Genomic DNA, 288,358 nt, shown 5'->3' on the forward strand with positions numbered 1-288,358 from the left:
TCAATGGTGGCCGAGCAACTGGCTCGTCACAATACGCGAGTCACTACTCTTGATGAACTGTGGTATCGTGTTGAAGCTGCATGGGCAGCTGTACCTGTGCACGCTATCCAAGCTCTGTTTGACTCAATGCCCAGGCGTATCAAGGCCGTTATTTCGGCCAGAGGTGGTTGTTCTGGGTACTGATTTCTCAGGATCTATGCAGCCAATCTGCGTGAAAATGTAATCACATGTCAGTTGTAGTATAATATATTTGTCCAATGAATACCCGTTTATCATCTGCATTTCTTCTTGGTGTATCAATTTTAATGGCCAGTAGTGTATGTTCTACAGGCACGGAAGACACAAACATCCAGAGACTGAATTTGTCCAGTGGTTCCAGGTGGGGTGAACTGCAATGTCACACACTTTTCAGGACGGATATTTTGCTCTAAAGGAGTATGATTTTTATACTCAGACCACGAGTCAAGCAAAAACAAGTTATTTTGATCAGCTGTTAGCCAAAAGTTCTCTTACGCCAGTTTTTCCACTCTCTCTCGCGGTGACGTAAATATTCCCTGCTGGTGTTGCAAAGTCAGGCACACGAGAAACGATCGTAGGGGGCAGAGCACCTCCAACTTCTCGCAGAAAATAAATAACTTCCCAATCAATTTACAATCCATATGAACAGTCGGCATAGTTGTATACGAATGCGTTAAGGCATTGCTGTTAGTTGATCTTGATACAACTCTCTCGGTAACTCTTATTTGCGGGGTTCCTTTCATACACATTTCCTTCAAACCCAGATTGGTCAAGCTGAAAACAAATTCCTTACTGAACGATGGGATAATTTTATTTATCTCATATACAAATTTTCGGGCCGATTCCACAGTTGGTTGTGCTTCGTATTGTTGACGCTTTGTTTGAAATTTCGTTATGTTAAGTCTTCAAATTCTGTAGCACTGATTGAAGCTATGCAACCTGTGGTGTCACCGCCAGACACCACAGTTGCTAGGTGGTAGCCTTTAAATCGGCCGCGGTCCGTTAGTAAAAGTCGGACCCGCGTGTCGCCACTATCAGTGATTGCAGACCGAGCGCCACCACACGGCAGGTCTAGAGAGACTTCCTAGCACTCGCCCCAGTTGTACAACCGACTTTGCTAGCGATGGTTCACTGACAAAATACGCTCTCATTTGCCGAGATGATAGTTTAACATAGCCTTCAGCTACGTCATTTGCTACCACCTAACAAGGCGCCATTATCAGTTATTATTGATTTTGTGAATCATGTACCGTCCAGACCGACGTTCACCATTAATGGATTAAAGTTAAGTATTCCACCAGCTACGTCCGTTTTTCTGAATTCTAATTTACTTGTCCTATTCCAGACCTCACGCCAGCCTGCGTGAGCTAAAACGCGTGCCTTTCAGCCTCCTCTGGTAACACGGTGTTGGCTCTCCTGCCAACCAAAACTCAACCATCCACTGCTTCCCTTGAAATCATTGTAATCTATATCGTGAGCAATTTGATGCACATAACATAGTAGGTCACTATCATGCACATTCTGTAAATTCTATCGAGGACCTTTGAAAAGCCGGCCAGAGTGGCGGTTCTAGGCGCTACAGTCTGGAACCGCGCGACCGCTACGGTCGCAGGTTCGAATCCTGCCTCGGGCATGGATGTGTGTGATGTCCTTAAGTTAGTTATGTTTAAGTAGTTCTAAGTTCTAGGGGACTGATGACCTTAGAATTTAAGTCGCATAGTGCTCAGAGCCATTGAACCATTTTTGGAACCTTTGAAACGTGTGAAAACAAATTTTTGTAACAATCGCGCCTTTTCCCCCTAGAATATCCGCAGTTTTTCCTATGCATCACATGGTCATATTGTTGCGAACTTATTCTAAATCTGTTCATAACTGTTTTTTCTATGCTTCGGATGATGTTCCCTGTACGTAATTATGTTTAGTACCCGCTTCTCGGGCAACGACTGTCCTTGACTGCGTTTCACTGAAAACGGGATTTGTGGCTCTCTGTCCGACAAGGATGGTGATCTATGGCTCGACAAGTTTTAGTATCACTTTCACTTGTTAAGGAAATATCGTCATCATTTTACTCCTCATGTACATTGTCCGTATACGAAACCACACATTCCACTGACTCCTCTTGCAGAAACGCTAATATTCATCTGCCGCTTCTTTCTCACTGTGCGCAATTCTTTGCGACGAAATTTCAGCTTCGGAAACTGTTGTAGATACAATGCAATTGCTCTGCCTTGTATCAACAGGTAGCACTGTTGTGAGTTACTCGTCGACTAAGCAATTGAACTACGCTCCGTACCGTCAAGCTGTGCTCACCGTCGGATACCTCCAGTCCCGCCTGTGTTGCCAATAATGTGGATGCGTGGTAGGCAATATGTGGGGCGACGAATGCCGTAAACATCATTGGTCATTTGCGATCTCTCACTGAAGGGGTTAATTGTGAGGTCTCTAAGAAACTCTTCTAAGCCTTAGAGCGAGAGGCAATGTTCCTTGGGGGACTAAGCTACGCATGGTTTCGCGGCTTTATACATTAGTTGCTGGTAGCGACTCGACGTTCTCGGCCTCATGTACTTCAACGTGGCACCATTACTTTGTTTTGGAGCATGTGGCGCTATGGACTGAACCGAAAGCAACTTTCTGAAAACCAATCACATTATTAACACTTGGTAACTCTAAAGCGTCCCTATCAGACTGATTTGTCGTAATATTTTTATTATTTATTTTTGTACATTTTTTGGGATCATCAGTCCTTTGCTTTGATACGACTTCTACTATACCAACCTCTTCATCTCAGAGTAGCACTTGCATAAAACATCCTCATTCTTGGATATTTTCGAATTTGTAAGTTCCCGTACAGTTTTTACCCTCTGCCACTCCCTCTGGTACTTACTTCCTGACGTCTTAATGCAAATCCTACTATCCTATCTCTTCTTCTTTTCAGTATTATCCACAGTTTTCTTACCTCGCCTTTTCTGTGGAGAATCTGTTCGTTCCTTATGTTATCAGTCCACCTAATTTTCAACATCCCTCTATTGCACCACATTTCGAAAGCTTCAGTTCTCTTCTCTTCTGATTTCTCCAGTCTATGATTTACTTCCTTATAATACTGTGCTTCAAATGTCCGCTCTCGTGAATTTCTTCACTATATTACAGCCAATGCTAACCCGTGTAGGTCTGCTTTTTATGTCTTCCTTGCTTCGTCCATGATATGTTACTTAACTTCCATGGCAGCAAAATTCTTCACTTGTTCTGCTTTCTGATCCACAGTTCTGATGTTACGTTTATCACTAATCACATTTATGCCGCTCCACATTCTTTCGTCTTTCTTCGGTATACTCTCGACCTATATTCTGTGCGCATTAGACTGTTCATCCCATTCAGTATGTCCTATAGTACTTTATCACATACACTGAAGATAGCAATGTCATTGGCGAATCTTATCAATAACATTCTTTCACCCTGAATTTTAATACACTCCACAACCTCGCTTTTATTTTGATCATTGCTTTTTCGATGTACGGGATAGATCGATCGGGAAGAAAGAACACACCCCTGTTTTATTCCCTTTTTAATGTGAAAACTTCGTTCTCGTTTTCTATTCTTATTGTATGTTCTTGGTTCTTATACACATTGATTAACTACGAGGCGAAACAAAAGCTGTAAGATATTCAGTGTTGTTATAGTTTTGACATGTAATCCAAACAATAAACGTTCTACATTTTTTCTACCTTTGATTTTCCTTTCTCGACGACGCGTTCTGAGTGGGGTAAAATATAAACACGCTTTACTGAACTGATCAGTTGTGCTAACTGTGCTGTGAAATTTTTTCTGTTTCTAGCCTCCAGATCGGTAATGAAATAAAATGTGAGAACTGTAGTAACAATAGCGAAATGATTTATAATTACATTTGGTAATGTATCCGATTTGTGAATTGTCACGTTTTTCAGGTTTCAAAGATAAAGTAACGCAGATAGCGGCCTTCTTCGTGAATACACATTAAAAGTATTTCTTCGAAGCTCGCCATCACTTCGTCAACATGTCATGTGAAACAGCAGCAATTTCTTGACGTATTGTCACTTTCAGGTCATTGAGTGTACGACGTTTGTTGCAGTACACTTTACTTTTTAGGTAACCCCATAAGAAGAAGTCACAAACTGACAAATCTGGCGAGCGTACTGGCCAGTGGACATCACCAAACGTGAGACCACTTGTTGGGGAAACATTTCTCAAACAACTGCCATCGAATCATTAGCCGTGTGAGCTGTGGCCCCATCTTGTTGGAACCACATATCTGCCATGTTTATCTTTATAGTGTCCAGGTGTGCCAGCACGAAATTGCATAGCATTCCAACATAACGTGCAGCATTCACTGTTACACTAACACCGCCTTCTTCCAAAAAATAAGCCCCAACGATTCCAACTTTGGACACTGCACACCACATTGTCACTTCTGCACTGTGCAATGGCTTTTAATGCACTTCCCGTGAGTTGTCTGCTCCCCAATAGCGACAGTTTTGTTTGTTTACATAACCGTCTAAGTGAAAGTGCACTTCACCGTTCATCATCAACACAACATCATCAGCAACAAGAACGCGAAGCATTCTCTCACAAAACTGTCTCCGTTCACCATAATCAGGATCGTGAATCTTCTGCATGTTCATAATTCTTTAAGGATGAAAATTTAACTCATCCTTCAGGATGCGCTGCAGGGAGCGACGAGACAAGACCAGAGCTGGAGCACACCGCCTAATGGAGTGGCGAGGACTTTGAAGAACAGATGCTCTTAATCTGTCGACATTTTCCTGCATTCGCACCCTAGGAAGACGACCAGGCGATATCTGCTTCATGGCTGACCCAGCCACCGGCCGATGTGGCCGAGTGGTTCTAGGCCCTTCAATCTGGAACCGTGCGACCGCTACCGTCGCAGGCTCGAATCCTGCCTCGGGTATGGATGTGTGTGGTGTCCTTAGGTTAGTTAGGTTTAAGTAGTTCTAAGTTCCAGCGGACTGATGACCTCAGCAGTTAAGTCCCATAGTGCTCAGAGCCATTTCTCAACTGACCCAGCTGTACGATAAGAGGCAACCAGTGCAATACTGTGTGGCGATCAGGTATCGAACAGTTTCGCGGAACATTGAAGTGTGTACAGAAAGCCGTTGGAATGTGATCACAGAGTCATTACTTTTGAAGAAATATTCAACAGTAAAAATGCGATGATGCGCGGTCCACTGCGGCATTGTGACTGAAACAGGACGCTCTAACCAACAAAACAACAGATCCCTCAGCCCGCCGTTCCATTCCCACCACTGATACTAGGCAAGTTAAATCCATGCATTCTTTTTACAGGATGGTCAGAAAATGTCTGAAACGCTTGTCGTGATGTTGTAGGGCAGATTGTACTGAGACATAAATGTTAAGAAAAAAATTCGATACGTTGCACCGTTTCCCAGTCATTAAGCACTGAATGTAGCCAATCGGGGCGTCGTGCTCTCACATTGAAGCGGCCTGCCAGGGGCGGTGTTGCCTAACGAGTGCTTAGGTTAGCAGAAACTTGAATTCTTGCTCGCAACGACCTTATTGGCTAACTTCAATGCTAAATAACTCGGAAACGGCGCAACGTATCGCATTTTTACTTAACATTTATGTCTCAGTACAATCTGCCCTACAACATCACGACAAGCGTTTCAGACATTTTCTGACTACCCTGTATTCTGACTTGAATGTGTACTGGCGCTCCAATAGCCACAATCCGTACGTTGATCAACAGCGATTCGGTGTTAATGTGTGGGCCGGACTTCTCGGTTATAGGTCGACTGGACCCCAATGAATGGAAATAGCGCATCTTTGTGGAACTCGTGTTGCCAGAACTGTCGAAGGACGCAATTCTGAAAGACGAACGATTTACTTCCAGCGCGATGGAGTGCCAGCCGATATCGGCACTGCTGTGGGGAGTCACCTGAGAGCCACCTTCGGGAATCGACAGATGGGCCGAGGCTGCCCAGTGGCCTGGCCACTCAGGTCACTTGATCTCACGTGCCTCGATTCCTTCCTCTAGTGTATGAAACCGCCGCGGCAACAGAAGAAGATCTCGTCGCTGGAACTGCCGTCACCGCTGATACCACTGCGGACACGCCAGGAAACATCGATTAGACACCACAGACGACCAACTGTCCGACTATGTGCTACGTGCATAAATGCCGATGGTCGCGCATTCAAGCAATTACTTTTACTGGCACTGCTGTAATTAACACGGTAAACTACCTTCTGAGTAAATTGTTCCTATCACCAGTTATTTCCATCAGTGACCATACGTACCGTAACTAAATATATTTCTTTTTATGTTCCTTTATCTCCTGTATTAACATGAACGGAAAGTTCTGTGTAATAGTACTGAATACCAGTAATAACCCAGCAAAATCAGTGACACACTTGTTGTTGTTGTTGTGGTCTTCAGTCCTGAGACTGGTTGGATGCAGCTTTCCATGCTACTCTATCCTGTGCAAGCTTCTTCATCTCCCAGTACCTATGGCAGCCTACATCCTTCTGAATCTGCTTAGTGTGTTCATCTCTTGGTCTCCCTCTACGATTTTTACCCTCCACGGTGCCCTCCAATACTAAATTGGCGATCCTTCGATGTCTCAGAACATGTCCTACCAACCGATCCCTTCTTCTAGTCAAGTTGTGCCACAAGCTCCTCTTCTCCCCAATTCTATTCAGTACCTCATCATTAGTTATGTGATCTATCCATCTAATCTTCAGCATTCTTCTGTAGCACCACATTTCGAAAGCTTCTATTCTCTTCTTGTCTAAACTATTTATCGTCCACGTTTCACTTCCATACATGGCTACACTCCATACAAATACTTTCAGAAACGACTTCCTGACATTTAAATCTATACTCGATGTTAACAAATTTTTCTTCTTCAGAAACGCTTTCCTTGCCATTGCCAGTCTACATTTTATATCCTCTCTACTTCGACCATCATGTTATTTTGCTCCCCAAATAGCAAAATTCCTTTACTACTTTAAGTGTCTCATTTCCTAATCTAATTCCCTCAGCAGCACCCGACTTAATTCGACTACATTCCATTATCCTCGTTTTGCTTTTGTTGATGTTCATCTTATACCCTCCTTTCAAGACACTGTCCATTCCTTTCAACTGCTCTTCCAAGTCCTTTGCTGTCTCTGACAGAATTACAATGTCATTGGCGAACCTCAAAGTTTTTATTTCTTCTCCATGGATTTTGATACCTACTCCGAACTTTACTTTTGTTTCCTTTATTGCTTGCTCAATATACAGATTGAATAACATTGGGGATAGGCAACAACCCTGTCTCACTCCCTTCCCAACCACTGCTTCCCTTTCATGTCCCTCGACTCTTATAACTGCCATCTGCTTTCTGTACAAATTGTGAATAGCCTTTCGCTCCCTGTATTTTACCCCTGCCACCTTCAGAATTTGAAAGAGAGTATTGCAGTTCTTAAATTTTCTAACCTATCTGCCCGATTAAGGGGTCTGACATTCCTCGCTCCGATCCGTAGAACGCCAGTTTTCTTTCTGCTGATAACGATGTCCTCTTGAGTAGTCCCCGCCCGGAGACCCGAATGGGGGAATATTTTACTTCCGGAATATTTTACCGAAGAGGACACCATCATCATTTAATCATACAGTAAAGCTGCATGCTCCCGGGAAAAATTACGGCTTTTGTTTCCCCTTGCTTTCAGCCGTTCGCAGTACCAAAACAGCAAGGGCGTTTTGGTTAGTGTTACAAGGCCAGATCAGTCAATCATCCAGACTGTTGCCCCTGCAACTACTGAAAAGGCTGCTGCCCTTCTTCAGGAACCACACGTTTGTCTGGCCTCTCAACAGATACCCCTCCGTTGTGGTTGCACATACGGTACGGCTATCTGTATCGATGAGGCACGCAAGCCTCCCCACCAACGGCAAGGTCCATGGTTCATGGGGGGGGGGGGGGGGGGGGGGGAGGGGACTCACTTAGTCCCTCATAATTTTTATTTATGAACATAGCCAGATTTTTCTTTTCAGAATGGAAATGCATTTAGTACCATGTACTGTACTTGCTTTTGTTACGTAAAATTAATTCTATATGTCACGTGAAAAGTAATAACATGGAACAACATATAAGCTATTACAATAAAAAGACAAATTACTGTAAAAATGCTCCGAGCGTTGCTGAAGCATATTTGACTCGAAGAAGACCTCAAAGGAGTGAAAAATGGATTTGTGAAAAAAGCTCCTCTCCCCTACAAAAAAAAAAAGAAAGGAAAAAGGAAATCTGTCTGATCGTAAAAATCGGTGCGACATTAGACATTACATTGCTGTCAGTGAGTGCCCAGAAAGGTCCTACACCTACATACATAATCATCAAAGCACCGTACAGTGCTTGGTGGAGAGTACCCTGTCCTGCCCTTTCCTCTTTCCCCCGCAAATGGATCAAGGGAAGAACGACTGTCTTTAGCCACCGTAAGAGCCGTGATTTCTCTTATCTTCGAGGTCCTTACGTGAAATGTTTGTTGGTGGCAGTAGAATCGTTCTGCAATCAGCTTCAAATAAGGATTCTCTTAATTTTCTCAATAGTGTTAATCGAAAAGGAAGTAGCGTTCCCTCCAGGAATTCACATTTGAGTTTGTGAAGCACTTCCGTGATACTTGAGTGTCGTTTGAACTACCGGTAACAAATCTAGCAGCCCGTCTCTGAATTTCTTCGATGTCTTCCTTTGCTCCGACGTGGTGCGGATCCCAAACACTCGAGCAGTACTCAAGAGCAGATCGTTGCCATTCATCATACCAACTAGAAATTTTGTCTACGTCGTCTTGCATCCTCTACAGTTACTCAACGACGACACCTTCGTGCACACCACAAAATCGTCAGCAAACAACGGCAGACTTCTGCCGACCACATCACTTATGTTTATAGAAAGTAACAGCGGTCCTTTCTTACTTCCCTGTCGCACTCCTGACTATACCCTTGTCCCTAATAAACATTCGCCGTCGAGGACAACGTGTTGGGTTCTATTACTTCAGAAGTCTTCGACCTACTCACATACCGTAACTGGAAACCTATTCCATATACTTGTATCTTCGTTAACAGTCTGTTGTTGGACACCGTGCCGCATGCTTTCCGGAAATCTAGAGGTATGAAATCTGCCTGCTGCCCTTCATCCACAGTTTTCAGCATACCACGTTAAAAAAAGGGCGAGCTGGATTTCTCACGAGCGGTGCTTTCTAAAACCCTACCGATTCGTGGACAGCAGCATTTCCATATCAAGGAAATTTATTATAGTCGAACGCAGAATATGTTCAAGAATTTTCCAGCAAACCGATGTTAAGTATATTGGTCTATAATTTTGCGAGTCCGTTCTTTTACCCTTCTTGTGTACAGGAGCCACTTAACCTTTTTTTCAGTCGCTTGGGACTTTGCGCTGGGCGACGTATTTTAAACAGGATTAAAAATTCACTTGAAAATCGACTGCATAAAGAACATGCGGGTGTTTTGGCACAACGCAGTTGTGTTAACCTTATTAATACTCTGACGATCATATTAGAGCAAACTAAGAAATTCCAGTCAACCTTGTAATTAATATTCGTTGAGTTTGAAATGGCCTTCGATTTTGTGAAACATTGAGTGGTACGGCAGTTGTTGTGGCAGAACGATATACTACAGAAGATTCTCAATATCATAAAAGATGTGTCTGAAGGCTACAAATGTTGTGTGTTTCATACTAAAATGTAGAATTTCACGGCCGGAAATGTCATGTCCATTATAATTATCCGGGCTGTTATGCCGTGGTCGGTTGATGAATTCTGTGTCAGTTCCCAACGTTTCGCCCCGTCTGCGGAGGACATCCTCAAGGGGGGGTCTGTAGCTCGATGGAAGGTCCAACACATCCACTGGCTCGCTACTGACTCAAGCGAGTAGCGAACCAGTGGGTGTGTTGGACCTCCCATCGGGCTACAGACCTCCTTGAAGATGTCCTCCGCAGACGAGAACGAAACGTTGGGATTTGATACAGAATTCAATAACCGACCACGGCATAACAGCCCGGATAATTATAATGGACACGTTGTGTGTTTCACAAGCGAAATTTTTTACAGCCAATAGAGGTAACAACCGGAGTCCGGCAGGTTTGTCTTTTGTTACCAACGCTTTTCCTGCTTGTCCTTGACGCAGTTATGAGAAGATTCACAGCAGGCAGGGAACGAGGAATCCAATGGATGATCCATGAACCTCTGCAGTATTTGGATATCGGAGACGACATAGTTTTATTAGTTCAAAGGCTGACAGATGTGAAAGATAAATTAAACTTATTAAAAAAAAAAGTAGCAGAGACTGCTGGCCACATGATAAATACAGGTAAAGCACAGGGAATGAGAATAAACTCTGGGAACATGGAAGTGCTGCTGTTTAAAGGGGAGCAGGAAGTGGAGATTTTCAGTTCTTTAGTATAGTGACAGTAAATGATGGATCCGGAGTAGATGTAAAGAACCGCACAAAGAAGCCAAATGCTGCCTTCATACAACGGTGTCCAATGTGGAGAAACAGAAACAACAAATGCGAAACTAAAATTCGATTTTTTGATACAAATGTGAAGGGTGTCCAGTGAAGGTTGGAGGGTGGAGATCACAGCTACGGAGTTTCATGAACAGGTTTCTCCGACGCACAATGAATATCTGGTGGCCAGAAAAAAGAGTAATGAGGATCTTTGGAGAAAAACAAATCAGACACTTGTAGAAGAACATGTGCGTGAGAGAAAGTGGAGATGGCTAGGGCTCACATTGAGAGATCAAGATGGAGCAATTGAGAAAGGGCATTGGAATGGAATCCCCAAGGAACAAGGAAGAGAGGCAAGCCTACGAGTGTATGGAAGGGTACGGCGGAAGGGGAAGCAAGGAGGTGCCAAGACATGGACGGAATTAAGGGAAATGTCCAAAAACAGAGATGAATGGAGAGATCTCCTGTATGCCCTATGCCCCAATAGGGGCCAAAGCAATTGAAGTCAAAGTAAGCCACAATAAAGAGAAATGCGTACTAAAAACTAAGTCAGTGCTCATTCAATGCCTGATCTAAGGGAAGGGCGGAAAAGCGTGCTTTAATTTTCCGTACCTAGCCTAGTGTCATGCGTCCGTTCACTGACACGGCATTCCGTGAGAAACGATGGAGCTCGCTCGTGCGGACAGTTCCGAATAATGTGAAACCAACGTGCTGCTTCCACCAGCGTTAAAGGGTTAAACAACACTAGCATTTATTAGAAGTGGCTGTGATGAGTGCTTTTAGGGTGTAGTTCCCCTTATGAACAGCATAAATAAAGCGACGATATTAACGTCCTCATCCGAGGTACGGATCACCATCAATAATGTCACATGCCCTCATTCCTTAAGTCGCTTCGGAGTCACTTGGCTATTTAATATCGAACATTGAAGCACAGGTGGTGGACAGGGTGTAAGACAAGGATGCAGTTATTCGCTCCTACTGTTCAGTTTCTACACCCTGCCCGCATGAACCAGATGGAGTGGGTTTCATGTCTCAGCAGTACAGACAGATACCGAAGGTCTAACCACATCGAGGGGGGGAGGGGGGGGGGAGTGTCTGTGGAGAGCCCAGAAAAGCATGGCGACCCTGAAGAGGTGCAGAAACGCTTTTTCGGTAATTGCAGTCTTGATGACTGATTTGGTCTTGTAACATTAGTCAACATGATCTTTCTGTGCTGGTACAGTGAACGGCTGGAAGCCAGGAGAAACTATAGCTGTCTTTCCCCTTGGCATACAGCTGTTTTGTATCGTTAAATGATGATGGCGTCCTTTTGGGTGAAATACTCTTCCGGAGGTAAAAGTCCCCCTTCGGATGTCAGGGTGGTCGTCCTCAAAAAACAAAACTAGCATTTTGCGGGTCGAAAAGGGGAACGTTAGATCCCTTAAACGCGTAGGTGAGAGCTTAAAAAAGGTAAAGGGATAGGTGGAAGTTAGATATAGTGGGAATTAATGAAGCTCAGTGGCAGGATGAACAAGATTTCTGTTTAGGTGAGTGCAGGGTTATAAATATAAAACAAATAGGGTTAATGCAGGAGAAGGTCTGTTAATGAATAAGAAAATAGAAACGCGGTTAAACTACTATGAACTGCGTAGTGAATATATCATCTAGATAAGATTGACACTAAGCCAAAACCCGCCACAGTAGTACATGTTTATATGCGAACGAGCCCCGCAGATGATTAAGAGTTTCAAAGAATGTGTGATGAGATAAAATAAATTACTCAAATAATTAATGTAGAGATAAATTTAACTGTGATAAGTGACTGGAGAATTCCAGAGTAGAGTAGGAAAAATAAGAGAAGGTAAAATAGGAGAGTAAAGACGGGGGAGGGAGGGGGGGACAGGAGAGTAAGAGGGAGTCGCCTGGTAGAATTTTGTACAGAACGTAATCATCGCTAACACTTGGTTCAAGAATCATGAAAGAAGCTTGTGTACGTGGACTAAAAAGACATGGAGACCTTTGAATGTTTCAGATTGACTGTGAATATAATGGTAAAACAGTGATTTCGGTACCAGATTTTAGATTGTAAGGTATTTCCAAGGATAGATGTAACCTCTGAGCATAACTTATTGGTTATGAACTGTAGATTAAAACCGAAGAAGCTGTACAAAGGTAGAAATTACGCAGTTGAGACCGGGGTAAATTGAAAGAACCTGAAGTTGTTGAGGACGTTGAAGGAAGCACTAGACAATGACTGACTGAAAGTGGCGAAAGAAATCAAAAAATAGACGAATGAATAGCTTTGAGAGATGAAATAATGAAGGCAGAAGAAGATCAAATAGGTAATGCACCAAGCCCTCGTAGGAATCCTTGGATATCAGAGGAGATACTGAAGCAATCAAGCCCTAGTAGGAATCCTTAGATATCAGAGGAGATACTGAGTCGACGAAAGGTTAAAATACAAAAATTTTGCAAATGAATGAAGCCAAAGGGAATATAGACGTCTAAAAAATGAGATTCACCGAAACTGCAAAATGGCTAACCAAGAATGACTAGAGGAGAAATGCAAAGCTACAGAAGCACGTACTACAAGGGAAAAGATAGATACCGCCTACAGGGAAATGAGAGAAATCTTTGGAGAAAAGAGAATGCAAAGAGATCAAATGGAAAAAACCAGTACTAAGCAAAGAAGGGATTCCTGAAAGGTGGTAGGAATATATTGCGGGGCTATACAAGGGAAATGAGCTTGAAGGCAACATTACAGAAAGGAAAGTAGGTGAAGATGGGATGGAGATACTCGTATTCCGCGAGGAGAATTTGACAGATTACTGAAAGTCCTAAGACGAAGCAAGCAACCTGGTGTAGACGAGATTCCCTAAGAAGTATTAATATCTTTGGGAGAACCAGCCATGGCGAAACTATTCTACCTGAACGCAAGATGTATGAGACAGATGATGTATCTTCAGACTTCAAGAAGAATGTAGTAATTGCAATCCCAAAGAAAGCAGACGCTGACAGATGTGAATATTACAGCACATTAGTCTAATAAATCATGGTTGCAAAGTACGAGCACTAATTATTTACAGAAGAATAAGAAAGCTGGTAGAAGCTGATCTCGGGGAAAATAATTTTGGGAGTCACAGAAATGCAGGAACAAGAGAGGCAATATTGACCTTACGACTTACATTAAAACATAGGGTAAACCTACGATTATATCATAAGTAGACTTGGAGAAAGCTTTCGTCAATACTGAATGGAATACGGTCTTTGAAATTTTGGTGGTAGAACTCGTACAGAAACTAGACGGCGTTTTAAGAGTCAAAGGACAAGAAAAGGAAACAGTAGTTGGGAAGGGAATGAGACAGGTTTGTAGCCTGTCACGGATGTTATTCAATCTGTAACATTGTACATTGTGCAAGCAGTAAAGGAACGAAACAGAAATTCGGAGAAGGAATTTAAATTTTGGAGACGAAATAAAAAATTTGAGATTTGCCAAAGATGTCGTATTCCGTCAGAAAGAGTAAAGGAGTTGGAACGGCATCTTAACGGAATGGACAGCGTTTTGAAAGGAGGAATTAAGATAAGTATCAATGAAAACAAAACAATCAACAAAAGCAAAACAAAGTTAATGGACGTAGTCAAATTAAATCAGACGATACAGAGGGAATCAGATTAGGAAATCAGACACTGAAAGTAGTAACTGTGTTTTCCCTTTTGGCAGCAAAATAACTGGTGACGGCCGAAGTAGAGAGGATATAAAATGCAGACAGGCTATGACAAAGAAAGAATTTCTAAAAACGGGAATTTGTTAACGTCTGATACAAATTTAAATATCACGAAGCCTTTTCTGAAAGTCTTTACGTATAATGTAACGTTGAGGAGGAGGGAAACGTGACCGATATTCAATTTACACATTTCAAAGGTGCTACAGACGAATGCTGGAGATTAGATGGATAGCTTGCGTAACTAATGCGGAGGTATTGAACGAACTGGGATGAAAAGAAACCTGTGTCACAACTTGACTGAAAGACGGGATCAGTTGATAGAAAACATACTGAGACAAGGAATCATCATTGGAAGGAAATGTGTGAGTGTGTGTGTGTGTGTGTGTGTGTGTGTGTGTGTGTGTGCGTGTGTGCGTGTGTGTGCGTGAGCGGGAGAAGGAGGGGTAAAAATTGCAGAGGTAGACCTAGGCATTAAGGCAGTAATGATGCAGAAAGAAGGTTCAAATAGATATAGGCTGCAGTAGTTACGTGGAGGTGAAGAGGCTTGCACAGGACAGAGTAGAATGGGGTCTGCGAACTGTAGACCACAGCAGGAAACAACTGTTCAATCTGTACATCGAAGAAGTAATAGCAGGACTAAAAGAAAGGCAACAATGAGATTAAAACTGTAGGTGAAAGGATATCAGTGATAAGATTCGCTGGTGACATTTCTGTCAATGAATGGAATGCTGCCTGTTGAATGGAATGATGAGTCTAATGAGTAAAGAATATGGATTGAGAGTAAACCGAAGGTAGGCGAAAGTAATGAAGAGTAGCAGAAATGTGATTAATAATAAACTTAACGTGACCATGAAGTAGACAGTGAATGATCTGTGCCACCTCAGAGGGAAAATAACACTTCATGGAGGACATAAAAAGCAGACTAGCACAAAGAGGGCATTCCTGACCTAAAGAAGTTTAGTAGTATCGAATATTGGTCCTAATTTTAGGAAAAACTTTCTGAGAATGTACTGTCATGCTCTAAAGTATCTGAGCGTCCTGAATTTCGTTACGCCTGCTTATGTCCAACTCACATAACGTAACTGTCTTGTAGGTCCTCTGCTCTCTTTTCGATACAGTCGTTTACTATACAAAGTGGTTACTTCAAGAGGTCACAAGATATAACTGCTCTGCATGTCTATCAATCCAGATACAAATTAATATCACGATAATGCAAATACCACAAAGCTCGCTATTTTAGAGATTACAAAGTCATTACGCTTGTAAATTCAAATTATTACCGTAAATGACACTTCAAAAAGTAATTTTTAACCTGAAATTACATTACGAAAATTTCTGTACTGGACTGGGATTCGTAAGTCAAAGCCAGTAACTATTTTTACTGTTAACTAACTACGAAAGATCTTAAATATCGTTTCGATCACAAGTGACGAAGTGTGCGCAGGTTCAAACTTAAAGTGACAAGGCATATCGTTTTGTGTTGGTTGGGGATTTGAACCCAGCACCTAATCGGACTTTTAAATAAGCACTATCAAATGTTAGAAATCGTAATTTTTGACGTTCCAGGATTCGAGCCCAGTATCTATTGCCTTTGATTTCTAATCACGAACAGACGTAAAAATCGGTTTATTTCACGAGTTTCGAGATGTGCACATGTCTGAACTAGAAATAACATGACTTAAAGCTTTGTGCTGACTGGGAGTCGAACCCTGGACTTACCATGGTCGTTGACTACATACGAAGAGACTTTGACTACCGAACTTTTTTTCACCAGTAACTAAGACTAGCATGTATGAATCTGAAATGATATGACGAAACGTTCCGTGTCTGACTTGGAGTCGAAACCGGCACCAACCGCTATTGTTAAAAACGCGCGGCGACGGGCTAAAAATTATAACTATTTATCACGTGTAGTTTGGTGTGCGTATGCTATAAGTTGAAATGACACAATGGAAACTTTTGTGCTAGATCAGGATTCTAACCTAGACAGGCGCGTTATGGAGACCTTGAGAAGTTCGGAATCTTGGGGAAACAATGAAACGATGTAGCTGCGTCGTCTCACAAGCGTCAGACCCAGCGAAATGAGAGATCTGTGTTCGAATCCGCGTTCCGCATCAATATTTTCAATATCTCAAGTCCAGATACAATAAGAAATAAGTGCCCGTTTACTTTACATGACGATTAGCTCATTAATAATAAAAAAATAATAAAAACACGCAATAAAACGAACTCTTGACATAGTATCTACCGCCTCTGTAATGCCACAGCCCACACCACCCTTCTAAAACAGGTAGCGAAGGGACGTCATGTTTAGTGTAGATTTGAAACCACGGTGCGTACGCTACAGTGTTCAACTTGCGTTACCAGAGGTGAAAAGGGTCTTTTTGCATTTGTCAAAAATGGTTGCCTGATGTGTGAAACGAACCCAGACCTTATCCATACGTAGCTAGAATAATTCCAACAGACCGCCACCCTACAAAGAGGATTGATTTATGATTGTTATGTAAGAAGAATGTTCCACACTCTCTGGCGGTTGACTACAACCTATTCGACTCATTCATTTCCTTGTTCTTCCACATCGATATTCACTAGCTGCCTACCATACGCATGTTTTTGACTTTTTTTTAAATCACTGAAATGAAATCACACAACAACCAGCTGCTAGTATTGGCGACACAGTAGGATGTGGAAATTTCTGCTGGAAGTTTTACTTTTCACTTATGATTCTGTGCTGATATATCTATTTATAGCTTCTGTCTCGGCTTCTTCGGCCAGCGTTCGTCTCATGATTTTTCTGACGTTTCTCCTTTGCTGGTGGTGGAGGGTGAAACTTTGATAATGCCAGCCACTCGTGCTGGCGAAACATCAGAAAAATCGTCAGACGAACGTCGGCCGAAGGACCCGAGACAGAAGCCAACGGGCAGTTTGTGAACAAGTGGCCACGAAAGCCTTAACAATATTGTATGTATCTGTAGTCTGCTCATAAATATAGCGCACTATAAACGCAAGACCAGATATCGTTCACACTCTCATCTTTACGTTTTTCAACAGCATTTCGTGTGATGCAATTACGTAGGTAAGGACATAGCGACCTTTTCTCATGCAGCATATTATGTGAAGTCTATTAATGTGTGTAGTCAACCAGCGCAAAGTTTATCTAAAAAAAAAAAAACAAAAAAAAAAACAGGCAAGTGCGAATAGGACTCGCTCTCTGAGGATGCCATTCGAACCTAAATGTTTTTGCAGATGATAATAATAATAATTTCATGTGACTCGGTGCCTTGGTGCAACTCTCTCTATTGGACATCACTTCGGCGACTTGCCTGTCTCTAGCCTATCCCAGTTATCCAGTCGGGCAAAGGGTATCTACAGTTTAAAGTGGACTCATATCGGTTGAGAGGATTAGGCTAGGTTAAAACGAAGTCTTACAAATCAGTGATTCAACCGAGAATCGATCCCACGACTTTCTAGCTTCCAGACACGTCCTTTACCACTAGATCACAAGGACCAACGTAGCTCTAAATTTTTCATTGAGTTTGCGAGTTTCAAAACGTGTGACATATACCGTCGTACCTTTTGATTGCGTTGACTTAGAAGCTTAAATTCTTTACACCCCAAAGGGGCCGTAGTTCTTAGTGTCTGGCGTTAATTTCAACTTGATACTTTTACTAGATTTTGAGAAAAAGGGTCTTTCCAGAGAGCCGTATCTATTGATTGCACTGAACTAGAAACTTACATTTTTACACCGCCAAGGGAGCTTACACATTAGTATTTAAAATAAATTTCAACTCGATACCTCTATCCGTTGCTGGGAAAAATATGTGTTAACAGACGGACAAAGAGACAGACAAACTGTCAAAAAAAGTCGATTTAAGGAAATAACGGAAAACCCACATAATCATCAGGATGGTCGGACGGAGATTTGATCCGCTGTGTACGAACCTCATAAACAGAAAATAAAGTTGGCCCTAAAAAAAAAAAAAAAAAGGGGGGGGGGAAGCATATATCAGTGTGAGTCCTCAAAGTAGTGGCACAAACAAGATGTTTTGTGTTAATAACTGCATCCCAGAGGTGTGTCCATTGCAGTTGGCACCTGTTTCAATAACTAAAGCGTCTAGCAGTCGCAACATATGAAAAGCGACCTAGGATATAGCAATTAGTGTTGCTACTGTACGAGAACGCCCGTCTACACTCTGCTGATTTCACAGAGGAATTCAGGAGCTTGACTGGAAAGCGTTCTTCTGCTGCGATGAGTATTAAAATGGTGAAATTAAGATTTCTGTAATGGTTTTAAATGGAAGCTTATAGGTGGGTACGAGAAGACGCAAGAAGCAGACAAAATGTTTAGGCCTCTTGCGAGATTACCGCGAGGGTTACCGCAGTATTCCCCTTTCCCACGCAGTCACGTTACTATTGAACTACGAGGGGCGTTTGAAAAGTCCGTGCAAAAATAAAAACTACTTACGTGTTTGGGGTAAACCTTTTTTATTTTTCGTCATAGTCTCCTTCTACACTTATACACTTTGTCCAACGCTGTTCTGATTTGTTGATGCCTTCCGAATAATAGGAATTGTCCAAGTTTGCAAAATAGCTATTAGTTGCTGCAATCACCTCCTCATTTGAATAAAATCTTTGTGCCGCCAGCCATTTCTTCAAATTGGGGAACAAATAATAGTCCGAGGGAGCCAAGTTTGGAGAATAAGGGGGATGTGAAACGAGTTGGAATCCCATTTCCATTAATTTTGCGACCACAACTGCTGAGGTGTGTGCTGATGCACTGTCATGATAGAAAAGGCCTTTTTTGCTGTCCAATCGCCGACGTTTTTCTTGCAGCTCGGTTTTCAAACGGTCCAGTAACTATAAATAATATGCACCTGTAATAGTTTTACCGTTTCCAGATAGTCGATGAGGATTATCCCTTGCGAATCCCAAAAGACAGTCACCATAACCTATCTGGCCGAAGGAACGGTCTTGGCCTTTTTTTGTGCAGATTCTCCCCTGGTAAGCCATTGTTTAGATTGTTTTTTAGCTTCAGGAGTATAGTAATGTAACCACGTTTCATCCACAGTGACGAAACGGGGCTTAGAGTCCTGCGGATTCTTCCGGAACAGCTGCAAACCATCCTTGCAACACTTCACACGATTCGGTTTTTGGTCAAGCGTGAGCAATCGTGGAACCCATCTTGCGGATAGCTTTCTCATGTCCAAATGTTTATGCAAAATATTATGTACCCGTTCATTCGAGATGCCCACAGCACTGGCAATCTCACACACCTCAACCCTTCTGTCATCCTTCACCATATCATGGATTTTCTCAATGATTTATGGAGTTGTAATCTCCACAGGGCGTCCAGAACGTTCAGCATCACTTGTGCCCATATGGCAACTCCGAAAATTTTGAAATCACTTATAAACTGTTCTGATCGAAGGTGCAGGGACACCGTAATGTTTATCAAGTTTTTCTTTAGTTTCCTGAGGTATTTTCCCTTTCATAAAGTAATGTTTAATCACCACACGAAATTTTTTTTCGCCCATTTATTGACAATCACTCGAATTCCTCGATTCACACGAATTCCAAACACAAATAAATAGACCAATATGGCTGAAACTTGGTGTGCGTTCTTTCCAAAGATGCTACTAACTAAATGTGACCTCGATACGCGCCGGTGGTGCCATCTCTCGAACTTTGCACGGACTTCTCGAACGCCCCTCGTTTGGAGCCAGGAGTGTTATAGACTCTCTCACTGTGGTATTGTTGATTAACAGAGATAATTAATTATGTCAAATATGGGATTAGTTATTGTTCCTGTGTGGAATGGCCCACGTGGAAGGAAAGGAAGTCGGCAAGTGCCCTTTCGAGAAAACCATTATGACATTTGCCTGAAGCGATTTAGGGAAATCACGGAAAACCTAAACCAGGATGGCCCGACGCGAATATGAACTGCCGTCCTCCCGAATGCGAGTCCAGTGTACTAGCCACTGCGCCACCTCACTCGGTGACCCTTTCTTCGAATCCGTTAAATTCAAGGTCAAGCACCCCATAGATAGTGTCGGAAGTTCCATGCGGCTTTTCGCGGATGATGATGTAGCATACAGAGAAGTTGCAGCATTAGAAAATTGCAGCGAAATGCAGGAAGATCTGCAGCGGATAGGCACTTGGTTCAGGGTGTGGCAACTGACCCTTAACATAGACAAATGTAATATATTGCGAATACATAAAAAGAAGGATCGTTTATTGTATGATTATATGATAGCGGAACAAACACTGGTAGCAGTTAGTTCTGTAAAAAATCTGGGAGTATACGTACGGAACGATGTGAAGTGGAATGATCATATAAAATTAATTGTTGGTAAGGCGGGCACAAGGTTGAGATTCATTGGGAGAGTCCTTAGTTCGACCTATACTTGAGTATTGCTCATCAGTGTGGGATCCGTACCAGGTCGGGTTCATGGAGGAGATAGAGAAGATCCAAAGAAGAGCGGCGCGTTTCGTCACAGGATTATTCGGTAAGCGTGACAGCGTTACGGAGATGTTTAGCAAACTCAAGCAAGAGATTCGGTCTGCATCGCGGTGTAGCTTGCTGTCCAGGTTTCGAGAGGGTTCGTTTCTGGATGAGATATCGAATATATTGCTTCCCCCTACTTATACCTCCCGAGGAGATCACGAATGTAAAATGAGAGAGATTCGAGCGCGCACGGAGGCTTTCCGGCAGTCGTTCTTCCCGCGAACCATACGCGACTGGAACAGGAAAGGGAGGTAACGACAGTGGCGCGTAAAGTGCCCTCCGCCACACACCGTCGGGTGGCTTGCGGAGTATAAATGTAGATGTAGATGTAGCATTTTACGTCGAAAGGCAACAGAATGTGTACTTGTTGCCTTTACACAAGATACTTTTAACGAGAGCTTAAGTTGCCTGTTATGTTCAGAAGACATGTCTCGAAGATCGATACTGCATCCTAGCTATCTGAGAGACGTCTGGGATTCCCTTTGAGACGCATAGCGTCCGACGCCAACACACGTACTCAGATATGCCGTTTCGGCAGCAACAAAGCCTGGGACACGGTGTCTCTTGTTGCGCCCCTGCTGGGGACAAAGGCGACCCCCTCGGTCGCGGCTGATAGCGCAGCCTCATCGGCGCGCCTGTGCGATCAGCGCGTGTGCCGCTCTCCGGTCTCCGGTGGACCGCATGCGCCCGCACTCAGGCATGTCATCATTTGTGATTCCGTTTGAGCTTGCGTGCGGCCGCGCCAACCTGTGCGTGCGCCGTACGTAATTCAGTGATCGTCGAAATCTCGGCGGTGGGGTGGCAAATCAGGCGTTCGGCACAGCGCAAATGCTAGGCGGGCGGCTCTGCCCGACTGCATCAGACCCGTGGGTTTGTTCCAGTATTGGAAATGTTTACTCGTCGGATGATCTACCAGTCTCCGCAGGCGCAACACAATTATTTCCGTATAAACGTAGTCTACATACGGGGTTCTACATCTACATTTACATTTATACTCCGCAATCCACCCAGCCGTGTGTGGCGGAGGGCACTTTACGTGCAACCGTCATTACCTCCCTTTCCTGTTCCAGTCGCGTATGGTTCCCGGGAAGAACGACTGCCGGAAAGGCTCCGTGCGCGCTCTAATCTCTCTAATTTTACATTCGTGATCTCCTCGGGAGGCATAAATAGGGGGAAGCAATATATTCGATACCTAATCCAGAAACGCACCCTCTCGAAACCTGGACAGCAAGCTACACCGCGATGCAGAGCGCCTCTCTTGCAGAGTCTGCCACTTGAGTTTACTAAACATCTCCGTAACGCTATCACGCTTACCATATAACCCTGTGACGTAACGCTCCGCTCTTCTTTAGATCTTCTCTATCTCCTCTGTCAACCCGACCTGGTACGGATCCCACAGTGATGGGCAATACTCAAGTATAGGCCGAACGAGTGTTTTGTAAGCCACCTACTTTGTTGATGGACTACAGTTTCTAAGGACTCTCCCAATGAATCTCAACCTGGCTGGCTCTGAGCACTATGGGACTCAACTGCTGTGGTTATCAGTCCCCTAGAACTTAGAACTACTTAAACCTAACTAACCTAAGGACATCACACACATCCATGCCCGAGGCAGGATTCGAACCTGCGACCGTAGCAGTCGCACGGTTCCGGACTGCGCGCCTAGAACCGCGAGACCACCGCGGCCGGCAATCTCAACCTGGCACCCGCCTTACCAATTAATTTTATATGATCATTCCACTTCAAATCGTTCCGTACGTATACTCCCAGATATTTTACAGAAGTAACTGCTACCAGTGTTTGTTCTGCTATCATATAATCATACAATAAAGGATCCTTCTTTCTATGTATCAGTAATACATTTCATTTGTCTATGTTAAGGGTCAGTTGCCACTCCCTGCACCAAGTGCCTATCCACTGCAAATTTTCCTGCATTTCGCTGCAATTTTCTAATGCTGCAACTTCTCTCTTTACGACAGCATCATCTGCAAAAAGCCGCATGGAACTTCCGACACTATCTACTAGATCATTTATATATATTGTGAAAAGCAATGGTCCCATAACACTCCCCTGTGGCACGCCAGAGGTCACTTTAACGTCTGTAGACGTCTCCCCATTGAGAACAACATGCTGTGTTCTGTTTGCTAAAAACTCTTCAATCCAGTCACACAGCTGGTCTGATATTCCGTAGGCTCTTACTTTATCAGGCGACAGTGCGGAACTGTATCGAAAGCCTTCCGGAAGTCAAGGAAAATGGCATGTATCTGGGAGCCTGTATCTAATATTTTCTGGGTCTCATGAACAAATAAAGCGAGTTGGGTCTCACACGATCGCTGTTTCCGGAATCCATGTTGATTCCTACAGAGTAGATTCTGGGTTTCCAGAAATGACATGAAACGCGAGCAAAAAACATGTTCTAAAATTCTACAACAGATCGATGTCAGAGATATAGGCCTATAGTTTTGCGCATCTGCTCGACGACCCTTCTTGAAAACTGGAACTACCTGTGCTCTTTTTCAATCATTTGGAACCTTCCGTTCCTCTAGAGACTTGCGGTACACGGCTGTTAGAAGGGGGGCAAGTTCTTTCGTGTACTCTGTATAGAATAGAATTGGTATCCCTTGAGGTCCAGTGGACTTTCCTCTGTTGAGTGATTTCAGTTGCTTTTCTATTCCTTGGACACTTATTTCGATGTCAGCCATTTTTTCGTTCGTGCGAGGATTTAGAGAAGGAACTGCAGTGCGATCTTCCTCTGTGAAACAGCTTTGGAAAAAGGTGTTCAGTATTTCAGCTTTACGCGTGTCATCCTCTGTTTCAATTCCATTATCGTCCCAGAGTGTCTGGATATGCCGTTCGATCCACTTACTGATTTAACGTAAGACCAGAACTTCCTAGGATTTTATGTCAATTCGCTACATAGATTTTTCTTTCGAATTCACTGAACGCTTCACGCATAGCCCTCCTTACGCTAACTTTGACATCGTTCAGCTGCTGTTTGTCTGAGAGGTTTTGGCTGCGGTTAAATTTGCAGTGAAGCTCTCTTTGTTTTCGCAGTAGTTTCCTAACTTTTTTGTTGAACCACGGTGGGTTTTTCCCGTCTCTCACAGTTTTAGTCAGGTTCAGAGAAGGTTATGTATTCTGGTGCGAAAATCTTCAACAAGCTCTCGTTTCTTCTTTGAGTCACGAGTCTTCTGACTGGTTTGATGCAGCCCGACACGAATTTCTCTCCTGTGTCGACGTTTCCTCTCAGAGTAGCACTTGCAACCTACGTCGTCAATTATCTGCTGAATGTATTACAATCTCTGTCTTCTCCTACAGTTTTTATCCTCTAAGTACAATGGAAGTTACTCCGTGATGTCTTAACAGGTGTCCTGTCGTCCTGTTTCTTCGTCTTGTCGGTGTCTTCAACATATTCCTTTTCTCGTCGATTCTGCGCGAAGAATCTCCTCGTTCCTTACGGTGTCAGTCCACCTTATTTTCAAAATTCTTCTGTAGCACTACATGTCAAATGCTTATACTCTCTTCTTTTCCGGTTTCTCTACAGTCCATGTAATGCCGTGCTCCGAAAGTTCATTCTCACAAATTTCTTCGTCAAATTAACGCCTACGTTTGGTACTAATGGACTTATCTTGGGCAGGAAAGCCCTTTTAGCCACTAATTGCTCTTTGTGTCCCACTTGTTCCCTCCGTTATGTCTTATTTTGCTGCCTAGGTTGCAGAATTCATCAACTCCCTCTAGGCTTTGATCACAAACTCTGATGTTAAGTTTCTAGGTATTTTCATTTCTACTATTCGTTATTATTTTCGTCTTTCTTCGATTTACTCTCTATCCATATTCTGTTCTCATTAGACTGTTCATTCAATTCAACAGATCCTGTAATTCTGCTTCACTTTCATTGAAGATTCCCCTATCATCAGTGAATCTTATCACTGATATCCCTTCGCTTTGAATTTTAATCCCACTCTCGAAACTTTCTTCTATTTCCGTCATTGCTTCTTCGATGTCGAGATTGAACAGTAGGGGCGAAAGACTGCTTCCCACTCTTACACCCCTTTTAATCCGAGCACTTCATTCTTCGTCTCCCACTCTTATCATTTCCTATTGGTTCTTTTGGACATATAGCCCGTCTTTTCCCATAGCTTACCCTTGCTCTCATCCGATATCAAACTAGGTAGGTCCATGAATCCACTTCAAGAGTCTTGGGGACTAAGAAGACACCCCACCTGTATTTACTCTTTTTATTGCCAGATACCAACTGGTTTCGTGGCACCAAAAACCACATCCTCATGTGAAATACGCATAACAATGAATCACGAATGAGTAACAGATCCTAAATTATCCACTAATATGGAAAAATAAGGAAGTTTTAAAAACATGAAAAATGGGAAAATTGTCCTCACGAAACTGAACCATAAGATTCAAAAACTTTTAGGCGACAGTCTACAGTAGGAAATATTTTAGGAACTGCGGGTACGTCTTAACTTTGCTCTATTGAAATTAACGTATTTGTTCCGACCAGTTTCGGTTTTCTCCGGATGATAGCTGATAACCGCAACCGGTCTGAATAATCGTGTGAAATTCAATGCAGCAATTTTAACATTTATTTTCTAAATCACAAGAGCTAAGTAGCGCTGAAATTGGTACCTAACCATCATTCGCTGCAAGACCAAACTAATAAAACGTTAAATGGCGATACATCAATGAATCAGAATCATCAGGAAGTGGGGATCCATGTTGCTGGGCGAGTGAGACTCGCGCACTGAGGGCTCTGTACAATCCATCCTGGAAATGAAGAATCTAACGATTTTTCTCTGTTTCCGATATCGATACTGGCAACATATTGGTCCCTGGAATTCCAAGACTGTATCAAAAACTCTTTGGCAGTTCCTCAGACTTTCCCACACATGCAAAAACATTTTGTACATGCAAAGACAGAAGACTTAATAAAATATTGTTATTTACTTATAAAACGTGACTACAACGTCCATTTTATGTCTGCATACAGTAATGTTCGTCTATTATGCTTTTGACGGATGATGACTGCAATGTATGTTCAAATGGCAAAGGATACTTTTGCTTGAAATAACTACAATTTAACAAGTTTCGGATTGTTAACTTATACTGTGAAACCTTGCTTCTTGCTGAATTTCATGATTCTAGGACAATGGGGAAGTACTCCATATGTTTTGATGAGTGATTTTACGAGTATCAAAACACATAATCGTATGACTGTACATTCTGATTGCACTGACTTACAATTTTTACACCGTCAATGACCACAGACCTGAGTGTGTGACATAAATTTGAACCTGATACGCCAAACTGCCCCAGAGAAAAAAAGACTTAACAAACGAACAGCCAGACAGATTTTTTTGTTTAATTTGATTACAGACTAGCAATTTTCGAATTTTTTTTTCCTTTACTTGCACTGTGAAACAACGCTTCTTTCCAAACTTCATGATTCTAGGTCTACAGAAAGCAACCTGTAAATTTTGATGAGTGAGTTTTCGAGTATGAAAATAATTACGCTGATGACAGGAGCTGAAGAAATGAATTAAATCCCGGGTTCGATTCCCGGTAGGGTCAGGGCTTTTTTCTCCTCGTGGTGACTGGGTGTTGTGTGTTGTCCTTAGGTTAGGTAGGTTTAAGTAGTTCTAAGTTCTAGGGGACTGATGACTATAGATGTTAAGTCCCATAGTGCTCAGAGCCATTTGAACCATCTGAATGAATTAAAATTTGAGCCATGACTGGGACTGCTTAACAAGCAATTGTGTTAGCCATTACACCACCACAGTAGCGTAGCTAACAGCGCTGCATGCACTACACTAGTCCAGTGCCCTGGATTTCCCTTTCGTGTACAGAGCTGGTGTGCTGTTCCAATACGGAGAGCCTCGGCAGCGCTGTCGATTTCAGAAGAGGAAAATAGGTTGAAGGTGTGAATTGAATTTTGTGTTATGGACGGTACGGGCTACGGTAGTCCTTCCAGTGGTGTTAGCTATTCTGCTACAGTGGTGTAATGTCTAGCATATCTGCCCTGTAAGCAGAAAATCCAGGATGAAGCAGTGGTAGTGGCACAAATTCTGATTCCTCTCTTCAGCTTCTGTCACTATTTTAGATTAAGTTGGGACTCATACATCTCAAGGAAAATGTGATTCCATGGAAATGGAAATGCCCCTTACGGGGCAGGTCCTGCCGCCTTGGTTAAGGTCTTATTACATCCGACGCCACACTGGGCGACCTGCGCGCCGGATGGGGATAGGATGATGAAGACACCAGTCCCTGAGCGAAGAAAATCCCCGACCCAGCCTGGAATCGTACCCGCGCCCCTTAGCGCGGCAGTCCGTCACGCTGACCATTCAGCTATCGGAGCGGACCATTGTGATTCCATCAAAATATGTGACATGAATTATTGAAGTGACTCAGTAGATTGAGAGTTTTATACCGCTAAGGGACTATAGACCTTAATATGTGACATAAATTGAACTTGTTACGTTTACTTGTTCCTGAGAAAAAGGGTTCTTAATAGTCGGACAGATAGACAGATGGACAACAAAGCCATCATATAAGGGTTCCGTTGTTTGAGGTATGGAACCCTAGAAATCATATGAAGGCCTAATGAGCGGCTGTTTTAAAGAACAGAGGGGGAGCTTACAGTGAAATGACGCAATAGCGCCAAAAAATTGGACAATGTGTGTCTGGCTGGATGTTTACTTTCACAGTGTCAGTATTTCACATAACAAGGGCACATCCAATGTTCTGGGAATGTGCATAGTCTGGAGTTGTGGTGCATGATTATTTTATTTGTATCTATTTTGTCATTAACAAACCACTTGCTTGATTCATCTCAAGGGAGAGATGGGAACGAGCCATTACCGGCACGAAGCTAGGTTGTTGATTGTGATTTTTCAAAGCTAACGAATCTCTTTCCCCAATACTTTTTTAAAAGAGGAACCGTTTCTTCAATGAAAGTAGACACGACGCGTAAAAGTACAGGGCCTGAGAAGGATAGAAAAATACGAAGCCTGGAACGAGGGCGTGGCTGGAATTTTCAAATCCAACGGATCTGTCCCATCTATTTCTTGAACAGAGGAAACGTTCTCTGGGTAGCGTGGGGGTGCACACGAGAGAGGATAAAGCAAACTCAGACAAGGATGAAAAAGTTACGACGGGAGCGAGAGATTTTGGTTGGACACTTAGACCTTCAAGAATATCCCCTTCCCTCCCCCCCACCACCGCCCCCGCTCCAGGTCCCCCCCCCCCCCCCCCCCCCACGCATCTTAAGGGCTAAGGAATCGGCAACTGCGCACACGTGCTCGCCAGGAACTTTATGCTTCCTCTTGGGAGGAACATACTGGACTTCGTTAGATTTGGGATTTCTTTCGTGTTCGCCTACGTTTATTTTAGCTCAGTGATGTTAGGGAAGTATTTTGTGTTGTTATTTTGTTTCCCTGTCCTTTTTGGATTTAATAAAATCTTCGCAGGCTTTCAGTTCCGCGTTAGGCTGTGGTACTTCCCACTCTGTCAACAGTGTTTCATAGTAGTGAACGATAATTAGTAGAAATGCATGTTTTTAATGCGTTTCTGTGAGAAATACGAGAGAGAGTAATTTTTCTTTCTTCATCAGTAACGATTACGTCAACTCCTCCCAAGTGAGTGCATCTTTGACGTCTTTAAAACGGAATCTTAAACTGCAGTGTGCTGGCGGACCATTCATTGTTGTAATGTTCTGATTGTGGTTGCATGCTGGACCAGTTAGCTTTGTGTTGAGAAAGGCTGCTTTTGTAAAATTATTTGTTTCCTCAGCATCCATTGTTAACAGTGATACACAGCAGTACTGTGAGTAGTTTTATTGATGAAGAGTTGGCCGATATGCATTTCGTGTATTGGGTTCATTGAATGCAATGGAAGAGCGGCTGTGGCTGCATTGCCCCATGTTTCGTGTTGGAAGGTTTGGTGGTATCACATAATAGACTTTTAACAATAATCTATACTAATAATAAATCCATAAAACCGCCGTATTTGTCTGCCTTTCAACATGCTAATCTCCAAAATTACTAGACGAATTCTCAGGGGGCTTTCGTAGGTAACTTGAGTACAACTTGGGGCACCGTATAGGCTTTGTTTAATCAAAATCGGCTCACGGAAAAAAGATATCCATACATGTTATAAAAATTATCTAGGGAGATCGGGGCAGAACGGTCTTGTAAGTCTAATTTTCTCTGGGGCCGCCAGGGTGCGCTCTAACTGACGAGTGTTTAACAACTTAGCGTCTGTTATGTTGTAGTTAGGTTCCAACTGTCTTTGCGCGCAATTTGTGTAGTCTGCCAGTAAAAGTTAGCGAACTTTCCGGGCCATTTCGAACTAAGGTAAGTCGGTCATATGTAGTCCACCTAAGTCAGCATATTCTTAGCTATCTTTGTATACAACGCAGTTGAAGAAAAATTGTTTACGGTGGTTCTGAATATTTTATCAATAGAGATGCATTTGAGACGGAATGGTCTACTGAAGTAGTCAGTTTCTCTCCGGTCGCTCTTTTATTCTTCATTAGAAGAATACTAGCGCATGATTTGCCCTTTTTCGTTTGCAGATGTTACGTCATTATGTACGTGAAACAGAGAGACAAAAATGGTCCACGAAAAACATGGAACAAGCTGTTGAATGGGTAATAAAGAAAACAATAATACACGAAAAAAGCATCTAAACAATTTATCGTGTCTTTGACTACCCTTAAACGATACGTAAAACTGAAAAAGGACAATCCTCTTTCAACAACTGAGAAAACTTACGGAAAATATCCATATATTTTCAATAAAGAACAAGTGTTAGAACTTTTCAAACATTTTAGTGATCTGCGAAAGCGACATTTTGATATGGCTATGTGAGAGAGGAAAAGTTACTCTCTAGCTTATTTTTCGTTTACGGAAAATTATTAAAGATTTTGTTAGAACCTGACGCACCTTGAGCTTGAGCAAGACTTCTAGAGCCTGAGCAGACGTTGATGGAGCCTGGTAGGGCGCTAAAAGCATGACGTATTTTTATGGTTCTTAGCTCGTAGAAACGGTATGTTGGGAGTTGAAAGCAATTGGCGGCGAGCCCATCCCCGCTCAAGAAAGTAGATGTGCAGTCAGTATTTAGAGCATTCTGCAAGGACTTCCTCACGCAAGTTGGCCATGTCGACGGGATCGTCTCCGACAATGGACCTCAGTTCCGGTCAGAGAAGTGGAATCAGATGTTGCGGAAACACAGAACCAAACCCATATTCACTTCCATACGACATCCACAATCGTCGCCAGCAGGGAGAGTGATGAAAAGTCTGGGAAACCTCTGCCGTATCTGCTGCGCGAAACGACACGACATCTGTGATATTTTCCTACTCGACTTCCAGGACGTCATGAACGAGTTGCCACATGGTGTCACCAAAACAGCACCAATAACCGTTCTCAAGAACAGGCAACCCACAGAACTCATCCGTGAAGTTTTAAATTTTCCCCAGCGAACTCGAGAACAACACCAACGAGTTGTTGCCCTTTCTTTCGCTCAGGAGATTGCGTGAGGGAGGAGAGAAACGGAAAGAGAGTTGGGAAGAAAAGCACGCGAGAGAGAGTACCGAATTGTCCAAAAAGTGCTCGTTGGAAGTTTCCGTCTATCTAACGAACAGAAACAGCTGCGCCACAATTTCTACTCCACCTATTGTGGACCTGTCCGTGTCCGAAGAATCGTTCACTTGAACTCTCTGGAGCTAGAGACCTAGAGATGAAGGAAATCACTTGGCATCCAACATGTCTGTCATGTCAAGCCTTTCGTAGAACAGGTGTACATAGTAGAGTTGTAGATCAGAGAAGGTGCAGTATGTAAATAGTCTCCATGGATGAACACTTTAACGTAATTTAATGTTGATATGTGTTGCTCAGCGTAATTTTCCATTTGTTGTATTTCAGTGTTAATTTGTTTGTTTGTCATTTCCATTAGTTTTCAGCATGAGTCCTTGTTGAACGTGGTCAAATGAGTTGCGTATTTGTGACATCTTCACGCGAGCTGTTGTATCCACGGACTCAACCAACCAACTCGCGCACGCTCGTCCTGACCGTGACATAGCTGGCCACAGTTCCTGCCGCGGCCGTCGGCGTCTCAGGGCGTTACCGCCGACGGAAGAGGTCGCGCCATGCCTGAGCTCGGGTCCGCAGCGCCCTCTGCCTTTTGCATATAAGGAGGAGCGCTGGCCCCGAGGCGGACAGTCTATTGTCGATTGTCTATTGCTAGCCTTTCGTGGAGTTTATAGCGGAGCCATTTCAGTGTGATATTTGCTATTGTATTCGACTAGGCTCAGTACACGGATTACTCTTGGATATTACTTGGACTTGTATTGCTGGTGCACGTTTCGTCAGAAATAAAGACAAGTTTTCTCTTCATTCTAGCTGGCGCAATTCTTGTCATTAATTATTTTTCGGCCAACAGACATACCTACATCCTGGTCACTACCCACGCTTTATACAATTTGTGGTGGCTGCCACAAAAGTACGCCGAGGACCTTGGGTTTGGGGAGCCGTCACAAAACCAGCATTCACTGACAGGTGGCAGATGGAATTCAACTTCCGTTGCCAGTTATACGTCATCACTAATTGGCACTTTTTGTGGCAATCCAAACCAGGCAAGTTGCAATGCTGACTGCTCCAAACAACTGAGTACTGGTATTATTTCTTTGGACTTCACAATTGTTGCAATTGAGCATCGTACTCTGTCATAGTATTCTCGCAGAAGAGCCTTTACAATTGTCACCATAGTCGATGAAATTGTTGCTATTTACTTCCCCTGGTTTCTTGTACACGGCCCAAGGGACGGATGTACGTCACTTTGTTTTTCGTGGTGTCAAGACGATAAATGGTGCCATAGAGCATGTGTGTCTCGATTTTCGGATGTGTTTCGTATGGAGTTAGCGGTCCACGCTTTGGGCGCGTGTCTACGCTAAGACTCGGTGTGATATGAGCCATTGTCCGTTGTGCGATGTAGCGTGTATGGTGGTGGAATTTTTCCAGCGCCATGTGAGTGCCGTCGGCGAAATATTGTGTATGGGGAATTAGCACGGACAAATGCATGTCATCGTAGAGTGGCGAACCCCAGGCACGGAAATAGGAAGCTGAAACGAAATGATGGACCATGGATGAGACTTATGTTAGAAAAAAAATATATTTGTATGTATGATTCAGTATGCTTTTGTTCCATTTCAGCAGCAGCGATCCTGATACAGGAGACAGGAGGCATTCTTGTACTACGTAAAAATTTCGTGTACATAATCATAAATGCCACTACTAAGGCTTCAGGTAAATCACCAGCACGTGAGCGAGTAGGCGCACTTCCTGACCACTGCAGCATCAGCAGACAACACCGCTGCGCATCGAAAAATAAAAGAGGAGTATACAAGTAATAAAATGCATGAAAATTCGCTTCGGTAGTATTAGCAAAGGCATAGGGTATTACAATAAGTTAGTATTTAGTACTGGGAGAAATCTGCACCTTTGGTGGAGGTATAGAGGTAGCGCCAGCGTAAAATTAGGGTGCATGAAAGGAATAGACCTGACCAAAAACTAACAAAGACACTTCACATCACATAATTTACGTGCACACAGCGTTAACAGGGCCCTCCAGCGTCCGCGGCTCGTGGTCTTGCGGTAGCGTTCTCGCTTCCCGCGCACGGGGTTCCCTGGTTCGATTCCCGGCGGGGTGAGGGATTTTCTCTGCCCCGAGATGACTGGCTGTTGTGTGTCTTTCCTCATCATTTCATCCTCCTTCACTAGCAAGTCGCCGTAGTGGCGTTAAAGAACTTGCGGAGCGGCGGCCGAACCGCCCCGCGAGGGGTCTCCCGGCCACCAATGCCATACGCTCATCATCACTAGGGCCCTGCAGTCATTAAATTTATTTTTAGGACTTGCGTCCTTTGTAATAAAATGAATAAAACTATATATTAAGAAAAAAATTTCCATTCTTCAGTATTTTTTCTATAATTTGATAATATCGATGCAATGACATTTGCGAGAGAATATGGCACTTGACCACACCTGAGGATTGTGCACACTCCGGAACCAACACAGCAGCAGACTGGACGCCATGTCTCACGCCAGCCGGTGAGGGTGAAGGGAGCAGACAGTCATAATGACTCAGCTGTAGCAGCCCGGGTGAGTGGGGAACCCCACCCCCCCACCCCACCCCTCCTGCTGTCGCTGTGACGGAACCAGCCTGCCAGTTGACGCGTCTACGTCACGCAGCCCAGTCGTCCATCAGTGCAAGCGGGACGTCGCACGCCAGATTGAGACAGCAGGACGCCACCACGTGCTGGCAGCAACCCCCTAGCGGCCGACGACACTCCAAGCAGCTAATCGAGGGACAAGCGAGTCGCGTGGCACAGCAGTCGACGTGCGTGCCAAGCCTAGCCGACTCAGCAGAGTGCCGAGAGGGACTTGTCCCGTCAACAACAGGCGAGCTAATACGGTGCCCCGTGCTGGCAGGCGCGTTCTGATGCAGAGGTGAGCGGGAAGAGCAGGGCTGATCCACATCTCGCTCATGCTGAATGGATTTCTGTGACAGGGGGCGGGCTGCACATCAGATACAATACTGTCACACCAGTCGCTGATGTTTAACTGTTGCCTGACCAGGATGATGCCAAGGGTCCAACTGCCGTCCGTAAGCTGCCCAAGATGCCGGTTGCTGCCCAGACACCAGATGCTGTGAGATGAGAGGAAACGCCAGAGACGTCTGCCAGCACCCCTGCCACGTCATGCACTGAGTGAGAGGCCATTCCACTCTGGCATAAATTGCTGTTCTTCAGTCCTACCAGTCACAGTTTGTGCGAGTGCGTAAGTGCCATGTTTTCAATTTGTGTGACATTTTCAACTGTAAAATTTGTCTCCCCAGGGACCCTTGTGGAGGGAGCGATAGGATACCTTTCTGTAATATCATTATGTAATATCTTTCTGTGTTTTTGTTTGTATCAATTGATCAGTGCCAGAATACAAGCAGGAAACCGATCTTACCACAGCCCAGCACAACTGCTTCGGTCCAAATATCTCTCCACACAGTTCAAGATTCGACTGTACAAAACCCTGATCCAGCCTGTTGTTCTAAATGGCTGTGAGACATGGAGTATCCGGAAACAGGACTTCCATAAGCTCCTTTTTTTTGAGAGAAAAGTGCTTCGGAAGATCTTCGGTCTGGTTCTGGATGCAGATACAGGGGAATGGGGGATCAGATACAACCAAGAGCTTGAGGAACTATACCAGCAGCCCAACATAGCAGGAACTGTCAAAGCCAAACGAATGCAGTGGGCCGGCCATGTGGCCTGGATGGAGGATCACAGATGGACTCGGAAGCTTCTGGATTTCACACCTACAGGAAAGAGACCGCCAGGGAGACCCAAGAAGCGTTGGAGGGATGGACTCAATCAAGATTTAAACCAAGTGTCAGTAGATGTGAACGGATGGCGGATAGCAGCAATGGACAGAATACAGTGGAGGAGGAAACTTGCAGATGCGTTCGGTCCACTGGGCCTGATCACGTAGTAATAGTATTAATTGAACTGTCTTGATTGTGACATAGATATGTTCTGCACATTTATTAATGCTCTGATTATGTGCTCGTTTTTGTTTTCATGTTGTAGAAAATAATACACAAATTTACACAACTTAGGTAATAAGACAGACAGATTACACATGTGATTTCCTTGTATTGAGACTAAATGAATGAAAGAGCAGGATAAATCAGTGAGTAGACAACAGTTCATACTCCGGTACATTGTAAATGTTTAGGGACATTAGACATCTCTGACCTCAGGATATGGTGTGAATGGGCATATTTCTTTGCTGCAAGGCCTTTTAACTGCCCATCCAATGTTTAACAGAAGTCTGTTATGTAGCAATGACCCCTGTGTCTAACATAATCCTCACTACTCACAGCTGGCTTGCAGCTTCATGTGAGTGAATGACCCCTGGAATAAATGAGGTTAGTTAGGATGTGTTTTAGGCATGGGCAATCCTGACTGGCAAAGTTACATTTTTTCACCCATACATCAGTTATCAGGATGAGAGTCTCCCACTATTTTCAATGATTTCCTCTAGTTCGTGTCACACTAAACAATATTGAAATGAGACACTACCCATGCAGAACTCAATGGCAGGTGGAGGGCACTGAGAGAGGACAAATTACTCTCTCACCTATTTTTTGTATATGGAAAATTATTAAAGATTTTGTTACAAATACACAAATTTACACAACTTAGGTAATAAGACAAACAGATTACACATGTGATTTCTTTGTTCATTGAGAATTTGAGAATGTATGTGTTTGATGATTGAGACCAAATGAATGATAGAGCAGGGTAAATCAATGAGCAACACGCAGCTTGAGTGAGATTCTTTAAAGTTAACAGCCTGAGCAGATGTTGATGGAGCCTGGTAGGGCGCTAAAAGCATGAGGTATTTTTATGGTCCTTAGCTCGTAGAAACCGCATGTTGGGAGTGGAAAACAATTGTCGGCGAACCCATCCCTCAGTGAATCTTGCCAGACAGGCTCACAGCCGTAGAGGGCAGACAGAGCAGCCCCTTGTTGAGACAGATCTCCAGCCAAACAATGCTGCTATACCTGCACTGGCGCCAGCCAAAGGCTGGGCTTGGTGCGACTGACTGAAAGGATGCGTCTACACTTTTTTTTTTTTGTCATCAGTCTACTGACTGGTTTGATGCAGCCCGCCACGAATTCCTTTCCTGTGCTAACCTCTTCATCTCAGAGTAGCACTTGAAACCTACGTCCTCAATTATTTGCTTGACGTATTCCAATCTCTGTCTTCCTCTACAGTTTTTGCCCTCTACAGCTCCCTCTAGTACCATGGAAGTCGTTCCCTCATGTCTTAGCAGATGTCCTATCATCCTGTCCCTTCTCCTTATCAGTATTTTCCACATATTCGCCGGCCGCGGTGGTCTCGCGGTTCTAGGCGCGCAGTCAGGAACCGTGCGACTGCTATGGTCGCAGGTACGAATCCTGACTCGGGCATGGATGTGTGTGATGTCCTTAGGTTAGTTAGGTTTAAGTAGTTCTAAGTTCTAGGGGACTAATGCCCACAGCAGTTGAGTCCCATAGTGCTCAGAGCCGTTTGAACCATTTTTTCCCACATATTCCTTTCCTCTCCGATTCTGTGTAGAACCTCCTCATTCCTTACCTTATCAGTCCACTTAATTTTCAACATTCGTCTATAGCACCACATCTCAAATGCTTCGATTCTCTTCTGTTACGGTTTTCCCACAGTCCATGTTTCACTACCATACAATCCTGTACTCCAGACGTACATCCTCAGAAATGTCTTCCTCAAATTAAGGCCGGTATTTGATATTAGTAGACTTCTCTTGGCCAGAAATGCCTTTTTTGCCATAGCGGGTCTGCTTTTGATGTCCTCCTTGCTCCGTCCGTCATTGGTTATTTTACTGCCTAGGTAGCAGAATTCCTTAACTTCATTGACTTCGTGACCATCAATCCTGATGTTAAGTTTCTCGCTGTTCTCATTTCTACTACTGCTCATTACCTTCGTCTTTCTCCGATTTACTCTCAAACCATACTGTGTACTCTTTTGACTGTTCATTCCGTTCAGCAGATCATTTAATTCTTCTTCACTTTCACTCAGGATAGCAATGTCATCAGCGAATCGTATCATTGATATCCTTTCACCTTGTATTTTAATTCAACTCCTGAACCTTTCTTTTATTTCCATCATTGCTTCCTCGATGTACAGATTGAAGAGTAGGGGCGAAAGGCTACAGCCTTGTCTTACACCCTTCTTAATACGAGCACTTCGTTCTTGATCGTCCACTCTTATTATTCCCTCTTGGTTGTTGTACATATTGTATATGACCCGTCTCTCCCTATAGCTTACCCCTACTTTTTTCAGAATCTCGAACAGCTTGCACCATTTTATATTGTCGAACGCTTTTTCCAGGTCGACCAATCCTATGAAAGTGTCTTGATTTTTCTTTAGCCTTGCTTCCATTATTAGCCGTAACGTCAGAATTGCCTCTCTCGTCCCTTTACTTTTCCTAAAGGCAAACTGATCGTCACCTAGCGCATTCTCCATTTTCTTTTCCATTCTTCTGTATATTATTCTTGTAAGCAGCTTCGATGCATGAGCTGTTAAGCTGATTGTGCGATAATTCTCACACTTGTCAGCTCTTGCCGTCTTCGGAATTGTGTGGATGATGCTTTTCCGAAAGTGAGATGGTATGTCGCCAGACTCATATATTCTACACACCAACGTGAATAGTCGTTTTGTTGCCACTTTCCCAATGATTTTAGAAATTCTGATGGAATGTTACCTATCCCTTCTGCCTTATTTGACCGTAAGTCCTCCAAAGCTCTTTTAAATCCCGATTCTAATACTGAATCCCCTATCTCTTCTAAATCGACTCCTGTTTCTTCTTCTATCACATCAGACAAATCTTCACCCTCATAGAGGCTTTCAATGTATTCTTTCCACCTATCTGCTCTCTCCTCTGCATTTAACAGTGGAATTCCCGTTGCACTCTTAATGTTACCACCGTTGCTTTTAATGTTACCAAAGGTTGTTTTGACTTTCCTGTATGCTGAGTCTGTCCTTCCGACAATCATATCTTTTTCGATGTCTTCACATTTTTCCTGCAGCCATTTCTTCTTAGCTTCCCTGCACTTCCTATTTATTTCATTCCTCAGCGACTTGTATTTCTGTATTCCTGATTTTCCCGGAACATGTTTGTACTTCCTCCTTTCATCAATCAACTGAACCCATGGTTTCTTCGCAGCTACCTTCTTTGTACCTATGTTTTCCTTCCCAACTTCTGTGATGGCCCTTTTTAGAGATGTCCATTCCTCTTCAACTGTACTGCCTACTGCGCTATTCCTTACTGCTGTATCTATAGCGTTAGAGAACTTCAAACGTATCTCGTCATTCCTTAGTACTTCCGTATCCCACTTCTTTGCGTATAGATTCTTCCTGACAAATGTCTTGAACTTCAGCCTACTCTTCATCACTACTACATTGTGATCTGAGTCTATATCTGCTCCTGGGTACGCCTTACAATCCAGTATCTGATTTCGGAATCTCTGTCTGACCATGATGTAATCTAATTGAAATCTTCCCGTATCTCCCGGCCTTTTCCAAGTATACCTCCTCCTCTTGTGATTCTTGAACAGGGTATTCGCTATTACTAGCTGAAACTTGTTACAGAACTCAATTAGTCTTTCTCCTCTTTCATTCCTTGTCCCAAGCCCATATTCTCCTGTAACCTTTTCTTCTACTCCTTCCCCTACAACTGCATTCCAGTTGCCCATGACTATTAGATTTTCGTCCCCCTTTACATACTGCATTATCCTCATACACTTTCTCTATCTGTTCATCTTCAGCTTGCGACGTCGGCATGTATACCTGAACTATCGTTGTCGGTGTTGGTCTGCTGTCGATTCTGATTAGAACAACCCGATCATTGAACTGTTCACAGTAACACACCCTCTGCCCTACCTTCCTATTCATAACGAATCCTACACCTGTTATACCATTTTCTGCTGCTGTTGATATTACTCGATACTCATCTGACCAGAAATCCTTGTCTTCCTTCCACTTCACTTCTACACAGTGGAGTTGTAAACCAGGCATTGTGTGCAGAGCCACACATAGTAAAAATTCACAAATTTTCGCGTTCGCTGATATGGCAAATAGGCCTGTGACCCACTGCCATCGGCCGCCTCAGTTGTATAAGAAACTCTGGCGTCTGAGAAACGTTTAGAGACTGAATCTTTATTACACCTCAGGACTAACAAGCTCCACGGCACAGGCGATTTAGATAAAGATATAAAAGATTGTATCTGTTCGCTTCTTGCCGTGGGGAGCGATGCGACTTCAGAAAAGACGTCTTGCCCCTCTGCGAAAACTTAAAAAAGCCAGTAGTTGGTGGTTTCCCGCTTTTCCAGGGAAAAAAGTTTCGTAACTCTTGCCCTGGTTTGACATGAGTTTGTGCTGTCGTGTGGCAGAGGAGATTTAGCGCGTCAAGAGCCCTATGATTTGCTCAAGATTGTGTGAAGGCGGTGTCGTTTGTGGAGTTTGCGGGAAAACGGATTTTTTTCTGAAGAGGTGCGAAGCACTCGGGTGCTGGACTTTGATCTGGTAAAAGGTCTTCTGGTCGATGCCCTGGCATGTGTGGTTGGTGCTTGGGACCTGTCCTGAGACTGACTTCACTTGTAGGTAGTTTGGACGGGGGAGCCTGTGGTGAAGTTCTTACTGTACCGACAGTGTGATTTCAAACGTCTCGGACTACTCGTTTGCCGAGGGCACACTGATTTGTTTTACTAGTCTTGACGTTTGGTATCCTTGTGTGCTCTGCCGTATAAGAGAGCCAAATTGGTCCTTGGTACGACCAGCGAACGGGTGTGTCACACACTGAAATCTACCGTGATTTCAGGGCTCTGGTAGAGAGGAAATTGCGATCCGTCTGTCTGATCGCTAGACCGTGAGATTTTGCATTTCTTTCATGGCCACATTCGATTCACAGGTGCCGCCTTACGCCTCGCCTCCACCGCACACATTTTACCAGCTGCAAGTTACATCGCCGCACGAAGCAAACCGGGTAACGTACTGCTGCTCCGGCCTTGTCAGGGCGTACAGATCTCAATCGCCACTTGCTCTCAGCTGCACCTATATAGACTTCTGTAGGTTATCAGTCTAAGTCTGCTCAGCGTCAGATCAGTTCAGATTTCGTTATTCACATTTTTAGGGCCAGAGTACTTGACTCATTCTGCCACCCAGGTTCCTTTTTAATGATATTCTCTTAAAATTGAATCGAGCTTCACGCTGGGTGCCATTTTAATGAAATTACTGGAATGAATGATTTGAAATTTCGTAGAAATAAAAAAAGGAAATAATAATTTTATTTCTTGCTTAAAAGTTAATTTGCCTTAGTGCGAACTTTGTTGTAGAACCACTCTCTCCATTACGTGTGGTAATAAAAAGACAAATTTTACTTTCTTAAGGATTACGTACATTTAAAGGAAATTATTACGTGCACTCATATTAATTGGATAGTACTATCTGGATAAGAACTGAGTCTCTTAAATCATTCGGCCTTGGCATACACTTTCCAGAATGCAGTGGGTTTTTCTTTTTGTGAAATATTTTTACTGACTTTTATCCCGGCACTAGCCATAGAACACAAGAATATTTTAATTAACAGAAAATGTCTTAATTATTGCCAAGCCGACATTTATCACTGATCAAACCTACTACATTACGCATGTGATTTATAGATGACGTGGGCATGCTCATTTACATAAATAATTCACACTTTTAATGAATACTAATATATTTAGCCCAAACAACAAGTCAACTCACATTAATTCGTACGCTTTGATTAAAGGCGGCAAAGTCCCGACAGATACAAAAGAAGTACATCTTAACTCTGCTGGATAGCCACGATGCATACACAACCTTTAGTGCCCACAATGCGGGTTAATGAATCAGGCGCGTCTAATGGGCGCGAGCGTAGCTGCACATCGCGTCTGCTAGAGCGATCAAGGATTAACACTTCCTCACTTCTTCCTCACTTCAGCTGCTCTGTCCACAACTGACCCTTCCTCACTCTAGCGGCTCTGTCCACACAACTGACCCTTCCTCACTCTAGCGGCTCTGTCCACACACTGACTCTTCCACACACTAGCTGCTCTGTCCACAACTGACCCTTCCTCACTCTAGCGGCTCTGTCCACACAACTAGCTGCTCTGTCCACAACTGACCCTTCCTCACTCTAGCGGCTCTGTCCACACAACTAGCTGCTCTGTCCACAACTGACCCTTCCTCACTCTAGCGGCTCTGTCCACACAACTGACTCTTCCACACACTAGCTGCTCTGTCCACAACTGACCCTTCCTCACTCTAGCGGCTCTGTCCAAACAACTGACTCTTCCACACACTAGCTGCTCTGTCCACAACTGACCCTTCCTCACTCTAGCGGCTCTGTCCAAACAACTGACCCTTCCACACACTAGCGGCTCTGTCCATACAACGACAGAGAGTCTCCACATGCCAAAGATAAACAACGGCACGACTATTACGATTATTAACATTTCTTTGTAAATCGATTTCTAGCAAATATCGCTGATACCGCAAATACTGACACTTTTACATTCACATAATAAATATAGAAATTTCCTATCCTAATACAGAGAAATGTTACAAAAAAATATAATAAAAATAACAAACATATTTCATACCACATTCAGTAATATTAAGATATATATATATATATATATATATATATATATATATATATATATATATATATATATATATAACTTGCCCAGATCGGCGTATATGTTACAAATAAATTGTGAAAATGCCAGGGAACGTTACATTGCCCCCTGGCAGCATTTGGCAAAGAGGTTTTACACTTTGACACAATGGTGCCAGTAACGTTCTTTACACCTCTGTATGTTTTATGGAATGGCTCTTGTAATTAGCCCCAGGATTATATAAGTACATGGCTCCCCCATTTGGGCGTAGGCAATCAGGAAACCTGGGCAAAACTGTGCCGGAGCCCAGCCATCCCAGTTGGTTTATAGTCCATATTAACAGTTTTTCATTTGAAGTATTTTTGCAGTTTGTCACAAACGGGTTTACACAATTACACTATATCACTATTTTTCTTGTGATACACTACAAGGTCACTTGTCCTAGGATATATCAATTACGGACGTACATAGTACATGTTCAATGTTTATCAAAATGAAGTCATTAATATGTTATTCAGTTTATGTAAACATTTCAAAAGCCAATAATGTATTTGATGAGCGGTGGGGTGCGGCGCTCGGCGCGGCGCGCTGACTTCGTGTAGGTCACCGCCCCATCGTTGACAGCTACGGCGCGTACGGGCGTGGCTGTCTGGTCTGCTACGGGCTGCTGTGGCCGCTGCATAGCTGCTATAGCCGAACGCGTTGGATACCAGCTCGCCCGTGCGACGTCTTCTTGCGGTGCTCCAGGAAACATGCAACAAGTTCACAAACAGTATACTATCCGTATTTCCTGCTGTGGGAAAGAACGCACACAATTAGTGGTAGTTATTACTCAGTAGGCCTTCACTAGTCTGGTTCGCACAAGGTTTCATTGTCACAGTACACTTTTATGGGCACACAATATTTTCCACCGTCATGACTTGTCATTAGTCACACGCTCTTTCCTAGCGTCCCTTTACATACAAAAAGTTAAAATTTGACACTAGGTTTATCCACCGTCCGTTATCGGTTTACTGTTCGTGTTGTGCTAGTTCTTTATCAGTGACTGTCACTGTCTGTTTCTGCCGCACAATACTACACTTTTGTTAAAGTTTATTTATTTCTATTTACAATGTCCGCTGCTGAATTTGTTTGCAACAGCACATTCGTAACCTTTTACCAGAGTGTAAGATTTACGTACATACAATCAACGTCCTACGTAACCACAGTGAAGTCTCTGTAGGCGAAAATTTACTTGGACCGTATCTGGCTAGCTCTTTCTTATTGATTGAATCTGCACATGCTTCAATTGAAGCTTCTTTGTGAGTTTCTTTACGCTACATAAATTTACAACAAGGTTGCCCCACCCTGGGCGCCATTTTAATGATATTCTCTTAAAATTGAATCGAGCTTCACGCTGGGTGCCATTTTAATGAAATTACTGGAATGAATGATTTGAAATTTCGTAGAAATAAAAAAAGGAAATAATAATTTTATTTCTTGCTTAAAAGTTAATTTGCCTTAGTGCGAACTTTGTTGTAGAACCACTCTCTCCATTACGTGTGGTAATAAAAAGACAAATTTTACTTTCTTAAGGATTACGTACATTTAAAGGAAATTATTACGTGCACTCATATTAATTGGATAGTACTATCTGGATAAGAACTGAGTCTCTTAAATCATTCGGCCTTGGCATACACTTTCCAGAATGCAGTGGGTTTTTCTTTTTGTGAAATATTTTTACTGACTTTTATCCCGGCACTAGCCATAGAACACAAGAATATTTTAATTAACAGAAAATGTCTTAATTATTGCCAAGCCGACATTTATCACTGATCAAACCTACTACATTACGCATGTGATTTATAGATGACGTGGGCATGCTCATTTACATAAATAATTCACACTTTTAATGAATACTAATATATTTAGCCCAAACAACAAGTCAACTCACATTAATTCGTACGCTTTGATTAAAGGCGGCAAAGTCCCGACAGATACAAAAGAAGTACATCTTAACTCTGCTGGATAACCACGATGCATACACAACCTTTAGTGCCCACAATGCGGGTTAATGAATCAGGCGCGTCTAATGGGCGCGAGCGTAGCTGCACATCGCGTCTGCTAGAGCGATCAAGGATTAACACTTCCTCACTTCTTCCTCACTTCAGCTGCTCTGTCCACAACTGACCCTTCCTCACTCTAGCGGCTCTGTCCACACAACTGACCCTTCCTCACTCTAGCGGCTCTGTCCACACACTGACTCTTCCACACACTAGCTGCTCTGTCCACAACTGACCCTTCCTCACTCTAGCGGCTCTGTCCACACAACTAGCTGCTCTGTCCACAACTGACCCTTCCTCACTCTAGCGGCTCTGTCCACACAACTAGCTGCTCTGTCCACAACTGACCCTTCCTCACTCTAGCGGCTCTGTCCACACAACTGACTCTTCCACACACTAGCTGCTCTGTCCACAACTGACCCTTCCTCACTCTAGCGGCTCTGTCCAAACAACTGACTCTTCCACACACTAGCTGCTCTGTCCACAACTGACCCTTCCTCACTCTAGCGGCTCTGTCCAAACAACTGACCCTTCCACACACTAGCGGCTCTGTCCATACAACGACAGAGAGTCTCCACATGCCAAAGATAAACAACGGCACGACTATTACGATTATTAACATTTCTTTGTAAATCGATTTCTAGCAAATATCGCTGATACCGCAAATACTGACACTTTTACATTCACATAATAAATATAGAAATTTCCTATCCTAATACAGAGAAATGTTACAAAAAAATATAATAAAAATAACAAACATATTTCATACCACATTCAGTAATATTAAGATATATATATATATATATATATATATATATATATATATATATATATATATAACTTGCCCAGATCGGCGTATATGTTACAAATAAATTGTGAAAATGCCAGGGAACGTTACACCTTGTCCGTTGTGGTCTTAAACCACCTGTTAGTTGTTTACGATATTCAATCATAACTTATTTAGCATAATTTATGTCTGTCTTTGTTTTGGGAAAATAAATGTTGTCAGTAAACTAAATTTTGCATACATTCTCAATCGTTGTATACAGTCAGCCCCAAGGGTTAACTTACATATCAAAGAACTGCGCGGATTAGGCTGTCAGCTCGCAGGACGAAACGGATGCCCGCACCCACTTCACAACGAAACGAAAATGGCTGAAGAAACTGGATCCTCCTTGTTGGCTCACAATTCTGACTTTCAGGAAGCACTGGGAGCAATGGGCTCATAGCTTGTGTTGACTTACATACTAAGGAGGATGAATCCTAGCTTACTTGTAAGATGTGTCGTAATAAAATAGCCTGAGTGCATTTCGTCCTGTGCACGGGGCGGAACGGACTTAAACACACGTAATTAGTTTATTGATATAACAAACGAAAAATATTATTTTACATCTTCATTTGCAAATTTTATTATAAAGATGATTGAATAAACGGATTCTAGCTTTCCTAAAAATTTTTCACAATAGAGACCTCCAAAATTTGCTGCAAACGTTAGTCGGGCCGTTCCGACCTGGTGTCCATTTCGTATGTTCCACATCTCCTCCAAAGTCATTGGACCGAACTTAGTTCACATATCACTTAATGTCAGGAAAAGATGACTCTGGGTGTAAAGCTACCTACTCATCAAAGAGGCGGGGTTGAGAAAAAAAAAGTGTAGGCTACGACGTGCTAATGCCCAAATTTTATTCATACCGTATATAAGAACGAGAATTTGGTGATTTGTAACAAGCTTTACACGTAATTTCGAACCATTACGAAACTTTGTCTCGCTTAAAACCCCTACAAAATGGCGGAAGAAAAGAAGTTTATCGCTACATTTCCCTATTCTAGCAGTAAAACTGCCTGACGTATTAATTTCGCTAACATTTTCCAGACAGTGTTCGCATATAACATGGAACGCACCTGTAGAATTATATCATTGTACGACACATAGTTTAGGGAACAAGACGTCATAAACATTGAGATGCGTTAAAAAGTGCTTCATAAAACATTACTTTTAAATTTATTAATGCTAACCCACTGAACCCATTTCGATGAAATTTGGCAAGGAGACAGCTTGAACCCTGAGGAAGAACATAAGCTGCTTTCGTGTGTAGTACAAGATACTTATTAATTTGAAGATAATAACACAAATTAGGGGAAACTATTTACTCACTGAAAAAGCTATCTACTCTTTGACTTCTGAACTTTACCATATTTGCGAAAATGCTGCTTTTGGTTGGTATGTGCTAAGTGATTCACTTCAAAGTAATGCATACAATGCTTATGCAACCTTCAATGTGTTGAATACATACTTCCACACTATTTGTTGCATAAAGTACACGTTGTATGTACAGTATTGCACATATAGTAGATTACATACTCACCCTCACTCATTATTACAAAACTACTGATATGCGAGTGCAGCTGCAGGTAACAGCTAGTAATAATAATAATAAAAAAATGGCTTGATGCAATTCTTTCAATTGGACACCATTTAGGCAACTTCCGTGTCCCTAACCTACCCAAGTTATCCAAACAGGGAAAGAAGACCTACAATTTAATGTGGAATCCAAACGAAAGGTAATTCCTGGCGAATGTCCACTTCACCAAGAGGTGAATGCTAGGTCAGTAGCCTGACCAAGATTCGATCCCGCGATCTTGCCATTTCCTGGTAAGTGCTTTACTAGTCGGCCACCACCACCGACTTTTCAGTTACATAGGTATTTTCAAAGAAACAAAGGAAACTGGGATAACAAACAGAATAAATCATAATTAAGTTATTACTCTGAACCGAACTATCAGAGACGGCGGGACCGATATATTAAATTTCTCTGAAAATATCCCTCAAGAACCTCAAAAATTTTATCAGTGGAGTTCCGTTGCACCCTATTTATTACTGGACTGGACTTGTTTAAATATCGGCCTTGGGCGACGACAGCCTGTTAGCTCTTAATGTAAATAAATGTAAGTGGTAAACTTTGCAAAAACATTATGAGTGTTGCCAAATGCCCTGATTTTCACGGAATGTTCCAATTTTTTGGGATGTCATAAACCATCCGGCAAAAGAGCTACGGTGGACATCAAACGACCGACTTTTGGGCACTGCCAACAACACGAAACATAATGTACGTTCACTTGGAAAGCTCAAAAACGAATTTGTGAACTCGTCGATGGTGGTTCTGTTCAAGAATCAGAGCAGCGTATTTGAAATGGTGCTATTGTATGATATTTGAACAAATGTTTCAAATAACGGTGCAACGAAATGTTTTTATTTGTTGCAACAATTTATATTTCAAAGACTAATTTGAAACTGTGTGTGTTCTTTTGGTTCCTCAGAAATATACATAAGGAGGCTATGTTTATGTCCGAAGAAGAATAAGAACACGTGCCATTAAATGAATTTACAAGGAAGAGGAACGGAGCTGCTATTAGTGTTTTTCCTTACATGACGTGTTGTATAACGTACTCTTGGAAGCAGGTTGTGCTGTGCAAAGCCATACATACAGGGTGTTTCAAAAATGACCGGTATATTTGAAACGGCAATACAAACTAAACGAGCAGCGATAGAAATACACCGTTTGTTGCAATATGCTTGGGACAACAGTACATTTTCAGGCAGATAAACTTTCGAAATTACAGTAGTTACAATTGTCAACAACAGATGGCGCTGCGGTCTGGGAAACTCTATAGTACGATATTTTCCACATATCCACCATGCGTAGCAATAATATGGCGTAGTCTCTGAATGAAATTACCCGAAACCTTTGACAACGTGTCTGGCGGAATGGCTTCACATGCAGATGAGATGTACTGCTTCAGCTGTTCAATTGTTTCTGGATTCTGGCGGTACACCTGGTCTTTCAAGTGTCCCCACAGAAAGAAGTCACAGGGGTTCATGTCTAGCGAATAGGGAGGCCAATCCACGCCGCCTCCTGTATGTTTCGGATAGCCCAAAGCAATCACACGATCATCGAAATATTCATTCAGGAAATTAAAGACGTCGGCCGTGCGATGTGGCCGGGCACCATCTTGCATAAACCACGAGGTGTTCGCAGTGTCGTCTAAGGCAGTTTGTACCGCCACAAATTCACGAAGAATGTCCAGATAGCGTGATGTAGTAATCGTTTCGGATCTGAAAAATGGGCCAATGATTCCTTTGGAAGAAATGGCGGCCCAGACCAGTACTTTTTTGAGGATGCAGGGACGATGGGACTGCAACATGGGGCTTTTCGGTTCCCCATATGCGCCAGTTCTGTTTATTGACGAAGCCGTCCAGGTAAAAATAAGCTTCGTCAGTAAACCAAATGCTGCCCATATGCATATCGCCGTCATCAATCCTGTGCACTATATCGTTAGCGAATGTCTCTCGTGCAGCAATGGTAGCGGCGCTGAGGGGTTGCCGCATTTGAATTTTGTATGGATAGAGGTGTAAACTCTGGCGCATGAGACGATACGTGGACGTTGGCGTCATTTGGACCGCAGCTGCAACACGGCGAACGGAAACCCGAGGCCGCTGTTGGATCACTTGCTGCACTAGCTGCGCGTTGCCCTCTGTGGTTGCCGTACGCGGTCGCCCTACCTTTCCAGCACGTTCATCCGTCACGTTTCCAGTCCGTTGAAATTTTTCAAACAGATCCTTTATTGTATCGCTTTTCGGTCCTTTGGTTACATTAAACCTCCGTTGAAAACTTCGTCTTGTTGCAACAACACTGTGTTCTAGGCGGTGGAATTCCAACACCAGAAAAATCCTCTGTTCTAAGGAATAAACCATGTTGTCCACAGCACACTTGCACGTTGTGAACAGCACACGCTTACAGCAGAAAGACGACATACAGAATGGCGCACCCACAGACTGCGTTGTCGTCTATATCTTTCACGTCACTTGCAGCGCCATCTGTTGTTGAAAATTGTAACTACTGTAATTTCGAAAGTTTGTCCGCCTGAAAATGTACTGTTGTCCCAAGCATATTGCAACAAACGGTGTATTTCCATCGCTGCTCGTTTAGTTTTTATTGCCGTTTCAAATATACCGGTCATTTTTGAAACACCCTGTATTTAATAGTTTTGAACATGACGCTAGGGGACGCACACATCACCAACGCATACATCTAAAAATGGTCAAAGGTCGAAACTGGCCAGTAATGTGATATGTATAAATGGTGTAATAACGACATCTTGCATAATGAAACTGACCTCCTGCGGAAATTTTCACAATGGTTTCATCATTTAGAAGATGTACTGAGGCTGTAGACCTATAAATGAAGAAATTCAGCTTATTTTACTACAGAGTTAAGATTGTAATACTGGCAGTGGATTATTCGTTTCAAAAGACGATTATTAATATTTCGAAACCTTATTTTAAACATGTTAGAACTTTTTAGTACAGCGTTACCAATCTAAATTTGTTACATACTTGAGATGAATAGTACATTACTTCTTTGTAACTTTCTGAAAGAATTTGTATGGAGTGTAGCCATGTATGGAAGTGAAATATAGACGTTAAATAGTTTGGACAAGGAGAGAATAGAAGCTTTTGAGATGCGATGCTAAAGAAGAATGCTGAAGGTTAGATGGGTAGATCATGTAACTAGTGAAGAGGTACTGAATAGAACTGGCGAGAAGAGAAATTTGTGGTACAACCTGACTAGAAGAAGGGGTCAGTTAGTAGGCATCAAGGGATCACCAATTTAGTACTGGAGGGAAGCATAGGGGATAAAAATCGTAGAGGGGGACCAAGAGATGAATACACTAAGCAGATTCTGAAGGTTGTAGGTTGTGGTAGTTACTCGGTGATGAAAAGGCTTGCAGAGGATAGAATAGCATGGAGAGCTGCATCAAACCAGTCTTTGGACTGAAGAGCACAACAACAACAAATTTTTTATTTAAAGATTAAAAATTAACGTTTTTTTGTTGTCCTAAATAGAACAACTTTGTACGGATTTTTTTAAAACCACCAGCTCCATTTTCTGCAAGTTCGTTACGGCAACGATAGTAACTCATTGTGCAAGCTAAGTTACACCCAAGGACAGAAATAGAAGAATGAATATAAAAGTCCTTGTTCGAGGCAGGATTCGAAACTGTGGCTTCCGGTACAGCATTGTGACACATGACGCATTACGTCACTGGGCAGCCAGAGACCGGCTATTCAATTATTGTCTGATAGACCACGATCAGCGTCAGAATATGTCAGCCACTTCTCTGTTACAGTGCAACAAAAACCGTTTTTCTCGCTGCTCGTGTGCACTTTCATTTCTTACCGATAGTCGTGTTTGCACTGTAATGTAATGGAGTATCTGTGCCGTACATGCATGTACAAAGGAACATTCAACGCACTGACGATCAAGAGTCTTATTTCAATTAACAAATGAGTCACAAATTTAGATTATCGTTCCGCTTCAGCTGTGGAATATTTCAGAACAAATGAACGGACTAGGACTCGAACCTGGATTTCCAGCTTGTTGCGAGCGGTCGCCTTAACCGTTTCGGCTATCTGATCACGCTTACAGGAGGGACCGTAACTTCAGCTTGTCCTGGTATCTATTCTTCCTTGAGCTTGCACTGTGTTAGAATGGTTAAGGTGACGTCTCGCGAAAAGCGAGAAATCCAGGTACGAGTCTTGGCGCGGCACAAAGTTTCATTTCTTCTGAAATATTACACAGCTGTTGCAGAACCGTAATTGAAGTTCCCAAATCATTTCTTAGTTACATTTTCAATAAGTGTGTGAGTTCAGGCAAAGTAACTGCAAAACGTCTGAGGCTTGGGCAGTGTGAAAAACACCCTTGTGTGTTTCCTAAAATGGTACCATTTCCCGTAGCTTGTGTGGTATTTATCTCCTGACGCAGAATGCTGAGAAAGGGAACTGTGAGCAGAATTACGAGTGCGGACGGTGCTGGTCGGCCATCTGTAGAATTCTGACTGCAAGACAAGAGTAGTCTTGTGATGCGAGGTCGTCCACAAGCAAGGTACTATGTGTATCTGCTGCTCTGAACAGACTCGAGCTTCCGGGGCTTGTGACTCAAGGATATTGGTCGCAGTGTGTTGGTTTATCCTTGCATGTCAGGCACACGGAATTATGCTATGTACATGATATGTATATAGCGATCTGTGCCAAGCAGCATGATACACTTAACAGGTACTGTAATCTTATGTTTGCTAATATTGACATTTTCTGTGTCCCACAAACAGTGCTCCGATGGGTCGGTTAATACCGCTAATATTGACGTGTCTACACAATGTGTATTATGTTTGCTATATAGGAGACAAATCTTGTACCGACTGTATGCCATTGGTTAGACATAAGGTTTGCTAGATGTTTTTAATATGTGTATGTTCTGATGGAAATGTCAGTGGACGCCGTAGGGAGAGAAACTAACTAAACAGGCGTGGGAAAGGTGCAGGCCATTTGTCACAAATCATGTGTTACTCACAAAGCAACTATTTTTTATTGCACAATTTAATTTACAAAAATACTAATAAAATAAAAATGATACAGATAATTATTCCAAGATTACTTCAGTTGAACCGATAGGTGAATAATCAGATAATTTGAATGAATTAAACGCACAAAATTAGGAAGGACTAACAAACAAATAGTGCAATCAAGTATGTCTCAAACATACACTTAGCACTGGGCAAACAATGACAGCAGTGATGCTAAAGATTACAGTTCCAATATTTGGCTGGCCAAAAGGGTGCTTGAAGTTAATGAACATAACTTACAGACATGCAGTAACGTAAATTTACACAAGTCTGGTATCAGCACAAAATCCATTATTTGGTCGATCAGTGAAGCCCGATGAAACGGCGGGTAACAAATAACACGCTAGGGCAGCTCCTTCAAAGGCTGCGAACAGCTCGGAAGGCCGAGAGCAAACGAGCAAACTTATAATTCATGCATACTAATCACTGAACATACGAAAATGCTCAGACTAAGATATGAAGCTCAATGGGAGCGTGGTCCGAAGTCCCAGCCAAACCTTACGTATAACAACGAGAATTTTACAGTAAGAATTACTAGAATGATGAACCGGTTACTCTAACAATAAAACATGACAAGTTAATGTAGTAACAAGGAAATCATACGGTACACAGACACATTAACTTACGTAGCTTAAAAGGTAACACGCAAATCTTGAGGGCTAATACCCAAACAACGACAATAGTAATTATATTTAAAACAATAAATATTAATTTCCTTGAAAGAGGCAAAATATCACCAGAGTTAAAGATTCATTGGGTCGATAGCGTTTGCTTACCAGTACATCATTCAGGAAAGCAACAACTTACAACACAAATAAGGCTCAATTTCGACCTCCATGGTCATTAACATACGTGGCGTCATAGAACTCATGACAGTTTCAGGCGCAACCGACAAAATAAGCAGACATTGAACAAATTGTAATTAAAAGAAACTTTAAAACACACCAATATGGCACTCAGATAATTTCAAACAGTAGGACCAAAGGGTGAGTATAACACATGAAACAGAGTGACGGACAACCACAGGCAATCCAGTATAGCGGGAGCAACTTCAACATGGGAGCATATGTTTCAACCAAGTAACAAGTACCTTACCCCCAAAGGGCAGTACAGAAGGCACCAGAAATGAACGGAACTCCAACACCCACATTAGCAACTGTGCCTGGTTAAACCAGAGTAAACCGGCTGTGTCGACATTTGGCCCAATCATTGCCGACCAACACATCTCTACCGACTACCGGCCACTTAATCAATCAAGCGCCCCTAAGTTCCGTCAACAGTTCACTTTACGTCACATGTGCCTCTCATCTATCTGTCACCATGAGTGCGACCGACTTACTGCCGATGTGGTCAACAAGCTGCTCAAGGAACTTCAGCCAAAGACTCAACTGACAGGCGACCGAAGCGCCACCCGGCAGCTTGAGAGTGTCGGATCGCGCCAGTTGGCAAAGATGCAAAAACATAGTCAGGAAACCGAAGGGAAGCTGTTGTTTTTAATTGTCGTAGTATTTACGATATAAATTTGATCTTTTAAGGGGCTCCGGAACGCCCTATACTTGCAATGTTAAAATAACGCTTATAAATTACATCTTTCCTCACAAAGTATTTGAGGTAGGAAGTTGAACTTTTTACAGATTATTTATTGGAATATGGGCTACAACTTAACACAGGGATTTTACAAAATTTTAGTTCAGTTATTAAAGATGATTTTTTTTCAATTGTAATGAAAATTCACAACATTTTTTTTGCAATTTTTTATTTATATATTCAAAAATATACAGTTTTTTGGAAAAAGGCTGTGTTAAATTATGCAGAAGGTACTGTGTAACATTTACTGAAAGTTTGAAACAAATATGTTTGGAAGATCCTTAGAAAACATGTAATTAGTATGAGAAAATAAAAGTTTTGGGAATCGAGCGACAAAGATTGGATTAACTTTTTAGTGCATTCCAGGTCCATAGGATGGATTATCTTCATCCTCTGCAAACTCCTCCTCCAGCTTCCTCTTGTTCCTCCTCCTGTTTACTCTTGCTTGTATTTCTAGACTCTTTACAGCCCTGTCTGCAGCCCGAAGGCGTTCCTTGTCTAAAGCAAGCATCCCTCGTACCATGTTAGAACCTATCTTCATTCCCATATTTCTAAATACCTTTGGCTTTCCGACATTTCTCCTTTTCTTAAAAGCCTTCAGAGGATTTCTAATAACTTTACTTTTACTCATTATTATACTTCAACAAAACAGAGACTCAAGAAACAGAATTGATTACGAATATTTTCGAGATAACGACAGAGTAAATAAACATGAAACAATCGACAATCACACCAGCGATATATATTGAACCATCACAGGTTAGCCACAACACATACTTTATCTCACATCACTAAAATGTACCTGATGAACACGGACGTTAATAATAACACCATTTGACAGCAGTTTAACAGCGCCACAGTGGGTCACGCCCATGTAGAACACATTTCAAAAAAAATTTAAAAATAGTTGTAGTCTTCGGAATTGAATAAATTATATATCTATTAAAAGGTAATAGTCTGCAGATTCAGAAAACGCAAAAAAGTAAAAATTGAACTTTTCATGATTTTGAGCCTTTCCGGAGCCCCTTAAAGTCAATATGTTTCTGAAGTTCCTTTGCGCTAGCTTATTATCTTGTGCTGCTTCTGTTTTTGATTATGATGCTTGATTCATATAAATGTCATTTAATCTAGGTATTTTATTAATGTTTTGTTGCTGTTGTTAAGATGATGGTTTTGAAGAATTGCGTTCATTAATCCAGTGACTGTATTTGGTTTTTGTGACCAAGTCAAATTTTTAACGTGCTACTGGTAGATGTTTTCAATAAATGTACAGAATAATAGATATTATAGAGTTAAACTAAACTCAATGAATTGATTGCACCCCTTTCATTCTTAGGGCCCAGCTATGCATGTATAAAGTTGTTTATTAAATTATAATTACCTGGTTGACTAATCCTGAGGTTTATCGTAAACTTTTTATTACCTACCTATAGTTAATGCTTTTGATGAACACAATAGTACTTTTGAATACAGTTGTACCAGAGAACCAACTTTGTTCATAATATGTTCCAAGGAAATGTTTGTCTAATGATTGTAAATGTTTTTTTTTCTTTTTTGGGGATGTACTGTGTTTTCCGTCCTTGTCTTGTCCAGTTCTTAAACCACCAATTTTCTACAATTTGGATCTAGCAACACTACTTTTACTACGATACTGGTAAGCCGCATACGGGAACAGTCATGTCAAGCACACACTTGAGAACCACTATAAGTTAACGTTCCAGTTAAATGTCAAGCATCAATTTTATTGTTGGGTTTTGGGAATATAAAAAGAATTGTAATACTGCTTAAGTGCGTATGATCAACATCACAACACCAAGTCAGACTAAAAAGGGACGAAGAGTATATACAAAGAAGTGCAGCATGAAAATTCGCAAACTTAACGCTTTATTGCGTGACACTTTTTTAGGAGATCAGTTTCAGTGACAAAAAGTATCTGGGGGTAGGGTCTGACACACGAAGTACTTTTTAACATGCTGAACATATTAACTTTGATTTAATTTTGATTTATTCAATATTTTAAGTTTTTTGATGTATGGTAACAAATTGGAAACATTAGCTACTAATCGTTTAGTTACAGAGTCATGGAAACATCATCTGTGCTATCATTGAGCATCATTTTACATACGTTGAATATATAATTGCAAGTGGCAGAAACAATTTAATCTTTCTGCTGCTTTCATGCGTGTTTACGTAGACGTGACCTTCAGCAAAGATGATGAATTTTGAACCGTTTCTGCCAGCATAATGAAGCTAAACACGGCCTAACCCGATACAGCCAAACTATGTGTGTTACCAGATGCTAACGTTGTGAATACACCGGTGGTTTCTTCAACATTACATGTAAATTTACGGTTTTTTCTCAAGTGGCAACACATGCAATAGAGTGTTAATTGACTAGCGGCACAGTGCAATACAACTATCAAGGAATATGAATCAGCAGATATTAGATGAAGGAACTCTAAAATTGCAAGTATGCCTATTCAAACATACAAAGAACTGGTTTCCAGAACTAAATTTTACTTTTCAGTTGAAGAAAATCTGTGGAAACAGACCAACAGCAGCTCACAAAGAGGCATAAGAGCTGTAATTCGTCCCTAGCTGGATAGAAATGTTGAAAGTGGAAAAAAACCTCCATATAAGATATAATAATAGTGATTTATAGTGCATACATGTAACAAGTCAAAGAGTGCGCCTTTATCAAACTAAATTAATGTACCACAATCTAAAGTGTCAGGCATTGAGAGAATGTAACCTATTGTAAAAAGTTATTTACGTTTGTACAGGTAATTTGTAATTTACTTGGGGAAATATGCTTGCACAAAATATGCAAGGAGATTTACTCTCCACTTTGTTAAGAAAACGTCAAGTGAGTACCAAATATAATGAAACTCAATAACATAAAATATGTTGAGATGAGGAATTACTAAGCTTAGATGATCAGTCCAGTTGCAGCTTCTTGAAAGATCCGTCCATACCAAACAAGTCGTAGTCATTTTTGTAGCTGTTTTCTGGAGGTCTTTTGCTCTCATCTGCTATGTATCTGTCCTCTTCAAGGAACCACTCTCTAAGATCCACCATGGAATTTATGACTGCATCTGAAACACAGATTAAGATTTTTTTCTCATGCACTATCTAAAGCTTGAACAGGTTTTAGGATCGAAGAACACATGTGATGGTGTCCAGCTAACCACTTATATTATATGTAAGTACAAAATGGCATTCCCTAAAGTTTAGGGCATACACTGATGAGCCAGAACGTTATGACCACTGCAGGTAAAACCTCCGAGGACATTAGGCCACGTCATGTTCAACTTCTTCTACACAAGCGACGTTGCTACCTCTTCTTCAGGATTTTCTGGTGTTCACTGTTAGCTAAACACCAGTTAAGAAAGAACATCTAAATGTCCAAAGATCGATCTCTGTACCATTCTAGGTGTAAAGCACAATGGAAACTTAAATACTTTCCTCATCTAAATTGATCTACGATGCTTGTCAAGTGTCACAATGTTAATTCAGTGACTAAATTGTCTGTAAAAATGCTTCATCAACACAATTTTTGTGTCAGTATAATTTCTTCATCTTGTGCAAAAAACTATGTGAGTGACACACAAATACTTATGTCAAGTGTTACAGTGGTATCGCCACATCTAAAAGACATAAAGGTTGTTGGCATTTAGATCTGAGAACATGTTAGTGGTGATTCATAGAACAAACTGGCATTAGCTGAAGCTTTTAAAAGCTTTTCGGTAATGTTTCATCTGAGTCAGCACTATTTTAGAGGCGAAGAAGATAATACTTTTTGATTTACACTGAAAGAATATAATACTGCTTTTTACCTGCATTCGAACTAGACCTACGCGAGGTACCGGATCCTCGCTTGGTTGATAATTAATTGACCTAGACAACGTATCTGTCCTCTTCAAGTAACCACTCTCTAAGCAACTCACGACACAGGCTAGGTTCAGTGCTGCCCATGGGATGTTATACAAACAAACAAGATGTGGTAGACGAATAGTCACGCCGCCAAGGTAACATAATAAATCGTTGAGTTGGGCTACTCATTCTACGTATCTTGGTAAGGCGTGGTGGGGTCGATGAACTACAGAATGGTGCGTTGCAGAAAAGTATTGGTAGAGAATGCGGAAGCAGGATGTGGTACAGCACGTAAAGAACTGCGTACTGTGCATACAGTCAGCTTAGCTTACTCGCCAACAGATTCCATTACGTAAGTTATCTGAGCCCAACAGATGATCAGTATGGACGTTCTTGGTTCCTTTGTATAAACACTGGTATTGTATCAGTGACTGTTAACAGTACTTAATTGTTTTTCATGATCTGTATGCGTGATTGGTGTGCTGAATCAGCAAGTGGAAACAGTAGCTCAGGCAATGATTAATCCTTGTTATTAAAGTTGCGGGTGCAAGTGAGCATAACAGCAGATCAGGGCACTGGTTCCATGTCCAAATTAATGAAGCTGTTGTGTCTACTTTTACCGATGAGGGAGTTACAGACTAGTCTCCTAGCCAATGGGAGCACAAGGAGAATGCCCAGAACAGTGGTAGAAACGTATTATTGTGTAAAAAGTCACTATACTGACTGTGATGCTGTGCTACCGTACATAATAGGAGCCAACAATTGAAAGGTACGTGAGAGTACAGGCTTATCACCCCATGAGGCTGTTTATGGGCAAAGCGTGTAATCCCCTTTTGAATTGCTTAATCCATCCTTTGGGCAATACGTAGTCTCTGCTTGCAATTTTGAAAAGAGATTGAAGGATATATGCGGCCAGATTCAGAAGATGAATGTGGAAGCCCTGGAGTGGCAAGAGAGTACACAAAAATCGAAAAGCAAAGCTACCCAATGATCACATCAGACAGAGACTAATGAATCTATATGCAGAAAGGGAAAAAGAAGTTTGTTAGCTTGTACCAACAGCAACACCCGAGGTATAGAGGTAGTATCCCCGATTAGTAATAACCACGGTCTGGGGTTCGAACACCGCTGCTGCTTAAATTTTTAATAAAAAAAAACACCAATGGCGGCCGAAAACTTTCAGCATAAGAAGTCAGCCAACAGCCTAGTCAAAGAAGGCGGAAGAGAGCACATAGGTTCAGGGCATTCTCTTGCCCTTGGGATGCGAAACTGCCCCTATAGTTCGAAGAATCAGCAACGATCAACAGCTTGCAGATGCAGAAGGTAATGGAAACAACTGCATTAAATACACTTAATGTGTATCTGCAGGATACGTAGTCTGTAACTGAAAAGTGTCATGACGATCTCTCCATTGGCAAAATATGTCGTACTAGGCGCCCATTCGATCTCCGGGAGGGGCCTGGCAAGGGGGAAGTGACCATGAGAAAAAGACTGAATAACCGACGAAAGGATAAAGTTCTACGAGTCGGGGCGCGTAATGTCAGAAGTTTGAATGTGGCAGGAATACTAGAAAATCTGAAAAGAGAAGTGCTGAGGCTCAATCTGGACCAGTGCAGTGAAGTGGAAAGAAGAGAGGAATTTCTAGTCTGATGAGTACAGGGCAATATCAACAGCTGCATCGTGTAATGGGAGTAGGATTCGTTATGAATAGGAAAGTAGGGCAGAGAGTGAGTTACTGTGAACAGTTCAGTGATTACGTGGTTCTCATCAGAATCGACAGCAAAACAACACCGACAACGGTAGTTCAGTTATACATGCCGACATCTCAAGCCGAAGGTGAAGAGATAGATGATGATGTTTGAGTTTGTTGGGCGCTCAACTGCGCGGTCATCAGCGCCCATACAAAGTCCCAGTTTTTCACATAGTCCAATTTTGCCACTGTCACGAATGATGATGATGAAATGATGAGGACAACATAAACACCCAATCCCCGGATAGAAAAATCCCCAACCCTGCCGGAAATCAAACCCGGGACCCCGTGACTCTGAGACAGTAACGCTAGCCACTAGAGCACGAGCTGCGGACTGAAGAGACAGAGAAAGTATACGACGATACTGAACGGGTAATTCAGATTGTGAAGGGGAATGAAAATGTAATAGCCATGGGGGACTGGAATACGGTTGTAGGGGAATGAATAGAAGAAAGGGTTACAGGAGAATATGGAGAAAGATAGGAGAAAGATTAATTGAGTTCTGCAATAAATTTCAACTGGTAATAGCGAATAATTTGTTCAAGAATCACAAGAGGACCTTGGAAAAGTCCTGTAGATAAGGGAAGAGTTCGATTAGATTACGCCATGGTCAGGCAGAGATTCCGAAGTCAGATAATTGGATTGTTAGGCATATCCGGGAGCAGATACAATCTCAGATCATAATTTAGTAATGATGAAGAGCAAGCTGCAGCTTAAGAAATCAGCCAAGAAGAATAATGCACATAGAAGTGGGATATGCAAGTTCTAAGGAAAGAAGAGATACGCTTGAAGTTCTATCTGGCTATAGATACTGCAGTAAGGAGTAGCTCAGTAGGTAGTTCAGTTGGAGAGGGATGGGCATCTCTAAAATGGGCCATCGGGGAAGTTGGAAGGAAAAACATAGGTACAAAGAGGTAGCTGGGAATAAGCCATGGATAATAGAAGAAGTACTTCGGTTGATCGATGAAAGAAGGAAGTACAAAAATGTTCAAGGAAATTCAGGAATCCAAAAATACAAGTCATTTAGGGATGAAATAAATCGGAAGTGCAGAGAAGCTGAGGCGAAATGGTTGCAAGAAAAATGTGAAGAAATTGAAAAAGAAATGACTGCTGAAAGGACTGACTCAGCATATAGAAAAGTCAAACAACCTTCGCTGAAACTAAAAGCAATGGTGGTAACATTAAGAGTGCAATGGGGAAACCACTGTTAAACGCAGAGGACAGAGCGTATAGGTGGGAAGAATACATCGAAGGCTTCTATCACGGGGTAAGAAACAGTAGTCGATATAGAAGAGATAGTGGATCCAGGATTAGAATCAGAATTTAAAACAGCTCTGATGACTTAAAATCGAATAAGGTAGAAGGGGTAGACAACATTCGACTGCGATTTCTAAAGTCATTGGGGGAAGTGGCAACAAAACAACTATTCACATTGGTGTGCAGAATGTATGAGTTTGGCGATATGCCATCTGACTTTCGGAAAAATATCTTCCACACAATTCCGAAGAGTGCAAGAGACGACAAGTGGAGAATTATCGCACAATCAGCTTAATAGGTCACGCATCCAAGTTGCTGACAAGAGTAATATACAGAAAAACTGAAAAGAGAATTGAAGATGTGTTAGATGACAGTCAGTTTGGCTTTAGGAAAGGAAAAGGCACCAGAGAGGCAATTCTGACGTTGCGGTTAATAATGGAAGCAAGACGAAAGAAAAATCAAGAGACATTCATAGGACGTGTCGACCTGGAAAAGCGTTCAGCATTGTAAAATGGTCCAAAATGTTAGAATTCTGAGAAAAATAGTTGTAAGCTATAAGGAAAGACAGGCAATATACAATGTGCACAATATAAAATGTGCACAGTGAGAAACTAAACATTGGGATTGGTATCATGTAGTAGGAGGAGTTAAGGAATTCTGCTATCTATGTAGCAAAATAACCCATGATGGACGGAACAAGGAGGATATAAATGACAGACCAGCAGTGTCAAAAAGGGCATTCCTGGCCAAGAGAAGTCTACTGATATCAAACACAGACCTGAATTTGAGGAAGAAATTTATGAGAATGTACAGCAGTGTATGGTAGTGAAACATGGACTGTGGAAAAACCGTAAAAGAAGGGACTCTAAGCGTTTGATATGTGGTGATACAAAATATTTTGAAAATCAGGTGGACTGATAAGGCAACGAATGAGTAGTTTTTCCATAGAATCGGACAGGAAAGGAATATATGGGTAACACTGACAAGAAGAAGGGACAGGTTGGTAGGACATTAATTAATACATCAGATAATAACTTCCATGGTACTAGAGGGCGCTGTAGAGGGTAAAAACTCTAAAGAAAGAGTTTGGAATACATCCAGCAAATAATTGAGGATGGAGGTTGCAAGTGCTACTCTGATATTGTGAGGTTAGCAGAGGAGAGAGGTTCATAGCAGGCTACATCAAAGAAGTGAGAAGACAGATATTTTAAAAAAAATAAAAATAAAAAAATAACTAAAAAAAAACAGCCAAGAGACTTAAGTTGAGATAACAACTCTCTTTAATGTAACTCCCCATTCATACCATGGTTGTACACATAGTGAAAGTCTGTGCATTTAAGGTCGTCCCTGAAGCACTACCTCAGTTGCCAGCAGCTCCTTTGAAAGGGAGAGAGGTAAAGTTAGCTGAAAGAAACAAGACACACCCTTTGTTACTCCGACATATCATTATGCCCCGTCAAGGAGTGAGTTAGAAAGTTAACTGAAGGCACACAAGGTACTTATGGCAGTAAAGTGCACCGCTTTCCTCTCCTGAGTCGCTGCAGCACCAAGCCAAGCCAGTTGTTATCAGTTCCACAAAGCTAATATACATACACTACTGGCCATTAAAATTGCTGCACCACGAAGACGACGTGCTACTGACGTGAAATTTAACCGACAGGAAGAAGATGCTGTGATATGCAAATGATTAGCTTTTCAGAGCATTCACACACAAGGTTGGCGCCGGTGGCGACACCTACAACGTGCTGAAATGAGGAAAGTTTCCAACCGATTTCTCATACACAAACACCAGTTGACCGGCGTTGCCTGGTGAAACGTTGTTGTGATGCCTTGTGTAAGGAGGAGAAATGCGTACCATCACGTTTCAGACTTTGATAAATGTCAGATTGTAGCCTATCGCGATTGCTGTTTATCGTATCGCGACATTGCTGCTCGCGTTGGTCGAGATTCAATGACTGTTAGCAGAATATGGAATCGGTGAGTTCAGGAGGGTAATACGGAACGCCGTGCTGGATCCCAACGGCCTGGTATCACTAGCAGTGGAGATGACAGGCGTCTTATCCGCATGGCTGTAACGGATCGTGCAGCTACGTCTCGATCCCTGTGTCAACAGTTGGGGACGTTTGTAAGACAACAACCATCTGCACGAACAGTTCGACGACGTTTGCAGCAGCATGGACTATCAGCACGGAGACCATTGCTGCGGTTACCCTTGACGCTGCAGCACAGACAGGAGCGCCTGCGATGGTGTACTCAACGACGAACCTAGGTGCAGGAAAGGCAAAACATCATTTTTTTCGATCAATCCAGGTTCTGTTTACAGCATCATGATGGTCCATCCGTGTTTGGCGACATCGCGGTGAACGCACATTGGAAGCGTGTATTCGTCATCGCCATACAGGCGTATCACCCGGTGTGATGGTATGGGGTGCCATTGGTTACACCCTACATTTCAGCAGGATAATGCACAACCGCACGTTGCACGTCCTGTACGGGCGCTTTTGGATACAGAAAATGTTCGACTACTGCCCTGGCCAGCACATTATCCAGATCTCTCACCATTTGAAAACGTCTGGTCAATGGTGGCCGAGCAACTGGCTCGTCACAATACGCCAGTCACTACTCTTGATGAACTGTGGAATCGTATTGAAGCTGCATGGGCAGCTGTACCTGTACACGCCATCCAAGCTCTGTTTGACTCAATGCCCAGGCGTATCAAGGCCGTTATTACAGCCAGAGGTGGTTGTTCTGGGTACTGATTTCTCAGGATCTATGCACCCAAATTGCGTGAAAATGTAATCACATGTCAGTTGTAGTATAATATATTTGTCCAATGAATACTCGTTTATCGTCTGCATTTCTTCTTGGTGTAGCAATTTTAATGGCCAGTAGTGTATGTTACTGGGGTAATTTGGGCTCTACGTATTTCACGCTGAGAAACCTGTATTTGAATATCGTATGGAGGTAATTGCAACTAAAAAGAATTCTTCCAAAAAGTGGTGTTGTATTGGCTCTTTTTGAGTAGCAGGTTCCATAGTCAACGATTGTATGTATTACAACAAATGTTGTTAGACAGCTCTCAGGGATTATTATTACAATGATCTATCAGTGGCGACAGTTTCGATATTTCCGGTCCTACCTTCCAGTTACCTGCACCATCTCTGGAACCACAGCCCTAACGTCATATACTCACTGCTTTGCTTTCCTGACCTTCCCTTTAAGATTTTGCATAAATGAAACCTAACCTGTCTAAATGAGACCATAGATCCAACCCTTATAGCCTCCTTGGACCAGATGACGGTTGTTGGGGATGGCAGTGTATTGATGGATGGTTGGTTGGTTGTTTGAGCAGGGGGCAAACAGCAAGGTCATCGGTTCTAAAATCTAAGATGGCAGAAAACAAGTGAGGAACAGCACAAACAGCACAGTCCACTCAAGTGAAAGGCATAAGAGGCAAACAAAGAGGGGAAAAGGGATGTCAGGGCATCAGGAAGATTAATGAACAGAAGTGGAGTGCTTAGAAATGGGTAGAGTGGGGGCGTCCCAGAAAAGCCACGTGCAATGGGGCAAAAGCACTGCCGCTACCGATATCCACACCATACCATTATCACAGTACAATGGGGACAACACCAGGGGAAGAGGACACAAGAAAAGGGCAAAAAAACTGCACAACAGAACAGACAAAATGGAGGGAAAAAGCGGTCAGAAACTGGCCAGTGTGGAGGCAAGTACCATACCTCCAAAGGAAAATTCAAGGACTTAAACCTAAAGAGGACAAAACACTTTCACAAAAAAAACTGACGACAGACATAAAAAGGGTCGTCCCCTAACACTCAAGAAAAAGAACATGGAGGGTATTTTTAATGTGAACAGCCAAAAGTCAGGAGCAGTCCAGAAAGACATGGATCATTGTGGGAGGAGCCTCACAACTACAAAGGAAGGGGCAGTCCATTGCGGAGTAAAAAACCAGCCAATATGAAGACGGTAGAGGATGGTAGATTCCCGCTGGAAGAGGCAAAGGAAATAGCATCAAGTGGATTTCTCCTTGACTGCGTGAAGTTTATTAGAAAGTGGGGTAGCCTCCCACGAGTTGGCCCACAATTGAGTAAAAAGTGATTTGATCTAAAGACAAAAATCACCCACCAGAGTAAATGTGGAGAATAGGGTACAGGTGTCTGCCCTCCCAACCAGAAGTTGACAAGTTCATTAACCAGGGTATCTACATGGGCAGGAACCCAGAGGAAATGAACTGAATGTGTAGCATCACCAAGTTCAGCGAAAAGATCTTTGATGTCAGGGGCCGAGGGGTGACAGGAAAAATTCCGAGTGACAGCCTGAAGGCCACTCACTGACTCCATACATAACAAAACTTAGATGAGTGAGAACTGTGTAAAGAAGTAGAGGATCCAGTAGATGGCTACCAATTCCACAGTAAACACTCCACATGTGGCAGGGAAGAGATGGTGTTCCATGCCAATGGAAGACGTGAAGGCATATACCACATGGTTGGTGGATGTAGAGCCATCAGTGTAAAAAACCAAAGGCATCGTGAATCTCCCATAAGAGCATTTGGAACAAACAGTGCAGCACCATTGGAATGAAGGAGACTATTGGACCCTGAAAGAGTCCATCTTAATCTGGGCCAAGGAACTGACCTATGGGGTGTTGTCAGGAGAGAACGTGGGGAAGGGAATAAAGAGGGGAGATGGATGTCATGATGGAGAGAAGTGATATGGAGCCCAACTGGTAAAACCACCCCAGGGTGGGCAGCATGTAGGTGTGAAGCTAGTATGAAAGGCACCAGTGGCTAAACGGATATCATGATGGTGAACTGGATCCAAGAGGAGCAGCGTGGAAGAAGCAGGTGATCTATAAACTTGACAGCCATAGCCGTGTGACAGAGAACTAATGCCTCAAGAAGTGTGGGCAAGAAAACAGTTTACTTCAGATGATGGATATGGGGCAACCAAGTAAGCTTGTTGTCAAAAAGAAGACCCAAGGGACGGAAATGGGGGACTATGGTCAGGTGCTGGGTGTCGAGGCAGAGCTCTCTATTACGATGGATGGCAGCACAGTGACAGAAATGCGCCACCCTCGACTTAAGGGGAGAGAATCGAAAACCATGCGAGAATGTCCACGTGGACGTGTGCTACATGGCAAACTGGAGCTGTAATTCCACAGAGACTACCAAGTGGGGGCTTGCCCAAATATTAGAAATCATCCACGTACAGAGCAGGGGTGACCAATGGTCTGGCAGAGGCAACAAGTCCGTTTATAGCAATGAGAAAAACAAGGGCGCTTAATATGGTGACCTGTGGAATGCCATTCTCCTTGGTTAATGTAAGGCCGAGAACAGTGCCAATCCAGACTCTCAGCAACCAGCGGGGCAGGGAGTGGCGAATAAAAATCGGTAGGGGCTCTAAAAAGGGTGTGATGGCGCCAAGCTTTGTCATAGACCTTACAAAAATTGAAGAAAATTGCGACAGGGTGGCAGCGCTGAGAAAAGGCCTGTAAAACTGTGGTTCACAAACGAAGGATCGATTGGAGACCATCTTTTGTGAAAGACGCACTCATAAGGAGATAAAAGGTTCGGACCTTCAAGGACTCAATTGAGCCAAAGAGCCGCCATTGCAGGGGCATTGGTCAGGCTGATTGGTCGCTAACTATTAAGGGATGACGGGAACCACAATACTATCTCTGCATTGAGAGGGGAAAATACCTTGGAGCCATATATAGTTAAACCCCTGAAGGTAAACCCCCAGAGTTAAACCCCTGGAGGGGTTATTGTCGATGGGGCGTTTGAGGTGTTGAAATAATTGAATAGGGATAGAATCAGGGCTAGGAGCTGCATCATGGGAAGAAGAGAAGGCCAGAAGAATTTCCCACTCAGTAACAGGTTCACTGTGGGATAGAGGTAAAACATAAGCAGCCTGCTGTTTTTGGAGGAGGAATTCAGTTGGAACTTTCTACGAGTCGGGGCGTGGAATGTCAGAAGCTTGAACGTGGTAGGGAAACTAGAAATCTGAAAAGGGAAATGCAAAGGCTCAATCTAGATATAGTAGGGGTCAGTGAAGTGAAGTGGAAGGAAGACAAGGATTTCTGGTCAGATGAGTATCGGGTAATATCAACAGCAGCAGAAAATGGTATAACAGGTGTAGGATTCGTTATGAATAGGAAGGTAGGGCAGAGGGTATGAGGGTGTGTTACTGTGAACAGTTCAGTGACCGGGTTGTTCTAACCAGAATCGACAGCAGACCAACACCGACAACGATAGTTCAGATATACATGCCGACGTCGCAATCTGAAGATGAACAGATAGAGGAAGTGTATGAGGATATTGAAAGGGTAATGCAGTATGTAAAGGGGGACGAAAATCTAATAGTCATGGGCGACTGGAATGCAGTTGTAGTGGAAGGAGTAGAAGAAAAGGTTATAGGAGAATATGGGCTTGGGACAAGGAATGAAAGAGGAGAAAGACTAATTGAGTTCTGTAACACGTTTCAACTAGTAATAGCGAATACCCTGTTCAAGAATCACAAGAGGAGGAGGTATACTTGGAAAAGGCCGGGAGATACGGGAAGATTTCAATTAGATTACATCATGGTCAGACAGAGATTCCGAAATCAGATACTTGATTGTAAGGCGTACCCAGGAGCAGATATAGACTCAGATCACAATGTAGTAGTGATGAAGAGTAGGCTGAAGTTCAAGACATTAGTCAGGAAGAATCAATACGCAAAGAAGTGGCATACGGAAGTACTAAGGAATGACGAGATACGTTTGAAGTTCACTAACGCTATAGATAGAGCAATAAGGAATAGCGCAGTAGGCAGTACAGTTGAAGAGGAATGGACATCTCTAAAAAGGGCCATCACAGAAGTTGGGAAGGAAAACATAGGTACAAAGAAGGTAGCTGCGAAGAAACCATGGGTAACAGAAGAAATACTTCAGTTGATTGATGAAAGGAGGAAGTACAAACATGCTCCGGGAAAATCAGGAATACAGAAATAAAAGTCGCTGAGGAATGAAATAAATAGGAAGAGCAGGGAAGCTAAGACGAAATGGCAGCAGGAAAAATGTGAAGACATCGAAAAAGATATGATTGTCGGAAGGACAGACTCAGCATACAGGAAAGTCAAAACAACCTTTGGTGACATTAAAAGCAACGGTGGTAATATTAAGAGTTCAACGGGAATTCCACTGTTAAATGCAGAGGAGAGAGCAGATAGGTGGAAAGAATACATTGAAAGCCTCTATGAGGGTGGAGATTTGTCTGATGTGATAGAAGAAGAAACAGGAGTCGATTTAGAAGAGATAGGGGATCCAGTATTAGAATCGGAATTTAAAAGAGCTTTGGAGGACTTACGGTCAAATAAGGCAGAAGAGATAGATAACATTCCATCACAATTTCTAAAATCATTGGGGGAAGTGGCAACAAAACGACTATTCATATTGGTGTGTTGAATATATGAGTCTGGCAACATACCATCTGACTTTCGGAAAAGCATCATCCACACAATTCCGATGACGGCAAGGGGTGACAAGTGCGAGAATTATCGCACAATCAGCTTAACAGCTCATGCATCGAAGCTGCTTACAAGAATAACATACAGAAGAATGGAAAAGAAAATTGAGAATGCGCTAGGTGACGATCAGTTTGGCTTTAGGAAAAGTAAAGGGACGAGAGAGGCAAGTCTGACGTTACGGCTAATAATGGAAGCAAGGCTAAAGAAAAACAAGACACTTTCATAGGATTTGTCGACCTGGAAAAAGCTTTCGACAATGTAAAATGGTGCAAGCTGTTCGAGATTCTGAAAAAAGTAGGGGTAAGCTATAGGGAGAGACGGGTCATATACAATATGTACAACAACCAAGAGGGAATAATAAGAGTGGACGATCAAGAACGAAGTGCTCGTATTAAGAAGGGTGTAAGACAAGGTTGTAGCCTTTCGCCCCTACTCTTCAATCTGTACATCGAGGAAGCAATGATGGAAATAAAAGAAAGGTTAAGGAGTGGAATTATAATACAAGGTGAAAGGATATCAATGATACGATTCGCTGATGACATTGCTATCCTGAGTGAAAGTGAAGAAGAATTAAATGATCTGCTGAACGGAATGAACAGTCAAAAGAGTACACAGTATGGTTTGAGAGTAAATCGGAGAAAGACGAAGGTAATGAGAAGTAGTAGAAATGAGGACAGCGAGAAACTTAACATCAGGATTGATGGTCACGAAGTCAATGAAGTTAAGGAATTCTGCTACCTAGGCAGTAAAATAACCAATGACGGACGGAGCAAGGAGGACATCAAAAGCAGACTCGCTATGGCAAAAAAGGCATTTCTGGCCAAGAGAAGTCTACTAATATTAAATGCCGGCCTTAATTTGAGGAAGAAATTTCTGAGGATGTACGTCTGGAGTACAGCATTGTATGGTAGTGAAACATGGACTGTGGGAAAACCGGAGCAGAAGAGAATCGAAGCATTTGAGATGTGGTGCTATAGACGAATGTTGAGAATTAGGTGGACTGATAAGGTAAGGAATGAGGAGAATCTACGCTGAATCGGAGAGGAAAGGAATATGTGGAAAACACTGATAAGGAGAAGGGACAGGATGATAGAACATCTGCTAAGACATGAGGGAATAACTTCCATGGTACTAGAGGAAGCTGTAGAGGGTAAAAAACTGTAGAGGAAGACAGAGATAGGAATACGTCAAGCAAATAATTGAGGACGTAGGTTGCAAGTGCTACTCTGAGATGAAGAGGTTAGCACAGGAAAGGAATTCGTGGCGGGCCGCATCAAACCAGTCAGTAGACTGATGACCAAAAAAAAAAAAACAAAAAAAAGGAGCCTGACACTGATGCCATCGCAAAATGGCTCACGAGATGTTCCACAAGAAGTGCTGGATGTATGCAAGGGGCACCTGGAACGGCATGGCCCAGAATGGAAGACTGCCCCTGCCTAACTTGGACGGCTTCATCAGTACAACATGGCAAAGATTGCAAACAGTGACTGCAGAGTCCAAGAGGGCCCAGATGACAATTCTTCCAAAGTGGTAGGAAGTGGAATCTATGTACTAACAAAATCTGTAAGGATCAATGTGTAAAGACCATCAGAAACCCTCAAAGGGCTGATCCAGTTCTGACAGAATGCTTGAAACCTATGAAGGGTTGGTGAGGGAGCATAAGTAAAATCAGATTCCTGGAGAATAACACAAGCTGCTGACCAAAAGGCAATAAGGAATTATAACTCTGGTAGGTGATGGTAGCATCCATTACAGTTCCATTGAATAAGCACAGACTGGGTATCCAACTTGGAGGTGAACACGCTGGAGCCAGTCACCACTGAGGACGGGGTGACATCCATGAATAAGAGGTCAGACTCAGGCTATGAGGGGGAAGATGGGAAGATGGCACCTCTCATGGCACCAAGCTTGGGGGGGGGGGGGATTAATCCAGGGACTTATGTTTCTTCTTCTTCTCTTTCATAAGTTGAGGAGGGTAGGCCGACGATGTTGTTGAGTTAAGATCCCGTGTCTCTGCTAATGAAGTCGTCAGTTACATTTTCCTCGACTGTTCTTTTAATGGAATCTCCGTACGAAGAGACGGACGAGAGGATCTTTTTCTCTCCATACTTCATGCAATGTCCCGTGTCAAGATAGTGTTCAGCAAGGGCAGATTTTTCGGGTTGACCTAATCTGGGATGACGTCTATGTTCGTTGCTTCTCTCTCTAACAGTGCAGCACGACTGGGCACTGTATGATTTCTCACACTAGCACGAGTTTTTGTACAAGGTGCTCGGAAATTCTCATTGCAGACTTCTAGGACTAGTAGAGGGCAGTGAGTACATAATAGTATGAATAGGAATAAATGTCAGGAAACGTACCGTTTCCGCTCTATGACAGTTTCAATTCTGACGTGTAACACGCCCATCTTCCGAGGGAAAGATCCTTGATGCTTGTCCTGGTATGCAGTAGGAAAGACAGCTTGACGTGTACTACGCCAGACGCTCAGCTGATGTTGTAACGTATGCTTTGTTTTGGAATAATGTAAACATATAATGTTTAAGTGTTAATACAAACAACTGTGCTTAAGTGATAAACGGATGTTGAGGTATGTTTCCTATAGAATCGTCATTTAAGTCTTGTACTGTGCCACGCCTATTTCAGTTTTTCAACAGAAGTTGATGAGCTAAACATCTGAATTGTAACCGTCGAAGAATGGAAACGGTGGGTTTCCAGACACGGGTTCCTATTCATAATACAGGGTGTTTATAAATGAATATCGGGGTTTTAAAGTTTTATAATATTTATTATATTAAACTTAGAGTAATAAATGATATGTCAAATGAAAGAGCAACTCAAACAGTTTTACCAAGCACCTTATAAATGTCCATTGTGAGCACCATTTGTCACACGACACACATCAAGTCTGTAGCCGAGTTCTTCCCAGACCTTGATAAGCCGCAAAGGGACCAATGACAGGGCTTTCTTTACATGGTCTCCACGTTAACCCGATCTAACGTCATGCGATTTTTTCCTTTGGGGATTCATCAAGGATCGTGTGTATGTGCCTCTGCTTCCAGCAGACCTCCCTGAATTCAGAAATCGGATTGGAGCAGCTGTTGCTACAATCACACACTTATCAACGTTGTATTACATACTCACTCACCTCTACAGATCCTAGAAGTAACGGGAATTTACGAACGCCCTGCATTTTGATGGTCTCCTTAGACCTAGGCCATCCTTAACGTAACCCAGCATCGACTGCATTCGAGTTGGAGGGCGGGAGACACACATTATTTGAAATTTGTTGAATAGTCTGCCGATCTTAAGGAACACGCCATCGATATAAGCTAGAACAATTATCCTCGAGGAATCCCCTGTTTCTCCTGACTGCTCTCGAAATTTAGTGTGTGGTCGTCAGAATGTATTTTGAATGTACTTATTGGAGTACCCGTTCTGGGAAAACATAGAGCAGAGGTGACTAACATCTGTTAATATGCTCTCTGGATCTAAGATAGCTGTAGCCCTCTGAACAAAAGTCCATCATACACCACAGCTTTGTGATGGGTGATGGCAGTTCATATCGTAGATATAGGTCGGCGTGTGTTGGACTTCTTCTTTTCTACCAATCCTGACATACAGAAATGGGAGAGGTACATTTTTCTCCACGTCTATGGTGAAGCAGACACTCGGATGGAAGAAGTTAAGATGTTACAAAAATGATGGAGACGTTGCTGTCACATGTGGCAATACCACGAAAGCGTCGTCTACATTTCTGCAGGTACATTCAGATTTGAAACCCACCCACCGCAGGGCCTTATCCTCGAAGTCTTTCATAAAAATCCATAAAGATACTATGGCAGATAGAGGGCTACCCATAGCAATATCGTTCGTTAAATAAAAAGCATGTCGAGGGAAGTACATGTTTGAAAAGATGTAAGATGTCTTATCCAACTTAGCTCCTATAAGCGTATCCATCGAAGGCAGTCACGTAAACAAGGGGACCACATCGAAACTCACTAATACTCGTACGTTGATTGGTTAGAGACCTAAGTTCTTCTGCTGTAATATAAAATATTCTGAATTTCACGTTTTCCTACTAACAAAGGGTGCAAAAGGGAAGTCAGATTTCTACCAGGAGCTATGTTGTGGCCCTTATAAAGCTTGTAGTGGGATGGAACGGAACTCTTTCTTTATGTACGAGTGTCTTTCGCAGGCCATAAAGTCGTGGTGGAACTGGCACTCATATTTTAAGCTCTTTCTCAGATGTCTGAATGTTCCTGCCACTTGACTGTACAAACCATTTTGTATTACTATTATGATTTCGGTCATTATCAGGTCAACACTGAAAACACTATTTGTACAAATGCACAGAAAGACAGAAGGTCCAAAATTTAACATCATTATGTCTTCACCCCCCCCCCCCCTTCATGCACGTCCCCCAGTCGTTAGGTTCCATTTCATTGACGTCTTTCCCACCACTTACGAGGTATCTTCCCCACACATTTCATCCCCGATTCTACGTCATTACTCCCTCCCCTCTGCCCAACATCTCCCACCATTCTCCCCTTGTGTAAGCTGTACGTTTATCTCATTAACAACTCCCCCTCCCCTCTTCCCCTCAATACTCACACGCTTTATACCCGATCCAACCCCACCGCCCCTCTTCCATATTTATGAAATCCCATAATTATATGAACTGTGGATTTAAAATCCTATATTTTTTGTATTATATATCGTCTACAACATATTGGTTACAACACGTAATTTATTAATGATGAACTTTCGTAATTTAGTGTATCATGTTTATGTATGACACATAGACCCGCTTTATAGTAAGAGTAGACAGATGGTTGCGTTCTGTCACGGTTATAATTGTTCTACGCCGAAGTGATGTAAGGGTGTTGCTCATTGAAACCAGTATATAATGTACGATATTCTTTTCGGAACGATGTCATATTTTCGTACTCTAGGAATATTGTTTATGTTGTGTCGATTCCCTAAGGTCTCGACACAATGAGTGGCTAGGTGCACGCGAAACTAACGCAGACGGGCGTAAATTCTGAAACAGGAGACTGGATGAAAACTATAAAGAAAAGAAGAGAGATTTTAATATACTTAACTTTAATGTAGTCATGTTCTTGTTGAAATACATCTCTTGCATAGTAGTAAGCAATTAGCAATGATACACATGGCGCCTTGCTAGGTAGTAGCGATGGACTAGCTGAAGGCTATTTAATCTGTCTCTCGGCAAATGAGAGGAATACTTGGTAGGTCTAGTCGCAAGCGATGTCGTCCGTACAACTCGGGCGAGGTCAAGTCCGTGTCTTGTGACCTGCCATGTGGTGGCGCTAGGATTGCGAGTACACAGTGGCGACACGCGGGTCCGACATGTACTACAGGACCGCGGCCGATTTAAGTTACCACCTAGCAAGTGTGGTGTCTAGCGGTGACACCACATTCCTCCCCCGCAAATCGGCGAACGGTCGTGAGATAAGGCTTCCGCCCGCCGTGGGGAGGACCCCATGTTGACGTATGCGATGAGGTGGGGAGCCTAACAACAGGCGAGGCTGTGCCACCCGCACCCGGCCATTCGGTCCGAGGGGAGCTAGGAAACGCCTGCAAACCTAGTCCAGGGTGCACGTCAACATGAGGTGTATGCGCACGTAATGAGACAGAAGGGTCGACCTCCATGTGGTCGGAGCACCCGACGGGCGAAGACGACATCTGGTCCGGAGCGGGCAAGAGGTCCATGGCGGAGGACGGCTGGTCACGGGAAGCAAGCGGCGGCGCGTGACCCAGGGAGGCGCGAGGCGGCAGCAGCGAAGCGTCCGCTGCTGGCGGCGCCGGCGGCGGCTGCGGCGGCGCGACGCCATGAGGCAAAATGGAAGGCATCGTCGGTAACACCTGGGGATGAGGCGAGCCAGTAGATGGGTCCCCAGGGCGCTGACCTGACGGCTCCGTCGCTGAAAGCAGACGGGGAGCGGCAGAACCCAGGCGACGACAGAGGCGCAGCTGATTGAGATGCCGACGCACCTCACCAGAGGCCCCCAAAACCAAATACATCGCGCGGCCGAGGCAGCGAAGAATGCGCCCTGCGAGCCAACGCCGTGAACCGCGATAGTTGCGATAATAGACAACGTCGCCAGGAGCAAAAGCAGGAGTCTGCCGCTGCACAGGAACCTGATGTGGCGGATGCAGCAAAGACATCAGAGTTCGATGAGGACGACCATGGAGCAACTCAGCCGGCGAGCGACCATCGCGGGGCTGAGAGCGATATGAGGACAAAAAGAGCAACAAAGCGTCCTCCCGAGAATGCGACCCTTTCAACTTCAACATCTGCGACTTGAAAGTCCGGACCAATCGTTCAGCGGCACCGTTTGACTGAGGCGAAAACGGCGCGGATGTCAGATGTTGAATACCATTGGCCTTGCAGAACGACTGAAATTCTGCGGACATGAATTGTGGGCCATTGTCGGAAACAATAGTCTGCGGAAGACCTTCAATGCAAAAGATAGCAGACAAGGCTTGGATTGTGGCAGAAGACGTCGTGGAAGACATCCGGACAACAAAAGGAAAATTACTGAAAGCATCAACCACAACCAACCATCGAGCATTCCAGAACGGCCCAGCAAAATCGATGTGCAATCGTTGCCAAGGGGAAGTGGCTTTCGGCCAAGCAAAGAATTTCCGCGGCGGTGCGGATTGTTGTTCGGCACACGCCACGCAAGAGGAGCACATATTCGTAATCGCAGCATCGATTCCGAACCAAGTACAGTGCCGTCGAGCAAGTTGTTTCGTTCGCACTATACCCCAATGTCCTTGGTGAAGAAGCTTTAAGACAGAGGACTGTAACGAACGTGGGACCACGACTCGGGATTGATCATTATCGGAACGCAACAACAAAACACCACGTCGGACAAAAAGTCTCTCCTTGTGAGCAAAAAAACGGCGAACCAAAGGATCCTCGATCCTCGACTTGGACAAGGGCCATTGCGTAGCAACAAAACGCAAAACGGGAGCAAGGACAGGGTCAGCAGCTGTGGCAGTAGCTACACGACGAAAATCAATCGGAAACGATGCGACCACGTCATCGGCTTCCGAATCAATGAACATGCAAGCAAGTTCGGAAGAATCGAATGCTTTATCCTCAGCAACAGGCAAACGGGACAACGCATCAGCGTTGCCGTGCTTAGCAGTGGACCGATACAAGATATCGTAGCGGTACTGCGAGAGAAAAAGTGACCAGCGAATGAATTTCTGCGCTGTACGTGGAGGTACAGTCTTGTTCGGATGAAAAAGTGATGTCAAAGGCTTGTGGTCCGTGATGATTGTAAAGTGACGACCATACAAGAAGTCATGGAACTTGGTAACACCAAACACGAGAGCTAAAGCTTCTTTCTCTATTTGTGAATAATTGCTTTGCGCAGATGAGAGCAATTTGGACGCAAAGGCAATAGGGCGATCATGCGAGCCATCCTTGTGCGCAAGCACAGCACCGATCCCGAAATCCGATGCATCTACCATCAACAAAAGGGGTTTTCGGGGATCGAATGGCGTAAGGCAAGTATTTGAAAGTAACGCCGATTTCAACTGGCGAAAGGCGCGTTCGCATTCCGTCGTCCAGACGAACGGAACACCTTTACGGCGTAAGCGATGAAGCGGAGCTGAAATGGAAGAAGCATTGCGCACAAACCGATGATAATAATTTACCTTACCCAGCACACTCTGTAGCTGTTTTAAGTTCTGCGGTGACGGCAAGTCCTGAATGGCACGAAGGTGCTCTGGACTCGGATGTATACCTGGGGCGTTAAGGACATGGCCCAGGTACGGTAAGTCACGAGCAAAAAACACACATTTGTCCTTCCTCAAGCGAAGACCATTCTGACGCAAGACCTGAAATAAGGTCCGGAGATTCTGCAAATGTTCGGCTTCTGTCTTTCCTGAGATCACAATATCGTCCAGATAGTTCGCAGCAGTAGGGACCGACGCACAAATAGTTTGTAAATATTGCTGAAATAAAGCAGGGGCGGATGCACACCCGAAGGGCAGTCTTTTGAAGCGATACAAGCCAAGATGCGTGTTAACCACTAAGACGCGCTGGGATTCTTCGTCCACAGGTATTTGCAAGTACGCATCTGCTAGGTCCAATTTTGAAAAATATTTTCCCGGGCACAGTTTGTCAAAAAGATCTTCCGGGCGGGGCAAAGGAAAAGTAGCAGTCACAAGTTGTGGATTCACAGTTGCCTTGAAGTCCACGCAAAGTCTCAATTTTCCGGAAGGTTTGGGCAAAATTACTAAGGGTGAAGCCCAGAGAGAAGCCTGCACTCGTTCAATGACACCTTGAGATTCTAATTCGGCTAATGTTCGTGCGACCTCATCACGCAATGCGTGGGGAACATTGCGCGCTCTGAAAAATTTCGGTTGCGCGTTGTCTTTCAGTTCCAAATGCGCTTCATAGTTCTTAGCGCAACCAAGGCCCGGTGCAAAAATGTCTGCAAATTCTTCACAAAGACTAGAAACACTGGCGGAAGGCACAGTCTGATTCACTGAGAGGACCTGATTTACTATAGACAAATTAAACAATTGAAACAAATCTAAACCAAACAAGTTCACTGCACTAGAGGAACGAAGAACATAAAATGACACAAGTTTTGTCTGTCCCTTGTATGTTGCAATAAGGCTGCACTGTCCTAACACAGGTATATGCTGTCCGGAGTAACTAGTTAACGTAACATTTGCGGCACGCAATGGCGGGGCGCCCAGTTGTTTGTACGTGTCGTGATTAATCAATGAAACTGCAGCTCCGGTATCGAGCTGGAATGGGATCACTTTTCCTGCAAAGTCTAAGTCCACAAAAAGTTTATTGTCTTGTTGACGACAAGAGCGACTGTCTCGTGCAATTTGAACTGATACAGGTCCAGAAGCACTTGCAACTTTACGGGATTTCCGGCGACGTCGACGCACACGTTGGGTGGGACGAACACAGTCACTGTTAGCTAAAGTGTCACTGGACGGGTGGGCATGAACTACATGAATGTCCATGGGCGAAGGTCCACGAGCCTGATTGTCCTGGGTTCGATTCCGGCGCGAAGCAAAGGGCCTGGAATTTGTGTGATTGTCTGACCTAAGCTTTTTCTGGCAAACACTTTGTACATGTCCTTTCTTTTGACAGTAAAAGCAAATAGCTTGGCGTGACGGGCAATTTTCACGCGAATGTCTAATTGCACACCGCGGGCAAGATTTCACTGCATTTGCTTGCTTACGCGGCGCACGTGGTTGCAAGCTAGGCGGCCGCTGTGAAGTCGGGCGCGAGGGCCGCTTAGCGTCCCGTGCAGCGGGCCGGGCGGGCCGATTAATGTGACACACTGCTGGCGAAGTTTCAAATGATGCCTGAGCAAAGTCAAGTGTGTCTTGCCTGTCCAATATGTCTATCACTTGTTGCAGGGAGGGATTAACTAGTTTCAAAATCTGTTCCCTTATGCGAACATCAGAAACGTTCTGTGCAATTGCATCACGCACCATAGTATCTGAATATGGGAGGCCACATTCACAGGCAAACGCACAGTCTCTAGTAAGTCCTTGCAAAGTTGCTACCCACTCCCTATTAGTCTGACCGGCCGTACGTTTTGTACGAAAAAACGTATACCGTTTGGCAACTACATTTACTGTTTCTTTGAAATAGGCATCTAAAGCCGACAAAATTTCCTCGTAGGACAGAGTTGCTACGTCGCGTCGGGGAAACAATTTCACTATCACCCGGTAGGTAGACACACCGACACAAGAAAGCAAAAACGGCTGCCGCTCTTTACCTTGAATTCCATAAGCAGTGAGGTGGAAGTTGAACTGATCGGCCCACTCAGTCCAGCTTTCGGTTGTGGCCTCAAAGGGCCTAAATGGCGGTGCGACAGCGTTGTGTGGCTGCGGTAGCGAAGAAGCGGCTGCCGCCGCATCGGTTTGCAGCGCACGTTGACCCTGGACGAGCTGTCCAAGGGCTTCCAATAACGCCTGCGTCTGCTGATTCTGCAAGCGAAAAAATTCGGACAGTACATCTGGAGAATGCGGCGAAGCCATGACACAAGCAAATTAGAGCAAATATAACACAAAGACTGCAACGTGGGCGCGGCACCACTCCTCGGCGCCAAAATATTGTTGTGTCGATTCCCTAAGGTCTCGACACAATGAGTGGCTAGGTGCACGCGAAACTAACGCAGACGGGCGTAAATTCTGAAACAGGAGACTGGATGAAAACTATAAAGAAAAGAAGAGAGATTTTAATATACTTAACTTTAATGTAGTCATGTTCTTGTTGAAATACATCTCTTGCATAGTAGTAAGCAATTAGCAATGATACACATGGCGCCTTGCTAGGTAGTAGCGATGGACTAGCTGAAGGCTATTTAATCTGTCTCTCGGCAAATGAGAGGAATACTTGGTAGGTCTAGTCGCAAGCGATGTCGTCCGTACAACTCGGGCGAGGTCAAGTCCGTGTCTTGTGACCTGCCATGTGGTGGCGCTAGGATTGCGAGTACACAGTGGCGACACGCGGGTCCGACATGTACTACAGGACCGCGGCCGATTTAAGTTACCACCTAGCAAGTGTGGTGTCTAGCGGTGACACCACAGTTTATATCTTGTATTCACAGATAACACTGTTCTTCCAAACATATATTTACAGATGTATTCACAGATAACACAGTTCATCCAAAGACGTATGAATGTGTTTCAGTTATACACTCCTGGAAATGGAAAAAAGAACACATTGACACCGGTGTGTCAGACACACCATACTTGCTCCGGACACTGCGAGAGGGCTGTACAAGCAATGATCACACGCACGGCACAGCGGACACACCAGGAACCGCGGTGTTGGCCGTCGAATGGCGCTAGCTGCGCAGCATTTGTGCACCGCCGCCGTCAGTGTCAGCCAGTTTGCCGTGGCATACGGAGCTCCATCGCAGTCTTTAACACTGGTAGCATGCCGCGACAGCGTGGATGTGAACCGTATGTGCAGTTGACGGACTTTGAGCGAGGGCATATAGTGGGCATGCGGGAGGCCGGGTGGACGTACCGCCGAATTGCTCAACACGTGGGGCGTGAGGTCTCCACAGTACATCGATGTTGTCGCCAGTGGTCGGCGGAAGGTGCACGTGCCCGTCGACCTGGGACCGGACCGCAGCGACGCACGGATGCACGCCAAGACCGGTAGGATCCTACGCAGTGCCGTAGGGGACCGCACCGCCACTTCCCAGCAAATTAGGGACACTGTTGCTCCTGGGGTATCGGCGAGGACCATTCGCAACCGTCTCCATGAAGCTGGGCTACGGTCCCGCACACCGTTAGGCCGTCTTCCGCTCACGCCCCAACATCGTGCAGCCCGCCTCCAGTGGTGTCGCGACAGGCGTGAATGGAGGGACGAATGGAGACTTGTCGTCTTCAGCGATGAGAGTCGCTTCTGCCTTGGTGCCAATGATGGTCGTATGCGTGTTTGGCGCCGTGCAGGTGAGCGCCACAATCAGGACTGCATACGACCGAGGCACACAGGGCCAACACCCGGCATCATGGTGTGGGGAGCGATCTCCTACACTGGCCGTACACCACTGGTGATCGTCGAGGGGACACTGAATAGTGCACGGTACATCCAAACCGTCATCGAACCCATCGTTCTACCATTCCTAGACCGGCAAGGGAACTTGCTGTTCCAACAGGACAATGCACGTCCGCATGTATCCCGTGCCACCCAACGTGCTCTAGAAGGTGTAAGTCAACTACCCTGGCCAGCAAGATCTCCGGATCTGTCCCCCATTGAGCATGTTTGGGACTGGATGAAGCGTCGTCTCACGCGGTCTGCACGTCCAGCACGAACGCTGGTCCAACTGAGGCGCCAGGTGGAAATGGCATGGCAAGCCGTTCCACAGGACTACATCCAGCATCTCTACGATCGTCTCCATGGGAGAATAGCAGCCTGCATTGCTGCGAAAGGTGGATATACACTGTACTAGTGCCGACATTGTGCATGCTCTGTTGCCTGTGTCTATGTGCCTGTGGTTCTGTCAGTGTGATCGTGTGATGTATCTGACCCCAGGAATGTGTCAATAAAGTTTACCCTTCCTGGGACAATGAATTCACGGTGTTCTTATTTCAATTTCCAGGAGTGTATGTACCTATGAACCTTGCGTAATCATGGAATATGCAACATAGACCTACAAGCTACATTGTTCATCTTTAACCACCAGTCAACCAGTAACTTCCATAGCATAATTTCAGACCACGTTCACTGCACATGTGTTGCGGAATGAGATGCTTCTACGAGTGAGAAACTAATTGTTTATTCTTCGGAGGTATATATCTGACTTGTTGCTATTCGTTGATATGTAGTTCTGTGATGTTATTTGGTTATTGCGCAATACAAGTTAGGTCATGTGAACATCATGTTAAAGTATTGTTCTATCGTCCAATTTACGACGTTAGGCTGATTTTAGACGACTCACCCATCATTTCTTGAGCAGGGCCAGCTGTGCCACCCATCTCATTAGGCAGGAAAGATTTGGGCACATGCTCGAATAGCGTCTCCGACCCAGGAAGGTGGATATGCACCTGTAAGTAAACAATTTAATAAGAGAAAGAAAGAATCAAAGGAACAATAAAAAGTTACTTCAATAATTTTCTCAACATATCTCAAGATCTTAAACACTTGAATGTAAAACCGTGTGTAACCAAATTACCTTTATTGACATTGCCGGCCGCGGTGGTCTAGCGGTTCTAGGCGCTCAGTCCGGAACCGCGCGACTGCTACGGTCGCAGGTTCGAATCCTGCCTCGGCCATGGATGTGTGTGATGTCGTTAGGTTAGTTAGGTTTAAGTAGTTCTAAGTTCTAGGGGACTGATGACCACAGATGTTAAGTCCCATAGTGCTCAGAGCCATTATATACTTTATTGGCATTGAGGACTCGTTCCTTACACTAAAACAAGAAAAAAGTGTGCAGGAAACACTGACTCTAAAATGCACACCTTAAGAGCTATGAGCACTTGTTCAACAGAAGAGATTTGTTTCACAGTAGTGAAGAAGATCAAGTGCTCATAGCTGTTAAAAAAAATGGCTCTGAGCACTATGGGACTTAACATCTAAGGTCATCAGTCTCCTAGAACTTAGAACTACTTAAACCTAACTAACCTAAGGACATCACACACCTCCAAGCCCGAGGCAGGATTCGAACCTGCGACCGTAGTGGTGCACGGTTCCAGACTGACGCGCCTAGAACCAAGCGGCCACACCGGTCGGCATAGCTCTTAAAGTATGTGTTTCAGAGCACATGTTTACAGATTTTTTTTTTCTTGTTTTGTGGTAAGAAACGAGCCCTCAAAGTCTGTAAAGTGAATTTAGGTACACCCTGTATACACTCATGTCTGTAAGAATAGAACAATCGAGAGGCGAGGTATTTTCATACGTGTTGAAGGATGAACGAGAGAACACATGTTCAGATGGTAAAGTTGAGGATGCGATATTCGTAGATTAGAGCATTATATGTCTCTGCATGGAGCCCGTAGCTTCGATAACCAGTAAAATTAAAGCGAAAGCATTAAATACAGCTGTTTGAAGTTAAATACACTGCCGGAAAAAAAATTAGTACACTCGGAACGAAGACGTCGATTTTGATCCGATGACGGCATATGCGACCCGGAAGATATCAAATTTACTGATAATGGTTTCAAGGTCATCCACCAACGTATACCGTAGTCTACCCTTTAACAGGAAATTGCTGCGTACAACGTTCCACTCACCTTGTGGCGAATCTTTCCTCAAACGCATGCATCCTTGAAGTTACTGAAACGCAGTTCACAGCCGGAAAATAGAAAAAACAACTGTATACTTAATAACCAAAAGTCGCTCTGCAAATTCTTTTGTCGGTGGAAGGTTAATAGTAATTAAATGAAAGTATTTATGAGCGTAGAATTTCACACTGTTACTGTAATCTTCCATAAACCAATTTCTATCAAGCCGTACTCTGTACAAAGTCTGAAAAGTCCACAACATTCATAACTGTAGCCAGTTTATGGTAATTATTAAGTATCTTTCACTACAAGTTTACAAACGGATTATTTATTTTAGAATAGCTCGCTCAAATATTGCTGTAATCAGTGTCACGTAACAAAATGTTCACGTTCGCGAGTAAGCAACACGCCACGCGGAATTTAGTTATTTAAAACGTTACCACAAGTTCTGAATTTCACATCGAGCATTAAATCGAACTCTCTTCCACACTTTACGGTACCTTCCAAACATTTGGGTATCGAAATATCACAATATTAATGATTTTCATCAGAGTTCGTATCAACAGGTCTGATCGCTATGAGATCCAAGCCCCAACTCTACTCATCTCTTTACACAAAAGAAGGTTCCAGTTTCGAAAATACACGCGAATATGCTAATTTCTGATTGGCAGATAAACATAACAGCGAACCGGAATGAAGCATCAAACCCGTTCAATCCAGCGCATATATACAGAACGAATCAAAATTTGTTACTGAATCATAACAATAAATTAACATAAATGAAACCCAGGAATGTAAAAGTAACTCCCTCTTAACATAATCTCATTTCCCCAGTACCGTAAACCAACGAAATAGTTTATAGCAAATTCCCCAGTACGAATGACTAACACACACGCCATTCTCGAACATTCCTCATGAGACCAGTTACTTCAGTGTATGGTATAAAAACTTCACATAAAACATTATTTCAGATTCACGTCTTCATTCACTCGCATAACTAAGCAGAATTATAACAGTAATTAATAAACACAGCCGAAGTTGACCATGGGAAATGATGTGACGGCAGAAATTTTGAACTAGTGTTGTACCTGCCTGAAGGAAAGTTTTCTTACATGTGCTTGTAGTACCTCATGTATCACTGATTCCGACCACCAACGAAGGTGTAAAGCGCCTAACGTGCAATCAACCTTTATTTCCTGTCTCTCATCCAAAATGATTTCTTGCCTCGACTTTGTTGTGATTCTACCAGCCTTTCATTCATTCGGTGTCCAGTCTCGATGTTTCTGTCCCAACAATCAGAAATCAGAATCAGTGATCCGAATGCAGGCTGCGGGGTGCCTGTGCATACAGGCAGATTCCACTGACAAGCTGACCACACGGCAATCGGAGTTTTGATGAACCATGGACCTTGCCGTTGGTGGGGAGGCTTGCGTGTCTCAGCGATACAGATGGCCGTACCGTAGGTGCAACCACAACGGAGGGGTATCTGTTGAGAGGCCAGACAAACGTGTGTTTCCTGAAGAGGGGCAGCAGCCTTTTCAGTAGTTGCAAGGGAAACAGTCTGGATGATTGACTGATCTGGCCTTGCAACACTAACCAAAACGGCCTTGCTGTGCTGGTACTGCGAACGGCGGATCGGAGCGTGGAATGTCAGATCCCTTAATCGGGCAGGTAGGTTAGAAAATTTAAAAAGGGAAATGGATTGGTTGAAGTTAGATATAGTGGGAATTAGTGAAGTTCGGTGGCAGGAGGAACAAGACTTTTGGTCAGGTGAATACAGGGTTATAAATACAAAATCAAATAGGGGTTATGCAGGAGTAGGTTTAATAATGAATGAAAAAATAGCAGTGCGGGTAAGCTACTACCAACAGCATAGTGAACGCATTATGGTGGCTAAGATAGACACGAAGCCCATGCCTACTACAGTAGTACAAGCTTATATGCCAACTAGCTCTGCAGATGATGAAGAAATTGATGAAATGTATAATGAGATAAAAGAAATTCTTCAGGTAGTGAAGGGAGACGAAAATTTAATAGTCATGGGTGACTGGAATTCAAGAGTAGGAAAAGGGAGAGAAGGAAACATAGTGGGTGAATATGGATTAGGGGAGAGAAATGAAAGAGGAAGCCGTCTGGTAGAATTTTGCACAGAGCATAACTTAATCATAGCTAACACTTGGTTCAAGAACCATAAAAGAAGGTTGTATACATGGAAGAATCCTGGAGATACTAGAAGGTATCAGATAGATTATATAATGGTAAGACAGAGATTTAGGAACAAGGTTTTAAATTGTAAGACTTTTCAGGGACAGATGTGGACTCTGACCACAATCTATTGGTTATGAACTGTAGATTAAAACTGAAGAAACTGCAACAAGGTGGGAATTTAAGGAGATGGGACCTGGATAAACTGACTAAACCAGAGGTTGTACAGAGTTTCAGGGAGAGCATAAGGGAACAATTGACAGGAATGTGGGAAAGAAGTACAGTAGAAGAAGAATGGGTAGCTCTGAGGGATGAAGTAGTGAAGGCAGCAGAGGATCAAGTAGGTAAAAAGACGAGGGCTAGTAGGAATCCTTGGGTAACAGAAGAGATATTGAATGTAATTGATGAAAGGAGAAAATATAAAATCGCAGTAAATGAAGCAGGGAAAAAGGAATACAAACGTCTCAAAAATGAGATCGACAGGAAGTGCAAAATGGCTAAGCAGGGATGGCTAGAGGACAAATGTAAGGATGTAGAGGCTTATCTCACTAGGGGTAAGATAGATACTGCCTACAGGAAAATTAAAGAAACCTTTGGAGAAAAGAGAGCCACTTGTATGAATATCAAGAGCTCAGATGGAAACCCAGTTCTAAGCAAAGAAGGGAAGGCAGAAAGGTGGAAGGAGTATATAGAAGGCCTATACAAGTGCGATGTACTTGAGGACAATATTATGGAAATGGAAGAGGATGTAGATGAAGATGAAATGGGAGATACGATACTGGGTGAAGAGTTTGACAGAGCACTGAAAGACCTAAGTCGAAACAAGGCACCGGGAGTAGACAGCATTCCATTGGAACTACTGACGGCCTTGGGAGAGCCAGTCCTGACAAAACTCTACCATCCGGTGAGCAAGATGTATGAGACAGGTGAAATACCCTCAGACTTCAAGAAGAATATAATGTTTCCAATCCCAAAGAAAGCAGGTGTTGACAGATGTGAAAATTACCGAACTATCAGTTTAATAAGTCGCAGCTGCAAAATACTAACGCGAATTCTTAACAGACGAATGGAAAAACTAGTAGAAGCCGACCTCGGCGAAGATCAGTTTGGATTCCGCAGAAATGTTGGAACACGTGAAGCAATACTGACCCTACGACTTATCTTAAAAAATAGATTAAGGAAAGGCAAACCTACATTTCTAGCATTTGTAGACTTAGAGAAAGCTTTTAACAATGTTGATTGGAATACTCTGTTTCAAATTCTGTAGGTGGCAGGGGTAAAATACAGGGAGCGAAAGGCTATTTACAATTTGTACAGAAACCAGATGGTAGTTATAAGAGTCGAGGGACATGAAAGGGAAGCAGTGGTTGGGAAGGGAGTGAGACAGGGTTGTAGCCTGTCCCCAATGTTATTCAATCTGTATATTGAGCAAGCAGTAAAGGAAACAAAAGAAAATTCGGAGTAGGTATTAAAGTCCATGGAGAAGAAATAAAAACGTTGAGGTTCGCCGATGGCATTGTAATTCTGTCAGAGACAGCAAAGGACTTGGAAGAGCAGTTGAACGGAATGGACAGTGTCTTGAAAGGAGGATATAAGATGAACATCAACAAAAGCAAAACGAGGATAATGGAATGTAGTCGAATTAAGTCGGGTGATGCTGAGGGAATCAGATTAGGAAATGAGACACTTAAAGTAGTAAAGGAGTTTTGCTATTTAGGGAGCAAATTAACTGATGATGGTCGAAGTAGAGATATAAAATGTAGACTGGTAATGGCAAGGAAAGCGCTTCTGAAGAAGAGAAATTTGTTAACATCGAGTATAGATTTAAGTGTCAGGAAGCCGTTTCTGAAAGTATTTGTATGGAGTGTAGCCATGTATGGAAGTGAAACATGGACGATAAATAGTTTGGACAAGAAGAGAGTAGAAGCTTTCGAAATGTGGTGCTACAGAAGAATGCTGAAGATTAGATGGGTAGATCACATAACTAATGAGGAGGTATTGAATAGAATTGGGGAGAAGAAGAGCTTGTGGCACAACTTGGCAAGAAGAAGTGACCGGTTTGTAGGACATGTTCTGAGGCATGAAGGGATCACAAATTTAGCGTTGGAGGGCAGCGTGGAGGGTGAAAATCGTAGAGGGAGACCAAGAGATGAATACACTAAGCAGATTCAGAAGGATGTAGGTTGCTGTAAGTACTGGGAGATGAAGAAGCTTGCACAGGATAGAGTAGCATGGAGAGCTGCATCAAACCAATCTCGGGACTCAAGAAAAGATCAAAAACAACATATATTTGTGCAAAAGCATTTCGATACAACTCTCAAAAACTCTCGAGAAAATCGACTTTGAATTTTTCCGACCGTCTTTAGTATGCTTCGACCGTCTTTGACACGCTTCGGTGGTAGTGTCGCTGAATGGTAGAAAGCTTCCTTAGTCAAACTGTTTGGTATTTCAGGAGACATCGTATCGAAGATTTATATCACGTACAGGCAAATGCGGAAAAAACTTTATTCGATAAGTCACAACGCTGACGAGATTGTGTATTGTGTAAGCGTGACAGACGGTCACTGAAGAAGATTGTGACCAAAAGTAGTGGGACGGCAGTTGCAAAAGTCACTGTAGAACTGAATGTGACACTCGCGAACACTGTGAGAAACAAAGCAACACGAAGGGAGCTCCATAGCCTGGTAGTTGCAGGTTGAGCTGTAATTCTAAAACCATTCTTCAGTGATGCAAATGATCGTAACAGGAAAACGTGTGCCGAAGCCGCGAAACCGGGACTTGGGAAGAAATTCATATGGTCGAATGAATATTATTTCACACCGGTTCCAACTTCTGGCTGATTTTACGTCTCAACAGTGAAACTTAGGGGAGGGAGGGAATCGATCCTGATTTGGGTAGCCACGTCGTGGTAGTCCATGGCTCCCATGATTCCGCTACGAGTTCACATTACTGCCAAAGATTATGTGACCATTTTCGCTGATCAGGTCCATACCATGGTACCATGTTTGTCTCCCATTGTTGATGCTATATTCCAGGGTGACAGTGCCATTATCCAAGCAGCTCGCACCGTCCAAGACTGGTTTTGCGAGCACGAGGATGAATTGTCGCAGCACGCCTGGCCACCACACTCTCCAGATCTCAGTACTTCAAAAATGGCTCTGAGCACTATGGGAGTTAACTGCTGAGGTCATCAGTCCCCTAGAACTTAGAACTACTTAAACCTAACTAACCTAAGGACGTCACACACATCCATGCCCGTGGCAGGATTCGAACCTGCAACCGTAGCGGTCGCGCGGTTCCAGACTGTAGCGCCTAGAACCGCTCGGCCACTCCGGCCGGCGATCTCAGTACTGTTGAGCCATTGTGGTCTTCTTTGTAGACAAGGGTGCATGATCGCTATCGACCTCCATCATTGTTACCTACACTTGTCACAGTTTTGAAGGAAGAATGGTATACGTTTGCTTTAAAAGTCGTACAGGGCGCTTATTTATCCAATCCGAGACGACTAGAAGCTGTTTGAATGTCAACGGGTTACCTATGTCGTATTTTGCATGGTAATGTATTGTGTTTCAACGTTTTTGTCCACCTCTTGTACATGTCTGTACACACACGACTGTGCAATACATCGCGATAAAAACTTCTCTCACAAAATATCTTCCGTAAGTTGTGTGCTTCGGGATGTATAACGGCGAAGAAGGGGTCTCACATTTTAACGTAAACGTTACTGAAAGTGCCGAATATTGCTTATATATGGATTTCGTTACTTCAGTGAGTAATCACATCGTATTTCTGAAATTTTAAATCACTGTTTTAAGTTGAATGGTTTCAGTAACACGAAATCCCAGACGTTGTTACGGTTCTTCCTTCACGTATTCAGACCTTACGCTAAGAAAATTAAGATTCTATTCGTTGGGATATTACATTTACATTTAGGCTGAGAGATCAAGGCCATAACATTTCAATATTGATGAAACAGCATCGTTACCAGTTAGTTTTATTAAAAGCAGGAAGCTGAGCAAACAAAATGGAATTGATTCACTTACCCGCTTTCGTAGTTTCGGAGGAAGCGCTGGATAGACGACTGAGAGCACCATGCCTATTATCTTTGTTGCGTTAGTGAAATGTAAGGCTACAATTCGTTTTGAATACGCTTTCTGTAAAAATCACAAGAAAGATAAAACCAAATTACTCAGTTATACAGGTTGAAGGAACACGAAAGCACTCGGATTTTATGGTACAATTCCTTGCCTCTTACACCCAAACCTCCAGATGTCAGACTCTCAGATAGGTACCAGACGTTGTCTGCCGATAAAGTATCAACCAAAACTCAGATTTAGTTCGTACTAGGTGCTGTCGTGTAGCAGAACGCGCATAAATGTTAATTAAAAGTAACACAAAACTACGGAGGACAGCAAAAGCATAACTGTGAGTAACTGCTGTACGTTGCTTCAGCGGCGAAGATGGTAGATCGTCAGATCCTCACACCCAGGGTCCTCGATCCAAATCCAATGACAACAATTTTTTTACTGTATTATGGGTGAAAGTGTAATGTGGAACAAGATGTATATGGCATGTAAAACGGCTATTTGGAGGTAACAACAATGTTGTCTGCTTCGTTGCGTTTCTTTGAAACTTGTAGACCTATAGAGTACATTTGTAGTTTCACAGCATACACAATCAGAAAAGAACAATAAATAACTGCACCACACGTGTGGAAGTAATAAAATAATAATAATTAAAATAAACAAAATAGTAAGGTCAATAATAAGTACATAATGCTCAACTAACGAAGCTAAAGCAAACTGCGGAAAGAACATTGCTACAAACTCTGAAAAGTCATTTTACATGTCAGGAAAATATTCTCCCATACAACAGTTTCAAGCGTAAACAGCGTTTGAACGCTCTACCTCCTCACACAAGCGAGAAAAACATTGCAAGCACTCTCAGATACGCTTTTCCTGTCCTCTGTAGCTCTGGTGATACTTTTAATTACCGTTTACGCCTGTTGTACTGGACGTCAGCACACAACACAAACTAAATCGGTGTTTTGGTTCATATTATATCGACATACAACGTTTGGTACCGATCTGACTGTCTGACGTCTGGAGATTTGAGTGTTGGCAACACATGAACGTTAGGCTTGACGTGGTCAAGAATAAGGGAGAGCGATCTTAATTTTTAATATAATTTTTATTTGTTTAGATCGCGAATTTATAAGATGATATTACACGTTTTGAATGTGATCCGAAGACGAATGATAACACATTCAAACCCGGTAACATCATTTTATATACTCGCGATCTAGACAAATAAAAGTTATATTAACACAAAAATAGCTATAACAAAATTTCGCCCCGTTCATATTTTCAGCAGAAAATCTGAGTGAAAAAAATTGTAATTTGGCAAAGTTGTAATCATAAACTGAAGAGCCAAAGAAATTGGTACACCTGACTAATATCGTGTAGGGCCCCCACGAGATCGCAGAAGTGCCGCAATACGACGTGCCATGGACTCAACTGATGTCTAAAGTAGTGTTGGAGGGAACTGACACCATGAATGCTGCAGGGCTGTCCGTAAATCCGTAAGAGTACAAGGAGGTAGAGATCTCTTCTGAACAGCACGTTGCAAGGCGTCCCAGATAAGCTCAATAATGTTCATGTCTTGGGAGTTTGGTGGCCAGTGGAGGTATTAAACTCAGAATGGCGTTCCTGGAGCCACTCTGTTGCAATTATGGACATGTGGGGTGTCGCATTGTCCTGCTGGAATTGCCCAAGTTCGTCGGAACTCACAATGGACACGAATGATTAGGGTAGGTGATCAGACAATATGCTGACGCACGTGTCACCTGTCAGGGTTTACATCTACCTACATCTACATGGTTACTCTGTAATTCACACTTAAGTGCCTGGCAGAGGGTTCATCGAACCATTTCCATACTACTCCTCTACCATTCTACTCTCGAATGGCGCGTGGGAAAAAGGAAACCTAAATCTTTCCGTTCTAGCTCTGATTTCTCTTATTTCATTATGATGATCATTTCTCCCTACGTAGGTGAAAGACATAATTGAAGACCTCGGATGTAAGCGATGGTAAGCGACACTCTGATAAACTGAGTTACTGCATGCAAAACATAGTGACATGCTTTAGTCCAGTTAGTTGAAAGCTTCATGATAATCCAACTGATAGTATCTCTCAGTTCAAATTGTACGTAGTTGCGACTTTGGCAGGCTGTGCCGATATAAACAGCGATAAGTGCAAGATACATATCTGCATGGAGTCGTAACGTTTGCATTGGTTTTGACAAAAAGATGGTTTTCACGAACGAGCTGTACAAGTCGGAGGATACATATGACTTCGATAAGGATCCTGCACACGTTCCGGAACGGAAATGCCCACCAAAACGTGTTACAAATGAGGTAAATATGCATATTTTTAAACAATTAAACAATGTTGAGTAACGTCGCTTACCATAGTTCACGTACATTTGTGTGACAGTGCGATCGCAGGCATGTTAAACGCCATCCTTAAAGTTGTTGACGTGCTGCAGTAAGGCACCGCATTCGTTTCTTATAAGGCTTTTTCTACAGCTGTATCCATACCTCGAAAACCATACTAACAAAATTTATGTATTTACCTGTTTAGGTAAATTATTACTGCATTTATATAGCCTATTAAGTCTTTGCTTTGTGTATATTGGCGTATAAATGAGTGTGTCAAAAAAGTACAAATTATCGAGGGATGTATTTTGCTTTTATGCGTGAAATTATTGTGAGATATGTGGACGATGTTAAACTTATGACTCTGAATTTTTGTAGGAAGATGCACCAAGACCTGACACACTGCAGGCAGCTACAGTTTATGAAAACGGTCAGCGGAGCTGACAGAGATGGAGGTATGCAGGGATAAATAAGGAAAAAGAGAAATGAAGGAAAGTATATAGAACATACGGGGACAATAGGGATGTTACTGTACGAAAATCAAGGTCCTCCATGTAGATTCTCTAAAAAGTGTTTCGAGCATGTAAGTGAACAAGACAAGTAACGCATATTCAGGAATACATGACACAAAATGTGCACCTAGAACGTTGTTTACCATAAAAAAGTGCCATCCGTAAAAGGGCCTTTTAAATTTACATTTTGGAGAGGTTTTGCAGCACTGTTTCGTTAACTCTCGCTGCAAGTAAACAGTGGTTAATCAATGGTAACTGATGTTAAGTGCTCTCGGTGTGCAAGTAAACAATGTTAATTACCATCGAGGAAATTGTAAGAATAGAACTGTGGGTAGAATTAGCCATTTTCAAAATTTTGTCGTTACGGTGGAGACATGTGAAAATCTGGATATGAAAGAATCACATCGGAAGTGCATGCAATATCTTATTTATGGAAACTTTCAGAAACTTTGATGTGCGATTTCTCAAACCAGTCGAAATGTCACTTACAATTTTTACAGCCGAAGTATGGAATTAGTTGTTGTGTTGTGATGGTGATGAAAACACTAAAAAAATTGATAATTATCTATGAAGTGGATTTCTAGTCCTAATGGTGGCATAATGTCTTGTAGAAATGTAACTGATGTTAAAGTAGCAAGCTTGATAGTTGGCACTAATGCACTGAAAAAATGGCAGGAGAGGACTAGCTTCGAATGTAGTAAGAGAAACAGAGACCAAACAGGAGATTGGTAATGTTTTATTTTTTTTAATTGGGGTAAGAGGATGACTGAAACAGGGAGAAGAAATGCTGACAATTGACCAGAAAGCGTTGAGGGGTCAAGTGCGAGGTAAGACTACAGAATGATTGTTTAAAGACAAAATATGCCATTCAAAGTGAAGTGGTAATAGCGACTGTACTCTCATTTCTGTTTTAATATTAAGTAATTGCATTTGTTTGGTATAAGGTATGATGTCATAGCAATAAAATGACTAAGAAGCCAGACACCAGAATCGAATCCTGTGATTACATTTTTGTCAAATTGACAATCTTTGATGTACATTTTCTACCGAAAATATGTCCTCGACGAAATTGGCTTCTGCATTGCCTTCTTAACAACTTTCACAACATAGTTATCCTATCTTCCAAACCGACGAATCCAGAGTTCACCGAGCTAAAACTGGCTGCTTTCTGGTAGGAAGACTCATGACTAACGGCGTGTGGTTACTGACTCCCAAACCCACGTCAATATGATCCTAATTGAAATATCTGACAAACATGACTGACGGAATGCAAACAATATGTTCTTTACAAAACAGAATGCAGCTACTGTTAGCAATAGTGTTCAGTTTTGTGTAATACATTTCCACTTATTTTAGTTTAGTGTTTATTCCACTCGACTACGACATCGTGATGCGATCATGGAACATAATATATAATGATAGAAAAGATCATACGCACAGAATAAAAAAAACAGTAGTAATAAGAAATATAAATTTTGGCAAACAAGGTACAGAAAAGATCTTAAAAATAACATAACGTTTTAATAAAGGAAACACTGACTTTACATACACATAAAAAAGTGCTGAAGAGAAAATACAAGATAATGTTGCAATTCGTGAAACGAAGGTCTACAAATTAATGTTTTGGTTAGGTGACATTCAACAGCCATTAAGTAATTGAAAAAACTCGTTTTAACTATTAGCTATTTTCATTTATACTTTAATATTTATCGGTTTCGGCCGTGAACCACCTACAAAGGATACCTGCTAAAAGTACAAAATGGAATAAGTACGCGAAAAAAATATAAAACACAGAATTCGTAACAGGTATATAAGCATAATCTGTTTATAAGTGCTTACAAGGCGTGAACGGATGAGATGAATACATAAATCATTTGCGTTTGTGGCTGATAGAAAATACAAAACGTCATAATAAATATAAGAAAAGAACACAACATGCTCCACCAATATATAATGGATATGTGCTCAACATAAAAATAGTTAACGTAATGACGTACAAAAAGGTAAGAAACCACAGAGGCAAGAACTGTGCAGTGTAGCCGCTGTTATATAATTCCTGTGGTTACTAATTTTATTATATTGTATTTTCTTCTTGCTTCTTATTGGATATAATGCTGAATGTTGGCCGCGCTTCCCTTCCTTAAAATAAGGCAACTTATTAGTAAATATCCAAATATACACGACTAACTACCCGTAAATCTGTTCACCTATGAAATTTCTGCGATGACTGATAAGCATCCTGATGTCTACGTTTTATTTCTCCATACCTTAGTATCTGTACTTTGTGTCTCTAAGAAAACATTGTTCTGTAGCAACTGAAATAAACTGTTTGGATTTGTATTTCTTCCATTGTTGGACTATTTTGTGTTTAACTGTTGTTCACGGGTTTGTATCGTTATGACCTGTCTCCTGAGATCTAAGTTGTACTATTATACATCGTAATCTTAATATTGACTATATGTATCATTGTAACTTACGATTCACGCTACTGCATTATGAATAACTATCTGAAATTTCGTCCTTTCAGTTAGGGCTGCTGACCTTAGATGACCATCACTTATGGTGTGATCCTACATTGTGTACTTGTTACTTTTATCGTTCACTGATGAGGGTTAACAATATATGAATGAGTTGGTATTTTTCCTTCTTACTTGTTAACCAGTTTGATTGCCTATAGTTTAAGCTTGTATATTGGAGGTATAGACGTTACCTACAACAGTTTTTATTTATCATTAATAATATTATAATTTTATTTACACTCTTTTTGATTGTTGCATGGTGAATAGGTTACTAATTCACTATTTATATTTTGTACACTATGACAGGTTCCCTTGCACCGGTGAAGTGCTATATCATACTAGCGTTTACGAAACAAATCATGAGAGTGTCTCGCCCTGTGTAGGTTGGAAATTGAAATTTCGTTAAAAGATATCGCCCAACGAAAAAAAAGAAAGAAATACTTGTCAAGAATCCTTCTGTGGCGCCATAGCCATCTCTTCCACCCGCCAGGTGGTACGTCATTGATATCAGTTTGATATCCTAATTAATTAAATTGATCATGAGAGTCACTTTGTATGGGGAATAATTATTTTTTTTAGCTGTCGGATTATTCACGCCAAGTAGGACAACTGGGAATCCATGGAGGGAACACGATGTTCTTTTCGAGGAACACTGTTGAGAAATGACATCTGAAGCTGACCACAGAGAGACTCTACAATCCACAACATAGAATTTCGCGTAAGGACCACACTGTTAGAAACATGATCAGAATGCAAGTTACCATCACCCTGTATAAAAAGCGGTCTTGAGTCTACAGGCACACATGGTCCCTGATAGTGTTACGCTTTCAGGCAGAAATGCTGTCCGAAATTTGGAATCAAGTCTATCCATTCAACCACATATTGGTGTTGGATCCTGTAGAGGCGCCTTTTAATTATTACAGCCACTGGTGAATGATATTTGTGCCACTCTCGTACCACGAAACAAATCACCTTTTTCGAACCTATCTGCTAAGCGTCCCATACAGCAAGAACTCCAGCACTGTTTTTAGACGGTCCCTCTGCATCTTGTAACTGCTCCTCTGACCTGCCCGCCCTGCAGCTTAGTCTATGTGATCATCCCAATTTAAGTCTGACCTATACGGAAGTCAGAGAGCACTATATCTAAGACCTTCTGCATCCTGTGGGAAAACGGGACGAGCTGAGTTAATGCAACAGGAGCGCGTTTTGACCATTTGGTAGAAATGGGAACATGGTGTCATAGCTCCGTCAACTGTGTACAGTGTGTAAGGCCAGCGCCAAAAGAAGCTTTCCGCTGCAACACGAGGTAGTAGAAGAGATAGTACAAGCAGTTATGGTGGGGTTTCTTGTTGGTAAAATTAGGAAGACTACACATCATACATGACATGGAGGAAGGACAAAGATTTTGCTACTGCATTGCAGCGCATCTCCAAACTGCATACAGGTACTACAGTCCAAAGGAGAATTGTGTCTCTGAGGCTGCATTCATGTCTATCATCCAAACATATGTGGCAGTCCTATTAAATATATAGGTATTGGTTCATTGGAACAGGTGGTTCGTTATCAAAGTTGCTTCCACAGACCGGTGTAAGGTTTCATCACCTGGGCTGTCGGATGACCATATCCAACAGACTATCAATCACACCAGACGGTTCCTGTATTGTTCCATCATAAGCAGTTCAACAGATTGTTTTTTTTTTTCGGTTGTAACACTCCCAATCAGTGTACACCGCCATACACTTTGTTTTTCTACCATGACTTAGAGATCCGTGTCAACTGCTGCTAAACCAACATTAACATGTTTCGATCCTCAGGTTCTCACAGAAAACTGAACATCACATGGCATAAACTATACAGCTACCACAACACAGGCTGCTAGAAATAAAACACAGAGTCAATGTTTCTCATTGACAAAAATGTGGAAGACGTCACAACATATGGAAACTGGAAGAGTCTGCGGTAATGTAGAGTACTTTCAACAGCTATTCGAAGGTGATGACCTGTACAGTTAATGTCATCTTTCCATCGACACGGTAGCGGATGTCTCGGTGCTCCATTTAAAAAAGCATTGTTCCTTCATTTGGCAGTCATATACATAATTACTGTTCTGGTGTTGACCATCACTGGAAGGTGCTGTTCACAGCATGCATGAGGTAGCACAAATAAAAAGAGGTACTGTTATCTTATTGGTGAAAAAATAAATAAAAAATAAAACCACGTGGAGGGCATTGCAGCATTTGGAAATTGAACGAGTATGTAGAAATTAAGAACGCTTCCAAAGAACCGTATTCAGGTGATGGCCTCTACACTCAATCCCATGTTCCACAGCGACAAGTAGCAGATATCCAGTGTTCCACCAAGGTTCCTTCTTTCTCAATGGAGTAGTGTCAGTCAATCATTATGCGGTAATCAAATGCATACCCAGTGGATGGTCGGGATGTGAAAGACACCATTGATATGGAGCGACGTACTGTAATACACACTGCAGTTGATAGCGAGGCCAATTTTAGCAATTTTACCCAGAAGGCGGAGAGAGCAATATATGCCACATTCTGCAACCTGTGTAGAAACAAAGTGAGCTGAGTTAATGCTATAGGAGCGTGTTTTGACCACTCGGTGGAAGTGGGAACATTTTGTCGTAGCTCTGTCACCTGTGTACGATGTGTAAGGTCAGTGCCAAGTGAAGCCTGCTCCTGCAGTACAACGTAGTATATCAGTGCAAACAGTTACGGTGGTGTTTCTTATCGGGAAAATTAGGAAGACTCAACATCAAAGCAGATCCGCATCCCTCAGGATCCATTCACGCCTACCACCCATACATTCTGTCATCGTTATTCTGTACCATCCGGCAGAGGAAAATTACGAACTATAAAAGCTCCGCTAATTTCATCCAACAGATTTTTATCACATCTCTCTTCTGATATATCAAAAGCAAATACCGTCTACATGCCGGAATCAAGCATATGTGGCGATCCTATTAAATATACAGGTGTTGATTCATTGGAGCAGGCGGCCTGTGATCGACGTTGCTTGCACAGATTTGTGTAAAGTTTCATCGCCTGTACTGTACGAGGACCATCTCCCACACATTTTCAGCCGCAGGAGAGGGTCCCTGTTCCGTTGTTTGATACATGGCGTTTTCTGCTATAACATGCTTTGTGCACTGCCATACATTTTTTTCCGCCACGACTTCGACGCCTGTGTCAGGTTCTAAACTGACGTTAACACGTTTTGGTCCATTGGCTCCCCCAGAAAACTAGACATCAGACAATATAAATCATGTTGGTGCTGCTGACGCCACAACACACCCACACATTGGGTGATTGAAATAAAAGACAGTCACAATATAAGAAAACTGGAAGAGACTTGAGGCATTTTGGAGCGTTTCCAAACAGCTGTCCAAATGTGATTGACGACCTCTACATTTAAACTCATTATTCACAGTGATGGGATAGCTGATGACGCTGTATTTTGTTTGATTGATTCCTCATTTGCTGCCATGCATGCGATCACTGCTTCAATGTTAACCATCCCCAGAAGTTGTTGCCCCACCACCAAGAGTCTTTCTCCATCTCAAACAAGCGATGTCAGTCAGTCATTATGTGGTAATCAACAGCATACCAGTGGATGGTTGGGATGGAAATGACACCGTCGATGTACTGTAATAATAAGCATCATAGTTGACAGTGCGAACAATTTTAGCAATTTTATCATGATTTTAACACCGACCAATGACGGGGATGCATGCTTAGCAATTTCTGTATCATCGCTAAATAGCCCCTCCACTACTTTGCGAGTATCATCGCGAATGTAAATAGATGACTGTACAGTACGTCCATTCATTGTTTATTGTCAAACATCTATGTCATCAAAGTATACCAGACAGCAACCTACGTGTCTCTAGCACTTCGATCGTAGTGCGTAATATACGATCTTTCTCTGTGTGGCTGGGAGTCACAGGACAGTCACAGACCTATAGATCTCCTCGCATTGTCTTTCACCAACGCTCCCTGCAGCTGACAATAAGTAGACTGCTACATTCCATGTTTCGTGTAGGGACAGTGCGAACCGAGGCTGTAACTGCCCAGATGTGCGAATGAGGATGAGGTTGCGAGGTGCCGGGGATAGCAGTGTATTTAACACAAAATTCTTCTCGAATCTTCATATGGAAATGATGGTCTAAGCCACCACCCCTTTTTTAACTCCTACTTTTGCTGTTGCACATGGATTAAGAAGAAACGCGAACTGACTGTAATAGACCCTGCAAGTGGAGTAGAAAAGAGTTTGGCACCTGCAATAATTTAATTGAATAGAAATTAAGGAAAGTTTCATTAACGTAGTGAGAAATGAAAGGCTTGCTCTACCGATTAAGAGAATGAAAGTTCCGTCCAAAATAATAATTTGATTTATTATGATTAAACTCAAAATAATAAACAAAACACACGAAACATTTACAATACGTCAAACTGGATACTCAAATAAAGGCTGTGAAGGTGAAGTTGTCCATAAACTAGATTGTGACATTTATGACCAAGTGGTATGTGGAGTCAATTCCTTGCAACTCAAATCTTAAGAGAAACACCCAGCCAACCCAACATTAATTGCTGCTACAGTAGTGATAACTCAGGCAATGAACACCCCAGACAGAACAAAGTTAGAAAAGACGAACAGGCGCACTCTGCTGAGCTTTGATTATCGCCTAGCAAAATTGCCTGCTTTGCCAGTGCTGCGGACGTACATTACCAAGCTGTCTTCTTAACTGCAAGGACACGATCTGGCATACCGGAGGCAATGGCTGGTTGCTTCGACGTCCCTTCGTGGTGATGATAATGTCGTGAGTATAGCCCGAAACAAATTCTCCTGGTCTGGTTGTTCCAGACTAAAGACTTCCTAGCAACACAAATACGCCTCTGAGGGAGACGAAGAAGGCCCGCCATACAATCACTGACGGTACAGTAACTCCGATACAGTCAACTTTAGCCAAAACTGCCCAAGACAGACAACATAGGCCGGTTGTACGCAGAATGCTCAATTGCCAACTGTACTCGGAAAGTTATGTTGAAGTTGAAACTTCAGCAACTTCGTCAAACAGTTACAATCAAATAAAAGTATATTAGACAGCCAACGGAAGGCAGGCTGTCCAGAGCAGCGAGAGCTCAGTCTTGTAACCTACTCCGACCAAAAGACGAGAGCCGACTGTCACAAGAGCACCTGTACAAACCGAACACAGAACATTCCCGCCCCCACGATGGTGGCCGTGGTTAAACGTTCCAATCAGCAACTCGAAAAACCGGCGGAAAATTCCACTCTATTGCCGAAGCACTACTTTTCCACCAACGGAGATTCTTGGCGCCAATTTCTGCGTCGATTTTGCTACGTCACGGAGCTATGCCCTGAGCAAGCCAATCACAGTTACGATTTTGCAGAAAACGCGGGAATTTGCCCGCCAAGACTGCCTGGGAACACAAGTCTTTCCCACGCCTCGCTGGTAGCCCGCCAGAAACGGTTTTCACTAAGTTTCTGCGAAGTAACGGAATCTCTAGCCCAGCCGCTCCGTCAGGCCCCTGTGGGCGTGTCGCCGCCGCTCTTATGACAATGTCGGCGTCTGGAAAGCATTCACTCGACTCCCTCGCACACATCGGCTTAACCCTTTCAAGAGCAGCATAGCCCGCCTGTCACTGGACCACCCGGGTGACGAGAGACGCTGCGTGGGAAGTCCGCATGTGAAGGAATAGCGACTTTTCACCACATGCAATTAGAGAGGAAGATCGAATTACTCAGAGAAATATGAGAGGGGGCTCATGCCACCTCTCAAGGTAGCACCCCTTATCGGTGTACAGTAGCTATGAAACTGTTGTGACGATATAAAAGACGGTTAAGAACAAGAAACGGGTGATTTTTATGGATAATGGAGCTCCGGACGGACAGATTTTGCTGCATTTTACGTAAATCTACTGCGCTTGCAATTCTAAAGTATTATTCTAGTGTCTGGAGTCATTTCCAAGAAGGTATTGGTAAGAGAAAACATAAACACACGCACTCCTAAGGCTAAAATCTTCTACATCTACATCTACACTCCGCGAGCCACCTTACGGTGTGTGGCGGAGGGTACTTATTGTACCACTATCTGATCCCCCCTTCCCTGTTCCATTCACGAATTGTGCGTGGGAAGAACGACTGCTTGTAAGTCTCCGTATTTGCTCTAATTTCTCGGATCTTTTCGTTGTGATCATTACGCGAGATATATGTGGGCGGTAGTAATATGTTGCCCATCTCTTCCCGGAATGTGCTCTCTCGTAATTTCGATAATAAACCTCTCCGTATTGCGTAACGCCTTTCTTGAAGTGTCCGCCACTGGAGCTTGTTCAGCATCTCCGTAACGCTCTCGCGCTGACTAAATGTCCCCATGACGAATCGCGCTGCTTTTCGCTGGATCATGTCTATCTCTTCTATTAATCCAACCTGGTAAGGGTCCCATACTGATGAGCAATACTCAAGAATCGGACGAACAAGCGTTTTGTAAGCTACTTCTTTCGTCGATGAGTCACATTTTCTTAGAATTCTTCCTATGAATCTCAACCTGGCGCCTGCTTTTCCCACTATTTGTTTTATGTGATCATTCCACTTCAGATCGCTCCGGATAGTAACTCCTAAGTATTTTACGGTCGTTACCGCTTCCAATGATTTACCACCTATGGCATAATCGTACTGGAATGGATTTCTGCCCCTATGTATGCGCATTATATTACATTTATCTACGTTTAGGGAAAGCTGCCAGCTGTCGCACCATTCATTAATCCTCTGCAGGTCTTCCTGGAGTACGTACGAGTCTTCTGATGATGCTACTTTCTTGTAGACAACCGTGTCATCTGCAAATAGCCTCACGGAGCTACCGATGTTGTCAACTAAGTCATTTATGTATATTGTAAACAATAAAGGTCCTATCACGCTTCCTTGCGGTACTCCCGAAATTACCTCTACATCTGCAGATTTTGAACCGTTAAGAATGACATGTTGTGTTCTTTCTTCTAGGAAATCCTGAATCCAATCACAAACCTGGTCCGATATTCCGTAAGCTCGTATTTTTTTCACTAAACGTAAGTGCGGAACCGTATCAAATGCCTTCCTGAAGTCCAGGAATACGGCATCAATCTGCTCGCCAGTGTCTACGGCACTGTGAATTTCTTGGACAAATAGGGCGAGCTGGGTTTCACATGATCTCTGTTTGCGGAATCCATGTTGGTTATGATGAAGGAGATTTGTATTATCTAAGAACGTCATAATACGAGAACACAAAACATGTTCCATTATTCTACAACAGATTGACGTAAGTGAAATAGGCCTATAATTATTCGCATCTGATTTATGACCCTTCTTGAAAATGGGAACGACCTGTGCTCTCTTCCAGTCGCTAGGTACTTTACGTTCTTCCAGAGATCTACGATAAATTGCTGATAGAAAGGGGGCAAGTTCTTTAGCATATTCACTGTAGAATCTTAAGGGTATCTCGTCTGGTCCGGATGCTTTTCCGCTACTAAGTGATAGCAGTTGTTTTTCAATTCCGATATCGTTTATTTCAATATTTTCCATTTTGGCGTCCGTGCGACGGCTGAAGTCAGGGACCGTGTTACGATTTTCCGCAGTGAAACAGTTTCGGAACACTGAATTCAGTATTTCTGCCTTTCTTCGGTCGTCCTCTGTTTCGGTGCCATCGTGGTCAACGAGTGACTGAATAGGGGATTTAGATCCGCTTACCGATTTTACATATGACCAAAACAGTCTATAACGTTAGATCATCGCAACGCTCTTACTATCCCAGTGTAAGAAATATATTTCCAGCGTGTGTCATACATTCTTGTTGCCGGTTTGTCAACGATAAACTATGATGATACACTGTAAAATGAAAAACTACTTCGTTAAAACATCGATTCCTTGTGATACAATATAGTTTTTCAGAGATGTATAGCCCCCACTATTCACACCCGTTCTAGGTTCAGAAATCATACTATGCTAGCATCAGTCCTATATACAATGGTCGTTAGTATCGGAGAATGCCTCTTACAAAGAAAGGGACAAAAGCATAGCAGCAGTGTTTGACATGTGAAGCAGGCCGGAGTGGTCGAGCGGTTCTAGGCGCTACAGTCTGGAACCGCGCGACCGCTACAGTCGCAGGTTCGAATCCTGCCTTGGGCATGGATGTGTGTGATGTCCTTAGGTTAGTTAGGTTTAAGTAGTTCTAAGTTCTAGGGGACTGATGACCTCAGAAGTTAAGTCCCATAGTGCTCAGAGCCATTTGAACCATTTGACATGTGAAAATACATTTCATTCTGCCACAAACTTCATAAATAGGACATCTGTCAAGCAGATGTACACATGAGGATTGTAATACCTCACAAGCACCTGTCGCTAACTTAGAATCACCATAGTTATTAAACTAAAGACTCGATTTTATGCCCAAGATGCGGCAAGGGAATGGAATACATCGCATAAATCTTCGTTCGTCCAGAGGAATGCTCGAACCAGGATGGAAGCCCTCTGATGACCCACAGGTTTGTTGTTAACAATCGCAAGTAGACAGTGCTCTAAGTCACACGCAGAACATGCAGTTGTCTGTGAGTTGGATTCAGGTTATGTCACACAAATGACGCATCCCGACAGAGCAACGGAAAAAAATGGTCAAATGACCTGCAGCAACAGGTCCCTCTGTCTCTGGAATACATCATCAGCCTACCATTAAAGCCTACCTCGTTACAACTCCATCTCAATCGATCACTCCATCCACTCTCTGTCTTCCTTTAACGCTTATGCAAGTAAGGCAGATAGTTCTCCCCTTTCAAAGAAAGCATCAAAGACAGCAGTCAACTCGTGCGTATCACTATTACCTCAATAGACATGCAGTAGAATGCTGCCTCGGTGAAAAATAAAAGATTGTTTACCCGGTTCCCAGTGCTTCAGTCTCAACGTTTTCTCGTATTCCTCTTGCTGTCGTATACTCGTTCCCATGTACAGGAATTTTTTTTTAATCTTATTGGACTTAAATGCTAAGGTCATCAGTCCCTAAGCTTACACACTACTTAACCTAAATTATTCGAAACACAAACACACACACCCATGCCCGAGGGAGGACTCGAACCTCCGCCGGGACCAGCCGCACAGTCCATGACTGCACCGCCTCAGACCGCTCGGCTTATCCTGCGCGGCAGGAATTGTTCTGGACCAGTCAGAAGACATGTAGTACTCCCTCAGTTTCCCAGCATTTCGGCGTATTTTCCCTCAATTTATACGTGTTTTCCGTCATTTTATCTATTCTATGTCACTTTTGTCCATGCGAACACATCACTTATTGTTTCGTGTTCTAAAATTGCTTGTAAATGTAGTACAGCTGCCAACGCCTAGCGCAAATGCGCTATTTTTCTGGTTGGGCGGCATAGTACTCAAACGTAGTCAGTCACATATCCTACAGTTGCAGCGCGTTTGCTCTGTTTTCTGTATATCCGTATCTGTGCACATGTCACAGAAGGCTTCCATGATGTGCTCATCCCGCTGGTGGATCCAACTTCATAGAACATAGAACACATCTCCTGACGTAACGCGTGATTGATCCACCTTCAGGCCCTGTTCCACATATGACGTGTTGTGGATCCACATCCCAACAGCGCTCCTGATATAACGCTCGGCGGATCCACACGCGAACACTAGCTCGGGTCTACTGTCTGACCTGGAGACCATCAGCTACACATGCACAGATACAGAGACTCTAAAAGGAACGTCGCATATCGCGCGTGACAGCGGTAGGCCAGGTGGGTCCTGCAGCCATACGCGGGTCGGCAGAAAAAAAACAAAGGGCTGACCGTGGGGGCGCGAGAAGCTCTGCGGGGCATCTGGCCGTTTGAGGAAGCATGTGTCCTCCCCGTAGATGGATGAATGGAGGGAGTGAGGGGGGGGGGGAGGCGTGAGGAGATGTGAGAAGGCCTTGGTTTGGCAGTTTGTGATTGTAAATCGAGAAGAACGCAAGTTCAACTACCACCCCCTCTGAAGTCTTTTAGGACGACGATTTTCCCCAGTACATGTGCTGGATTATGACCAGTTCATAAACAGAGCTGTTTTTTTCACTACAATTTCGATGTGCAATTAGATCTGTGGAGCATTTTTTTCCATCAGTTGTGATAGCATGTATTGGTTTCGATTACCCGATAGATACTGTATACTTACAGGTAATAACTTTATAACTCCTCTCTGTCCAACTCCAGCATCTTGCCAGTTGAACATATTTCCCACAAAAAAAAAAAAAAAAAAAAAAAAAAAAAAAAAAAAAAAAAAAAAGAAATATAGTACCTTACACCCTTGCCTTTTTCCCGCCATCTAGTAGGCGTAGGGTAGAATTTGAGTGTGTCTGTCAGTAGTATCGAATGGTACTGCGAAATTTTTTCCCAGCAGGATAACACTAGTTGTATGGTATCGTCAGTTTCTTAGTTGTATTGCGATTTTATGCCATCCTTGTGTAGCACTATGCATATGGTTGTGTAATTATGCCCGATCTTTGTGATTAATTATGTAATTACGATCGATGTGAGACCTGAGTTTCTCCTGGCGTATAAACTTTCATGTAACTTCCGGGAATTCAGCCAGGTAACACTTTTAGCGGCCGCCGATATTTCGGCGGAGAACACCCCGCCATTTCCAAGGCAAACTACAACGGACAGGCGACGTACATGCAAATTTAAAACCTCAGTTCTCGCACTGATGCAGGAAAGATAACACACACACTGAACACTAGTGCCACCAAATATGACCAAAGTCAGAGATATCGACAGACTACGAACTCGCAGGTGAGGTAGTATTGACTCTGTCCCTCTGTTTTTTGACAAGGGAGAGAGCCGGATTCCAAACAGAGTTTAAACAGAAACCTCCATCCCTGTTAACGAGGTTGCTCGCTAATTTATTCTCAACTGCCTCCTTAATAACACTGTCCCATTAGCTGGACGTGCATGCCAATATCTCAGTGTTATTATATAACACGGGGTGACCAGAATCCAAGCAATGTTCGACAATAGCAGATCTACTTGGCTGCTGTAATCGTGTGTGTCGTTTATGCTCAGTACATCAGTCCTCCACGGTCCTGATAGTTTGACCAATATATGCCATACCGCAGCTACAAGGAATGCGATATACACCCGCCTTTCGCAGACCAAGATCATCCTTAACAAAACTCAAAATCACTCTAATTTTAGATGGAGGTCGGAAAACACATTTCACATCGCATTTCCGTTAAATACGACCGATCTTATTGGAAGTGTTTTCTACGTAAGGCAAAAAGGCAGTAGACTTAGGTGTCGACTCAGAATTATCATCAATCACCAGATGTACAGTTGGTCGATAGCGCAACTCACGTTCAATCTGTCTATCACTATAACCATTTTGATGAAACGTAACTTCAAGATGGGACAGCTCAGCTGGCAAAGTCTCAGCGTCGGAACGACATGTGCCCTGTGTACCAAGGTACAAAGTACCCCTTCACGCTGAACTGGATGGTGACAACTATTAGCCTGTAAGTACAAGTCGGTGTGAGTACCTTTCCTGTAGACTGCATGTCCAAGTGAACCATCTTCCTTCCTCCAAACCAACACGTCAAGAAAGGGAAGGCAACCAGCCTCTTCCACCTCCATTGTAACGCGAATGTTCGGGTGTATGGAGTTCATATGTTCAAATTCTCCCTACCATGGGACCAAAAAACAAAGGTATGGTCAACATATCTACAGAAACAAGCGGGTTTCAAAGACTTTGAGGAACGTGCATTGAAACCCGGAGGGGAGGGGAGGGGGAGGGGCTGGGGCACACGTGCAGGCTGAGAAAAACAGATGACGTCATCCGGGAGTGGGAGTGGGCCTGGCCAGAGGCGTTGGTGGGCGGGGGTTATTAATTTAACTATTTTGCATATCAATTTGATATCAAAAGTGGAGTGACGCTGCCACTACCCTACTACTCTCATTATGTGACAGAACTCTGAAAAGTGAAAGACAAATGTAAGACATTAAAGAACAAACCGGTTTCCGAGTAAACAGGTCACCCCTGGAAATCGCCTTAAAACAACTAGTCGGGAAACAATTACAGCGAATTATAGATTCCTGCCTGGTTTTTGTAGACCTGGAAAATGCCTACGACAGTATACCGCTAACCAATTCCAGATATGTCTAAAGGCAGTCTATGTCATAGTACATGGACCAGGCACGTTATGCGACAACTTGTCAAAAGCCTGAATAACCACCTTCAGCAGCAAGGACGTGCAGGAAGGTACCGAAATGGATGTAGAATCATGATGACTCTCAAGGATAGATGCTTACTTGTGTTGGCCAATTGTGCCATTCAGAAAACATTCTGCATACCATAACGCTATAACGCTCCCTCCTGGTTGCAAGGTGCTTGCTATCAGATGTTTCGTGCAGTGTTCGCCAAACGCCGTCTGTCCGATGTAGCATAAAAAGTGATTCGTCTGGAAAGGTCACCTGTCGCCACTCAGTGGACGTCTAGTTGCGGTACTGGCATGCAAATTCCAGCCTTTGTCGCTGATGAACAGCAGTCATTAAGGGTGCATCACCCAGGCATATGCTGCAGAGGCCCGTCCGCAGCAACGTTCACTGAAAGGTCGTTGAGGAGACACTGTAGGTAGCTCTTTGGTTCATCTAGGTGGTCAGCAGCCAATCAGTTGCACGTCTTTTCGCCCATACACATCTCCGCAGCTGTCGTTCACATATGTCATCTACGACGTGTTGTGCACCACAACCCCTCCCCCCACCCCCTCTCCTCACCGGTTTTGGGTAGAACTATTTTGCCACGCACGGTATGCTTTCCAACGGCAGCATGCTAAAACTTTACATACTTAGCAGTTTCGGCCTGAAAGTCAATGAATATGCCCATTTGGACCTCAGATATACACTACTGGCCATTAGAACTTCTACACCAAGAAGAAATGCAGATGATAAACGGGTATTCATTGGACAAATATATTATACTAGAACTGACATGTGATTACATTTTCGCACAATTTGGGTGCATAGATCCTGAGAAATCAGTACCCAGAACAACCACCTCTGGCCGTAATAACGGCCTTGATACGGCTGGGCATTGAGTCAAACAGAGCTTGGATGGCGTGTACAGGTACAGCTGCCCATACAGCTTCAACACGATACCGCAGTTCATCAAGAGTGATTGGCGTATTGTGACGAGCCAGTTGCTCGGCCACCATTGACCAGACGTTTTCAGTTGGTGAGAGATCAGGAGAATGAGCTGGCCAGGGCAGCAGTCGAACATTTTCTGTATCCCGAAAGGCCCGTACAGGACCTGCAACATACGGTCGTGCATTATCCTGCTGAAATGTAGGGTTTCGCAGGGATCGAATGAAGGTAGAGCCACGGGTCGTAACACATCTCAAATGTAACGTCCACTGTTCAAAGTGCCGTCAATGCGAACAAGAGGTGACCCAGACGTGTAACCAATGGCGCCCCATACCATCACGCTGGGTGATACGCCAGTATGGCGATGACGAATACACGTTTCCAATGTGCGTTCACCGCGATGTCGCCAAACACGGATGCGACCATCATGGTGCTGTAAACAGAACCTGGATTCATCCAAAAAAATTACGTTTTGCCATTCGTGCACCCAGGTTCATCGTTGAGTACACCGTCGCAGGCGCTACTGTCTGCTATGCAGCGTCAAGGATAACCGCAGCCATGGTCTCCGAGCTGAAAGTCCATGCTGCTACAAACGTCGTCGAACTGTTCGTGCAGATGGTTGTTGTCTTGCAAATGTCCCCATCTGTTGACTCAGGGATCGAGACGTGGCTGCATCTGTCATCTCGAGGAGGAGGAGGAGATTAGTGTTTAACGTCCCGTCGACAACGAGGTCATTAGAGACGGAGCGCAAGCTCGGGTGCGGGAAGGATGGGGAAGGAAATCGGCCGTGCCCTTTCAAAGGAACCATCCCGGCATTTGCCTGAAGTGATTTAGGGAAATCACGGATAACCTAAATCAGGATGGCCGGAGACGGGATTGAACCGTCGTCCTCCCGAATGCGAGTCCAGTGTGCTAACCACTGCGCCACCTCGCTCTGTCTGTCATCTCGACTGCTAGTGATACGAGGCTGCTGGGATCCAGCACGACGTTCCGTACTATCTTCCTGAACCCACCTACTCCATATTCTGCTAACAGTCATTGGATCTCGACCAACGTGAGCAGCAATGTCGCAATACGATAAACCGCAATCTCGATAGGCTACAATCCGACCTTTATCGAAGTCGGAAACATGATGGTACGCATTTCTCCTCCTTACACGAAGCGTCACAATAACGTTTCACCAGGCTACGCCGGTCAACTGCTGTTTGTGTATGAGAAATCGGTTGGAAACTTTCCTCATTTCAGCACGTTGTAGGTGTCGCCACCGGCGCCAACTTTGTGTGAATGCTCTGAAAAGCCAATCATTTGCATGTCACAGCATCTTCTTCCTTTCGGTTAAATTTCGCATCTGTAGAACGTCATCTTCGTATGTCTACGTTTCCGCAGTACGACAACTACTTCTCTGTTTTGTGCGTCCCGCGGCACGCATTATAAACTCTCCGCTGCTAGTGTTGCCACATGTTGTCTGTGAGTGGTTACTGCAGGTTGACGTCGAACATAGGCGATGGTCACATTGCAACTGGACCGCGTATTATACAATGTACTCAGTATCAGTAGTCTACAAGGAAAGACTCAAAACAGTTGAAAATTAAATAAAGTTTTTGAATGATACACTTTTTCACCCATATTGTTTAAAATTTATGTGCAAGGTACTCATAAAAACTGAGAAAAAGTAATGTGCAAACATGGATATCGAAATAAGCGAATATTATCTAAATAGTCTCTCGTTAGTGGGCGATGAGATCGCTTCTGATGAATAAGATGTATTATTATAAGATTTGAAAAGTAACTAAGTTTCGAAAAGTGGCTCGTTGTAAGTATTGGAAGAAACAATTGAATTTTTTTTCCAGAGACGCTACAGACTTTGGAAATAAGAAACGTTGCTATTAACTGACGTAAACAATATACCGGATGATCAGAGAGCCAGTATAAATTTGAAAACTTAATAAACCACGGAATAATGTAGATAGAGAGGTAAAAATTGACACATATGCTTGGAATGATATGGGGTTTTATTAGAACAAAAAAAAAAAAAGAAAAAAGAAACAAAGTATTGGTCGACGCGTGAAAGATGTCTTGCGCGCGTCGTTTGGTGATGATCGTGTGCTCAGCCGCCACTTTCGTCATGCTTGTCCTCCCAGGTCCCCAGACCTCAGTCCGTGCCATTATTGGCTTTGGGGTTACCTGAAGTCGCAAGTGTATCGTGATCGACGGACATCTCTAGGGATGCTGAAAGACAACATCCGACGCCAATGCCCCACCGTAACTCTGGACATGCTTTACAGTGCTGTTCACAACATTATTCCTCGACTACAGCTGTTGTTGAAGAATTATGGCGGACATATTGAGCATTTCCTGTAAAGAACATCATCTTTACTTTGTCTTACTTTGTTATGCTAATTATTGCTATTCTGATCAGATGAAGCGCCATCTGTCGGACATTTTTTGAACGTTTGTATTTTTTGGTTCTAATAAAACCCCATGTCATTCCAAGCATGTGTGTCAATTTGTACCTCTCTATCTACATTATTCCGTGATTTATTCAGTTTTCAAATTTATACTGACTTTTTGATCACCTGGTAAATTAAGCGCGGTGGGATATTTTTATCAAACGACGAAAAGTACAGGAGAAACCTAAAAAAAGATGAATACAAGAAAGGAAATTCATCCAAATTCTCAGTTCATTCCTCTGACCCAACAAACTAAAAATCAGTCAAATCTTAATACCGATAGAACAATTGTAGAGCCGAGTAGTACTGAAATGTTCTTGGTAATGATAATAATAATAATAATAATAGTAATGACACGGCACATAATAATCACTCACTTTGCCTCAGGTAATATTATGTCATGCCACAGACAGAGGAGCAGACAGGAAGCGAGCCATTATGTCGTAAGTGGACCAGGTCGACGACACTGTCTGCCGAGTAAGGTTGGTTCTGAGCACTATGGGACTTAACATCTGTGGTCATCAGTCCCCTAGAACTTAGAACTACTTAAACCTAACTAACCTAAGGACATCACACACATCCATGCCCGAGGCAGGATTCGAACCTGCGACCGTAGCAGTCGCGCGGTTCCGGACTGCGCGCCTAGAACCTCTAGACCACCGCGGCCGGCGCCGAGTAAGGAATAGGCATTCAGCAGAAAAGAGGATAGGAAACCAAACGAAGCGAGACAAGAATTTTCGTTGTCTCGTAAGGCATGTTGCAAGAAATTGTATCTACTTTAGAAGAGCACGAAGCGAGGGTTCGACACAGCAGTTAAGAGCCTGTTAAGTGAAAGGATAACGTACTACGAATCGGGGCGTAGAATGTCAGAAGCTTGAACGTGGTAGGGAAACTAGAAAATCTGAAAAGGGAAATGCAAAGGCTCAATCTAGATATAGTAGGGGTCAGTGAAGTGAAGTGGAAGGAAGACAAGGATTTCTGGTCAGATGAGTATCGGGTAATATCAACAGCAGCAGAAAATGGTATAACAGGTGTAGGATTCGTTATGAATAGGAAGGTAGGGCAGAGGGTGTGTTACTGTGAACAGTTCAATGACCGGGTTGTTCTAATCAGAATCGACAGCAGACCAACACCGACAACGATAGTTCAGGTATACATGCCGACGTCGCAAGCTGAAGATGAACAGATAGAGAAAGTGTATGAGGATATTGAAAGGGTATTGCAGTATGTAAAGGGGGACGAAAATCTAATAGTCATGGGCGACTGGAATGCAGTTGTAGTGGAAGGAGTAGAAGAAAAGGTTACAGGAGAATATGGGCTTGGGACAAGGAATGAAAGAGGAGAAAGACTAATTGAGTTCTGTAACAAGTTTCAGCTAGTAATAGCGAATACCCTGTTCTAGAATCACAAGAGGAGGAGGTATACTTGGAAAAGGCCGGGAGATAAGGGAAGATTTCAGTTAGATTACATCATGGCCAGACAGAGATTCCGAAATCAGATACTGGATTGTAAGGTGTACCCAGGAGCAGATATAGACTCAGATCACAATATAGTAGTGATGAAGAGTAGGCTGAAGTTCAAGACATTAGTCAGGAAGAATCAATACGCAAAGAAGTGGGATACGGAAGTACTAAGGAATGACGAGATACGTTTGAAGTTCTCTAACGCTATAGATAGAGCAATAAGGAATAGCGCAGTAGGCAGTACAGTTGAAGAGGAATGGACATCTCTAAAAAGGGCCATCACAGAAGTTGGGAAGGAAACATAGGTACAAAGAAGGTAGCTCCGAAGAAACCATGGGTAACAGAAGAAATACTTCAGTTGATTGACGAAAGGAGGAAGTACAAACATGATCCTGGACAATCAGGAATACAGAAATATAAGTCGCTGAGGAATGAAATAAATAGGAAGTGCAGGGAAGCTAAGACGAAATGGCTGCAGGAAAAATGTGAAGACATCGAAAAAGATATGATTGTCGGACGGACAGACTCAGCATACAGGAAAGTCAAATCAACCTTTGGTGACATTAAAAGCAACGGTGGTAACACTAAGAGTGCAACGGGAATTTCACTGTTAAATTCAGAGGAGAGAGCAGATAGATGGAAAGAATACATTGAAAGCCTCTATGAGGGTGAAGATTTGTCTGATGTGATAGAAGAAGAAACAGGAGTCGATTTAGAAGAGATAGGGGATCCAGTATTAGAATCGGAATTTAAAAGAGCTTTGGAGGACTTACGGTCAAATAAGGCAGGAGGGATCGATAACATTCCATCAGAATTTCTAAAATCATTGGGGGAAGTGGCAACAAAACGACTATTCACGTTGGTGTGTAGAATATATGAGTCTGGCGACATACCATCTGATTTTCGGAAAAGCATCATCCACACAATTCCGAAGACGGCAAGAGCTGAGAAGTGCGAGAATTATCGCACAATCAGCTTAACAGCTCATGCATCGAAGCTGCTTACAAGAATAATATACAGAAGAATGGAAAAGAAAATTGAGAATGCGCTAGGTGACGATCAGTTTGGCTTTAGGAAAAGTAAAGGTTCGAGAGAGGGAATTCTGACGTTACGGCTAATAATGGAAGCAAGGCTAAAGAAAAATCAAGACACTTTCATAGGATTTGTCGACCTGGAAAAAGCGTTCGACAATATAAAATGGTGCAAGCTGTTCGAGATTCTGAAAAAAGTAGGGGTAAGCTATAGGGAGAGCCGGATCTTATACAATATGTACAATAACCAAGAGGGAATAATAAGAGTGGACGATCAAGAACGAAGTGCTCGTATTAAGAATGGTGTAAGACAAGGCTGTAGCCTTTCGCCCCTACTCTTCAATCTGTACATCGAGGAAGCAATGATAGAAATAAAAGAAAGGTTCAGGAGTGGAATTAAAATACAAGGTGAAAGGATATCAATGATACGATTCACTGATGACATTGCTATCCTGAGTGAAAGTGAAGAAGAATTAAATGATCTGCTGAACGGAATGAACAGTCAAAAGAGTACACAGTATGGTTTGAGAGTAAATCGGAGAAAGACGAAGGTAATGAGAAGTAGTAGAAATGAGAACAGCGAGAAACTTAACATTAGGATTGATGGTCACGAAGTCAATGAAGTTAAGGAATTCTGCTACCTGGGCAGTAAAATAACCAATGATGGACGGAGCAAGGAGGAAATCAAAAGCAGACTCGCTATGGCAAAGAAGGCATTTCTGGCCAAGAGAAGTCTACTAATATCAAATACCGGCCTTAATTTGAAGAAGACATTTCTGAGGATGTACGTCTGGAGTACAGGATTGTATGGTAGGGAAACATGGACTGTGGGAAAACCGGAACAGAAGAGAATCGAAGCATTTGAGATGTGGTGCTATAGACGAATGTTGAAAATTAGGTGGACTGATAAGGTAAGGAATGAGGAGGTTCTACGCAGAATCGGAGAGGAAAGGAACATGTGGAAAACACTGATAAGGAGAAGGGACAGGATGATAGGACATCTGCTAAGACATGAGGGAATGACTTCCATGGTACTAGAGGGAGCTGTAGAGGGCAAAAACTGTAGAGGAAGACAGAGACTGGAATACGTCAAGCAAATAATTGAGGACGTAGGTTGCAAGTGCTACTCTGAGATGAAGAGGTTAGCACAGGAAAGGAATTCGTGGCGGGCCGCATCAAACCAGTCAGTAGACTGATGACAAAAAAAAAGTGTATGTTACAGAATAAAGAGGGCACGTTCGATCATAAAGAACCGAGCTTTGCGTCATAGCGTCCCTTTAAATAATAGCGCTCGATTTCATGATTACGATACTGCAATGAATCTATGTCGTAGATGCTTCAGCACACTCTGTGAACTAGGCTTTCACTTGATGAACTTCATGCTGCTCGCTGCCTACCATCTACTGATGGAGAAATTTGCAGTCTTCCGACAATACCACATCGCAGAAAGCTGCCAATACTGGACTTCACGTGGAAGCTGGCACAGGGCCTCTTGGAGTCCACGTTCCTGTTCAACGCACAGGTGCCTTTAAGTGCTTAAAAATTCCATGGGTTGGGAGGAGATCAGCCGACCACACGACTGCCGACACCACGTACATCGCGGATGATCGTGTACACTTCGCAGCATGCACGAGAACCATTTCGCGCTGGGCAATTGCATCGCTGCCAGGGTCGCTTACATTACCTCTTGGGCGTGCAGACGCTGAGCCGACTCGACGAACGTCAGCTAGAATCCAACATACAGCTGAAATGTCAGCAGCCAAGGTAACTGCAGAAGAAGACGACTTGTAAACATTATGAACAAATACACACATCAAAAAAGTTTTGAGTCACCTCGGTTCTGAGAGTCCCGGAACCTGTACAGAAAACTGGAATAGGGATCAACATAAACATCATTTCCGCCCTTTTTATTGCTCATGAAAAACACACATTGGGTGGTACACCACCGTACAGCGAGATCTTCGGAGTTGGTGGTCCAGATTGCTGTACACACCGGTACCTGTAACACCCAGTAGCACGTCCTCTTGCATTGATGCATGCCTGTATTCGTCATGGCATACTATGCACAAGTTCATCAATGCACTGTTAGTCCAGATTGTCCCACACCTCAACGGCGATTCGGCTTAGATCCCTCAGAGTGGTTGGTGGGTCACGTCGTCCATAAACAGCCCTTTTCAATCTATCCCAGGCATGCGCGATAGGGTTCTTGTCTGGAGGACATGCTGGCCACTCTAGTCGAGCGATTTCGTTATCCTGAAGGAAGTCATTCACAAGATGTGCATGATGAGGGCGCGAATTGTCGTCCATGAAGACGAATGCCTCGCCAATATGCTGCCGATATGGTTGCACTATCGATCGGGGGACGGCATTCACATATCGTATAGTCGTTACGGCGCCTTCCATGACCACCAGCGGCGTACGTCGGGCCTACATAATGCCACCCCAAAACAGCAGGGAACCTCCACCTTGCTGCACTCGCTGGACGGTGTGCCCAAGGCGTTCAGCCTGACCGGGTTGCCTCCAACCACGTCTCCGACGATTGTTTGTTTGAAGGCATATGCGAAACTCATCGGTGAAGAGAACGTGATGCCAGTCCTAAGCGGTCCATTCGACATGTTGTTGGGCCAATCTTTACCGCGCTGCATGGTGTCATGGTTGCAAATATGGACCTCGTCATGGACATCGGGAGTGAAGTTGCGCATCATGTAGCCTATTGCACACAGTTTGAGTCGTAACACGGCGTCCTGTGGCTGCACGAAAAGCATTATTCAACAAGGTGGCGTTGCTGTCAGGGTTCCTCCGAGCCATAATCGGTAGGCAGAGGTCATCCACTGCAGTAGGAGCCCTTGGGCGGCCTGAGCGAGGCATGTTATCGATACTTCCTGTATCTCTGTATCTCCTCCATGTCTGAACAACATCGCTTTGGTTCACTCCGAGACATCTGGACACTTCCCTTGTTGAGAGCTCTTCCTGGCACAGAGTAATAATGCGGACGCGATCGGACCGCGGTATTGACCGTCTAGGCATGGTGAACTACAGACAACATGAGCCGTGTAGCTGATTTCTGATGGAATGACTGGAACTGATCGGCTGTCGGACCCCCTCCATCTAATAGGTGCTGCTCATGCATGGTTGTTTACATCTTTGGGCGGGTTTAGTGACATCTCTGAACAGTCAAAGGGACTGTGTCTGTGTACAATATCCGCAGTCAACGTCTATCTTCATTTCTGGTAACCGGGGTGATGCAAAACATTTTTTAATATGTGTAACTAAGCTCTAATAACGTTCTACTTGCGTCGTTGACGCTTCACGGGTTCCCAACAGCTCTCCTGATTTCACGAAGAGGTGCCTCCTCTCGGTCCTCCGTCATAATAATAATAATAATAATGGTTCAAATGGTTCAAATGGCTCTGAGCACTATGGGACTTAACATCTGTGGTCATCAGTCCCCTAGAACTTAGAACTACTTAAACCTAACTAACCTAAGGACATCACACACACCCTTGCCCGAGGCCGGATTCGAACCTGCGACCATAGCAGTCGCGCGATTCCTGACTGAAGCGCCTAGAACCGCTCGGCCACCGCGGCCGGCAATAATAATAATAATAATAATATTAATAATATTGATATGTACATATGCTGTTGGTTTTAAATTGCTAATAATGGAAAGGCAATGTGGCTATGGCCTTTTGTAAGCAGCCATTTAAACATTCGGCTGGTTAATTTGGAAGAAGAAGGTCGAGAGTCCCAATCAGGATGTCTGGATGCGTACTGAGCACCCTGAGCCAATCACCGCACATTTGTTTGTGGTATACTTTTGTGCGAGTAGATCTACAGTACGTAAAAGCCTTAATCTTCAAGGCAAGGATAAATTTCATGAATTACTTTCACTTACTAAGTTGTAATATCACCGGGCATGTTTGAGTGTACTGTACATATTTTTCCGTGTGAATAGAAGAAGTACGTTCTCTGCTACATGCAGTTTGTGACTGACCGTCTTCACTTCTCATAGAAGCATTCTGAATCAGTATTTTTAGACTGTGCAATAGGATGTGCATCCCACATGAAAATCGCGGCACTGTCTTGTTTTCTTTGAATGGACGAGGATGTTACTTGTAAAAGAAGGTGCGAGAGTAGATATACTATTATTTCATTGTAGAATCCAAAGCTTGTAAACTATTGACCAAGTTGAGCTTCGTGGGAACAGCATAGTAATACACTCCCGGTCTGGAAACATCCTCTATGCTGGACTTGAGTTCACTAAACATGTAATTCTTCCCACATAAAGGAATGCATTTTTGCAGCTCCCAGAGTGACTGACAAGACACTTAAACTGTTATCGTACCTGACGATGAATGGATGAGCTGCTTCACGTTCAGAAGATGTACTTACTGATGTACCATAATCGATTCCGAAATATGTGTCTTAGGGCGGAGTCCTCTGGCCACGAAATCGATTGCAGTTGATGTGGAAAGCATTACATCTACACCTACGTAGATACTCATCAAGCCACCGTACGGTGCGTGGCGGAGGGTACGCTGTACCACTACTAGTCATTCCTTTCCTGTTACACTCGCAAATACAACGAGGGAAAAACAACTGTCTACATGCCTCCGTATGAGTCCTAATTTCTCGAATCTTCTCTTCGTGGTCCTTACGCGCAATATATGTTGGCGGCAGTAGAATCGTTCGGCAGCCATCTTGAAGTGGCAGTTCTCGAAATTTTCTCAATAGTGTTCATCGAAAAGAACGTCGCCTTCTATCCAGAGATTCCCGTTTGAGTTCCCGAAGCATCTCTGTAACACGTGTTCTTCAAACCAACCGGTAACAAATCTAGCAGCCCGTCTGTAAACGGCATCGATGTCATCCTTCAATCCGATGTGTTACGGATCCCAAACACTCGACCAGTACTTTAGAATAGGTAGCGCCCGTGTCCTATATGCGGTCTCCTTCACAGGTGAACAACTCTTTCATAAGATTCTCCCAGTAGGCCGAAGTCAACCATTTGCCTTCCGTACCACGGTTCTTACGTGCTCATTCCATCTCATGATGTTGTTGTTGTGATCTTCAATCCTGAGACTAGTTTGATGCAGCTCTCCATGCTACTCTATCCTGTGCAAGCTGCTTCATCTCCCAGTACGTACTGCAGCCTATATCCTTCTGAATCTGTTTAGTGTATTCATCTCTTGGTCTCCCTCTACAATTTTTACCCTCCACGCTGCCCTCCAATACTACACTGGTTATCCCTTGATGCCTCAGAACATATTCTACCAACTGATCCCTTCTTCTAGTCAAGTTGTGCCACAAACTCCTCTTCTCCCCAATTCTATTCAATACCTCCTCATTAGTTATGTGATGTACCCATCTAATCTTCAGAATTCTTATGTAGCACCACATTTCGAAAGCTTCTATTCTCTTCTTGTCCAAACTATTTATCGTACATGTTTCACTTCCATACATGGCTACACTCCACACAAATACTTTCAGAAACGACTTCCTGTTACTTAAATGCATAATCGATGTTAACAAATTTCTCTTCTTCAGAAACACTTTCCTTGCCATTGCCAGTCTACATTTGATATCCTCTCTACTTCGACCATCATCGGTTATTTTGCTCCCCAAATAGCAAAACTCCTTTACTACTTTAAGTGTCTCATTTCCTAATCTAATTCCCACAGCATCATCCGAGTTAACTCGACTACATTTCGTTATCCTCTTTTTGCTTTTGTTGATGTTCATCCTATATCTTCCTTTCAAGACACCGTCCATTGCGTTCAACTGCTCTTCCAAGTCCTTTGCTGTCTCTGACAGAATTACAATGTCATAGGCGAACCTCACAGTTTTTATTTCTTCTCCATGGATTTTAATACCTACTCCTCATTTTTATTTTGTTTCCTTTACTGCTTGCTCAATATACAGATTGAATAACATTGGGGATAGGCTACAACCCTGTCTTACTCCCTTCCCAACCACTGCTTCCCTTTCATGTCGCTCGACTCTTATAACTGCCATCTGGTTTCTGTACAAATTGTAAATAGCCTTTCGCTCCCTGTATTTTACCCCTGCCACCTTCAGAATTTGAAAGAGAGTATTCCATTCAAATTCCATCTCATATCGCTTTGCAATGTTATGTCCAGATATTTAAAGGACTTGACTGTGTCGAGCTGGATACTAGTAACACTGTAACCGAACATTACAGGTTTGATTTTCCTACTCATTCGCATTCGCATTTTTTCACATTTAGGGCTAGCTGCATTTAAGCACACCACGTAGTTGTAGTAATTTGGATACAGAATTTGAAAGAGAGTATTCCATTCAAATTCCATCTAATATCGCTTTGCAATGTTATGTCCAGATATTTAAAGGACTTGACTGTGTCGAGCTGGATACTAGTAACACTGTAACCGAACATTACAGGTTTGATTTTCCTACTCATTCGCATTCGCATTTTTTCACATTTAGGGCTAGCTGCATTTAAGCACACCACGTAGTTGTAGTAATTTGGATACAGAAATGAAAAAGGAATAAAAATATAGATTTTCCACCATGAAAATGGTAGGGAATGAAAAGATGCCAAGTGAGCTAATTTACATGTAGCGCAACTGTTAACGGCTTGCAATATCTTGATAATAAAATGTCTAATTCAGTTTATGCACGAATACCTGAATGACTGCTGCTCATTCACCACAAATTCCAGATATTGAACTTTCTCGATTTCAACTGCAGTTAGAAGAGCCGAAGGACATGAAAGGGAAGCAATAGCTGAGACAGGACTGTAGGTTACTTCCACCGCTATTCAATCTTTACACTGAACAAGTAGTAAAGCAACCAAAGAAGTAATACAGATCATTTGGACGGAGCGGACAGTATCTTGAAAAGAGGCTATAAGAGGAACGTCAACAAAAGTAAAACGAGGATAATGGAACGTAGTCGAATCAAATCGGGAGATTCTCAGAGAAATTATATTAGTAGGTGTGGTTTACGATCTGGGCAGAAAAATAATCGACACTGGTCGAATTAGAATCATAGAAAAAGCAGACTGAAAACAGTAAGAAAAGCATTTCTGAAAAGGAGTAATCAGCAAACATCTTATATAAACTGAATTGTTAGGAAGCCCTTATTGAAGACGCTTATCTGGAGTGTAACCTTGCACGGAAACGAAACGTGGCCCATATAAAGTTCAGACAAGAGGAGAATAGAGCTTTTGAAATGTCTTGCTCGTGAAGAACACTGAAGATTTTGAAGACTAGACGAGTAGATCGGATAACTAATGAAGAGGTTTTGAGACCATTGGTGGAGAAAAAAGTGAGGGCTCAACCTCACAAAAAGTAGAGATTGGTTGAGAGGATACATTCCGAGGCAGCAAGGAATAATCAGTTTGATAGTGGAGGGAACTCCCCTCACTGCAATCTGGAGTACAATCTTTTATTCAATGCAGAACTCTCAAATGGTTCAAATGGCTCTAAGCACTATGGGACTTAACATCTGAGCTTAGCAGTCCCCTAGACTTAGAACTACTTAAACCTAAAAACCTAAGGACGTCACACACACCCATGCCCGAGGCAGGATTCGAACCTGCGACCGTAGCAGCAGCGCGGTTCCAGACCGAAGCGCCTAGAACCGCACGGCCACAGAGGCCGGCGCAGAATTCTCTTACACTTCTGGAAATAGTTTCCCATGATTCCGCAAAACCCCTCATTTAGCCAATTGTAGCGTAACACATCTCGCACGTGACCTTGTCACTGATGTAAAAAATAACATTTATAGAGTCTTCCTCTTCCTCTCCCCCCTCTCTCCCCGCCACCCAATAAACTTCTGTAGATGCCCATGGTTATACTGTAGTTGTCATTAGCAGTTGCACATTGTCAGTTATATTTGTATTTTTATCCACTGCGAGACAATACCGGCAAACAGCTCACAAACTGTAGTTCTATGACTGTACTCTGTTCGGCGCAATCTCTTTATAAGTAGCCTGTTTGTATGTTGGCAGCGCTGTTGACTGTGTTAATATTGCTCTCGGCAAGAGATTCTGTGGCTGGACGGACCAACAGTTAGCCAGTGGATAGGGAAGTGTATGATCATGGTATTCTTAGTGGAGACTCTGTGTTGGTAGAGCATTCATTGGAAAGTGAGATGAAATGATGTGTTTATAAGAAAATACGCAAGGAAATGTATGACGATGGATGTTTGTTTGATAATGTTTGGGCAGTGGAATTATTGACAACTGTAGAATTTTTGGAACATGAATAAGGTAAAATTTTCTAAATACTTTGTTTGCTCTTCAGCAAAATCTTTCTTTCGCTTACCTTATGCCTCCTAGTTGTTAGAGTCTATAGTAGCTAGAATATTTTTATTTAGCTGGGTGTAGCTGCTACTTGCTGTAATTGCTGTAGTTCGTGTTATGAAGATTTTCTGTGAGGTAAGTGACTTATGAAAAAGAATGGGGTTTGCACTGTTGGGACGTGACTGAAATGAGTTTAGGCAATTAACAAATTTGGAGGTACTTTAATAATTATTTAATTTCATAATTTTTGGAATTGTATTATTGTTAGGATTTTTTGCAATTCAGGGCCATTCTTTTGTGTTACTTATAGGAAGTCATGTTGTCAATGTGTAACAGTCAGATTGCGTTGGGCTTGTATACAGCGGGTAATAAATTAATAGGTTAAGTCTGAGTTGTTTTTGTCAGGGAAAATTCAGTAGATTAGTATTCAATAAAAATAATTATAGAGGTAGTTTCTTCTGGCGACCCTGCAAGATACCGCACTGTAATTTTTTGATTTCTTTGTAGTTTGAATAATTAGAGCATGATTAGAAATAAGTTATTGTTTGCTGCTAGCACGTAATTGTATGTATGGAATTTTCTTTGTAGTTGGCGTTTCTTATTTTTGTACTGTGTTTCTCCTTATTTTTGCTTTTCAAATTGTTGATGTGTGTTGTTGTGTAATCATGGCGAGTGAAAAGCGTAACACTAGGCTGCAAGGTAAATTCAGAAATGACAGTGATGACGAGCGTAGCCTGTTAGCACCACCTAGTAACGAATTGACAAATGAAACTTCCTGGCAGATTAAAACTGTGTGCCGGACCGAGACTCGAACTCAGGACCTTTGCCTTTCACCAGCAAGAGCTCTACCACTTGCCCGCAAAAGGCAAAGGTCCCGAGTTCGAGTCTCGGTCCGGCACAGAGTTTTAATCTACCAGGAAGTTTCATATCAGCGCACACTCCGCTGCAAACTGAAAATCTCATTCTCGAATTGACAAACGTTCAAGACAATAATTTGGTAATAGTGCTTAGGGACATGGACCAGACAGTAAATAGTGGCGTAGAAATTGAAACAAGCAGTGAACAGGGAACTGTTGACGATCGATCGGTCGGTAACAGTTCGCCTGACAATTGCGAAATAACGGAACAAAATCTTGCAAATACCGTAGATTCAGGTTTTGCAACGATACACTTTTCTCAATTAAGTCAAGACACACCCTTTGCTTTTAAAAATACGAATGCTGCCGATGCAAACACACTGACGAAGAACACAAAGGAACATGTTTCATGTTACTAGTGCATTGCAATCAATTCAAAAATTTGATCAAACAGACCAAAAGCTTCAAAATTTAGACATAGTGGAACAATATCAGAAACAAACACAGCAACAAATTCAAAGGTTAGACACAAATGACGAAATTAAACAAACACTTGAACAAAAACGTAAAATTTTAACCGCTGAGATACACAAAATCGAATCGAAATATCAAAACATTTCTGAAGACGTAAAAACCAAATTTGTGAGCGTTTTCAGCCTATTTTTTGCGATATGAAGACACATTACAGAACCATGAAGCAGCAATAAAAGAACTGCAGACCATTGTACACAAAAATCGCGACACCGTGCAGCCTAAAATCGACTCTGGTGCTTCTACCGATGCGGTTTCGCAACTTGTAAAAAATCAGGAAACCTTAAAGGACACAGTAGATACGATTACGACACAAATGGACATTCGAAAACGTGGCTCAGAAAAACACACGGCGGAAATCAGCACATTATCGGAAAAAGTAGCCGAACTTTCGGATCAGTTAACAAATTTATCTACGAAGGTAGATGATGATTTGAATGATACTAGTAGCGTTTACTGACACAGAAGAGTACGTGGAAATTAGGAAATTTACATATAGTCAGAAACAAATTAATACGCAACACAAAAGAGAAATACGGGAAGTACAAGATCAGTTGGCACAGGTGATACAAGAATTACAGATTTCAGAGGCTACTCGCCATCCGACACGGGAAGAGGGTTTAGAAATACGGAAAAGTCACAGGTAATAATACATGGTATTTCGGAAATCATGAAAGGAGTCGTCAGGATGCACCGAGCTCTGAGATGGAACCGCCGACACGACGTAACAATGACCGATTTGCGACTTGCCGACACGATTGACTTTGACTATAAGCTCTTCATCACAACGCGTAAATTTAAAATATTCAAGAACTCTAATAATCACATACATCCACAAGCTTGGCTTATCAATTTTCTCTTTGTTTTCCTATTAATTGGTTAGTAAAGCGTAGATTAGAATTTATGTGGAGCTATTTAGGAAATGAACCAGCTGTAAGAATGCTATCAGTTATTCGCGACTGTCACAGTGAAGGAGATTTTTATCATGCCTTCCATTATGCATACTGGTCTCTAGCTACGCAAGATGGAGTAAAACACAGTACTATAATGAAACATTTCGAACAGTTTGAATTTTCCAGCCCTGTAAAATATTTTGAAGATATGTTACACTTGTCAAACCTGTACAGCCCCTCAGAACTTATTCGCATTTGCTTAATTAAATTGCGTGAACACTTAAGACATATTATTTTGGCTGAACGTTGTAAAGATGATATCCACGCTCTCCAGGGACTTCTGCAAGAACTGAAAATCAACACAGACAATCGCATGATGCGAAAACAGGAAAACAACAACAATTGCAGGTCACATCCATCACAACTACGAGACGACAGAAACAACAACTATACACGACAAGTCTACCGTTATGACGCAAATCGTGACCAAAATAGACACCACTCATATGACAACCACTGGCAGAATAACAATAATTACAGAGACAGATCACATTTCTGAACTAAAGATATGACAAAGACAACCGTAGAAAGAGACAACATGGGAACCAGAATAATTATTAAGGGAGACCCAATGACTTCAGACGCAACAGTCTACCCCATAATTACGATTCAGGGAGCAATTCTCCACCACTTAATCGACAAGAAAGAAACTGCAGAAATTACCGACAAGACGAAAGACGCTATAGTCATGACACAGACCTGAATTTAATCAGAATTGGCGTGACTGAAATAGGGCAGGGCCCTTTCGACAAGTTGAAATTGTAGAGATTAAACCTCCAAATCCCAGTAACGACGCGCGACAACAAAGAGATAATAGACAATGACTTGCACCGCAGGCAGCTATAAAACGTACTTATGAGGCTGTCGACGTAGCTAGCATGACTATCAACTATGTGAAAATGGAAGACAGGGACATTTTACTCCAGGAACGTGACATGAAACAGAACAACACTGCATATCCTGTATTTCACATCACAACGAATGACATAAAATTTACGGCAGTACTTGACTCCAGCAGTCCTATATCGACAATTAGTGAAACAGCTTTCAGTAAATGCTACACACTTCCTTTATGTAAAATTAAATTACAAGGTGCAGTTTTTCGAAAAAAAGTGTAGATGTAAGCCAACAGACTAGCTTAGAATTCTTTTGTCAAAGCCAGAGATTTATTATGAGTTTTCTTATTGTTCCATTACTGGCGACGGAGGCTGTGTTAGGTGCAGGTTTTTTGAATGAGTATAAAGCAATTTTAAACTTTCACGTCGCTGAAATAAGTTTAGAGAAAGAAGGCAAGTCATTAGCTTTGAAATTTGAAGATTGGCTTTCAAACTATGAAGAAGAAATCAGTCGGCTTTACCTTTTAAAAGATAGCAGTTTGGAAATTTTGATGGAATTTGTCACTAGCGATCACTTTGCAAGTACTGACAGGGATGATTTGATGATGTATTAGATACTAACGTTTTAATTCAGGAACAATTGAGAACTGTAATGACACTGATGGGAAGGACCTTTTTGACATTTTACAATCACATTCCACAGTTTTTACTCACAAAACAAGAACAATTAAAGGAGTTCATTACAAATTTCGTGTTCTAGAGCATACAAAATTTTTCGTCAGATTATATTCCAGAACCTTACAGGGACACTGTTTGAACAGAAATACAATCTATGCCTGATGAGGGCATTTCACAAATTTCGTTTCTCTCTTTCTGGTATTGATGTAAAAGTTTATAGTGATCATCGAGCATTGCAATTTCTTATGTCTTCAAAATTGGATCATGACAGGTAGAAACGTTGGGCATTATTATTTCTGTAAGAATTCTGCTCCACAATGGTCTACATTCCTGGCATGGCATTGTTGTGGACGCACTTTCACGTGTACCGGCCAGTCTTGAAAAAAGCAACACAGAAGCTAACCTTGAGAAAAATTTCAGTATCCTTACATTCAAAATGTAGCTTTTGAAAACTTCGTCACTGCATCTTTAAAGGACATTGCTCATGAGCAAGAAAAGGATCCGATTTGGAAAGATATTAAAAGTAAATGGCATGAAAAGACACACAAGCAGATTCGTCATTATTATCTGATTAGAAATAAAATACTCTTCAAACATTACACTGTTGATGACAAGCTATGGGTGCTTTGTATTCCTGACGATTTTGTTAATAAGCTCATCTGGTACTTTCATTTCAGCTACGCTCATGTTGGTCCACGAAAATGTTGTCATATACTTCGGACGACTTGTTATTTTGACAACATGGGAAACAGAGTTAGTTGCTAACTTTGCCAAAACGCTAAACCGTCTACCATCTCAGATCGTGCTCCATTGTTTTCTATTATTCCTACCAGATTAAAAGAATTAGCTGCAGTTGATCATTTGGGTTTTTCGTAAGTTTTCGTCACTGTTGAACTTCCTTCAAAATTTATTTCATTTGCACCTTTTGTAAAGCCACTGGACGTTCTGTATTTTGGTTTACTTGAAACGACATAGTTTCATCCTTTACGCTGATCTCTTCGAGAACTTTTTTGCTGTCTGGGCAGACTATTGTCGCATTAATAACACGTATCATGAAGTCTTTGTCCAAAAATGCTATTTTCTCTTTTGCAGTTTATTATCTACCACAAAATCAACTTTAATTGGTGCATTATCATTTTTACTCCGTGTGGAAATAACACCGTGTTGCTTCTTCTGCTGAACCCTAATTTGGAAATTCTTTTGTGTTCTCCTTTCTTATCAAAGTTCTCTACTACTCAGTACTTTTTCCGTTAAAATCCAGTTTGAGACTGTACTGCGATGTCTTCGTTGCAAATTATGTGCAGTACGCAACTGCAGTTGGAACAATGCGCACCGACTATAGTAAAAAATTCTCTTGTATTTTAATTTTAAGGTGGCTTAATTTGGCCGAAACTGGTTACCGTAGAAAAAACCTAATACAAACTTGTGTTTTTTTCTTAAAACTTAGTTAAATAAATTAATCTAGGTATCCACCATTAAGTAACTTATTTTAAAGGGCAATGGAAACTAAATTAAAATTAATGATCACCAAGAGAAACGTACCCTGGAGATAGTTTCAAGGCTCCAGATGTCACGCACACTTGCCTTGGTGACATGTGCAGCGGTCACGTTCTTCAAATCAACTAAAAAGATGTAACCAACAGAGTAGTCAAAGGACAGAATGAACTCTACCGCCATCAACATGGCCTTTATAGCCTGCGGCAAGTTCAGGATTGAAGCATCGGGGGTTATGTTCAAGAGGTAGCTGACACGGTTGCAGTCTTCCGTCATGCGTGGAACTGTGAGCACAGTCCTGCAAATGAAAAGTGAAAGAATTTACTGACATGGAAGCCATATGTGTGAAACCCAATCCTTCTAAAACGAAAACAGATTGTTATACAGATATTTTATATAGTATTAAATTAACTACCACTGTTTAACTCGCAAATGATAAATCAAGCTGTCTTAGATTTCAAAACAACTGCACTCATCCACTGTCCTCCTGCCAAAAGTCGGCAGAGTGGTACTTTGTTAACCCATTGAACTACTAATATTTTTTCTCACAGTCGATGCTTTATTCATTATTTAAATTTATAGGGATCAGAAAATTTTGCCTTAAACATTTTGTTTCAAAATTATAAAATTTTTTGATAGGAATTCTTTATAAAACTATCCTTACTATCTATTGAAGTGATGGGGAGTGAAGATAAAAATGTTTTTAAATTTTATGTTGGTGTGGTATACCCAAAAAAATACGGGTAAGTACAAAGAAACTAGACGTTTCTCACACTCATACAGTCTATAACTTTTCGTTTTCCTGTATTTGCACACTATACAACTTCTGGAGGGTGTTTTCGTGACGGAATTCGGGAGGGGGGAATTTTTTTTTATTCGTGTCAGAAGCACCATGGATACAGGAATATAAAAAAATGAATATAAAAAAATGAATGAATAGCACACAGAAAAAAAATAATTAGAGGCATATGAAAATATATATAAATATATATACAAATATGTGTGCACAGAAACAAAATGTTATAGGCATTTGGCCCATAAGCGGGCTACGTCGACAGCATTTGGGGTTGCCAACATCAGATCCTCTAAAGTGCAGTGTGAAGGACATTCAGGGCAGTTATACATGTGCTGGGTCGTCTGCACCTCTCCACAGTCGCAGAGATTAGATGTAGTAGAATATCCCCACTTCAGAAGGTTATCTCTTGACCGTGCAGTGTTGGTGCGTAGCCTATTTAATGATCTCCAGACCACCCAGTCCTCATCGTAACCTGGTGCCAATTCTTCCTTTGGTTCCATCCAGTGCCCTTCTCCCTACCGCTTCCATCTCTCCACCCTAGATCCAGGTTGGTCGCTAAAATCTTCGGTTGCTCTGAGAAAACTGCGTCTAGATTTCAAGCGTTTGGTGGCTGGCTGAGTTTTGTGGAGGGGGTGGCTCTCTGCCATCTCAGCCCTCGCTCTTTCACTATAGGCTGCCGCTTCTCTTCGCACTGCAGGAGGTGCAATCCCAGCAAGATGGTAGAGCATGTCTGTTGGCGTCGGATTCAGACATCCAGTGACGAGCCTGCAGGTCTCGTTCAGAGCAATGTCGACCTGTTTAGCGTGGGCAGAGTTGTACCAGACACTGCTTGCATATTCGCCTGCTGGGAAGCAAACTGCTAGTGCTGTGGTCCTCACTACCTCTGGCTTTGCGCCCCAGGAGGAGTTCGTTATTTTCCGAAGAATATTATTTCTGCCGCTCACCTTCATTTTGGTGTTAATACAGTGCTGTTTATACGTCAGAGCCCTGTCTAGGGTTACTCCTAGGTATTTGGGGTAAACGCAGTGTTCGAGGAGTGTGTCCTTCCAGAAGACACGCAGCTTACGGGATGCCTGCTTGTTACGAAGATGGAAGGCGCGAACTTGTGTTTTGCTACGGTTCGGCTTGAGTTGATTATCGGCGTAGTACTGACAGAGCATGTCTAGCGCATCCGTGAGCTTTGTCTCAACGTCCTCAAAGGAGTCACCCTGTACGGCCATAGCACGGTCATCGGCGTAGATATAGTTTTCCGTACCAGCTGGCAGTGGTTGATCGTTGGTGCAAATGTTAAAAAGTAAGGGTGCCAGTACGCTGCCCTGAGGGAGACCATTTTTCTGGGCCCGCCACCTGCTATGCATCCCTTGGAATTCCACAGAGAACCTACGGTTCTCTAACAGACTTCTAACTGTGGATGTGAATTTAAAGTCTCTGGTAATGGCATACAGCTTCTTCATTAGCAGATGTAAGTTGACGGTGTCATATGCGGCTGTCAAGTCTATAAAGGCGACACCGGTTATTTTCCGGTTCTCATAGCCGTCTTCAATTAGCTGCGTGAGTTTAATTACCTGAGAAGTAGTGCTTTTCCCTGGGCGGAAACCTGCTTGTTGGGGGATTAGGTAGGGTTCTATGGCACTGGAGAGGCGATCCTGGAGTATTCTTTCAAAGATTTTAAAGATATGGCAGAGAAGTGATACGGGTCGGAAATTTCTGGGGTCATCAGCATTTTTGCCTGATTTTAAAATGGCAATAACTTTAGCCTTCCTCCAGATTGCGGGAATCTGACCTGTTTCCATGCAATTGTTAAACAGTTTCAGTAGCCATTGTTTAACGTTGGGACCAAAGTGTTTAATCTGTTCAACAAAAATCCCGTCCAGGCCCGGGGCCTTCCTTAGCTTGCATTTCGCTATGGCTTTGTCCAGATCTGCCATTGTGAGAGGGGTGGCCAGAGTTGAATTTTCTTGGTGTTCAATCCTGTCTATTTTGGTCTCCGACTTCCTGATTTTGGTGTCGGGTTTCCCATTCTTGAGAAGCTGGTGGGCTATTTGGTCGGCTGTGACGGGAGCATGTCCTGGAGAGGAAGTCGGATCATTGTTGAGACGTTTAAGGAGTGTCCAGGCTTTCTGACTGCTCCTTTTCATGTCGAATTCCTCTATTGTCCTCAGCCATTTCTCTCTCCTGGTTTTAGCTAGTGACTCGGTTAGCTGCTCGCCCGCAGTGATAGTTTCCGCGGATAGAGGGTTTGCGTCAAACAGTGTCAGGTATTGCTGCAACTGATCCTCTAATTCTGGCGTAAGGCCTTCAACATAATTGCTTCTGCATCCTCTAGGGATCGATTGCTTAGAACACCACTGCACAGCCTTCACGAAATTGTCATAGAATCTTGGTTCAGGTGGTAGGTTGTTTACAGAATCTTCCATGGGGTTTTGAAAGGTTGACCATTCTGCTTTCTTAAAATTGTACCTACGGCGAAAAGGTACGCTATGGGGTTTAACAACAGATGTGATCTGGCACATTATTGGACGGTGCTGGGTGTTTGGTATTGGTGAGCAAACTCCTTTTGAGCATTGGGACGTTACTTGATGGCTAACGAAGATGAGGTCCGGGTTATAACCTCTCCCCCATCTGACACTGTTGTAGGAAGCAGGCAGTTTATTGTCATGTATCAGTTTTAGGTTGTTTAGCTCGGCCCAGCAGATCACAGCCGTGCCATTGTCGTCGTCTTCTTGGTAGCCCCACTGCGTACTGTGGCTGTTGAAATCACCGATTACAAAATTAATTCTGTCTTTATTAAAATTGTTTACGTTGGAGCTGGAAAAGTCCACAGTTGGTGGTTTGTACACTGAAGTAACAGTGCAGTCACTAAGTTCAATGGTTAGCACTTCAGTATCATTGATGTCGTTTATACTGCTTGAAAGGATCTGTATGTTTGGCCTGGTAAAGATTGCGCTGCCATACTGTCGGTGTGGCCTTTCAGCTACTAGTCGCATGCCGTTTATCTTGGGTCTTTTGAGTGTGCTATCTCTGTGAGTTTCTTGTAGACACAGGACGTCACATTTCTCTTTCTGACAGAGGTCTTGTAGTAGACGTTCTTTGCATGCAGACAGGCCTTCAATATTTACAGAGATAATCGTCAGTGCTGGGCCTGATAAGGTCCTTTTCTGTAGGATTGTCATGTTGCTTCTGGAGTGAAAGGATCAGCCGGTGTACAACCGCCCAGGGGACGCCCGAGTATGTGTATTGCATTCACATACTCTTCGTGGAGGCTCCTTTCTTGTCCCCCGGGAGGGGGGAATAAATCTAACAAAACCTAAAATCGATTGCTTATAACTCGCAAAATGTCGAACCAAATCGAGTGTGTCACAGACCGCTACATAGATCGATTTCTTAGTTTCCATCTGTCAACCGAGAAGAAGAAACACTAAGAACAAGTTGTAACTGCCCGGCCTGTCTCACAACAGCCAATGTAATAATGCACTTGAAACGAGTGACCGGCTGTGGGCTGGTTGTGTAAACCAATCGGTTGAATGGCAACCGAGCATGTAATAAAGGCTCTATAATTGGGACTGCTCCTTCAGTTTCACTCTGGAACTGAATACGATTCCTGGCCACCTGTTCCCACGATCCAATGTGTGCTTTGGAATGTCTGACAATTATTACATGAAACGTTTCCAAATCTGTGCAATGCACTTTCTGTGGACACCTTTCAGTTGATGGAATGTTCTTACACACAGTTTGCCACTATGCACTTAAGTTTTTTACTTTATTATCAAAGGAATTCTTGCCTGCCATTAACGACTGTCGAAAGCTACAGCAAAACTATAACAAATTACTCTCATTGTGGCAGCAAAGCTGTAATATTTGACATCAATGTGGTGTGTGTCCATCCTTAGTCATTATGAGAGCTTAAACTCTGATGGAGATACTCTCTGATGGAGATACTTTGAATGAGAGTGTCTAAAGTCTGTGGAGAAAGACAAGCCCGTTCTTCCTCAAGGCAAGAAACCGGATAGGCTAGTAAGGTAGGACACTGGGATCTGGAGCGAAGTCAACGTTCTAATGCACCCCAAAGGAGTTCCACCAGGTTCAGGTCAGGAGTCTTAGGAGGGCAGTCCTTTTCAGGGTGGTTGTTGTTCACAAATCATTGCCTCATCCTCTTCAGTGACCGTCTGTCACGATCACTCAACAGGCACTTTCGTTCCCGTTCTCACTTAGCGAATGATAGTTTTCCACTTGCACGAAATTTCCGATACGGTGCCTTTTGAAACACCAAACACTTCGGCTACCTTGGTTACTGAAGCGGCTTGCTCACGTTATAGTCCACTAACACCCAAACCTCCAGATGTCAGACACTCAGATCGGTACCAAACGTTGTGTGTCGATACATTATCAAACTAAACACCGATTAAGTTTGTGCTGTGTGCTGTCGTCCAGTAGAACATGCTTAAAGGTAATTAAAAGTAGCGCCAGAACTATGGAGTATAGGCAAACCATATCTGTAATCTCTGAATACGAAGATCACTGGTAGGTTAGTTGGTAGGACGTCAGATTATCGTGCTAAAGGTCCCGATTTCGAAATCAGTCGGCTCTCAGCCGTGGTAGGCTGCGGAACTGCCCCGCGCGCAGGCCAAGCGTTCCGCGGTACTCGTGTTTAAAGACTCCACTACTACGGTACTTCATGGCGCACTCTTACGACGTGCAACGATCAAAGTAGACGTTTCAGACCGAACATCCACGACCAAGACCTTTTGAAGTTGAAAACTTCAAACGGGAGTATCTGCGTTTGAACCCCCTGGACGTGATCGGAATATATTTTACCATCACAGGAACTGTTGTATACTTCAAGATGTCGACGGAGGCGCTATGCGCTGAAGTTGTCCAACGAAACGCCGCCACACTAAAATTTAAACACTCTGATGGACACGTAGGTGCAGTGACAGTGGACCACGTGATGTGTTTGATCTCCCGTTCGAGGTGCCTCAGTAGGTGGTCATTGCCGGTTTCCAGCCACATGGAAACGTCTTGGGTCACCCAGCGGAGAGGTGGCAAAGATTTACGACCTACCCAGTGTTAAATGGCGTCTGGCAGATCAAAACTAGGCTGACGAACACCTACCTTCGTACCTGATGATTGGCCATGTGCGGGCCATTGTCATGTACAATGGCCAGCCATGAACGTGCTCCGGATGTGGCCAGGAAGCACATGTCTGGTCCGAATGTTTTTGCCGACACCGCTGGGTGAAGTAACCCCGGCATCGATGTTCATCTACGCGATGGTAGCACAGAGCGCTGCAGCGTCACTTCAGGATATGCCTGAAGTCTCGTCAACGCCACCGAACGCACCACAATACGTCAACGAAAACAGCACGGCGTCACCCCCAGCTCTGGCACCGGAAACATTCTCTCTCAGGACCGTGGCAGTCGACCCTGCTTGAACCATGGGGGTCAAACTAGTTGTCGTGCCGACTGCTGCCGTTACCCAGACGGGTGTAGCGTCGGATGATGGGCGACCACATTTGGAAACAGCGGCCGCCCTGGTAACGCAAGAAACGCCGACGGACACCCTCCGATGACGCTCTTCTTCAGATGATTTCGCGAGATGACGATCCGATGTCTGATGGTGACCTTCCATATTGCGCCCAGTCACATGGTACAACTACTTCTGACGCCTCTCCTGTGAATAATCCTGTCTCGGTTCTGAACACGAACTAAGTGTTGCCAGTACATGAGGACAACAGATCCCCAGCAGCTGTTGTCACGACGTCTGTTTCGCCCACACCGACAGTAAACGACTGTCACATGACTTCAGCGTCAGCTTCCTGGACAGATGACGTTGAAGAAGGAGCGGTTCAGACCACTAGCGTGTCCGAGCGAGAGCATCCCACAGAGGCGCCTCAGCCGGCGCCCTGCCAGTAATCGTGACAAATGCGAGAGATCCGGTGGGTCTACACCTGCAGGATGTTTCCATCACGCATTCTGCATCCACACCAGTATCGGAGAATCTTACCAAAATCTGAGCCCCTCACAAACTGGCCATGCTCTGAGGCACCATCTACAGAGGCTGATATTGCACTCCTACAGGAAGTGCTCATCACTGACTTCCAAGTGCGCCCCAGGTACACCGCCTGCGTTTCTCACGCCTCCGACACAGGTAGTGTGTCACTATCCTCCTAAGAGACGGGCTCCCTGCAGAGGATGTTGCATACCTCCCAAGTGAACGGGGTATGGGCGTGCGTGTCATTAACATCTTCGCACCATCCGGCTCGAGCCGCTGTCATGACCGGCATAAATTCTTTGCCAAGAAGGTCACACTACTCTTCACAGAGTCAAAAGACGATTTGGTGCTCGGTGGAGACCTCAACTCAAAACAAGAACTCGCCAGGGAATCCCATATCTTGAAGAACTGCCCACAATAGGAGTGGTCTACATAGTCGAAGGCCTGGCTAAAGTACGGCGATGCCAAGGCACCAGGGAGACGATGGTGACGAGCAAAGGCTATCTACATCTACATCTACATTATTACTCTGCAATTCACATTTAAGTGCTTGGCAGAGGGTTCATCGAACCACAATCATACTATCTCCCTACCATTCCACTCCCGAACAGCGCGCGGGAAAAACGAACACCTAAACCTTTCTGTTCGAGCTCTGATTTCTCTTATTTTATTTTGATGATCATTCCTACCTATGTAGGTTGTGCTCAACAAAATATTTTCGCATTCAGAAGAGAAAGTTGGTGACTGAAATTTCGTAAATAGATCTCGCCGCGACGAAAAACGTCTTTGCTTTAATGACTTCCATCCTAACTCGCGTGTCATATCTGCCACACTCTCTCCCCTATTACGTGATAATACAAAACGAGCTGCCCTTTTTTGCACCCTTTCGATGTCTCCGTCAATCCCACCTGGTAAGGATCCCACACCGCGCAGCAATATTCTAACAGAGGACGAACGAGTGTAGTGTAAGCTGTCTCTTTAGTGGACTTGTTGCATCTTCTAAGTGTCCTGCCAATGAAACGCAACCTTTGGCTCGCCTTCCCCACAATATTATCTATGTGGTCTTTCCAACTGAAGTTGTTCGTAATTTTAACACCCAGGTACTTAGTTGAATTGACAGCCTTGAGAATTGTTCTATTTATCGAGTAATCGAATTCCAACGGATTTCTTTTGGAACTCATGTGGATCACCTCAAAGTTTTCGTTATTTAGCGTCAACTGCCACCTGCCACACCATACAGCAATCTTTTCTAAATCGCTTTGCAACTGATACTGGTCTTCGGATGACCTTACTAGACGGTAAATTACAGCATCATCTGCGAACAACCTAAGAGAACTGCTCAGATGGTCACCCAGGTCATTTATAAAGATCAGGAACAGCAGAAGTCCCAGGACGCTTTCCTGGGGAACACCTGATATCACTTCAGTTTTACTCGATGATTTGCCGTCATCATGTCTCTGTAATGGCGAAGGGCCGTACAGATATTATTTTCGTCTTCTGTTACTTCTGGTTGCTGAAGGTGATGTAAGATGCGACCTTCTTGAGTCGTGATGCCAGTAGCCGCGCAAATATTTTCATATTCCTGTTCAGCATCGTGATTGGTAGATAACCATGACCACTCGTTCGTCCACGCTGTTTGTGAATGAGTATAATGATGCCCTTGAGAAAGGTGTTAGGGATCACTGTCGTTGGGGACATCAGCTCATGTGCGATGTTCGTCCATGTGGAAGCCAACAAAGAATTAAGAGTTTTGTAAAATTCGTTGGGGATACCATCACGCCCTGGGGTTGTGTTATTAGATCCCGCCTTGATAGCATCGAATACTTCACCTGTGGTCACGTATTCTTGGAGTTCATGCGCTACCTCCACAGGGAGAGTGCTTGTAGTAAGTCGTGTGATCTCTGTGATCAGTTCCATGGAATGCGGTACGGATGAATACAATCAAGCGAAATGATTGTGAAGAGCATGGCCGGTGGTTTGTCGGGTCTCATGAGGGTGGACTTCCACGTCCCTGAGGACGTGGAACAGAGCCCTGCGTCTTCGTTGTTATTCCTGGAGGAGGTGATACGTCGATGGATGTTATGAGGTATACGATTAGAGGTCTGAGATCAGACTACAGTGCCTTCCAGATGATGGTCCATGATCAAGGAGATCTCCAACTTTGTTTGGTGTACCACCATCTGCCTGGCTGGCGAAAAAGCCGTCGTCACAGTCACAAAGAACTGAGTAATAAAAGTGCAATGTATTAGTATGCCATGCCTTGGCTTCCTTACCATAGCTCATCAATATTTTATGGATGGTCGGCTTTGCGCAAGAGAGACACCAAGATGAGGTAGAGTCATAGGTGTCATGACACAGCAGCATCATGCCCATACTTCTTGGACCATATGGCGACTGTCTGGGGAGATCAGGTGAGTGACATTGAATTTCCACAGACCACGACTATGCCACACATACTGTCGGAAGAGAGTGACGCCGCAGATGTATGCTTCATGATCTGAAAAGGCCATGTCTAGACTTCAGCATGTTGGGTGCCTTCAGCAAGAGGCTGGTGAAGAAGATGTGGTCTATGCGCCGAGTGTGATGGCTCTCGATCTTCCACCATAACAGAGTCCATCAACATGAGGCAGCAAATATTAGGGAGCCAAGGAGGTGGAAATATGGGTTCTACTATGACAAGACTGCTTGGTAGCTACAACAGGAAAACACAATTACACTCCTGGAAATGGAAAAAAGAACACATTGACACCGGTGTGTCAGACCCACCATACTTGCTCCGGACACTGCGAGAGGGCTGTACAAGCAATGATCACACGCACGGCACAGCGGACACACCAGGAACCGCGGTGTTGGCCGTCGAATGGCGCTAGCTGCGCAGCATTTGTGCACCGCCGCCGTCAGTGTCAGCCAGTTTGCCGTGGCATACGGAGCTCCATCGCAGTCTTTAACACTGGTAGCATGCCGCGACAGCGTGGACGTGAACCGTATGTGCAGTTGACGGACTTTGAGCGAGGGCGTATAGTGGGCATGCGGGAGGCCGGGTGGACGTACCGCCGAATTGCTCAACACGTGGGGCGTGAGGTCTCCACAGTACATCGATGTTGTCGCCAGTGGTCGGCGGAAGGTGCACGTGCCCGTCGACCTGGGACCGGACCGCAGCGACGCACGGATGCACGCCAAGACCGTAGGATCCTACGCAGTGCCGTAGGGGACCGCACCGCCACTTCCCAGCAAATTAGGGACACTGTTGCTCCTGGGGTATCGGCGAGGACCATTCGCAACCGTCTCCATGAAGCTGGGCTACGGTCCCGCACACCGTTAGGCCGTCTTCCGCTCACGCCCCAACATCGTGCAGCCCGCCTCCAGTGGTGTCGCGACAGGCGTGAATGGAGGGACGAATGGAGACGTGTCGTCTTCAGCGATGAGAGTCGCTTCTGCCTTGGTGCCAATGATGGTCGTATGCGTGTTTGGCGCCGTGCAGGTGAGCGCCACAATCAGGACTGCATACGACCGAGGCACACAGGGCCAACACCCGGCATCATGGTGTGGGGAGCGATCTCCTACACTGGCCGTACACCACTGGTGATCGTCGAGGGGACACTGAATAGTGCACGGTACATCCAAACCGTCATCGAACCCATCGTTCTACCATTCCTAGACCGGCAAGGGAACTTGCTGTTCCAACAGGACAATGCACGTCCGCATGTATCCCGTGCCACCCAACGTGCTCTAGAAGGTGTAAGTCAACTACCCTGGCCAGCAAGATCTCCGGATCTGTCCCCCATTGAGCATGTTTGTGACTGGATGAAGCGTCGTCTCACGCGGTCTGCACGTCCAGCACGAACGCTGGTCCAACTGAGGCGCCAGGTGGAAATGGCATGGCAAGCCGTTGCACAGGACTACACCCAGCATCTCTACGATCGTCTCCATGGGAGAATAGCAGCCTGCATTGCTGCGAAAGGTGGATATACACTGTACTAGTGCCGACATTGTGCATGCTCTGTTGCCTGTGTCTATGTGCCTGTGGTTCTGTCAGTGTGATCATGTGATGTATCTGACCCCAGGAATGTGTCAATAAAGTTTCCCCTTCCTGGGACAATGAATTCACGGTGTTCTTATTTCAGTTTCCAGGAGTGTAATTAGCAGGAATACAAAATAAGAAAGTATTTATTACTTAACTTTGTTGTAGTCCATGATCTGTTGGTTGACAATTATAGAAGACGCGACTAGACTAAGCGTCTGTAGGATGACATAATTCACAAGTCACAGCTCTTGCAGTGACGAATTAATCTCTCGTAATCTTGAATGTTGAATCCGGCGAATTTGAAGACTATCTTGGCTGTCAACATGACAGAACGTAGAACTGTTTATCACTACCAACTTAGTACTGTTGACTTTACTGTAGTACTATTGCGGAACTTTACAACTGGACTACAAAGACTTGATGGCAGCAATGACTGAGCTGCAGACGATGACTGACTAACAACGGCGCTGGCTGACCACTGAGCGCGGCTACGAACTGTAGACTGGCACAACTGCACTACACTCCTGCTACACATGAAGTGGCCTAGCGGCGCTTTTTTTTCCTTTATTGAGTTTCGATTCCCCCTAAAGGGGGCGGGCTGACAGCAGCTTATTACGCCGCTCTTCAGTCTACAGAATTTGTTTTAAAAAGATGAAGATAAGAAAAAATAATGACAGTTGGCGATAAAATCGGTGACTTAAAGGTAAAATGGCAGAAAATTCTGGAGCTTAAAACATAAAACACAGTGTTGATGATGCTAATAAAATACACAGGAAGCAGAAAAATAGCAGACAGACAATTAAAAAACACGGCGACAGTCTGGGTTCTGTTCGCAAAAGATATAAAATGCACACCCAGCGACAGCATGATTTCTGTTCGCAACACTGTGGAAAGCCGGCCGCGGTGGTCTAGCGGTTCTAGGCGCGCAGTCCGGAACCGCGCGACTGCTACGGTCGCAGGTTCGAATCCTGCCTCGGGCATGGATGTGTGTGATGTCATTAGGTTAGTTAGGTTTAAGTAGTTCTAAGTTCTAGGGGACTGATGACCACAGATGTTAAGTCCCATAGTGCTCAGAGCTATTTTTGAACCACTGTGGAAAGACGCACAACACTGAAAACTCACTTAAACACTGCATTAAAAAGTTGGCACAAATATGACATACCACACCCGAGAGCAGGTGGGGGGAAACTGGTCAGATGACGGGAAAAAAGGGGGGGGGGAAGGAGAGGAAAAGTGAAGGGGGAGGGGGGAAAGGAGCCAATGGAAGATGAGGATCCATAAGACGGGTGGGGGGTCCTAGCGGCGCCTCGCGGCGAGCGTAAGTACTGCGACTGGCTGTGTACTCTTTGGCTAGCACAGCCGTTCTTCTGTTCCGTTTATCGAGAGAATCATATCTGGCGGATCGATCTCTCAGGCAGCGGTGTGATCGTATGACTGATGACATCACAGAGTGAACGTTGTGAAATGTGAAACCCGGTTGGGTTCTGTGGAGCTTTGTCCTGGTGTCAATGAGTTGCAGGCGATCGATACCCATCGAGAGAGCCACACAAGGTGAATGCTGTGGGAATTGGTCAGCGGATCCTTGTGTCAAGTTCAAGTCTCCACCGAGCACCAGATCGTCTTATGACCCTGTGAAGAGCGGTGTGACCTCCTTGGCGAAGAATGTGTGTTGGTCATGACGGCGGCTAGAAGTCATGTTCGTAGATGTTAATGATAGGGTGAAGCCCATACTCCGTTCAGTTGGGAGGTATGCAACATCCTATGCAGGGGGCCCGTCGCTTAGGAGGATGGAGACACACTACCAGTGTCGGAGACGTGAGAAACGTAGGCGGTGTACCTGGGGCGCACTTGGCAGTTAGTGTCGAACACCTCCTGCAGGTGTGCAATACCAACATCTGTAGATGGTGCCTCAGAACATGACCGGTTTGTGAGGGGCTCAGATGTTGGCAAGATTCATTGTGGCGACACGATATTGGTGGGTACTGTCGCTTGCAGTTGATGCAGAATGGTTGGAGGAAGCATCTTGCAGGTGTAGACCCACCGGATCTCCCGCATTGGTCACGATTACTGGCAGGGTGCCGGCTCAGGCACCTCCGTGGGATGCTCTCGCTCGGACACGCTGTTGGTCTGATCCGCTGCTAGTAGCCTAGTCGGTTACTGTCGGAGTGGGGGAAGCAGGCGTTGTGACAATAGCTGCTGGGGATCTGTTATTCTCACGTACTGGCAACACTGAGTTCGTGTTCAGAACTGAGACAGGATTCTTCACAGGAGAGGCGTCAGGAGTGGTCGTACCATGTGACTGGACGCAGTATGGAAGGTCACCATCAGACATCGGGTCGTCATCTCGCGAGGTCATCTGAAGGAGAGCTTCATAGGAGTGTGTTGGTCGGCATTTCTCGCGCTTCCTGGGCGACCACTGTTTCAAAACGTGTTGTTCCGAATCAGGATGTGGTCGCCCATCATCCGACGCTATAACCATCTGGGTAAAGACAGCAGTCGGCACGACAACTAGTTCGACGTCCATAGTTCAAGCAGGGTCGACTGCCACGGTCCTGAAAGAGAATGTTTCCGGTGCGAGAGCTGGGGGTGAGGCCATACTGTTTTCGTTGACGTATTGTGGTGCGTTCGGTGGCGTTGACGAGACTTCAGGTATATCCTGAAGTAACGTGGCAGGGCTCGGTGCTACCGTCGCGTAGGTAACAGGTAGGGACGTGAACGTCGATGCCGGGGTCGCTTCACCCAGCGGTGTCTGTATCAAACGTTGGCTTAAACATTCGGACTGGTCATGTCCTTAATGGCCACATCCAGAGAACGTGCGTGGCTGGCCATCTTACATGACGATAGCCTGCACACTGCCGATCATCAGTTACGAAGGAACGTGTTTCATCAGCCCAATTTTGATCAGTCGGACGCCATTTAACACTGTGTAGGTCGTAAATCTTTGCCACTTAGCCGTGAGGTGACCTAAGACGTTTCCATATGGTTGGGAAGAGACAATGACTACCTACTGTGGCACCTCGAAAGCGAGTTCAAACACACGCAAAGTTCGGAGACCGAATCCCACGTGGTCCACTGTCACTGCACCAACGTGTCCACCAAAGTGTTTAAATTTTAGTGCGGCGGCATATCGTTGCATAACTTCAGCGCATAGTGCCTCCGTCGACACCTTGATGTATACAACACTTTCTGTGAAGGAAAAATGTATTCCGATCACGTCCAGGGAGTTCAAACGCATATCCTCCCGTTTGAGGTTTTCAACTTCAAAAGGTCTTGGTCGTGGATGTTTGGCCTGAAACGCTACTTTGATCGTTGCATGGCGTAAGCGCCTTGAGGTACGGTAGTAGTGGGCTCTATAAACACGTGTACCACGGCGCTAAAGTAAACAACGCCGAGAGCTTGGTCTGCGCGCGGGGCATTTCCATACGCTACCACGGCTGAGAGGCGACTGATTTCGAAATCGGGACCTCTAGCACGACAGTTTGAGGTTCTAGCAACTCACCTACCAGGGATCTTCGCATTCACAGCTTAGAGATATGGTTTGCCTATACTCCGTAGTTCTGGCGTCACTTTTAATTGCCGTTTACGCAAGTTGTATTGAACGACAGCACACAGCACAAACTAAATCGGTGTTTTTGTTGATACTCCATCGACACACTACGTTTGGTATCGATCTGAGTGTCTACATCTGGAGGTCTGGGTGTAAGTGAACTCGAACGTGAGCAGACTGTTGGTGCTCTTATGACGGGGGCTTCAATAACCAGGTAACAGATGTGTTTGGCGCTTCAAAAGGCACGGTATCGAAGATTCGTACCGCATACTGTGAAAGCGGAAATATATCTTTTGCTAGGTCAGAAATGGGACGAAAGAGTGTGTCGACTGATCGTGACAGACGGTCATTGAAGAGGATTGTGACAAAACATAGTAAGAGGATGAGTGTTGCAAAAGTCACTGCGGAACTGAATGTCGCACTCGCAAAACCTGTCAGTGTGAAAACAACACGGTGGGTGCTGTATAAGTAGGAATTGAAGGGTGAAATTGGAATTTCAAAGTTATTCATCAGTGACACAAATGCTCGTAAGACGAAAACATGGTGATAAGCCACAAAAGTTGGACCTTTGAGCAACGCAAACAAGTAATTTTGTAAGACAAGTTTTGTTTCATACTGTTTTCAAATTCCGTCCGAATTTGGGTCCCAAGAGTGAAACATGAAAAAGGGGTGAGAGGGGGAGGGGGTCGGTGACGATTTGGGCAGCCATATCGTGTTCCATAGTCGCTTTACTCCCGAGGACTGTGTGATCATTTTAGTCGATCAGGTCCATCCCATGTTTGTTCCCCAAAAGAGGTGCTGTGCTCGAAGGCGACAGGGGCACTGTTCAGACAACTCGCATCACCCACGAGGGACTGGTTTAGTGAGCTCGAGGATGAAGTGTCGCATCCCACTCTTGCTGAGCCATTGAGGCCTACTTTGGAGAGAAAGTTGCGTGAGCGCTGCCACGCGGTGTGGCCGCGCTGTTTGAGGCGTGATGTTACGAATTGCGCGGCTCCTCCTGCCGGAGGTTCGAGGCCTCCCTCGGGCATGTGTGTGTGGTTGTTGATCTTAGCATAGGTTAAAGTCAGTGTAAGTCTAGGGACCGATGACCTAAGCAGTTTGGTCCATTAGGAATTCATACATATTCGAATTCATACATATTCGAACTTTTTTTTTTTTTTTTTTTTTTTTTGCGTGAGCGCTATGCACATCCGTCGCAGTCATCTGAACTTTTCACTATATGGCAGAAAGAATGGTATAAGAGTCTCTTAAAAATCATACGTGATCTGTTATTTATCAATTTCGAGACGAACGGAAGCTGTTTTGAACGCCAGCAGGTTTCCTACAACATTTTAGGCATAGTCGCATGCAGTGATTTTCGTGTTTCCGTATTTTTGTCCAACCCCTGCACAAAAATGCCTGCTTCTAGTGGTCAATTCTGACAGATTTATATCCAGTGAATTAGAATGCATATTGTGTATATAACTACATGGTTGTTTCTTCAATGACTTAATGTGGGTAACAGATTCGTGTTATAATATCGGACAACCTGAAATTTAATACAGAAGTTTTCTTCTCCAGCATCCATTGTTTGGAGCATTGAAATGAATTCCGGGATGGCTTCCTGGAGAACGTCACTTTTGATTGTATGAATCTCTTTGGGAATTGCAGGACGGAGATACAGTAGCGATGAATGAGCTTCTTTGAATACTCTGTCGTTTAGATAACCACATGCGAAATTATCAGGAGGTTGAAATCGGGACGATAAGGGATCATTCTACACTGTTTTCAGTGAACACAAAGATATCTAGGGCGACGATCCAAGATACGTCCCCTGGTGTCTAACGGTGGATTACAAATCGCACAGAAAAAGCATTTGTCTTGATTTGTTGCAGCATTTTGAAGCTGAGGGGGAGGCCTTCTTGTCGCGGTTTGTGACAGGTAAAGAAACTTGGGTTGAGCCCAAAACAAAACACAGTCGATGGAATGGCGCCACTCCCACTCACCAGAGGAGAAAAAATTCAAAGCAACTGGTTCTGCCGGTAAGGTCTTGATTACCGTCTTCTGAGGCTGTGAAGATGTGATTATCATTGATGTGGTGCCAAGAGGCGGTACCATTAATTCAGAAGCATATGCAACACATTAACAAAACTGAAGACGCCCTTTTGGTGACTTCGGTGCTACAGCAACCCAGGAGATGTTTTGCTGCAACACGAAAACGTTCGGCCCCACATAAGTCTGAGGACTGCTGAACACATCGCAAAACAGGGTTGGACTGTTATCCCACCCACAACATAGCCCTGATCTAGTACCCTCGGACTTCCATTTGTTTGGGCCATTAAAGGATGCCATTCGTGGAAGACATTTTGAGGACGATGAGGAGGTGATTCACACAGTGAAGCATTGACTCCGCCACCAGGACAAGGATTTGTAATGTCAGGGCATACACGCACGTCCTGGTTTCGCGCTGGAGGAAGACCACAGAACAGTATGCAGATTACGTGGAAAAATAGGGTATGTAGATAAAACACCATTCTTTCCTGTGTGTAATTCTCTTTATGTTCAATAAAGAACTGTTGAAGAAAAGAAAATTCGGTGCGTTACCTGCTGGGCAACCCTCGTATTTTCAATGTAAGGAAGAATTAGGTGCACGTTTGGTTGACTGCGCATATTTTACGCGCGGCAACAAAGACACGCCGAGCAGCAAGAATGAGTATAGGAAATTTATCAAGTTTAGCAACAAACTGAAGCCGTCATTTGTAATTTGTGCTGATATGGAGTGCGTGTTGGAATCAGTTACTACTTGCAGTCACAGTAGTGACTGGTCAATATTCCGACCTGGTCCAACTTCTGACAACGTTCAGCACAGCCTATATGCACGGTGGATATGATGGAGGATATTTCGAGTTTAAATTGTACAGAGATAGCGATTGCATGAAATGTTCACGGAAAAGCTGTACGCAGTTGCTGAGAATGTGAATGATTTGTTACTGAAAAATAAAAAGGTTGAAATAAGTCCTGAAGGAGAATTAGTTTTACGCTCGGCACAGGTCTGCCATATTTGCAGGGAACCGTTTGAGGAAGGAGATGTTAAACACAGGAACCTCACCATTTCATCAGTGTTTGTCGAGGTTCAGCACATGCCAGTTGCAATGTGAAGTGCAGGCCTCATATACTGTCCCCATCGTATTCCACAATATAAGCAATTACGAGGTTCATTTCTTGATGCTAACATAAGTGAACCAAAGTTGGCGATGATGAAGTTCAACTGAATCTAGGTCGCGTTTCTCTGCTATAGCATTACGTGGCAAAAATAAATCGTTTACCAAAAGTAATGAAATTTTTGTCTATGAGTGGCACTACAATGTAAAGTTGCAATTTTTCACTTCAAAAATTTTTTTGATGTACTCACTCGAAAAGCGTGCATCATGCGGGAAATCAGATGAACTCAACATAACGTGGGCATATTTTCCTGATGATCAGGAAAGAGAAATTTTTCGCATGAGTATGCGAGCAATGAATTATTTTTAATGGACGAGCACTTATCCTCAATGAAAAGTTTAAAAGCTGATTAATAGGCGAAACGATAACAGAAGGTGAGTACCAGGGAGCTTGCAATGTATGGAATGTATTCAAGTGTAAAACACTTCGAGACTGTTTCGATTTATATTTGAAAATTTGCCTTCCACTTCTTGCTCATGTGTTCGAAAACCTCTCCAGCCTTCGCCTTAAGTCATATGAATTTGACCCTGTACATTGAATTACTTCATCCAGTTTGGTAGAGTATGCTTTTGCTGAAAATTAAGGAAGCAGAACTGCAGCTTATTAGTGATACTGATCTACTCTATTTGGTTGAAAGACGTATTAGAGGCGGTATTTTCCATTGTTCTTGCAGACATGCTGTTGCCAATTACTGCTTCTTAATCAATGATGACGGCAAGATTGACGTATCTTACATGTCTTTATGTGAATAGCATGGGCGATTTTACAATATCTTCCAGTATACAGTTTTGTATGGCTTTTTCCAGAGAGTGTTGAAACTTTTACTCTGTAAAATGTAGCAGCATTTCCAAAATGGACCTCAAAAATCCTGCCAGTGTTAAAGACTTCCATTCAGATTTGTCCTTATCTACAGAAAAAAATGTCACCACCAATCGATACTAAAAAACCAAAAATATTAATTTCAGTCATATATTGAGATTAACGCACAAAACGTATGAGTTCGCAAGCAGTATTTATTTCAAACTGATGAATAATAGTGTTTTTGGAAAAACTATGCAAAAAAGGGCGAATATTGTTGAACATATGACTAACATCATGGTGGGAAGGTAGATCTGGAGCAGCTGCATTAACTGCCAATCTAAATTTTAGACGAAACTTTAGTTAGCAATGAACTGGTTTACTGTATCTTTTGTTAAATCCATTACAGTGGGAATGGCTATACTGGATATTTCGAAAACCCTTCTTATCGACTTTCGTTGTTTGTTGTTGTGGTCTTCAGTCCTGAGACTGGTTTGATGCAGCTCTCCACGCTACTCTATCCTGTGCAAGCTTGTTCATCTCCCAGTACCTACTGCAACCTACACCATTCTGAATCTGCTTTGTGTATTCATCTCTTGGTCTCCCTCTAAGATTTTTACCCTCCACACTGCCCTCCAACACTAAATTGGTGATCCCTCGATGTCTCAGAACATGTCCTACCAACCGATCCCTTCTTCTAGTCAAGTTGTGCCACAAGCTTCTCTTCTCCCCAATTCTATTCAATACCTCCTCATTAGCTGGCCGCGGTGGTCTCGCGGTTCTAGGCGCACAGCCCGGAACCGCGCGACTGCTACGGTCGCAGGTTCGAATCCTGCCTCGGGCATGGATGTGTGTGATGTCCTTAGGTTAGTTGGGTTTAAGTAGTTCTAAGTTCTAGGGGACTGATGACCACAGATGTTAAGTCCCATAGCGCTCAGAGCCATTTGAAACTCCTCATTAGTTATGTGATCTACCCATCTAATCTTCAGCATTCTTCTGTAGCACCACATTTCGAAAGCTTCTATTCTCTTCTTGTCATAACTATTTATCGTCCACGTTTCACTTCCATACATGGCTACACTGCATACAAATACATTTAGAAACGACTTCCTGACACTTAAATCTATACTCGATGTTAACAAATTTCTCTTCTTCAGAAACGCTTTTCTTGCCATTGCCAATCTACACTTTATATCCTCTCTACTTCGACCATCATCAGTTATTTTGCTCCCGCAAATAGCAAAACTCCTTTACTACTTTAAGTGTCTCATTTCCTAATCTAATTCCCTCAGCATCACCCGACTTAATTAGATTACATTCCATCATCCTCGTTTTGATTTTGTTGATGTTCATCTTATATCCTCCTTTTAAGACAATGTCCATTCCATTCAACTGCTCTTCCAAGTCCTTTGCTGTCTCTGACAGAATTACAATGTCATCGGCGAACGTCGATGTTTTTATTTCTTTTCCATGGACTTTAATACCTACTCCGAATTTTTCTTTTGTATTCTTTACTGCTTGCTCAATATACAGATTGAATAACATCAGGGAGAGGCTACAACCCTGTCTCAGTCCCTTCCCAACCACTGCTTTCCTTTCATACCCCTCAACTCTTATAACTGCAATCTGCTTTCTGTACAAATTGTAAATAGCCTTTCGCTCCCTGTATTTTACCCCTGCCACCTCCAGAATTTGAAAGAGAGTATTCCAATCAACATTGTCAAAAGCTTTCTCTAAGTCTACAAATGCTTTCTTCTAAGATAAGTCGTAAGGTCAGTATTGCCTCACATGTTCCAACATTTCTACGGAATCCAAACTGATCATCCCCGAGGTCTGCTTCTATCATAGTTTCATATTAAAAAAGTTTCCAGCTAATCATGTAAAAGTGTGCCATACTAACACCGATAGCGTAATTTATCACGTTAAAACTCCAAATATTTACAGGGTAGCAGGAGTGATATCCATACAAAGTTTACTACCTCATTTTTCCGTGTAAATAACAGATGCAATATTCCACTGGTCAAGAAAAAAAATTAGCAAAAATGTATGCACTGAGATTGATTATGGACACGTAATGTGGAGGGACAAAAGGTGCAAAACATTCTGTTAATGTTTATTATCGTCAACAGGCAATGTGTCTTAGATTCAGAAGTGAAAAGAACTGTGCAACATGTAATTCAAACAAAGTACCATGTAGTGTTAGCCGTTAAACACAGCAAACTAAATTTATCTGCACGAATGATAAATGTTTTATACTTCCAGATAATGTGAACTTATTGACGATGATGATTTTCTTATAAATAACCTAGATCCCTGCAAAAAGTAAATTGTATATGTTTGAAGAATGTAAATTGTACCCAGGCAAAGGTCCCGAGTTCGAGTTTCGGTCCGGCAAGCAGTTTTAATCTGCCAGGAAGTTTCATGTAAATTGTAGATTGTCACTGTAAATTGTAGTTCAGGCTAACTACCACCTTTGTAGCTGATGTGAATTGCGGTACTCATATAAAAATACTTCTTCCTGACCGATTTGATTACACTCGCAATCACCAGGAAAATGCATTATTATTTTGAGATAGTCCAATTTCAAATATGATCACTTTTCGATAAATCGGTAATTATGTAATTTATAATGTGATCAAAAAACGTCCATGGCAATTGCTCAGACAACAAAAATGCGAACTTTAACTGAGAAATGTAAAAACGTTGTACAATTTAAGTCCTGACTAAATCCATCGTAAGAAGACTTTAAATAATAACCTGTGCTGAATGATGTATCCAAATATGCACTGTCAACAACGTGTGTATCCAGCTTTCTTTGATGTGTAGTCTTCCTTATAAGAAAATTTGTATATCCAGTACCTTTATTTGAGATTTTTCTTTTTCCTCTGTAATCTATCGGTTGTATTTCATGCAGGATACATATAAATATATAAAGAGAGAGAGAGAGAGAGAGAGAGGGAGGGAGGAGAGACATGGAATCTGACATAATATTAGTGAAGTTGACATGTGTTATCTCTTAGTATCCGGCATGTAATGAAGTAATACACGCTGAAATTACGAGCTCTCTCTCTCTCTCCTCACACACTAGCCCCAATGTCTCCAACCTTCCCTCTACCTCTCTTTCAACTATCCAGCTAGGAGTTGCACCTAAGTCCATAACATGTTTATCAGATGTGTGTGCGCGTGTACGCACGATGATACCAATTTACGAAATACACAGTCAACTGTCTTTGAACATGCCGCTAGTTCAAGTGAATCTTACATATCATTCTGGTGTTGAAATATTCTATATCTTTGAACATACCATCATTTTACGTAATTTCCTTGAAGCTCAAATATTATTTTTATTTTTAGTTTGGGAACTTTTTTACGCAATTTAAATGAAGGATACGTGATTTGGCAGCCACACTGATTGGCTGCCTCGTTTTAATGCCCATTAAAATGCTATACTGTGATTGGCTGCTTCAGTTTAGTAGCTGTTAAAATACTACGCTGAGACTGTGTGGAGAGTGGAGGGGGAAGGGAATAGGGAGTGAAGGAAGTGGAGGGGATAGAAAGCACCACTGGGCTAGTTCATCCATCTTGCCTTTTTTTTTTTTAATTTACTGCCACTGCCACCACCTTGCATTTTTAATTTTCCCGCCAGTGCCATCTTTCAGTTTTACATTTTCTTCCACCGCCGTCTTGGCTTGTAGCTGATTCTTCAACTGTGTCTTCGAACACACCTAGATATAATAATTTTATCTACCAATAATGTGTCATTATGAAGCGGGAATGCAAAGTTATGTAATAGAGATTCAAACAATTGCTTATAGATAAGTGGAACACCTCAAATATCAGAACACCTTTCATCCTACTCTTGTTTTGTCCGTTTAAATTATTAAAATGTTAAAGAATTTTCTTACAACTGTTTGTGGAGTTGTGTTATTTCTGGTGAGGCAGGGTCCCTGTTCATCATGATATCCGGGAATTTCTTCTTGAGAGTGTAGTAGGCGTCCAACGTCTTCTTCGTCTTCTCAATGCTGCACTTGCAGCTAACGTACAAGCGCTCCAGACGACCGTCAGCTGATGGAAGAAGCAAGGTGTGAGGGCTGAAGGGAAAAATATGTTAGTCTGTTATTATTCAGAAATCCATGAAATTTAAAAGGACAGATGATGTACTGCATCTGCTGCGATTAAAAGCAAACTACTGTGGTCACATTACAATCCTTCCAAGACGGTACAAACACACGCAGCTATGAGCTACGAAGACAAGAAGGAAAGATCTCGTGCTGCCACAGAGGGACTGCATAATTAAAATAATAAAGAAAACCAATTCATTTTAGATATACGAGGGCGTGCTAAAAACTAATGCCCCGTAAGTTTTTATGTAAAAACATCCCAACGAGATACCAGTTTGCTGATACCGTCACTGTAGAATGTTTCTTGCGGGGCCACAACCACACCTCTGCCTTCACCGCTTCATCACTATCAAAGTGAAATACTCGAAGGTGTTACTTAAGTCATGGAAACAGATGAAAATCGGAAGGGGCCAAGTCGGACTGTAAGGAAGATGATCGATTACAGTGAACCAAAGGTATCAGATTGTTGCAGACGTTGAGCGCTCGTGTGTGGTCTGGCATTGTTGTGCTGAAGGAGAATGTGCTGCTAGTGTGGGCGAATGCGTGCTTTCAGAAAGTCGACTACAGCATGCTGTTGCCCACACACCGATATAGTTACGTTACACACCGCCATGTTGCACTCTATAATTCGGAGTTAATAACGTTGGTTTTATTTAAAAAAAGATTTAAGGGTCTACACATAAAAAATTCAGAGGCATTACTTTTCAGCATGTCCTCTTAGTTAGCTGTTCCTTTTATCACATGTTACGCAGAATGTTTCAACAGTGCAGTGTCCAAAAATGTCTGCAAAATATAACTTAGATATCTCTTAAGTGGACGTAAAATCTTTTCTATCCGTTGTTTACACGATTTGGATGCAAAAGATATGGAAATGTCATTTTGCTGGCTGCGTACATATTGTTTGTGTGTATGGTTATATGCTACTCATTTACAGATCATAAGAAAGCGGAGTGCTTTAAACTTATGAAAATGAGCGTATAAATCTGCGACACTGCTCGTGATATTTCTGCAAAAGTAACAATATAGTAACTATTTTTTCTTCTAAATTATATTTCTTACTGCTTTTTAGCGTCGTGTTTACAGATTTGTGTAAATACAGTTTCACTTCATTTCAAGGAGTAGCGTTATAGCCCGTTCCGTCTTCACAAAAGCCACCTTTCCCTTCGTCTTCATATACCTTTTTTTCCTACAGGTCTATAGTCCACTGTGTCGTACTATTCTTTCTGGCCCCAGTCTTTCAATACGCTCCTTTCATTTTGCGATCCCTTTTTCTCATCTTTCATTATACTTAATTTTATTATTTCAGAATTCTTTATTTGATCTCTCAGAGTACATCTTAAAAATTTCATTTGCACTGACTTTGGTCTTTCTTAGTTATTGTCCAAGTCTCACTTACGTATGTGAGGACAGGAGTTGCCATTACTTTGTAGGATTTTGTCCTTTAGCTAAATTTCCACATATAGTGCCACATGTCATTTGACACGTATTTAACTGATTGCAGAAGTCATTTATTTAATACAGATATTGTTTGTTTTAACTTGAGACAACTAAATATCTCGAAAACGGCGCATCGTACGAAAAAAATATTCTATGTGAAAACTCATTATTAGTAAAGAGAACATCCGTTCGTGTTACAATTGGCTCTTCCTAACCATACCTCCAGGTCGGCGCGTTCAGCTTCGTATTTTCAGATAGGAACCCCCCTCACCTCCTTTTATTGCTTATCCATATTCTACGCCAAAAGGTACGTACAGCTTACTCAAACCATTGCTTTCCATTCGTAGTAGATGGCACTGTAATCGACAAAACTAAAGTGAGCCTGATTTTTTTATTAACAAAGGATACATTTCATTCTACATTTCATTTACGACGTAAATGTAAACAGTTGTGATCTAACGGTTGATACTGATGTTTAGACGTTCCTTGAGCGTTGCAAATGTGATGGTGCTGTACAAATAATACGGCTAGACATTAAATTTCTGGAAAATAGCTCCTTGTATGGTAACGTGGCTGTCCTCTAGGGCCAGCGTCTCTGAATACTAATCAAAACGTCCTGGGTACCAGGTTCTAATTATGCCACAGATTAAATGTGAAATAAAAATCATCAGCAATGACGGACAAAGACTTCCGGAAAAGAAGTCACCCTCCTCCTGCCAACAGCCATGTCAAAGAAGGTGGTGGAGCGGATAAAGGTTCAGAGCACTCTCTCGCCTTTAGGGTGGGATACTGCTTCTAAAACGCGGTAGATTCAGCTATGACCACTGCCATGAGAATGCAGAAGGCAATGGAGATCATTGCATTAAAGACAAATAATGTGTATCCACAGGAAATATGGCCTGTAACTGAAAAAAGTGCCATGATGATCTCTCCATTGGGTAAACATTGCAGACTAGTCCCCATTCGGATCTCTGGGTGGGAGCCGGCCGCGGTGGTCTCGCGGTTCTAGGCGCGCAGTCCGGAACCGTGCGACTGCTACGGTCGCAGGTTCGAATCCTGCCTCGGGCATGGATGTGTGTGATGTTCTTAGGTTAGTTAGGTTTAAGTAGTTCTAAGTTCTAGGGGACTGATGACCACAGCAGTTGAGTCCCATAGTGCTCAGAGCCATTTGAACCATCTGGGTGGGAACTGCCAAAGGTGAGACGGCATTGAGTAAAAGATTGATTAATGAACAGAAGACTATCGTTCTACGATTCGGGGCGTGGAATTTTACAAGTTTGAATGTGGTAGGAAAGCTAGAAAATGTGAAAAGGGAAATCGAAAGACTCATTCTAGATAGTAGGAATCAGTGAAGTGAAATGAAAAAAAAAAAAAGACAAGGATTTCAGGTCAGATGAGTATAGAGTAATATCAACAGCAGCAGCAAAAATGGTCTAACGGGAGTAGGATCCATTACAAATAGATAGGTAGGGCAAAGAGAACAGATCAGTGATAGGGTTGCTCTTATTAGAATCGATAGCAAACCAACACCAACGACAGTTCAGGTATACATGCCGATATGGCAAGCTGAAGATGAGGAAAGTATACGAGGTGCGGCTAGAAAAAAAACCGGACTAGTACTGGTGAAACAATAAAACGAATGCAATAAGGCTGAGAGTCGCGTGGCCTGTCACGTGACTCTCGCTCCGCCTACTGCTCGAGTTTCATCTGCCTCCTGCACTCAGTCTGCCCGTGGCGTCTGTTTTAAGTAGTTGACGTTTTGTCTGTGCGTCGGAAAATGTTGAGTGTACAGAAAGAACAGCGTGTTAACATCAAATTTTGTTTCAAACTAGGAAAATCTGCAAGTGAAACGTTTGTAATGTTACAACAAGTGTACGGCGATGATTGTTTATCGCGAACACAAGTGTTTGAGTGGTTTAAACGATTTAAAGATGGCCGCGAAGACACCAGTGATGACACTCGCACTGGCAGACCATTGTCAGCAAAAACTGATGCAAACATTGAAAAAACGGTAGACTTGTTCGACAAGATCGCCGTTTAATAATCAGAGCAGTGTCTGAGTTAACAGGAGTTGAAAAGGAAAGTGTTAGGCAGATTCTTCATGAAAGTTTCAACATGAACAAAGTGCGTTCAAAAATGGTTCCAAAGTGTCTCACAATTGAACAGAAGGAACGCCGAAGAATGATTTGTTCTGACATCCTGGAAAACATTGAAAGTGATCCCACCTTCTTACAAAATGTTATTACTTGCGATGAATCGTGGTTTTTTACTTACGATCCCGAAACTAAACGCCAATCGATGCATTGGAAAACTCCTGGTTCTCCACGACAAAAAAAAGCACGAATGTCAAAATCTAAATTCAAGGCAATGATGATTGTTTTTTTTTTTTTTGACATCAAAGGGATTGTGCACATTGATTGGGTACCAGAGGGACAAACAGTGAATCAGCATTACTACATTAGCGTCCTGGCTACCCTACGTGAGCGAGTACGGAGAAAACGGAACGATTTGTGGAGAAAAAAGTCATGGGTCCTTAACCAAGACAATGCCACAGCTCACAGTGCGTTGTCAGTGAAGACGTTTTTGGCAAAACACAACATTCCCATCTTAGATCATCCACCCTACTCACCTGATTTGGCCCCCTGTGACTTTTTTCTTTTCCCTAAAGTCAAGTCAGCTTTGAAAGGAACTAGATTTGAGACTACTGAAGCAGTAAAAGAAAAAGCGACGGAAGTAATGTATGGACTTACCGAAAATGATCTGCAGCATTGCTATGAACAGTGGAAAATTCGTATGGAGCGGTGTAGAGACCGAGGAGGAGAGTACATTGAAGGAGATAACATGAAATTGAAAATAATTGTAAATAAATGTTTTTTCCAGCATCAGTCCGGTTTTTTTCTAGCCGCACCTCGTATGAGGATATTGAAAGGCTAATACTGTACATAAAGGGAGATGAAAATCTAATAGTCATGGGCTTGGGACAAGGAATGAGAGAGGAAAGAGTAATTGAGTTCTGTAATAAATGTCAGCTAGTAACAGCGAATACTCTGTTCCAGAACTACAAGAGGAGTCGTTATACTTGGAAAAGACCGGGTGATATGGGAAGATTTCCGTTAGATTACATCATGGTCAGACAAAGATTCCGAAATCAGATACTGGATTGTAAGACGTACCCAGGAGCGGATATAGACTCAGATCACAATACAGTAGTGACGAAGAGTAGGCTGCAGTTCAAGAGATTAGTAAAGAAGAATCAATATGCAAAGAAGTGGGATGCGGAAGAACTAAGGGATGACGAGACACGCTTGATGTTCTCTAAGGCTATAGCAACAGCAATAAGTAATAGCTCAGTTGAAGAGGAATGGACATTTCTAAAGAGGGTCAGCACAGAAGTTGGAAAGAAAAACATAGGTACGAAAAAGGTAACTGCGAAGGAACCACGGGTAACAGAAGAAATGCTTCAGTTGATCGATGAAAGGAGGAAACAGAAAAATGGTCCGGGAAACTCAGGAAACAGAATTACAAGTCGCTGAGGAATGAAATAAATAGGAAGTGCGAGGTAGCTAAGACGAAACCGAAAAAGAAATGATTGTCGAAAGGACTGACTCAGCATACAGGAAAGTCAAAACAACCTTCGGTAACATTAAAAGCAAGGATGGTAGCATAAAGAGTGCTACGGGAACGCCACTGTTAATTGCAGAGGAGAGGGCGGCCAGGTGGGCAGAGTACACTGAAGGCCTCTATGAGGGGGGGGGGGGGGGAAGATTTGTCTGATGTAATAGAAGAAGAAACAGAAGTCGATTTAGAAGAGATAGGGGAACCAGTATTAGACTCAGAATTTAAGAGAGCTTTGGAGGACTTAAGATTAAATAAGACAGAACAGGTAGATAACATTCCATCAGAATTTCTAAAATCATCGGGGGAAGTGGCAACGAACCGACTCCTCACGTTGGTGTGTAGAATGTACGACTCTGACTTTCGAAAAAATTTTATCCACACAGTTCCCAAGATTGCAAGAGCTTACATGTGTGAGGATTATCGCACAATCAGCTAAACAGCTCATGCATCCAAGTTGCTAACAAGGATAATATACAGAAGAATGCAAAAGAAAATTGAGGATGCGCAAATGACGATCAGTTTGGCTTTAGAAAAGGTAAAGGCGCCCGAGAGGCAATTCTGACGTTGCGGTTGATAATGGAAGCCAGACTAAAGAAATATCAAGGCACACTCATAGGATTTGTCGACCTGGAAAAAGCGTTAGACAACGTAGAATGGTGTAAGAGATTCGAAGTTCTGAGAAAAATAGGGATAAGCTATAAGGAGAGACGGGTAATAAGCAATATGTACAAGAGTTAAGAGGGAATAATAGGAGTGGATGATCAATAATGTAGTGCTCTGATTAAAAAAGGTGCAAGACAGGGATGTAGTCTTTCACCCCTATTGTTCAATATGTACATGGAAGGAGCAATGATGGAAATAAAAAAAGGTCCAAGAGTAGAATTAAAATTCAGAGTGAAATGATATCAAGGATACGATTGGTTGATATTATTGCTATCCTGAGTGAAAGTGAAGAAGAATTACATGATTCGCTGAATGGAAAATTTCGAAATTTGTGGTACGTTCCCATGGGACCAAACTCCTGAGGTCATCGGTCCCAAGGCTTACACACTACTTAATCTAACTTAAACTACCTTACGCTAAGGACAACAAACACAGCCATGGCCGAGGGAGGACTCGAACCTCCGACGGGGGTGGAGCCGCGCAAACCATGGCAAGGCGCCCTAGAAGGCGTTGCTATACTGAGCGGCCACTGAATGGAATGAACAGTCTAATAAGTACAGAATATGGACTGAGAGTAAATCGAAGAAAGACAAAACTAATGAGAAGTACCGGAAATGAGAACAGCGAGAAACTTAACATCAGGACCGATGCCCACAAAGTAGATGAAGTTAAGGAATTCTGTTACCTAGGCAGCAAAATAACCAATGACGGACGGAGCTAGGAGGACATCAAAAGGAGATTAGCACTGGAAAAAAAGGGCATTACTAGCAAATAGAAGTCTAGTAGTGTCAAACATAGGCCTTAATTTGAGGAAGAAATTTCTAAGAATCTGCGTCTGGAGTACAGCATAGTATGGTAGTGAAACATGGAATGTGGGAAAACCGGAACAGAAGAGAATCGAAGCATTTGAGATGTGGTGCTACGGGCAAATATCGAAAATTACGTTGACTGATAAGGTAAGGGATGAGGAGGCTCTGCGCAGAATCAGAGAGGAAAGGAATATGTGGAAAACACTGACAAGGAGAAGGGAAACGATGATAGGACGTCTGTTAAGACGTGAGGGGAATAACTTCCATGTTACTAGAGGGAGCTGTAGAGAGCAAAAACTGTAGAGGAAGACAGAGGTTGGAATACATCCGGCAAATAATTGAGGACGCAAGTTGCAAGTGCTGCTCTGAGACGAAGAGGTTGACACAGGAGAGAAATTCGTGGTGGGCCGCATCAAACGAGTCAGAAGACTGATGACCTAAAAAAAAGTATAAAAACTGAAAACGAAATGCAGAGGCTCAGTCTAGTTATAGTGGGGGTCAGTGAAATGAAGTCGAAAGTAGACTTGTGGCCAGTCGAGTAGAAGGTAACATCAAAAATAGCGGAGAGTGGTATAATAGGAGTAGCATTCGTCATTAATACAAAGGCAGGTGAAAAGTGAGTTACTTAGAACTGTTCAGTGATAGGATTATTCTCATCCGAAAACCAACAACAACAACAATGTTCATGTATACATGTCCATGTCTAAAGCAGAAGATGAAGAGACAGGGAAAGTACATGAGGACGTTGAACTGGTGGTAAAGTACGTAAGAGGGAAAATAAAATCTAATCGTTATGGCGCAATGGAATACAGTTGTAGGGGAAGAAGCAGAAGAAACTTTGCAAGAGAATATGAGTTTGACACTAGGACTGAGAGGCGAAAGGGAATAATTGAGTTCTACAATAAATTTCAGCTAGTAATAGACAATATTCTGCTCAAAAATCATAGAGGAGGAGGTATACTCGGACAAGGGTGGCAGATACGGGGAGATTTCAGTCAGATTACATTATTGTCAGGCAGGGATTCTGAAATCACACGTTGGGTTGTGAGGCATACCTAGGAGCAGATACACTCGGATCACAACGTAGTAGCGATTAAGAGTAGGTTGAAGTTTAAGAGACTTGTCAGGAAACATCAATATGCAAAGAAATGAGATACAGAAGTACTAAGGTATGAAGAGATTCGTTTGAAGTTCTCTGAGGCCATATATACTGAGGTAATGAATAGCTCAATAGGCAGTTCAGCTAAAGAGCAAGGGACATATCTAAAAAGGGCAGTCACTGGAAGTCGGAAAGAAAAACATAGGTACAAGGAAGGTAGCCGCGAATAAACTATGAGCAACAGAAGAAATACTTCTGTTGCTCGAAGAAAGGAGGAAGTACAAAAATGTTCAGGAAAATTCAGGAATACAGAAATAAAGATCACTTAGGAACAAAATACACTCCTGGAAATGGAAAAAAGAACACATTGACACCGGTGTGTCAGACCCACCATACTTGCTCCGGACACTGCGAGAGGGCTGTACAAGCAATGATCACACGCACGGCACAGCGGACACACCAGGAACCGCGGTGTTGGCCGTCGAATGGCGCTAGCTGCGCAGCATTTGTGCACCGCCGCCGTCAGTGTCAGCCAGTTTGCCGTGGCATACGGAGCTCCATCGCAGTCTTTAACACTGGTAGCATGCCGCGGCAGCGTGGACGTGAACCGTATGTGCAGTTGACGGACTTTGAGCGAGGGCGTATAGTGGGCATGCGGGAGGCCGGGTGGACGTACCGCCGAATTGCTCAACACGTGGGGCGTGAGGTCTCCACAGTACATCGATGTTGTCGCCAGTGGTCGGCGGAAGGTGCACGTGCCCGTCGACCTGGGACCGGACCGCAGCGACGCACGGATGCACGCCAAGACCGTAGGATCCTACGCAGTGCCGTAGGGGACCGCACCGCCACTTCCCAGCAAATTAGGGACACTGTTGCTCCTGGGGTATCAGCGAGGACCATTCGCAACCGTCTCCATGAAGCTGGGCTACGGTCCCGCACACCGTTAGGCCGTCTTCCGCTCACGCCCCAACATCGTGCAGCCCGCCTCCAGTGGTGTCGCGACAGGCGTGAATGGAGGGACGAATGGAGACGTGTCGTCTTCAGCGATGAGAGTCGCTTCTGCCTTGGTGCCAATGATGGTCGTATGCGTGTTTGGCGCCGTGCAGGTGAGCGCCACAATCAGGACTGCATACGACCGAGGCACACAGGGCCAACACCCGGCATCATGGTGTGGGGAGCGATCCCCTACACTGGCCGTACACCACTGGTGATCGTCGAGGGGACACTGAATAGTGCACGGTACATCCAAACCGTCATCGAACCCATCGTTCTACCATTCCTAGACCGGCAAGGGAACTTGCTGTTCCAACAGGACAATGCACGTCCGCATGTATCCCGTGCCACCCAACGTGCTCTAGAAGGTGTAAGTCAACTACCCTGGCCAGCAAGATCTCCGGATCTGTCCCCCATTGGGCATGTTTGGGACTGGATGAAGCGTCGTCGCACGCGGTCTGCACGTCCAGCACGAACGCTGGTCCAACTGAGGCGCCAGGTGGAAATGGCATGGCAAGCCGTTCGACAGGACTACATCCAGCATATCTACGATCGTCTCCATGGGAGAATAGCAGCCTGCATTGCTGCGAAAGGTGGATATACACTGTACTAGTGCCGAAATTGTGCATGCTCTGTTGCCTGTGTCTATGTGCCTGTGGTTCTGTCAGTGTGATCATGTGATGTATCTGACCCCAGGAATGTGTCACTAAAGTTTCCCCTTCCTGGGACAATGAATTCACGGTGTTCTTATTTCAATTTCCAGGAGTGTAGATAAAAAATTCGGGGAAGCTAAGGCGAAATTTCTGCAGTAAAACTGAAGAAAACGAGAAAGAAATGATTGTCAGAAGAACTGACTCAGTATGTAGAAAACTCAAAACAACCTTAGGTGAAATTAAAAGCAAGGTGGTAACATTAAGAGTGCAGTGGGAATTCACTGTTAAATGCAGAGGAGAGAGTAGATGTGTGGGAAGAGAACATACTGAAGGCCTCTATGAGTGGGAGGACTTGTCTGATGACGTGATAGAAGAAGAAACAAGAGTCGATATAGAAGAGATAGGGGATCCAGTATTAGAATCAGAATTTAAAAGAGCTCTGGAACACTTAAAATCAAACAAGGCAGAATGGGTAGACAACATTCCATCAGAATTTCTAAAATCATTTAAGAGAGTGGCAACAAAACAAATATTCACATTGGTGTGTAGAATGTATGAAACTGACGATATAAAATTAGACTTTCGCAGAAATATCATCCACACAGTTCCAAAAATGGCGAGAAATGGCAAGTGTGAGAATTATCGCACAATCTGCTTAACGGCTCATGCATCCAGGTTGGTGACAAGAATACGATTCAGAAGAATGGAAAAGAAGACTGAGTATCAGATCGGTTTTAGGAAAGTGAGACAGTTCTGACGTTACAGTTGTTAACGGAAGCAAGACTAAAGAAAAAATCAAGACACGTTCACAGGAATCGTCGCCATGGAAAATGCATTCGAGAATATAAAATGGTGCTAGATGTTCAAAATTCTGAGAAAAATACGTGTAAGCTGTAAGGAAAGACGGGTATACACAATGTGTAAAAGAGTCAAGAGGGAAAAATAAGACAAGAAGACCAAGGACGAAGTACTCGTATTAAAAAAAGTGTAAGACAAGCATGTAGTCTTTCGCGCCTATTATTCAACCTATACTTCGAAGAAGCAATGACAGAAATATAAGAAATATTCAAGAATAGGATTAAAATTCAAAGTGAAGGGGTATCAAAGATAATTTTCGCTAAGACACTGCTATTCTCAGTGAAAGTGAAGAAGAGTTATTGGATGTGATGAATGGAATGAAGAGTTTGATAAGTACGGAATACGGACTGAGAGTAAATTGAAAGAAGACGAAAGCAATCCGAAGTAGCAGAAATGAGTCACGTGAGAAACTTAACATTAAACTTGGGAATCACGAAGCAGACAATGTCAAGGAATTTGCTAGTTAGGCAGCAAAGTAAACTATGAGAGACGGAGCAAAGAGAACGTAAAAAGCAGACTAGCACTGGCAAAAAGGGCATTCCTGGCGAAGAGAGTCTACTAGTATGAAACATAGGCCTTAAACTGAGAAAGAAATTTCTGGCAATGTACCTTTGGAATACAGCATTGGCTGGTAGTGAAAGGTGAACTGTGGAAAAACCGGAACGGAAATGACCTGTGGTATTACAGAAGAGTATTGAAAATTGGGTGGAGTGATAAGGTAAGGAATGAAGAGGTTCTTCGCTGAATCGCCAAGGAAAGGGTGTATGAGAAACATTGATAAAGAGAAGGAACAGGATGACAGGACGTATGTTAAGACATCAGAGAATAACTTCCGTGGTACTGGAGGGAGCTGTAGATGGGAAAACTGTAGAGAAAGACAGAGATTGGAGTACATCGAGCAAATAAGTGAAGACGTTTGTTGCAAGTGCTACTCTGAGACGAAAAGGTTGGCACAGGAATTCGTGACGTACCGCATCAAACCAGTCAGAAGAACGATGACTGAAATTAAATAAATGAATAAAATGGTTACGTAGCTTCCGTTTCCCTAAGGGGTTGATCGGAAAGCTCAATTTCGGTAGCTGTCCTCGAACTCCGTCGTCAGGGTAACTGGTTTCGCTGTGTGTTTTCATCCAACCGCCGTAGCTCTCCAGCGGGCCGCTACAAGGATACAGGAGGAATACAAACCACAATAAGTTGAAAAGTCCAGAAGTGATTGTGACAGGGGCACCTGCCATGTATTCTCACCGAAATCAAGCATCCCAGTGGTGAGAGGCAAGTGGACTAACCGAAATGAAGCATCCCGATGGGAATAGAAAATTACTCGTATTACATCCACGTAGTTGGTTCTGAATACCGCCAAATGTATTTCTAACAGGAGATTGAAACGGCTAATAGTATTGTACTATACAAGCAATAGATTTCTAACAAATACCAACCGTTAGAACACAAAGGTTTACATTTACATCATAAATGAAATATAGAATCAGATTCTTCAGATATTAATGGCAAAAACTGGCACGCTTTATATTTGTCGAGTACAGCGTCTTCTGCCACGAGTGAAAAACAATGGTTTTAGTAAACAGTATTTGCTGGTGTAGAATAGGAATATAAGTAAAAATGGGTGTTCCCATTTGAAAATATAAAGTTGACCCTGGCGTCGAGGAAGACGTGGTTAGGAGGTGTCCGTTTGTGGTACAGACGGATGTCCCTTTACTAGTATTAACTTTTCCATAGAACCATTTTTTCGTACTATGCGTCTTTTCGAGATATTTATTGGTCTCAAAAATACACTGACGTCATCGTTAGACTATGGAAACACTAAGTTAAACGATAACCCACTCTGTAGAAATCAACAGGGATTCCGCAAGTGACAGTCTTATGAAACCCAGTTTGTTCTATTCGTCCACTAGACCCTGAAGGCAGCAAACAGCGAGCCAGGTTGGTGCCGTGTTCCTTGACTTCCGAAAGACTTGAGATGTAGTTCAGCACTGTCGTGTAATATCAAAATAAGAACATATGGAATATCAGCACAACTTTGTGACTAGACTGAAGACATCCCAGCAAATAGAACACTGGTCTCTTAATGGAGAGATATCTTCAAAGTAGCTTTACGCATACCCAAGGAACTGTTGCAGAAGCATTACTATTCAGAACATATATAAATGACCTTGGGGACAATCTCGGAAGTTCACGAACCTTTGTGTTGTATGTGGAGAAGTTCCAAAACTGTAGGGAAATGCAGGAAGGTGCTTGGTGCAGGAATTGGCATTTGACCTTCAGCATAAATGTTCATCAGGTTACCTTCCATTAGGAAAGTGGGTGCAATCAGTGACTGATAAGAGCCCAGGAATCAGTCGTCCTTTTTTTATTTGCGACGTTTTATTTATCAAATCCAGATTTCGGCTAGTGCCTAGCCATTATCAGTGCACTAGTTTCTAGGCTCGATTAATGTCAGTTCCCTGTTGTTCGGGCGTCAGTCACAGTCCTTTGAATACTACTGCATAAAAAAGGTAGGCTGCGTGGAGAACACAACGATTGGTTGTATCCACGACTGACTGCTGCGCTCTATAATTTATAAACAAATAAATGTAACATGCTGCTAGTAAGTATCTGGGAGTATGCATGCGGAGCGATTTAAAGCGAAACGATCACATACAACTGATCACACGAAAGGCCGAGCTGGGATTTAGTGGAATAATCATTAGGGAGTGTGGTCTAACCAAGAAGACAGTAGGAACAGTCGTGTCGTAGGAACATCAGAAACTGAGTGCTATAGTAGATATTGAGAATACTGCTTCAGTGCTGAGACCACTTGCAGTATCGGACTATTACATCCCCATCATTACATGTGATACTGAAAGTAAGCAAGAGACCGAAGTTAATTATAATTTTTCACGCACTACTACACACGAGAAAACAAAAAAGAAGTACCACATAACGTTTTGGAAAACAGCGGTCGGACTAGGTGTGGTAAAATATAAATCAATGCCAAAACGACGCCAGACAATACAAAGAGCGACTGCCTGAGTAAAGAAATATCGAACGAACACCAGGACACTTTACACTTTGGGCTGTGACTCCAAGCGTCGCAATGGAGGCTATAGGACGCGGTGTACCACCAGCGACCGCAGAGCACAGAGTAGCGTACACGAAGCACGAAGCAAACTGGTGCAGTAGAATGGCAATAGTACTACCATCTGTTGACAGGAAGAATACGTGGCCGACCGTTGTGGCCGAGCGGTTCTAGGCGCTTGCGTCCGGAACCACGCTGCTGCTACGATCGCAGGTTCGAATCCTGCCTCGGGCATGGATCTGTGTGATGTCCTTCGGTTATTTAGGTTTAAGTAGTTCTACGTTCTAGGGGACTGATGACCTCAGATGTTATGTCCCATAGTACTGAGACCCATTGTTGAACCATTTGAAGAATACGTGGGACGATCTAGCCCGGTTATTTACAATTTGAATTAATGATTTTCATGCAAAAGGAAAATAAAATTACGAAAAGTTGCATGAAAAGAGTTAAGAGTACATTGTAAGTGATAAAGGAATGTACTGAAACAAGGTTAATACAGAACTGTAGTAGAACTAACAGAGCCGGCAACCAATTAAGGGCCACCAAACCAATGGCGAAAAGACTGACCGAGTTAAAAAGAAAACGTAGGCCAAACTGGCCGTTTCTTTGGCATATGGTTCACAGAGCATCAAGACATTAGCAGTTCTAAATCTTCCCTCACCATACATCTGAAAGGCCATTATAGTTCCATCCCACATACAAACACGAACTGTAGCATTTTACGTATTCCACATAATGGCCCTGTCTTAAATATTTTAGAGAAAATAGAGATTATTCTTTGTTGTGTTGGCAGAAGAGCCAACACCGTGTTACTAGTGGAGGCCGAAATGCACGCGTTTTAGCTCACGCAGGCTGGCGTGAGGAGGGAAGGACTATACTGACGTGAGGTCTGGAACATGACAAGGAATTAGAATCAGAAAGCGGACGTAATTAGTTTGATACTTAACTTTAATCCATTAATGATGAACGTCGCTCTTGACGGTACATGATTCACAATATTGTCTGTTCAGAATTCATTCTACTTACTGAATATGGCGCCTTGCTAGGTCGTAGCAAATAATGTAGCTGAAGGCTATGCTAAACTATCGTCTATGCAAAGGAGAGCGTATGTAGGCAGTGAACCATCGCTAGCAAAGTCGGTTGCACAACTGGAGCGAGTGCTAGGGAGTCTCTCTAGACCTGCCGTGTGGCGGCGCTCGGTCTGAAATCACTGACAGTGGCGACACGCGGGTCCGACGTATACTAACGGACCGCGGCCGATTTAAAGGCTACCACCTAGCAAGTGTGGTGTCTGGCGGTGACACCACATTATTAGCATAATACGTCGTGCATTTTGAATGAATGAATTTCGCTTAAGCAGTAGCCTATTTTCCATAGTGAGAACTTCAAGGTCCACCAAGTTTCTGTCTTGCATATGCGTAAAATGTCTTCTTTTAATAGAAGTGTACATGTTTCCAGTACATGTTTCCAGTTTTTTAACCTGTGACTACGGCTTGTTGTTGTGCATCATTATGTTTGTCCTCTCCAAATTAAAATTTGCCTCTCGCACGTGATGTAAAATTTAATTGTCCCATGTCTTATCGTAAGTAAGCCATGTAGAGTTGCCAACTTCCGGAAAGTAGTTTGCTGTATTGCTTCTATTTTTAATGTATCCCTTTATTCCTATTACTGCAGCTGTTAATTGGTATAGGGATTTTTTACGGTGTGAAATTTAATGTTTGTATGCCATCCATTTTGCTTAGTAGCATGACGTTTTATTTTGATAAGAGTGGTTTCCGTGTATGTTCTTTTAGCTAATGACTATGTCACGTTATTCCATGTCAGCATATACGACCGCACTAAATTAATATTTGGGAAGGGGAAAATTTCATTTAGTTTTACTGTTTTATGCAAAAGTTTTAACTTGCTGGCTCCCAGTTAAGAACTCTACTACTACGGTTCTGTACTGCCCCTGTATCAGTTGGTTCCTTTATCATGCAACTCTTTTGCAATGGTTTTTTCCTTTTGCATTCAAATTGTGAACGGCCAGACTAGATGATCCCACGTTATTCTTCCTGTTAACAGATGGCAGTACTATTTCCATTCCACTTTGCCAGTTTGCTTCGTCCTTCCTGTATGCTACTCAGCGCTCTGCGCTTGCTGATGGTACTCCCCATCCTGTGGTCTCCAACGCGGCCCTCGGGGTCACAGCACGAAGTGTCCTTTTGTTAATTCGATACTTCTTTACCCAGATAGTCTCCCGTTGTATCGTCAGGTGTCGCTTTGGAACTAACATATGTTTTACAACACCTAGCTCGTCAGTCGTTTTCTAAAATGTTATATGGCACTTCTTTTTGTTTTCTCATGTGTAGTAGTGCATGTTAAAATTACTATTAACTTCGGTCTGTTGTTTACTTTCAGTATCACATCTAACGATGGGTATGTAATAGCCCGAATCTGATCTTGTTCTAAGCACTGAAAAACAAAGACACAACTGAAGCGGTATCTTCAATCTCTGCAAGAAGAAAATAGATGATCTACATCTCGGCGTACATTCTGTTGAGCGCATTGCTGGCTCGCCTCGAATGCGTGAAAACCTTCTGCACACCTAGAGTGGCCTCAAATTTGGGCAATCCTTACTTTGATTGACCTTCCGATCATTTAACTTTGAATACTTAAAGGCAAATACCCATCGGTGGTGAACGACTACCACTTTCTTGTTTACAAAATGATGTGAACAACAGAAGGAAAGGTGAAAATGTCTAGACCTGGCACAACGCTGATGTCAATGAAATTTAGGTTTTGTTGCACAATGTTCCCGCAAAACTGCCCTCACGTTATTGAAGAAGATGCCGCGGTCACCCGAGATGACGGACATTACACGGCGTGCTAGGCGAAGTAGAAGGGACTATCAGAGATTCCGCACTGCAGCCATCAAAGCAGCCCGACTTCGACTATACAGAAATCTTAAATCCCAAAACAAGGAACTACTTGATCGCCACAAACTGTCGGAGTGATAAAGCTACCTGAGAAACCAGCCAAAGACCGATGTTTGGAGTAAACCTTACAAAATACTGGCAGCAAACCAAAATTCCTGTCATTCTACCCACAATGAAAACTGATGGATAGACGACCCATGAATCGAGACAACAGACTATCTGCTTGGCCAACTCCTCCGAGACGACGATCAAGATAAAACAGACTCCGCAGGCAACATAGATATACGCTACACAATCAGTACCCTAATATGAGGGCGTGATGAAAAGTAATGCCTTAGAAGTCTTATATGAACGCCCTTACACTTTTTTAAAAATAAAACAAATGTTATTACTTTATGAATCTTTGTTCTTCAAGTCTACACAGTCATTTCCCAACCCCCTGGCGACGAACACATTTCTCCATAAGAGAGACCAAGAACCTTCAACATCGCAGCGCGTCATCAATCGTTGGTTAATATATTAAAAAACTAGAAACCCGCCTCGATTGCGAAAAAAGCACCCAGTGTTAACCTAGGTTTCGGCGTAGATAACTACACCTTCTACAGTACAATAAAACCCACAAGTGCCTAAGAAGACCTTTGTCAATTATTAAAAGAACACCATAGCTATACATTTATAAACGAAAAAAAAGGAAAACACAAACAGTACATATGCACAAAGTCTAAACCATTACTTAACTTAATGGTGTAACCTCCACCTCACACCGGCCTATGTTCGATGGGCCATGACCCGCCATAAACTGCAGTGTGAGGTGGACGTTACACCATTCCTTTTTTCCGTTTATAAATGTATAGCTATGGTGTTCTTTTAATCATTGACAAAGGTCTTCTTAGGCACTTGTGGGTTTTATTGTTCTGAAGAAGGTGTAGTTATCTACGCCGAAACCTAGGTTAACACTAGGTGCTTTTTTCGCAATCGAGGCGGGTTTCTAGTTTTTTAATATAAGAGAGACCAGTTTGTTGATACCGTCGCTGCAGATGTTTGTTGACGGAGCCACAACCTCACCTCTTCCTGCATCCTTCATCAGTATCACAGTAAAGTCCTCGAAGGCATTCTTTAACGTTCGGAAACAAGAAAATCGGATGGGTCCAGTTCGGGACGGTATTAGGATTATCGATGACACTGAACCCAAGGTGTGTGGTTATACAGATATCACACAGCTCTTGTGTGGTCTGGCATTGTCGTGGTGAAGGAGGGTGTGCTCCATGTGTGGATGAACTGTTCGAATTTGATTACAGCACGCTGTTTATCAAGCACTGCCATAGCGGAAGAGGGCTACAAATTTGTACTTACGGAGAATAAAGATGTAGAACGTTAATGACGTTTTATTTAAAAAGCCTTTTGAGTTTTCAGGTACTAAATTTGGAGGCACTACTTTTCAGCACACCCTTTTCATAACTAAACCGTTCGCTGCAGAAAAGATAGCCCTAGCCACAAAGAAATTAAAACGGAAAAGCTCCAGGACCAGATAATATTACGCTGAAGTTCTCGCAAATAATAGTACAAATTGTTCTGTTCTTAACCAAACTTCTGAAAGATTTCTTAACATTAGGTAGGGTGCCTGCCATCTGGAAATTAGCAAAAGCTGTACAATAAAAAAGTCAGTGGACAGAGATCCGACTAATCTTAGAAGCAGTAGACAAATCTATTTGATTAAAAAATTGCTAAGGCGCACAGAAGGGCTCCTCTGACAGGTTACACTCGTATAGGAATCTTCACGGACTTAATCAGTGCCAATTTGGCTTTAGGAAAGGAGAAGTATTGAAGATGAATTTAACAAGGTGACAGAAATAATAGATGCAGGGAACAAACAATACACAACTGAAATATTTATTGAGTTCGTGAGAACTTTTCATAATACAGTGTCCCGCGTTGTTTGCCCGGAGTCGCGACCTACCGGCTACATCGATTACTGTAGATCTGTGGAATGGTCAGCCGGCACGCAGAACAAATTAAAAAATCCACTAAAAGCTGCCAACAGGAGTCGATTTTGGGAATTAGCAATCGAAATTCTGCTGTGCCAACTGGAACAAGATGACCAAGTCAATGTGGTGGCGCAGGCTGATGGTGTTTTGACTGTGGTGTTGAGGTGCTCTAGAGCTGAACTGGAAGAAATGGCGAATAGGGTCGCTTCCCACATGCAGCGATGGTTCGTAAACAACACGTTAACCATAGCCCACTGGAATTCACTTACGTATTCCTTAAAGGTCAGTTTTCATTATCTAGTAACTCTACAGTTAAATTAGGAAACAACTCCATCACCAGACAAGCAGTCACTTGATACCTTGGGATCCAACTGGACGAAAACCGTAGCTTCACAGAACACAACATTTTGAATGCTTTGTAATAGTCTCTTCTATTATATTTTTAAGTTTTCTTCTATAGTTAAATTTCTTCTCTTCAAAGTATCTCTTTTGCGCCCTAACAAAAGTTATATAATAAGCTGTATAATCATGGAAACCGACCATCTCCCTATCTGATTCCGGATACCATTTGGAACGGACTAGACGTTGTTCCAAGAAATTTAATTTCAGATACTGCATTTATAAGTGTTTGTTTAGTTATCTCCAGAATTGTTCTGTCTATTGCAAGTAGCTTCAGCATCTGGCGAGTGAGACTCTGTTGAACACAGTTGTAAAGCCAGAAGTCCTCTGTGGTTCGGAAACACTACTTTTATCTGGATGCAAAGCGGTATTAGAAGATCTGGGAAAACAGAAAGAAGAATACTGTGAAAAATTTTAGGTAAGGCAAAGGTAGATCAAAGACGGCAACTGGAGTTCGAAACCAAATAGGACACTATACTCATTCTTTTCTAAAGTAACAGATGACATCAGGAAAAGACGTGCTCACTGTATGAACACCTAGAAACAATGAAGACAGTTTAACAAAGAAGATCCACACATTCTTCGAAAACACGAAGACAGATAAAGAAAGTTGGTTGAAAGACACAAAAAAGGGCAAGGAAGACTCGTAGGTTGCTCGCTTCTTCTCAAACCGATACACTTTCCAACTGTTTCATGTTTTCCTTCTATGTCAGTTGTTCCAAGCTTTCTTTTTTGTCTAAATACTTTTTCACACTTACTGTTTCACCGTCTGAGCTTTCATTGCTTGTTCAGTTGAGCTGTTCCAAATGCAATGTCCTTAATTGCCTCTGCAAAGTTGTTGGAGTCAATACGCACTTCCTTTAGGATCTTTTGAAAATTATACTCATTTTCCTTCAAAGTTTCGTAATTAAATTTCTTAGTTATGCTTGATTATTTAATGATTTTCTATTTTGGAAAAAAAAAATTGATGTGCATCTCAGCTGGATAGTGAGCTGAATCAACTTCCATTCCTCAATTAGCTCTAACGACGTTGATTTATTGAAACTTGTATCTGGAGATGGCGACACGGTCGATTTGAAACTCTTCCTAATTGGAGCTAAATGAGATCCTTGTTTTTTTGCTTTCTAGGTTGTTTTTGAAGTGTGTTATCATTGTTTTAAGATGGAATGACTTTTTGGTGACTGAAATCCCCCATCATGATAATTACGTTGTTCTTGTGACTTTCGACAGATTTTTTCCAGGCGTTTTCTACTTTGAATCTGCTCTTGTTGATTTTGAACCCTTCAGTATGACTAATTTTTTACATTAGTAGTATTACTATAATAATAATACTATTAGTATGTTGGGACACAACTATGTAATCAAACCATGTGAATAGTTAAAGAAAATGTTATACGCAGGGCCTATTATATAAACAGAGAGAGTAGATCTATAGGAAGCAATAAAATTAAATAAAAAACAATCTTCTTGACTCAAAGCAACTAAAGTACATCCGCCGAACTGCTATTGTAGAGCTATTGCGGGAAGAAATACAAATGCTACTTACTTTCTAGACTAAAATGTAGGCTTCAGTCATTGGAGTATTAGAATAAAGTAATGAAATCTGTCATATAAACGAAGGCATAGTTTATGAAACCATGCAAAGATCAGTTAAATACAAGGGCCACAAAAAAGGGATTCTTCGACCGGAACCAGATATGGTAGTAAATCGGCGTCCTTGACTGACCCATGACGTGCGGCAGGTGCGGTTGCGCCTCGAGCCAGCTGCGTAAATTCGACACCGCTTGCCGGATGTCGTCCTCAGTCGTCCCAATTCGTTGTCGGACGACTACTATCTCCTCTTCCGTCGCCACTTTGAACGTGACCTTGTCCGCCATGCCTGCAGCAGAGAAACTTCACGTAAGAGGTAAACATAAGTTAGTGTCATAAAAAGTGTTAAAGTGAATTGCTTTAGCAAGTGAAAACGTTGGTATTCTGTGAGTCGATCTTTGTTGCCCATTATACCTTGAAGTGACAAAAGTCATAGAATACCTCCTAACATCGTGTCTGACCTCTTTTTGCCGGCGTAGTGCAGCAACCACACTTGACATGGACTCACTGGAGCGTTTGGCGTCATTGGCCGGGAGGTCCCTTGCGGGGCAGGTCCTGCCGCCTTGGTGCAGGTCTTTATTACATTCGACTCCACATTGGGCGACCTGCCCGCCGGTTGGGGATGAGATGAAGATGAAGACAACACAACTCCCAGTTCGTGAGCGGAGAAAATCTCCAAATCCGGGCCCGTAGGACGGCAACCCGTCACACTGATCACTCGGCTATCGGGGCGGACATGGACTCAAATAAGTCGTTGGAAGTCCCCTGCAGAAATATGGAGCCACGCTGCCTCTATAGCCATTCATAATTGCGGAAGTGTTGCTAGTGCAGGATTTTGTGCATGAACTGACCTTTCGATCATGTCCCATAGATGTTCGATGAGTGGCCAAATCATTCGCTCGAACTGTCGAGAATGTTCTGCAAACCAATAGCGTGCAATTGTGACCTAAATGATAATTAATTGAAACCCTCAACTGCAGACAGGTGTTGTTGATATACCTCAATGGGGACAGCTGAAAATGTGTGCCCCGACCAGGACGCGAACTCGGGATCTCCTGCGTACATGGCAGACGCTCTATCCATCTGAGCCCCCGCGTACACAGATGAAACGCAACTGCAGGAACTTGTCCCTTGCACGCCTCCCGTGAGACCCTAATTCCCAGCTGTCCACAATCTACATACGCAATGTTCCTAACAGACATTTGCCCATCCACTCATTGCTCGCGCCAACTAAGGTGACGATTCCCGTAAGAGTTCGGGCAACCTGCCCGCATTCGCACAGACGAAGGTCAATGGCCGGGTAGCCTTTAACTATATATGAAGATAGTAACTGTCCTCCAAAGAACAGATACCACTGATGACCGTGCATTTTCTCTAGAATAAATGATAATTAATTAAAACACTCAGCAGCAGACAGGTGTTGTTGATATACCTCAATGGGGACAGCTGAAAATGTGTGCCCCGACCGAAACATACACAGGGTGGTCCATTGACCGTGACGGGGCCAAATATCTCACGAAATAAGCGGCAAACGAAAAAACTACAAAGAACGAAACTAGTCTAGCTTGAATGGGGAAACCAGATGGCGCTATGGATGGCCCGCTAGCTGGAGCTGTCATATGTCAAACGGATACCAACTGCGTTTTTTAAAAATAGGAACCCCCATTTTTTATTACATATTCGTGTAGTACGTAAAGAAATATGAATGTTTTATGATTCTTGAAGTTTTCCCGGCGGACATAATGTTCCATCATCTTTCGGGCGTGCACTCGGGACAGCGACAATTCTTCATGCGATATTTCGACTGGAAACCTCCCAGCCATCTTCAAGGCGAGTCGGAGACTGAGTTCATAGCGTTTGCGCGTGCCTATTTATACGGAGAGTCACGTGATACAAAGCTGTTGAGGATTGAAAGCGCATGCGTCAAAGATATCAAAGTCGCCACTGCTGCGCTAGTCATAGATAAAATGTATATAGCAAAGATAAACATATAAGCGCAGAGTGCAAACAAAATAGTGCTGCTGCGAATCCACCGTGCTTGTACTAGGGCAGTTCAATAAGTAATGCAACACATTTTTTTTCGCGGCCAATTTTGGTTGAAAAAACCGGAAATTTCTTGTGGAATATTTTCAAACATTCCCGCTTCGTCTCGTATAGTTTCATTGACTTCCGACAGGTGGCAGCGCTGTACGGAGCTGTTAAAATGTCGTCTGTAACGGATGTGCGTTGCAAACAACGGACAGTGATCGAGTTTCTTTTGGCGGAAAACCAGGGCATCTCAGATATTCATAGGCGCTTGCAGAATGTCTATGGTGATCTGGCAGTGGACAAAAGCACGGTGAGTCGTTGGGCAAAGCATGTGTCATCATCGCCGCAAGGTCAAGCAAGACTGTCTGATCTCCCGCGTGCGGGCCGGCCGTGCACAGCTGTGACTCCTGCAATGGCGGAGCGTGCGAACACACTCGTTCGAGATGATCGACGGATCACCATCAAACAACTCAGTGCTCAAATTGACATCTCTGTTGGTAGTGCTGTCACAATTGTTCACCAGTTGGGATATTCAAAGGTTTATTCCCACTGGGTCCCTCGTTGTCTAACCGAACACCATAAAGAGCAAAGGAGAACCATCTGTGCGGAATTGCTTGCTCGTCATGTGGCTGAGGGTGACAATTTCTTGTCAAAGATTGTTACAGGCGATGAAACATGGGTTCATCACTTCGAACCTGAAACAGAACGGCAATCAATGGAGTGGCGCCACACCCACTCCCCTACCAAGAAAAAGTTTAAAGCCATACCCTCAGCCGGTAAAGTCATGGTTACAGTCTTCTGGGACGCTGAAGGGGTTATTCTGTTCGATGTCCTTCCCCATGGTCAAACGATCAACTCTGAAGTGTATTGTGCTACTCTTCAGAAATTGAAGAAACGACTTCAGCGTGTTCGTAGGCACAAAAATCTGAACGAACTTCTCCTTCTTCATGACAACGCAAGACCTCACACAAGTCTTCGCACCCGAGAGGAGCTCACAAAACTTCAGTGGACTGTTGTTCCTCATGCACCCTACAGCCCCGATCTCGCACCGTCGGATTTCCATATGTTTGGCCCAATGAAGGACGCAATCCGTGGGAGGCACTACGCGGATGATGAAGAAGTTATTGATGCAGTACGACGTTGGCTCCGACATCGACCAGTGGAATGGTACCGTGCAGGCATACAGGCCCTCATTTCAAGGTGGCGTAAGGCCGTAGCATTGAATGGAGATTACGTTGAAAAATAGTGTTGTGTAGCTAAAAGATTGGGGAATAACCTGGTGTATTTCAATGCTGAATAAAACAACCCCTGTTTCAGAAAAAAATGTGTTGCATTACTTATTAAACTGCCCTCGTAAATAAATAATTAATCTTTAAAAGTGGTAACATCTGCCGGAAGTGAAGATGCAGAAATTCTTTCCGAACGAAGGTGTGAAATAAGCGAAGCATTGTCAAGATGAAATCCTTCGTCACGGTTTAGCAGGTTGTCGGCTAGTTGTATTTCTATAGCTTCCTTAACAACTGAGTCCCAGAAAGATGAAGCAGTAGTTAAAATCTTAACATCTTTATAATCAATGGTGTGGCCAGTAGAAATGCAATGTTCGGCAACGGCTGATTTGTTGGACTGAAGAAGACGTGTGTACCGCTGGTGTTGGAAGCATCGTTCCTGTACAGTGCGCGTCGTTTGCCTTATGTAACGTTTGCCACACTCACAAGGGATTTCATAAACTCCCGCCTTTCGCAAGAGCAGATCATCCTTAACGGATCCCAACAAGGCTGCAGTCTTAGCTGGTGGGCGGAATATCACATCCACTTTATGTTTCTTCAAGATTCTAGCGATTTTAGAAGAAACATTACCCACGTATGGGAGAAAGGCTGTAGATTTCACTTCCCTTTCCACTTCCTCATCCTTTTCCTGTGATTTTTCTGCAGTTTTTATTTGCAGGGCTTTCTTAATCTGATGTTGCGAATAGCCATTTCTCCTAAAAACAGCCTCCAGGTGTACAAGCTCATCCTGCAGGCTGTCAACATCAGACACTACATGAGCCCTGTGGACCAAAGTTTTCAGAACACTCATAATTTGCGACGGATGGTGGCAGCTAGAAGCCTGCAAATACAGGTCTGTGTGTGTGGGCTTACGATATACGCAATGGCCTAGGTATCCATCTTCTTTCCGGCGAACCAGCACATCCAGAAACGGTAAACAGCCATTCTTCTCTCGCTCCATAGTGAACTTGATGTTTCCGTGAATGGAATTGAGATGTTCCAAAACCTCTTATCAGTTTATCCTCTCCGTGGGGTCACACTATGAAAGTGTCATCCACGTATCTCCAGAAGACCGTCGGTTTTAATACTGCTGAGTTGAGTGCTTTCTCTTCAAAATCCTCCATAAACAAATTAGCCACCAGGGGAGAGAGAGGGCTCCCCATAGCGACACCGTCAATTTGTTCGTAATATTGTTCATCAAATAAAAAATAAGTGGAGGTTAATGCATGCTTAAACAAAGCTGTTATATCATCCTCAAATTTGCTGCTAATGAGATACAGGGAGTCAGCCAGAGGTACTTTGATGAACAACGAGACAACGTCAAAACTAACTAATAAATCTGTGCTATTGAGCTTCAGACCTTTCAACCTACTGATAAAATCCGACGAGTTGCGGATATGATGTTCACATTTCCCCACAAACGGTCTCAACAGAGAGGCTAAATATTTTGCCAATGATTACGTTTGTGCACCTATATTGCTAACTATTGGTCGAAAAGTCAGCACTTTTAAAATCTGCTCCAAACATGGATTAAGATTTTCAGTTTCTTCTGAACTGGACGTACGTAGAGCTTTGTGTACCTTGGGAAGGCCATATAGCCTGGGGGGCACAGAGCTGTGTCCCTTCAGTTTGTTGGCGACTTCTTTAGACAGGGAACTGGAGTTCAGAAGCGATGCAGTTTTCCTCTCATCCCGAGATGTGGGGTCCTTGACAATCTTACGGTATGCAGACTCATCCAGTAAGTTGTGCATCTTCTCAATATAGACGTCTCTCGGAAGCAAAACTGTGGCATTACCCTTGTCTGCAGGAAGGACCAAAGACTGAGAATCATTCCGGAGATTACGGAGTGCAGCTCTCTCAGCTGAGGATAAGTTGCTTTTTTGTGGACGAGATCTTGTAAGAGTTTGGCACACTTCACGTCTTATTTCTTCGGCGGAATCACCGGGTAACTGTCGGACAGATTCTTCAATAACTGAGATAAAAGATGTTAACGGCAGGGGCTTTGGCGTGGGAGCGAAGTTCAGACCCTTTTCTAAAACTGATATAGTCGCATTGTCCAAGTCCTTATTTGTAAAATTAAAAACAGAAAATTTAAAACACACATCTTGCTGCGACTGAGTAGTCAGACGGTTGAATTTCGCCACTTGTATTACAGTGGAATCTTGATGAGTCCACTCCGATTTTGCCCATGTTAAGCCATCAGTCGATTCCCAAGAAATAGGTGGGGGTTTAGCTGCTATCTTCAGATGTAAATGATACAACTCTGCCGAGATCAAATCCAACTTCCTGCGAAGGGCGGGAGTTTATGAAATCCCTTGTGAGTGTGGCAAACGTTACATAGGGCAAACGACGCGCACTGTACAGGAACGATGCGTCCAACACCAGCGGTACACACGTCTTCTTCAGTCCAACAAATCAGCCGTTGCCGAACATTGCATTTCTACTGGCCACGCCATGGATTATAAAGATGTTAAGATTTTAACTACTGCTTCATCTTTCTGGGACTCAGTTGTTAAGAAAGCTGTAGAAATGCAACTAGCCGACAACCTGCTAAACCGTGACGAAGGATTTCATCTTGACAATGCTTCGCTTATTTCACACCTTCGTTCGGAAAGAATTTCTGCATCTTCACTTCCGACAGATGTTACCACTTTTAAAGATTAATTATTTATTTACAAGCACGGTGGATTCGCAGCAGCACTATTTTGTTTGCACTCTGCGCTTATATGTTTATCTTTGCTATATACATTTTATCTATGACTAGCGCAGTAGTGGCGACTTTGATATCTTTGACGCATGCGCTTTCAATCCTCAGCAGCTTTGTATCACGTGACTCTCCGTATAAATAGGCACGCGCAAACGCTATGAACTCGTGCTTCAGGTTGGATCCCTGACAGTGTAATTATTTATACGAGTGCGTTACCGTGTTGTATCGTTATAGTTTTTGCACCGCCTAACAGCGTTTGTATATTTACTATTTCGGCGTTGGTGTCTTAGTAGTTATTACCCCAGGATAGCTGGGAAGTTTTTGGTGTGCGTAGTCCTCTCGTGCCGGGGCCCCTGGCCATGTCAGGCGGACCCGCGTCAACTATGGAGAAACTCGCGGAGCAGCCTTCGCGACCCTCCGACTCTTGCACCGCCGCCCTTCGGGGAGAACCGCGTCGGAAACGCCGCTCGTTCCGGCCTCCCGTCGCGCATAATGCTCAGCCCACATCGCAACGGGCGAAGGATCGCTTGAATCGCGCCAACCGCCACAAATCGCCGGTGGACACCACCGGCACTGAAACCGATCATCATGAAGACTGTCCACCGTCGCGTGTCAGGGTCCGTTCATCCGCGTCGTCGTCGTCGTCCGACGATTCACCTGACCGCCTAGTAATTGATCTTTCTCGTAGTGAGGCGGCGAACACATCGGCTTTGTCTGACCACCACCCGGCTGTACCTGCACCTCTTTCTACGCCGTCCCGCCACCGTGGCGAGTCTTCTGGACACCCTGACCCAGTCGGAAAGTCCTCTGGCCGTCGCTCCAGACGCCCCCCCCCCCCCCCCCGCCCACGCGGGCTGTGGTGGCAGCGGATCGTGTTCCGATACCCCCCTGCCGGGGGACACCGCACCGGATGGTCCTGTGGATGAGGAAATGACTCATGCTCCCGACCCTCCTTCTCAAGAGATCCCGTCAAGCCCTCTGAAGAAAGAGAGGATACCCCCCATTGTGGTATATAATGTCACTAATTACACGAAACTGAACACTGAGCTCCAGCGGCTCATTGTCGGCCAATTGAGAGCTGTTTACCAAAAAGATCATGTGAATTACCTGCTTGACAGTAGGGACGACTATCTTACCATTCTCGATTTCGTAAAATCAAAGGCGATGCCTTACTTTACCCACCAGACGTCGGGTAATCGCCGCACCAGAATCGTCATCAAGGACTTGCCACCTGAGGTTACGGCAGAGGAGGTCAAGGACGAACTGCTTCGACTCGATTTCGAAGATCCTTTGGTCCACCAGTATAGCAAGAGGAATCCTGAGACCAGGGCATTGATCCCCTGCCCTACCCACGTCGTCTCCCTTTCCCGGAGGGAGGACATAGAGCGGATTTACCAAATCCGGTATCTTCTGTACACGAAAGTCCGGATTGAATCGTACGAGGGCCGCAACGGGCCAGCCATCTGTCGCAAATGCCAACGTTTACGACATACTGGGAATTACTGCTCCCTGCCGTTGCGGTGTGTTAAGTGTGCTGGCCCACATTTAGTGGAGAACTGCACACTCCCTGCTTTGGAGAAACCTACCTGTGCCAGATGTTTGGGAACGACGCACGATCCCCACCACATGGCATCCTGGAGGGGGTGCCCTGTTTACCAGAAGGCACTGAAGTCTTCTCGTCCACCCAAAAAGAAACCAAGAACAAATCGACCTCCCCCACCGCTACGGGACATGACCAACTACCCTGTTTTGCGGGGTCAGCCTGGTGTACTGTCCTCAGCAGCCACTCTGGTACCAGCCACTCAGGCACCATATGGTTCGGTGGCTCCTGTGCCCCTTCCTGCCCAGACTCCCTCGACATCCTTTGCTGCTGCAGCCCGGTCTCCTCCTCGTTGTCTGTCTTCCGTGACGGCTCCCACTGCTCACCAACTACAGGAGCGAGCTGCAGCTCCCTCCAGTCCATCTGTGGCTCTGTCTCAGCCCTCTACCCCTACCCCCACTCTGCCTACTACTACACCTGCTCCAGCACGCCGTAGGGGCAAGCAGACCACCCAGGACCCTGCCCCAGTGGTGGAGACTGATGCGTCCTTTCGGGCGGACATGCGTGAAATCCTCCAGGTCATCTCCTTTTTCACGAAACCGCACATCCGGGCTGTTATTCGTGACACTGCACAAAAAATCCGTCAGTCGGAGGACGGGCTCTCCAAGGTCATCGCCCTAGTGGAGGGGCTTAGTCAAATATTGTTGTAATGGCGAATGGACCTCCACACCACCACCAGCCCCCTCGGGATCTTGTCACTTGCATTTTTAATGTCAATGGCATAAAAAGTATGAAGAGAGAATTGAACACCTTCCTCCATGACTATCGTGTGGATGTTTTACCGGTCACAGAAACACACCTCAAACCGGCAGACGATTTCCGCCTTCGCAACATGGTGTGTTACCGCTCTGACCGCCTCGACCGCCGTGGTGGAGGCACAGCTGTATTCCTCAACAAAGCTCTTGTCCGTACCCAAGAGACTCTCCAGCCAATGGAACACATAGAGGCCACAGCAGTTACCATCTCCAAACGCCTTGGTGCCATTACCTTTGCAGCAGCGTATTTGAGCCCAAACAAGCCACTGCTGGAAGCAGACCTCCGCACATTGTCATCCTTTGACAGGCTCATCATTGGAGCAGATCTCAATGCCAAGCACCCAGCTTGGCATTCTCGCGTGTCTAACCCCAAAGGCCGGCTCCTCCTTGACCTGGAAGATACTTTAGCACTATCAGTCTATGGCCGCCACGAACCTACCCATATCCCAGTCTGTACTAACTGCTAGCCAGATGTTCTGGATGTGGCCCTCTTCAAAAACATCACCGCTCAGTTTTCGCTGGAAGTTCTCCACGAACTGGCCTCTGACCATGAGCCTGTACTCTTGCACCTCACCAATGCTGCCCTTTCATTTGATGCTCGTTCCACTGCGACCCTCACCAATTGGGACAAGTTTACCAGGGTACTTAATAACACCACTCGACACGACCTCGATTTGACAACACCGGCCAATATAGTCCGTGCTGTGGATTACCTTACCACCAAAATACAGAAAGCAGTGAAACTCTCCACCTCCACTGCACCTCGAAATTTAACACCCGTGGATGATTTGCCCCCTCTGTTACGAGAGCTGAAGGTGCAAAAGAACCGCTACCGCCGGAGGTGGAAGCAGTTTCGTGACCGCCTCCAGCGCGAATTCAGCCACTGGCTCGCCGAATGGAGGTCTGAACAGTGGGAGGACAGGATGTCCACCTTCCTACTCCACCAAAAATCTGACTGGGCTGTCATTCGCACCCTGCGGCGTTCTAAGCCAGCGACTGCCCATCCTATTCGCACAGCAGCGGGCTTGTCATATGATACCCTGCAAATTGTGGAAACGCTGGCAGATGCGTTCGAGGCCCAAAACCGCCCTCTGGTCCAGGACCTTTCTCCGAACGAACTACAGGAAGAACATGAAGTCCTGACAGCTGTTGCTGCTTTCCGCAACCGCCCACCCCAGTCTGCTCCCCTTCTTACGTCCATGGCAGAAATTCAGCGCATCCTTCGACGGAAACGTGGCCGGTCGGCCCCTGGATTGGACGGAATTTTAAATGAACATCTTTGCCACCTTCCCCGCACACCACTCATCTTGTTCACCAAGATTGTAAACTGTTGTCTCACATCTGGCCTTTTCCCCCCTCAGTGGAAACAAGCCAAGCTGATTGCGATCCCCAAGAGGTGCAAAGACCCTACAGTCCCCACCAACAACAGGCCCATCAGCCTCCTAAACACTATGGCGAAGGTCCTTGAATCTGTGATCCTTCACCGACTTTCTCAACCTCTTGCAGCAGCTGGGACGATCCGTCCTGAACAGTTTGGATTCACTTCGTACCTCTCTGCTGAACTTCAGGTCCTACGGATCACTGAACACATCAGCAAAGGCTTCAACACTGCCAAGTCGACAGCTGCCGTTTTTCTGGACTTGCAAAACGCCTACGATAAGATCTGGCAAGACAACCTCGTACACAAGATGCTGACACAGACCCATATACCGGATATTTATGTCAAGATAGTGGATGACTTCCTCCGTGGTAGGACTTTACTAGTGGCTCAACGGGGAATGCGTTCTGGCATTCGCCAGTTGTCGGCAGGCACTCCGCAAGGATCGGTGCTATCTCCCATCCTATTTAATATCTATGTCAATGATATGCCGATCATCCCCGAGTGCCACCTTGCACAATACGCTGACGACACAGCGCTATACACCACTGGCCGCATTACTGACGCCGTCGTCGCCCGCCTCCAGCGACAGGTGGACGCCACTATCACCTGGTGCCGGACAAACAAAATAGCTCTCAATGCCGCCAAAACTACGGCAGTTTACTTCACGAAACGGCGCCCAGTCCTCCGCCGCAATATCTCGATTGCAGGTGTGCAGGTGCCCTGGTCCCCGACAACCACCTATCTCGGGGTCCAGATGGACCACAAGTTGCTCTTCCACTGTCATGCGGAGTATGTCACCAACAAGGGGCAAAAGCTAACCAGGGCTTTGTACCCGCTCTTCCGCAGTAGGGAACTTAACCTGCATACCAAGCTCCGCATTTACCGAACAGTTATCCTGCCTGCCCTCACGTATGGATCTGCTGCATGGGCCACGATTAGTGTCACCAGGATGCGGACATTGCAGCGCCTGCAGAACAAGGTGCTCAGGTGGAGCCTGCACGCCCCGCCACTCACGAGAATTGTCACTCTCCACGAAGAAGCGGATATCGTCCCCCTAAAGACGACCATACGCAACAACGCGCGGCGGCTCTATGAGAAAGTGGATGCCTTGCGGGACACTGTCCATGGGTTACGCCACGTTGGGACCACACTTCCACGCCGCTGGCATCGACATCCGGTTCCCCTAACCATCCTAGAGGAAACGGATTCCGACCATGGCTAACGATAGGTCTGGAACGCCCACCACGGACGCATCCTTTGGCGGGACTAGCCCCCATTCTACGTCCAATACTTTCCAATCATACCTGCCCATGTTAGGCTAAACTTTTCTGCCTGACTCATGTAGTACTGTCACCGTCAGAGGGTGGTACGGGACTACAAGTTCCACCGCCACACCTCCAAAGTGAATTGCAGTGACGCAGTCACTGCCCTGTGGAAATTTACTGCCTCACCAACACAGCTAGACCGCAATAGACCGGTGATGCTGTATTGTAACATATCACAAAAAAAAAAAAATAAAAAAAAGCTATGAACTCAGTCTCCGACTCGCCTTGAAGATGGCTGGGAGGTTTCCAGTCGAAATATCGCAAGAAGAATTGTCGCTGTCCCGAGTGCACTCCCGAAAGATGGTGGAACATGAATGTTGTAGTTGGACCACTTTTTTCGCTTTGTGATAGATGGCGCTGTAATAGTCATAAACATATGGCTCACAATTTTAGACCAACAGTTGGTTACAGGTAGGTTTTTTTAAAATTAAAATACAGAACGTAGGTACGTTTGAACATTTTACTTCGGTTTTTCCATTGTGATACATGTACCTCTGTGAACTTATCATTTTTGAGAACGCATGCTGTTACAGTGTGATTACCTGTGAATACCACATTAATGCAATAAATGCTCAAAATGATGTCCGTCAACCTCAATGTATTTGGCAATACGTGTAACGACAGTCCTCTCAACAGCGAGTAGTTCGCCTTCCGTAATGTTCGCACATGCATTGACAATGCGCTGACGCATGTTGTCAGGCGTTGTCGGTGGATCACGATAGAAAATATCCTTCAACTTTCCCCACAGAAATAAATCCGGGGACGTCAGACCCGGTGAACGTGCGGGCCATGGTATCGTGCTTCGACGACCAATCCACCTGTCATGTAATATGCTGTTCAATACCGCTTCAACAACACGCGAGCTATGTGCCGGACATCCATCATGTTGGAAGTACATTGCCATTCTGTCAAGCAGTGAAACATCTTGTACTAACATCGGTAGAACATTACGTAGGAAATCAGCACACATTGCACCATTTAGATTGCCATCGATGAAGTGGGGGCCAATTATCCTTCCTCCCATAATGCCGCACCATACATTAACCCGCCAAGGTCGCTGACGTTCCACTTGTCGTAGCCATCGTGGATTTTCCGTTGCCCAATAGTTCATATTATGCCGGTTTACGTTACCACTGTTGGTGAATGACGCTTCGTCGCTAAATAGAACGCGTGCAAAAAATCTGTCATCGTCCCGTAATTTCTCTTGTGCCCGGTAGCAGAACTGTATACGACGTTCAAAGTCGTCGCCATGCAATTCCTGGTGTATAGAAATATGGTACGGGTGCAATCAATGTTGATGTAGCATTCTCAACACCGACGTTTTTGAGATTCCAGATTCTCGCGCAATTTGTCAGCTACTGATGTGCGTATTATCCGCGACAGCTGCTAAAACACCTACTTGGATGATGTCGTCCAGGATACCGAGCAGCATACATAGCACACGCCCGTTGGGCATTTTGATCACAATAACCATACATCAACATGATATCGACCTTTTCCGCAATTGGTAAACGGCCCATTTTAACACGGGTAATGTATCACGAAGCAAATAGCTTCCGCACTGGCGGAATGTTACGTGATACAACGTTCTTGTACGTTTGTGACTATTACAGCGCCATCTATCACAAAGCGAAAAAAGTGGTCCAACGAAAACATTCATATTCCTTTACGTACTACACGTATATGTGATAAAAAATGGTGGTTCCTATTAAAAAAAAAACGCAGTTGGTATCCGTTTGACCTATGGCAGTGCCATCTAGCGGGCCAACCATAGCGCCATCTGGTTTCCCCCTTCAAGCTAGACAAGTTTCGTTGTTTGTAATATTTTTGTTTGATGCTTATTTCGTGAGATATTTGGCCCGATCACTATCAATGGACCACCATATATATATATATATATATATATATATATATATATATATATATATATATAAATCCTGCATTTAACACTACACTTCAACAGAATTGACAATAACAACGGCTAACGAGAGCTCCGAAGCATTTTACAAAACTTCAATATGTTTAGCAGCAGATCCGAGTGGGACACAGTTGAATAGCAGAACCTAGTGGACGTGCAAAGTTTACAAGATTAACCGACTGCGATTTTCTGTTTCTGTCTTGTTCGTTCGTTTGCTGCGTTTGTGTGTTAGTAAGTGCACAGAATTTTCGCATAATCGATTGCGATGTTTCTATTAAGAAACCTACAATGGTAGTGACCAGTGATGGTTGGTTCGACTATCACTTAAGCCGTTGTAGAGTCATGTTCTCATAACATCGAAACATCAGTGAAGCGAGTCGATGCGAGCTCAGGTGGCACCTGCGCGATTGGTTGGTAGCTGCTGACATTGACTACGGTAACCCGTCACCAATCACCTGTCGACTCTGGCAACACTAGTTCCCCAGACAAAACAGTCCTTTTCGAGAATGTACCTCACACCGTCGTCGAAGACTGCTCATTGGCGGTAAGTGATATAATATTTGGTACAGATGTTCCCCATTGTAGTCGAATTGTAGGTGATAACATCTGTATTTTCGTTAGACAAATTGAACATGTTTGTCTCTTGCTATAAGATGGAGGCATAACAATTAAAGGGATAATTGTGTGTCTACAGCTTTCAAAAGTTTTTCTAGTGTGTTTCCTTTCATACCTAACAGCACAGTTATTAACGAGATGTCGAAATACGGCCTCGTCTTTAGACATATGTGCGCAATTGGTATGTAGTTACATAAAGTCTTTTTGACGTACAGCCAAATTTATCCTTAAGATTTTAGTAAAGTGGTGTCGAAATTGCAGATCCCATTCGAGGGATATACTTTCAAAGTCAATCTATGTAAATAAAAATGTAAATGTTTGTTTGTTCAAGGTCTTGGATCTCCGACTGCTTTGAAAGTTTGACACAACTTTTCATTCCAACACAGACGTGTTTTTAGATACCTATTTCCCTATGACTGCAATATTAACGGGTCAGAATTGGAATCGGTCAACTCATACGAATACCTGGGTGTAACACTTCGCAGTTATATGAAATGGAAAAAATCACATAGGGTCAGTCATAGTAAAGCAGGGGCCAACTTTGTTCATTGTTAGGATAATAGGGAAATGCAATCAGTATACGAAGGAGACTGCACAGAAAACATTCGTGCGACACTTCCTTGAATATTGGTCAAATGTGTGGGACCCGTAACAAATAAGACTAACAGGGGATATTCAACAAAGAGGAGAAAGGTAACACTAATGGTCGCAGTTTTGTTTGACCAGTGGGAGATTGTGACGGAGATGCTGATGAAACTGAACTGGCAGACGCTTGAAGATGAAGGCAAACTATCCCGAGAAAACCTAATTAGTAAGTTTCAGGAACCAGCTTTAAATTACGAGCCCGCGAATATACTATAATAGCTAAGTATCGGTCCTGTAGCAATCACGAGGACAGCTTAGACCAATTACAGCGCAATTATTCATTCCCCAGTCAAGACATGAATGGAACGAGAAGAAACCTTAATAACTGGTACATTGTGAAGCACCCTCTGTCATTAACTTCACAGTGTTTAGCACACTATGGATGTAGACGTAGAATTTTTGTTATAAAGAAAGCTGTTTTCATGTTTTACGTCACATATAGAGGACGTGAACCGTTAGCGCTAGGAATGGGAGAAGAGACGAAGTACAAATCACGTCATCTATACAGGATGAACCAGAACTCCACTGACAAAATTTCAGAGTTTGTTCAGGGATATTTTCCGAGCGTTTTGGTATAAAGACCTGTGGTCTCCGATGGCGCGTTACGAAGTGATAATGTAATTACGAATTCACATCCTTTATTACTAGAATTATCTTTGTTTTTGTGAAAATATTTTCACAAGAGTGAAAAAGGGTGAAATATGGAATCACGAGGGCGTAATAACACTCAATGATGATGTTATTAGTGAGCGCCTACGTAGAGATGCAAAACTGACAAGGGGTTGCCTTCGCTGCGGGAACAGGTGTGCATGTCGTCGTGTTGTCGTTTTTCCATTGTGTTCAGTGAACCTCAAAGACGAGATGCGTATCGGCCGATTCTTCATGGGTGAATCTATCCACACCGTTGTGTATCACTGTTAACGTACTAAATCTGCTGGAAAAACCAAGCCGGGACTGCACCGAGCAATACTGAATGCAAGCTTGAGGAACAAGGCTAAAGTATGCCTTGCTGTTGTCAACAGCAATAGAATAAGGTTGTGTCCAAACAAGATAAACAGCGCATATCGCCAACAGTGTCATTGTTGTGCAGATATTTTCAATGCAGTACCGGTGCAAGAGGCAAGAAAACAAGCGAAATGTAAATATATTATAGCCACCCACAGGAGACCATGATCACACCAAAACAATCGGAAAATATCGCTGGACAACCTGCGGTATATTGTCGGTGAAGTTCTGGTTCACCTAGTATATATGCAAAATGACATGTTAATTAGACTGACAACGCATCTTATGCAAATTACATGTACCATATGCTAACCCACAGGAATAGATCATATTTATTTTAATGTACGCTTTGCCGAGTAGAAGAGATACGATATCTAATATCCGTGTTTGTAATTCGGATTCAGTGTTTTCCATTGTATTTTCTGAAGGTCTAGTCGTAATTAAAAAAAAAAAAAATTGGGGACGACAGAGAAAAAGGTATAATCGCTTCCGACAGTATAGATTTTGGCATTACAGTTCTTTTCGAACAACTCCAGTCCTCTTTATCAGGACACCATATAAGGGCTGGTCGGCGTGGGCCCTCGGCCCTTATACCTGCCGGATGACTGCGAATTCCATTTTTTAATTTACATTTCGTTGCATTTTTCTAACAACTCATACTTGTGCTCTTTTGAGTACGGGCGCTGATAACCTCGCTATTGAGCACCCTATACATACTACCACCACCACCACCACCACCACCACCACCACCACCACCTTCTACGACGACCGAAGTGGCCGAGTGGTTCCAGGCGCTACAGGCTGGAACCGTGCGACCGCTACGGTCGCAGGTTCAAATCCTGCCTCGGGCAGGGATTTCTGTGATGTTCAAAATGGTTCAAAGGGCTCTGAGCACTATGGGACTTAACTTCTGAGGTCATCAGTCCCCTAGAACTTATAACTACTTAAACCTAACTAACCTAAGGACATCACACACATCCATGCCCGAGGCAGGATTCGAACCTGCGACCGTAGCGGTCGCGCGGTTCCAGACTGAAGCGCCTAGAACCGCTCAGCCACTTCGGCCGGCTGTGTGTGATGTCCTTAGGTTAGTTAGGTTTAAGTAGTTCTAAGTTCTAGGGGACTCATGATCTCAGAAGTTAAGTACCATAATGCTCAGAGCCATTTGAACCATTTTGAACCACTTTCTACCTGCCGGGCAAGTCGCGGAGTTGGGCGGTGGGGATGAGTGTATCATTCCTCGACTTTTTCTGATTGACAATTGCACTGCGTGCAAATGCCTCTGGTTGCATTTTACGGGACAGCGCCTAGGACGTCGCCCGCGGCTCGCCTTCTGATGTTTGCAGTTGGCTGCTAGCGGGCGCTGTGGACACCGTTTTGCGAGGACGAACGCTGTTGTCCAGCGCGGCGTGTTTTGAGAGAGCGGACGGAGCATTGTCTGCTGGTACTTTGTGGAAGCGGACGTCCGTCCGACGGGGGCTGCGCAACTGCGGTGCCTCATGTAGGCTGTGTAATTATCATAGTCCATTGTTGTCCCAAGCCCGAGAGCTTCCCGCACAAGCATCTACGGAGGCTGTGACTGGAGGGTTAATTCTTACTTCAGCTCATGATTACGACCGCTGTTGGCCGGTTTGTGGGAGGGGATCAAACAGCGAGGTCATCGGTTCCATTGCATTGGGGAAGAATGTGGAAGGAAGTCGTCGTTGCCCTCTCAAAGGAACCATCCCGGCATTTGCCAGAAGCGATTTAGGGAATTCACGGAAAACCTAAATCTGGATGGCCGGACGTATGCTGTTGAGATTCGCGAGAGGAGCTATCACTGGTGGTTATGGAGACGTAATTTAGTAGTAGGAGATTTGTCGTTTTTGTTTAATAGCCATGATTGGCAAAGAAATTGTTGGTCCGCGATTGCCGGCCGCGGTGGTCTCGCGGTTCTAGGCGCGCAGTCCGGAACCGTGCGACTGCTACGGTCGCAGGTTCGAATCCTGCCTCGGGCATGGATGTGTGTGCTGTCCTTAGGTTAGTTAGGTTTAAGTAGTTCTAAGTTCTAGGGGACTGATGACCACAGCAGTTGAGTCCCATAGTGCTCAGAGCCATTTGGTCCGCGATTGCTGGCCACAAGCGCAACGAAGCAGAAGGTCTGGCGCGGCTGTGGCTTCGTGGCAGCCAGTCGCCACTAACTGTCCTGTACTATGTTGGAGAGTAGTTTGCCACAGTCTTACTTGTCCGGTAACAGTGACAAATATAGTGTAAGTAGGCTGTTTAGGTTTTTATGTTGGTAACGTCACGTAGCACTCTGCATGAAAATCACTGACTGTGCTGTGTGCAGTCTGTGGCTGGTTGGCATTGTTGGAATATTCGCTATTGTAGTGTTTCGCAGTTGGAGGTGAGCCGCCAGCAGTGGTGGATGTGGAGAGAGAGATGCCAGAATTTTGAGAGGTTACTATAAGCGGACTATGTGGACGTGTGTCCGCTAGAAAAAGGAAATTTGTTAAGATGGATGTCATGAATTGATAGATATATATATGATGACTTTTAAACACTATTAAGGTAAATACATTGTTTGTTCTCTATCAAAATCTTTCATTTGCTAACTACGCCTAGTTAGTGCCTTCGGTAGTTAGAATCTTTTATTTAGCTGGCTGTATTGGCGCTCGCTGTATTGCAGCAGTTCGAGTAACGAAGATTTTTGTGAGGTAAGTGATTCGTGAAAGGTATAGGTTATTGTTAGTCAGGGCCATTCTTTTTGTTGTGTCGATTCCCTAAGGTCTCGACACAATGAGTGGCTAGGTGCACGCGAAACTAACGCAGACGGGCGTAAATTCTGAAACAGGAGACTGGATGAAAAACTATAAAGAAAAGAAGAGAGATTTTAATATACTTAACTTTAATGTAGTCTTGTTCTTGTTGAAATACATCTCTTGCATAGTAGTAAGCAATTAGCAATGATACACATGGCGCCTTGCTAGGTAGTAGCGATGGACTAGCTGAAGGCTATTTAATCTGTCTCTCGGCAAATGAGAGGAATACTTGGTAGGTCTAGTCGCAAGCTATGTCGTCCGTACAACTGGGCGAGGTCAAGTCCGTGTCTTGTGACCTGCCCTGTGGTGGCGCTACGTTTGCGAATACACAGTGGCGACACGCGGGTCCGACATGTACTACAGGACCGCGGCCGATTTAAGTTACCACCTAGCAAGTGTGGTGTCTAGCGGTGACACCACACTTTTGTAGGGATTATTGAAAGTCAGACTGCGTTTCGCCAAAAATATTGTGTGTCAGTTTAGTGATGATCAGAATAAGTAAAGAGAAAACTGTTTGAATACGTTGAGTTTTGCTCAGCTGTTTGAAAATCAAATAACGTAGAAGTTTACCAGCACAATCATTCATAATTTTTCTAAGGGGACGTCCTAATTTGGGTCTCTCTATCTCGGACGCTATCAGCCTTGTCGCAGCGCACCCGGCCACGAATCGCAGCCGTCGACTACACGCTGAAATTCGCTGTTTCTGGTAATATGCGCTACTACGGCTAACAGGGAGTCCATTAATGATTTCACGCCCGAATGGAATACTCTTGTCTGGACAGCTGATGTACTTTGCGCCATTTTCCTGGCATTGAGAACTGGGTGGTAAAATGTTCTATCACTGACTTAAATCTTATAGCGGCCGCAGTCACATGTACGTGCCTCACATCAATATGTTCAGATAGGACCCCTGTTAGATTTTGCCAGTACCTCTATTTTTGTCCGTAAATTTGTCAATAACTCATGGCAATTATGATTCTCAAATTTGAATTTTGAGTCATGCTGATTTGCAAGAGTTGCTGGCGCCGCAGCCCATCCATATCCGGCCTCTATCGATCATCACGGTCCGCCGCGAGGATCTTTGACGGCGAATCTGTCGTGAATTTTTGGGTTTAAAATACCGAACGCGAAAACGCGGTCGCCAGTTCGACAGTGGGACACTTCTGGCACAGCGGCTCCGCAGAGTGGAACTGCGCGACGGGTGCGATCTACCAGCGAGAGGACAGAAATGGGTCGTCGATATGTCTTGCACGGGGACAGAGGCTGATTGTGCAATTACTGCTGCTGGTGGACGGAACAGCTTCGGGGACTAAGTGCATCTTGGCTGGTCCAAATTGCTGGATGGCGAAAAAGGAAGCTGTAAGCAAATTCTTTTCGCGTGCAAAATTGAAAGTATAACTCTTGGCATTATTCGATCAGAGTAAGGTTCCAAATGAGTGTTCCAAGTGAGTGTGACGTTACTGGAAGTCAGTTGATTTAACCCTTTTTAACTGCCGCCTTGCTTAAGCCAGTCTTGTGATTCTATTTTGGGTTTTGAGAATCTAAATAGTGATTTGTTTTGCAAGTTCTGCGACAGCTGTCACTGAAAAAAGAAATGTGGAATCTACCTTGTCCTGGCAGCTATTACGAAATTAATTGAAAATTGCGAGCCTTTTGAAGGAGGTTCCTGTATTCACATACATCGTAAGAAACCTTTGAGTATGCTTTATGACTTTGCGCGTTAGTGCGCTTGATTAAGCGACAATATTATTCAAAACTTATTCCTTATTCGAGCCGGCCGGTGTGGCCGAGCGGTTCTAGGCGCTTCAGTCTGGAGCCGCGCGACCGCTACGGTCGCAGGTTCGAATCCTGCCTCGGGCATGGACGTGTGTGATGTCCTTAGGTTAGTTAAGTTTAGGTACTTCTAAGTTCTAGGGGACTGATGGCCTCAAATTTTAAGTCCCATTTGAACCATTTGAACCTTATTCGAGGTTGTGGTGCAATAATGACTGGAATATTTGTGTAAGTATCCAGTGTTGTACGTGAAGTACTGTCTGTTACTTAAATGGACCGGCATATTCACGTTAAAATTTGGCGGTCCCAAAGACTGCTGTTTCAAAATTGGGTGGTAAATTCTCAAGTGATTTCGAGGAAAGATAGTACTGAGCCGTGGCGGCTCATATCGATAGTGCTTCTCTGGTGGTTTATCTGTACTGCCACGGTCAGGGCGGTAAGCAGCGCCCTCTGGGGCCTACGCGAGGAGGAACGAGACGAGGTGCTGTGGGGGTGTGCTCCGGGACGCGGTGGAAGACGGTTGTCGTGTTGACGCAGCGAGTATGGGACCGGACCTATCGCATGGAGATATACAAGTTGGCTCTGAACTGAAGGCGCCGTAGCAAGCAGCGGGAAGCGGGCTTCCTGTAATTCATGTGAAGGAGTAACGATTTTTGCATTGGATGTCCCAGTGGTTCCCGAGAGTTGCGGTGGCTGCTTTCGGAGAAGAGAATTGGTAAGAGCTTGTGTCTACGCTCTTTCCCGTACGATGTTGCTGCCTGCCGTTATAAACGGGTGAAAATCAGGCGCTTGTATTGACTATACGGGAACTGATGTAAAATTACATTTGTGATTGAGTCTCACTTGTACTGTGACAATTTAGAGGCGAAAACTGTTGTGGTTTCGTTAGGTCTGATTCTTTGCTGTGCAACTAAGGGAGTCAGTTATTTGGGGTAACTGAGGGAGCACCATTATGTTGGTCTAAGTGATACGTTCTCCACGTTTTGTCTATGGCTTTGCGAATCGAAATCGTGGGGGAGTACACGTGTGAGTAATTTGCTATTGTAATGATGGTTATGTTGTAAAGACTATTTTCTGGTGTGTTAAATCACGCGCTGATTTGTAGCCAATCTAAGCAGAAGTTACCATTGCTACTTGGCCGGCCGCTGGTGGCCGAGCGGTTCTGGCGCAACAGTCTGGAACCGCGCGACCGCTACGGTCGCAGGTTCGAATCCTGCCTCGGGCATGGATGTGTGTGTTGTCCTTAGGTTGGTTAGGTTTAAGTAGTTCTAAGTTCTAGGGGACTTATGACCTCAGCAGTTGAGTCCCATAGTGCTCAGAGCCATTTGAACCATTTTAAACCATTGCTACTTGCTTATGTGCTACTGTCCTTATGATTGGCGTTGTTTTTCTTTTGATTGTGGGTGTGCTCACGTTAAAAAAAAATTACGGCTACTATTCACAAGGGTTGTCTAGTAAGAAAATTGCTTAAGCTTTTATCATATGCTGGTCTGTTTGACTATCACATTGGCTTTCTATGCAGTAACTGAAGGAATGTGTATGGTGGTTCAAGATTGTAGGCTGACTAGTATTTGAACTGGTGTTGAGGTTAAGGGCGAGATCAGCATCCCGCAAACCCGCACGCTGCGCGTGGTTAAATGTTTCGCTATTGGGGAGCCGGCTCTCTGTTCTTGGATTTTGTAAGGATACGTGATGAGTGCATCGCTGTAGTTTTTCGCGTGCTAAATTGCGGGGTGTCGGTTCCGTCCTAGGGCCAGACTTGTGATGTATGTTATGTTGAAAGGGAATTAACTGTACCAAACTTAAGAGAGCTTTTAGTTTGTTTTAGGTCTGTACATGAAATGATGTTGATATTTTGTCGATTGCGGCAATAACTTCCTGTGTGGGGAGATCCTGTGAGGGACTTGTATTGTACGGTTGCAGTGCAGTCCATCTGAAACGTGCTGCTTAAAACTTTGGACTGCAGCTCTCTGATGTTATATATTACTGTTTAATCTTAAATGTCTTGGGTGTAATATGGTTGTTGAGGATTATGTAATTTTGATCGCTGGTTCCTTAAAGGAAGTATTTCGTTTTAAAATATGTGCTCGGTCAGAGCCTATTTAAATATGATTTTAACTCATTCAAATTTTCTAGTCTTGCTTTCTTAAAAGGCTTTCAGTTAAATAATTGCTAATTGCCTGTTTAAATGTTTGAGTGACTTAAAGGAAAGGATTATTATTTTGTAATTTGTACTGATTGTTCCTTTTGGGTAATACCTGACTTATGTGTTCAATAAATGTGTCTAGTCAATGGTGATGCACTGTTATATTGCTAGCCTACCCCCTACCACTTCACAGCCTGTTGAGCTGCTTTGTGTCGAAATTGTGTTCAGAACACACCTCAGACCTGACACCTCAAATACCGTATTTTATTTGTTGTGAGCCGTGTTGGGCTGGGGGAAGTGGGATATAATACTATTCGAAGACAGGTTGGAATGCACTAAGTGCAGCTGAAATTTGTTTTGGTTGGTTGGTTGTTTTTGGGCAGGGGACCAAACAGCGAGGTCTTCAGTCCCATCGGATTAGGGAAGGACGTGGAAGGAGCTCGGCATGTCATTTCAAAGGAACCATCCCGGCATTTGCTTCAAGCGAATTAGGGAAATCACAGAAAAATCTAAATCAGGATGGCCGGACGTGAGTTTGAACCGTCGTCCTCCCGAATACGAGTCCTGTGTGATAACCGCTGCGCCATCTCGCTCGATATGATGATGATGATGTTTGGTTTGTAGGGTGCTCAACTCCGCGGTCATCAGCGCCCGTACAAAGTCCCAATCTTTATACAGTCCAATTTAGCCACTTTTATGAATGACGATGACGAAGAAATGATGAGGACAACACGAACACCCAGTCCCCGGTAGCTCGGTATGTTTCGGTTCGATAGCTGCTGTCTTCTGACTGCCAACTGTTTGAGCTCAGTCATTTCCTGTAGGTACTTATCTTGCACTTAGCTTATCGTATAACCTGCTCCTTTGGATCGGCATTTAGCGTGTATTCTAACCACTTACGTGCCATGGTATTTCCTATTCTAAGCAACCCCTTTAAGTAGCTTGGTCTCGAGTACTGGCTCTCGCCTTTATCTCAGTGTTCACTCAGTGTATTTGTCAATTTTCACTATGTAATACTTTGTTATTTAGGTAATTGTAGTATTCCGATTGAAAAATTTTATTATACTTATCTATATCCTTGTGTGACGCCAGTGCCAAACTGGTTCTCATCCAAGAACTTAGTTTGTTCTTGAAGGGGTTTCCTGGTATCCTGTATGTTCCGGTAGTCTGTGATTGGACCGATGCCTTTGAGGAGTCTGAGCAGGAATGAAATGAGATGTAACCCGAGGAAAAATGAAATTGTTTTACCTAATCCATTGAAACTACCATAAAATGTGGTGTCATTCTAAGTGCGTGTCTCTTCCGCAATGGATTTGTAGCCCAGAACTTATTAATCCAGAACTGTGTAATAGTTATATATTAACTAAATTTTTGTGGGAAACTTTAATCAATTAACTGATCTCTGTAGTTTCTCCTTTCATTTATCATCACTAGATTGCCTGATTAATCCGAGCCGTTGATTTCATCTAAGTTCTTGTTATCCTGCATTCATTTTTTAATTAATTGTTTTTGCTGTTGTTTATGTACTGAATTGCTAATATGGTCGTACATGACCGCCCTGATGGATTTAATTTGTATAACTGTTTAATTTGTATAGCTGTCTCAGACATTAGTGACTATGTGGTTTACTAATTTCGTATTTTTCTTTAACTGGCCCTGGATTCTGCCTTACTAAATTTATTTATATGCAAAAGAACTTTGTATAGCCACCTAGGGAGGCAGTTTTCCTGTATCCCAATAGTGCTTGCTCAGAGTAATTTTAAATTTTCTTTGATTGGGTGTCACTACTGTCTTGGTATAGTTTTAAATTAACTTCAAAGAAACAAAATTATCTATTTTAAGTTAATGAATGCCCTTTAATGGTTGCCATGAAGGACTTTTATTTTATACTGCTGTTGTAATAAAATGCCACCTGCCTTGCCGCAATGGTAACGCCGGTTACCGCCAGATAACCGAAATTAAGTGCAATCAGGCTTGGCTAGCACTTGGGCGGGTGACCGTCCGCTCTGCTGTTCACTATTGGCAAGCGGAATGCACCCAGCCCTTGTGAGGCAAATTGAGGATCCACTTGGTTGAGAAGTAGCGGCTCCGGTCACAGCCCAGTATACTGACCATACGCCCCCTCTCCCCTCCCCCCTCCCCACCTGCCGCTCGAATCCGCATCCAGTGACGCCTATAAGCTGAGGATAACACGGTGATCAGTCAGTACCGTTGGCTCTTCCAAGACCTGTTCGGAGTATTCTGATAAAGTACTGTGAACGAAGTGTGAGAAAATTAATCTTTGCACCTTGGGGTTTGGTCCTTCCACTTAGTAGCCGATTTTGCTGGCGCTAAAGTGGCGCAAGGTTTCAGATTTCATGCTCATGTTTGAGTCAATAAATCTCTATGTCATAATCTCTGTTTTAAACTACATAATTCCCCTGCATTCCTAAGTATCATGGTTTTGAAAGAAAGTAATAATCAATCTCTTAATTACATTCGTGTGAAGTTTATCCGGCTCAAGGTAGGTTGCACTGGGTCCAAACGAATTCAACGTCTTTCCTTGCGTGTATTTGATGTTCACCCTCAAGACTGTGGCAAGCATCAGAGCTTCACTCTGGTCCACCCATCCACAGGCAAGCTTCCAATCTCTACGGGAATAAGTGCCTATTTCTCAAAAGTGTTGCAGAAGTTCGCACCCTAACCTGTGACCAGATGAGAGATTTTAGCAGGACAAACGAGTACCTGCAAGTAACATATGGTCTGATCTGTTTCGAATGTATAGGAAAGTTGAGCATCACCTGGTAAGAACGCAATTTAAATCACTGTGTTCATCACAAATGCCTAGGGTTAAAATTGGGACGTGCCATGACTTGCTCGGACTTACAGACAACGCTGTATAGACACCAGACAGAAGGTATACGCCAGGAACAAAACCGTCCGCGGACTGAGAAACAGCACGTGGAGCCCAGTATCCTCCGCACATCTATTCTCGCTCTGTGTTTCTCTGCTGCAGAATACGCCGCTGCAGTCTTGAGCAAGTCTGCACGTGCTACTCGAGTTGCTGTGGCGCTTCATGAGACAGATCCCTTAGTCACCTGGTGCCTAAGACCAACTCCACTCAGATATTTCGACTCATGGGACGAGCACCTCTAGATGTGAGAAGACAGATAACAGAAGATATTGAAAAGAGAAAGCAAGAAGTAGATCAAAGGGACCCATTGCTTTGAGGTCATGTTTATCCATCACGAGTCAGATTCAGAAAAAGCTTCCTCCTTACAACAGCACCAATTCTAGTTTCATTAGAAGCCCGTCGAAATGCCCTATGCAGAACGAAGACCACAGGAGGATTACATAGAGCAGAAGAGAAGCTAACATCAGATTGCCTTCTCCATTACGGGACTTGGAAGACCCTCAAAAGATCGAGAACAGCATTGAAAACGTGCAAAATTAATCTAGAGAAGTAGGGTAGCAGTGATAAAGAACTTCGCAAAAATGGGGCTAGGCAGAACTCTGAACACTTGTTGGTTTGCATTAAAGTGAATGAAGCCTGTGATATGGACTATGACAGTGACGTTCTGACTGCTGAACATTGGGCATACAAAGCGTGAAATCCTCTCAATCATTAATATTAAATTGTCGTTTTAGAATTATATTGTGTTTTAAGGTTTTTTAGGCTCTGATAAACAAACGAAAGTATAAGTGAAAACAGAACTGTATTATTATAGAAAAAAAATCCACCGAAGAAACGCGTCCGGCAACGCAGATAAATCGTAAATTGCAGTAAGTAATAGTCATTTGAAACAGACGTTTGAAGTAAGAAAATAATAAAGAATATAAAATCTGGAGTCAGAAAAAGTGATTCCGCATCACCAAAGTAATTCTGCAAGATGTGCGAAACCGATATATTGTATTACTCTGTTTATAGTACTGACTTTTTCAATCGATCTTTTAATACGTTTCGCTCACAAGTAGTTCAGTTCAAATAAGTGATCGAAATATGGAGACTCTCAGACATTTATTCAGTGACAAGCTTTCATAATCTATCGAATATGGCAGGAGGATCGAAGGCACAACACGATGAGTTTAGCGTCTTGGAAGTTTGCACGCGCAAAGATAAAAGTTGGAGAGGAAGATACCGTGTAGTTTCTGTGTCAGTACAGCCCCTGGAAAGGACAGGACCACACCGTGTCTCGGAACAGTGTCTCTCCATATACACCAAAAATGAGCGCAAAATATATCAATTCAAAAAAGCGATAAAATTTGCTTGGCACTTTCAAAAGGGACATTCTCCACTCCTTCCAATCTGACTGTGTAAGCGTAGACCAGATGTGCTTTAAATTCAAAGAATTAGTATCGACGGCAGTTGATAAAGTGAGTAAAACAGAAGTAATGTCTGGCGTTTCCCAAAAGAGTTTTGTAGACCCTCTGCCGTTCCAGACCTACATAAACGACTTAGCAAACAATCTTAGTGGCCATCTTAGATTTTTTCCGGACGATGCTGTTATTTACTGACTTGTAAAGTCATCAGATGATCAAAACGTGTTGATAATGATTTAGACAAGATATCTGTATGGAGCGAAAGTGCAACTTGACTCTAAATAATGAAAAATGTGAAGCCATTCACACATGTACTAAAAGGAATCCGCTAAGTTTTGGGTACACGATAAATCTTTAGGATGTAAATTCATCTTAGTATTTAGGGATTAAAATTACGAATAACTTAAACGGGAACAATCACTTAGTGGGGAAAACGAACCAAAGATGGCATGTGGTGACAGTTCAACTAAAGAGAGTGCATACACCACGCTTGTCCACTTTCTTCTGGAGTAATACTGCGTGGTGTGGGATCCCCATCAGATAGGACTGACAGAGGACATTGAAAAAGTTCAAAGAAGGGTGTAACGTGCCGGGCTGAATCCTTGTATTAGTGCCACTTAAAGTTCACGTCACAACCGGATGTAGTGAAACATTTCCTCACGCAGTAGATAGTGCGCAGTGTTCCTGACCTACCTTGCTTTGCTTATTCAATATTGTCTTCTCGGAAGTTGCGTCCGTCTCACCTAAATCACACTGCAATTACGAAGCCAGGATCCTAGATTATGTTTTCCAAAATCAAAAGTCAAGACCGTATTCATTGTTGAACACTTATCACAACCACAGTGCGATTTATTTGTTATCACTCACACATACACAATATTCATGTGACCAGTCCTCTTACACTTAATAATCGTCACCTTAGGTAGGTCAAAAACTTCCAGTCTTTAACATTGTTAACAATACGCGTTAAATGTTCAAAGCCGAATAAAATTACACTTTTTTGGTACCGACTGGAAAAGTTAAGCTTCTGTTTCAAGTATCATCACACACATTCCGGCACCGACTTGCCACACTTCTGCTCCATGAGAATCTGACCGCGAACTAACAAAGAACTGCAACAACTCGGACCTTATATAGACGAGTGCTTGAATATTTGAATATTTCTGTTAATATATTATAGTTTATAATTTACCAGAATTAAAAAGATCCTTTCTAATTGGTTTTGAAGTTAGCTATTGGGTTTTATTACTTAAATAACATGAGTAAGATGTATAAATTTAAATGCGCAGAACTAGCTTATGCATCCGCAGTGGGAATTACCGACTTATAACCGTGACACCCCTCTTGAACAATAACTTTTACTTATTCAAATTTACTTAATTCCTAATTAATGTACTTAAAAAGTTGAGATTGGAGTCATTTTACGTAGAAAAATATAGGTAGCAAAAGTATCAAAACAGATCTCGGAATTATTCAGCAGTTTGGTCACAATTGGCACTGAAAGTCATACAGGCTACAGATTTCAAGTCTTAATAGCTATTTAACTAATAGACTTTAGGTTAATTTAAACACTTTGCTGGAATCAGTAAAATTTAGGCTTTCTTTTGGATGCAGTCTTATATCTGAATTCGATCTATTAGCTCACTCGAATTTTACTTAATATGTGTTGCACAATATACGTCATTGTTCATAACTTTTAACAGGATGCATTTCCAATAAAACTAATTAGCTCATTACTTTCAGAATAGACATTAGAATGTACTGAAATAATAGATTTTACTAGGGGAATCTTATTTAATCTATTTCTGAATTCTGTGCTATGAGGCTGAAGTCCACAGAATCTGTAGTCGGAGTATGAGTAGTGAAAATGAAAAAAAAATAAAATTTCAAAAAAAATGGCTCTGAGCACTATGGGACTCAACTGCTGAGGTCATTAGTCCCCTAGAACTTAGAACTAGTTAAACCTAACTAACCTAAGGACATCACAAACATCCATGCCCGAGGCAGGATTCGAACCTGCGACCGTAGCAGTCTTGCGGTTCCAGACTGCAGCGCCTTTAACCGCACGGCCACTTCGGCCGGCTAATAAAATTTCATTGCTTAACTAAGTTACTGAAGGAGTGTAAAACCAAAACAGGATAGCAGTGGGCATAAAACAGGTGACAGAGTTCCACTGACATGATGCGCGAATTGTCGTGGCAATCTCAAAACAAAGGTGTATTCCGTTGCGGCAGGATCTTCTCAAGAAATTCCAAACACTATCTTTCTCCTTTGAAAGGTCATCTACACAGGGAGAAATGGCCATGATAAGAAAATAAGAGAAATCAGAGCTCGCACGGAAAGATTCAAATGTATGTTTTCTCGCGCTCTGTTCGAGAGTGGAACGGTGGAGAAATAACTTGAAGGTGGTTCGATGTGGATGTGTTGCTTCGGTTGCGAAAAAGTTCTCTTCCGCACTTGGAAGACTTTGAACACACTATTAGATTTTCAAACATACTAGAAATAAAAGAACGTAAACATAAGAAAGACACAAGGAAGCTATACGAAAGTCGGAGAAAAGACTCGCTCGTGTCGCGTCTCTGCTATCTTCGGACGGTACCGTCGGAGGCCTCCCGTGTACAGCCGGGCGAGCACAGGAAACAGCCGCAGCCCGTCGCAGATGCGGAATTCACTACCAGAGGATGAGAAAGCGCCCTTATGTAATTTCTTCACAACCGAGAATAGCTGCTCAGCATTGCCTGTGTAGGGGGTGCAATACGGCCAAGTCAACATAGCTTATATGTTTCTATTTCATGATGAAGTTAGAAAACAACAAAATAATGAGAGATCTCTCATTTCTTGACAGTCCACGATTATCTGTGAAGGTCTTCGCTAGGATATCATGCTCGAAAGGATACAGAGACAGCCGACACAGGATGAATGAGACAAATATCTATTTGGTCTGATGAATGTCAACTTGCTCTAAACGTGGAAAAATGTAAGTTAACGCGACTGAGTAGGAAAAATAATCCTCTAATTTTCGAATGCGGTTTTAGTGGTGTACTGTTTGACACACGAACGTCGGTTAACTGTCTAGACATAATGTTGAAAAGCGAAACGAAATGGAACGAGCACATAAGGCCGATCGTAGTGAAGGGGAATTATAGACTTCGGTTTTCTGGATAATTTCTTGGAAAACGTAGCTCATGAATAAAAAGTACCGTACAGAACACTCGTGCGACCCATTTTTGAGTACTGCTCGAGTGGTTGGAATCCTTACTAGGTCAGATTAAAGGAAGAGATCGGAGCAATTTAGAAGCATGCTACTAGACTCGTTACCGGTTTGGTCCAACACGCAAGCATTACGGAAGTGCCTCGTGAACTCAGATGGGAATCCCTGGAAGGGAGACGACGTTCTTTTCGTCATTAACTGATGACTGCAAAACGATTCCACTGCCACAGGATAAGAGAAATCAGACTTCGTGCGTACCCAAACAGCTGGTCGCTTTTCTCTCATCCTATTTGTTTAGTGGCCTCCACCATCCATCGTATTGTGGCTAATGGAGTATGCATGAGGATAGAGATGTGAAAGTACCTTGTAATTTCTTGTCTTACTAGAAGAACTGGTTAATGATGTCAAATAAATAAATGAGCCGTGGCTGCTTCTGTAAGGGCGCTCGAGCGATCCTACTGGCGCCATTTGTGCGCACGTTCCATCGATTCTGGCCCTCGTCGCCTCATCTTTGCTTGGTTATGAGTTCCCTTTGGGGCTGTGTGGCGGTGACTGGTATGTGGGACACGGAGCGGGACGGGTGTGCCGGAGTACTCGGCTTGCTGGCGATAGCAGCGAGTTGAAACCGTTGACCGTTGGGACGTGGGGACGAGTTTAGCGCTCAAGGAGCGGCTCTCGTGTTTAGATTAGATTCGTTTTTCGTTCCATAGATCTGTGTTGAGGAGATCCTCGTGGATGTGGAACATGTCAATATATTTTTTTTTTTTTAGCTGATTCCGTATTTCTAGATTTCCGGAAAGCTTTTGACACCGTTCCCCACAAGTGACTTCTAATCAAGCTGTGGGCCTACGGGGTATCGTCTCAGTTGTGCGACTGGATTCGTGATTTCCTGTCAGGAAGGTCGCAGTTCGTAGTAATAGACGGCAAATCATCGAGTAAAACTGAAGTGATATCAGGTTTTCCCTAGGGAAGCGTCCTGGGACCTCTGCTGTTCCTGATCTATGTAAATGATCTGGGTGACAATCTGAGCAGTTCTCTTAGGTTGTTCACAGATGATGCTGTAATTTACCGTCTAGTAAGGTCATCCGAAGACCAGTATCAGTTGCATAGCGATTTAGAAAAGATTGCTGTATGGTGTGGCAGGTGGCAGTTGACGCTAAATAACGAAAAGTGTGAGGTGATCCACATGAGTTCCAAAAGAAATCCGTTGGAATTAGATTACTCGATAAATAGTACAATTCTCAAGGCTGTCAATTCAACTAAGTACCTGGGTGTAAAAATTACGAACAACTTCAGTTTGAAAGACCACATAGATAATATTGTGGGGAAGGCGAGCCAAAGGTTGCGTTTCATTGGCAGGACACTTAGAAGATGCAACAAGTCCACTAAAGAGACAGCTTACACTACACTCTTTCGTCCCCTGTTAGAATATTGCTGCGCGGTGTGGGATCCTTACCAGGTGGGATTGACGGAGGACATCGAAAGGGTGCAAAAAAGGGCAGCTCGTTTTGTATTATCACGTAATAGGGGAGAGAGTGTGGCAGATACGATACGCGAGTTGGGATGGAAGTCATTAAAGCAAAGACGTTTTTCGTCGCGGTGAGATCTATTTACGAAATTTCAGTCACCAACTTTCTCTTCCGAATGCGAAAATAATTTGTTGAGCCCAACCTACATAGGTAAGAATGATCATCAAAATAAAATAAGAGAAATCAGAGGTCAAACAGGTTTAGGTGTTCGTTTTTCCTGCGCGCTGTTCGGGAGTGGAATGGTAGAGAGATAGTATGATTGTGGCTCGATGAACCCTCTGCCAAGCACTTAAATGTGAATTGCAGACTAATCATGTAGATGTAGATGAAATAACAATACTAATAGTATGAATATACACAATACATCATTTGTTTCTATTAAAAAATTCGTCAATGGAGTAGGAGTTGGCCACTAGTAAGTCTTTCAGGCTCCTTTTAAACTGATTCTTATTTGTAACAAACTTTTTTATGTTTGCTGGCAAATTATTGAAGATGAGTGTTCCTGAGTAGTGGACCCCTTTTTGAACTAAAGTAAGTGCTTTTAAGTCCTTGTGCAGATCATTTTTGCTCCTGGTATTGTATGTATGAACTGAGCTGTTTGTTGGAAAAAGAGATATATTATTTAGGACAAATTTCATTAAGGAGTAAATATACTGAGAGGCAGTAGTTAATATACCCAGTTCTTTGAAGAGGTTTCTGCAGGACGTCCGAGAATTTACTCCACAAATAATACGTATTACACGCTTTTGGACTCTGAAACCTTTTGTTTGACTTGAGGAGTTACCCCGAAATATTATACCATATGACATTATGGAATGAAAGTAGGCAAAGTGTGCAAGCTTTTTCATTTTTATGTCGCCTATGTCTGCTAACACTCGAATTGCATATACAGATTTGTTAAGGCGTTTCTGCAGTTCTGTGGTGTGCTTCTCCCAACTGAATTTATTATCAAGTTGTAATCCCAGGAATTTAAGACTGTCAACCTCTTCTATCTGCTCTTCTTCACACTTTATGCATATTCTGGGTGGAAACCTCTTACAGGTTCTGAATTGTATATGGTGAGTCTTTTCGAAGTTTAATTTCAGTGAGTTGGCTTTAAACCATTTACTAATATCCACGAAAATATCATTAGCAGATTTTTCTAGAACTACACTCGACATACTATTAATGCAATACTTGTCATCTGCAAACAAAACGAGCTCTGCTTCTGGCAGTGTAACTGATCAGAGTCATTAATGTACACAAGAAAAAGCAATGGCCCTAAGATGGATCTTTGTGGGACACGACATGTAATTTCTTCCCATTCTAATGACTGATGACTTAATTCACTAGTCCCTTGCACTGACACCCTTTGTTTCCTGTTAGTGATGTATGACTTGAACCCGTTTGCAGCACTGCCCGTGACACCATAGAATTCTAATTTATTTAAAAGGATGTTGTGATTCACACAATGAAATGCCTTTGACAAATCACAGAAAATACCTGCAGCTTGTAATTTATTTAATGAATTAAGTCGCGTGAAACCTGGTTAGGAAGTGCTTCAGTGACTTGTGATGTGCTAAATACGACGAAATGTACTGAACAACTTGTTAACAGCTACGAACAGCAGGCCAGTATTATCCGGTGCTTACCTGTAGTCCTGAAGTTGTTGACTTCCTCTGCATTTACTTCAAATTAGGTATGAAGACTGTTCAATAAGTACAGTACTTAAATATAGTTAATTCTGCCCGGTGTGATGTGAGCTGGCCATGAATCCAGTTTATGTCTTTCAGTGACCCCTTTTGGGGTTCTGTATGCGTCAAGCTATTAGGTCTACAGTTTTGCTTCCGCCGTTTTGCAGTAGACGGCAGTAGCGGCAAGTGGGGTTCGGTTGGTTGGTCATAGGTGTTATACAATAAACTTAGGCATCTGCAAACATAATGCCATAAAAATATTGGTTGATTTGTGATTGCATCATAAGGTTATTCTCGATTAAGTACGCCAACTTACGTACCCAATTCTCGCCATTTGCGGGAAGTTTTAATTTTCTGCTTTAATATGAAGAAATCAGCGGCTGTGGCTCTTAAAATGCTGGGTAAGACCAATGGTGAGGGAACTATTAGTGGAAAAACGTGCAGAGAGTATTTTCAACACCTTAAGAGCGGTGATTTTGACGTCGAGGACCGGCATGGCGGGGAAGACAGAACGTTTTCGTAGCTACTGAAACAGACGAAGACAGTCACAGGAAATCATTATCGAAAGCAATTGACGCGTTCGAGCCCAGCACTGAAACACAAACGGCCACAATACAGCGATAGACACGTAAAGGTAATTTTGTAGCAGGTCAGAGCTCGACCCCATGTGACAAAACACGTCAAAATATACATGGAAATGTTGAAATGAGAAGTTCTATCCCTCCCGTCGTATTCTCCATACATTGCTCAATCTGACTACCACCTTTTTCGATCAGTGGCATACAGTCTGGCTGACCAGCGCTTCCAATCATATGAACAAGTGCAAAATTGAATCGATTCATGGATCCTCACAAAAGACGCCCAGCTCTTCAGCCGCGGTATTCGTATGCTATCCGAAAGATGAGAGAGTGTAGTGGCCAGCGATGGGCAATACTATAAATCATAATTTTTTGTAAGGTTTTCACAAAAAAAACAAAAAAAAAAAAAACGCCCCGAACTTCGAGAAAAAACGGCGGAAGCAAAGTTGTAGACCTCGTAGTATTTTTCAATGTTAATTTGATACTTGAAATCATTGTTTGTTATCATTGAGTGTTTGATACTTCTGGTTGTAATTTCTGTTTGTTCTACACCGTGCGGTCCTTCCTGTGGTGAGTTATTGGTTATGGCCTGCAACTAAAGTTGTGTGAGCTCATCCTAAACGTACGCACGTGTCAGATGTGTGGGTGTGTATCTATGATTGGTTTCACACACTCTTATTCTGTTTTGAGGAGCCTTTCGGGCTATAGGTGTACTTTTTAAACCACCATCTGCCATTTGGTGCATATCGAAATTACAGTGTCTGTTAGTCCCTAAGAGGCCCCAGTAACGGTGTACCTTGACTTATTTAATCTTCTTTAAATTATTATGTAATTCAAAATTTTAAACATGGCTGAAGCAACAACTGTTGAAAATCTTCACGGTAAATGACAACAGCCAACCAGTTGCAGAATAAAGATTTATTGAAATCCTTGACCACGGTTTCGGTATTTCTAAATATAGCTTCATCAGAAGCATAAATACACCTGAACCGGAAGACACCTTCATTAGCAAAAAACATAGCAACATAACTGAGATAGAAGAAAAAAAACAATTATAGCTTAAGTAACCATGAAAATTACCAAAATATTACAAGCACAAAAACTTTTAGTCACTTACTAAAATCACATCCTGCAGTGGAGATGCATAACACAATCGTGCCAAAGGCGTCGTCAGTAGTTAAAATTAAAATATCATCTCCATCTGTATAGCATAATTATAACGAGATGGTCGATGCGAACACGGCATACTATTGGTACTTAGCCTGTAAACTAGCGTGAAGAGGGTGTGGAAGCACTAGGGCAGACAGTTTCACCGAGAGAGGGCACTTGTGTTACGCGCGAGACACTCGCGCATATTAAAACTCCGGGATTGTTTTGTGCATCTCCACTGCAGGATGTGATTTTAGTAAGTGACTAAAAGGTTTTGTGCTTGTAACACTTTGGTAATTTTCATGGTTATTTAAAGCTATAAGTGTTCTTTTTTATCTCAGTTATGGTGCTAAGTTTTTTGCTAATGAAGATGTCTTCCTGTTCAGGTGTATTTTTGCTTCTGATCAAGGTATATTTAGATATACCGAAACCATGGTCAAGGATTTCAATAAATCTTTATTCTGCAACTGGTTGGCTGTTATCATTTACCGTGAAAATATTATGTAATTATTGTTTTAAATGATTTGTACATTGTTGTTATTGCTAGGAAGCTTAACTTGCAATGTTTATGAACGGGCTGCTCCTGTACTGAAGTTTTTAGTAGTTGGTTTCCTTGAATATAATCCTTACCTGCCCGTTTAAGTATTGCTGTGTACGTTAATTTCAATCAAACTTTGCTGTTTGTTGTTTGGTACCTGTTGACAGCCTTGTATCGGCAGTGGTTGACGCGCTGCTGTTCTGCTGGTCCGGGCCAGGGACGGGTTTCCCTTCTGCTTCGGCGACTTCTCCGCCACAGCACAAGGCAGGTCTCACGTGCTTCTGCGGATCTCTCTCTCCAGCCTCAAGTTGAGTAGTTCACTGTCATTCTTTGGGTAACGTGCCGCGGCGGGGCTGTCACCGGATTAGGACTTGACGTTAGTGATTTTGGGGAAGTAATTTACTCGGTGTTTCTATTATTGTGAGGTCCTTGTGGGAGTGTGATGAAAGCCTTTGGGCAAACTAAGCACTGAGGTTCTTGATTTCTTTAAAAGAATGTGCTTTAATCGTCATTATGATTTTAATAGGGGCTCGGCAGTTTATTTAATTACTTAACTTGATTTATGTGTGATAGCCTTGTGGCCAGTCAGTGAGGTATTACAGTTAGTTTAGGTTTTTTTCGCGTGGGAAGCTTTTGGCTAGCTTGGCCGTATCTTGTCTATAAGGGAGCAGAGTAACATTGTCTATTGACACCAAAGTGTCGTCGTTTGCCTTGCGCTCCCTAGTATTGCTAGTAAAAGAAAAATTTTAATGTGAGCGTATACCTCCTAGTGGTGAGGGGGCTAATGGAGTTCGGATATAACATTATACGTACTTGGGTCTAATGTATGGATTTTACAGTCTTTTATTTATCGTTTGTTGAACTTACATTCAAGCCCCGTTGTGGGATTAGCCCACGGTTGCGATGCTACTCGTCGCGAACAGAGTTTAACCAATTAACTGTTTGTAATCGGTCCGCGATTGTATTGCACAGCTGACATGTTCTTCGAGTACCATTTGTAATTTTACGTATAACGCAAATGTTCTTATGCGTTGTGATACAATTTAAAAAACTTGACTATTTGTATGAACTTGGCAAGAATCTTGGTAACTGTTAGTTGGCTTCTGATTCAACTGTTAATAAATAAAAATAGTTGTTTGGGAATGATAAATGACCCATCAAGTTGGGCAACCCTTCCACGTGTTTTTCTTAAATTAATGACGATCTTTTCTCTGAGTCTCACAAAGTACTTCTACTATATTCCTCCCTTGTTCAAACTAAATCCTTTTGCTGGTTTTGAGTTTTAGGAGGCGCAAGCGCCGCTTGGGTTTTCCACCGGTGCCCGTTGAGTGCAGAAGAGTAAGTTGTAGTACAGTTAATACTGCATTTTTCAGCAACTTACTAACACAACACCTGTCCTACAGTCACCAAAGGCTCACCAGAGATCGGTAAGCGGGCGACTATGTCGCAAGCCCTTGATGAGCTTTTTAGAGTCTTAGAAATGTCGGTAAATCAACTTCGCTTTCCTCACGTCGTTGTACTGTTTGCTTCCTGCAGACAAGCTTCAGCTACTAACGGAAGAACTTCAGGGAACAAGTATGAAATAATAAGTCTAAAAAATGTATACTCAACGCACCGGAATGAGGAATAATACAATTTAACACCGAAGACAGAGAACAAGTTGATAACTTTTGTAGTTGGAACGGATAAATATTACTACTGGACAGATAAACACAAGAGTCAAATTGTCTTAGGTGCTTTTAGTAATATAAATGAGTATTTAAAAATATAGTTTCCGATATGATTGGAACGAAAAGTTCTAACTAAGCGTGTATTAAGAGTATAGATTTATGAAAGTGAGATATAGATTTTTATTGAATGTTACGCCTCGAGAAGTAGGAGACAACACGACGGGAAATGAAAATCAGCTAGTCAAGATACTGATAAAACGGGAAGAGGTAGTGGTGAGCGTAAAAAAATAAAAATAAAAAATTGAGTTGGCCAGGTCAAGTATGAAGTCAAATGGATGGTAGATGGACTAAGGGAATTTTATGCTGACTTCCAAAGGCCGAGAAAGTGACCTAATTGAATGATTTGCTGTGATTGAATGGCCCTCTTAAAAAGTTACTACAATAGCAAAGTGAACGACTAATTGAAAACGGTTTATTGTTCGGGACAGTCGTATATTGACAATTATGTGTGACTAGCAGAAGTGCCCGGCGCTTAATATCTGCCACACGTAGTGACTGGCCCTGTGCCTTCTTGATATAGTGAATTCAAGCCGCATGGGAAACCGCAATCGCTTTAAATCGAAGGACATACTCGAATCACTGGGTATCAACGGAATGCGACGAATGAATACGTCTTCGCCTGGATGAAAAGATGGTTAGTTGCGCCATCTGTTGTTACATTTTACAATAAGTATCTCACTGTGTTCTTGGAGAATTCGTCTTCTATTGTTTCAGCTCAGTTTTCACTGTTTCAGTAGGGCTGTGTTTGAGGACGATTCGAACTGTTCGAACAGTTTACGTCACAGACCGGCAAATCTCGGGTTCTATTCGATCTTACGATCGACCAGCTATCTGGTGACTGTTGTTGATGTAATATCCACTACCTGCCTTAGCGTTTGTATGGCATAGTAGATTTTAATAATAAAAATAACTGTAAAACACGGACTAAAATATCTTTTAGGGTATATGTCGTATGTAACAATAGCAACTAATCTATAAATAATTTTCGAGCCTTCACTCGTTCCGCTATCTAATGACGTCTGATGCTGAAGGCTACACTTGACCCTGTGAAAATTCCGAAGTGCATTACTGTCGGAGGCGGAATGTATGAAAATGTGCTTTGAACTTAATCATCTGCCTGTGAGTATTTGTTTGGGTTATAATGAAATACACATGGACTCATATGTTAATACAATTTTGTATTTGAATTCGTCTGTACCACCACCCTCTAAAACTGGCCTGTTCAGGAAGCAGCCAAGCGAACACAATAGCGCACACTCGCTCTCCACCTGAGCAACGAGCACTCGTGGTAAAATATGGCTGCAAGACGTCATTACGTCACCATTATCAATTTATAGAACGACTGTGCAAAATGCCTAGCTACAGTCAGAGCGTACAGACGTGCCGTGAGACAAACAGTTGAGTGATAAGTTTATTTTAAATAATCTTGTAGACTTGTATAAAAATTTTCTTGAACATAAATTTCCACAAGTTCACAAGTTTGTAGCTGCGATTAGGGTGATGTTTGGGCCTACGTATCAATGTTACCAACTTCCCTAGGCAGTGAAGAGAAAGAAATGTATCTACAGAAGCTCACTGACAGACTTTGGTTTCTAAGCTTATCTTCGAATTGGTAAAACTGAGGAAATGATGCCATAAATCATTGATGTTTTAATCATAAGCAAAATAAGTAGTATTTATCGACGTGCAGTGTTTGTATGTTTTACGTGTGAACACGAAAGTCGTGAAATACATGTTGATGTCAATTTCACTTCGTCCGAAAACGACATTCATCACAACGCTACATCAATCGTAACAAATATTGTGTTTCGTGCATAGCTGCATAACATTTTTTTGCCTCATCAATCAAAAGAGATGTAAGTTTCATTTCGATGTCATTTCTCACCGATGCAGCAGTTTCAGGAAATAAATGTCATAAAAGGCATTAAGGTGTCACCGTGAAAAGATACATCTCCGTAGATTAGCGGCTGTAGCATAGATTTGTTGACAAGTTTCTCGTGCCGAGCTGCCTTGTTCAGATTTATCCTTCCCTCCCCTCCGCTCCCTTTCCTCCTCTTCCCCTTCCAATACTCGCCGTGAAACGGTGGGTTCCTCACTGCTGACGCGTGCGCGCGAGGCAGGTAGCACGAGCAGGTAGCTGAACAGCCCTGTTCCAAAATACACTCTGTGATCAAAAGTACCCGGACATCTGGCTGAAAATGACTTACAAGTTCGTGGCGCAGTCCAGCGGTAATGCTGGTATTCAATATGGTGTTGGCCCAACCTCAGCCTTGATCACAGCTTCCACTCTCGCAGGTATTCGTTCAATCAGGTGCTGCAAGGTTTCTTTGGGAGTCGCAGCCCATTCTTCACGGAGTGCTGCACTGAGGAGAGCTATCGATGTCGGTCGGTGAGGCCTGGCACAAAGTCGGCGTTCCAAAACATCCCAAAACTGTTCTGTAGGATTCAGGTCAGGACTTTGTGCAGGCCAGTATATTACAGGGATGTTATTGTCGTGTAACCACTCCGCCACGGACCGTGCATTATGAACAAGTGCTCGATCGTGTAGACAGATGCAAACGACATCCTCGAATTGCTCTGCAACAGTGGGCAAGAAGGTGCTTAAAACATCAAAGTAGGCCTGTGATGTGATAGTGCCACCCAAAACAACAAGGGGTGCAAGCCCCCTCCGTAAAGAACACGACCACACCATAAAACCACCGCCTCTGAATTTTACTGTTGGCAATAAAAAGCTGGCAGATGACGTTCACCGAGCATTCGCCATACCCATACCCTGCCGTCGGATCGCTACATTGTGTACCGTGATTCGGCGCTCCACACAACGGTTTTCCACTGTTCAGTCGTCCAATGTTTACGCTCCTTACATCAAGCGAGCCGTCTTTTGGCATTAACCGGCGTGATGTGTGGCTTATGAGCAGCCTCTCGACTATGAAATCCAAGTTCTCTCACCTGCCGACTAACTGTCATAGTACGTGTAGTGGATTCTGATGTAGTTTGGAATTCCTGTGTGATAGTCTGGATAGATGTCTGCCTATTACACATTACGACCCCTATTCAAATGTCGGCGGTATCTGTCAGTCAACAGACGAGGGCGGCCTGTACGCTTTTGTGCTGTACGTGTCCCTTCACGTTTCCATTTCACACAGTGGACCTAGTGCTGTTTAGGAGTGTGGAAATCTAACGTTCAGACGTATGACACAAGAGACAGCCAATCACCTAACTACGTTCGAAGTCCGTGAGTTCCGCGGAGCGGTACATTCTGCTCTCTCCGATGGCTAATGGCTACTGAGGTCGCTGATATAGAGTACCTGGCATTATGTGGCAACACAATGCACCTAATATGAGAACAGTCCGGATACTTTTGATCACATAGTGTACTTACTGTTCCTCCCTCCTGAAACACTTTGAAACACCTCTTTCAGGTAACATAAATGTAAAGATAAATACAGATGTACTAGCAGAACCCGAACTTCGCCAACAAAATTTCGGAGCTCACGGGTATAAGAAGCCATCGTTTCAAAATGGTTCAAATGGCTCGGAGCACTATGGGTTAACTTCTGAGGTCATGTCCCCTAGAAGTTAGAACTACTTAAACCTAACTAACCTAAGGACATCACACACACCCATGCCCGAGGCAGTATTCGAACCTGCGACCGTAGCGGTCGTGCGGTTCCAGACTGTAGCGCCTAGAACCGATCGGCCACCCCGGCCGGCGCCATCGTTTCAAATCGTTCGTTTCAGAGTAATAATGAAGTTATGGTTTATTCAGTTTGTTATCACTATTGTCATTTTTTCATTGAGCCTCACGTTAGCGAGTAGTATACGAGGGGTGTCCAATAAGTGATACAACAGTTTTTTTTTTTTTTCTGCTGGCAGCTTGGTTTTATAAAGGACCCCAATACACCATATTATTCCTCACTATTTTTGCTACAATTCCCGTTTAATTTGATAGCCTTACGTCACCTTACTGAGAGGGCTGTTTGCTCGCCTGGTACCACTCTATTGGTCGGTGTCGGAGCCGTCGTCTTGCTGCATCAATAAGCTCTCCGTCATCCACGTACTGCTTCCCGCGGAGTGCATCCTTCATTGAGCCAAACAGATGGAAGTCGGAAGGTACGAGATCTGAGCTGTAGGGTGGATGAGGAACAACAGCATTTTTGTCGCAACGAACACGCTGGCGTCGTTTATTCAGTTTCCTGAGAGTAGTACAGTACACTTCAGAGTAGATCGGTGCGGCCTGTGAGAGGACATCAAACAGAATATGCCATTCGGTGACCCCGAAGACCGTCGTCACGACTTAAACGGCTTAGGACGCGGCTTTGTACACCAGAAGAGGGGGCATGGTGCCATTCCATGGTTTGCTGTTTCGTTTCCGGTTCGAAGTGATGAACTCATGTTCCATCATCTGTGACAGTGTTCGTCAAAAAATTGTCACGATCGGTCTTGTAAGACGCAAGTAATCCTCACACATGGTCCTTCGTTGCTCTTAATGGTCTCCTGCCCCAGCGGGGACACATGAGTACCCCAACTGGACGAGTGTGTCAGCACTACTAACGGGAACATCTAATTGATTGTGATCGGTCGATCACCTCTCACGAGAGCGTCCGCACGTTCCAGTATTGCAGGAGTCACAGCAGTGTGCGGCACGGCCGGTGGGAGATGGGACCTTTTGGCGATGATGACAGACGCCTCGCTCAACGGCTCACCGCGCTTTTGTTCACTGCCGGGCCTCAGTAGGCATTCTGCAAACGCGTATAATATCTACGTCAGAAGATAGTGACAGATCTATGCGTGGAACGCACCTTCGTTCCGTATGCCTTTTTGATGACTAGGTATAGCGCCGCCAACATCATGAAACTATAGGGTCTGAAACGGGAATCCACAATGTCCCACAGCACAATCCGCATATTTTTAAACGAAATTGTCCGAGAAAACATGTGTTCCGTTACTTATTGAACGCCCCTCGAACAATCACCAAAACGTACAACATTAAACACAGAGTAAAGCGACAATCCTTTTTAGACTGATGCATAAGTAGACCGTGATGTGGTTTCCGTCGCCGCGGGAACAGCTCGCCAAGCACTGGTGTGCCGTTCTTCCACTGTATTCAGCGAAACCAGAGACTAGGTATATATTGGTCAACTCTTCATCCGTAAACCTATCCGCATTGCTGCGTGCCACTGTTGACGTACAACTAACACAGTGTAAAGGATGAGCCAGATAGTAGGGGATTTTACTTTATTATATGAGCTTCCAAATGAAAACTTCACTTTTCTATTACGGCCAAGCCAGGGCCGGCACTGTTAGCTGCCTGTAAATTCTTTCGTCCCGTGGTCTAGTAACAGGAAGTCAGCACCGAGGAAGGGCACCTTGATCACGCGCCTCTCTCATGTGCTTATGAGGTAACGCCGCCCCAGGCGCCGCTTAGCAGGCAACGCTCTGGAAAGTTCCATTGCCTTCCCCGCGGGTTTCTCGGTCCCGGCCAATCAGGGCAGAGGAAGCCGCGTGGTGCGTCGAATATACCCGGCCGCCCGTCGCTCTCTTGGACGCGCGCCCTGTAGCAGTGAACATCTCCCGCTTCTCCCGGTGCTGCGGCGCCGGGGACTTAGTTTTTCGCACCCAACATGCCGCTCGGACTGACCCGATTGGCAGACGCCAACTTTGGTTAGCTTCGCGAACTATGTTTCGCTAAACTCTACGCTCTGGCTCACCCTCATCTCCCTAGGCCCATGTGACCCCTTTTTAACATGCTTTCGCCAATAAATGGCCATTGTATTAATTCTGTCCTATTCATTTCATAACGCCCACCGCCTTCCCAACCGCCCATCCTGTACAACAGTCGGAAAATCAATCTGAGACAGAACTGAGCAGTTCTGAATGCAAGCTTGAGAGCAAAGAGTGAAGTGCGCATACCGTATGGTGACTGTGTGAACAAGTATCTTTAAAAGACGGCATTTAGGATACATCGTAGACGTTTGCACTGTTGGGTAGAAAATTTCACTGCGATACAGGTGCAAAGATAAATGAGGGTAAAAAATCAAACGAAATGCAATACCTGTGTAATGAGCCACCCGAGACCATGACGTACTCAGATAGTATACATGAATAGCCTTCGAGATTTTGTCGGTTTTTCGGTTCATGTTCCAGAAAATAATTGCAATCAAAATAATTATTTTCTGATACAATCCCTTTTATATGTTGATATTACTAATAAATTGACTCTTAAACGAATTAATAATTACGAGCGTCTTTACTCGATTAAAGAGTTCGCAGCTTGTCGTCTAGTGGCTATGGTTGCTGCCTCTATATCACGAGGTGCCGGGTTCGATTCTCGGCCGGGTTGGGGATTTTCTTTGCCTGGGGAATGGGTTTTTGTGTTGTCATCATCATTTCATAGTCATCATTCGTGACAGTGGCTGAAATGGACTGTGTAACAATTGGACTACGTAAAAATTGGGACTTTGTACAGGCGCTGATGACTGTGCAGTTGAGCGCCCCACGAGTCAAACGTCATCACCACTCGATTAAAGTGTCATACTTCATAATTAGAAGTGTACGGCAATTTGGTAACGCTATAATCAGATTAACTACGAACATCTCTTTGAGCAATGTTGACCACGCTCAAGGAAATGTAAAGTTGCTCTGTCGTCCGAGGTACAGAGTGGAAACGTAACTTTTTACTTCGTGCCACAGTGGTGAGGCGAAGTCGAGACGAACAGTTCGATATACGGGGTAGTTATAATTAAAGTGCAACTACTCACGGAGGTCCAGCGTCGACTGTCATTGTCGCATGCCAGCGAAACTTGCCAGATATGTTAACACGTTATGCGTTACTGATTTACGCCGAAAAAAAAAAGGTTGCAATGTTGGCTACCAGGTGCAAATCTGGCGCTGTACAGCACCTCGTTGATATCTCCGGTGCTGATATTGAACAAACTGTGTAAGAGTTCGTTAATAATAAAATCAAGATCAAGCCTTTCTCACTTCTTTGACCTTTTCGGACCACGCCCCCTTCCTATTCCACTGCATGTGGCAACATTTGCATACGTATTTCTTGCAATTTTTTTCCCAGCGTAAATCGGTTCCGCATTAACGCACTAGTCTACCTAGTTTCGCTGTCGTATTATAATTACAGCCCACGCTCTACCTCTGAGTAGCTGCACTTAAGTTATAACAACCCGGTAGGACGCTTATCGTCTGCCAAGATGGGAAGCGATCTCAAATTTGCCTAGAGAGGCTATCTAAGCTACAGTGCAGCTTAAGTCTGTTAAATTTTCAAACTTTTTATTTTGTTATCGTTAGTAATATTAACTTTCCCGTGAGGGTAATGAAAGAAGAAATATCTTTGTAAATGTTGTGAAAAAACTAATCACGTTCACCATTCCATATAAACGTAACCATTACAAGCACAACAATCTCGTAGTAGTATGGCCAGAGAGACAAAACTATTTTAATTGTTAATTGTTAATTTTACTCTGTTAAAAATCACAAATTTTAGGAGAAATTTACACAAACATAAATTTTACGAAGTGTTAGTAAAAGACAAGTTGCGTTCCATATTCAAGGACGATTATTGCTAGGAAAAGAAATGAGTTCCAGACAATAAAGAGCGACAAACCCAGCAGCGGAAGAGGGCGAAAGGCTTGATAGACCACAAGTTTCCCATATCAGACTGTTCCCTGCACGTGATGTGTTGTAAACAGTTAACGTTCACATCTTGTACTATGTCGGAGTACTCACCAGTGCACACCAACGTCTCCAGCACACACGCGGAACTCCGACCACAAACGCGTGCAGGAGGCAACTACGCAGCTAGGCGTGTTAGAACAGGTTTTTATATCTAAAGCCACGAGCGACCCTGGGTTCCTTCACGACGAAGAAGCGAGTGAGTTTTTCGACACCGCAGATTTTAATAGTCGCCACAGATACCGTACCGTCTTCAGCAATCATTTGGAAACTACAGGTGTTATAAATCGATGCAGAACCTAGAATCAGTAATACAGTATGATAAGCAAGAGAGTGGTCGGCATTACTGACAGATGGTAAATCATATTGGTGCTTTGCGATAATAAAAGGCCGTGAAGCAGCATCGGATTTCACCTTTCTCTCAAAGGTCATTCCATTTCATTTGTTACATGTTTGAAGACCTGCAGACTAATATTTTAAAATCAGGTCATACATTTTACAATTTTACAATTTTACATGTAATAGTACATTGTTCCACATTACTAGCAAAAATACTTTTGAGCAATAAAAACAAGAGTAATAACAATGAATTAAAAAGAAAATTAAATTAATTGAAGGAAACCGAGGGCTAAAATAAAAATATTTGTAATTTGGAAGAAAATAATAGAAAGATAGTAAACGGACGATCTACAGATTTTCTTTTATTGTTAAAACGAAGTATAATATAAATTGCGGGTCGTGTTGGCGCTATTCCCGGAGAAAGGTACTCGGCAGAAAGATCGAGCGCGGGTATCCTGAAGAATCATACAGAACTATGTCTTCTTGTATTACTAAACGAAATGCATCATGAATGACTGTATTTGTTTCTACTGTCTAAGAACTAGTACTACGTATTACGTGTTTTAAATGCTTGTGTAGGGCATACCCATTGCACTGTTTACGATGCCGTATCTAGACTTAGTTCCACATGTTGTATGCTTGGTTCAAAAATGGCTCTGAGCACTACGGGACTTAACTGCTGAGGTCATCAGTCCCCTAGAACTTAGAACTACTTAAACCTAACTAACCTAAGGACATCACACACATCCATGCCCGAGGCAGGATTCGAACCTGCGATCGGAGCAGTCGCGCGGTTCCAGACTGAAGCGCCTAGAACCGCTCGGCCACAACAGCCGGCTGTATGCTTGGTGTTATGAGTTTGTGCACATGATGCTTTTTCTCTTAACAAATGCCATGCGCGATTCATCTTAAAAATTTTTTTGGTATTTCAAAATGACAATTCTGAGTACCGTGGATCACTCACAGCTGAAACGAATCCTAACCACCGCCGGCACAGTAATGTTGAGTAAAACATCGGTTACGACATTTTTTCTAGAGCTACGCTGACAGTTTGTAGAAACCTCTGCTCGATCAGAGCAGGTGCAATGACCTTCAGAAAGTGTAAAAGGAAAGTTCGTAAGATCTGAGGTAAACGGAAAGGGTAACGGATCGGAAGGTGAGGTGTATAGGCAGGTAATCATTTTGAGGCACGCCGTGACTACAGTCTAACTTGCTCAGTTCATGATGGCGTTGGCTTCGAAATGCGAAGTCCGTCTTTCGAGTCCCTATCTTTCTCATAGGTTTTAATCTGCCTGGGGGATTCAGAGATCTTTTTACGTATATGCTGAAAAAATGGCAGAAATTGTTATTTGTTCATATGGAGAGGTTGACGTTTTCACTTAAAGAACTTGTGGAATCCAAAGGAATCTTTGACTGAAAATTTTTACTGTATTTAATGACCGGTTTCGATCACCTAAATCATCCTCAGATTCGTCTGTCTACTTAAAACTGTGAACGAAACAATAGAAATTGTAGCCAAGATTGACTGAATTATGTCGACCTAACCAATCGGAATCCGACGTAAAATAAAAAGTTGCGGTCGAAGATTATTTGTGGTTCCACATGTTCTTTAACATTCAGTTCTTCAATGTGATCACTTTCCAGTTTTCGATTTTTTTAGTATAACCTATTCTCCGTCGCAGAAAATACCCACCATAAATTGTTGACCAGAAAGATGGTCACATTGTATCAGCATAGGAACATTTATGTACTTAGTCTTCTTTGCTTTAGAAAACAATATCTTGCACTTCGATTCTTTACATATCTCTGTATTACAACAATCAGTTTCTTTTTTATATTTTTACTTCTTCAGATTCAAATACAGACACTATTGTTTTTGTACGGATGTTCTATCAGGGATTTTTAAAACTACTTTCACATATGGTACACCATACTAGACAGAATTGTACGAGGCTAATTCCTGAAGGAGACAATGTTAGCTTTACAGCTGATGATAAGCCCACCAATCTTTTACAAACCTTTACATATAAAAGGGCTGTGTGTTTGTTTGTTTGTTTGTGTGTGTGTGTGTGTGTGTGTGTGTGTGTGTGTGTGTGTGTGTATATGTGTTTCACATGTCTTCCTAAACCACTGGGATCGATTTCAAACAAACTTGGTACACATATACCTTTCTATGAGGCACAATCGCTGTCGGGACAGAACCACCTGCCTATCATAGTTCGGGAAATATGACGTCGTAAACAATGAGATGCGTGAAAAACTTACGCACCATGCATGAGGATTAAATTTATTACTTCTTTGCTCCTAACTCTAAAAATGGTTCAAATGGCTCTGAGCACTATGGGACTCAACTGCTGAGGTCATTAGTCCCCTAGAACTTAGAACTAGTTAAACCTAACTAACCTAAGGACATCACAAACATCCATGCCCGAGTCAGGATTCGAACCTGCGACCGTAGCGGTCTTGCGGTTCCAGACTGCAGCGCCTTTAACCGCACGGGCTAACTCTATTCGTAACACATTCTGCGAGCAGTATTCACATATGCCGCTGATTGCACCTACACAAATGTATCTTTGTATGACCCACAGTTCAAGAGATATGATGTCATAAACACTGAGATGCGTGAAAAAATGCCTATACATGCATTAAGTTTTAATAGAATCATTCTTTTCTTCTAAGACATTCCTACAGTCGAGTCATCTTACGAAAATCCCTGACACTTTGTAGCGCTTTAGACAGCTATCAACTGCGAAGCGCAAACGGCTCCAGACAAAAGCAATCGCCGTCTATAGAGTTACGAAGAGGCGTTGCCATAGAGATGTTGAGCAAATTGCGTTGTTCACACGCGACGGAGCTACGCCCAGTCTAGAGAAACTGTTCTGGACATTAAATTAGAAATGCACAGTTCAGCTTTTGTTTTCGTTTCTAATAGAAAATTGGCAAAATGAATATCTGGCCAATGGTGGGTTTGTTAGCTAGTTATCCTTAAACGGACGGTGTATTAGAGACTTAGCGTTTTACTACAGTTTTATTCTACACTCTATCGTGTGTCGTGGTTTCTTGACCAACGACAAGAATCGAAAATAAGGCAACAGATCAAAACACGTCAGAACTTTGTAACGCCTCAGCGAAAGATATCCACTTTCATTTTCAAGGACGTCACAACAGCGCGTGATGTAAAGCGGTGGCTAGGAACGCGTTCGAAAATAGCGGAGCCACGCCACAGTTTAAAGTCAAGGAGAGTGAGAGTCGACTCGTTCTAGGCCAGGGCCGGTCATGACCTACCTGTGTTGGAAACTCTCGCACGTGTCCACACTCTTTCTCATGGAGGCTTGGTTACCACGAGATCCTTACTTATCTCTGTGTCAGTATACTGTGTAGCTGATAACGACATGGGAACAGAATCAAGCTGATAGTTTATATAACGTAGCCCAGTTCGCGTACCTCATTATGGATGTTTTGGCTGTGGGGATATTCAGCCGCCAAATAATTGTTCAAATTCATGGTGAAACCTTCGGCTGTCCTTTGTTTTGCACAATTCGCTACTAGTTTCTGCCAGTGACCTTTATCAAACTTAGACTAAAACGAATAAACCAAATCATTAGCGATTACACAGTTTACAGTGAAATATTTCATTAAATAGTAATTGTAACAAAAATAATTTGCTATTTTGAGCCCGCCACATTAAGTAAAAGTTTTTCACAATAATAACTGTATACGATAGTTTTCGTCAAGAAGCAAGTCCGCATTGACAGCTAGTAATGCACTGACAGATGTAATTAGGCCAAACAGTCAAGGATACAGTCAAATATAAAACCATGTCAGAGATGAAAAACTATTGTACATGCTAGCAATAGCAGTATCAATTTACTAAAAGGTATATGGAACCTAAGATTATCTTCAAATACATTGATGCTGCTATTGCTAGCTTGTACTATAGCTTTTATCTCTGACGTGGTGTTGTCTTTGACTGCATCCTTGACTGTTTGGCCTAATTACATCCGACATAGTGCTAAAATGGTTCAAATGGCTCTGAGCACTATGGGACTTAACTGCAGAGGTCATCAGTCCCCTAGAACTTAGAACTACTTAAACCTAACTAACCTAAGAACTACACAAACATCCATTCCCGAGGCAGGATTGGAACCTGCGACCGTAGCGGTCGCGCGGCTTCAGACTGTAGCGCCTAGAACCGCTCGGCCAGTCCTGCCGGTCCAGAGTGTTACTAGCTGTGGATGTTGACTTGCTTATTGACGAAAAATATTGTACACAGTTATTATAGTGAATTTTTTTTTGCGTTCTATGGTTAGCTTAAACAGCAAATTACCTTTATTCAAATTTTGATATAACTCCCTGCCGTTTATGCCAGCAAGTGATGTACTATTTAATCTTATATTTCACTGTAAACTGTGTAATCTCTAACGATTTGATTTATTCGTTTGAGGCTAAGCTTGATAATGATCACTGACCGAAACTATTAGCGAACTGTGTGCAGTAAATGACAGGTGAAGGTTTCACCAGGAATTTTAATGTCATATTACATCGTGCATCAACATTGCGAAACTTAATGTTTTTTACAGCGCACTTAGTAACCAAATTATCAGGGCAACTTAAAATGAATTTAGTTACTACAAACGGCTACAATTATTTAATGCCTCGCGATACATCGATACGAATTACAGAGAGTGTAAAAGAAAGATCAAACTCTCGTCGTTGTGCTAGTGCAATGAGTCGAAAGCCGGCACATGCACGGTGATGCGTAAGTGACAAATTCCGTGTCGCGAGTGAAAATTGGCGATTCCGTACAGGAGGCATTCTGCATGTCAGAAGTTAATAATAGTCGTTCTGCTATGACAGCGCATAGAAGATTTCGTCAGTGATGCAAACAAGTGCCTCCAAATGTCAAACAGTTTCGCAGAGGGCATCGGCAATTTCAAGAAAGAAGATGCTTGTGCAAAGGAAGGATTACCAGCCGGCCACGTGCGTCGGCAGAAACGTTGCAAGAAGCCGCCTTTCGTTTGAAAGTAATTCGCTGAAATTGACATACGAAGTCAGTAGGGAGCCAAAATTACCGGAAACAACTGTTTGGAGTGTTCTAAAAATTAAACCGAAAAAGAAAACGTACGTAATTCAGATTTCACAGGACTGAAACAGGAGGATTACAACAAACGTACAAGTCATGGATACAATGCTGCAACCCATAGAAGAAAAAAATGTGTATCCATATGAACGAGGGCAGTCATATAAAACACCTATAAAGTGTATAAAAAATAAATTTCTCTCGCATCATCTGTATGTCTCATAGATGTATCGCTAGGAATTAAATAGTTGCTGACATTTTTAATAGCTTTTTTCATTTTATGTTGCCTTGTATTTACTCTGTTGTTAAACTGTGTTCCACTTGTAACATTAGTACTGACAGAGAGTAATACTCTTCCAGTTAGTACTCCGTAAAAGGCCAGCATGAAGTCCCGCCCCCCTCCAGCACACACACACACACACACACACACACACACACACACACACAAGGACACGCACACACACATAATTATCAGACAGTAAGCTGATGGCGCCTTGGGTACGAAAGGATGTCGCTTGCATATCGCGTAACACTGGGTGTTAGCTTCAGCGTGAGTGACAGTTTGCAGAATGCATAGCATCGTATGCTTGGATATTCTTAGCGGCCGAGGTCACTAACACATATTAGTGCAGTGGTACTGGACCCATTAACAGGCGTTCAAATCTCCCAGCTGTGTTGTCGTTGTTGTGGTCTTCAGTCCAGAGACTGGTTTGATGCAGCTCTCCATGCTACTCTACCCTGTACAAGCTTCTTCATCTCCGAGTAACTCCAGCAACCTACATCCTTCTGAATCTGTTAAGTGTATTCATGCCTTGGTCTCCCTCTACGATATTTACCCTCCGCGATTCCCTCCAATACTAAATTGATGATCCCTTGATGACTCGGAACGTGTCTTGCCAACCGATCCCGTCTTCTAGTCAAGTTGTGCCACAAATTCTTCTTCTCTCCAATTCTGTTCAATACCTCCTCATTAGTTACGTGATCTACCCATCCAATCTTCAGCATTCTTCCATAGCAACACATTTCGAAAGCTTCTATTCTCTTCTTGTTTAAACTGTTTATCGTCCATGTTTCATTTCGATACATGGCTACACTCCATACAAATACTTTCAGAAAAGACTTCCTGACACTTAAATGGCTCAAATGGCTCTGAGCACTATGGGACTCAACTGCTGTGGTCATCAGTCCCCTAGAACTTAGAACTACTTAAACCTAACTAACCTAAGGACATCACACACATCCATGCCCGAGGCAGGATTCGAACCTGCGACCGTAGCAGTCGCACCCTGACACTTAAATCTATACTCGAGGTTAACAAATTTCTCTTCTTCAGAAACTGTTTCCTTGCCATTGCCAATCTACATTTTATATCCTCTCTACTTCGACTATCATCAGTTATTTTGATCCCCAAATAGCAAACCTCATCTACTACTTTAAGTATCTCATTTCCTAATCTAATTCCCTCAGCATCACCTGATTTAATTCTACTGCATTTCATTATCCTCGTTTTGCTTTTGTTGATGCCATCTTATGTCCTCCATTCAAGACACTGTCCATTCCGTTCAGCTGCTCTTCCAGGTTCTTTGCTGCCTCTGACAGAATTACAATGTCGTCGGCAAACCTCAAAGTGTTTTTCTTCTCCATGCATTTTAATTCTTACCCCCATTTTTTCTTTTGTTTCCTTTACTGATTGCTCAATATATAGACTGAATAACATCGGAGATGGGCTACAACACTATCTCACTCCCTTCTCAACCACAGCTTCCCTTTCGTCCCCTTCGGCTCTTATAACTGCCATCTGGTTTCTGTACAAATTGTAAATAGCCTTTCGCTCCCTTTATTTGACACCTGCCAACTTCAGAGTTTGAACAAGAGTATTCCAGTCAACATTCTCAAAAGCTTTCTTCAAGTCTACAAATGCTAGAAATGTAGATTTTTCCTTTCCTTAATATATCTTCTAAGATAAGTCGTAGGGTCAGTATTGCCTCACATGTTCCAAAAATTCTACGGAATCCGAACTGATCTTCCCCGAGATCGGTTTTTACCAGTTTTTCCATTCGTCTGCAAAGAATTCGTGTTAGTATTTTGCAGCCGTGACTTATTAAACTGATAGTTCGGTAATTTTCACACCTGTCAGTACCTGCCTTCTTTGGGATTGGAAATGTTATATTCTTCTTGAAGTTTGAAGGTATTTTGCCTATCTCATACATCTTGCTCAGCAGATGGAAGAGTTTTGTCATGGATGGTTCTCCCAAGGCTATCAGTAGTTCTAATGGAATATTGTCTACTCCCGGGATCTTGTTTCGACTTAGGTCTTTCAGTCGTCTGTCAAGTTCTTCACGCAGTATCGTTTCTCCCATCTGATCTTCATCTACATTCTCTTCCATTTCAATAATATTATCCCAAGTACATCGCCCTTGTATAGACCCTCTGTCGCACAGGCAACTGCATTGAACGCTGCCAAGATGCGCTACCGACGGCAACGGCGACGTGCAAGACAGACAATATACAAAACTATAGAAGACGTCGAAATGACAACATCTGCTGCTGACAAGAAGAAGAACACAATGAAATCTGTCGCTGCACACGCCCTTCTAGATGGACCTGCAGTATTTTGTGGATGTAAACTGAATTTTAGCATCGACATCAACGATACATTTACACATGGCAATGGATGGTTAACAGTCGCCATTGTACGAGGAGGAACAGGTGTGTCAAGCGTGTCTGGACTTGAATCTTTCGTCGACAGAGACATCATCGCCTACAAGACATATCATGTTACCGAAAATGCTAATAAAGACTTTGGGAAATCTACTTATATGTCTCCTTTATATCTTTCCTTCTTTGCTTGGAACTGGTTTCCATCTGAGCTCTTGAGATTAATACAAGTGCTTCTCTTTTTTCCAAACGTCTCCTTAATTTTTCTGTAGGCAGTATATATCTTACCCCTAGTGAGATACGCCTCTACATCCTTACATTTGTCCCGCAGCCATCCCTACTTAGCCATTTTGCACTTCCTGTCGCTCTCTCCTTTTTGCCTGCTTCATTTACTGCATTTTTATGTTTTCTCCTTTCATCAATTAAATTCAATATCTCTTCTGTTACCCAAGGATTTCTACTAGGCCTCGTCTTTTTACCTACTTTATCCTCTGCTGCCTTCATTATTTCATCTCACAAAGTTACCCATTCTTCTTCTACGGCATTTCTTTCCCCCGTTCTTGTCAATCGTTCCCTAATGCTCTCTTTGAAACTCTCTACAACCTCGGATTCTTTCAGTTTATCCAGGTCCCATCTCCTTACGTTCCCAGCTTTTTGCAGTTTATTCAGTTTTAATCTACAGTTCATAACCAATAGATTGTGCTCAGAGTTCACATTTGCCCATGGAAATGTCTTACAATTTAAAAACTGGTTGCTAAATCTCTGTCTTACAGTTATGTAATCTATCGAAATCTTCCAGCGTCTCCAGGCCTCTTCAATCATTTTTAAACAAAGGGTTAGCTATGATGAATTTATGCTCTGTTCACAATTCTACCAGGTGGCTTCCTCTTTCAATCCTTACACCGGTTCCATATTCAACTACTACGTTTCCGTCTCTTCTTTTTCCTACTATGGAATTCCAGTCCCCCATGACTACTGAATTTTCGTCTCCCTTCACTATCTAAATAATTTCTTTTATGTCATCATACATTTCTTCAATCCCTTCATCTGCAGAGCTAATTAGCATATAAACTTGCAGTACTGTGGTAGGCGTGGGCTTCGTTCCTATCTTTGTTACAATAATTCGTTCACTGTGCCGTTCGTAGTAGCTTACCAGCGCCTATATTTTTTTTATTCATTATTAATCCTATTCCTGCATTACCCCTATTTGATTTTGTATTTATAACCCTGTATTCACCTGACCCGAAGTCTTGTTCTTCCTGCCACCGAACTTCACTAATTCCCACTGTATATAGCTTTAACCTATCCATTTCCCTTTTTAAATTTTCTAACCTACCTACCCAATTAAGGGATCTGACATTTCACGCTCCGATCCGTAGAACACCAGTTTTCATTCTCCTGATGACGACGTCCTCCTGAGTAGTCCTCGTCCGGTCATCCGAATGGGGGACTATATCTCTGGAATATTTTACCCAAGAGGACGTCATCATCATTTAACCACGCAGTGCATGCCCTCGGGACAAATTCCGGTTGTAGTTATCCCTTGCTTTCAGCCATTCGCAGTACCAGCACAGCAAGGCCGTTTTGGTTGATGTTACAAGGCCAGATTAGTCCAGCACTCTGACTGTTGCCTCTGCAACTACTGAAAAGACTGCTGCCTCTCTTCAGGAAGCAGACATTTGTCTGACCTCTCAAAACATACCCCTCCGTTGTGGTTGCACCTACCGTACGGCCATCTGTATCGCTGAGGCAAGCAGGTCTCCCCACCAACGGCAAGGTCCATGGTTCATTTGAGGATGTGTCCCAGCTAATAATAGCGTATAAACTGAATATGACTTTGCGGAAGGAAACTTAAACCACAGAAATTAAAATCATGATTTTTTTCCCCAAAAACGGACCAGACACACATATTATACCCACATAAAAAAAGTTTTGCACCATCTCGGTTTCGAGAGTTCCGAAACTTGTACAGAAAATTGGAATAGAGGTCTTGCATTGATATATGCTCGTATTCGTCGTGGCATACTATCCGCAAGCTCATCAAGGCACTGTCGGTCCAGATTGTCCCATTCCTCAACGGCGATTTGGAGTAGATCCCTCAGAATTGACGGCGCCTTCCATGACCACCAGGGCGTACGTCGGCCCCATATAATGCCACCCCAAAACAGCAGGGAACCTCCACTTTGCTGCACTCACTGGACAGTGTGTCTAAGGCGTTAAGCCTGACCGGGTTTTCTCCGAACACGTCTCCGACGATTGTCTGCTTGAAGGCATATGCGACACTCAACGGTGAAGAGAACATGAAACCAGTCCTGAGCGGTCTATTCACATGTTGTTGGGCCCATCTGTACCGCGCTGCGTAGTGTCGTGGTTGCAAAGATAGATCTCGCCATGGACGACGCGAGTGAAGTTGAGCATCATGAAGCCTATTGCGCACATTTTGAGTCGTAACACGTCGTCCTGTGGCTGCACGAAAAGCATTATTCAACATGGTGGCGTTGCTGTCACGGTTCCTCCGAGCCATAATCCGTAGATAGCGGTCATCCACTGCAATAGTAGCCTTAGGATAAGCCTAAGTGGCGCATGTTATCGACGGTTCCTGTCTCTCTGTATCTCCTTCATGTCCGAACAACATCGCTTTGATTCACTCCGAGACTTCCCTTATTGAGAGCCCTTCTTGGCATAAAGTAACACTGCGGACACGATCGAACCGCTTTATTGACCGGCTATGCATGGTCGAACTGCAGAAAACACGAGCCGTGTACCTCCTTCCTGATGGAATGACTGGAAATGATCGGCTGTCGGACCCCCTCCGTCTAATAGGCGTTGCTCATGCATGGCTGTTTACATCTTTGGGCGGGTTTAGTGACGTCACTGTACAGCCAAAAGAACTCTGTGTCTGTTATACAATATCCATAGTCAACGTCTATCTTCAGGAGTTCTGGGAAGCAGGGTGATGCAAACCTTTTTTTGGTGTGTGTATGACAGGTTTGTGCGTCCCTCTAGTGACCACGGTCGAGGAGGTGTTTCGCACGATATTGAATGATGTTTATATTTGGGGCTGCAGCTTCACAGCGGCGATCCTCGACTTTCAGAGTAAAGGGCTGTGCTGCTTGTTTGTTCTGTAGCACTGTGCATTACGTTTGGTCACTCCTGGGAGAGCCAGTCTTGCCGGTACTGTAATTACATCTGGGCAGCTGTTTTTGCAGGAATGGCTGCACACCTTCTGCATGTTATGCTACCATCTACTGTTTCTGCCATTTTCACTCCCATAGAACTACGTAATTAAATATCGACACACAGTCGCAGATATCGTGCAAATAACAATATTGCAAGGTTAAAATCTTCTGCTACACATGGAACAACCCATAATTTTTTAAGTGAGTCATATAAAAGACTTGTTAGTGAGCAAGATACTGTCATCTTATATTCCTTTTACACTCCAATCAAATCAGCGAGTCGACAGTGGGTAGCAGCAATGTTCACGTTTTCCTTCATGCGGTCATCCTGGTTTAGGTTTTACTTGATTTCCCTTACATTGCCCCAGGACAATGCCAGGATGGTTCGCCCTGTAAGGCCACGGTTTTGTCAAACTGGACCTCTAAGTACGAGATACGTTCAATAAGTAATGCAACGCATTCTTTTCTTAAAGCAGATTGGTTTTATTCAGGATTCCAAAACACCATGTTATTCCCCACCCTTTTGGCTGTAAAACCCTATTTTTCGACATAATTTCCGTTCAATGCGCACTTTACTGTAAGGCCTGTATGCCCGCATTGTACCAATCTACTGGTGAACATCGGAGCCAGCATATTTCTGCATTAGTAACCTGCACGTACTGCTTCCCGCAGAGTGCAGCCTTCATTGGGCCAAACAGATGGAAGTCGGAAGGTGTGAGATCCGGGCTGTAGGATGGATGAGGAAGAACCGTCTAGTGAAGTTTTGAGAGCTCCTCTTGGGTGTGCAGGCGTGTGAGGCTTTGAATTATCATATAGTGAAAGTTTGTTTGCATTTTTGTGACGACGAACACGCTGAAGTCGTTTCTTCAATTTCCTGACAGCAGCATAACACTTCAGAATTGATCATTGAACCATGAGGGGGGATACCAAACAGAATAACCCCTTCAGAGTCTCTGCAGACAGTCGCCATTACCTTACCAGTTGAGGGCGGGGCTTTTTACTTTTTATTCAGAGGAAAGATAGTGTGCCACCAATTCATGGCCTGCCGTTCTATTTGCCTTTCGAAGTGACGAGCCCATATTTCGTTACATGTGACGATTTTCGACAAAAATTGTCACGATCAGCCTCGTAATAGGTAATTTCGCACAGATGCTGTTTATAGACTTCTGTTAGGGGACTAGGAACCAACCGGACGCACATCTTTGAGTATCCGAACTGGTGGACGCTTGCTTCAACACTACCAACAGATATGTCCAGCTGTGCAGCGACGTGCCTGATTATGATCCGTCAATTACGTCGAACGAGAGAGTTCGCACGTTGCAACATCGCCGGCGTGAGAGATGTGTGCGACCGACTCGCACGCGGTAGATCGGACAGATTTGCGTGGCCATGTTGTGATGATGACAGATGCCGCTCCCAAAGACTCGTCGTGGTTTTGTTCGCTGCTAGGTCTCCGTAGACTTGGTGCAAGAGCCTATGAATGTCTGCGATGCTCTACTTTTATGCCAAAAGTAACTCAATGACAGCTCTCTGCTTGGAATGCACCTCTGTTACAGAAGCCATTTTCAAGGTTACGTATCGCCGCCACCTATCGGAATTTCGTGGAACTATACGGACTGAAGCGAGAACATTCCAAGATGTCCCACAATAAAGTTTGCATTTTTCAACCGAAATTGACATAGAGAAAAAATGTGTTGCATCGCCCATTGAACGCTCCTCACATCTAAACGGCTGTATATAAGAATTACGTTATTTTAATGCCGAGACATGTCCAATATCCTTATAAAACATGACTACGATTACTACTACTGTTACTGCGCACATAATGTGGTCACAGCAGGGCATCCTTTCTGGATACATTCACGCGCTACCTGTTAACCCTGCAGTACTGCGTTTGCTTTCCAGGATGGTTATAATACTACCACATTTCTGTAAACTTTCTCGAACTGTTTGGAACAGTTATCAATAATTTTTTTCACAGTGCGTCAGACAACTGACGGAATGCCAAATGCGGGCCACATCATCGTACTGTACAATCCTTGCAAGACAGGCCGAAAGCCCGAGTTAATCATTTCGTATTAGTTATGAATGACATGCAATGCGCAGAAAACAAAGACAACCAACATATTTATTTACTGAAAAGTTATCAAAGAAGGTGACGTAAGCAAAAAAGATAGCTACATGTGACCTAATCTCACAAACTAAGCAGCAAAAAAGATTAGTGAGGTTTGTGAAACTGACATTTAGCTTTAAGGATATCATCAGTGCTTGGTTTGATACAGCTGCATCCAATCAAGAGGATTGCTTTCAAATGTTCATCAATTTCGTTCGATGTGCTGACTTTCCATACTTCATTTTTGAAAATGTTTGCTCACAGGCATGAGTTGTTTCGAACACTGATGCCACTCCACCGGCAAGTTTTTTTCCGTTTCGGAAATACAACACCAGGGAAACGGCTGTAAAATTCAAGAACTTTTCTTCCTGTGTGCTTCTCTTTCAACAATGCATTTGCTTGCAAATCAGTGACCTCAAAGCACAGTCCAACTGGCACGTCACCAAGATTACAATCAAACTGATTGAAGAACAGAAGAATACAGATTCAACAACAGAACAATGTCACTATCCATTTTGTCAATATCCGAAAATATCTCCAAAAGCCCTTCTTCAAGTCATGAATACGTTTTTTTCAGAAAATCAAAGTTGACGTCTTTGGGGACTGTAGCAGAAAACTCTTTGAAACAATGAAAACAAGAAGCTTTTTCCTTCCAGTTATGCTTCAAACGACAGCTTTTTCTGAAATCTCTTGATGTTTCTGTTGAAGTTTCAAGTACAGTATATTCATGTAGGATCTGATGGCGACCAAAAATAGCATTGACAGCCAGGTAGGATCAGACAGCCGTGGATCACCTCTGCCTTTTTCAGTAAAACACGTCTATTTCGTTTCGGAGCTTGTAAACCTAGGAAGGAATTTACAGCAGCTGAGCCACCTCACTGCTGTGTGATAACGACAAGTCACAGAACTCAGAATGAATTTCCTCAAGAAAACTGATGGTAACTGAGTTAATGCTCCCGAATGAAGTTCGCCGTAGAAACGATTGTTATCAGTACACGAGACATATTTATATCCCCCAGAACACTTGTTGGTGTATGATACTATATATGAACAGAGTGCCCAGAATTTGCAAATCTTCCAAAGGAAGATACCAACCTTATATTTCCTCCATCAATTGTAGCACCTCTAAGCTGATGTGAAACTTCCTGGCAGATTAAAACTGGGTGCCGGATCGAGATTCGAACTCGGGAAAGGCAAAGGTCCTGGGTTAGAGTTTCGGTCCGGCATACACTTTTAGTCTGCCAAGGAATCTCATATTAGCGCTCAGTCAACTGCAGAGTGAAAATTACATTCTGGAATCCTCTAAGCCGGTTCCAATGAAGATTATAATCTTGCAAAATTTTTTTGCCCTTACATAAAAATGTCATTTTTCTAGATGTTGTTCCATGCATGTTGCAAACGTGTATCCAGCTTATCCGATATCTGAAAGTCTACATTGACACAATGAACGAACATCCGAAGTTATGACATACTCGAGAGGTCAGAGCTAGATATTACGACCCAAACATCCTCACTTCCTCGTGTACCCTTCTCTCCAATTTCTTCTGTTCTCTGCACAAGTGAACTTGCCGAAAGGTTGATACTTTCTTAGGACGTAAGTCATTTGCAGCTTCCGTAGTACATCTTTGAAAAATGGTTCAAATGGCTCCGAGCACTATGGGACTTAACTTCTGAGGTCATCAGTCCCCTAGAACTTAGAACTACTTAAACTGAACTAACCTAAGGACATCACACACATCCATGCCCGAGGCAGGATTCGAACCTGCGACCGTAGCAGTCGCTCGGCTCCACACTGTAGCGCCTAGAACCGCACGGCCACTCCAGCCGGCTACATCTTTGATGCAGCTTCCTTCCACAAAACAGTCTTCGTCGCTCTCTCATTTTGTGCCTTATTTTCTAACTTGGACGAATGACATATTCATTTCCAGAAAACTGTCTCGTGAAGATATTTATTCGGATTTCCAAATTACGTTTCATGGACTCATGTTTCTCTAGTTTTACTTTCTAGAAAACTTTGAATATGTTTATAGATGTTTTGTTTCATAGTGATGCCGAAGATTGTACTCTTCCAAAGCGACAACACTTTCCCTTCATATTACGCGAGTAGTTTTCTGATCCTTTATTTCCACGAATCAGTACTTTACTCCCCATTCTTCATTGAAAGCGAAAACTCAGTGTCTCCTTTTCGTTTCTTAGAAGACCTAATGATCTGAAGAGGAAACACACATTGAATTTTCAACGCAATTAAAATCTTGGGATGAACCGAAATAAGCAGCTATTGCAATAAACAAGAAAATCTAGCTACAATAATTTGAAATTGAACTTAGTAAGTTGAACGTAGTAAGTTTGACGCACATAGCACCCATAAGGCCACCGCATGTGTGAAGGTCTATTATTTTAAACTTAATATTTAAATATGATTTGTAACAAAACTTCAACTGTGCCATAAGTTTTATCAAATAGCTTCAATTACCGTCGGAGGGCTAGAGGAAGTGATATTGCAGACCGCACCCGGCCTGCGGGCCTTAGTTTGATGACAGCTGGTTTAGGACATTCTGCCACGTAAAATAATCACGCTGCACAGAGAAACAACAAAAAACAATTAAACCGAATCGCAACTGTTACGTTACGTACAACACGTGTCGTCTGCTTAGACCATACATAATACAGACAGATCATGACGTCATTATTTGGTAACCAAGGACATTAGAATAAAGGGAAATGATGTTACCTATTCTGAGAAAAGGCAGGGGTAGAAGCCAGGAGGCGTGGCTGTTCACTATCCTTTGGAGACCAAAACAGGGGTTGCACCACTAAAACGCTGCGAGAAACATGCCCTCTGTGCTTAAAGCCACTAAACGGACAGTCACATCTGAGTACTTACCTAGATCAACAGTTGGAAACTTATTTTGCTGATCGATCGTTTTAGTTTAAGTCGAACTATTAGCTGTAATAGTTCACAGTACAAACGGCACAAGATCATTCCAATCATTTCACTACCATAGTGCAAGATTTTGAGAATGTAAGCACTGAAATCACGCTTTTTGGTTAGAGAAATACGACAATATTGTATGAAAACTGTTGAGCTTTTATGAATTAAGTATTACCACTAAAATAAAAAGCATACATTTAATGTCAGTTAAAGCCTATCTTCGTCGTTTTCACACATTTTTTCTCTATGTCATGCCACACACTACCAATATCATTTGACCATTTTATACAATCCGGAACACGCATTTCAGCCACGATTTTAACTTACCGCTCGAATCATTAGTGCACACATGTATTCAGTTATGGTTTATGTAAAAAGAAATTTCAACAATTGAGCTGTACACGTAAACGATCATTTGATATGCAATAAAACATTACTCCAGTGTTTTGTGAAATTAGTTTTATTCCTCTTTCATAAACAAAACAAATCTGGAATCAGTGGAGTTCATCACAATTCTAGTCAAAAGCCCTTTAAAGGTAATTAGTTTACAGTAATTGCATTTACTTTTGTTTCTGTGATAAAAGATTTTCAGCATCATTCTAACTGCATGATCCACATTAGACTGTAATACCAAGGTGTTATGAAGTGACCATTGATGTCTCTCATGAACACACAAGTTCATAAATAAAGTCTTGTCTAAACACATACTCATAATTTCAGTAACCACTGAATCAATGGAATTTTGTGGAAATAAATATTGCATCAATCACGAAACAAAGTGTCTCAGCTGCACTTTACTACCACTTACTTTTTGTCCTAGGATGTGACATGTGTCAAATATAACACAGACATAATCACATGCTCTTACATAATAAGAAGCTTTGATGAAACTGGCGTGACACCTATTCATTTACACCGGATACACTGATAAGCGCTGAAAAACTCTCTTCATCTATGTAGTTTTCCTTGTGCAGGACCTTTATCATATGACTCAAATGAATATTTAGCTGGTGGAGGCGACAGTTTGGCTGCTTGATTTTCTTGCTGTATCGCATGTTTACCCCCCCCCCCCCCCCCCACACACACACACACACAGTGTACAACTTTCTCATGATACGAAAAACAGTGTCATAAGTCGCATTTGATTGAGGGGACTGTCCTTTGGTAACACCAGAAGACACAGATGCCTTAATTAACATTGCGTGTGAAAGTTTTTGATGCATATAACTTATCATTGCTTTCTGGACTGCACTTGCCAAAATAAAGAAAAATCTTCCAACATAACAATTAGCATAGAGGAGAATAAATATACATGATCAAAACAGAATTACTGGGTTGAAAATTTTGATAAACCAGGCAATACACCATCCATAACCTTACCAATGACGTCATATTATGCTACAAGATGAAACACACACAAGATCCAAGATGGTGCCCAGTACTCACAACCATTTTCGTGGTAACCGATCACGAACTATCAAATGGCGAAAATTCTTATTTATGATTGTAGAAAGTAATGAGAGAACTGTGGGAATATGGGAGTTTTGGACAGGGAGAAACTAACCCATATCGTCTAATATAACTACTGGAAAATACATAATCAGAAAAATATACAAATGCAAAAGGGAAGAAACCGAATAAAGCAAAAAACCTCGAAAACCAAAAACACACATGTCGACAAATTTGAGTTAGCTATATAGCTCAACTTGAAAGACGATACCGATACAGAAATCCTACAAAAAGCAACACTTCCCATTAACCATGAAATCACCAAAACTTGCGAAATGTATTATCAACAATCTCAGTTGACCAATAAAACTCAAGCTGACGCAGCAATACCGAAACATAAATTGTAAATGACATTGCAATTTGCACCTGACGTAAATTTGTGAAAACTAACTGTGTTGACAAAATGAGTTCAGCTATATGACACAAAACGCCAAAACCAAAAACACAGACAACAACTTGCACATAAAAAAAAACTAGGTTCATTCAAAAAATGAGACGAAATTCCAAATAAAAGACAGCTCGACATCCATAACGTAATCAGACAAAATAAAAGAAACAAACAATGAACAATACCAAAAATAGCACATTTCGTGATCCATTCGATAAACACCCAAACAATAACTCTGGGCTCTCATTCGGGAGGACGACGGTTCAATTCCGCGTCCGGCCATCCTGATTTAGGTTTTCCGTGATTTCGCTAAATCCCTCCAGGCAAATGCAGGGATGGTTCCTTTGAAAGGGCACGGCGGACTTCCTTCACCGTCCTTCCCTAATCCGACAAGACCGCTGGCCTCGCTGTCTGGTATCCTCCCGCAAAACAACCCAACCCAACCCAAACAATAACAACAGACTGCAATGAATAAAACATCGTCCGTGAAGCATGAAACACCTCCGTTTTGTCTTTTATTTGGTTTTGTGTAATTTATAGTAGCCGCCAAACAGTTAATTATTATGATTATATGACCGTGTGCTTAACAGAAGAAAGGCTATCGGTTTTTCTGCTGGTTTCGGGGGTATTTCAACCGAATGCGGCTGTTCTGAGATTGAATACTGGAAATGATAGAAAGTTTGTCTATTATTAAGGACCACAAATGCTGAGGCAGTTGCTACCTTTGCCTTACACGTCTAACCACAGTTATATCTTTTTTTTATTGGTTGTTGATTTTCAGTACTTCGTCACACGCAATGCTGATGGTTAACATTCACAACAATCCTCACTGCAATCCATGGTTGTTGCTGACCGACACGGTTGACGCGAAACACGTAATTCGGCACTTGTCACTTTCTGTTTCATATCACTCGCGAATCGGTATTAGTGAGGGTCAACCCCACGACGATCAGGGGGACGTGCTCACTCGTCATATTCCGGTGAATTTTACCGTTTACAGCTCACTCGACCACCATTCTTGCCCGTCTTTCCCGCACTACAGCTCACTCGACACACTCCACTACTACTCCGCAGTCGACACTCATCTCACTGCCTCCTGCAGCGCTTGACAATCGATTCCTGTCTACTATCGACCTGGGCGTCGGATACTAGCATTTATGTTCGTGGGGTCACGGATCCCTTACAAGCACTCCCCACCCCTACCACAACCACCCTCCCAACCCAACAAAAAGCAACACACCTCCACCAACGTAACCCAATCCTTCCCAACACAAGATCTCCTGACTTCACCATCCCAACACAATTGAAAATATTCCCACCCCAACAACCCAACCCATCCTGAAACTCCCTATCCCCGCCAACTAAACCAAAAAGAAATCTCTCCACCGAACCCCACCAACCAAATAAAAATAAAGGCACCAGCTCCCAGGTAACCAGGAAGCCAGGGATTGTGCATTTTCCCAACTAACTTCATAAAAATCGGAAACACACAAAACTCCTGAGGAATACTCTTACGCATACAGCACTCCTCTAGATTAGATTGTACATTGGAATGCCGCCTTTTCCCACTTCCAACAATGGATTTCACGGGCCGCTAATATCCCTCAACAATATTAACACAGATTCCAGTCTCGTAACCCTTAAACTCAGTATTGTGATTAACAGCCAAATGATTATACCTTTTAATGCCCAACAACTTATAAGAAGAAAGGAAGATTGGAATTTAACGCACCATCAACAGTGAGGTATTTAGAGACAGACTCGAGCTTAGATTAAGAAAGGATTCGGAAGAAAATCGGTGAGCTCTTTTCGAAAGAACCGTCCCAGCATTTGCCTGGAACGATTTAAGGAAATCCCGAAAACATGAATCTGGATTGTCGGGCCCAGACTGGAACGATCGTCCTCCCGAATGCGAGTCCAGTGTGCTAATCGCTGCACCACCTCTCTCTGTCTCCTATAGGAGGCAAACCCATGAGACAATGGTACACCCCCCCCTGTTTTTTATTCCTTTAGTAAAGAGGTCAAAGCCCGCTTGGTACGATCCTCTACCACCTGAAAGCTATGTCAGGACATTCCTCATCGCCGCCCCCCTCCCCCGACAAACTACTCCAAAAAAGCTACTACCTTACGTCCCATACCACTCTTCCTCTTCCAAAAACACGATTCGTCTTCCTCTACTATGATTCCCGGCCGCCATAATGATCCCCTATACTTAATGAACAAGCCAATGACAGTGGCTTCACTTACCCCTGTTTCATTCATGGTATGGCTCATAAATGACATAACAAAAATAATACGTCAACGCATCAATCACGCCCTACCCGAGTCTCGATCTCTCAAACAATGAACTACGTGTGATCGACAGCCACAAATTAGCCTTTCGGCACAGCCAAAGGTACCATCAGATCGTGAAAATGGCACCGTGTTCAGTTTCACGTTACTGCCACATGTGTGGCATTTTTAATATTGCACAATAACACCAAATTTTGTAAAAACTTCACAGATTGCAGATTCCGCATCTGGTGTCAAAACATACAACTGTTGAAAACAACTGTAGGATCCATTATGCAAACAGACAACAGATTCAGTCAAAATCACAACAACCAACTAATGAGACACGACTTATACTGCAAACAATGTACAAAACAAAAATATACGATAAGCCCATAGAAATAAAAGAAGAAACATACATAAAGTAAATTTTAATCATAGATAACGCCAGTTTTATATTTATTACTTTCTTGTAAACTCATGACGTTTCACATGACGTCGTGGTTCAAAGCCGAGAATTTAAATTAAAAGCTAGACTTAATTCTAAAATTTGAAGTGTATAATTTGTTTCATAGTCATAACATTCACTTCCTGGATTATCTCAAACGTAAACACTGAAGTAAAATGTACGATGTATGAACAGTTTCTGAGACATCAGCTGCCAACAGCTAAGGAAAACAAGTTTTACACGAAACTTACAAACAAAGGCGTATTATGCTCTGTATTATTACAATCATTTACGAGAAGTCGAGTGCAACTTAATTTCTGTACATGTGAGTGAAAGTAAGAAATATGTAACGCTCTAATACCAACAAATGACGTTGCAGTTCGACCAAATTGAGCTGCGCGGAAACGCTCTTAATATAATGTTTTATATTTGACTGCTATGCTGCATTTCAACGCCATGTCGTGATCCACTAACTTTTCCCTGCGCTACCCTTCCTGAACCAACATAAAATTTCGAAATTATGTGGTGAAAATATCGAAATGAACTGTCCATATTTAAATTACAAGTATTGTATCAACTAAACGTTTTGCATGTAGAAGGTAACAGCGGACTTTCATCTTCTGGGTGGGCATCGGTAGGTAACAGAAGTAACCATTGTTACGCAAATTTACTCTTGCATTTCGATGAGTAACACTCCAATATACGCACAATGCTCACAATGTTTTGGTCTCCATAATGTGGCGTAGTGCATAAGTCGCTGTTTTCACGTTTACGGTGTTAGGTCATCTTCATTGAATCTTAGCTCCTTGACTGAAACCAAAATCCGGATCAGCTGAATTCTGGCGATATCTGTTTGTAGGCAACTTCAGGAGTACCGTTCAGATTATTTTATCTTCATTTTAGTTCTAGTCATTTGCGTAAAGGTTTATTATCACTGAGGAAATCTTTTTTTTATGGTGAAAGATACATGGCGGGTTAATATTTCGTTCCGCCGGAAAGTTGTCAGTAAATTCAAAGGCTGAAGCCAAGGCGTGACATCGTTGCGAAGCATATACGAATGGCATTCTATTTGAGAGTATTTATTTATATCTAAATGGTATGGGTCATTATGTATCCATCTCGGAAACATTCTTGCGGACGTTCATGAAACACGTATCGCAGACTCATTCTTTTTCCCGTTTTTCGTTCAGTTTCATAACTTGTATTTGCATAATCTCAAAACTGATTGCTCTTTTCTAACTGATGAAATACGAAGGAATGCCTGGGTGCTTGTTTAGGAAAGAGTGAATTTTAAGTCAAACGACAACACAAACTTATGCATCAGACATATTTCAAAATGATGTAAGTTCTGAAGTATGTTAGCCTTCAGATCTAAATCTCGATAAATGACAAAATTTTGAGATGAGTGAATATCAGTATCTAACTCAGTACAAGAGTTTTCTGTACAATCAACGTTTTTTTAACTATTATGCCCTAATACAGATATTGCTTCGTCATCTGTACTGGATTAAGCAAAGAGCATAAAACACAAACGCTTATTTTGTGTGGAAACCGGAAATTAGCGATGGAAATGGATGTCATGTCTTACAAAAACAAAATAAAATATTCCTATTCCTTAGAAGCAATGAACTAAAATTCACAGTTAAATAGAAACAGGAGTTCACTGGGGAACTGCAGTTTTGTCGTTTGTAAAAAGAAATAACTGTCGATACAGTGATCAAACTGCTCGTTACCCTTACTCCAGACTTAAAGTAAAAAACCGTACTCATCGCATTAATGCTAAAAATTTCGGAGAAATTGTTTTAACTGTACTACTACACATGTAATATAAATACAACACGTCGTTCAATTGTTGAAATCAAAGGTTGATTTCAGCTATAAGTGAGAAAATCTGGAACTGTCGGCTGCACAACATATACTGCGTAATGAAGAAGCCCGGTTTTCTGCCCTCCGCCACGTGACTTAGATGTTGGTTTGAAACTTAAACATGATTGAGGTCTAAGGTCTTTGATGACTGACTGCTGCACCTGGCATCTGAGGTAACAAAGCGATATGACAACAGCGAACGGAAACGAAGTAAGAGTTTTAGTTCTGAATAACGGGTATTTCTCGCTATTTATTTGGCCTCGATTATAGCAGGTGTTTCTCATTTTTTGTGATAACCGAGTAAAAAAAACGAAATATCAGTTAACCACAGAAGCAGTGCTAAATATTTTCATTTTTAAATAGAAAAGAATAAATATTATTTGTAAAATTTGCATTGGTTTGAAATGTTGCGTTATTACGAGAAAAGCGATCAGTGCTATTTTAGTAACAATGCAGACAGAAACGAACTACAAAGACGTAGCTTAAGAATTGGTGCAGCATTGCTAAGACTATGAAGTTACTGTTGCCGTGTGTTGTGGCTAAGTACGCGTGTATGTGCAGTTTGAAATACTTGCCCTCACCTTGTCTACATGATAGTTTCTCGCTGTTGTCGCCAGACATCTGTTGTATTGCACTACGTCACCAGCCATAGTCCGGAAATATTTTTGTGAAGTGACCTAGTAATGAAGGACAATGTTTCATTATCCTTAACGGATTAAAATTCCTCCGTCATTTCTATGAAGTAATGAAAGAGGAAGGTAATTATGGTAGCAATAATAAGTTAAAATCTTTAAACAATTCGTTTTACTATACAATAAAAGTAGAAATTAACTTATCTGTTGCCTGTATCTACATAATGTCCCTCTATCTGCTTGTAGCCCTTGAAAACGCAGATTTCTTCAGCTCAGTATTCACGCTTTAGCACTGACTATTCGTAAAGTCCAGAAAGTAGTATGATCCATGATTACAGCATGATGAGCAGATTTCAAAAAGTAAAGATCAGTAGGAGAATACTCGTAAATTTTTGTAGTCTACTGCCACTTATCGCTTTTAGAAAAAAAGCAGCGAACGGTGGACGGATTAAGCTTTCCTTTATTTGCCTGTTTAATTTAATGTTTTGATTCTATGTATCTTTGAACTGAGAGAGTCAAAGTTTTTCAATCTTTGATCGATTTCTACGTTTATTGCACCGTCTATAATTTCAGTTTCATCCTTGGCGATTTGGACTAGGCGATGATGAGTCAGTGAATTAGTCTGGCCTTATTCCACCTCCTTAGGGACTGAATTTTCAAAAACATTGAAACACGTACCTTTTTATTTGTAACCAAGAATTCAAATATCAACTTTCAAGGATGATGCTTTAAAAAAAGTCTACTTTATTAGATCTTCAATAATGTTTCACTTTAAGAAAACTTTCACTAACTATTTCTCCACCATAAAGGTAAATGCCCAAATATTCTCAAACATGTATTTCTTTGAAGTCAAATCTTTTGAGTTGTTAGATTGCGTCATATTTTTTCAAACAATCGACGTTTCGATCCCTCGTCTTCTTCAGGATCCACTGTAGATTGATTCTGGCAGCTGGATCCCAAGTTTTTGTTATCATGCTTTTTGCTCAATCTACAGTGGACGCCACAAGATCCTGCATAAGATCCCAGCACAGGGATCGAAACGTCGAGTGCTTAAAAAAAATGACGTGGCCCAACAACCTAGAAGACACGATGGCCACGAAAGTCTTACGTAAAACTTATTATTTTATTTCTAACCGACAAACAAAATGCCAGTTTTTGTAGATCTATATTCAAAATTGCCATAAAAACTTTTCATCCCCTATTTCACCTCGTTAAGTGTGGAATTTGGAAAAATCCCTTCTTAAACGACACAGCAGTATAAGATCAACGATCTCGCCAAATTTCAGGTTTCTGCCTATAGCAGTTTGGGCTTGGCGAAGATGTGTCAGCTCGTCAGGATAGTGCCCTTTTTTCCTTTTTTTTATAAAATGTTGGAACCTCAGAATTTATCTTTGCAATGAAAACTAGATCTTTTTCTGGGATATGTAATTATTAATAAGAAGACATCCATTTTACTTAAACATGACAGCTAGATACGAGTTAATTAGCACATCTTTAATCAGTTTTATATATAAAAGTTGTAGGTTTACGGACGGAAAAAAGCGAAAGAAAGAAATACCGTCACCAGCTTCGAACAAACGAGCCTCGAGCGCTATTGATTGTTTCCCATCTTTATGTATTTCAGCCTTCACGTGAACACAGGGGAATTCGGGAGGACGGCGGTTCAAACCCGCCTCCGGCCATCCAAATTTTGGTTTTCCGAGTTTGTGCTCCATCTCTAATGAGCTCTATGTCGATGGGAGGTTAAATACGATCCTTCCTTTTCAAATACTGGGTGGTTATAATTAAGTGCAGCTACTCACAAAGGTCCATTGTGGGCTATAATTATCGTATGTCAGTGAAACTAGGTAGATATTCTAATGAGTTAATGCGGAACCAATTAACGCCGGAAAAAATTAGTTCCAATTTTGACTAACAGGTGCAAATTTGGCGCTGTGAATGCAGATCCTTACGTAATGGATTAGGAATGGGACGTGGGCAGAAAATATCAATCAAGTGAGATTTTATTATTAACTGCCGCTTACACTGTTTGTTGAATATGAGCTCTGGAGGCGGCGACAAGATGCTGTACAGCGCCGGATTTGCACCTGGTGGCCAAAATGGAGCTAATTTTTTTCCAGTATAAATAGATTCCACATAGTCGCATTTTCTGATGTACAAAGTTTCGATGCCGTGCAGTAATAGCAGCTCACAATGGACCTCCATGACTAGCTGTACTTTAATTAGAACTAGCTAGTACTAGTGGAGCATGCAATTTCGTCTAAAATTTGTATCAGCTGCGAAACGAATCAAAAACTGGTCAAGGGTCTAACACAAAGCCACACTGCCTGCCAAGAAAGACTGCGACCTTGCTTTTGGGGTATTAAAACCAATCAGAAAAATGAAAAGTCGATTTTCTCGAGAATTTTTGAGAGTTGCATGGAGCTGCTTTGGTTGATTGATGTTAGAGCTCTGAAGTTTACGTAGCCTACTATAAATATAAAAAATACAAAAATCCGATTTCCGTGTGATCTGCTTGTCAGTGGACATCGTTACAATAAAGCGGTAGACAGAACGGTCTTGCACTTTTAGTGTGGCTCCTTTTTCAGGTAAAAATTCTATGAAAACGCATTTTACAGCACTGAAAAATATAGAACCGTTAGAGATGCTGTACGTCACGTAATACCGATTCCATCTCCGCTATCTAAACCACTCTGAAGCTGTTCATGGGAGATTTTGCAGACAAGAGATATTGTCTTCAGAAGTTAAACTATCATCTACGGTCTTTGGTAAGTCCACAGCAATGTCAGCACTAAGTTACTCAAAAAAATTGTGGACTGATTTCTCATAGTTTTACTTACTGGCACTTTGCTGGATGCTAAACATCGCTGTTCACAGGTCATGACCTCTTGAGGTTGAAGGATATGTCTGATGAGAACTAGCTTTGAAATTATTATTTAAATATTAAAGTTAAAAATCGTGACTGGTGCAATAACTTTGTTATTTAAATGATCGCACAGTACCGTTTCAGCTGTGCGAGTAGATCCGAGATTTCCTCTCAGAAAGGTCACAGTACTTAGTACTGGACGAAGATCATTGACTAAAACGAAAGTGATATCCGACGTACCCCAGGAAACTCTTATGGGCCTTCTGCTGTTCCTAATCTACATGAAACATTTAGGAGACAGTCTGAGCAGACCTCTTAGATTGTTTGCAGATGATGCTGTCATTTACCGTCGAGTTAAGTCATAAGAAGATCGAAACCAGTTGCAAAATGAAACAGACACGATATCTGAATTGTGAGAAAACTGGCAACGGTCTATGAATAAGGAAAAGTGTGGCGTGATCCACATGAGTACGAAAAGAAATCAGTTAATTTTCGATTACACAATAAATCATACATTTACAACTACGAATAACTTAAATTGGAGCGATCAGATGGATAAAGTTGTGGCACACGCAAACCAAAAACTATGCTTTATTGGCAGAATACTTAGAAGATTCAACAGGTCTCCTAAAGAGACTTCATGCGTTATGCTTGTTCGCCCTCTGCTAGAGTACTGCTGTGCTGTATGGGATACTTACCAGATGGGTGTGTCGGAGAACATCGAAAAAGTTCAGAGAAGGCCAACTCGTTTTTTATTACCCGTGAAAAAGGGGAGAGAGTGTCACGGATATGATAAGCGAGTTGGGATGAAAATAATTTTAAAAAGTATTTTTCATTGCGGCGAGTTTTAATGTCGCCAACCCCCATAGGGAGAAACGATCGTCATAATAAAATAGGAGAAATCAGAATGAGATATTCACTCTGCAGTGGCGTGTGCGCTGATACGAAACTTCGTGGCAGATTAAAACTGTATGCTGGACCGAGACTCGAACTCGGGATCTTTGCCTTTCGCGGGCAAATGCTCTACCGTCTTTTGTTTCTTTTTTTTTTTATTTTTATTTTTTTTTGGAGGGCTTATGCTCTACCAACTTGTTTACAAGTGCTCAACCAACTGTTTATAATTTTTTTTATTTTTACAAAGAGGGAGGAGGAGGGAGGAAATTAGTGTTTAACGTCCCGTCGACAACGAGGTCATTAGAGACGGAGCGCAAGCTCGGGTGAGGGAAGGATGGGGAAGGAAATCGGCCGTGCCCTTTCAAAGGAACCATCCCGGCATTTGCCTGAAGCGATTTAGGGAAATCACGGAAAACCTAAATCAGGATGGCCGGAGACGGGAGTGAACCGTCGTCCTCCCGAATGCGAGTCCAGTGTGCTAACCACTGCGCCACCTCGCTCGGTTTTTAGAAAGAGAGCAAACACCTACTACATGAGCAAAAGTTGCAGGTAATGAGAAAACAAATAATAACCTCTACTGTATGAAAAGAAATAAACGACGTTCTTCGTAAAATAACACAATATTCTTTGAAAACATATAACATAAATAGGTAGGCTACATTTTCGCCACATCCTTTTTTTTTGTAAACGTAAATGAGTATACAATCCCACCATCAGCAGCATCACAACTTTTTTTAATTTTATTTTTAAGGGGGAGCACAGGAGAAAGAAAACAAATGGGCTGCAGATAGAGAACTATGCATGAAAAGGATAAACATATGTAAGGGGGAAAAAACCTTGGAAGAGGAGGAGAAAAGAGAAGTGGAAGAAATTAGGAATACTTTCCGCGCCATGCTCCACTTTAGCGCGCCATCAGAACAACGTCCATTGAATCTTTGACCATTAAAAGGGGAACGCGAGATCGTGCAGTCTTGGCTGGCACGGTTCGCTGAGATTCCAGCTCTGAGGCGGGTTGGCGAAAATACTCTGTAGATACTTCGCGAAAGTGGCCCGATAGTGTCGATGTCGGCGAAGGGTGTGGTGATGTACTGTCGTGCTCAAAAGTATCCGAACGACCTGAATTGCATTTCGCCTGATTCGCATGCAAACGCCACAACGCGGCTGTCTAGCAGGTCCTCTAATCGCTCCTTGGTACAGTCGTTTGACTATTTAAAATGGTTCCAACAAGTCACCACTGGAAAACACTGCTCTGTATTGCAGTAACTCAAGATGTAAAGTAATACCACGATGCTACAAATATCAGGGAACACCTTATCACGGATAAAACTGTCCTTAAGGCTTGTAAGCTCACATTTATTACAATAAATGACATACCTGAAATATTACCACTCTCATTATTACGTCAGGTAGGTAATGCACGTTGTAAGTTCGTCGTATTCATGATTTCCTCTTCAAAGTAACATACAGTACTTATTATTTAACACAAAACGACATTAAAAATTTACGTTATTCACCAGCAGTAAGTTGAGAATATGTATGAACTTCAAATGACACAACGAATCGTCTCGTTCTGCATATGGATTCAAACCCAGGTCAGGCAGACCAAGGAATGATTTCGTGACTGACGCAAACTTAGGCATACAGAGAGTGATATACCACGATTTTAGACAGTGCCAGTTAGGGAATATCAACTTTAAATTACATAACGCAAACATTTTTACCGGACGCGAATTCCTACCCAGCACCTATTGTCCCTGTTAACGAACTACGAGAGATGTTAAATACTGCTTCTTCACAGGTAACTTACTTGAAATGCCGTGAGGTAAAGCTTTGTGTTGGAAAGGGATTCGAACCCAGAACCTAATCGGATTGCTATCAAAGCACAACCAACCGTGACATATCGGATTTTCTCGGCAATAGCAAAATGTTTTAACTGAAATGACGAGACGCAACATTAATTTTTTCCTTCCCAGGACTCCAACCCCGCTCCTATCGCAGTTATATTCTAGAGAAAACGAACGTTAAATATGAGTTTGTTACACAAGCAGCGACATGTGAGCATGTTTGAACTAGAAATAATATGACAAAGAGTTCAGTTCTGACTGGTAATCGAACCCCAACACATATCGATCTTAACTACACACAAAGAGACGTCAGCTAGCGAATTTTTCTCCACCAGCAGTTCGGAATAACATCCTTCAACTTACAGTGATCCCGCAAATAGTTCTGTGTCTCACTGGAAGTCAACGTCAGATATCGTTAGTGCTGACAACGAATGAAAATATATTAAAAATCAAAATTATTATCCACCAGCAGATAGGTGTTCTCATGCTAGAGCTTGATAATACACAATGGAAAATTTAGTGCCGGGCCAGGATTCGAATCCAATCACGCGCAAAATGTGGAGATGTTCAGCAATCGGCAGTTTTGAACAAAAAGCAAATTGTAGTAGAGCTTTATTGTCACGAAGCGATCAAATTGCGCGTTAAGGGCAGTCTGAGTTGCATTCCCTGTTCAGAACCAATTTTATCGACATACAGAAGCTCAAATACAAGATGGAATAAGTGTCCTGTGACCCTACATATCGTTTGTTTCGTCACTAGAAATAAATAACTAGTATAAGAAAGGTTACTGGTGATAGAGTTTCTACATGTCGCCAATCCTGACTTTATTGTGGTTCAACCTAATGTGTACTTGGTAGAGAAGGAATATCATGTTAAATGTGAATTTCAGACCACAATGCCATTATAGCTTCTTCACTTGGCGTAGCCAGAAGAGAGTAGAATGTGTCTCTCCTGCAATCGACCCCAGACCATGAGTATATGAATCGTTCAGCAATCCAACAGACCACCAAATCCTTTTCTCTGCGGCTCCTTTCTCTACCGTAACGCCGTTGCGCCACACTGGATGAGAATTCTGACACACAGGCTCCCTGTAGTGGTTTGCAGCATGTTCAGTACATTCATTGACTTGGTTGAACAAATCGCCATGAACTAGCTGCCTCAGCTAGCCCGTGCAAACATTTGACTCTATTTTGTAATCACCGAAATAAAATCACGTAACTGCCACCTACACAGAACTGCCAACAGTGTAGGATGCAGAAATTTAAATACGAAGTGTTCCTTTCCACTTGAGCTATTCTATTGCGCTATCTGTTTGTAAAAAAAAACGCCGTGCAGCGCAACAGAAAAGCTGTAACTGTTTCTCTCAGAAGTCTAGACCCGGCTATTTGCATTATCTCGCAGCGCTGTGGTATGCAGAAGTTCTGGAGGAATTGTTCAGCTCTGCAGCTATTGTAGCTATGTGTCAGCTAGTAGCGTAATGGTAAGTGTTGTGCACCATAGATAAAATGTCGCAGGTTCGAATACATTTACTGCTAAATTTTTTTAAAACGCAGTTCTGCTGTCTACTGAAGTTACCAGTCTAATGGAACTTTGAACATAATTCCCTTCACTTCTCAACCCAAAATAGTCGCATGTGGAAAAAGGGCTAACTTCTGTGACATTTTGTTCTTTTCAGGTTTAATAGACAGCCAGGCAGCAGATGCATCTCGAAGCTTTTGTATTATGTATGGGGAGAGCGCATCGTGCCCAAATACGTCAGAAAAGTATTTTCTACATTAGCTGTCGTGTGGTAGTGGCATTTTATTCTTCTTCAAATATTATTTGACAGCTTTAACTCAGAACAAGTTTTCTACATGCATGTAATCGATAAACTGCATGTGCGTCGTCAGACTGTTATAAATAACATCAGAGAATTCGCATATTGATGATTAATTTCGCTCTCATGTTTTCTATTGTTTGAACAACACTAAAGGAAACCTTACGAAAATAGTGCACTGTATTATAAGAAATGAAATAAAACTACCCACGATAACCTTACAACGAAAGTCTGTTTTAATAAAACTGAGTATCTGTACACAAGCATGCCTCTATCGACACGAATGAGTAAAATACTACTCACTTACATTTTGATTGGGTCTGTGTTTAATTGCTATGCTGTCTCATACTCAAGAGGTATGCAAATGTGGCATTTCATAAATATAGTTATGCATTTCTAGACGCTAGGTTGAACCGCAATGAAGTCTGGAGTGGCGACATGTAGAAACTCTGTCACCAGTAACCTTTCTTATACTAGTTATTTATTTCTAGTGACGAAACAAACGCTATGTGGGGTCACAGGACACTTTTCCATCTTTTATCTGAGCTTCTGTATGTCGATAAAATTGGTTCTGAACTGAGAATGCAACTCAGACCGCCCTTTACGCGGAATTTGATCCCTTCGTGACAATACAGATCGGCTACAATTTGTTGTCTGTTCAAAACTGCAGATTCCTCAACATCTCCACATATTACGTGTGAATGGGTTCGAATCCTGGCCCGGCACTAAAGATTTCATTGTGTATTATCAAGCTCTATCATGAGAACACCTATCTGTTGGTGGATAATAATTTTGATTTTTAATGTTTTTTCATTCGTTGTCAGCACTAACGATATCTGACGTTTTTGACTCCCAGTGGGATACGGAACTATTTGCGAGATCACTGTAAGTTCAAGATGTTATTCTGAGCTGCTGGTGGAGAAAAATTCGGTAGCTGACGTCTCTTTGTGTGTAGTCAACAACGATAAGAGCGGGGCTCTATTCCCAGTGAGCACTAAACTCTTCGACATATTATTTCTAGTTCAAACATGCTCACATGTCGCTGCTGGTGCAACAAACCCATATTTAACGTTCGTTTTCTCTAGAATATAACAGCGATAGGTGCCGGGTTGGAGTCCTGGGAAGGAAAAAATTAATGTTTCGTCTCGTCATTTCAGTTAGAACATCTAGCTCCTGCCGAGAAAATCCGATATGTCACGGTTGGTTGTGCTTCGATATCAATCTGATTAGGTTCTGGGTTCGAATCACTGTCCAACACAAAGCTTTGCCTCACGGCCTTTCATGTAAGTTACTTGTGAAGAAGCAATATTTAACATCTCTCGTAGTTCGTTAACAGGGACAATAGATGCTGGGTAGGAATTCGCGTCCGGTAAAAATGTTTGCGTTATGTAATTTAAAGTTGATATTTGCTAACTGATACTGTCTAAAATCGAGGTATATCTCTCTGTATGCCTAATGAGGAATGACTGTTAGTTTGCGTCAGTCACGAAATCATTCCTTGGTCTGCCTGACCTGGGTTTGAATCCATATGCAGAACGAGACGATTCGTTGTGTCATTTGAAGTTCATACATATTCTCAACTTACTGCTGGTGAATAACGTAAATTTTTAATGTCATTTTGTGTTAAATAATAAGTACTGTATGTTACTTTGAAGAGGAAATCATGAATACGACGAACTTACAAAGTGCATTACCTACCTGACGTAATAATGAGAGTGGTAATATTTCAGGTATGTCATTTATTGTAATAAATGTGAGCTTACAAGCCTTAAGGACAGTTTTATCCGTGATAAGGTGTTCCCTGATATTTGTAGCATCGTGGTATTACTTTACATCTTGAGCTACTGCGATACAGTGCAGTGTTTTCTAGTGGTGACCTGTTGGAACCATTTTCAAGAGTCAAACGACTGTACCGAGGAGTGATTAGAGGACACGCTCGACAGCCGCGTTGTGGCGTTTGCATGCGAATCAGGCGAAATGCAATTCAGGTCGTTCGGATACTTTTGAGTATGACTGTACTGGGAGGCGTGTTCAGACGTCCGCCGGATCGACGGTGTCGTCCCGGAAGAGGTAGTTGACAGCCATGCCACTGATCCATGTGATGACGTGCCACTTAGACGATGGAAAGCAGGTCGTGTCGGGATTATCATAATGTTAGGAGAAACGTGATGTGGTGGTACTCGGAATTAGAAAGCCACAATCTTCTGTACGAGGGTCCAGACATCTGGTGCTGGCCCACACTCATAACGATGTAAACCTGTATCTTTGACATTGCACTTGAGGCACAGGGGTGAGTCCACCAGCGCGATGCGATGCAGTTTCTGTCTTGTAGTATACTTGCCGTTGACGAGAAGGTACCACGTCGCGGTGGTGTCAATGGTGTGATATGGTTGGTGGATCGTTTTCCAAACTGTAGGCCATGAAACCTGGGGGTGACGTGTTTCGACGGGGTTTCGGGGTGTGGTAGATGTCGCGGGGTTCGTCTTCCTGGTCCTGGGGTGTTCGGTGCATATGGAGCTGTATACCAAAAAGAAACGGCCGACATGCGACATCGGAGGTGGGATGTGTGCCAGAGCTGTCGGTAGGCGTCTCGAAACAGGTGCGAGCTCGGTGATCAACATTCCAGTAAAACTAGCATTTTGGCTTTCCCACAACCGGGGCACAGTATTGGTGTAAAGTGCCGTAGTCCTGGCTCTCACATTAACCAGCTCGAGGCCAGCATCCCGCTTCGTTAAGGTGAGAGCTTCATACTGAAGTATGAAGATGTGTCCATAAGATATAAAATACCCGAAAGTCGCCTGTAATCTGGCTGCCATTATCGCGGTGATGGGCAGAATCTGATCGATATGGGGTATCTGGGCTGCCAGATGGGTATTGACGAAGGTGACTCTCTGGGACATATTCAGCGGGCGTAGTATGTGATTTTGTATGTTGGCCCGGATGCGTTGCAGTAGCGCCCGAAAATTGATCGCCGAGGTGCGGCGAATGTCCCGCGTGTACACCAACCCGAGACAGCGAAGGGTGTCCACCAGTTGAAAGGGGACTGCGCTGCCTGCGGGAAGGCCGCGGCCGATCTTCATGGCGCATGATTTTGCGACGTTCATAGCGCTCCCTGCCCCTGCACTGGAACGGGTAATCCACTGCAGCGCAGCTTGTACGTCGGCCGCTGAACGTACGACGAGGGCCAAGTCGTCCGCGTAGGTTCGGCAGCGGAACACATGATCCCGGAGTTGAATACTTATCAAACGTCGCCGTAATCCGCAAATTAGTGGTTCTATGACAATGGCATAAAGCACTGTCGACAATCGGCAACCCTGCCGTACAGAGCGTTCAATCAGTATAGGTTCTGTAAGTCTGCCGTTGACGAGAAGCCTGGACGTTGCCCCACGAAGGAGCCGCATAATCACTTGCGTGAACGTTGGGGGAATCGCCATTCGGTGCATCACTGCGCTGAGGAATGCATGATTGACGCGGTCAAAAGCTTGTTGGAAATCGATGGGGATTAAAGCACCTGGCAGTCGCGACAGTGTTGCCACAACGATCACATCTCGATATTCACTGACGGCTGTCTATATATTACGACGCCGCCTAAGGATGTTTGTTCGTGGGAAACAATGTCTCGTAAGACATGTTTGAGTCGCACTGCTAGAAGGCATGTGAAAATCTTGAAGTCGGAATTGAGTAACGTGATCGGCCGATAACTGTCGAGTCGTGTTCCTCCTGCAGGTTTCGGGACTGGTACGAGTAAGTCTTCCATGAACATTGGTGGCGGGAGTACATGTCTCTTCATCGTGGCAACATCAATACTTGGAATGTTCTGTAAAATTCTAGAGGTAAACCATCCGGGCCGGGAGACCGATTCAGTGATCCTTTGGCCACAGCGCCATGGACGTCGTCGGTGGTCACTTCCGCAGTCAGGAGGGTTGCAGCTGCGGCGTTGAGTGTACAAGGTATCTCCTGGGCAACCTCAGCAATGGCCTCTGAACCGGCAGGTACTTCTTGATAGAAAAGTCTATAGTGCGTTGTGAAGGCATCCACAATGGTAGTTTGTGAAGTCAGCCTTCGTCCATCAGGTATTTCTAAAGTTGTCGTTATAGCCTGTCGATCGCGGTTCTAGGCGCGCAGTCCGGAACCGTGCGACTGCTACGGTCGCAGGTTCGAATCCTGCCTCGGGCATGGATGTGTGTGATGTCCTCAGGTTGGTTAGGTTTAAGTAGTTCTAAGTTATAGGGGACTGATGACCACAGCAGTTGCGTCCCATAGTGCTCAGAGCCATTTAAACCATTTGAACCAAAGCCTGTCGACGTCGACGAACATTTTGAACAATATGATGCATAGAAGATTCTTCACCGTTAATCCTATCTTGGCTGCCTGTTCGTACAGTGGCTCCCTCTAGACGGCATCTGGTCAAGGTTAAAATCTTTGACTTGATGCGTTGAGCTTCTTTTAGACGATCTGGGGATGGAGGATGATCCATGAGCTCACGTAGAGCGCTATAGTAGAAATCAGTCGTGTGGTGATTCCACTTGGCTGTGGCTCTTCCGTAGTGTGTCAAGATGCGTCTTATGGTCGGTTTGGCGCACAGTAACCACCACCTCAGTGTGGTCTCGTAACACACGATGCGTTGAACACAAGTGTGCCACGTGTCGGTGACCAGCTGTCGACATTCAGGGTAGCGCAGTAGCGTGACGTTGAGTTTCCAAGTAGATTGCCTACGTACGTTCAGTGTACAGATGTAGATGTCATGATTCGAAAAGGCACACGGCCAACCTTTCGCGTCGAGGAGAACGGATTTTACAGCGTCAGAGATGATGTATATTCTATCAAGTCGGCTGGCGGAGTGGCTCGTGATGTGTGTATGCCCTGGGCGGTCGCCGTGTACCACTCTCCAAGTGTCGAGGAGACGAAGGCGGCTGACGATGAAGCGAAGTTCCGGACATGTGGTGAAATGAGGGTGTTGGTCTGTACGCTCGAGAATACAGTTGAAATCTCCACCTACGATGAGGAATAAAGGCGTGATATCTTCTGCGTAGAACTGGGAGCGATCCCTCCGTTTATCAGCGCCCGATGGGGCGTAGAGATTTATGATTTTGATTCCTTCAACTGTTATGGCCACCCCTCGCGCCGCTGGGAGGTGTGCGACATCGGAAACTGCAATCCCTTCTCGGAGGAGGATGGCCGCGCATGTGTGTTCCATAGCTGCACGGGCGGCGTACGTCTCGTATCCATAACACCCGGACCAAGTTGCTGTCCTCAGTTCTTGTAACAGGACGACGTCGATGTCCGCTGCTCTTAGCATGTCACGGAGCAGCTGAAGTTAAACGTAGGAGCCGATATTATTGGTATTGATAGTAGCTATTTGGTACGCCTGATGGGGGATCAAATGGTTCAAATAGCTCTGAGCACTATGGGACTTAACATCTGTGGTCATCAGTCCCCTAGAACTTAGAACTACTTAAACCTAACTAACCTAAGAACATCACACACATCCATGCCCGAGGCAGAATTCGAACCTGCGACCGTAGCGGTCACATGGTTCCACACTGAAGCGCCCAGAGATGGGGGATCCGTGTTGTCGATAGGTTCGTAGCTGGTGAAGATTGTCGTGGTGGATTCTGGAAGTCCATAGAAGTCGCAGGAGTCGTCGTAGAAACTTCCTCAAGTTTAGTGTTGGTCTAACGGAGGAACAGATCTCATTTCCGCATCAGATGGAGGTGGGAAATCCGTGCCATCCGCTGATGAAAAATGTCCGTCAGTTTTGACGTTGGTGAGTGGTGGCTCAATTTCGTCGGTGACGACAGGCGTGCTATGTTCCATGGCTTCTGCGCGCGGGGTTGCTCACGATCTCTGTTGGACGGCTCACCGTCTTGTGGGTGACGCGTCTCCGTGGCAGAGGAGAAAGAGTTATAGTGTACTCCGTCAGAGTTATGTGCCATCTCTTCGTCTTGCGGAGGGGGCCCAATGGTGGATTCTGATGTCTTGCGGCGTTTTTTCGTCGTTTGGGCCACTTTTGCTTCCGGCTATGAGTTTCGGTGTCTGAGGAAGTCAGAGAGTCATGTCGTTCCGGTACAAAAGCAGCAGGTGCGGGCTTCAGGGCTTCATTCTCCATAACACTCTCGCTGGTATCCTTGTGATCTAGCGTGTGCGTGTCCGGCTGTAGGTCATGTTCACGGGCGGCATTGCCGGTGTCAAAGTTTTGGGACGAATCCGGGTGTATCGGTCCAGAGAGACGCTCATGAACGGTGTCTTGTGAGGTCTGGACATGCACCTGTCGCCGCATAGGTGTTCGTATCGTCGTGCCGTAGTTGTGTGATGCGGCGTTGCAGGCATTCATTACGGACGTGGCCTTCTTTGCCACAACCGGAACATGTTCGAGGTTGCCCGTCGTAAATGACCACCGCACGGCAGCCGCCGATAGAAATGTAGCCGGCCGGTGTGGTCGTGCTGTTCTAGGCGCTTCAGTCTGGAACCGCGTGACCGCTACGGTCGCAGGTTAGAATTCTGCCTCGAGCATGGATGTGTGTGATGTCCTTAGGTTAGTTAGGTATAAGTAGTTCTAAGTTCTAGCGGACTAATGACCTCAGAAGTTAAGTCCCATAGTGCTCAGAGCCATTTGAACCATTTTTTTTATATAAATGTACGATGGGACGTGCCGTTTGAGATCTATTCGGACTTGTCTCACACCATTAAGCACCGGATACGTCGTAAACTGTGCCCATGTCTCGGCTACGTGACTCTGGACTTTTCCGAACAGGCTAAGCGCCGCGATGACTTCATCTTCATTCACCTCGAAAGGCAGTTCGAATACACGGATGGTAAGGCCAAGTCCTGTACGGTTGACATCCACAGACCCGACGTTTCCCTCGGAGTGTCGAAATTTGAGTCCATGTCGCGTCCGTTGAATAATCTCGTTGCAGGCAGCGTCGGAAGTCATCTTAACATAAACGACGCTGCTAATAATCGATAGGTGTATGGCGATGAGATCGTCACGGGGGATCTTCACATCTTCGCGTAGGATGCCTTCGACGGCCAGTGCTTTGGGTCGAGCGTATTCGTTTGAGAAGGTAATCTTAGGAGTGTTCTTCCTGTAAGAGTTGGCCATTACAGCTTGTTCGACTGAGAAGCGCGGTAACCAGAAAATAAACAAACACTCCGCGCGCGCAGCGGCGTGGACGGCAAAGGGCAGTGCGCACTGCAGCCCTGCCAAAGGCAGACTGCCCGCCATCTCAGCTACCCAAGCACGACTCACGCCTCGTCCTCACACCCTTACTTCTGCCAGTACCTCGTCTCCTACCTTCCAAACTTTACAGAAGCTCTCCTGCAAGGTATGTAGGTGAGCTTCTGTAAAGTTTGGAAGGTAGGAGACGAGGTACTGGCAGAAGTAAGGTAGTGCGGAGGGGGAGTGAGTCGTGCTTGGGTAGCTCAGATGGTAGAGCACTTGCCCGCGAAAGGCAAAGGTCCCTAGTTAGAGTCTCGGGCCGGTACACAGTTTTAATCTGCCACGAAGTTTCATAAGAGAAATCAGAGCTCATACAGAAAGATTTAATTGAACATTTTTCGCAGGCGCTGTTAGAGAGTGGAACGGTAGAGAAATGGGCTGAAGGTGGTTCGAAGAGCTCTCTGCCAGGTTCTTTGAGCTGCAGAATGGTCATGTAGATGCAGATGAAAACGAGTTATGTTACCCCAGTTATCCTCCACTACGTACTAGTACAGGAGAGTCAAAGTCACTTTTGTGTTAGGTTTTTCATGACGCTATGTTTACGGGAATGGCGCATTATGATTCGTTTTCGAACAGGTCTTGAGGAGAGAAACTGGATTATCTAATTGCGAATACAGGGCACTATTTTTTAAACAAATAGTTACCGCTGTTTGCAGCTTCGTAACGAACGTAGTTACAGGGAAGGTATCATGCTAGAGTGAATGTGACCCTGGTGGCTAAACAATATTTGCCTCATACATTGTTTTATTTCAGTTCTGGACAAAAAGTTACCTGGGTTTGTGAAAATAAATGTGGCACTACATATAAAGCTGAACTCATTTTGAATAAATAAATTATAAGGATTCGGGTCATTGTTGATGTACAGGGGTGGACAAAAATATGGATACACCAAAAACAATAGACACTACAACCCCCAATACGGTGTAAGAAAACCATTGGCGTTCAAAACAGCTTCCAGTCGTCTCGGAATATAGATCGTGTACGGTTTTCAATGGAGTCTTACACTGTTCTTTCTGCAAAATAGTGGCAAGTGCAGATAACTGTGGTGGAGGTTGAGAGTAGTCGTGAATCTTTCTCTCAAAAGTGGACCACAGTGGCTCAACAATATTGAGATCTGGCGACTGTGGCGGCCAGGACAGACGCGACAGTTCATCTCTGTGCTCACAATACCACTCCTGGACAATGCGAGCTGTGTGAACAGGGCCCCTGTTGTCTTGGAACACAGCATCACCAGTGGAGAACAAATATTGTACCTTGGTTGGGGTAGACCCGATCAGCCAAAATGGTCACACAATCCTCGGCAGTAATACGCTCACGGAAAGTAACAATGAATGATGATCATTACGCGATTTGAAAGTTGGTGGTAATAATATATGCTCTACATCCTCGGTGAAGATTGGATTTCGGAATTTAGTGAGCAGCCCCTTGTGTTTAGCGCATCGTCTGTCTGCAAGTGTGTCCCACTTCAAACTTTCTATGAGGTTCGTAAAGCTCTCGCGATGGCTAAATGTACCAGTCACGACTCTTGCCGCTCTTCATTGGACCTTCTCAATCTCTTGAATTAGACCCAACTTGTAAGGGTCCCATACAGATGAACAATACTCTTAAGACTGGACGAACTAACGTATTGTAAGCTATTTCCTATGTTGAAGGACTGCATTGCTACCAATAAACCGCAATCTAGAGTTCGCCTTACCCGTTACTTGTGTAATCTGATCATTCCATTTGAGATCATTTCGAATAGTCACACCCAGATACTTGACTGATGTTACCGCTTCCAAAGACTGATCATTTATTTTGTACTCATACATTAATAGGGATTTTCACCTTGTTATACGCAGTAGCTTACACTTACTAATACTGAGAGATAGCTGCCAGTCATTACACCACGCATTTATTTTCTGCAAATCCTCATTGATTTCTTCACAACTTTCGTGTGATACTACTTTCCTGTAGACTACAGCATCATCAGCAAACAGTCTACGGCTGCTGTGAACACCATCAACCAGATCGTTTATGTAAATCGTAAAAAGCAGAGGACCAATTAAGCTGCCCTGGGGCACACCTGAAGTTAGGCTTGTTTCTGTTGAAGTTACCCCGTTCAGGACGACATACTGCTCCCTGTCTGTTAGAAAACTTTCTATCCAACCGCACTAGATGCGGATATGGTAGGGCATGTGGTCAGCACACTGCTCTACCGACCGTATGTCAGTTTACGAGAACTTGAAACATCGAACACTTCGGCTGCCTTGGTTACCGAAGCACCCATCATGCGAGCACCAACAGCTTGCCCACAATGGAATTCACTTATCTCTGACACAATGAACTCACAACTGTACAGACCACTGACACTTGCAACGTAGTGAAGAAATCGCACAGGTGCCGTTCGTTGTCGTATACAAAAGCGCAACCTGCAGGCTTGCCTAGCGTCTGCATTTACGTTCAAAGCGTGCATTTCTTGCGCTGTTTCCATATTTTTGTCCACCCCCTGTACTAACAGAGTGAAATTCGATTAGTCGCCTGCGTTCTGCCATCGATGTATAAAAAAACGCAGTGAATTTGTGTGGCAGCGGTGCGGAAATTTCCGATCGTCAGCTACATTGTCAGTTTAATTAATAGCCTATCGTGCATCTGATACATCGTTATCACACTGCTCGTGAACACAGCGATGTTATTTCCATAACTACAGATTCTACATATTCACTTGTAATGTTGTTGCATTAATTTGTTATGAAAGCGGTGCTGATAGACAATAAAAGCGGTTTAAAAGCCGTGAGCTGTCTGGGGAAGTTAACCTTGCATTACTGAGCAACTGTTTCACCAGGTATCCAGTCTAGCTTACCAAATTCCCAACCAGACTAACATTAATTATAATCTTTTAATAGTCATACGACAACCGGTGATATATATATATATATATATATATATATATATATATATATATATATATATATATATATATATATATATATTACAGGGTTATTACAAATGATTGAAGCGATTTCACAGCTCTACAATAACTTTATTATTTGAGATATTTTCACAATGCTTTGCACACACATACAAAAACTCAAAAAGTTTTTTTAGGCATTCACAAATGTTCGATATGTGCCCCTTTAGTGATTCGGCAGACATCAAGCCGATAATCAAGTTCCTCCCACACTCGGCGCTCACTGCAGGCCGACCCATTGATTTCCCCTTACAGAGGCATCCAGAAGCTTTAAACTGCGCATACCATCGCCGAATGGAGTTAGCAGTTGGTGGATCTTTGTTGAACTTCGTCCTGAAGTGTCGTTGCACTGTTATGACTGACTGATGTGAGTGCATTTCAAGCACGACATACGCTTTCTCGACTCCTGTCGCCATTTTGTCTCACTGCGCTCTCGAGCGCTCTGGCGGCAGAAACCCGAAGTGCGGCTTCAGCCGAACAAAACTTTATGAGTTTTTCTACGTATCTGTAGTGTGTCGTGACCATATGTCAATGAATGGAGCTACAGTGAATTTATGAAATCGCTTCAATCATTTGTAAAGAGAATTTAAATAAAAAGAAATCAATCAGTTTATATTTGGAAATTTATTTTAACATTGATCATTGAAATTTCAGCATATTAAACTTGAGTCATAACTAAGCTAGTGCCTTATTTAGGACTGTGAAAATGTGAGTTTGTAAACTTACGGAACACATCAAATATGGAGCCCAGATTGGGAGACTGCATACAACACTGCATTCATAAAATAACACACGAAGAACGTTGAAACATACGCAAGAGGAAATTAACCACAACCAACCGATTCAATTTTCATCCAAAGAAGTTACGTTCGTAGCGCAATCCTGTCCGTCATGAAATTACCACACACTGGTATACTAAATTCATACTAACTCTCTGTGAAATCTTCCCGAAAAGAATAGCTGAGGGCTACTTTGATGCTTACACCACGTGCTTCACGTGGTCAACTTTGTTTACACAAAGAGTGTAACTCCACAATAATTTTGATAATTAAAATAAATTACATCGAAACGCAATTTACAAAAGAAAAACCTCGAACTGGTTACTATCGTCTTACTATAACCTGATGGGTCAAACAATTGTATAAGCACATGGTACTGGTCTCACAAAGTACACCCCACGTGGGTTGAAAAATAAAGAAAAGTTGCTATATTGAAAAATATTGTCAAGACGAGACGTTATAATCTCACGCACATTCGCATTTAAGATTGATGATCTTAGAGTTACTGATCAACACGTGGTTCCACTTTACTCACAAAGTAGTGACAAAGCAACTACTGGAAGATATACTGAACTTCACACTCGAAATACACTGCATTGCAACTTAAGATAACATTAGATATTTTAGAGCTAAACCTGAAATAAAGGTGATTAAATTTTCAGTTAGGCTGAACTTAAGAAATCCATTGTCCTACGGACTCAGCAGACACGCGCTTAGGCGGAGATCTTACCACTTCAGATGCTCGCCGCGGACAGACTGACCTGCGCTCCTACCGAGCGTGCTTCCCAGATACAAACGGAAGTGACCAGAGAGACAACTTCCTATGCCAACATGACAAGGGACGGACAGGAACATGAATGGAAACCTCTCTGCTTTTAGAAAGCGTAGCTACCTGTTCCGACGTTGGTCCAACTGTTCTCTAGCAGACAGGCTTGTCTGCTACCATCACTGGAAGCAGACTTTATTCCCACTTCCATTACACGCCAGTCGTTGACTGTAACTAAAAAATGGGGGAATATTTACACGCATGGCTGTGAATACTGATATCGTATAATTATACTAAATTTATTTTTAAGTTATCAAAAAATGGCTATGAGCACTATCGGACTTAACATCTGAGGTCATCAGTCCCCTAGAACTTAGAACTACTTAAACCTATTTAACCTAAGGACGTCACACACATCCATGCCCGAGGCAGGATTCGAACCTGCGACCGTAGCGGTCGCGCGGTTTCAGACTGTAGCGCTTTTAAGTTATCGGCAGAGCCCATTTCACACTTGTATTGCAATGCCCATAGCCTGTTAGTCCATGTATGGCTTGGTTTAAAAAGCGAGCTCTAAGGACCATCCGTCTGCCCTTTCAGCTCTCCCGTATGTGACTTGACAATATTCCATAAGGTCGAGACCTCTCGACCGTTGGGCACCGAAATCCTGTAATCAATTTGGAACAACTATCGCTTATGAGATCTGGACTAATGAAAACTATGACTATCTTCGTGGCCAAATGGTGCGACTTTCACGACCAGTCTATCGATTACACAAAATGCGAAAAATAAAGTACAAACACATTCGAAGTGTTTATCGAAACGTCTACTTATTCAGCTAAGGTATTGCCCAAAAATAAGAACAATTCTGTAATTTGTTTTTATAGCACCTGTGAGCAACTGGTGCAAAAAGAAAAACCATTCGAAATAAGGCCTGTTTCCGAAACAACTACTTTGATGCAAATAAAATCATGGAATATTGAACTTTTCTCTTGAAACGCCCTACATAGCGTAGAGAGTTGACCATGAATAAAGAAAAGTGTGGAGTTATTCACGTGAGTACTAAAAGAAATCAGATAAATTTCGATTACGTGATAAGTCACACAAATCTGAAGGCTGTAAATTCAGCTAAATTCTTAGGGATTACAATTACAAATACAATAACATAAATTGGAACGATCACATAGATAATATTGTGGGTAGAGCAAACCAAAGACTGCGATTCATTTGCAGAACACTTAGTAGGTGGAACAGGTCTACTAAAGAGACTACTTACACCACGCTCGTCCGCCCTATTCTGGATTATTGCTGTGCGGTGTGGGATCCGCATTAGGCGGGACTGACGGATGACATCGAAAAAGTACAAAGAAGGGCAGCTCGTTTTGTATTATCGCGAAATAGGGGAGATAGTGTCACAGACATGATATGTGAATTGGAGTGGCAATCATTAAAACAAAGGCGTTTTTCGCTGCGACGGGATCTTCTCATGAAATTTGAAACACCAGTTTTCTCCTCCGATTGCGAAGACATTCTGTTGGCACCCACCTATGTAGGGAGAAATGATCATCACGATAAAATAAGAGAAATCAGGGCTCGCACAGAAAAATTTAAGTGCTCGTTTTTCACGTGCGCCGTTCGAGAGTGGAACGGTAGGGGGACAGCTTGAAGGTGGTCCACTGAACCCTTTACCAGGCACTTTATTGTGAATAGCAGAGTAGTCACGTAGATGTAGATGTAGAGAATGGGATCGTTTCGGTCACTATCAGGACTACTTCGGAAACATATCCCAAAATTGACCGCATGAGAACTTGTAAAAAATTGCTTTTAAGGTTCTCTATACGTCATCATAATTCGTTATTTGATCTGGCTTGTGGCCGAAGGAGACTCTTCCACACAAACAGTGAAATTTGCTTATTCAGTCACATGATCGCTGGACGTTACGACATTCACCACGTCTAATCTTCTGCCGACTAAAAAATTAAGTTTATACTGTAAAGATAAAGGATTTTACGAATTCACAATGTGTGACAGTTTCAAATAATACCGGAAGAACATCCAAGAACAAACATGTTTTTATGTTCTGACCTCCACGAGTAATGGTATGCCATATTCTCTTCGTGCAATAAACCCATGAAACAAGTTGTCAAAAAAGAAAAATGTCTCCATGAAACTGGTGGCAGAACGTCCTAACGAGGAATCTGGTAGCGCCATCACGTCGAAGAAAGCATGTTAATGCATGAGCTGTGCGAACGCGGTTTTCTATGTATTTATTCGAGTCCGAAAAAACAATGAAGCAATGTAATCCGAAAAGTGCAATCTGATACTGATGGCTCCGTGATTCCCAAAAGCCATATAAAAGCGGCCATTCACTGCAAGCAAGTCTTTCATCTCACTGGGTTCACCCTGATTACCGCTATACAACAACTGTTGAGAGACCTGCCTTGCCGCAAACTCTCAAAGCTCGTCATCAAAGACACCACACGTCTCCAGATTAATCTTGCACCTTGTCATCACTATTCTCGATCCGCTTTCGTGATAGCACCCTGATGGGAACTTCTCTTTTTACAAACATTTTCGATCCACGGATCTCTTAGCATGAACATAAGTAATCGCTGCTCCTTTCGCACACGCTGTGTGGCTCGAAGTGTAAGGTAAACAAACTGAAGTTACTAAAAGATATTGACATGACATATTTTAATCAACTTTTAATGTTATTACATCTTACTTTTGCAACGAAATCAAGTTGTAGGATCAGCTTGCTTCTTCGTTATCAGTTCTGAATGCTGAAAGTTCGTGTGGCAATTGCTTAATGTATATTTCATTGCCTTGAAGGGATACGTTGAATGAAATGAGTATTTTAAAAATGTATCAAACATGCGCCAGCTTCTAAACTAAGTCACTGTTTACGAACGTCTCGGATCTCAAACGTTTCTCTTCAACGAAGTACCAGTAAAGTACATTCCAAAGTGAAAGCCAGCGACAGTTGTAATAAGTCAGGGAAATGCGCTCAACTCTCCTACCAACGGACAATTAGTAAAAATATCTCGACCAAAGTGGCCGACTTTTAATAAAGTTAATCGTTTGGATGACGGATTGAAGAACCTCATGAAGCACAGGGCTCGTAAATTTTGATGGCAGTTCTTCACAGTGAATAAAACAGTGTGTCCTAATAGCATGAGGAGCCGGTCTACGCGTCTAAGCTTGAAGTCCGGCATTAAGAGCCAGCCCTGTTACTACCTCCATCTATACATGTTCTACACAATTTTTTCGATTAATGTTATTTTCTTCCATAAAAGAGTGTGGTGTTACGTTAAAGTCTATCGCTTTTCTTCCGAAAGTTATTTTTCTTCAGAAAATTAGCTCTCCATGAAATTTATCACGCATAAACCGTATGTAACAAACTAGATGCACATTATAGTGGCTGTCTACAGCTCCATCCAACAGAATAGCGAAATCAGCATTACCTTTGAGTTTTTCATCCAACTGATCATGAATACAGTCAACCGCAGTGAGTATTCGCCGACTAACAGGGTTGTCTTACAAAGTCTGTCTTGTCAGTTGCTTTGCAGATGACTCAACTATCATACTACATTGGCGAAAAAAAATCACAACACAAAAAATAATTAACATAGAGTAATTAATTTTAGTAAGACATTTGTTTAGGCAACATATGTAAGTGATTAACATTGCGAGATCGCAGGTTAATGAAACACGACTTAAGCCATTGCAAATGTGAAATGCTGGTATGTTAATTGAATGGTGCCTCGGCGCTCACGATAGATTAGATGAAAGGACTGGACTGGGGTTCGGATATCAGCATTCACCGTTTGTGAAACATTTAATGTAAAAGGTTATGCAGTGCAAACATCCAATTTTACAACAGGCAGACTTTCTGAATATGTACAACTGCTATTGTCACTTAATAAATTAAAACAGACTGGAAAAAATTTAACAGTTTAAGAACATGCCTACAGGACACTTAAATAAAACTTGACGAAGAAATAACGGAATTTACTCTAATCTTGATTTTACACATTTGAGAAAAAAAGATAAGTGTTATAAAATGTGACAAAATTCTGATAAGGAGGAGTCATATACCACTATTCAGGTCTACAAAAGGAATCGCGATGATACGAAACACAGAACATGATGAGTAATAAGGACAATCACTTATGTATACATGCCATTAACATACTGCCTCTACATCTAAAAGCCACTTTATTCAATAAAACTTTGCCATGATTAGAAAACAAAATCTTAAAAAGTTTAACAAATTGGTTAATGGCTAATCATGGATCTTCAAAACTTTAAACCTCGCCGGCACCAGATAATAAAATGTAAGGAAATTTAATAACCTGGGCTATGGTCGTTCACGGTCCTGCAAAACATTAACCCATCACAGTGAAACTGTTAAATCCATATTACTTAAAACACGAAATAGGACAACATCTCGTGAAAAAAAACAGGAAATTAAAACGAAAATGTTGCGATTATTGGTGCAGAAGCCCTTAGCAAGTTTACGTATCTTAATTCTCTGCGGCGTGAGGTGATGCACGAAGCGGCATGCTCGACGAAGACGATGTCAGCAGCCGATGCACGCAGGCGGCAGGTCCAAACGAGAACTGAGAGGCCAGCAGTTTCGGTGTCCACTGCGGTACCACACCAGTGGTGAGACTGGAACTACGAGACTAGGAGCGTCTAAGTTGCGGCACCACTAGGCCCTCTCACAATCTGTCGTAATCGAGTGTTCAGTCGCAAAGGACTGCCTTAGCAGGCACCAACTCCGCGAAAGTCGACAGTTCTACGCACGAGTCGCCAATCATTTATACAACTTTAATTATTTTTATCCTGTCAGATTTACTGCTGACCATAAGAACCAACAATACGATTACTAGAACTACATCTCAGGCGTTGATTCTGCCCATCACCAGGAGACAAGAAACGGTGCCAGGAAACAAAATCAGACACCACAGATATCGCCTTTTCTTGACAGTCCAAGCTCACCGGGCAGACGGACAGAGTAGTAATTCCGTAACCCAAAGGCTAACGATTCCCGTCGGACGTTCGAGTCCTCCCTCAGGCATGGGTGTGTGTGTTGTCCTTAGCCTAAGTTAGCTTAAGTTACATTAAGTAGTGAGTAAGCCTAGGGACCGATGACCTTAGCGGTTTGGTCCCATAGGAACTTACCACAAATTTCACAAAGAAAAGGCTAGAGCACCTAATGAGTCAGAGTCTCCAAATTACCAGACTCTCTGTACATTAATTCGTACAAACTGAATCCTCAAATGAAAGGAAAATGGTGTACCCATTTGAAACGTAAAATTACTGCTGGTTCATCAAAGGTTATTAATCACAATGAATACACAAAATGTAAAGTGGAAGTTGGTGCCAAAGAGTAAGTGGTGAAATTACACACAATTTCCAGTAATACTCTTTATTCAAATTTGGTGCAAGACTTAAAGATATTAAAAAAAACCAACAATCATTTAACGAATAAGTCACAATTTATGATAGGAAATGACTTTTAAATTATTAAATTATTACAAAAAATTTCACGCCAGTAAAAGGCAAGTATAGGCAAGCAGTTTAACGTATACAACGCGACACTGTGTAATATTTCAAGCTCAGCTAATTTACAAATGAATTTCACTCCATTAATAAATGAATACTATTTGAATATATGGCTTCACTTTTGGGCCGACAAATTTCCCATTTGGTTACAACAGCCGTTGCTAAGGCCGCCCACAACAGCCTCACTCAGGCTCATTAAATGGCGCAAAATCTAACTTGTCTGCAATATATAAAGACAATCCTGTTTCTCAAAATAGAAAAACCAAAACGCATGAATCATGCACACGGGAGGGGGGGGGGGGGACACTCACAGTTAATAACATTAACATTTCCAAAATATATAAAAAAAAATTTACAAAAAAAATGGTTCAAATGGCTCTGAGCACTATGGGACTCAACATCTTAGGTCATAAGTCCCCTAGAACTTAGAACTACTTAAACCTAACTAACCTAAGGACATCACACACACCCATGCCCGAGGCAGGATTCGAACCTGCGACCGTAGCAGTCCCGCGGTTCCGGACTGCAGCGCCAGAACCGCTAGACCACCGCGGCCGGCTATTTTTTTACAAATTCCAGCCAGTTAACTTACGGCAAACACACACGCTCGCAAGGTAGGACTTGAGAACCTTTACTACATTCTCATTTCAAGGCAACAGTTTCTACCGGTAATGAAATGGCAAACTTTTTTTGACAAGAAAACACACTAATAACCAACTACCTGTATAAAACACATAAGCACGTTGAGTAAAGGCCTTAAACGGTATTGAATTGGAAAAACACACAACAGTTTTTGTTGACTAGAAACAATATTAAAAAAATCCACTACGGCGTACATTAACAACCTTGGTTGATTATAGCCAGATACACATAAACACAAATTTACGTAAGTTACAGCTTCCAGAAGAACAGGAATTCGTTACGCAATTGACTAGTTCTTACCACGAGGCAAAAGGAATATTTCTTCTTTCTTAGAGTACCTTTTACACGTGAGTCTAGTAATACTAGTTATGGCAGGCGAGAGAATGGATCAGGTCTTAGTGCCTTGCATTTTAAACAGTACAGCCATTGGTGCCTTAGACTTTCACAGACATGGCAGAGGCTAATAGTCGAATAAACCCGTGGGTAAGCTGGGAGCGGACAGAAGCAATGCGAACCATAGATTTACTCTGATTCTCTCCCCCCCCCCCCCTTTCGTCCTCAAAATGGTACAAACGGACCACCCTTTCTAATATTACCACCTTCCCGCGGGTGGGCAGACGAGAATGAATGGCGGGAAACCCCCAAAATATGCGACTGGTATAATTAACAAGAATAAGTAAATTGAATTCAATTAAACTTCATAAAGTCTGTTAACAATCAATACTCAACTTCTGGTGCGTTACGACTCCCAGGACTGAACCAACGCAGCACCTACAAATGCTCTGCCGAGCCGCCCGCTGCCAGCCGTTTCAACGGACGCAGGAAGGAGCGCCGATTTTCGGAGCCTCCTCGGCGGTCGACAGCATACGGCCGAACTGCAAATTAGGCCCCTCGCGGACCCACGCTCAGCAAGATTCCTTTCGCGACGAGCAGTTAACGCCCCATACCACGGAGCCGCTGCTCGCGTCGCTTACGCTGATGCCGCGGTCTGCGTGCTGTCCCTCTAGCACCGGCAGAGAAGTCGCTTCTTCATGCCCCGACTGCCAATTCTCCACGAGAGCCGATACAGCCACTTCTTAAAACGACGCGAACAGCCCACGTTTCCCCTTTCCCGCTAGAGGGAGACACCGAAGCCTTCAATTGCGACAACGGCGCCACCGCCAGAAAACGGAGGGCGACTGTTTCACGCTACGCGCTGCGGCGCGCTTTTCAAAGCTAACTTTACTGCGGCTCACCACGCAAGTAAAATAAATTTTGCGCTGAAGTAACACACAGGGCTAATATCGCTTACAATAATGCGCACTCGAGAATAAGACGGAGAGGCCCCGACCAAATACTAAAGGCGAGTGTGACGAAAGCTTGGCCCCACATAGCGCGTCATTCCATGCCGAGCGAGTCCGACTTGACTCGCAAACCACACTGCCGCTGACAGCAACCGCCCGGCTGGTCACGACGCCATGGCCGCGCTCCGTAGTTGGAAAGCGCTGTCTGCGGAGAGGAATCACTGGCTCTCCGGTGCTCACGGTGCGAAATAAAGAAGCCGCCGCGGCTCAACCTCGACTCACCAAAACAACAAAGCTGCCCTCACTCCTTGGGGTCCTGCTGCCGGCTCTCCTTGATCTGACTAACGCGCACTCGCGAACTGCCTATTTGCAAATCACGGGCAAGAGTTTTCATAGGATTCTGAACCCTCCCAATTTGATACGGTCCCAGGAAACGAGAGGATAACTTACTAGCAGAAGCGAACTCTCCTTTCGATGCAATACCGGGATTGCACTTAACACACAGTCCCAAACCTTAGCCTTGGACTCTCGTCGGCCTTGACTGTAATGGCGGGCCAAACTCTTACATGCAAGCAGAATGTTCCGCCTAGACCCCCTTCAGTTCTGTTGTATAACCTCTGGAGTAATATCCTCCGGGAAGAGATCATTAACGGACCAAAGGTTAACAAGGGAAAAATTAACCAGAGAAGTCAAAATATGAGATGCCAGGTATGCCTTAAGAGACACGTGCTATGCAGTATTGAAGGGAAAGTTGAGCCAGGGTATCGAGAGATCCCACTTCCTCTGAGGTTCGCTGTGAAACATAGTAAGAGCTGCTGTTAGGTTACGTTTCATTCGGTCCGAAAAAGGCGACTGCAGATAATAAGGTACAATGGTGAGATGCTGGACGGCATTCTCAAAGCAGAACCTCTTAAATGCCTTGGAAATAAAGGCAGGCGTGTTATCACTAACGAGCGTTCTGTGTGGTCCAAAAATGGAAAAAAAGCCAGACAGATGATGATTAGATAAAGGAGCCGTCAGCCCTCTTCTTAGAATCAGACAACGAAAACTTTTCTTGTTGGGTATTATTAACCGCTTCAGCTGTATTTTGGTCCTTTATTATTGTAGCATTACCGGTTTCGCGGTGTGATAAATGATTAAAACATATCACCTGAAGGTGTGACTTCAAAGCCACGAAACCGGTAGACGTACAGTAATAAAGGACCAAAATACAGGAGAAGCAGTTATTAATACCCAACATGAATACTCATAGCTGTGGTTGCTCCACCTACAATGTTGTCTCCAAAAATTTTTCTTATTCTTAGGCACAGAGAATATGCACAAACCAGTAGTCCACTCCTGGTCAATCCTGATGTAGTCGGCAGAAGTTAGATGACCCAAAAAGGAATTCTGATGGCGTGATTTTAGGTGGTTTAACGTCAGTCGCTCTCTAAGGCGGACCAGGTGTCGTAGATGTTCCGAATAAATGACCAAATCATGAAATAATTTTAGACACACCAGAATTGAAGCTCGCCTAAAACCCGATCTAGAAGATCGAACAAGACGGCAGCTCCTGTTGACAAACCAAAGAGGACCCTGTTGACTTTTTATGGAATCCAATCAGTACGTAAGATGGTAATGTAATTGGAAGCCTCGATTACAGGCGCGCTCCTAGTTGGGAAGCGCTCTCTGTGGAGAGGAATTGCTAGTACTCTGTTGCACACAGCGGGGGATTTGAAAGAACGAAGCCGCCACGGCTCAATTAACAGGCCGTGTAATAGCCAGAATATTGAAGCATTAAAAACGTGCATGTACTGTGTTTTACAGGTGCTGGATGACCGTTTTTGGGATGGAACTCCATGCCTGATGTACTGGGTCGATCAATACAGGTACAGTTAATGTTGTTTGTGGATGACGCTGTAGATGCCGTCCGATGATGTACGATATGTGCTCGATTCGAGACAAATCTTGTGATCGAGTAGGCCAATGCAACTCATCGACAATCTGTAGAGCCATGAACGTGGGCACAGCTGGTCGAAGCACCAGACTGACGTTAAAATTTGGAGTCAGGGTGCGTTGGATAAGCACGAGAGTGCTCCTGCTGTCTTGCAAAATCGCAACGCAGGTGTACGTCCATTGAGTCTAGTACGCAGACATATTGGTTGCAGGCCCTCAACTGGCCCTTAGCTAACCCACCCGAGTCTGCAGAATCCCTCCCTTGAGCTCTTCACTCGGAAAGTTCTAGTCTCCACTTGAGTCTCATAGTGTTTTGCTGCTGTCTGCTGTCCCATTGGCTGAAGGTCATCCCTACCGAAATACCGTACATTGTTCTTAAATGCTACAAACATGATTTGACTCATCTTGACCACTTTTCCGCGCTAAACTAATATATCATAACAATATTTAAATAAAAGAAATGCTATAAACATTCAGTTATATTCATATCATTTGCAATAAATGTAAGTAATAGATATATATTGTTTAAAGAATTATTTATGCCGTCTTTCCAGGTGTGTCATTTGGTTCAGAATGAAATTTTCACTCTACAGCGGAGTGTGCGCTGATATCAAACTTCCTGGCAGATTAAAACTGTGTGCCTGACCAAGACTCGAACTAGGGACCTTTGCCTTTCGCAGGCAGGTGCTCTACCATCTGAGCTGCCCAAGCACGACTCACGGCCCATCCTCACAGCTCTAATTCCGCCAGTACCTCGTCTCCTACCTTCCAATCTTCACAGAAGGTCTCCTGCGAACCCTGCAGAACTAACACTCCTGGAAGAGAGGATATTGCGGAGACATGGCCTAGCCACAGCCTGGGGGTTGTTTCCAGAATGAAATTTTTACTCTACAGTGGAGTGTGCGCTGATATGAAACTTCCTGGCAGATTAAAACTGTGTGCCCGACCGAGACTCGAACTCGGGACCTTTGCCTTTCGCGGGCAAGTGCTCTACCATCTGAACTACCCAAGCTGCAATATCCTTTCTTTCAGGAGTGTTAGTTCTGCAAGGTTCGCAGGAGAGCTTCTGTGAAGACTGGAAGGTAGGAGACGAGGTAAAGGCGGAATTAGAGCTGTGAGAATGGGGCGTGAGTCGTGCTTGGGTAGCTCAGATGGTAAAGCACTTGACCGCGAAAGGCAAAAGTTCCGAGTTCGAGTGTCGGTCCGGCACGCAGTTTTAATCTGCCAGGAAGTTTCTTTTGGTTTTCTTTCTAATTGTGGTTGTTGTTGTTGTTGTGGTCTTCAGTCCTGAGACTGGTTTGATGCAGCTATCCATGCTACTCTGTCGTGTGCAAGCTTCTTCATCTCCCAGTACCTACTACAACCTACATCCTTTTGAATCTGCTTAGTGTATTCATCTCTTGGTCTCCCTCTACGATTTTTACCCTCCACACTGCCCTCCAATACTAAATTGGTGGACCCTTGATGCCTCAGAACATGTCCTACAAACCAATCCCTTCTTCTAGTCAAGTTGTGCCACAAATTCTCTTCTCCCCAATCCTATTCAATACTTCCTCATTAGTTATGTGATCTACCCATCTAATCTTCAGCATTGTTCTGTAGCACCACATTTCGAAAGCTTCTATTCTCTTCTTGTCCAAACTATTTATCGTCCATGTTTCACTTCCATACATGGCTACACTCCATACAAATACTTTTAGAAATGACTTCCTAACACTTAAATCTATATTCGATGTTAACAAATTTCCCTTCTTCAGAAACGCTTTCCTTGTCATTGCCAGTCTACATGTTATATCCTCTCTACTTCGGCCATCGCCAGTTATTTTGCTCCCAAAATAGCAAAACTCCTTTACTACTTTAAGTGTCTCATTTCCTAATCTAATTCCCTCAGCGTCACCCGACTTAATTCGACTACATTCCATTATCCTTGTTTTACTTTTGTTGATGGTCGTCTTATATCCTCCTTTCAAGAAACTGTCCATTCCGTTCAACTGCTCTTCCAAGTCCTTTGCTGTCTCTGACCAAATTACAATGTCATCGGCGAAACTCAAATTTTTTATTTCTTCTCCATGGATTTTAATACCTACTCCGAATTTTTCTTTTGTTGCCTTCACTGCTTGCTCAATATAAAGATTGAATGACATTGGGGAAAGGCTACAACCCTGTCTCACTCCATTCCCAACCACTGCTTCCCTTTCATGTCCGCTAATTAATGCTATTGACCACTTTTAAATTAGCACAGTTTTTTAACAGCACTTACGATCAATATCTGAATTAATTTCGTGACAAAATAGCAAACTGTTCATTAAATAAATACTCAAATATGACAAAATGTGGGATACTGGTGCTACGTAAACGTGGAGAATACGATGTTATGACAAACAGTTTCGTAATAAAAAGATATAAAAGACTTATTTAATAAAAAAATAAAGTGGGTATAGATATGAAACTTTCAGAGGTGATGAATATAGGGCAATGCTATACTCTGAGACATTTTTCTGACATTCAGATTTGTATTAATATTTGGTGTGTGTAATTGTAGAATCCCAGAGAGCTGTAACTTAGCCATCTTTCAGCTTGTGTGACACCCCGCCATGTCCTGGAACATTTTATGCTCTCCTAAGCGACCGTCCATTGCCAGAATTCCCAGTACTGCGGATAACCCATATTCGGTCCCTTGCTGACACCTGGCTGGCCTGGAGCGGCCGCTGCAGCCCACCCTGAGCCCCAGGCCTGCTAGCGTTCAGCCGTACATCTAATAAACCTTACCTTGGAGCAATTCTAGGTGGCTGACTATCTCGCTTACTTACTTCTAACATTACAGTACCCATCACGCTCCAAAACATTGGTAAAGGAACAGCTATCTCATTTTCAGCTTTTAGGATGTGATATAAGTCGTAAATAGGGTAACGACACCTCCAATAAGTTGAATAAGTTTCAAATGATATATGGTACTATACACAGAACATTAGCCAATAAAACTAGGAAAGACAGATAGACAAAATTCTATAAAATAATCTCAACACCTATGCTCACATACGGAAGTGAGGTCCGGACAATAACTAAGAGAGATCAAAGAAGTATATTGTTAGCTCGAAATAAATTTGTAAGGAAAATAAAATTATGTATTCTGAGGGATCAAATACAGTAGTCTGAAATAAGGAGAGAACTAAATATATTATGCAGGAACGAAAGAACAGATAACTAGATAACAACATGGAAGAACCCTATTTAAAGAATGGGGGCAGAAAGAATAGTTAGACATGTTGTAGAATGATGTAGATACCTGTACGAAAAAAAAAAACGTACAGGAAGACCCAGGAAAATAGGATTTTGCATTCTCTCCAGTCCTCGACAACATAAACACGCTACACAAAGTAATCAAATTCATCGAACTCTGCGATTACTCTTACGATACCGCATGAAGTGCAAACAGTCAAGAGACAGTTGCTTGTTTATTGCATCGATTTAAGCGAGAATGATTTAAAATCCGGAGTTAACGTAGCGAACAATCTGTCGCATTATGGAACAACCACGTGATGTTAAGGTAACTCAACATAGAAAGTTTGAACTGCACACTGTTAATGGTGGCAAAAGAGTTGCAGCTGTAGCATACTGCTTCGCACAGAATCTAATTCTACGAAAGTAAGTCTGTAATCTTGTCGGTACTGGTTGTAGTGCGAAATGAGTAAATTTATTCCGTGGCCAACGTGTAGAGCTTCTGACAGTGAACACTGCAGCCAAAACTGTGTTATTCCTTTCATAATCCCTTTGGAAGAGAGCTCCAATCCAGCATTAGGGCTTCAGTTTGTTTCCTGTACCGTGTTTCTGCAATCTCTTCTGTTGTTGGAGATTATCTGTACTCATACGTTATTGTAAAAACAGAACAACCTACGTAAACGCACACACATGTATTGTTTATGAACACTAATGCAGCTAGTTAACCAAATATTTGTCAGCTGTTTATAAAGAATATACAGCGTCATCTTCTTATCATCATCACCTACGGTGTCACAAACCCCGACAGCGTATTGTTATCAACGTATTTCTTTTTTCATCTTCTTTTCGTAATTTATTTTGATGTTTTCTTCCAGTTATGTCTGTAATACTTATGTTGAAATATTTGCACGACGTAATAGTTTCTCACCGGAAACAACAGTCATATAGCGTCAGCAAAATTTGATCGCGCACTGGAGGTGATAAAAGAATGTTTTAAGTATATTCCCATGCGCATATGGACTCAGAAGAGTCGTGTGAACATCTTGCTCTGATGCATCATAATCTTCTTTGGTCAGACGAGACCTCACTTACCCAAATCCTTTGTAATGGGACGGCAGAGGACCGTTTAGAGGTGCAGCACCAGGCTCTCTGTTATTACAGAGGTGGGAGGCTGCTCCGCGGGGTGAGGGGATCAATAGTGATTAACAGTGTGACACTGGAGAAGGCAACGCAAACTACTGAACGAAAGACCTGTGGTGTACTTCGTACTTAATTGGAAGGGGTACAGTGTGTAAACTAGATCCGAAGTCGGTATTCACGTGCAAAGTTCTTGCATTACGTGAACCGGGGTCATGTATGATACGGCTAACAAATCTGAAGAAGATCAATCGGTAGGTAGTGTCTGTAAGTTTTGACATAGTGATTGTAAGCTTTGACGTATGGAATAAAATCAGCAACAAAAAAATTGAGATGGCAAACACAAAAAGGGAAAATGTCTCAATAAATTTAAGAACTAACCACGAGTTGAGTTGGCGTGTGACAAACAGAAAAGAAAGCAGAATTACGAGAACTTAATTCTTCGTGATAATATTCTTGCACAAAATTCCCTCGGTTGCCTTACTGGATTGGTTTCTAATGATGTCTACCTGAATCGTTCTACACTTTCCTTCATGATTAGCGTCAGATGCTATCGTAACAATAGACGCAGTGCTTTTATTTTAAATGAAGCTATGCTGGTATTGAAAATCTAACGGTTGACCGAATTACGATGTGCAAATACCAAGCAACTTTGATATGCTATCAGTAGTTAATTGGACGACTCCAAAGACGCAGATCTCGCTAGAAAATACACATCTCAGTTCCGCAGCCTCTTTACTGGAGCACCATATTCCACACAGGAAGTGTTTTTTATTATTTATTTTATTTGATTTTTTTTTTAGCTTGCCTTCATTCTTTTGATTGATTTGATACAGCTCGCCACGAATTCGTCTGCTGTGACAACCTCTTCATTTCAGAGTAGCTCTTGGCATCAACCGTCCCCGCAATTAGTTACTAGATGTATACCAATTTCTATCTAGCTCTCCAGCTCCTTATAGCACCATGAAAGTTATTTCCTGATGTCTTAACAGATGTTCGATCATTCTGTCCCTTTTTCTTGTCAGTGTTTTCCATATATTCCTTCCGTCTCCGATTCTGCGCAGAACCTCCTCATTCATTACCTTATCAGTCCACCTAACAATCAAAATTCGTCTCTAGTATCACACCTCAATGCTTAAATTTTCTACCCAGTTTTCCCACAGCCCACGTTTGTCTACCATACAATACTGTGCTCCAAACATACATTCACAGAAAATTCTTCCTCAAATTAAGACCTATATGCGAAATTAGTAGACTTCTCTTGTCCAGGCGTTACAGTCTGGAACCACGCGACCACTACGGTCGCAGGTTCGAATCCTGCCTCGGGCATCGGTGTGTGTGATGTCCTTACGTTAGTTAGGTTTAAGTAGTTCTAAGTTCTAGGGGACTGATGACCTCGGAAGTAAGTCCCATAGTGCTCAGAGCCATTTGAACCATTTTTTTCTTGTCCAGAAATGCCTCTTTTGCCAGTGCTAGTCTGCTTTAGATGACTTGCTCTGTACGTCATGGGCTATTTTATTGCCTAGGTAGCAGACTTCCTTAACTTCATCTACTTCGCGACCACCTACCCTGACCTTAGGTTTCTCGTTGTTGTCATTTCTGCTACTTCTCATTACTGTCGTCTTTTTTAGATTTACTCTCAGTCCATATTCTGAACTCATTAGACTGTTCATTCCATTCAGTGGTACTTGAAATTCTTCTTCATAGTAACTTCATCAGCGAAATATTATCTTTGATACCCTTTCACAATGAATTTTAATTCTGCTCTTGACCTTTCTTTTAGTTCTGTTACTGCTTCTTCGAGGTACAGACTGAACAGTAGAGGTGAAAAACTACCTCTCTGTCCTATATCCTTTTTAATCTGAGAAGTTCACTCTTGGTCTTCCACTCTTATTACTCCCTGTTGGCTCTTATACATGTTGTACATTACCCATCTCTCCCTATTGCTTACTTCTATTCTCCCTAGAATTTTGAACATCTTGCACCATTTGACTTTGTCAAACATTTTTTGCATGTAGACAAATTCTATGAATGTATCTTGATTTTTCTTTATTCTTGCTTCCATTCTAACTCCAAGTAGTGGGGCAAAGCAGGTTCTGAGCCATTTTGTTTGTGCAGATTGCATACACTCTACAGCAAGTCTACATTCAGAGCAATTTAGCCTCCTTCCCATAACGTATTGTTCTGTGAATTGATTTATGACCCCAGAGGCTGGTTCTTGACCCCAGGGTGTATGCCATCCTTCTGAGTAACCACACACTCCTCCCCCTCCCATATCTATCTGGAAAATCCCCAACCCCTTCCCCCTTGCCGACATGTGAAAACTTTTGATATCAAATGATTAATTAATTAAATTGATCAATTAATTACCCTTTGACCTCCTAGGAAATCCCCCAGCCCTCTGATCCTCTCCCCCACCAGGACATTGGTGGGAAAAAGACGCAGTCTGTGCTGCAAGAGGAATGATCTTGCGATATGAAATTCAAATCAGTGTCAATAATAATACACTGTACAATTAAATTTGCATGTTTCACATGCTGCCAATAGGTGCCAACAGTGTTTCATTTGTGAACCCACCCTAAAACTGGTCAATTTGCATTGAGCTGTCAGACAGGAAGGATCTAACTATGGAGTACTTACATGATGAAAGAAAAAAGAAAAGATACATGTTGTGGTATAGTATGCATTTTGCTGGGTGTTTTAGCTCAGTTTGAACTATGTTACTGGAGTGTCTCAGTAAGTAGTCTCCTCCTGAGAATGTATGATCTTAATGTGTTCAGGTGGGGAGATGTTGGTGTTGTACACAGAGAAGTTTAACCGGTGTTCAAGTATTACCTCTAAGTATACAGAGCTCTGGATCCACAACTTCTTACAGGAGGAGTGGAAGGAATTGATAATGGATGAATGTGAAGTGAATACTTTTCAGGATGCATTGGGATGCAGTGGGATGGGCTGAAGATGCATTTCACAACCCTAGAGACTACTGACTGTGCTGGATCTGTTCATGTTTTTTGCAATTGCCTGTCAGTCCACAGTGTAAGATAGAACTTTGCCCTATTCCACTACCAGAGTTGTTGAAGTTAGTGTATGGTCCCCAATGACCTGGTTCACAATATCACCACCAGAGGCTACTTGAAACATGTTGCCCCATCGCTCATCTCGGGAACCAATAGAAATGCAGAACCTCCCCTCCCCCACATCTGAACATTAGCAGAAACCAATAGGAATGTGGGAACACTACATTTGGTCATGTGTGTATGATGTCTGGTGACATAAGATGGATGTGGTCTTAGTTGTAGTCAGTCTCAAAGATTGTCATCTCCCTCTGCCTCATAGAAGATACTTAAAAGCAAGTACATGTGGTTTAGATCCATGTCTTTATTCAACTCAATGCCTTTGTCTTTGGATAATTACTGTTTCTTCCTCTTTGTTCAGCGACCTACAGCATGTCCACAACACAGCTCCCTGCAGAGTGTCTGTGCAGCGACCTGTGGCATGTCTGGGCCAGCAGCAGCCACCACTGGGTCGTCTGAACCTGCAGCCACCCCTAACCTGTTGGGCAAGCAGTGGCAGCAGCACAATGGGATACTATAGAACACCGAAGCATCGCGTTGGAGCAGAAGAATGAGACACTTGCCGAGTCTTAGAAGAGCTGTGCTGGGGAGCATATCCGGCTGCTGTGGCCGAGTGGTTCTTGGCGCTTCACTCTGGAACTGTGCTGCTGCTATGGTCACAGGTTAGAATCCTGCATCGGACATGGCTGTGTGTGTTGTCCTTAGGTTAGTCAGGTATAATTAGTTCTTAGTCTAGGGTACTGATGACCTCAGATGTTAAGTCCCATAGTGCTTAGAGCTATTTGAACGATTTTGGGGAGCCTACACCACATGGTGCAGGTCAGTATTGATCTGTGACATGCTCACCATTACAGGATATTCAGGTGTTACTCTAAAGGCACAGTGATGATGTAGTGGATGAGAAGCTGCCGATTCCTCCCAGTCTTCTACTACTTTTCACTTCAACTTACAGTTTAACAGCTAACTCTTCAGAGCACTTAAATAATGGTATAGAAGCATCAGTGGATGGTGACTGGTGTGTTGTGTTAGAGATTGAAAATGTATTGAGAAGTGTTAAAGTGCAATTTACGGAGTTGGGATGGGATGAACAGTGTCATGCAGAACCCTACATGAATCAAAAAATGATCTCAGAGTATTATCTGTCTCATCCACCCATGGACATCTGCTGTGCTAGCTAGATACTATCTGTAACATCAGTGTACAGCAAAGTGACACTCATGATGAGATCTAGTGGTCGATCTATTAATCTGCAATATTCCACTGTTATAAACTTGTATGGCCTACAGATGCTGCTATCACTTGTGTTGGAACCGTGGATTGCCGTGTGGGCATACTATGTATAACTACATTATGAACTATCTCTGTACATACAATGTGCTTGCAGGTTACTTAGAACACTGCATCAATATGGTGTTAAAAGAAGAAATTAAAGGAACAACCATCAGTCTGAGAGAAATACATGCTAAATTCTGTGCATGCAAGAGTGCTTTATTTGCCAAATACTATACCACTATAAAGAGCAAACTAGTGAATTTTTTAATGATGTATACCATTGCTGATGTGTAAATAAAAAATTTTATCCTAAATCTATGTTGCTTTTCTTACTTAACCATTCTGTCATTATATAATGTAAGCAGTAACCATTGTAGGTCTGTCAGTAAGATGACTGTGCTGTAGTGTTTCTGGATATTATTATTATTATTATCTTCATTCTTCTATGAAAGCTTATTGCACACCAACTGATGTTGTTGGTATCACGGTGGGCTGAGTGAATTATGAGGACATTGTTGTAAGTGACACTCCTGTGATGGTATGGGAGAAGACCAGAAGAAGAAGAAGAAGCAGAAGAAGAGGAGGAGGAATGGGATACTTCTGCCTGATCATACAGTGAGTGAAAAATATAGGTCCATCCACCTGTGGAAAGACAAATGTTCTCATGTCACTGCTAACACAACCAGATGGAGTCTGCTTTGAGCTTGTAAGTGTATTTTCAAAAACGCTTTCAGCCCAAGTACCAGCTACTGAAAAAGATACTGCAGGGGGTAAATGAAATAAGATACACGACATTCAGTCAAAGAATTCAAGCCACTCCATGAGAAAAAGTAAAGCCAAGCACCATGTTCATATATGGCAATGTTGCTGGAGAAAATCAGGATCAAATTCTTCAATCAAATGGGTGCTGACATATTTTATTTGAGTAAACACGTTCTCTGAACAGTATCCTGAAACAGTTGGTGAGGAATAAGACTAGTCTCATTATAGCTTCCAAACAAGATAATTTGAATTTAAAACACATTTACCAGGCACATGTAGGAACCAACATATCATTCAGCGATTTTGTAAAGATATGTGCAGAATGCTGGAATAACACAAAGTATGGGTTTCTCATTATTGATAAATCAAGAAAACTTCATAACAATAGGTATAGACAGAAATTCCAAGAGTTTCTTCGTACACAGATATGAAAATAGTGATGAGTACAGTATAAAATACACCAAGAACAAGTCTGCATTTGTGTCAGCCACTCAGCCTAAGAGGCCAGGTGTGTATATATAGAGTCTGCGTCTATACGCAGATGAAAATTTCAACCTCTCTAATGTGAAGTTAAGGACCTAGAGACATATGCTCAGGCCCTTCTGAGACTGATCAATGACTTAGATGCTAAGGTTAAGGAATTAGAGACGCACAGTCCGCAGGTCGTGGTCGTGCGGTAGCGTTCTCGCTTCCCGTGCCCGGGTTCCCGGGTTCGATTCCCGGCGGGGTCAGGGATTTTCTCTGCCTCGTGATGACTTGGTGTTGTGTGATGTCCTTAGGTTAGTTAGGTTTAAGTAGTTCTAAGTTCTAGGGGACTGATGACCATAGATGTTAAGTCCCATAGTGTTCAGAGCCATTTGAACCATTATTTAGAGACGCACATCCAGATAATTCTGAGAAAGAAAGTAGCTGTAAAGATAGAAGGAATTAAAATGAATCTCCTCTAGTTAACTGTAAAGGTTTCTAGAAGCACACAGAATATGTGCAGGCTGAACCCTGTTGAGGAGTCTGCTTAGTATACAACAAGATGACGACTAAGCAGAAGGTCATCGCAGCATGGAAGGCTATTCAAGAGAAATAATGACTGCTAAGGTTAGCACATTTGGATCGAGACAGACACTGAGAGATACCTTTAAGCCACTTACTGAATCTCTTGATGGAATCTCAGCATAATGACACAACAATGATGGTGTTGCTGATTTCATTAACCATCACAGCGATGTTAGGATAGACATAATATTTGATGTCAGTGGTGAAAAATCATACATGCTGGGCACACAGCCTATACGTTTAATAGAAGAACAATACAGACAGATGATAGAGAATTAAAAAAAAACCGGCTGGTCTAATGAACCTCCTAACTCGCACCTAAATGGTAAATTATTCAATAAAGATCTGGAGATGTATGGTGAAATACTGCAATTGACTGGTGTACATATGAAAGTCGGAATCTGGTGCAGTGTGAAATACAGAACCATTACAAAACATACACTCCTGGAAATTGAAATAAGAACACCGTGAATTCATTGTCCCAGGAAGGGGAAACTTTATTGACACATTCCTGGGGTCAGATACATCACATGACCACACTGACAGAACCACAGGCACATAGACACAGGCAACAGAGCATGCACAATGTCGGCACTAGTACAGTGTATATCCACCTTTCGCAGCAATGCAGGCTGCTATTCTCCCATGGAGACGATCGTAGAGATGCTGGATGTAGTCCTGTGGAACGGCTTGCCATGCCATTTCCACCTGGCGCCTCAGTTGGACCAGCGTTCGTGCTGGACGTGCAGACCGCGTGAGACGACGCTTCATCCAGTCCCAAACATGCTCAATGGGGGACAGATCCGGAGATCTTGCTGGCCAGGGTAGTTGACTTACACCTTCTAGAGCACGTTGGGTGGCACGGGATACATGCGGACGTGCATTGTCCTGTTGGAACAGCAAGTTCCCTTGCCGGTCTAGGAATGGTAGAACGATGGGTTCGATGACGGTTTGGATGTACCGTGCACTATTCAGTGTCCCCTCGACGATCACCAGTGGTGTACGGCCAGTGTAGGAGATCGCTCCCCACACCATGATGCCGGGTGTTGGCCCTGTGTGCCTCGGTCGTATGCAGTCCTGATTGTGGCGCTCACTTGCACGGCGCCAAACACGCATACGACCATCATTGGCACCAAGGCAGAAGCGACTCTCATCGCTGAAGACGACACGTCTCCATTCGTCCCTCCATTCACGCCTGTCGCGACACCGCTGGAGGCGGGCTGCACGATGTTGGGGCGTGAGCGGAAGACGGCCTAACGGTGTGCGGGACCGTAGCCCCGCATGCCCACTATACGCCCTCGCTCGAAGTCCGTCAACTGCACATACGGTTCACGTCCACGCTGTCGCGGCATGCTACCAGTGTTAAAGACTGCGATGGAGCTCCGTATGCCACGGCAAACTGGCTGATACTGACGGCGGCGGTGCACAAATGCTGCGCAGCTAGCGCCATTCGACGGCCAACACCGCGGTTCCTGGTGTGTCCGCTGTGCCGTGCGTGTGATCATTGCTTGTACAGCCCTCTCGCAGTGTCCGGAGCAAGTATGGTGGGTCTGACACACCGGTGTCAATGTGTTCTTTTTTCCATTTCCAGGAGTGTATATTATGTGCTCAATATAGCGGTGATGATGTTATTGACATTCAGCAGAAAAGAATCAGCTAACAACCCCCACAGTATTTATACTACAACGATCCCAATGAGCTAATAGATCAGCTTTGACTGCTCATAGCATCAGCTGCTGGTGGTAATACTGCTCACCCGAATGAAATTGCTTCAGTAAAGCTTACAGAGAGAGGTATAACCGAAAAGTATCCAAAACAAACCCTCATAGGCATGTCATGATTGAGGGTTTGGATAACTTATGGAAGGCTGATTCTGTAGATGTGCAGGAATATTCAATTGCTAATAATAGATTCAAATATATTTTAATAGTTATCATACACATTCCAAGTTTCCTCTGGATTACCTATTAAAACAAAGCAGAGAGAGACGTTATGGAGGTGTTTGAGCGTTTGTTGCAGACAGTGATGAACTGATGCTCGGACAACCTCCAAACCCATCATAGTGGCGAGTTTTACAACAGGTATTTCAAGATCTTGATGTAGCGGTATGGAATATATCACCACTTCATACTCACCCAACTTCAAGCGAGCATCATGGAACATTTGAATAGAACAATAAAAGGTCAAATGCAGATGCATTTTAATCATCACAGCTCATACAAAGGGGCAGATTCATGAAAATGGACTAATGGATATGGTATACTATTTTATAGAAACGCTGGATACATGTAAACAGAAATTTAATGTGGATGATTTGGTAGTATATGAAAACACAAGACAGCACTTGAGAAGGCATACCACCCAAACTGGTCGAATGAGATATTCACAGTTTCCAAAGTGCTGAGAAGAAATCCTGAACTTACATATTAAAGGATAACCGTGACACTGAAATTTTAAGAGGCTTTTACACAGAGGAAAAGCAAAAGATCTCGGGACGACGCGTGTCATATAACACAAAACAGCTGGACTGACGCTGACGATACTATATAATGGGATGCATTGAGCACAGCGGACGCAGCAGCGTGACAGGCACAATAGGAGGCACATTATAAGAGGTGGTGGTATTCTCGTCAAACTTCCAGTAAAGTTGAACATTCTTTGGTATATTTGGTGTAGACCTGGTACAAAGCTTCAAACATATTTAGCTTGTGGTGGCACAGAGATTAATCTGCTCGACGAGGAACGTTTGAACACGATACTGCATACATAGAACGTAAAGGTCTCCCAGGAAGTCACACTGCCAATTGAATTTTAGTTGGTAAAGCCAAGGAAATACATGTGAGAAAGGATATTGGTATAGGAAATCACAATGCAGCACTTGTAGTTGATAAAACCATGCGTGATAAAATTAAGCTGGGCTTGGATGTGGTTTTCGAGCAAGTTATGAATACTGCGCGTCGTGCACTGAAGAAGAAGAACGCAATGATGGAGAAGAAGCTAGGGCAGTGGTGATTAAAAAACTGTATCCTGACAGCGATGTACGCAGTTAAAGTGCATAAGAGACCAGTTAAAGCACCATAGGTTCCGCTAATATCCAAAACATCAGGTAGAATTATCCCCTTCCTCATTCCTGTCCTTGTAGATCTCTCAGTGATGGGGTCACTGACTGGCGGTGCTGCGGCTATTACCAGAACGGTCAAGCACGCACAGAATCCCGGGAGCAGCCAAAGGAAACAAAAAAACATAACCACATGATGGAAGCAGCAGCCACAGGGAAAGGTCTACATCTGAAAGCATAAAGGAACGGACTACGTCTCATAAATAATAATAATAAAAATAAATCCCGTTAGGTATCCTGGTTACAAATAATGATCTGCTCAAGTTTGTTAGGAAAAAAATCATCACTCCAAGAGTCTGTGGCATGTTTATGCGGGATAAATTACTGAAGACTATGGGGCAATACAGAGAATGTGGACTTATGATTTTAGAAGTTGCTGTTGGCACGAAAAGTGCACGCAGCCCTGGTGAGGCTATAACGGTACTTAGCGTGCAGGCGTGTCAATTAACATCATATTAATTAAAATCGGGGAAGAATTAAAAAGGGGAAAGTATACGAGACTTCAATAACTGCACAGTATTACTAAGAAGAAATATAATGAAAAGTAATAAAAAGCAAAGTAGCAAAGACCAAGAGGGACAGAAAAATAAAGGGGCGCGTTTGTTTTTTAATACATATAAAAGAACATGTAACACATTGTTGAGCTCTCTACCTTCAGTTATCGCGATCGGGCTAGTAGATGAAAAAGTGGTACGCGACTGCGAAATTCGTTAAGGAGATTATTTAAAGACTCTTCAAGCACGTTTAAAATACATTACGTGTGAAGAAGTGATCAGAGACGTTTATTGTCGGGTGGCGTGAAAATTAATCCGACAACATAATTCGAACTTTGTGTTAGCTGGGAAAAATACTCTTGGGAAACTATTATGGTTGTGGAACCCACGAAAGCTGTGCGCATCGGAAAGCTATAGTTTACGTAATTCTGCATTTTATAAAATGGTGAAACGCGTGTGCGCGGAACAGTAATACAATCTTATCCTTGGACGGTTGCGGGGGTAACTGATACAAACAACGCGCCAGCATAAAAAATAGTTCGTTTATTAACTACCAGATATTAATTAACGGGGACCTAAAATACTAAAAAAGAAGGATAGTATCATCACCGCCATTCCCTATTCATATTTAATTAGTGAAAAGAGAAGTGTTAATAAACAAACTACATTTCAATTTTATCCACGATTTTGGCTTCATTACGTAGTCTTGACTACATGATAAACAATATCTGTGGAAGTTGTATGCAACGTATCGTCATAATATTTAGCCAACCAATATTGTGGGACACCAAAAATGTAAATGCATGAAATTGTTCTTACAGCGGATGTATAATGTGTGAGTGTGACGAACTATATTGAGAAACTGAACATCCATTACGTACTTGCATGTTTAACTGCGAAAATGGTCCTTGTCGGTACATCAGCATAGAGTTCGAATAGAATCGCTGGAACATTGCAAACCATTCAGATTAATCGAACATCTAAATACGCATAATGCTGGTACCACCAGGATGTGTTCTTTCTCCTCACCCCCGTGGCAGTAATTAAATTAAGAGTCTGCCGGGAAATACATTTAAATCAGTTGACGACCATTGAGCTAGCGTCACGAATTTTCCGACGTCCACTGCCATGTATGAAGGCGAGTGACACCATGAGTGTTGACGTCGATCGAGGGGTGTCGTCGTGATCGTATTGAATAACATTGAGCGGTTACACACGAAGAAGGGAGAAAGAAAGTATTGTCCGAACGTGGGGCTCGAATCAAATGAAAGTCAGACGAAGTAAGAAAGTGCGTGAAGTCGGGAAGAAAGTGAAGTCTTACGAAGAAAAATCGTGTGCGTCAGTGTGGTCACTCATGGGCCATACTTTGGGAAAAACCGACGAAGCGGGGATCTACGCAACTCCGTCATCATCACATCAGCCCGTGTTCTACAACGGCGACTTCACGTCGCGGGCCTGGAGGGAAATACAGAAGCGTCCGATCTTACCCGTCGGCTTTGACCCATGACGTCACAAATACCGCGGAAACGACCATAAACAACAATTCCAATATGGCGGATATAAAAACATCGAATACGTATTGTAAACACTGAAATACACAAGTTTCACAAAAAGCCTAATGACTGTAACGGGACAAGCGTGGGAAATTGGGGGTTTTTGGGTGGGGAGAAACTAAATATGTCGTTATGCGGTGGGGGGAGTCTGCAGTGCCCGCCCATTAGTGTCAAATCAATATTTTCGAATCATAGGCGGCCGCTGCCGCGGCCGCATTCCAAAAAAAAAACTCCCAACCTAACCTCAAGTGGGCTACGCTACAGATCAATATGTTCATCAAATTGCTTCATATTACGTATACATGTTCTTTAAACAAGAGTACATCAAACCATGTATTAGGTTTTCCGCGCCGTAATGACGTCACACACCACAACACGCTTACGTCACGGGTCAAAGCCGACGAGTAAGATCGGACCTTTCTGTTGACCCAGACATCGTCCGGCGCGTAGATCACAGTTGTCGCTGTCGTCTCTGCGAGGGGTAGCTGACGACGCGCTGCAGCCACTCGAGACATCGCTACAACACATCACGCGCAGAGACAAGGAGGTAGGAACTAACTAACTTTATTCTCGTGGTGAGGGCATTGTATAATAAATCGATTACAGTTGGTTCGAGATCCTCATTCTCATTGTACTTGGCTCAATAGGATAGTGGTTAAACTAGAGCTTGCAAGGAAGTGTCGAGTGAATTTTTATAGTCATTTGTGTGGGTAGATTGCGAGGTTAAAGTTAGAACCATTAAGCGTAACTACTTATTGAGATCTGCCAATGACACTTCGTCGATGGGTGAACCCACTGAATTATCGAGTGATGTTGGTCGATTGGAAGAGATTGGAGGTAATAGTACTATGGAATCGGATGGAACCAGTTTTATACCTAGTAATAATGCAGTGACTGATGATTCGGATGTCCTTAGTAATAATGATAGTTTACATGTAACAGAGGTGCCTAGAACACATACTCAATCTGAGGAACGTACAGAGTTTTCAGCTCCAGTTGACCTTGGATTAATATTACAATTGTTAAATAAAAGGTTTGACGAATCCAAAGCTGAACAAGCTCAAGCTAGAGCAGAAGCAAAAGTAGAACAAGCTCAAGCTAGAGAAGAAGCAAAAGTAGAACAAGCTCGAGCCATGGCAGAAAAACTCGAGCTATGGCGGAATTAGTAGATAGAAACTTAGAATTAAGGTTTGCAAAAATTGATGAACAGTTTAATGAATATAAGAAAGAGATGCGAGACTTGGTTGCTAAATGTGAAAAGGAAAGTAAGGATAGTCATAAGTTGTTGTCTGATAAAATGGAGAACTTAGAGTTAAGTGTCGAGACTAATAATAAGCAAGTGAGCACCTTAAAGGCAACTGTGAGCGGTTTAGAGAATAAGGTAGAAGCTATTAATAATAAACAGAACCAATTGAACACACAGTTGGCGCAGGTTTATGAGCAAGTAAAGAACTTGGAAATCTCGGGGCAAAATTACGCAGATGATTATTTGCATCATCATCATCATCATTTAAGACTGATTATGCCTTTCAGCGTTCAGTCTGGAGCATAGCCCCCTTATAAAATTCCTCTATGATCCCCTATTCAGTGCTAAGGCATATGACCAGGTTCCTAGGAGGAAGTTATTGTCTGTTCTACGAGATTATGGAATAGGAGGCAAACTTTTGCAAGCAATTAAAGGTCTTTACATGGATAGTCAGGCAGCTGTTAGAGTTGACGTTAGAGTTGATGTTAAACCTATTACTTCAAAAAAATTCTTAACCGAATCCAGGTACCCTCTACTGCTGAACCCATGAGTCTCTTGGGTAACCTTGCTTCTCCCATGCGTGTAACATGACCCCACCATCTAAGCCTGTTCTCCCTGACTGCTACATCTATAGAGTTCAATCCCAGTTTTTCTTTGATTTCCTCATTGTGGACACTCTCCTGCCATTGTTCCCATCTACTAGTACCTGCAATCATCCTAGCTACTTTCATATCTGTAACCTCAACCTTGTTGATAAGGTAACCTGAATCCACCCAGACTTCGCTCCCATACAACAAAGTTGGTCGAAAGATTGAACGGTGCACAGATAAATTAGTCTTGGTGCTGACTTCCTTCTTGCAGAAGAGAGTAGATCGTAGCTGAGCGCTCACTGCATTAGCTTTGCTACACCTCGCTTCCAGTTCTTTCACTATGTTGCCATCCTGTGAGAATATGCATCCTAAGTACTTGAAACCTTCCACCTGTTCTAACTTAGTTCCTTCTATTTGGCACTCAATCCGTTTATATTTCCTTCCCACTGACATTACTTTCGTTTTGGAGATGCTAATCTTCATACCATAGTCCTTACATTTCTGATCTAGCTCTGAAATATTATTTTGCAAACTTTCAATCGAATCTGCCATCACAACTAAGTCATCCGCATATACAAGACTGCTTATTTTGTGTTCACATGTCTTAATCTCACCCAGCCAGTCTATTGTTTTCAACATATGATCCATAAATAATATGAACAACAGTGGAGACAGGTTGCAGCCTTGTCTTACCCCTGAAACTACTCTGAACCATGAACTCAATTTACCGTCAACTCTAACAGCTGCCTGACTATCCATGTAAAGACCTTTAATTGCTTGCAAAAGTTTGCCTCCTATTCCATAATCTCGTAGAACAGACAATAACTTCCTCCTAGGAACCCGGTCATATGCCTTTTCTAGATCTATAAAGCATAGATACAATTCCCTGTTCCACTCATAACACTTCTCCATTATTTGCCGTAAGCTAAAGAACTGGTCCTGACAACCTTTTGAGAGGCCTAAACCCACACTGATTTTCATCCAATTGCTCCTCAGCTAATACTCGCACTTTCCTTTCAACAATACCTGAGAAGATTTTACCCACAACGCTGATTAAAGACATACCTCTGTAGTTGTTACAATCTTTTCTGTTTCCATGTTTAAAGATTGGTGTGATTACTGCTTTTGTCCAGTATGATGGAACCTGTCCCGACTCCCAGGCCATTTCAATTATCCTGTGTAGCCATTTAAGACCTGACATTCCACTGTATTTGATGAGTTCCGACTTAATTTCATCCACCCCAGCTGCTTTATTGCACTGCAATCTATTGACCATTTTCTCCACTTCCTCAAATGTGATCCTATTTCCATCATCATTCCTATCCCATTCTACCCCGAAATCTGAAACATTACTGATCGTATTTTCACCTACATTGAGCAACTCTTCAAAATATTCCGTCCATCTGCCCAAGGAATGCACAGGATTCACCAGCAGTTTTCCTGACCTGTCCAAAATACTTGTCATTTCCTTCTTACCTCCCTTTCGAAGACTGCTAATTACACTCCAGAATGGTTTTCTAGCAGCTTGACCCATAGTCTCCAACCTGTTTCCAAAGTCTTCCCAAGATTTCTTCTTGGATGCTGCATTTATCTGTTTGGCTTTGTTTCTTTCTTCAACATAACTTTCTCTGTCTACCTGAGTTCTAGTATGTAGCCATTTTTGATACGCCTTCTTTTTCCTTTTACAGGCTGCCTTGACTGTGTCATTCCACCAAGCTGTTTGCTTCATCCTACTTTTACATACTACTGTTCCAAGACATTCTTTAGCCACTTCTAGTACTGTGTCCCTGTACCTTGTCCATTCCTTTTCCAGTGACTGTAATTGACTACATTCAACTAATTGGTACCTTTCTGAGATCGCTGTTATGTACTTGTGCCTGATTTCCTTATCCTGAAGTTTCTCCACTCTTATCCTCCTACATATGGACCTGACCTCCTGCACTTTCGGTCTCACAATCCCAATTTCACTGCAGATTAAATAATGATCAGTGTCATCAAAGAATCCCCTGAATACACGTGTGTCCCTCACAGCCTTCCTGTATTCCTGGTCTGTTATTATATAGTCGATGACAGATCTGGTTCCCCTGCCTTCCCAAGTATACCGGTGAATGTTCTTATGCTTAAAAAAGGAGTTTGTGATTACTAAGCCCATACTGGCACAGAAATCCAAGAGTTGTTTCCCGTTCCTGTTGGCCTCCATATCCTCTCCAAATTTACCCATAACCTTTTCATACCCTTCTGTTCGATTTCCAGTCCTGGCAATAAAATCACCCATGAGCAGAACACTGTCCTTGTCCTTTACTCTAACAACTACATCACTGAGTGCCTCATAAAAACTATCCATCTTATCTTGATCTGTCCCTTCACAATGCGAATATACTGACACAATCCTAATTTTCTTGCTAGACACTGTCAAATCTATCCACATCAGTCGTTCCTTTACATACCTTATTGCAACTACGCTGGGTTCTATTTCTTTCCTGATGTAAAGCCCTACACCCCATTGTGGTATTCCTGCTTTGACTCCTGACAGGTAGATCTTGTATTCTCCCACTTCCTCTTCTTTCACACCCCTTACCCGGATGTCACTAACAGCTAAAATGTCCTGCCCCATCTTACTTGCAGCCTCTGCCAGCTCTACCTTCTTCCCAGAGTAGCCCCCATTGATATTAATAGCTCCCCATCTCATTACCATTTGTTCGCCAAGTCGTATCTTAGGAGTCCCTGGTTTGTCAGTTAGAGGTGGGACTCCGTCACCTCCAAAGGTCCGAGGCATTTTGCATAAGCAAACAAAAAAGTTTGTGGAAGAAATGTCTGAATGGATCGACGTAAAATCGTGGGAAATTAAAACGGAGGTTATTGAGGCAGTCAGTACTGCCGTACAACAATGTAGACTTGATGCCTCACAGTCAAAAGAATCAGACTTAGTGAGTAAGTTTATAGAAGAAATTAATATAAGTAAAGATAAAGTAATGTCTGAATTACCCATGTGGCAGGAGAGTGTAGATAAACGGTTAACTGCAAGTAATAGTCCCGTAAGTCACCCTTATTATAGACATGAAATGTGTGAAAGCAGTTGTCCACCGGTATCACCTGACCGGAATCGTAACTGTACGGTGAATGGAATGGGAATGAACACTTATAATAAGGAGAAATGGGATAACGAGAGAAGTTGTACAGATAGGGGGGGGGGGGGGGGGGGGGCTGTAGAATCAGCTAAAATAGAGCTCAGTATTTTTAAGTCAAGACAATTTCACTTATTTTCTAATGAGCGTAACTCGGTTCACCCTATGGTGTTCATAAATAGTTTTAAAAATACAGTTTATTGTGTCTAAAACCAGTGGAGAAGTAGCGTTGTGCGCGTCTGAAATCGCTGAAAAGTGTCGCTCATGCCACGAATTTGAACAATTATTTGTAGCAAGGTACTGGTCAAAGAGTAAACAAGATAGGTTACGAAATCAGATCTATACGCCTGAGTATTTCAACCCGAAAAAAGGCACGCTTAGGAGATATTTTGATAAATATATTAACAAAACACGTTATTGGAACAATCCTATGAGCCCTTGTGAAGTGTTAAGAATATTAACGGGGACGTTGCCCATACATTTACGTGAGAAATTAATTAATGTACCCGTAGATGATGTAGATCATTTTTTAGCGGTTATTGATTCGTTAGATGTTATAACGGAAGATGCTAAAAGCATGGGAAATAATTATGGCATTAATGGAAGAGGATGTGATTATCATACTAACGGAGATAACGCTAATGTAAATTATGCTAAGTGACACAGGACGGAGAATTATTACGAGCGTAATAATAATCATAATGCAATGGAAAATGGACATTTCATGTCAAATGGGAATAATGTAATTGAAAAAAAAAAAACGACAACAGGAATTACTGATATGAACGAGATAGTCGTGATGTTTCACGTACACAGATGAATAATATGGAAGGAGCGAATAGAAAAAGAAAGCTTGATGAATATAATATTGGGAACAAGACAACGTACGAACGCGATAGAAATTGGGAAAGTCAATGAACTGCACGGTGGGGGAGAGGGGGGGCAACGACGAACGCAGTTATTGCTAATCCAGAGTATGTACCAACTCCTGTACTTCCTAGACAGGAAGAGCGAGGTGATAATAATGTCTCTGATTTTCGTGGGCAAGGATGGGGGGTAAGAGTTGTGGTGCTTGATGAAAGTGGCACGGCACACAACGGCAATAATGCAACAAACTAAAACCAGCTACTCTACGCCTTCCCGGCGTGGCTGGGGAAGTTTGGGGAGGCTCTAATTATACTAGAATAAGCGTATTGAGATATTACGAAGGGGAAGATAGACGCCAGGAATTATTGGACAACCCAGGAAAAATTCAGGGTAGCTTGGTGGATGTTGTGCAGGCCGTAGTGAATGTACGGATCTGTGGCGAGGAAATTGAGATTTTGTTGGACACAGGAGTAGCTTTTAGTGTTATGAGTGTTGGGTTATATAAATACTTAATGACTAAGGAGGAATTGCCAATTTTACCGGTGTCTAATTATACTTTATCAGGAGAGTTGGGAACAAAGTCCGTCGTGATTAAGTCTCAAGTACTAGTGGAGGTGGAAGTACAAGGAGAGCTAATAGAATGTGCCTTCTTGCTAGCTCCCCACCTGTCACATAACTGTATCTGGGGTATTGATATTTTGCGGGTACGAGACGCAATGCTCGACTTCGCAGTCGGTCAATGTATCTTAAGCAATCTTGGAAAGACAATTACCGTACCGTTAATCCGGAAGTTAGAGTATCAGCCGAACCTTAATGGTAAAGTAAGTTTTACTAAACGGAAAGCAAAAGTTTTGTATTTATGTCAAAATAGCTGTCTGTACTCTTTAGATTGTAATGCTGTGTCCGAGATGCGAGAATTAATTTCAACCAGGACTAACAAGTCTGAGTATTTGCTGGAAGAACAGAAAAGGGAATTTGTGCAAGTGTTTCATGTTAAGCCTGGCGTTATCAAGGATTATGTACATCACATGGAAGTATAGCCCCACCAAACTTACTGTAAGACAGCTTATTACATACCGTGGGCCCAGAAGGAGAGGGTGGCTGCGGAAATAAGTAAAATGTTAAATTGGGGCATAATTGAACCCTCGACTTCACCCTATAGTAGTCCGTTAGTTGTTGTGGGTAATGCTGATGGTAATTTGAGATTGGTGCTCGATGCACGAGAGATTAATAAAATCATTAAGCCAGTACGAACCAAACCTGAGAATCTCGAAGAATTAGTGCAGGGATTTCATGGTGCACGATATCTGACGTCTCTCGATCTGAGATCTTCGTATTGGCAGACAAAATTATCTAAAGAATATAGGAAGTATACGGCGTTTATATTCGCGGGTCGAAGTTATCAATTTGGAGTAATGCCGTTCGGACTCAACGTCAGTGTAGGGGTTTTTGTAACTGCTTTGGATACGGTACTGGGGTTAGATCTGAGGAAGAGGGTAGGTAACCACATATGTGGATGACTTACTAATTGCTACTAAGACGTGGGAAGAGCACATAGATGTTATACGAGAAGTATTGAGTCGATTTCGAGAGTATAATGTTACTGTAAACTTACGTAAATCTAAGTTCGGAAAAGACCGAATAAAGTTTCTTGAACACATTATCTCACCAGAAGGTATTTTACCAAATCCTAAGAAATTGGAGGCTATACGATCTACATCTGTATCTACATTTATACTACGCATGCCACCCAACGGTGTGTGGTCGAGGGCACTTTACGTGCCACTGCCATTACCTCCATTTCCTGTTCCATTCGCGTATGGTTCGCGGGAAGAACGACTGCCGGAAAGCCTCCGTGCGCGCTCGAATCTCTCTAATTTTACATTCGTGATCTCCTCGTGAGGTATAAGTAGGGGGAAGCAATATATTCGATACCTCATCCAGAAACGCAGCCTCTCGAAACCTGGACAGCAAACTACACCGCGATGCAGAGCGCCTTTCTTGCGGAGTCTGCCACTTGAGTTTGCTAAACATCTCCGTAACGCTATCACGCTTACCAAATAACCCTGTGACGAAACGCGCCGCTCTTCTTTGGATCTTCTCTACCTCCTCCGTCAACCCGATCTGGTACGGATCCCACACTGATGAGCAATACTCAAGTATAGGTCGAACAAGTGTTTTGTAAGCCACCTCCTTTGTTGATGGACTACATTTTCTAAGGACTCTCCCAGTGAATCTCAACCTGGTACCCGCCTTACCAGCAATTAATTTTATATGATCATTCCACTTCAAATCGTTCCGCACGCATACTCCCAGATATTTTACAGAAGTAACTGCTACCAGTGTTTGTACCGCAATCATATAATCATACAATAAAGGATCCTTCTTTCAATGTATTCGCAATACATTACATTTGTCTATGTTAAGGGTCAGTTGCCACTCCCTGCACCAAGTGCCTATCCGCTGCAGATCTTCCTGCATTTCGCTGCATTTTTCTAATGCTGCAACTTCTCTGTATACTACAGCATCATCCGCGAAAAGCCGCATGGAACTTCCGACACTATCTACTAGGTCATTTATATATATTGTGAAAAGCAATGGTCCCATAACACTCCCCTGTGGCACGCCAGAGGTTACCTTAACGTCTGTAGACGTCTCTCCATTGATAACAACATGCTGTGTTCTGTTTGCTAAAAACTCTTTAATCTAGCCACACATCTGGTCTGATATTCCGTAGGCTTTTACTTTGTTTATCAGGCGACAGTCCGGAACTGTATCGAACGCCTTCCGGAAGTCAAGGAAAATGGCATCTACCTGGGAGCCTGTATCTGATATTTTCTGGGTCTCATGAACAAATAAAGCGAGTTGGGTCTCACACGATCGCTGTTTCCGGAATCTACGTTGGTTCCTACAGAGTAGATTCTGGGTTTCCAAAAACAACATGATACGCGAGCAAAGAATATGTTCTAAAATTCTACAACAGATCGACGTCAGAGATATAGGTCTATAGTTTAGCGCTTCTGCTCGACGACCGTTCTGGAAGACTGGGACTACATGTGCTGTTTTACAATCATTTGGAACCTTCTGTTCCTCTAGAGATTTGCGGTACACGGCTGTTAGAAGGGGGAAAAGCTCTTTCGCGTACTCTGTGTAGAATCGAATGGGTATCCAGTCAGGTCCAGTGGTTTTTCCTCTGTTGAGTGATTCCAGTTGATTTTCTATTCCTTGGACCCTTATTTCGATGTCAGCCATTTTTTTCGTTTCTGCGATTATTTAGAGAAGAAACTGCAGTGCTGTCTTCCTCAATGTTGTCCATACCCTAAAACAAATAAGCAATTGAAATCCTTTTTGAGTTTAGCTTCTTTTTTTAGAAAATTATACCTAGTGGCTTGCTTAACAATGACTTGTTGTTGGCGATCTTAAAGAAGAATGCGCCATGGAGATGGGATGAGAGGCATAGTAAAGCTTTTGACGCGATTCGCGATGCTTTGTTGGACGCTGGATTGTTGTCACACCCTGATATTAACGAAGATTTTTGTATAATGACTGATGCGGGAAATTCTGGGCTTGGCGCGATTCTGTTTCAGACAAAGCAGTAAGATCAATTAAATGATATAAAAATAATGGCGTTTGCCAGTCGGATATTATCTAATTGTGAAAGAGCCTATACCACGACGGAGCTAGAAATCTTCGACGTTGTATGGGCGTTGCATAAGTTTCGGTATTTCGTGTTCGCTAGGAAGGATAACATATACTTTGACCACAAAGCCTTGACTTGTTTGATGACATGTAAGATCATGCATACACGGCTGATGCGCTGGGAGTTATTGTTACAGGAATACCAGATAAGCATTAAATACGTAAAGGGAAAAGATAACGTGATAGCCGATTCTCTATCTCGTTTACCACGAAGTAGCGACGTATGTGGAAGTGTTGAGGATACCAATTATAATTTTAAGGTTATGGTAATAGAAAATGTGCCATACAAGAAAATAAGTCAACTAGGAAAAAATATGAAAATGTTACAACGTCTAGATCCGATTTGGAGAGTCATTATTGATAAGTTGGAATCAGGTATATTTGAGTCTAGGTTAGATAAGTATAAGTTAGAAAATGGTGTACTTTTTCGAGTGGTGATGGTCAGTCCGGTGAAATGGCGTGTATGTATTCCGGAAGGTGTTCTAAATGATCTTGCATGGTATACTCATTTTACATGGGGACATTTCAGTGCGGGTAAATGCGCAGAAATTCTGAAAC

The 288,358-nt window shown here is 43.0% G+C and overlaps 1 protein-coding gene and 1 long non-coding RNA gene across 4 annotated transcripts; both read right to left on the reverse strand.

The window, feature by feature from the left end:
• Positions 1 to 40,202: 40,202 nt before the first annotated feature.
• LOC126260050 (uncharacterized) lies at positions 40,203 to 43,766 on the reverse strand. Of its 3 annotated transcripts, XR_007546595.1 has the most exons (4): positions 43,596 to 43,766; positions 43,254 to 43,471; positions 40,425 to 40,607; positions 40,203 to 40,387 (listed from the first exon to the last, which is right to left on the reverse strand). It is a non-coding gene; the product is annotated as an uncharacterized LOC126260050 (long non-coding RNA). The 3 variants fall into 3 exon arrangements; XR_007546596.1 differs by lacking the exon at positions 40,425 to 40,607; XR_007546594.1 differs by lacking the exon at positions 40,203 to 40,387 and having other exon boundaries at positions 40,398 to 40,607.
• An 11,250-nt stretch (positions 43,767 to 55,016) lies between these two features.
• Positions 55,017 to 210,723, reverse strand: LOC126259951 (retinol-binding protein pinta-like). The gene is made up of 7 exons (XM_049957060.1): positions 210,672 to 210,723; positions 166,397 to 166,549; positions 145,950 to 146,109; positions 123,733 to 123,982; positions 86,511 to 86,621; positions 78,981 to 79,086; positions 55,017 to 55,199 (listed from the first exon to the last, which is right to left on the reverse strand). The coding sequence occupies exons 2-7, from the start codon at positions 166,545 to 166,547 to the stop codon at positions 55,042 to 55,044; spliced, it is 936 nt and encodes a 311-aa protein (XP_049813017.1). The 5' UTR covers positions 166,548 to 166,549; positions 210,672 to 210,723; the 3' UTR covers positions 55,017 to 55,041.
• Between the last annotated feature and the right edge of the window lie 77,635 nt (positions 210,724 to 288,358).

This window comes from Schistocerca nitens, chromosome 5 (genome assembly GCF_023898315.1).
Source record: "Schistocerca nitens isolate TAMUIC-IGC-003100 chromosome 5, iqSchNite1.1, whole genome shotgun sequence".
In the NCBI taxonomy this organism is placed as follows: domain Eukaryota; kingdom Metazoa; phylum Arthropoda; class Insecta; order Orthoptera; family Acrididae; genus Schistocerca; species Schistocerca nitens.

Bases quoted from the DNA above. Each gene is read 5' to 3' on its own strand.
- LOC126259951 (XM_049957060.1), bottom strand. From the start codon at position 166,547: ATGGCGGACAAGGTCACGTTCAAAGTGGCGACGGAAGAGGAGATAGTA. The intron at 146,110-166,396 runs GTCAGTCAAGGA...TTCTTCCATCAG, and splicing joins GCACCTGCCGCACGTCATGG to CTGACGGTCGTCTGGAGCGC. The intron at 55,200-78,980 runs GTGAGTCGTCTA...TCTGTGTTTCAG, and splicing joins CCCTGCTCAAGAAATGATGG to ATGCAGTCATAAATTCCATG.